The 284,962-nt window shown below is 42.4% G+C and overlaps 17 protein-coding genes across 24 annotated transcripts; 6 read left to right on the forward strand and 11 right to left on the reverse strand.

Annotated features, from left to right (window-relative positions):
• The first annotated feature begins 797 nt into the window (after window positions 1-797).
• mrps25 (mitochondrial ribosomal protein S25) lies at window positions 798-4,250 on the forward strand. Its single transcript, XM_070910755.1, has 4 exons — window positions 798-984; window positions 1,998-2,104; window positions 2,199-2,286; window positions 3,677-4,250. The coding sequence occupies exons 1-4, from the start codon at window positions 851-853 to the stop codon at window positions 3,864-3,866; spliced, it is 519 nt and encodes a 172-aa protein (XP_070766856.1). The 5' UTR covers window positions 798-850; the 3' UTR covers window positions 3,867-4,250.
• Window positions 4,251-6,704: 2,454 nt separating this feature from the next.
• LOC139289284 (rabenosyn-5) lies at window positions 6,705-10,829 on the reverse strand. Its single transcript, XM_070910855.1, has 11 exons — window positions 10,667-10,829; window positions 10,056-10,190; window positions 9,763-9,863; window positions 9,603-9,648; window positions 9,327-9,488; window positions 8,941-9,215; window positions 8,664-8,734; window positions 8,464-8,550; window positions 8,253-8,355; window positions 7,913-8,017; window positions 6,705-7,824 (listed from the first exon to the last, which is right to left on the reverse strand). The coding sequence occupies exons 1-11, from the start codon at window positions 10,827-10,829 to the stop codon at window positions 6,718-6,720; spliced, it is 2,355 nt and encodes a 784-aa protein (XP_070766956.1). The 3' UTR covers window positions 6,705-6,717.
• Window positions 10,830-15,366: 4,537 nt separating this feature from the next.
• trh (thyrotropin-releasing hormone) lies at window positions 15,367-16,562 on the reverse strand. The gene is made up of 2 exons (XM_070910953.1): window positions 16,373-16,562; window positions 15,367-15,989 (listed from the first exon to the last, which is right to left on the reverse strand). The coding sequence occupies exons 1-2, from the start codon at window positions 16,560-16,562 to the stop codon at window positions 15,367-15,369; spliced, it is 813 nt and encodes a 270-aa protein (XP_070767054.1).
• A 39,313-nt stretch (window positions 16,563-55,875) lies between these two features.
• On the forward strand, window positions 55,876-87,346 carry tmcc1a (transmembrane and coiled-coil domain family 1a). 2 transcript variants are annotated; one of them, XM_070909958.1, is made up of 5 exons: window positions 55,876-56,562; window positions 80,235-80,492; window positions 80,721-81,412; window positions 83,280-83,415; window positions 84,907-87,346. In XM_070909958.1, the coding sequence occupies exons 1-5, from the start codon at window positions 55,876-55,878 to the stop codon at window positions 85,219-85,221; spliced, it is 2,088 nt and encodes a 695-aa protein (XP_070766059.1). In that variant the 3' UTR covers window positions 85,222-87,346. The 2 variants fall into 2 exon arrangements, with proteins under 2 accessions (XP_070766059.1, XP_070766060.1); XM_070909959.1 differs by lacking the exon at window positions 55,876-56,562 and adding an exon at window positions 78,928-78,991.
• A 2,109-nt stretch (window positions 87,347-89,455) lies between these two features.
• On the forward strand, window positions 89,456-149,351 carry plxnd1 (plexin D1). Its single transcript, XM_070910164.1, has 36 exons — window positions 89,456-90,706; window positions 92,557-92,733; window positions 95,746-95,877; window positions 96,618-96,718; window positions 101,135-101,264; window positions 104,826-105,003; window positions 105,288-105,396; window positions 110,058-110,157; window positions 111,611-111,709; window positions 113,299-113,388; window positions 113,653-113,761; window positions 115,543-115,700; window positions 119,317-119,462; window positions 122,888-122,993; window positions 124,406-124,545; window positions 124,942-125,121; window positions 125,496-125,580; window positions 126,136-126,405; window positions 129,512-129,661; window positions 132,594-132,708; window positions 133,286-133,393; window positions 134,996-135,108; window positions 136,117-136,221; window positions 137,366-137,496; window positions 138,595-138,793; window positions 138,902-139,048; window positions 139,199-139,355; window positions 139,743-139,846; window positions 141,808-141,871; window positions 143,180-143,214; window positions 143,857-143,961; window positions 144,149-144,312; window positions 144,408-144,555; window positions 147,026-147,166; window positions 147,261-147,335; window positions 148,321-149,351. Exons 1-36 carry the CDS (start codon window positions 89,495-89,497, stop codon window positions 148,435-148,437), a joined length of 5,700 nt encoding a protein of 1,899 aa, XP_070766265.1. The 5' UTR covers window positions 89,456-89,494; the 3' UTR covers window positions 148,438-149,351.
• Window positions 149,352-150,408: 1,057 nt separating this feature from the next.
• Window positions 150,409-154,148, reverse strand: LOC139288899 (rhodopsin-like). The gene is made up of 5 exons (XM_070910357.1): window positions 153,788-154,148; window positions 153,454-153,622; window positions 153,081-153,246; window positions 151,621-151,860; window positions 150,409-150,537 (listed from the first exon to the last, which is right to left on the reverse strand). The coding sequence occupies exons 1-5, from the start codon at window positions 154,146-154,148 to the stop codon at window positions 150,409-150,411; spliced, it is 1,065 nt and encodes a 354-aa protein (XP_070766458.1).
• A 795-nt stretch (window positions 154,149-154,943) lies between these two features.
• ift122 (intraflagellar transport 122 homolog (Chlamydomonas)) lies at window positions 154,944-174,170 on the reverse strand. 7 transcript variants are annotated; one of them, XM_070910350.1, is made up of 29 exons: window positions 174,069-174,170; window positions 173,266-173,332; window positions 173,091-173,175; window positions 172,929-173,007; window positions 172,747-172,823; window positions 172,560-172,626; window positions 172,326-172,472; window positions 171,364-171,439; window positions 170,232-170,423; window positions 169,736-169,874; window positions 168,938-169,140; window positions 167,835-167,972; window positions 167,419-167,583; window positions 166,975-167,172; window positions 166,563-166,703; window positions 166,227-166,280; window positions 165,469-165,630; window positions 164,489-164,655; window positions 163,130-163,301; window positions 161,771-161,873; window positions 159,879-160,019; window positions 159,697-159,785; window positions 158,558-158,658; window positions 157,220-157,385; window positions 156,988-157,105; window positions 156,770-156,898; window positions 156,084-156,160; window positions 155,796-155,960; window positions 154,944-155,598 (listed from the first exon to the last, which is right to left on the reverse strand). In XM_070910350.1, the coding sequence occupies exons 1-29, from the start codon at window positions 174,110-174,112 to the stop codon at window positions 155,512-155,514; spliced, it is 3,549 nt and encodes a 1,182-aa protein (XP_070766451.1). In that variant the 5' UTR covers window positions 174,113-174,170; the 3' UTR covers window positions 154,944-155,511. The 7 variants fall into 7 exon arrangements, with proteins under 7 accessions (XP_070766451.1, XP_070766450.1, XP_070766453.1 ...); XM_070910349.1 differs by having other exon boundaries at window positions 159,697-159,794; XM_070910352.1 differs by lacking the exon at window positions 166,227-166,280.
• Window positions 174,171-174,286: 116 nt separating this feature from the next.
• On the forward strand, window positions 174,287-177,716 carry mbd4 (methyl-CpG binding domain protein 4). The gene is made up of 8 exons (XM_070910892.1): window positions 174,287-174,396; window positions 174,559-174,870; window positions 174,985-175,736; window positions 176,521-176,586; window positions 176,700-176,834; window positions 176,934-177,083; window positions 177,246-177,349; window positions 177,455-177,716. The coding sequence occupies exons 2-8, from the start codon at window positions 174,581-174,583 to the stop codon at window positions 177,527-177,529; spliced, it is 1,572 nt and encodes a 523-aa protein (XP_070766993.1). The 5' UTR covers window positions 174,287-174,396; window positions 174,559-174,580; the 3' UTR covers window positions 177,530-177,716.
• A 429-nt stretch (window positions 177,717-178,145) lies between these two features.
• LOC139288538 (uncharacterized) lies at window positions 178,146-179,975 on the forward strand. The gene is made up of 6 exons (XM_070909848.1): window positions 178,146-178,155; window positions 178,255-178,391; window positions 178,517-178,644; window positions 178,727-178,786; window positions 178,917-179,106; window positions 179,277-179,975. Exons 1-6 carry the CDS (start codon window positions 178,146-178,148, stop codon window positions 179,385-179,387), a joined length of 636 nt encoding a protein of 211 aa, XP_070765949.1. The 3' UTR covers window positions 179,388-179,975.
• Window positions 179,976-181,119: 1,144 nt separating this feature from the next.
• LOC139289258 (protein disulfide isomerase CRELD1) lies at window positions 181,120-183,901 on the reverse strand. The gene is made up of 10 exons (XM_070910823.1): window positions 183,785-183,901; window positions 183,599-183,681; window positions 183,082-183,192; window positions 182,682-182,773; window positions 182,329-182,508; window positions 182,130-182,225; window positions 181,950-182,033; window positions 181,669-181,764; window positions 181,433-181,573; window positions 181,120-181,340 (listed from the first exon to the last, which is right to left on the reverse strand). Exons 1-10 carry the CDS (start codon window positions 183,899-183,901, stop codon window positions 181,120-181,122), a joined length of 1,221 nt encoding a protein of 406 aa, XP_070766924.1.
• A 1,603-nt stretch (window positions 183,902-185,504) lies between these two features.
• LOC139289157 (interleukin-17 receptor C) lies at window positions 185,505-192,711 on the reverse strand. The gene is made up of 16 exons (XM_070910686.1): window positions 192,586-192,711; window positions 191,485-191,512; window positions 191,259-191,393; window positions 190,864-190,983; window positions 190,643-190,758; window positions 190,114-190,228; window positions 189,982-190,023; window positions 189,649-189,782; window positions 189,492-189,554; window positions 189,344-189,401; window positions 189,017-189,249; window positions 188,309-188,356; window positions 188,136-188,187; window positions 187,858-187,953; window positions 187,737-187,775; window positions 185,505-186,960 (listed from the first exon to the last, which is right to left on the reverse strand). Exons 1-16 carry the CDS (start codon window positions 192,709-192,711, stop codon window positions 186,167-186,169), a joined length of 2,199 nt encoding a protein of 732 aa, XP_070766787.1. The 3' UTR covers window positions 185,505-186,166.
• Window positions 192,712-194,154: 1,443 nt separating this feature from the next.
• On the reverse strand, window positions 194,155-201,321 carry LOC139289354 (uncharacterized). The gene is made up of 17 exons (XM_070910939.1): window positions 201,235-201,321; window positions 201,014-201,029; window positions 200,649-200,756; window positions 200,477-200,562; window positions 200,248-200,340; window positions 200,047-200,149; window positions 199,478-199,626; window positions 199,314-199,382; window positions 199,147-199,213; window positions 197,339-197,520; window positions 197,197-197,244; window positions 197,056-197,101; window positions 196,790-196,941; window positions 196,605-196,673; window positions 196,462-196,513; window positions 196,105-196,212; window positions 194,155-195,860 (listed from the first exon to the last, which is right to left on the reverse strand). Exons 1-17 carry the CDS (start codon window positions 201,319-201,321, stop codon window positions 194,869-194,871), a joined length of 2,427 nt encoding a protein of 808 aa, XP_070767040.1. The 3' UTR covers window positions 194,155-194,868.
• Window positions 201,322-204,094: 2,773 nt separating this feature from the next.
• brpf1 (bromodomain and PHD finger containing, 1) lies at window positions 204,095-215,508 on the reverse strand. Its single transcript, XM_070909799.1, has 18 exons — window positions 215,411-215,508; window positions 213,822-214,081; window positions 213,577-213,749; window positions 213,294-213,507; window positions 212,740-212,929; window positions 212,352-212,639; window positions 211,598-212,115; window positions 211,133-211,285; window positions 210,857-210,998; window positions 210,223-210,351; window positions 209,277-209,706; window positions 208,479-208,791; window positions 208,095-208,363; window positions 207,861-208,008; window positions 206,835-206,968; window positions 206,150-206,265; window positions 205,873-206,027; window positions 204,095-205,221 (listed from the first exon to the last, which is right to left on the reverse strand). The coding sequence occupies exons 2-18, from the start codon at window positions 214,034-214,036 to the stop codon at window positions 205,038-205,040; spliced, it is 3,771 nt and encodes a 1,256-aa protein (XP_070765900.1). The 5' UTR covers window positions 214,037-214,081; window positions 215,411-215,508; the 3' UTR covers window positions 204,095-205,037.
• A 2,803-nt stretch (window positions 215,509-218,311) lies between these two features.
• LOC139288494 (serine/threonine-protein kinase WNK2) lies at window positions 218,312-255,237 on the reverse strand. The gene is made up of 31 exons (XM_070909798.1): window positions 254,596-255,237; window positions 242,152-242,324; window positions 241,810-242,030; window positions 241,567-241,724; window positions 239,886-239,974; window positions 239,177-239,396; window positions 236,691-236,967; window positions 236,488-236,603; window positions 235,235-236,149; window positions 234,349-234,589; window positions 233,384-234,180; window positions 233,218-233,256; window positions 232,496-232,690; window positions 231,940-232,326; window positions 231,198-231,512; window positions 230,993-231,036; window positions 229,728-229,887; window positions 229,514-229,630; window positions 228,701-228,871; window positions 228,409-228,460; window positions 228,083-228,181; window positions 226,860-227,662; window positions 226,334-226,391; window positions 226,170-226,243; window positions 225,350-226,005; window positions 224,477-224,703; window positions 224,052-224,276; window positions 222,740-222,838; window positions 219,769-219,813; window positions 218,937-219,238; window positions 218,312-218,809 (listed from the first exon to the last, which is right to left on the reverse strand). The coding sequence occupies exons 1-31, from the start codon at window positions 255,235-255,237 to the stop codon at window positions 218,459-218,461; spliced, it is 8,268 nt and encodes a 2,755-aa protein (XP_070765899.1). The 3' UTR covers window positions 218,312-218,458.
• Window positions 255,238-256,850: 1,613 nt separating this feature from the next.
• On the forward strand, window positions 256,851-264,783 carry LOC139289381 (ninjurin-1-like). The gene is made up of 3 exons (XM_070910967.1): window positions 256,851-256,892; window positions 262,240-262,477; window positions 264,641-264,783. The coding sequence occupies exons 1-3, from the start codon at window positions 256,851-256,853 to the stop codon at window positions 264,781-264,783; spliced, it is 423 nt and encodes a 140-aa protein (XP_070767068.1).
• A 2,740-nt stretch (window positions 264,784-267,523) lies between these two features.
• LOC139288539 (caspase recruitment domain-containing protein 19-like) lies at window positions 267,524-271,606 on the reverse strand. Its single transcript, XM_070909850.1, has 7 exons — window positions 271,587-271,606; window positions 270,870-270,892; window positions 270,370-270,515; window positions 270,041-270,197; window positions 269,382-269,450; window positions 267,857-267,922; window positions 267,524-267,639 (listed from the first exon to the last, which is right to left on the reverse strand). Exons 1-7 carry the CDS (start codon window positions 271,604-271,606, stop codon window positions 267,524-267,526), a joined length of 597 nt encoding a protein of 198 aa, XP_070765951.1.
• Window positions 271,607-272,430: 824 nt separating this feature from the next.
• LOC139289350 (sushi domain-containing protein 3) lies at window positions 272,431-277,876 on the reverse strand. The gene is made up of 5 exons (XM_070910935.1): window positions 277,584-277,876; window positions 275,643-275,837; window positions 274,708-274,855; window positions 273,401-273,568; window positions 272,431-273,305 (listed from the first exon to the last, which is right to left on the reverse strand). Exons 1-5 carry the CDS (start codon window positions 277,657-277,659, stop codon window positions 272,963-272,965), a joined length of 930 nt encoding a protein of 309 aa, XP_070767036.1. The 5' UTR covers window positions 277,660-277,876; the 3' UTR covers window positions 272,431-272,962.
• Window positions 277,877-284,962: the final 7,086 nt, after the last annotated feature.

Genomic DNA, 284,962 nt, shown 5'->3' on the forward strand with positions numbered 1-284,962 from the left:
TCTGAGGTGGCTTCTCTGAAGCCACATGTTATAAAAGGAAATAAACGATTATGAAATATGACATGTCTGAGTCTGTTCATGCTGAAAACGACCAGAATCCCATCTCATACTAAGCTTTGGACACATCACACCAGTTTTTCCAATTAAGTGAAAGATGTCTCTTCATCTTTTAAACACGTTACTACTGCAATGAAGTTGTCTGCAAACAGTGTCCTGATGTAGCTTTTGTAATGTAGAAGTGTTTATAGACCACTAATTCATAAGCTTGGAAATATGTGGGAAACTATTTGTTACGCTGTCAATATAAACATCAAGGATGTCAATATCGTATCCTACTGCTCTCTGAACAACTCAAAACCTCATTTCATTGTAAAGTTTTACATTTTTCTTGGCAAAGACTTCATTCATGAAAACAAGATGAGATGTGGACACTTATTTCAGGAAAAAGAAAAGCTATGAAAAGCATTAAATATTTACCTGAATGTGGGATTTTAACGTTGTGACGTTACATTACTTCTAAACCATCAGAAGTAAGAAGTGGCTTGCTTTTTTTTTACTAGTATATTTATTTTTCCTTGTTTTTTGCAACTATTAATTATTTTATTGTATTTCTCACTTTTTTCTACGTCTTCACCATATTACACTGGTAAATATAGTTGCGGACGATGCATGCGGTATTATACTTGTCTATGTTCTTGTAGCAATAAAAAGGTGAAAACTATCAACGACCTGGTCGCCCGGGTGACTGACTTACAACGTCATCAAAAGGCGCCTCTCCGTGTGATTGTGCGGCTCCGAGCGCAGACTGCATTCAGATGGTATTTTGTAAATTAAAAAAAAGGACTTTAAAATGCCTATGAAAGGAAGGTTTCCGATCCGGAGGACTCTGGAGTATCTCCAGAAGGGCGACATCATCTTTAAAAACAGAGTGAAGATCATGACGGTCAATTACAACACACATGGAGAGCTCAGCGACGGAGCAAGGTCAGAGCTAACAACAGCTAGCCAAAACATTTACAGCTAGCTGAAACACTGCAGACATGTCTCAAAAACATGTTAAATACCACCGCCACGTTTATTCCAGTGACCGAAAAACTGGGGAAAAACAGTTGGCAGTGTGCATGCATAACCTCAGTCTCACTTTATATGTCATAGAATAATTTACATGTATATAGCTATTACTGTGAAAAGTGGCATGGACTTAAATGTCAGTCCTGTGATTATAGGGCTGTAGCTAATCATTTCCAATATCTACAATTGTGCTGATTATTTTCCCGATTGATAGATTGATCGGGATAATTGTTTGGTCTATAAAATGTCGACGTCTTCAAGTAACTTGTTTTGACCAAAAAACAGTCCAAAACCCAGATATTCAGTTTGTTATCATAGTAGGAAGACAAAGACAAGCACAGTTTCAGATTAAAGAAGCTGCAACCAGAATGTTTTTGCCATAAGCGGTTAAATGATTATCAAAATAGATGGCAATTAATTTTCTGATTAATCCACTAATCGTTTCAGCTCTAATTTGGTTTAGTCTTTTATCTATCTAGCCATCTGGCTGTCACTTCTTATTTCAAACACAAAAATAATGAAGTACCAGCACCTGTTTTTTCCCTCAAATAACACTTAATAAGTTCAAACACATCAATCTAAAAACACTTAACAGGTAGCAGTGGTGTACATGCATAATTCTCTTTCTCTGAATCTTTGAAGTATTGAATCAGTGTAAATGTATGTACATAGCTATTACAGAAGATAATTACATGAGACAATGTTCAAAGAGCATGAGTAATGTGGACATAACTTTTACATTTCCATGGTTAGATCAACTAACTCCCAAGTCAATGTGGCCTTTAAGACCGTTGCAATGACAACCAATAATCAGAAAATAGTCAAGGATAGATAAAGGTAAATAAAGCATACATTTAAAGAAAGTCAGACCACCTGTGAAGTGAAGCTGTTCATAAATTGTGTACTTTTCTCTCTCTGTTCTACAGGAAGTTTGTGTTCTTCAATATTCCTCAGATTCAGTACAAAAACCCGTGGATCCAAATAATGATGTTCAAAAATATGACACCATCACCGTTCTTGAAGTTCTACCTGGGTGTGTAACCTCGCACCGCTGTTTGACTTGTATTCTTATTCTTCTTATTATTATTATTATTAGCTTGGGCTGATCTCCTCTGTCTCTTCTGCAGATGACGGGGAGCAAGTTCTGGTGGATGTTGAAGGGAAGGACCACAAACTAATTTCACAACATGTGAAGAAGATTGTGGGCAAATCAGAGTAAGATATTCAGAGTTATTTTGAGTTGAGGGTGGACCAGGTTTCATGACACCTACATTACATACATACAGTTGCAATCAGAAATATTCAAACCCCTCACCTCAAAAGACATTATAGTGATGTGGATGAAAGATAATGACAAAAAATCTCATTAAACAACAAAAAATATTCATTGATACATATTTGAGTTATTTTGACAACAGAAGTTGACTTAACTTTGAAGTTCAACTGAAAAATGTAACTCTTTTAACACATGTGCATGTGCAGTATTATTCAACCCCCAGCTTCAGTACTTTGTGGAGCATCCTTTAGCTTTTATATCTTCTAACAAACGTTTTCGGTAAGTGCTGACAAGCTTCTGCAGCAAGTGCTGCAACTGCCTTCTTTAAATCCCACCAAAGATTTTCAATCGGATTTAAATCTGGTGACTGAGAAGGCCACTCCAGGACGTTCCAGGATCTTTTTCTCAACCAAACTTTGGTTGACTTGGAGGTGTGCACACAGGGGTTTTTCTTAGTTATCCTGACTAAGTTGCTAAGGGCCCTTGATGAAATTTTGGGCTTTCTTCCACAGCCAGGCAGGTTGGCAGCTGTTCCATAAGTTTTAAACTTCCTTATAATGCTCCCAATGGTGTCTCTTGGAATGTTACATTTTTTGGAAATCATCTTATACCCAAGGCCCTTCAGGTGTGATGAAATAATCTCCTCTCTCAGGTTTTGTGGAAGCTCCTTTGTCTTTCCCATGATTGCAACTCACCTTGAATTCATGGATGGGGTTTATATATACATCACAGCTGAAGCAAATGAAGGATCATCAGAGTTCCCAAAGGCTTAATTATGTTTCAACTCCACTTTAGGCCATAAAAACTGTCAGAAAGCTTTAAAAACAACAATATTATATAGGGGTTCAATAATTGTGACATGGCTATCTTAACAAAATATACTGTTACACACAAATACTACATCATGCATTTTCTGTGTTGATTTTATGTATCACTCAATTCATAAAGAAGTCATCCAAAGCAGAATCTTGCTCTTGGAAAAAACTTTGGGGGGTTGAAAATTTCTGATTGCAACTGTATATTTGTTTATATTGTGCTTGTGATTAGGTCTGCGTAACAGGAAATAATTCACATATTGGATACCTTTGACTATGTATGTTGGTATTGAAAATGTAGCTGTGATTGGAGAGCTCATGATGTTTACACACATTTTTAAAGATCATGAGTAATGTGGATATAATTTTTAGATTTCACTTGGCAAGATCAATTAACTAATGAAAACTAAGACTAGCTAAACATAACATATAAGCATCTCCTGTGAAAAAAGCCCATTCCTGCAGTGACCAGACCTATAAATGCATTTATTCCCCCACCTCTTCCTGTTTACAGACAAGTGTTACAAGCCGAGGCTCGAGCCAAGATGCAGGCCTCCAACCCTGCCAACTTTGGGCCAAAGAAGTACTGTCTGAGGGAGTGCATCTGTGAGGTGGAGGGCCAGGTGCCGTGTCCTGGCACCACGCCGCTGCCCAAGGAGATGACGGGCAAGTATCGAGCCCAGATGGCAGCGTCACAGGAGTGAGAAGCCAAGAAGGAGAGCGGACTGTTGTATATTCACTGGACAATACTATGGCATTGTGATGTTAGGTTTGATTTTGTAAGATTTTTAAAAGGACTACCACATTGCATATTTTGATGTAAATTTCTGTAACTAAATGGGTCCCACTGTGAGATCGTCACTGGCTTGACTGAGACCTGTCAGTCCACCATAAGCAGCAGGAACCTACGAACACATGACGTGTGGGGAGTCAAAACTTAGGTCAAGGTTTGGATAACTTGATGTCACACCTGGTGTTTGTACATGATGCGGCCTGGTTGAAGGAGCCACACATCTGGATGTGATTTACATCTGGCACAGTGTCAACACTGCAATGTCAACATTCAAATAAAAATCAATTTGCCTGTGTGGCTGTAGTTGTCGCTATGTAAACATTAGGAAAATCTAAATAAGTAATCATAACCACAATAAGTTTATGTGAGAGTTGGGATTGATTATATGCAGGGTCCAAAAATGTATGACAAGAACGAGAGATGCATTTTACAACACTTTTTTTATTGGTGCCGAGATGGAATTTCCTAAAGTTAACAAATTGATGTCTGTGTGTCCAAAATATTTTAATTGTGCAATTACTGTTTTGAATGCAGAGGTGTTACCCTGATTAGCTCCAATCAACTGCTTACACACATTAAGAAGCTCCTCCAGTTATTCACACTGTCACAAAACATTTACAGTGTCACATGTTTGGCTTAAAATCCTCTGTGGACGTCACAGATGAGCAGTGTGAGATCAACAGACTGCACGAAACACTGTTTTTGTCTATAGAGAGAAACATGGACATTCTGACTGACAGGACAGCACTATGACTAAATCATACAAGGACTTATAGCACTGTGAGTGATAATACTTGCTGGCGTTTATGTAGTGTTGATTTATCTGACAAAAGAAAACATGTCTAAAATGTAGTATTGACCTAAGAATTTAGTTGATCTTGCTATGTGCCTTGGCAAATAGTGTTTAGTATGTTCATGCTGAGTGGATGAACTTTGAATGGATTTCTTAGATGAACCCACTGAACAGATAACATGCTTTACATACAGGTCTTGGCTGATGAAACAGGAGCGACATGTTGAGAGATTTTATCAGTACGTCCAAATGTACACTGTACGAGCTCAATAAAAAGGCCAGCGTCAAACAGCACTTCAAAGAAACACGGACATGAATCATGCAACCCAAGTGCTCAGTTGGATCAGTCGTGCCACTGTAAACAATAAGATCACAACCTTTAGGGGGTTGCACAGTAGGACGTGGAAAACGCTTTGTTCACTTGGCTCACCGTGGCATTTAAGATGCTTTTAAAAAAAAATAAAGATCTAAAATGCAGCCATGCTAAGGACAACATGACAGACAGGATGCACAAAAAAAATATTAATGAAGCGAAACTGCTAAAGTAAGACTTTCATCTAAACCATGCAGACATACAGAGAGTGTGTCGCCGGACAGGGACGGGTTAACATGTTCATTAAATTCAGTTTTTCACTGAAACAGAAATGAGCAGCTGTTAGAACAAATACTTCTTCAATTAAAGATTAAAAGCTTTTCCTTGTGATAATGTCATCGTACATAACAGGAGCAACGAGAATGGCTTCATTCTGTGTAATGTGCCTTTAATTTCCCTCTTATAAATCTGTGACACTAAGTGGTCACAGGCTCTGTGACGACAAGTCAACTGAAGTCAACTGAATTAGTAATTAAACCTGTGATTAAATTTTAATATATAACAATTTATTTAATCATCAGTTTCCTTCAAACACTAGGCTGCTCAAATACGGTCATAAAAGTCTTATTCAGTTTGTTTCTCATTCAAGTATCAGATGGGTTAAGAGTGTTGTTAATGGTCCAGTAAAAACAGTGATGCCTGGTTTGGTTCTTTCAATGATCAGCAGGAATTTCAATTATCACAGATAAACTACAGTTGTGGGTACAACAACAAGATGCCTCTAATATCAATGGAGTTCAAGGGGAACTCCACCGATTTTACACATCAATATCTGTTTATTGGTGCTGGGGGGGTACTACCGCTAATGTGAAAGAAGTTAGTTTGAAGCCTTTTTGTTGCTCCAGACGGAGCTGTGCGAATTCTGAAGTTTGAAAATGACAAAAATTCTGCAGATGTGGAGTTAGAAAGAAGGCTGCGACTAAGTGGCTTGACGCTACATTAGCCGATACTTGCATAACACCCAAATCTCAGTCTGAAGTGTCGGCCGTCAAGTTGCATTTTTGGGTAATGTAGGCGCCAGGTTTTGACAAGGAAGACGATGATATCTCTGGTTCTACTGCATCGATTTTGATCCTTTATAGCGCAATGCTAAATCGATGCAGTATTCTTTTAACTTCCCTAGAAACAATGTATTGTCCACCCTTAGCCATAATCACATTTGGACTTTGTTCATAGCTTCGACCAGAGAGCCAAATCATACACCCTGACTTCCACAAGACCACAGCCACACTGCACTCAAACAACCATCTGACTGTCCCATTAAAAAAGTGACATTCCTCCATTGTTCGTATTTGCACTGAATCAACAAATGGATTTTTACTTGCAGTGCTTAAAAACTGTGCATGCTGGGATAGGCACCAGCCCCCTGCAACCCTGTACAGCATTAGTGGTTTGGAAAGATGTTTGGAAATTAAAGGAGTCAGTCTAGACTAATGAACTCTAGTACATATTTAACTTTGGGACTAACTTAATGTTTTTGTGGTGCAGCAGACCTCACCCAAACTAAAACCAATGGGCTCATTAGTCATGTAAAGTGAGCAAGCCTTGCAGGACTTGGTAAGTAGCAGGTAATCAGGGGGGTTTAAGGGAAAGGTGTCAGTGCTTCTTCTTCTTCTGTTTCTGTAAGGTGTGCTGTAGCTCTCGGAGGTTCTCTGACAGGAGCTCCACCTCGTCGAGACGACCACTGAGCTTGGCGTCAAAAATGTAGGCCCTAATGTTGTCAATCTGCTGCAGCAGCAGTTCCTCCTCTATCATGTCCACGTCGGGCAAAACCTCATCGTCATCATCCCCATCAAAGGGGTTGGTCGACACTCCAGGAGAATTCCCAGAGGCCTCCAGGAAAGGGTTTCCTGTGTTAGTATCCCCCTCCTCAAAGGGGTTGCCAGGTATGGTCTCAGCCTGCTTGTCCTCCTCGATGCTTTCATCTTCATCAAATGGGTTGTATTCTTTCTTCCCATTGGTTACCTCTTTGTGTTCCCTCTTGATGTCCTCAAAGAAGGGATTGTATGGATCCTCCTCAATGGGAGTAGAGTCCTCCTCATCGAAAGGGTTAAGGGAGGTGCTGTTCTGTCCTTCCCCACCAGGGGGGGTTACATGCCCCCCTAAGCTCCTCAGCCGGGGAGGTGACTCCTCCTGGCTTGTGAGAGCAGGGAACGCTCTCACAGAGGATGGACTCCTGTCAGCTTTAGGAGTCAGGTCCTCTGCTGCAGTGTCTTCCTCTCCTTGGAATCCCCCTGCCGGACTGATATCCAGAGACCTCTCCCAGGTGATGGAAGGCTGGGTGGAGCCCACAGTGGGGCCCCAATGCTCCCTCTCCTCCCTTTCCCGAGTTTCCAGACGATGGAACTCCCCCTGCTGCAAGCTCTCCTCCTCAGCCATCTTCTGGGAGAGTGCGATGGCCAGGCTGGTCTGCTGCTGGTCGTATTCATCCTGCAGCTGACGCAAGTTCTCCTCCAACATGGCTACCTCATCTGTCCTCTGGGCCTCCCGTGCCTGACGAAGGAATGACTGTATGTTCTCAATCTGCTGCAGGAGGGGGTCCTCCAGCTCGCTGCGTACATGGGCGGAGTCTGCGGAGGGCAGCCAACCACCAGCTTTGGTCATGCGTGGAGCTCTAGGGGCCTGTGGCGGCTCTCCGTTGGTGCTGGGAGGGGGGCGGGTTTTCTCAGATTCCTGTCTCCTCTTCAGGGTCTCCTGGGCTGCCTGTTGAGCATGGAAAATATATGAAGTCTAAATATTTAGTGTTTATTATGTGTAAAACCTACACAGAAGTATTAGTCATCAATCTCACCAATCTCTCTTGTTGGACTCTCTTCTCTTGTTCTTGTTTCCTCTTGTCTTTCAGCTCTTCATATTTCTCCTTAGTGGGTAAAGACATGAGACCTAACAGCTTCTCCTAAAACAGGGAGGACACAAAGAATGGATGAATTCAGGGACAGAAACACTGAGCCTGCTGTTGATGAAGGTCACATGGTCCTGCAGCATATCATTGTCCATTACAGAACCAGCTCCTGTACAGTGACAACTTATATTATGAGGGGGGAGGGGAAATATTTTGTTGCCCACCTCCCCGCATAATATTCATTTTGTCCAAATGGGGCTTATGTCTTTTTGTCTGAACTTGGTCTCACCTGGACAAATAGTGTGGCTGTATAGCGGACCATCCTCTGCAGCTGGAGGGCCTTTGGATGCGGTGGTGGATCATCTTTTGTTCCTAGTGTTAAAATCTTCTTACTGAGAAGAAAACATACAACTCCATGTGATATTTAAAAAAAAAAAAAGACAATCATGACAGAGGACGTCTGTTCAATTTTGAAAGACTCATTTAGGACTGACATCTACCTCAGGGCATCAATTAGTTCGTAGTATTTCTGTACTTCCAATCTCAGTCCACCAGCAGTGTCAAGATTGTATGTGGTTTCTCCGGCACTGTGAAAGCATACAGCCAGTAAGCAACAGACTCTCAAATCAAAGATCCAAAGATTATTTCTCATAATCAGAAATGCTTATTAAATAACTCCATTTTTTAAAATGGGGCTTACTTGAGAGACTCAGCCATTCTGATGTATTCTGGAGCCCTTTCATCCACCTTCTCCATGCACATCCTCAGCCTCTGACAGGAAGACAAGTTTTGAGAAAGTGAACAACAGGAAACCCCATAAGACAAACACCGAATGACGGGAAGGATGCGACAGTGTAAACTCAAGGCAGCTTGAAAAGAAAACACAGAATCTGCACTACTAGTGAGAACAGAAGAAGAGACAGAAATATGGAGTGATCCTTTTCATTTTTAACTATGAGATTGTTTGATCTGCCAACCTCGTAAAGCTTCACTACATCAGGCACGCGGTCCTTCTCTTCCAACTTCTGCTGTATCTTCAGCAGTGTGTCCATACAGTGGTGACAGCAGCGGATCTTCTCGTCATCCTTTTCCTCCAGCATGGAGGTAACGCTGCTCAGGCTGCTGATGCTGCCTCTCCTTGAACCCATCCCACTGCCACCACCACCGCCACCACCTCCTGCTGGGGGAGACTGGGACTGAACGGGGCTCCCAGGTACACATAAGGCCTCTCGTGTCCCATTAATGAGCTTTTCTGTGAACAGACAAAAGGCGAACATTTCACAACACTGAAACACATATGGCAAAACTTCAACTAGATATATGATGATTTCCTCTAGTTTGCAAGGGTTGTGTGCATACGTACGAGCCAAAGGTAGGGGGACAAATTCCATGCACCTCCTACACATGATGGACCCACAGAGGCGACAGTGGTGCCGCCTGTTCCGGATGTTGAACTTGTTTCCACAGTCGGGACAGAACGGGACATCAGAATCATTCACCCATGACACCACTGACTTCTCAATGGCTATAAAGGAGGATGAACACTTATTAATTTATAATATTAAATAAATGTATTTGTACATACACTGAGAGGAGGCAGACATGTGATGACATGTGATGAAAATACATGTGAACAAACCTCTGATTTTGGCGGCATCTGAGTTGGTCCTGTCAAACGATGTCAGCTGAAACGACAGTTTTCATGTTAAATAATTTAAGCCAATCTTAAGAGAAATTTCAACAACAGCAGGAAAACAATTATGGTGTGAGTGAGTTGTGATTTGCTATTGTAAACACACCTTTTCCAGTCTGATGATGAGCTTGTTGACCTCAATGACATAGTGATCTATCCTGGCTGCCCGGTGTTTTTTAAAGAAGTCCAGGTGACTTCTGGTTGCTCCTGCAAAAGCAAAGAGAAAGGAAACCGGAAGAGCGGTTACTGCTTAAAAGGTCTTCTCCGTCTCTCTTATCAATAATTATTTTATCCAATAAGTTTATGCAAATGATATGACAACGCAAGCCAACAAACAAAAAGGTGGAGAGAGTGGAGATTTATTTCCACCCAGTTCACAGTCCAGTTTTCCAGTCTCACCCAGTTCCTGAGGCTCCCACATGTAGGGGTCCACTCCACCATAGTAGAAGGACTCATAACTGCCTGTATCTGGTCTGTCTTCTCCTTCCCTTTTCAACAGCTTGTCTTTGGCTTTCTTTGCCTTCTGAACCAAACCTGTGCACAAAGACAGTTAGGACACAACTACCTCCATGTGTGGAAAATGCAGAAAGGATCTTATATACACACAAGCTCATTTATGTGTCATTAGCGTTTGCCTAGTCTACAAGAACATACAATAATTTCCAGATACATTATCAATCTATATAATTTGACACAAATCAGAGAGCTAATCTCCTTGCATGCCTCTGTTTTCCAGCCTACATTCTTCCTCTATATGTTTCATCATTTTAATGTTTTATTTACTGTCTCTCCCTCCCTGAGAACCTGCAGCAGAATATGTTGCCACTTCATCCTGGCAACAATTCCCCCTGCTCCAATACTGCAGTGCCCTTGTGTCAAATTCAAATTGTACTTCTTAAACTGCTTTTTAAGAAAATGACACTGTCTTCTTGCTAAACTAAACAGTAGAAAGTTATTATTGTTTCTCTAGACTCTGTTTTGCACTAGAAGCTACAATTAATGAGACTCACTTTTGAGCTGTCCTCTAACATGGCGGTCATCCCCAGAGTGCTCTTCTTCATAGTGGTCTTGGAGTTGGTAGAATGACTGAAGGTCCTTCAGGCACAATGGGCAAAGAAAGCCCTCTTTCACTTCACCTGTGCCCTCAAAGGGGGGTGGATAACTGGAGGCCATGACAGTGGTCGGCTGTGTTTTTCAAGGTGATGCAAGGCGGGAGATTCTTGCTTCAGTCCACATATCACGGGGTGTGAGACCCACCCCATATTAGCTCCATCACAGCAGATAAAAACTTGGGACACTGATGAGCAAGACAAAGCAGACTGAGGCTACATATATTTAACAAAATCCATATATGAAATCACAGATATTTTGGGGGACTGAAATGTGAACCAATTTGCCCATCATATATGCAAATCTAATAATGCATCATTCACAGCAATGACACAATGTGACTTTTATGTGATTAAAACATGGGAGGCAGGAGAACAGACAATAAATTAGAGAAGATTGTGAAGCTGAAATATATTAAATTTAGAATATAATTGGGGTTATTACACCTGTACAGATTTAGCTAATTATCGTGTAACATGGCTCTCATGAGTGAAGTAACAAAGGTTCAACGTTACAGCCACTGCTGCAGAGCTGCATGTCCTCAATTTTACATTCTAGCTAACAAGCTAACGTTACTGCAGACAGTTGCACAAATCTCACACATCAGACATTTTACAATGATTACAGTTATTTATCGTTACATATGTTTTCTTGATCTCATGCACATCAAAAAATAACTACTTTAGATTGTAACGCTACATTATAACCAGATTATGTTAGCTAAGAGTTCATAAACATAGCTAACCCATTCAAATCAGCTTGTATATCAACCCACGCAGTCAGTGAAATACAAACACAACTAGACAATAAATATTTACTTTTATGACTGCAAGCGAGCACTATCTTATTCGATATTTGGATATGAACTATCCAACGGCTAAATTGATATTGTTAATTATTTGGGTGCCGTTGGCCGCCGTTATTCTGAACAGAGAATGTAACGATAGCTACACAATGCTAGCAGCATGTCTCGCTTTCTTTAGCCATCGTTTCTCCAACCTCGTTGTTCAAAACACGGGGATAAATAACTTCCAACTTCTCAAAAACAAGTACTCGCGGACTTAACAACACGGTGGATCACTTATACTCACAAATTAATCCAGCAAAAAGTGAGTGGTTGACAGTTAGGCTTCTCTTTGACAGCTCGACAACACCAGCTGCAGCAGCAGCAGCCCTGCCTGGTCATGTGATTAGCATTCAGTCTGTAAGGGAAGAGAAGAGGGACAAACCACATGAACCACACACGAACTGGGCTTCGCTGTCCATCACGACACTGGACCACAACGTAAGTGTAGCATGTCGTTGTTCTTCTTCGTCTATCACCTTTTACTGCAGTTGGCATCCTTAACGTTGCATTACTGCCGCCTTCTGGATATAATCCTCCTCAAAAGTCGTTTTGATTAGCCCAGTAGATCTCATGAAACCAAACAGCCGTTTCCTGCCTTCCACACTGTCTCTCCACACTAATAGGCCTGCACTTTACCCCATTTGCCCTGTTTTCCGTAATTGTGTGAGCATCACTTGTCTCTCTTCTGTATATTTTCTGCATGTGACCAGAACATGCTCCACTGTCACAATCACCTGTTGGATGTTTTCCCATAATGAAAAGGGTTGTATTAAGTTTGCTATCTCCTATTCCCAATCTGTTTATTGTTACTTGGTCTTTCCTGTTAGTTCCCTTTCTTCTTCCCATACCTACTTTATTTTGGATTGAGTGTAGATGTTGTCCTTTTGTTGCATTATCCGGTACTGTTGCTTTGTTTTCCCCACATTATGCTTTTCTCCTCCAATTTTATCTAATATTAATTTCAGCAATTTAGTTTTTGGTTGCTTCTTTTGCGTATTTGTCTCCTTTTTTGTTTGCATGGATACCTGAATGTGCCACGTGAATGTGATATTTTTCCCTTGACTAACTATTCTTTGAATTGGCGAACACGAGTTCATAAAGCAGATTCTGATGATTACTGGCTGTACTTGTTTTAAAGCCATCATGTCATTGTGTTTCTTCCAGCACTCCTTATTTGTTTGATTCTGCTTTTGTTTTCTGTTTACTGTTAATAAGTCTCTTTGAAACATAAACATGAGCTGTTCATGCTGCACCAGAGTTTGGCATAACTAGTTTATAGTTTATTGGCCTTTGAGCATTATCACAGTTTCATAAAGACAATTTTCAATAAAAAAGAAGAGATTATTTTGCTGTTACAACAAGACGTCAATACTAAATAGACCACCAAAAGAATATACTAATATTTTGCTGTTTGAATGTAATGTGTCTCTTTGATAAAGTACACAATCAGAGAGTGCAGAGAGTCTGGCTACCTCTGGTGTATGTACAATTTTACAAGCCTGTTTCTGTGTACTTAACAGTCAAGGAACTGTGCCAGACAGGAACTGCATACTCCCCATGCCCCGGATGCACGTATAGCCTGTGTAGATGGAAACCCGCTCAGGTTCTCGAACACTGAATTTCTTCAGACAATGCAGAGCAAAAAGTTGTATGTTCTTTTTAACAGCTCAACAATGTTCTGGTCAGAGGAGAGAGTCGGCAAACGCTGGTGTGTGTCTCATGCAAGTGTCTGAGCTCAATTATGTTGGCCAATTCAAGGTTGGTATGCAAAGTGGGAAACTGTCCCCGGGGTCTCAGTTTCACTGTGCACTGCATGCACTATAATATGACCAGAAATGATAAGAGCCTTAAGGTGGATCTTGCATCATTACCTAACCCTGAGGCTCAAGGTGTGTGCAGTGTACTGTGTCATAATCTGCTTTTAAGATCTTCAGTTATTTCAGTTTATAGTTTTATAAACTCTATATAGTTTTAGCCTACAGCTCAGTTTCTGGGGCTCTATGGCAAAAACACAATTAAGATGCAATGTGTGGTGTGCCTTGTACACTTTACTTTACTTTACTACTTCTTGGGCACGTGATGGCAACAAGGTGAAAACACAATGTACAGAGAATAGGAGGTCAATAGGGGCCCAAAGGTCATTTGTGCCCAGGGGCCCTATACCAGGTTAGTCAGCAAAGACGATTGAATGTGTAAGGATGAAAAAATATGTATCTTACAAAAAATTATGTTTAATGTAAACTGATTTATTTTGATATTTGATATTTTTTCTCTGATCTTTATGTGAAATCCTTCATAGTTTTACCTTTTTAGGCCTCTAAACCTCTTCAAATAAAACTATCTAAAAGGAAATATCACTCTTTGGTTAAACTGCTCAAAACTCACATCCACATCTACCTGTGATGACGGGTCACAGGGACACTTTTCTTCATTTTAAGGGCTCTTAAACCAAAAATGTTGGACACCACTCAACCACACTATCCACAGAGTTATTGAAGTGTGTATGTGTGTTGGGGTGTGTCCATATCACCGTCATACTTTTCACAGTACTTTTGATGTACACGTAACAGAGGATTTATCTAAATGACATCTGTTGAATGTCACCTTCTGTCCTTGAGGCGTCTCATGTAGTCTGAAATAGTTCATGCATGAAATATAATTAATCTGAAATTATTCATCCTGTATATTAGATAATTATCATTTTTCCCGCCTATTTCTCAATCCACTGAACCCTGAGCATTACTGCTGGAGTTGAAAGTTGTGTGTGTTTGAGTGGAGCATCTCTACCATTAAGTCTCCATCACTAACTCAAGTGCTTGATTAATTTGCATATTGATCAGGCCTGTGGACAGCTGCTCCCTAGGCTCTGATGGAATGAGCCCAATTAAACTGAGAGGAGGATACCTGACACACTCTGTCTGCTGCTGAATGGCATTAATCATTCTAGATGAGGCTAAAGGCAGACTGCTTTGTTGGACTACACACTAATTGATACCTATAGTTGGGTTGAATAAACAGTTTAATAGACTTTAATAGTGCCCTAAGGCGTGTATTCACGGCAACCGAAGCAAACCATATATTTTTACCAATGCGTTTTATTGTCCAACAAAAACATTGGTGGTTGACTTTAAGGCAAAGGTAGCTTTTAATTTACAACATCAGGTTAAATAAACGTAATCCATGCAATAATACGTAGAAAAATAATCAATGAGACATTTTATTTGCTGTGATATTCATTATATTTTACATAAGTAGAAAAGAATGAAACACAAATCAGTAAATGAAGGGATTTCCTATGCAAAGCTGTAAACGTTATAGCCACTTTGATTGATCATTTTTCAAGCATGTACTGTACTGACAAGCGTGTGGTGCCTCACAGAGGCAACATCCAAAAGCCAGTAGACTAATGCTTTCATTCTTCAGCGCAAGTGGCCGAATTAACGGAATAAATACTAAATAATTATAATGATAACTCATGAATAAAGTTCAACAGAGGGCACGCACTCTTATGAAACCCTTATTTACAGCGATACAGTCAGTTTGGAGAACAATTACGCACAAGCTCTCCAAAGAAACAAACAGCAGATAGATGTTTTGCGATGGTACAGTAACTTACTGTCAAAGAAAAACGGTGGCACAAAAGGTTAAATGATGTAAATTTTTTTCATTTTTAATAATTCATTATGGCCACTTATATTACACATTTATTTGTTTACAATACAGCAGTACGCGCACACCAGATCTTTGTTTAAGCTACTCTCCTTCCACTAAATCCTCCTCGGGTGCAAACCTTTTACCCGGGTGTTGTCTCTTCTCCTCGGCGTGACTCTTGTTAATGTTGTCTAAAAAGTCGAGCAGCAAACTGGTCTTGCTGCAGCTCGTAGGGTCCAATACATCGCACGGACTGTTTGTGCCTAAATCCGGACTGGAGGTATCCCAAAACCGTTTTCCTGGGTGCTGACGCTTTTCCAAGTCAGCGAGGTCTTCGTCTCCATCTGCATCCGCGTCCCAGTCCCCGTCGCCGTCCTCATACTCGGGGTGGCGCTTACCTGGGTGCTGGCGTTTGCTGTGCAGCACCAGGTAGCGCTTGCCCGGGTGCTGTCGTTTTGAAAGTTCGCTCAGGAGCATTACGGGGTTTTCTGAAATGTGTCCCGTCGTGGAACGCTTTCCCGGGTGCTGCCTTTTCTGGAGCTCCATGAACGAGTGCATTTCATCTTCGCGCTTGCCCGGGTGCTGTCTCTTTTGAACATCCAAGTACTGTTCATCCTCGTCATCTTCTCTCCTCCCCGGATGCTGCCGCTTCTCCAAATCCTCGCTGTACCTCTTACCGGGATGCTGTCGTTTCGTCACCCATTCTGTCTGAGAGGAAGATCCCTCTGGAGGAAGGAAAATATTATTTAGATTACTTCATGACTACTTTAAGTATCCCTATACTGCGAATATGTGTTTCCCCAGTTTGTCTATGCCGTGCGTAAATTACGCACACGTGAATGTAGTTGGTGGTCCACATTCCTTGCATCATATTTAATTGGAAAATATTCTTTTAATATTCGATTTTTACCATTTCAAACTCAAATAAAACATTATTTCTTATGATTATTATTTTCTGACTGGAAAACATCCAAAAGTAAGCGTGAAACTCAAAACTGCTTAGAACATGTTACATATTTTTTTACGTATTTTATGGCACTATTTTTACATCAAATGAATCGTTCCTTAGTTACCTGTAAAACTGATCCCAGACATATATTTTACGCACCGTTTCTGCCGTCTTCATCCTGCATCTTTTTGAGAATGGACCGCAGCAGGAGACTTTCTGCTCTCTGTAGTATGATGTCGTCTATGGTCCTTTGGTCCGTCTCATCCTCATCGGGGAAGCCCTGTCCTCCAGACACAGTCAAGTTGCAGACCACGAGAGAAGCCAAGATGAGCAGACATGTCGACTTCATGGTAATTTAGTTGGTCGTCTGTTGAAGAGAGAGATTGTGGTCGATGGGAAATATACTAAAGACTTAACATTAATATGGGGGCAAGGTGAACTCTCTAAACATAAGGCTGCACTGCAGTAAGTATGTTTCTACGTTACTTTTTACTCAATACCGAGCCCCGAAGTCTTATTTTTGTGAAAATAAATGTAAAACAATCGGAGGGGATAATATGTCCAGTGGAAATTGCAACTTGTTTAGAGCAATTTTCTTAAAGCTGATTGATGTCCTTTAATTCTGATCTGTTACAGGTTCTTGTAAAACAAGTCAATCTGCATTGGAAACAAATGGAAACATTTCACCGTTTAAAACTTATTTTACAGAAAGAAAAGATGTAAGCTGAACTGAGAACCTCCTCATATTAAATATGATGAACCGGAGCCACTGACACAAAAGATAAACACATTTACTTTGTATGAAGATTCATTCTGAAGTGCGCCAGACTCACCTGGGAAGTATCCAAATTCTCCTCTTTCCCAGCCTTTGTTGAACGCACCGCCGGCAGTGATGATGGCAGCTGTCAGCCTCTCGCAGCGGTTGTTGACCCGTAAAGGCCAAGTCTAGAGGTATGAGCAGATAACTTTCCGTCTCAGCATTTATACGAGCCGGTCACTGTCGTCACACCGACGCTGGAGTCATTCTTCAGGATCCCTCGTCCCCACTGATGTCACCAAGTCGTGCGCAAATGGATGCAGTGGATGATCGACCAACAGGGGCCACTGCCCAATTTGTTATCTGAAAAACAAACGAGCGCCTGAGTTTGAGATGGACAGCTACTACACGATGACTGGATAAGATACATTCATTCGTAAAAAGTATGAATTTTAGACTGTGGAAGTCATTTATTCATACTAAGTTTTCTAATCCAGTCTCTCTTTAAGTTGAATAATCTTTCATTTGGACAACTATTCTTTCATTTATTCATAATCTTTCATATTGAGTATGAATCTCCTCACAACAGGCTGAAGGTCTGAAGGTCTCCTGTGGGGCGCCAGTAAGGACTGCAGAGACATGCATTCATATTTTTCATAAATACCCTAAAGTCACAGGACTCAGGAGGGAGAGCTGAGTCCATCTGCTTCTTCTGAGCACAAATTATGTATTTTCTGGTCGGGATGCAGCACAGAGGCGGATCTAACTCGTTTCACGTGGAGTGGGAGCAGGGGATTTTGACTTGACATGTTATGAAGCCACCAGAAAAACAAAATGTGGAGACTCCTGAAGCCAGTTTTAATGTTTAATCATGCAATTTGTCAAATCTAGTGATGAAAAGTAACAGCACATTAAGTATCATATAAGTATCACTTAAGTATCATATAAGTACACATTTGACGAACTTGTACTTTACTTGAGTATTTCAATTTTCCTGTACTTTATACTTCTACTCCACTACAGTATCGTACTTTTCACTCCACAACATTTATCTGACAGTTTGAGTTACTGGTTACTTTGCAGAATCAAATCAATCATTTTCCTAAAAAACATATGAAGAACTTCTAAAATATGATGCATTGTAAAAGATTAAACTACCCAGCAGTATATAGAACTACAATTAGAGACGCTTGGCCAATTAGTCAATTATCAGAATCTGCAGCTGTGAGAATTTGCCGGTTTTCCTAAATTACAGATAACTGAATGTAATTTTTAAGTTTGGACAAAACAAGACGTCTGAAGGGGTCACTTTCAGCGTTGAGTAATTGTGACGACATTTCTCACTATTTTCTTACATTTTTACAAACTTAACAATGAATGGATTGATCAAGTTAGTAATCAGCAGATTAATCCACAATGAAAATAATCACGAGTTGCAGCTCTATAAACAATAGTTAAAGCTAACCTCACATCATCAATAGTAAAATGCTGTTGACATGATAATCCAATGATAATAATGTCACAGGGGCAATTTCTCTGCATTGAGTAGTTTTACTTTTGATACCTTAAGTACATTTTCCTGCTAATACTTCTCTACTTTTACATAAGTAACCTTTTGACTACAGAACTTTTACTAATGGAGTATTTTAACAATGTGGTACTTTTACTTAAGGATCTGAGTACTTCTTCCAGCACTGGTCAAATTTGGTTATACTGTGTAATACAGCTACAGTATCTCTGCAGATAAAGAAAGGTGGTGCCATTAAGGAAAAACCAAAGCATGACAGCTACAGTACATTTTAAAGGGTCAATTCAGACAACTAGAACAAGTGTTCTCTGATAAGATTCGCTGAGGTTTAAAAGTGCAGATGTCTGCTGTCTGAGGAAGATCTGTTTCCAACTGTCTTTTCTGTGCAGAAGGAAGTGTATCAGTATCAGCTTGAGACCGCCACAAAAACACACGATCAACATGGAAATGGATGTAAACAGCGTTCGTCTCAGGTGGTGGTTGCTGAGTTCTCTTGATTATAGGTGTTCGCCCGTTTTAGCAGACAGCTGATAGGTTACCTACAAGGAAGTAATTAAATCGTTGACAACAATAACTGTGGATGTGGATGCAACTGTGTGGATTCCTGGTAAGAAAAGTTTAGTTTATGTGCATATATATATAAAAGTGTGGACATTGTACAGGAGATTAGAAGCCAAAAATCTCTCATGAAGATACCTCCCTTATAAAATATCAAGTCATACTTATACTCATAAAAGAAAAGCAGTAATACAAAAAAAATCATCATAATTTACAATTTACAAGTTGGTGTTTACAGGTTGAGATGCATTACAATGAAATTCATGAGGTGTTTGCTAAGTAGAGTCCTCCTCAGATGATTTTTCAATAATGATGATGTAGATGTTGTGATGGAGGTTGTTCCAAAAAAGATGGTCTTCAGTATTTTGGTGAATATTGATTAATGGAAGTCTGACAATACAGAAAAATACGCCAAAACTCACCAAAACTACTCGTCTGAGACTTTCTGTAGATCCTCCACCGCCTGGATGAACTCCTGCATAGTCACACTCAGTCTGTGGTGAATGACGGCGTGAATTGAATTGACCATGTAATTCCATAATGACTTACTTTCAACGTGCTGTCACGTCCAATACTTCAAGCTGGTTCAGACTCCTGCCGAGCCTGCAGTTCAAAACATCGATATCTATGGAAATCATTCGGTTTATGAAATCGGTTTATTGAATAGTGTCATACATCCTATAAATATGATGTGTCTTACTTTCCCTTGAGAGCAGCAATCGCTGTTTGACATTCTTTTTAACATTGGAATGAAAATAAAATAAAAAGGGTGAGGTTGGTGAGAGTATTAACATTTGAGTTAGTGCTAAAACACTTCTGTTGATAAAAGAGACGAGTTCAGTGTCTCTCTCCTCAGTGAAGCTCAGTTACAGTGTGACGGAGGAAGAATAATTCCCTGTGAGCCAAAGACCACTCTCTCTCTGGTTGTGGTTTCTTCCCGCGCTGCTTTGCCTCAGACGAACGCAGAAAGTGACAGTGGCACAATTAAGACATGTCTGATCTGTATGGGAATCCAACTTTTTACATCTGTCGTGTATGTCCCCTCCCTCCTATTAGGCCAAGTGTGTAATGACATGCCCAAAGGAACCAATTAATTGCCCAAGAGAGCGTGTATGTTGGATTTTAAGTGGTTTAAAAGGCCAGCATGCCCTCCAAGTCTTGTGAATGTGCAGAATCTCTTCAGTGAATATTGAGGATGTAGAACAAGTAAAGCCGATGGAATGATTGCTGCAGGTGTAGCAGCATTTATGTAGTCATCACTGTAAGGCTGTGATTAAAATACTGCACACAATTAAAAAAAAAAGCTATAGTCTTTCAGAGCTGGGAAATCATAACAATTAGTATTCTGGTCAGCATTATGTACCTCATGTACAGAGGAAGAGGACAGGTTAAATATACGCCCTGTGCGGTGGGAGAAAATAATAAGGCTCATTAGCTTCTGTCCTCTGTTTACTCTTGCTGGTGTTAATTATATATCTTTTAAAGTCATGGTGAACTTCTTCAGCGTGTAAAGGAAGTTTGTCTACATGTCATCCTGTATGTGCACCCAAATTAAGTGTAGCCGTACAGATCAGGAGGCCGTATCACGAAGCGAGATTAGTGGGTTAGCAGCTATTTTGGGGTCTAACTCAGGTTTTGTTGTGTCGCAAAGCTGGCTTTCTTTCTAACCGGGTTAGATCACCATGGTAACATATGCTGCACAGCAACATCAGAGGATCAGGGTTCAGTTTCACAAAGATAAAACTTTGATAATGGCTTAGATCAAACTAATAGTCAGACTTTAGACTGATATCTAAATTCATCCGTTGCACAAACATGTCAGGTTATTGACTATCTTAAGTTAAGTTCAAACTAAAAAACATGGCTGACCGAGCTCAGCTCTGTTCACTCCAACAGAGTATACTGTGACAGTATAGTGGCTCAGCGCTTCTGCTAACTTGTCAGACTCAGGACAGTTTATTTAGACAAATGAAAACGACTGATGATGTCCTCACAGCTATATATTTCCAACAGGTTACTGTGGCCTCTACAAACTCTTTCCCTTCTTGTCACTCGCTCCACAACATTGTCAGCAAACAGCAAATCATGAGCCATGTTTTGCTGCTTTTTTTGTCGGTTGGTGCCACTGGTCAGCAGGTAGTACTGATTGTTACCATGGAAACATGACTCTTAGTTCTGAGTTAGCCTATGTGCAGGGTGGCTAACTCTTTAGGCTTAAAATAAGTCAGTGAAACTGTAATAAAGATAGATATTTTTATAGATCAGTACCATTGCTTTGCTTTCCATGACAATTATGTTAATCAATAATAATGTTAACTATTTGTATAGCACTTTTCTTAACACAGTTACAAAGTGCTTTAACAAAGGACATGAGAGATAGAAGAATGAATTACAAAAAATGATAAAATATATATATTATATTATTGCTACGGAGATATAAAGTCATACAAGTCAGTTAAAAGAAGGTATGTTTTTAGTCATCATTTAAAAGAAAATACAGCTAAATCAGTGGAGTATTCTTTTTAAAAAAAACGTATAGACTACCCTCTGTTGTAGCTTCTTGTTCTATTCTAGTTGTGTGATTATATTATACACTGTATTTTACCTAGATGAAAATCACTTTTTGCGTGAAGCCAGGTAACACAAAGACACTGAAGCTGAACTTGCTTCATGATTCAGGCCCTGGATCCTGTTGTCTGTCTCGACAGTGTGCAGCTCAGAAACACTTTCCTCAGTAACGTAGTGCTTAATGATCCCTGCAGCCTTCAGTGTAATCCTCGCTCTGTCGGTACTGGGAAGTCAAAGGCAGCTGTGGTGAAGAAATTCACCATACACCACTGTATAATATCACCATGAACATCACACACACAACCATTTTACTAGAGAGATGAAACCGATTCTTCACAGCAAAAATATAAGACAGTATATTGACATTATTGCATCAAATGCTACCTCCTGAGAAACTCTGTCGTATACATCATTCACATTTATTCTCAATAATGGACCGTAGCTTAGTTTGGATTGACACAAATTTCAGTCAGCAGGGTATTTTATCAAGTGTCAGGTTGACCGGGATATCATCAAGCAGGATGTGATCAGAATTTAGTTCATGGTATGTATTTTTTTGTGACTCACTGAAGAAGGACGAAGATGAGCTAAAACCTATAAAACAGACATATCAGGTGTCTGATTGGCTCAGATATGTCAAAACTGTTGAGTGGTTACACATCCAGCAGACACGGAGCAGCATTAGCATTCATTTGGAGTCATCCAATATCCACTGTTTTTTGATTGCGATTTTGTCCTGTTGATGGAGGTGTCGGATCAGAAAACACTTCTATGTGTTGTTCTAAAGGTCAGTTACAAATGACGTGGTTCATTGTTTAATTTTGAGGACTTGTTAGCCAGCTGTGGCTTGAAACAAGGGTGATGAGAGCGGCGAGAGTGAACTAAAACAGTAAAGTTGTGACCTGTAAAACCAAAACGATGAACTGAACGATGCTAAAACGCTGTGATCTGCAGAGTCGTGATAATTATCTTTGGGTTTGTAGACACCTGACCCATTGTTTATGTAAAAATATGATTACAGCAGGTTTAGATTAACAATAATGCAGAGGGAAGCAGGTTGGTTTGGCAACCATGAAGTTTATACTGTTCAAGAACCACAATGCAGTAAGCTGTAAGCCACAGTGGTGAACAATGCCTCTTAGCAGTTCTAAAATCACATTTAGTCTCAGCCTCTCATGAGTTACTGCTCAATAATCCTCTAGTATTTCCTTCAATGCTTGGAGTGAAGGATGTTCTGGTTGCACAAAAACAGATACGTTTCAGAAAAGAGAGTCAATAAAAAAAAAGTCTTCACAAAGTTCAGTGAAACTCACTGAAAGTAGGCTAGCGGATCTGTAGACAGCAGAGATCCAACACAACAACATCAGAGCAAAGCAGTCTGAGAAGACGAGACATCTGACTGTGACAGCGCGGCCGTGTAAGAAGCGTAGACGGACAGGATGAAGGCAGACACCAGAAAACAAAACGACACAAACAAATAAATAAACAAATGGAAAAGTTGAGTGTGTGTGGATGGCGCGATAACCCTGTCCCCCAAAAAGTGACACAGGCCTGACAGAGGTCACTGCAGCAGGGAATGAGTGACAGCTTACAGGGTGGCTGGAAGTGTGTGTGTGTGTGTGTGTGTGTGTGTGTGTGTGTGTGTGTGTGTGTGTGTGTGTGGAAGGGGAGTGTCACAGGTCAGGAAGACAGACTCAGCTTCAGTGGCCAGCTTGCTGTCTTTGTCTTGCATGTTAATATCATGCAGAAATCCAAGGGGAAGCTTCTCAGTGGTGATTCCTTCCAGTTCGTCACGTTCATTCAAATGTACTGCTTCATGGTTGTGCACGATTTGTTTATTTGTAAATGGTTTCTAACTACTTTTTCTCATCAATAGATGCATTTTTGGGGGAATTCAAAAGACAAATGATAAACTGTTGTAATATATTTTAGTTGATAAATTATTCCACAAAAGAATGTGAGCACCTGATTGTTTACCCTTTATGCTCCATCAGAGAGCTGTGCCAGTTGAGTGGTTGGAGTTGTTGGTGAATAATCTTTGACCTGCTGTGCTTCGTGGGTGTCAATATTCAAATCATGAGAAAAGAGGGGATGAGGCACAGGGGGCAATTTGCGTCAGAGAGTGTATGTTCACTGGCGATATATTCAAAGAAAATATCAAAATGGGCTCTTAAAGGGCTCACGCAGTGGGTGATTTTACAGCAGCCCCCTGCAGCTGTTTATGAAATAGCAACACTGTCACAAGACCCTGATCCATCACAGTGACGACAACCCTGATGAAATGGCTACAGAAGGCCACCGACCCTGGCCATCTAGAAATTAAAGATTTGGAAAACCATTTTTTAATTAAGGCTGCATTTGAGTATTTGGACAAAAATGAAGCAAAGCTCTTTGCATGCCTTTGTCGCAAGTACCAAATCCAGAGGGAGCAGCCATGATTGTCATTGGATATCAGGAAATTCCTTTTTTTTTTTTTTAACCCAACCATTTCCTCTCTTGTGATTTTCATTTAGCCGTTTTGTGCCTAGGAATCTAAAATCAGTATTCAAACTCTGAAAGCTGGCTTTGTTTCTGTTCCCATATTGACTAATGCCTTATTTCCTAATTTTTCATCTCACAGAACAGTTAGATGGAGTCACAGTATGCACACACATAGACATACAGTAGGCACAAACACACCCGGGAACACACGCATCAGGAGAGAAAGAGGATTTTGCATTATTTATTTTCAAATTTCATCTCTGTCTTTAGCTGTGTGTCTGTTGCCCAGAGAATCCCATTATCTCTCAATAACCTGTGAGGCGCCTGTGTGTTTCTTCAGCCGGAGACCATGATTAGTGCACTACTACCACATGCTACAGCTCACTTATCATCGCGCTCCTTCTCTCTTTCCCTCTTTGTCTGTCCTCCCCCGTCTTCGCACCGCTCCATCACAGTCAGGTAGTGTCTGGGACCAGCCGTAATCGTGGTAGATTGAGCTGATCTTTCAGTCTCACGCCCGGCTGAAATGGCAGATGTGAGGTTTTAAATATTTCATTCTTCAGGAGCAATGAAAGGGAGAATATAGTTCCATAAAGAGTCCCTAATCAGAGCTCTGCAGAAAAAAATCTCCATCTTATCAAGCCGCTTGTCTGTAATTGAGTCCTAAAACCCCTATTTTCTTGAAACAACTGAATAAAAGACATGCCAGTTTAGATAGTTCAGTTTTAAGATAATTTCAACCTGTCAGCCTGATAATCAGACTGAATTATCATTTCATTTCTCTTAATCATTCATTAGAATCACTATTTGAATTGCTGAACACTGGATTGCCCAAGAGCAAAGGACATTTTTTTGTGTACTTGAAAGGTGATGGTCCAGCAATCTTTCAGCATCATATTATATTATTATGCTGTATATTCTGACTGGTCCTTTGACTTTGGTCTTTAAAGAAGCTATAATAATTATTTTTATATAAACAATGCATCACATGACTACCTCTTTGTGAAAGGGGTCACTGGTAGATGAACCCACTGAGAATTATCCCCCGACTCTGCAGTTCCTCTCAGCTTTTTAGCATCTACTGGCTCATTGTTTTGGTTTTCTGGCCCGCAACTTTACTGTTTGGGTTCATTCTCACTGCTCTCATAGCATCAGACTGCTACCAAACGGCTGACAGACTAAAACTAAAGCTAAACGGCAGGTAAAGAGCCACATATCTCCCTCAGTCAGTAGCGACCAAAGCAGAGCTAAAAGGAGAGTAAATGTTGGACTAATGTTGTTCTGCATCTTGCATCAACATTAATTCGTATCTGCTTGGTGAGGTTACGTCAGTGTTGTGTTTACAGTTTGTTTCTGCTGCCCTCAAGTGGCCAAAGAAATCAGTTATTGCAGGTTTAAAACCAGTACAGACAAAATTTCTGAGACTCTGCAAACTGTCTTGTCTAACTAATATCAATAATAAATACATAATATAAATAATATAACAAATAATTTCTCATGAATATCTGTGATATTCTATCTCTATATTTTGTTTGATAGAGAGAAAAAGAAAGAAGAAGAAGGAGAAGAAATACTGCCATAGTGTTATCAAGGCTTTTATATTCTCATCCATGATCACATTTAAATGTGTTAGTCGGCAGTTTGTTAGTCCAGGTTTCTGTGCCTTCAGTCACTCTCTAGACTTATGCTATAGAATAGATCTTTTAAACATTAAAGCACTAAATTATCCTTCACGGTTCTATACTACCCTATATATTTTACATGCATTCCAGAGAGTTGCTTGAGTTAAGAAATCACTCAATAGTATTTCCAGCCCTATGTGGTCCTCAGTGGCTGTGTGGGAATGCATGAGGATGTAACTGGATAGTGATGTGCTATGAGTGTATCACTACCAGCACATGTAGAAAGCTGTAGCTGCGAGGTGTTTAGCCGTCACATGCAAACCATCCATCTTGCGTAGGTAACCAGGGGGGATTGCGGACACACACAGTCCTTCTCTAGTATCCCACTCTGAACATCCCTCAGCTTAGTTAATCTAATTGGAGGAAATGGTAGGCAGCCGCAGAGCATATTAAAAGTATATTTATCACCAAGGGTAAATGCCACAACATGCAAATACTGTTATCTTCCTCGTCGTCATCTTCCTCTGCACAGGATGGAGCAGTTTTGTCGTATTTATTGCACGCACTCTGAGAAAAATACTGCAACTGCGTTTTCAGGGACGGCTCTTTAGAAACTCAATGAGCCTTTTAAATATTTCTGTTTGGAGAAATGCAAGAAAGTAGAACTGTCTGAGAGCCACAGCTGTTAGTATCACGTCGTCCTCGATCAGCCTGTTTTCAGTCTGCATTTGAATATTCAGGTGAAATGGGCCAATAAAAAGGAGAGCTAAATGAAATCCCCCCCCGATAGAACAAATATAATTCCCTGTAATTTTAACCATCAATAAATTCACAACTTCTACAATTATAACTATTACTTCTACTACACTGCTACTAGTCGTAAAACTACCACGACTTCCATTAGCTTTCTGATGTTCACTTGGGTCCGGTTGCCATGGGAACGGGCTATGCAAGTCACCCCAGACTTCCCTCTCCCCAACCACGTCCTCCAGCTCTTCCTGGGAAATCCCAAGGTGTTCCTAGGCCGGCTGGGATACGTAATCCCTCCAGCATCCAGAGTCCATCCCAGGTTAGATGTGCCCATAATACCTCTGCAGGGAGGCGTCCTAATCAGATACCTGAATCTCAGTTTGCTTTCTCAAATTTACTCCCACTCAGTAACATGAATCATAAAGGACAGCGAGCTTAAAGCTGTAGATTGTACATGAAGCTTTGTTCCCATGCTCAATGATTACAAATACAAAATGCTTATAACAAAATAATAGTGTTCGTAGAAATGCTTTTAACTTCTAAGATCGGTACTACTTTGGGGAGGCATTGCACTGTTTTTGGGTAGGGTGCCTTGGCCTCAGACTTGGTGTTGCTGACTATCATCCAAACCTCTTCACTACTGTGCTGTGCAGCCCCTGGAGGTCATGGTCTGATTAAGCCAGCAGAACTACATTATCTGCAAAAAGTAAAGATGAAATCCGGAAGGTCCCCATACCTCATACCATGCTACTACGACTTACACTATTCCCACTACTTTGACCCATCAGCCTCCTGCTATGACACGTTTCTTTGAAAAACCCTTGACAGAAGCACTTTGTAAAGTTTCAGATGGGACATTACTGTGTGTAGTACTTCAGAGTCTTCTAAAAGGTCCTTAAAGGAAAGAGCTGGTTTGAAGCAGAAAGGCAGTGTAACTCAAATCCAAAAAGTGTGATATATTGATGGTGAGAGGTGTGCATGAGTTCATCGGCAGCACAGTTTTGGGCAAGCTGGAGCATACTGACGAACTTTGCAGGGGGCCAGAGGAGAGAAAATTACAGCTCTTCTTGGTGTTATAAAATGAAATAACAATGTATTGGATACAAGTCTGTACTAGCTCTAACACTTATCAAACAATATCACTTGGTAAATAATAATGGACGGCTTCAGTATTAGCAGAAATAGCAGACAGATCACACCGTTACCTGAGGAGTAACGTTAAAGACAAGAAATGCTGTAAAGCCATACAGAAAAACAGATCTTTAGCAGTAGTAAAAGTAAGTAAACAAAGCAAACAGCTGAGTTATTGACTTTTAGGTGCCTTCAGACAGGGAGTGTGTATTTTGTCGCCACAGAGGCTCTCTGCTACCTCTGGTTCTACTAACAACTCCACACTACAGGCTGCTGGTATCCACCTCTAGTCTAATCACCACTAAACAGAACAGTTTGTAGCTTAAAAGAGAGGAAATGGTTGATACGACAGGTTTTAAGTATAATTAATTATCATAAACACTGATTGTCCTAGACAATGAGTCTCAAATACCAGTAACATCCGCTCCTGTATCATTTCCCTCAGTGTGATGTCTGTGTTTGCCATGGTCACACGGTGTATCAGAACGGCAAGTTGAAAAAGTTGAACCATCATCAACTATGGCAGAAGTGGCAGATAGACGTGCACGTTCACGAGAGCAGCAGCCGCCCCGCTTTCTCCTTGAGAGGCTGCTGTCCTGTCTACATTGAAAACAATGGTGGCGGTGGGAGCAACCGCTCGCTGACTGAAAGCACCTTTAAGGGGCCAGTATACTCTGTCAAATAGCAAAGCCCCCCAACTCACACCTTTCCGACTATGGATTAGGGTGGGGGACTGTGTCAGACCACTTCTGTAACTTTCTGTTACTGGTTGACCAGCTGTGTGGAGGTGAGAAAGGAACCAAGGTTTGAACTTCTCTCAATCTCTCTTTTTTTTTATTTTTCACATGAACAACTGAGTGCAAATCAATGCCTTCCAGAAGAGACTGTCTGAAAATGTGCACCATTATCCCGATATTTAAAAAATATTTATGATGGCCGGCTTTTCTCTCCACCTGCGAGTGTAGCCGTTCAGAACAGCAACATAAACACTTCTGATTTCTGAAGTCCTACTCTGAAAGAAACAGGACCAGAATTAATGTCAAGTTGGCTAAAGTGTAAGCTTTTAGCATATAGACACTTATAGAAGAGAATCTGCATAATCCTACTGTCTTGTTCAGGGTGTCTCATGCTTGGAAAGACCCCCTGGGTAGTCAATCGAATCACAGAGGAACCCTCTTAGATGTGTGGCTGCAGCAGCAGGTGGTGATTCTCCCTATTGACCTATTCCCAAGAGACAGCAGAGGCGAAGGTCCTGTCTGCTCTGTCAGTTGTGGTGAGGCTGCAGCCAGGAAACAATACTCCACATCTTCATTTGCTGTCAGTATCGAGAGAGAAGCATCTGTATCAGCACTAATAACGTTGTTTTCATTACGTTAGGGTCAAATGAAAGCACAACCCATCAGGTCACAACTATTGTTTTCCAGCTTTATCTTTGCTAATGAGGTTGTGTTCAGATGATGCTCGCTGTCATTTCCAACAGCTATTGTCATTCCATCTGAATTTGGACCATATCATTCTGACATGAGACAAGTCTGCGGTCTCCTGGCATAACAACACGGCCGCTGTTTACAGTAAGGAGCAGCACCGACAGGGTCGTCTGTTCCACCAACTCAATTGTCCACAGGCGTGGATGAAGATACACTGTCTCTCTGCGATGTTTGGGGAAGTCGTAAAGGTCAGACTGAAAAGAGTTGATCTAACGAGCAGACAGTCATGTTTTGTTGTGATTGAGCTCCGTAAGATGCCGACTGAGTTGTACTCTTGTATTCATCAGAAGTGCCACGCTGCTTTAACTGAAGCCTTTCTCCTCTGAGTGAAGTATTATATTTCAAATTTAAAGACGTTCAATGTGTTGTTTTCCTGCCCAGCGGCTTCACAGGGAGTCGTGATGTAGGAAAACTGTATTTACTGAAAAATGTATTTACTCTCAGCTTTTTATTGTCATTAGCAAGCCCGTCATTAACTACATTCTTTCTTGAAAGCTGACACTAGACAAATGGAATAACATAATGGTCTCGTGGCAATGGACGTTTAACTCATGTAGCTGTTTGCAAAAAGGGCTCTGTATTCCTGGTTTAACAGTGTTAAAGGATAAGGCTGGCTCTTATTCTATATTATTCTTACTTACTTCTTACTGTCAACAAATCTCATGAAAACACCAAAACCAACAGTGTGTTGGTCCATCTTTCAAGGCCTTCCGTCTTACCTTCCCTGTTTGTAGCTCTCAGCCCAAAGTTCAGAAACGACTGACACATATAGTTGGAATTTGGTACAGGATCCCCTGACTTTTCATCTAGCACCACCATCAGGTCAAAATTTTAATTCAGTTTAATTTATGACCAAATACCTGCAATAATAACATTCCCATCAACATCAGCTGTGCTTTGTGTTTAGTGCTAATTAGCAAAAACTAGTGTTTAGTGCTAATTAGCAAATGCTAACACACTAAACGAAGATGGTGAACATGGTAAAATTATACCTGCTAAACATTAGCATATTAGCAATGTCATTGTGAGCATGTTGGAATTTAGCTCAAAGCATCGCTGTGCCCCAAGTACAGCCTCATATCTCTTGTTTAAATATGAAGCTACAGCCAGTAGCTGGTAAGCTTATCTCACTAATTAACACGTTTTATCTTATTTGGGTTTTTTTTATGGGGGGACTATTTCTTGGCCGATTGCAGTGGCTTCCTGTAGTCTTGTAGTCCTACCCTAAGTTGCCAGGCCACCAGCACAGACTCCTGGTAGTCTCTGTGCTCGGACAAGAAATAGTCCCGCACACAACCCCAGTAAATCCATAACATGTTGCTATTACACTTTGTTTTTTGTACAGAATAAACACCTAGATCAAGTCTTCATGCTAAGCTAAGCTCATCATCTGCTGCAGCCTTATATTATATTATATTATATTATATATTTAACCGACACATATGAGATCTTCTCAACTAACTCTGTGTGTTTTGCAAAATGTTCAAATAATATACATTTTACGTGACATGAGCAACGTGAACTCGCCCGGGTGATTCCAGTGCATAGAAGGTTGCTGTGGCACTATTGAACTGCATTCACTGGAGAATGGGAGAACCAGTGTATGTGGGATTCACTCCCAATAAACTAGTGCCCTTGTTCGTCTTAATGAAGGAACATGTCACCAAGGGCAACAGTATGGTTCATTGATGTGTTTTTGGACATCAGTGGAAGTCTATGGCACAAAGGAATAAGCTTATCAATTCTTGTTAGTTGTTTTATTTATTCTTTAAGAATACGCCACTTCCTGCTCTTTGAGTTTCAACTAAACAGAACAATGGCAAATCAATCATTGGCATATTCAGGACTTTAGATAGCACTTGCTCATAATAAAGACTGATTACTTCAGAGTCTTTGTATAGTTGAATGAGATGGGTAAGTTTTTGTTAGGGACAGGGAGTTAAGAGGGGAAGACTAACAAAGGTGGAACAGATGGGATCTCGTCACATGAGTCAACTGAATCACAAAATCACTTTACTGAGGCCCTTTGTGGCTCCTGAAACACCTGCACTTCAGCTGCATAGAAAGTAAGCTGATTTCAGTAAAGAGGCCACTATAGAAAACATAATGGTGTGGTGATTGTGGTGTAGGTGGCTTCTTTGTTGTCCATATCGTTCATATTGTCTACTACTGCAGCAGCACACAGCTTTCCACAGGCTTGTTCAAATAGCCACACACACACACACACACACACACGCACTGTTTCTTGAAATTGATGTTATGAATGAAATAGGATTTTTTTTTTCCACATTGCAGATTCTAAATAACACAGGAATCAATTTGTTGGCTCAAACTGACGCTCAAAATGAATTATGTCTATGGTGTCTTGTTTACTTGTGGCTGACCTATTCCCCTGTCTATGTGTGATGCAGTTATTCCCATGTGCAAAAAAGTTCAAATGTCACGTTAAACATAAATCCCGATTCTGTCAAAAAAGACCTCCTTTAGTATTCCTACTATGTTTTGCCTCCTTCATCACTTCTCCTCCAGCTTTCAAGGGATCTTCATTTTTGTCATTAAAATCAATTCGTTTGATGTATTGAGGTGGATAAGGCCTTTTTTGGCTGTATAGTTAAAGACACACAGGTCAGAACAGTTAATTCTCTGCAGCTGATGTGGTTTTGCTTTTATAGATAATAACTTTGTGATCAGGTCTAGTGGTCAAAGAACAGAGACTTCCAGTCTTTCAACAAGGCCACGCTCCGCACAAGCCCACTGAGATTGATTCTCGGTCTGCTGTCAAAACTCTGATGGACTTTTGTTAAGAGCCGTTGAGTTGAGATGATAGTTTTCAAAAAGCTGCATGGTTTGTTTCACTGTAATTGTTTTCAGTGAATGAGTGAAGTCACTGAAACAGAAACTGAACTTATTCCACTCTATTCTTGACTCACTTTTAGTCACTCTAAGAGTAACTTTGGATTACGTACATGACAAGTTTGTATTGTAACATAGTTATCTTACCCTGTCATGCCCCTGACATACGATACAAACAGTATCCTCTTGTTTACTGGACTAATAGAGAGGAAAGGTCTAGATATGGTGCTCTCAAGCCCCCTGCACCATCCTCTGCCTTCCTGGCCTCATGCCTGTGCTCCCTGTCAGACGCCGCTGTCACTGTCCTACCGCCCTGCCACCCTTCCAACTGGATGCCTGCCTGCTGCCACGCTGATGGAGCTGAGAAACAGCGAGGCTGACAGTCATGGTGACTCACCAGCCCCAAATGGGTTCTCTAAAGACACCCTTAACCTCTGAAAGACAAGTACATACACGATCAACACCCTGGTTTTGCCTCCAAAAATAGGAACGACAAAAGATTTAGAGACTTATGCTACAGAAAGTTTGTGTTTTATCCATTTTTATTTTCCAAAAATATATCGACCTACTTCATATACACTTCACATAAATAAAACAAACAGACACAAAACACATACATGTTCAAGAACACACTTACTGTATATTCTTAACCAATTGAAAACGCTCCAGGTCAGGTCACAAAGATTCTGGCCTCATCAGGATCGTTCTATCTTACCTCCTAAAGGTTCAGAGTCTTGGATTTTATGTGCTCACAGCTTGTAGTACTTCTCACTGTATGGTTCGGGTTTGTATCCACTTGAAGTCTAATATTTACTCTCATTTTAGCTCTGTTGTTGGTCTCCACCAATTCCTGAGGGAAATATCTGGTTCTTTAGCTGCTATATGCTCCATTATATCCACCAGATAGTTGCTAACTTGGGCAGGTAGTGCACAGTAGAGCTCTTTCACTGAAACAAGCTGCCTGCTGCGTCTGGAAAAGCTGATGAGAGCTCAACCCAAACAATAAAGTTGGGGGCAGGAAAACCAAAACAATTAGCTGAAAGATGCTAAAACACAGCTGAGGAGAACTGGAGAGTCGAGTGATAGTTCCCTCTGGGTTCATCACTACTAGAGTCCACTTTCACATACAAGTACAGTAGCCATGTGATCCACTGTTGATATAAATATATTGATTATAGCTGCTTTGATCCATTTCTGAGTCACACTACGTTTCCTTCAATTTAATCAGTTGTCGACATTTATATAAATTAAAAGTTTGTATTACACTTCTGAGTTGCATTTACACGAGTGACGGCATCAGAGACAATTGCTTGAACAAACACACACAGGCAGGTTCTGATCTCACAGCAGGTGAAGGTGTAACTTTTTTATGAGCTCATGTGTATGTGTGCAGCTGGCCTCAGCACAGATACGGCTCAAGATATTTGCCATGACAAGCACAGGCGGGATAAAAGCAATCTTGATAGTGTACCTCCCTGTTGTCGGTCGTTATTTCAGATAGATTCCCCTAATAGATATTTGAACGTATTGGTGCTAAACACACTTCTTGTCTTGAATTTGAATCCACAATCCTGGAGGTCAAATGAATACTACAGCCATCAGAGCTTTTGAGCCTATTTCTTGCTCTATACGTACAATTATTTAATCTTCTTGATGGTTTTGAGGTTTAGTTAGAGACTGTAAAGATGTGTTTGTGATTTTATAGTTTGTGAGTTATACTACCAGGGAATCCAAAGAATTTTCACCAAATTAAATTATATGATAATGACATATATGATCTATATATGTGTGCATGTGTGTGTTTCTGCTGCTGTATACAGTCCTCACTGTGGATGGAAAGGTGCTTTTAATTAACTCTCTGCCTTTTGGTCTTATGCAGGCGCGCACACACACACACGCACACTGCAGTCATCACCTAGAAATCTGTGGTTATGAGTATCATCTCTGACATAGTGCCGTTCAGTGATTTTGAGTACAACTTCTGCTCCTGCAAGGAAGAAGGGAGGGAAGAAAGTTCCCCTTTATAATACATGAGCAGTAATTGTGGGTCGTCACTGTTTGCATAAGGTAGGCCTACATGTAACTAATAATTAACAGGGTTTCCTGACAGCAATTGCCACCCACATATCGCTTTGCATTAAGTACAGAGGGAAAGAGACCAAGCAAGATTTTGTATTGTTTAGAGGCAACAGTATGACATCTGCAGGAGAGAATTAAAGAGATAAAGATAGCAAGGGGTTGTTGTTCTCTCTCTCTCTCTCTCTCTCTCTCTCTCTCTCTCTCTCTCTCTCTCTCTCTGTGTGTGTGTGTGTGTGTGTGAGATGGCCGCATTGCTGTTGGCTGTAATAGAGAGGAGAGAGCATTAGGCACACTCAACACTGAGACAGCAGGAACTTGCAGAAGAACTCCACAGAGTCCTCTCCATCTGTAATCAGCGAAGCGAGAGGGGAGTCACACCTTCTTTTTTCTCCACACAAACAATCCCTGTGTCTCTCCCGCCTGCCCTCTCACATGTACAGACTGCTATAGAGAAGGCAATTCTTTTTTTTATGTAGCACAGTTCATTACATTATTGCTTTACAGTAAAATAAATAACAAGTAACGTAGAGAAGAATATAAGAAAAAGCCCCAATAACAAGCAGGAATGTGCAATTCTTTATAGTGAGACCACTATAGGCAGAAGACTGGCTCCAGACGCTCCGGAAATCCTGTTACAAGCAAGTTACAAATGGCTGCTCTTTGCTCTCCAGATGCACACGTCTGTCTCCTGTGACATTATTCAAAAATGACTCATGTGAGCAATATCACGCTTCCAACGCGACGCCGCCCAAACTGTGTTCTTCACATTTAACAATAAGCTTTCCCTTTAGGCTTCTCATCCCACCTCTTCTTCCTCATCTAACTCTTCCCCACTTGCTGAGTGAGTCTTATATAACCAGAAATGGCCTTCACTAATATTACCTGCTGTCTGTCCTCCTCGCCTCCCCCTGTCTTTCCATCCGTCCGCCAGTCTCAGCAGGGTTTTCTGTATTAAAGGATTCATCTCTGTGCCGATGGTCTCCCCTAGCCCCCTTAAGGAGCCAATTCATGCATAAATGAATAGAACTGGCAACTGATAACAAGATTGCTCATTTCGTTGCACAGCATTGTGTATGTGTGTGGGAGAGAGAAAGAGAGAGACTTGTACTTACTACAACTACCTACAAAATATGATCTCACAATTTTGTGTCAAAGGAACATCTCAAACCTGCACGTTAATCAACTGATATAACTGCTGATTTGCAAATAAGATGGGATGTGTATATCCTCAATTGAATATTTAATTGTGAGAATTTTCTTTCCATGTCCGTTTTACCCAGTTTTAAATACTGATGCTAAAATGGCTCATGTCTGACTGACCTACCTCATGTCACTATATCTAGGTACCTACAGTTACCCCGGTCTCTATGGACCCACTAGGTGGAAGTTTTTATTAATTTATCTTTTAGTCATCACCACCCATCATCTTCAGAGGACAATTTTTTAGGAATGTATTACTTTTTTAAATAGTATGCAGCTCACAGAAAATGAGAGGAGAGAAAGATGGAGGATTACATGCAACAAAGGAATGTTTTTAGTAATGCCTCATGGAGAAGAGAATAAACACATTTTATTAACAACAAATTACATAAAATGAATGCATAACAAGACGAAGAGACTACAGCCACGCAAGCAGCTCTGTGATGCTGTACTTAGGCACAGCAGTGCTTTTAGCTAAATGCTAATGGCAGCATGCTTACAATGACAATGCTAACATGCTAATGTTTAACAGGTATAACGTTTACCAAGTTCACCATCTTAGTATAGCATGTTAGCAAGCTAACATTTGATAAATAGTGCAAAACACAAAGTACAGCTGAGGCTGAAGGGACTGTCATTAGTTTTGGAGGTGTTTCGTCATAAATGAAAATATTCAGACACATTCTTATTTTGACCTGATGATGGCGCTAGAGAAAATAATAAGAGATCATCAGAGTGATTACAATTCCTCCTGAGGGGAACATGAATCTCAGTACCAAATTTAATGGGAATCCATCTAATAGTTGTTGAGCTATTTCACTCAAAACTGCAAATGCCAACCTGCTGGCAAGTCAGAGGGTCACCAAAGTCAGGAGGATACATCGTCTGAGGATCATGAATGTCTGTAGAACATCATGGCAATCAATTTCTTAGTTGTTGAGACTTTTAGTCTGGACCAAAGTGGTAGACCGACTAACCAACAGGCCGACATTGTCATGCCCCGAGAGCCATGCTGCTAGCATTCTTTAATTCAACATCCATCCATGTCTCAAATATGGGGCTAAGCCAAGAAAGAAAGAGAGGTGAGGCGCTATTGGCAGGATACCAACTCCACACTGCAGTGATGGATGTATACAGATTGATGTTCCTCTACCCCTGGAGTCGTCTCACAAGGTAAAGTAACAGTTCTAACTTTGAGCTTCGATTGTCCTTTCAGCTGATGACAGTACAAGCTTTTTGAATTAAGATTTGGCAAATGTGGTAAATGTGCTGCCCAGGGGCTGTAAAGTTGCATCTCTTCTCTTTTATGTGAATCCTGGGATGACAAGAGCGAACTGATAACCACCTGCATCAGACGGCTTATCCAGGACGGCCACTGTGGTCTTTGTGTAGCCAGATGTCACAGAAATTATATCACTTTGTTCAACTTGCCTCTGGGGATTCTGGGAGTGCTGTTTACCAGCCATCTTTACAACTAAAACCAAGACTGCGAGGTGTGTACGGTAGATCTTCATGTCATTAAACGTAGCAACACACACACACTGCAACAGACGAATCACACACATGTAACATGTGGAGGCGCCTACTTTCACCCCCTTTAATTGACCATGTAATAAGGCCCTGAATGGAGCAGGTGCTTGGTGGCTGTCATTGGGAAGGTCAAGGCTGTCATGTGTGTGTTAACAATCGTTTGTGCTTGTGTCTACAGACACATACACATGTATTTGTTGTGGTGTGCTTCTCCGTGTGGTTGTGTGTGTATTCAACAAATGATCAATGTTGGAGTCTCTGAACTGATTAAGATCTGCTTGTAAAGAAAAAGTCAGTGAGCTCTACCATCCCTGAAGAAATCAGAACAGATTCTTGGAGAAGATATTCGCCTCCTGTGAAGCCTTTTTCATTGGCACAGAATGAACACACACAAGCAATCTACAGCCAGGCACCAGCTGCAATAGTTACATAAAGGCATAATAATCTCTGTTTATATCGAATTGTACATTTTACATGTATAATAGTTTGAAAACTAATTTGCAACATATTGTCGTACATGCACTCAGCTTGAAGTAGTAGCAGTAGCGGTAGTAGTAGTATAAGTACTAGTGGTAGTCATAGTGAATATTAAAATAAAGGTGGTAAGACACTGTTGGTATGTCCTCAACAGACTGCGAATGTGGCTTTTAATTGCTCTCACCATTATGTCCTCAAAGGAAAGACTTAAGCCAAACTTTAATAAGACCATATTCTGTCTTATTCCGTCTGAAACCCAAAGTGGCATGTCCTATTAGCACGATGTAAAGAGAGTGGGAAATCTCAGTGTGTCACATGGCACAGACTGAGGCACATTAGGTAAGTCGGCCTGTCGCCTGGGCAATCACCGAAAACTGTAAAGGGGACACAGAGCAGGTATTATCCTTCTCCCTGCTAATTTCCTCAGTGTTTGACTGATACATTTACATTTCATTTTATCAGTGTATGATTTAAATAAGCAACAACAAAATTACAAACAAGTTCACCCTAGCTTAGCCTTAGTTGGTGAAAATGCTCGCCTACTGTTGTTTTTTGGGAAATTAGAAATATAACAACGGAAAATAACAAAGCTGAAATTGTAGAGGTAAAAAAAGACGACTTCTGGGTGATTTGTTTTTCTAGGAAGCTTATCCACCTTATCCTTTGACATTTTGGGAAATAAGCTTATTTGCTTTCTGATTTCTGATGAGAGGCTCGATACCACTCTCATGTCTGTCCTTTAAATATGAAGCTACAGCTAGGCGTCACCTAGTTTAGCTTAGTATAAAGATTGGAAACGGGGGGAAACAGCTAGCCTGGCTCTGTCCAAAGGTTACAAAAGCTGCCTGTTTTTACCTTTAGACAGAGCCAGGCTAGCTGTCTCCCCCTGCTTCAAGTCTTTGTGCTAAGCTATGCTAAAAGACAGAAACTTTGCATTTCGTCCAGTTGAAACAGGTTTGTGATGCCACTAAGATGACTTCAGCAAAGTTAGATGCCTGAAGGGTGTCTTTGTTCTGTTATTTCTTTGCTTCACATCACACATTAGAAAATTAGAATGAAATCAGGTTATTCCAACAGGCACTTCAAATAGGTGATGAGTCACAGAGGATTTAAAAATAGAGTGTTAAACCCAGCTTTTCTGCAAATTTATGCCAATTTAGATCCAAGAAATCACTATTTAAGTACTTAATCTTTGAACCAGGCTTTCAGATTACACCCACATAGTTAAGTGACGTTTTGTTTATAATCCCAGGCTGATCTGTGGATTGATATCTGATAATGAGGAGCTCATGCTGTTAGGTTTGAGACAAAAAGACCTTAGCTGTTGATACCTACCCTCAACCTTCATTAAAGCTAGAAGGTAAATCACCATCATGAGTATTGCACATGAATCTTTTACTTTTCCATCCCATCTTTCTCTGTCGAATACTCTCTGTCTGTGTCTTTTCCCTGCATCTGAGACAGATACCAAATGGTTGTAATCCATTTATCTGTCTGTCTTTTGTCTCCATTTCTTTAGTTCTCTCCATTGATTAAATAATCCATACAAGTAGAATTTGGCACTTAATCCGATGTAGTGGCCACATCTTGGCAACAATTAGGATTTGACTGGACTTGGAATCGTCCATTTGCATTGACACACAAGTTCATTATATTGGTCTGTTGCCATATGGATCACTCCTGTCCTTCCACAATCTCTCTCATTACATTATCTCTGATCAATAAGGCATGCCACTGCTCATTGTAACCCACACCAGCAATTCTTGCACTCGCTTTGCACTTATGGGTTAAAAGCAAGCAATTAAAACCAGTTGGCCGTTAGCAATGTGATGCTAACCATGTTAACAACAATGAACATGCTTTTGTCATAAAAGAGAAAGCACAAATGAACACATGCTGCCAACCACAGAGCTAACATTTCTTTCAGTGGCTTTTAAAGGGAACTATTGCATCTTGTACAGCAGCTTCAACATTCATACATTAGCCTGTGTTGAACTGTGACTGTTTTGGTCAACCTTTCTTGTTTATCTCATGCTGTCAAAGATTCCTCAGAGACTATATGGGTCTCATTAATGGATCTCCCTCTTGTCTAACTTGAGGTATGATAAAAGTCATACCATGACTCATGCATCAAGTATCATGAAGTATTTGTATCACAGCCCACCACTATTCCCTGATGATGAGGACACCCATAAGAGCCAGTGGCTGTAAATCAGGTTCAAAGAAAAGCAATTAGGCCTCATCTTCACAGCATTTCTCAAAATATCTCACCAGCCTCTTCTCCTCTGTTCCATGACTATCAATGACTTTACATCTACCTTGAGAATATTTGGCTTTATTTAGTGTCATGTCAGAAACCTCAAATTGAAATTGACCCATTAGAAAAGCTCCTGATGCCTCAGATGCCTCTCTAAAACATTCTGCATTCATTCATTTTCTATCTAAATTGTATTTGTTCATATCAAAATTACATTTTAACTTTTCTTTTGAATACTTGCTTGGATTTTCTTCCGAAGCTCAAACACAGGCAGACATTTCCACAAATGCAGACATATTATCTATATCTTCTTTAGTGTTAGCATTAGCCATAACAGCTGTCTGCTCTGCTGGCTAGCCCCTCCCGCTGAATGCTAATTTAGAACTAGAAATGGCAATTACCCCTATTAGCATGCTGATCACTGTGAAGATTCAGAAACACTGAGGAGGAAGCATGAGGTCCTGACCTTATCAAAGACTGAGCGCGGCAGTGAGCATGCTCAGAATATGTAGTGAGTGTGAGTGTGTGTTTATTCTTACAAAAAGTGAAAATTGTGCACGGAAATGCTGTATTCTTTTTTTTTAGAAGTCATTGGTTTCCGGGTGTGTACAGAGTGCCAAATCAAATTCAAATTGCATTTAAAGAATAAGGGTGGTCTGTTTAACTTTTTGTTCAACAAATCCCATTAAAAAAACAAAACCACATGAGTTGTCCAACTAAGAAGTATTTTTAGAAGTTCACTGTCATCAAAAACGGTTTAAAACAAATAAAAAAAAAGCCATACTGTTGCATTTGGGTGACCTACTTTTCTTATCACTAAGAACATAGCCACTGTCCAATTAAGTTTGTTAGAGTGAAAATGCAGTTGCAGAGTTGCAACTATACTGGCCATATTCGTTTTAATGAAGGAATATGCCCCCCCAAGCGACAGTATAGCTTTTTAATGTGTTGTGTGGATATTACACATTGTGTTTAATGTGGATGACACTGGAGTGGCATGGGACCATAAGCAATACAGCCTCATGCCAGCAATGTGGCTACGCAGACAAAACTGGTTAGGATAAATATATTGCTGGTTTTGATCTCTTCAGTGAAACTGTTGTTAAAAACAAGACTGACTAAGAGTCTACAGCCTGAGACACTGTGAGGCCGTTCTTTGGCACAGTGGTGCTTTGAGCTAAATGCTAACATCCGCATACTAACGTGCTCACAGTGACAATGCTAATATGCTGATGATTAGAACGTTTACCAGCCATGTTTAACATCTTAGTTTAGCTTGTTAGCGGCCAAACCTATGCTAATTAGCACTACACGCAAAGTGTAGCTGAGGCTGATGGCAATGTCATTAGTTTTGCAAGTGTTAAACCCTAAACCAAAGTATTGGACAAATTTAAATTCTGACTTAATGATGGTTCTAGATGAAAAGTTAAGGTATGAGCAAATTTATTACAAACCATCCTGATATGAATTTACCAAATGTCATGGCAATCCAGCCAACAGTTGCTGAGATATTTTAATCTGAACCAAAAATGTCAACCTGCTGGTGGCACTAGAGGATCTCCAGAGCCATTTGGATTTATCATCTGGGAGCCATGAATGTTTGTACAACAACAAAACTCAATTTCCTTGAGGCCTAGTTTGACAAAACAAAGCTGGAGGCACGAGAAACTTACGATGAGTCACACCAGCATACACCTCAGGCTTTTAACTAATGATGCACATTAGCAACAGAAGTTTGGACATCAAGAGGGAGAACAGTTTATAACATGAAAAGGAGTGAGTATAATGAGATTTAGAGGTCAAACGGGGGAACACAGACAAAGATGGAGCCATATCTCATTGAGGGCGACCTATGTATGATAGAAGAAGAAGATGCGGTCCCTCAGTCCCCAGGCTTTCCCATGTCGGCCCCCCAGCTGTGCCCTCACCAGGCTGGGGATCGATCCCTGCCTGCCCACCTCCACTCCCATGCTCTTGACTCTTCATTAGGCCCGGCCTGCTAGGGTGGATGCTGTAATTGGCAAGGGCCACTGAGAGCCAGCATCCTCGTCTGCCGCACTCTCAGAGAAAGGGTCGCCAGGCATCAGCCGCTCACACTAATCTTTCCCATTATCCTCTGCTCTACTGTGGGAGCAGGAAAAACAGCCAGCTTGTGGTTTGTGTGTTTTTGAGGGTGTAGTGAATGTTATATTTGTATGTGTGTTGCTGTTTGCGTGCGACTATGTGTAAGCTTTAATTGAGTCCTATGGCTAATGGGAGCAGGTCTGATCAGATCGTGAAAAACAGAACATCATGACACCCATCTACACTACACTTGTTGACGGCTTACTCTTTGAGGACATTGTTGTGAGAAAAACTCGAGCTATTTTTTTCTGTTCTACAGGATGTTTTTCGTGTGAACTTGCTTTGCTGCTTAGTGCTGCACTTCCTGTTGTGTGAACAACTACTCTGACTCAATCATTAAGAGCTTTTATAGCAGAACGGCACATAAATACTGCCGACTCTACCAATGTCCCTTCATTGAACTGTCACTTGTAGAGTAGACTTCATTTCATTTTCCCTCACAGTTCCTCTGGTGATTCATACTTCTCCTAGGTCTAATTTCATTCCATTCCATTCCTCATCATTATGATTGAACATTTTAATTTAGAAATTAAAGCAATTTACAGCATGGCAATAATAATTTGCAGGTCAGTTAGAATCTAATGAGGAATTCAATTTAACTATTTTTACTCGCTCCCTGCAACGGTGGCATGACGACTTGTTCCTTGTTCTTGGGCAACAAACAGGAAAAGGACACTGGAGTCAGGGGTCAGGGCAGGACTCACAGGGGGTACTAGGAGGGATGGAGGGGATATAAACATAAACAACATCTGATTATTGGCTAAAAAACATCATACAGATTCAGTCAAATGCAGAGCTGAGTAATCAATAGGTGGTCAATGGTGCTGTTATACAGTATTGTATAGAAGAACTGACAGGAGTCTTATAATAAAGCCAAATGTATATTCTTCAAATGGAGTGTGTGATTCATCTTGTATACAAAATGAATGAAAGTGAAAAAAAAATCAAAGCTCTACTTTCTCACTGACTTTGAGCCAATCAGCGACTAATAAGCATTGAAGTTCTCATTTAGTTTAAGCATACCAATAACACTGCCAGGTCCAGTTGTTCGGCATCAGGTGCAAAATATTTATGATCTTTTGATACTGTGAAGTGGGTTAAAATGGAATACAGGATGTGCAGAACGATGTTTGGGAATTTGGACTCTCCAATTAAGCTGCCACACAGAATTTATGACCTGGACAGACAGGTTATATCATCCCCTGCAGCCATTCACAAGTCATGACCGTACACTTCAAATACAGAGCATTCAGTGTGGTTTTCATATAAGACAAAATCACAGTTTAAATTTTGTCTTAAACAGCTGAACAGCGTGGAAATAGTTCTGAGACAGACCACTGTCAAAACACACACGCACTATCACCTGTGTGTCTGTGTCAATGTTGCCATCTAGTGGACAAAACTTAAAGCACAAGGACAGCAACATAATGCTATCATACAGCATTGCACTCATTTAATAAATGTATTCCTTCAGAAATTAAAATGGTCATGTCTCTCATTAGAGAAAACATCAGTTGGAGCACATTAATTTGAATGAATCAAACATGTATATTTTGTAGCAACAGCTTTGATTTTAGGTTTTAAGGAGTAATAATCCACGACAGAGAGTTTGCAGCAAACTGGTATTTGTATCATGATTTTTTTTTTAGATTAAAAGATGACTGTGGGACAAAAGGGCATACTTTCTCTAATGACTGCAATTATAAAAAATAAACATCAAACATTAGGAATTATAGACAGTATGGGTCTTTAAATGTTAAAGCACTTGAGTTGACATCATCTCCAAGATGTTCTTCACCTTGTATAGTTTAATTATAGCTTTCCTCATGACTATGCAGCTGACAAATGTGGCAGTGTTGCCACAGCCTTTTGATATTCAAGAAATACTTGCATGTGTTGCAAGCTGTGGACTTTTATCTGCTGTGTGTACAGGTTTCACCTTACTGAACACAAAGTCGGCTTTCTGTTGGTTTCTGTTCGAAACACCTATGAAGCCTGAAATCACAAAGGCACGGATGAAAAGAAAGATTCTCAGTATTGATATTGGAGATACATTTTATGTTGCCATAGCTACAGAGGCTATGAGATGGAGACCTTGCACTTATTATCCAGAAATGAAACGCTTCTTCCAGCACGTCATGCCATCCTCCGAGCAGGTGAGAGAACAGAGAGACTGGAGTCGTGTTAAAATTGGTTTGGTGTGGAATCACTGGTGCTCTGGAATAAGATGTAATGACATTTCATACATCAGGTTTCACGCTTCAGTTTGCTTGCATACAGTGGGTATGGATCCCTGAATAAAGACCCCTATTGACCACTGTATGAGATGCACTGAAGAAGAGATGTGAGAATAGTTAGATAATCAAGGTGATCTTTTGTGCCATTTCTTACAGTATCCTCTCTGTCTTTCAGCGTCACCAGTCCTTTTCAGTCAAGCACTGTAAAGTCAACTGAACACACTTTTTTCCAGAGATGCCCCCTGTCACACTTACCACTGAGGACCACCACTGGGTCAATTAGGAGTGAAGAGGAGTAGTCTTGATCAAGCATCAAATCTGGGTAGGGATTGTTGCAGGAGAGAAGAGCATGATTTATTTATGTCTATCCACTCAGACTTTCCCAGTCAATCTTTATTAAGGCCACTTCACAAGAGCAATACTCTGTCATATGTAATCAGTCTATACATAAGAATTATAGTTACTTTGTAGGAGATTTTAAGAATAATCCATCAAGTTGCATAATCGGCTTTGGTAATTAAAATTGAGCGTCCCATATTAAAATTATAGGAAGAATATAAGGATATTTTGTTGTGGCATGGGATAAACCAACAACCTATTGACAGAAATGTTTGCATAACAGTTTTCTTACTGTGTATTTCGTCCATTTAGTTATGTAATCATCAGTTTTGTTTCTCTACAGTAGAGATGAACAAAAATATCTAGCTGAAGAGAGTGCTTTCACTTGTACCTTTTTAGCTAAACCCTGTAGACTTACTGTCTGTGAGTCAGGGAAGCTCTGTGAATTCAGTCAAACAGCACAATGTGTAAAGATTTGTTTATTTCAGCTAACAAAGTCGTTTTTCATCATTTATGACCACGCATGGCACAGTCTCATGGGAAGCTTTGGTTTTGACAAAGTAACCATCATGCAGAGTCCAAAGGGGCCATTGTTTAGGCATTCAGATTCTCATTTTCAAAAATGGTATGAAGTAGGTCAGCCATGTGATTATGTTTGACCAAAAAAAGGATCACAAATTTTGTTTCTCAGTCAGGTTTTATTCATTGTATTTTTCACATTGTGTGCAGATTTAGCCAAGAGAAATAAAGTTTGTTGCAAATGGTGCTAATCATTTATACGTTTATTTTACATATTTTTCTCAAGCCATAATGGCTGTCTCTCATTTCAGGTGCTCTAATTTTTGAATTGTCAGTTGGCTGACTGTACTATGATATGTCCTAATCTACTGTAAGCTTCCTGTATTTGAAAATAAGATTCATCAACTTTATTTAAAAGGCCTAAAGTATTGCACCACGGGACTGTTGCTATGTAAAGCTATTAGTGAGGTTATGATATGCATAATCCTAAATTAAGGGAAACAGGGTTGCAACTACACATTACTTTCATAATCGATTAATCTGCCAATTACTATCTGGACTAAGTTATTAATCATTTGGTCTATATATGTATATATAAATATGTATAATATAAAAAAAAACATTGTTATTTTTATGCACAGGCTTTAATTAGCTTGCTGGGTAAAGCTAAACTCTCACGTATGTGATAAGTAGTTTCTGAAAGGATTTTTTTTCCATATCTGTACCAGAGGTACAAACACACGAGTAAGCGGTTTTACCACAACACAATCTTTGGGTCCAACACTTTATGTTACGTCGGGCGTCATGACGTCACCATGTGGAGGGAGGGCGGGCCGTGAGGCGGAGGGACGGCACTCCACTGCCTCGGAGGAGGGGTACCTCTCGCTGAACGTCTGTGGCTGCCCTAACAGTTTGCTATCACCCGTGTAAGTGTGAAATATATTTTTACTTTGTTTTTTTCGGTTGTTTCACCGTCAATTCATGCGTGTGTGCGATGTGTGCTGCGTCCCTGTGCCGCGAGGAAAGGCTGTTAGAGTGTCGAGGTAGATATTTCATCGTATTAGCAGCTCTGTACAATGACACTAACGGGACTGTCAACCTGAGTCCGTTAACACACTGCTGCTACTCACTGACAGCACCGACTGGCACTGAACAAACATTTCCACCACTTTTAGCTTTACACTTAATGCTTCACGTAATTTTACAACATACAAGACTGTTATTCCTTTAATTCTACAGGGCGAAAAGTACGTTATGTGTTACTCAATAGGGAATTTTTAGACTTATCTTTCGTAACAGTCGTGTGGTGTCATCATAGTATTCATATGCGGGCATTTTGCTGTAGTACTTCAATAACAAAATAATTAAAATGTTGTAGAATATTGCAGTTATGTACAACAGGTTTGTCTCATTATCTATCTAGTAGGAAATAAACAGTAAAAAACACATATATAATTCGTGGCATCTGGAAATGGGAATTTTGCTCTTATTTTAACCTCTAGTTTTAAGACTTTTCTAGTTTGTCATGGACTCTGGAGCAGAGTAAAAGTTATGAGTAGGTGTTTATTTCCAGTTAATCTATGAAACTTTGTTTTTATTTACTATGATGCTGTAATATTGATGTGTCTCTGTGGCTTCTGATATTAGCCAGGGCCCTGTCAGTTGCTTGCAATGTACACAAGTTGTAATAAACCCTCACAGGGTTTATTTTAGTCTCAACTGGCTAATGCAGTCTGATGGGCCAAAGACATTTCATGGCCTGGTAAGGATGGACATCCGCAGCCTTGTTACATCTGATGCTTAGTATTCTTCACAGAGGAGAATTTTTTTCTGCAACCTGTTATTATCAGTGTCTGGGAGGCAGACAGAGACATACGCACTCTCACACAGGCATACAGCAGGCAGACGCAGAGAGTACAGTGTGCCAAGGAAGCATTTAAAGGATTACAGTTTCCATCTCACTTTTTCTCTTTTTTTTTGTTGAAGACCTGCGGACCTGATGTAGCAGGTTGTCATCTCCTCTGCAATGAAGGAAATCCACTCCAGCGTCATGATTATGGACTGAAGGTTTGTTTTCATCTACTTACTCTACTCTCTTCCTCCATCTCTGACCATTTTAATAACCTGGTGGTTTTGACACTGCATGTATAGTACATACACATGTAGAGGGTTGGAAGGGTCCGCTATGACATGATATATCCCACTATCTGTTCAGCATACTCTGCTAAGTGGCTGAGAGCTTGGCTGCCCCTTCAGGCCACTGCTAACGCAGCCATTCATGTCTCACTCCGACGGTCAGACCACCACGATGACGCTGCCCTCCTCCTCCTCCTCCTCCTCCTCCTCCTGTTCCCGCTGCACTCACATTGTGCCTCCCCTGTTAGGAGCTCAGCTTAGAATTGAGAGTCTTTGTACGAGTGCAGTGTGTTTGTGTATATATCTGTGTGTTTGCGTGCACGATGTGTACAGATAGAATAGAACTCAGTGGTGTCTAAAGATGGTGTTGCCTCCTCTGATTTGAGCTTCATGTAGCACTACAGCATAGGATGTGATGAATGTGCTTATCTTAGATCAGATCACAAGATTAACACAGCTTGCTATTGTTGAAGATGGTAGATATTGTACAGTGTAGTTTTACTTGTGTGTGTTGTCAAGTTTCCTGTAGACTGGCTGCAATCTTTTGATCATTTACATTAATAACAACAAGGTATGTGTGTCTAATTGGCTATATATAATTTAGAATTAGGTTGTAATAGATAACACAGTGAATCAATAAGTGAAATAACTTCATGTCATGCATGAATTATTGTTCTGCCTGACAGTAACATGTTATAAACATATCATAGTTTCATTTGTTTTTACCATCATCATGACATTTTGTATATTATAGTATTTTTTAAATAATAATAATACATCTCCTCTGGACGCTCTGATTTCTCCATACATTTAAAGGTAAGCAGGTTAGGCAAATTGGCCATAAATATACCAGACTTCTCGCCAAATGTATGCCATGCAAAGGCTTCACCCCCCTGCATCCCTGAATAGGATAAGTGGTATAGAAGAAGGATGAATGGATGCTACAGAATAACATTTAAGAAATCATTATGTTAAGAAAATATTCAGAATTCTTTCAAGTTTCTCTTGTTTAGTGCCTAATGCATGATTGCTATGATATGTTATGTACTGTAGAGACAGAGATATACTGCAAAGACCTGGGTTCAGTTCTTGGCAATATTATGGTACCTCAGGCAGTGTTTGCCAGTGGGACGCTGGTGAGATATCCTGTCTTTGTTGCTGCACTAGAGTCCTTCTGGTTGATAAGAGGACCTGGACAGATGTGTGTCACAGGAGGCACATGGCTGTTTACGTATATCCTGGTGTCACCAGTGGCATGCACCACAGAATATATTGCTCATACCAAAACTGTGGGTGAAAGTGGAGTAAAAACTTGATAACTTAGCACTTATTAGCTCAAATCATGTAAACGTCATATTTATCATTATTGAAGATGCTCAATACTCAACTGAGAATTGTTCATTGGGTTCATGATATCGTGGTCAATTTTACTTCATATAAACAACATTGAGGTGAAACAACCACATCATGCCAGTAGATACGTCATCATCCAGTGTTTCGCGCAGTTGTGGTTTTACGTAAAGTTATGGATTGCAGTTTTAAATTTGTTGTCCTTTTCCCCCCCAAACAAATTATGTAAAATGTTCAGAAAGGGATTCAAAGGGCTTCAGATAATCTGTTTTTTGCCCTTTGGAGTCTAAATCTCAGCATCATTCAGGCAGCGATTTGTTCTCTCAACTAAAGGCCAGCCATTGCTAAAGAGGAACTGTGGTATCTCAGAGAGGAAACCCTTTCCTCCTTCTCTCTCACTCTCACTCTCTCACCTTCTTCCTTCTCCAGCAGGGCTTTGCTGTTTAAAAGCCCACAGGGCAGCAAAGGTGGCATGATGCATCTTAATTTAGATGCCACAGAAATCATTCTTCATCTCTGCAATCAGAGGTGTTTGCCAATGCCATCAGGAAACATGTACAAGTGCAATGTTTGGCTGTACCATCCTGCTTATCCTGTGACTGTGGACAGACTGGGTTTATTCTCTCCAGTAAGACTGACTCCCACACTTCCAGAATGAAGGTGAAATTCCTTTATAAAAGCTGTGGTTTCTAGTGGCAACGAGCTGCCTGCTTCCCTCCTGTTTGAAGACAGAGGCAGAAAAGAAGCAGGGGTCACAGCGTCACAAGAGTTTGCACTTTAATACAGGGCTGAGGTCCATGTTTTAGTGTTGAAGGATAGCTTCTGTCTTAAAACAAAAGTCAGGGGCACATATGAACATTTAAAAAGGCCAGATCCAGAGTCCTCATTTTGTGCAAAAATATATTCCAAAGTTTATCTGAAGCTTATGAGGCTTCAACAGTTAGACAGATCAAGTAAGTAAGTTACGTTTTTTTTTGTATAAAATTCCCTCTTTAGAAGATACCCACTTGATTTGTCCACTGTATTAGCTCCAGATGAACTTTTAATACATTTTTGCACGGAAGGAGGACTGTTGATTTTTTTTCAGACAAACATTATATTATAGATATAGATATATAGATACAATATAGATATTGCCTTCTGCACAAAACTGCATAATTGTGATCAGTTTGTTTACGTCTTCTTGTGTTTAGATGGCGGAGTAGATAATAAGTATTGGAGATCAAGAGGAATATCTTCTTTCAACTTCTTCTCCCAGGCAGACTTGATATTGTTGACCCACAGTCTACGTGTTGAGCCGAATGTCATGCTCATAGTAAAGGCTTCAAGACCAGAGCTTGGATGTGCTGATTCCCACTAACCCCCCTAGTGGTGCTGTAGAGGTGTCTGGTTACCTGAGCTCAGAGATGTGACTGAGGAGTTATTTAAATAGGTGACGATGAGGATGATTTATATCTGACTGCGTAAAGTTGTTCTCACCTGTTGGCACCACAAAGAGCCAGATGCCCTATGGCCTGATAACCCTGGAGGTTTCTCTCTTCAGTCTCACAAAGTGTGTGTCGACCCTGACATGCATTCCCTATTCCATTCCTTATGTCTGTGCGCCTTTAACACACTCTCTGGTATGAGATTTCAGCTGGTGTGTAGGTGGTTTCCAGCCTGTTGACACTTGACAGTTGATGATGCCCTGCCAGAGTTGGTGGAATATGAGCTATGTTGGCCAAGTTGGAGGCCTGGCTACTGTTAAACACCGATCAGGTTAGTAAGCGAAGGGCCACTTTGCAGGGCTTGAAATGTATTACATACTCTACTAATTTCTTGTCCACTGGAAACCCCGTTTTGAGAACGTCTGTCTTACTAGTAAACAGCAAGAAAATGATATCCTCAATACCACTACTCTCCACTAGGTCACATTAGGTCTGAGCTGAGTGTTGTTGTAGTCAACATGGACCAGTGTCAGTTCCATGCACATGGTGAATTATTCATTAGGACACTTGCTGTGGTGTTGAGCACAGATGCAGTAAACACTCAACAACGTACAACATAATGTTTAACATGCAGCCTGATGACTCTTAGCCAGTCTTCAGTTATGTTTCACTTCACTGACCTGCTTTGTTCACTGTCCAACCCCTCTGTACAACCTATACCTCACCGATAAGTGTGATATTTACAGCCATATACACCATAAAAGATCAACACAATAGTTCCTCTGTGGAGATGAAATTTAGATAAGCTAAGTCTTTTTGTTACTTTATCTTTGCAGCTTCCCACCTTACACACTGTTAGGTAGTCTAGTCTTTGATGACTCAGACTTTCTTCACACCCTATATTCCCTTTGTGTAAGTGTGTGTTGAGTATATTTGTGCATATGTACATTGTGTATTAGTTTTTTGTGATCAACATTTTTATTGGTTTTCACAGCAATATGAGTGGGTGGTGTTAACGAGGGATGTAGTTACAGATGGTCTCCTGTTTCCTAAGAGATAAAATGAAACCAGAAACATTTAGGTAAGAAAAACTTCCACACCCACACTTGAAGGTTTTGCCTTATAGCGGTCATAGAAATTCAAGATTGAAGATATTTTGGAAAAAGTGTTACACAGATACCAGGTGTGAGTCAGTCTCCAATAACAGTATTCTTGGCAGCTGTACAAGCAGATAACATTTTTCATTCTTCAGCTTTTGAATATAAGTCTGTGGTGTCATTAAGAAAACACAGAGGTGTGATCTTTTTTTGTGCCCGCATGTTGTAGTAGTAAATGATTGTGTGTCTTCTGGTTTGTCTTGTTCCTGGAAAGCTCAGTGCAACTTTTGGCATCAGGTCCTCCCTGTGGGTTTCATCTTGCACAATAGGGCGTTGCGCCTGCCTCTGTCAGGGAACTACCTGCCATTCACCTCCTCATTCAGACACACTCTGTGCTGAGCGTCCAAGCTGAACCCGACACGGCCAGGCGAGACACGCCTTGGACTGATGCCTTTGCCTTCCCTCTGTCTCTCTTCTGTCACTTTCTCTGTCCTTGTCTGATACAAAGAGTTGTGTCTCTTATCAAACTCTATGCAGTATGCTGAAGTCATCTCCTGCACTGTCAGACCTGACACAACTCTGCTATTCTCCCCCGCCACACACACACACACACACACACACACACATAAATACAATAACGATTGTTCCTGTTTCCTGCCTATGCTGTCATTATGCAGCTGCTGAATGAGATATAGTTCAGTTTCCATCGGTCAAAGACAACACACACAAACACACACAGTATATGTATATACACATTTGCACATTTCCACACAATATAATTCCCGCTATCTCTCTCTTTCTCTTTCCTTTTCTGTGTTTGTCTGATAAAAACACACACACACACACACACACACACACACACACACACACACACACACACACATATTCGTGCGTGCACCCACACACAAACATCGCTGCCAGAACTCTCTGGCCTAATTCCCCTCTTATTGATGTGTGTCTGTCAGTGAAAGAGGCACAGCACAAAGAGCAGCGATGGGCCTGTGTGTGGTTCAGAGGGAACAAAGAGTGGTCTATTCCACGCCAGCTCTCAGACTCTTCTGGAAACACTGCACGGGCTTGTTTAAGCTATGGTCATATTTTGAGTTAACTGACTGTATGTTCAGCAATGACCAACAACATGGCTTCTTCAGTGCCAAAGAGCACAGGCCAGATTGACCTCTGCTTGTGTTGGTCATGCCCAGTTTCCAACTTTTATTTATTTTTTTCAACTTTGTTTATGTTCAAGACTTAGACTTTATTCATCCCACAGCGGGTAAATTTACAAGTCAGAACAGTCAAGAAGAAACAGTGATCAGATATTTGGTCTTGAACTACTGTTACTATGGCAAAATTTGCTTGAAAAGGCTATAATACTTTACTGACACAGTGCTGATTTGAGCTGTCACCCTCACCATTGTGACTCTGTGGCTTAATCTCCTTTTAAATAATCACCTTTGATTGTCGTCTTTGTTCAATAATGATAATGGATGTGATTTTAGAACAGTTCAGTGACACTTCTTCATCAATATAATCTTTCAGCCTGAATGAATGTGCTGCAGCTGTTTTCTATCCAGAGAGCTAAAGTGAACATTTACAGAGAGCTGTGATATAATGATTCATTGTTAAACACTAGCGCTTGACAGAGTAGGGAGCAAAGAAATCAGGAAGTGAAAGAAACAAAACGATTGTTGTTATGTATTTATCACATTATCCTCTTTGTTTCATTAAACTGGATCTTGGATCCATCATATTAATTCACACATGCTTGTCACTGTCTGCAAAATTACAAACTGCCAGTGTGAGCTGTTTTCTTTTCCAGTCTGCCAGTGCCAGATCTCTGCTGAGCTTTCACCATCTCTCTAGTTTAGCTGGCCAAAGACAATGACAGCAGGACTGGACGATTGGCAGCTCAGCTGAATGGAATGAGCTACAGAGCTAAGGACAAGGACATGTGTGTGTGTTTGTGTATGTATACAAGAGTATGAGTGAGGGTGCCACGGTTCCAGAGAGGCCATTGTCCATGTGGTTGTTTGTAATTCACCTTTGACATTATTGTCAAATTTCTGAGAAACATGCTGACTCACTGAGGTTGCTGACCCAGACTGTCACAGATGATAACCATTATAATCACTGATATACATATATATATATATCTACACAAATACATTCATTCACTAGCATGTTTCTGAGATTGATGCAAGTGTCCGTAAAGTTGTCTGGAGCATATCCTGTTTCATACAGAAGAACTAACTGGTGCATGCTTAACTGTGCAGTCTTTTGCAGTAGTATTTTGGTGCACTGTCAGGGTAGTATAATGTGGTGAAATAAAGTAGTTTGGGTCATAACAGGACAGTTGTTATTCAAAGATCCATCTGGTGTTTGTTCTTTTGCGTCATCACCTCATCAAGGTGGAACGACAAGCATTGCCTAAATTTAACAAAGATGACCTCTTACACATACACAAGCATACACACCCAGTCTAACAATAAAGCTTTGTCCTCTAAAGGCTCCTGAAAGAGGATTTAGTTTGAATATAAACCGTATGCAATCAAGAAAACTTCCAATCCAGCATTGGGATCAGCCTGAGGATGAAGGAGGGGATTTACAGACACAGAGGGAGGGATGCGCACCGGGGTTGGGATAGGCCTTCAGGTTCAGTATTTGCTTCAGGACAGGATTATCTTAAGTTTACGCCTCCACTCACCAGCTCTGAAACAACAGAAACACAGTGCCCCATCATAATCAATTATACTTCACTGTAACTGCCAGAAAAAGGCCACTTGCCGTCTCAGTGTGAGCGTGCATGCATGCATAGTCAACTATGCATGTGTGCTTGAATATATTACACGTGTTTGCAAGGCTATTCACCTTCTATGGTCATACAGGAAGTTCATAGATACTTCAAGAAAGAAAGAAAGAAAGGAAGACAACTGACACCTAAAATTAGATTCGGTCTATGAAGAAACGGATTCTCAATCTTGTCAAATAAGAGCATTTGCCTTGTATTGCATTGAACCCTGTGGTAATATTATGCATACATATTTTTAAACATTTCCTCATTATTGTCATAAGCAGATTTCCCTCATATCATATTTTGAGAGATATCTTTAGTTGAGTATTTGCAACAGAATTTTGTATTATGATAACTATGTATTTCTGCCAAAATAAAATATTAAAATAGAAGGATTCATTGCCCAGCTGTAATCAGTAAAAATACCAAGTTGAAGCTGTGTTATTATTAGTATGACAGGCACTGCCTAACAGTAGCAACCAGCTAGCAGGTGACTAAAGTGAACCTGTTCAACACCTGCTCCCACTCTCTGGCAGGCAACAGTCGCATTTATCAGATTAGCACCAACATATTAACACACAGCCTATCTGCCTATTGAACAGAAAAGATTAGGCAAGACCAGATTTAAGATCAGCTTATGGAGAAAGTGAAAGCTGCTGTGAATGTGTTTATGTGAATGAATGCACCTTTTCTTGGCAGTGACAGTGTGGCCATTGTGTAAAGCGATATGCTACCTGCAAGTAGCTTCATGCTCGTTCTCCTTCTCTCTCTGCACCTGGAGTTTAAAACTGAACAGCTGATTGTATTCTTAGCGATGTGAATCAAGCCTGTCACAGCTTAAGTTGCGTAGATGACATTCTTGTAGTTATGAGAAGTGTGTGTATGTGAGTGTGTGCACCCATGTGTCCAACTTTGTGTTATTCTAAATTACCTGACAGTGCGGCTGAAGGAGTATGGTTTGAGTATGTAACCGTCCCTCCCCAGGGCTCTGAATGTTCCTGCCATGCTTGTTTTGTTGCCCTCAATGGGAGAAGCTATTGACGCTGCAGGGAGGCTCAGGCTGACTGCCTGTCAGTCTGTGGGTCTATCTCTGAGGTGATCACTCTTCCACCAATAAGGTTCCTTCTTGAGGAAGACAGCTTGCATGTTATCTGGTGTCCACTCTGTTGGTTTTGTCACTGACTTAGATTCAGTCAGGCAGTGTTTGCTGCGGGGGGCGTTCATGCTCTGTGTTCTGTGTTTGTGACACTGGATCTGTTGTTTCTAGTGCGGAAACCCTTGTCTCTTGATACCACCACAAGGAAGGGATGCCTTTGGGGACACTAAATGAGCTCCTGAAGGAGCACATACACAAACGCACACACAAAGTTGTGTCACACAATATCGCACATGTTCTGTTCAATAAGCCTAGCGTGTTCACAGCTCACAGTGTGAATGATTATTGATTGCAAACAGAATGATATGCCTGATTTTTTGAGTATCTTGAGGTCAGTGAGTACATTGAAGATTGAAGTTTCGAGTCTTAAAAATGATTCTATTGTTTTTCTTTATTTGTCTCCCTTCATCTATCCACCTCCCTCTCAGGTTATCCACAAGAGTGAGTCACACTAGGCTGACAGTTGAGGGCTGATGGTAGGTGGGTTTCTCCTCTCCTGATGTGAGTCATTATCTCTTTCCCTTTCTTCTCTGCATCCTCTTAGTTTATTCTACCAGCCTGTTGTGCCTTTCTGACTCCATCCCCCTCCAGGCTGTTGTTTATTTTCTTAGCCTGCATGTACCTGCTTACTTTTGAATTAATTTATGCATCATTTTGTGATCTTTGTATCATGCTGGTACAAAGATCACCTGGACCCAGCTTGTTTTCCTTTTTTACTTGTATTTGCTCATGAAACATCGGCCTATTTGAATGTAGAATGATTCAAAGGCCTGACACAGCCGTCACAGAGGCAGCCCGTCTGATGCAGTATTTATCCTATGTTATTTTTAAATTACAATCTCAAAGTTGCACATTTATTTTGGTACTTCTATGCAGATTCATTGCATGTCACTGGATCTAGGAAACATCCCAGTCTCTCATAATTCATCTCCTTTCTCTCTGTGCTAGACCAGCAGGGCTACTTGTTCCTGAATCAAAGATGCATGCTCCCTCTTTGGATTCATCCCTCTGACCACCACTGAGCCGATCCAACCCTCCATCAGAAAGTCCCATCTCTACTCCCACTGTTCTCTACTGTACTCTACTGTTTTCTAGTCTTCTCTCCTTCAGTCATTGTCCTGGTCTGACCCTCTGCATGTCTGACAGGGAAGAGAGGGAAGTGTTAGCAGAGTATTTAATGGTAATAGGGCAGTTTCACCCGGCTATTCATGAGAGGTCAGCAGGGTCGTATGCAGCAGGGGGATGAAAGTCAAAGGGAGCCAGAGGGGGTGGGCCCCAGCTCAGGTCCTGGAGCTAGAAGAGAGGCAAGGGGGTCACAAGGCCCAGTGTTGAAGAGGGCCTCATCCCAGTCAGAGCACCCCTCCTTCAGTAAGATGAGCCAAAACGCCAGGGAGAGCATGGGGGTTCTTGGCCAGGGACTGAAACAGCTGTTCCAGCAGCAGCGTAAACGCCTCTCCCTCTCTCGCTCCACCATCCCCTCCTCGTCTTCCTCCTCGTCTTCCTCTGTAGTTTCAGCAGGTGGCACCCCCCCCTCTGCCCCTGAGGATGCCTCGGGGCCCTGCTGTCCTGAATCTGACCACCTCTCTGCTCCTGTGGTTCCCTCTGCAGCTGGCCAGGGCTCAGGCGCTGCGGGCACGATGAGGCGTGGGACCAGCCTGCAGAGCCGGCGCAGTAAGGGATCCGGGTCGGGATCTGGGAGCGGAGACCGCGATCCTCTCCTGAGAGGCAGCCCCCAGGCCCCGCACCGCCGCAACACCCACGATCCACAACAGCATACCAGCCGTCCACGCTCCTCTTCCACCACTGACACCACACCTAGCAGCCCCGTCCCTGGATACACTGGGGGCGATGTGGTGCTGTCATCAGGGTACCAGTCCACGGAGGAGACGGACAGGGTAAGTGACAGCAGCCGTGAATCGTATTATTACTACACAGGCTGATCGATGTGTCTCTTTTACCCTTTCACTGGTGTCAGGCCTTGTTTGCCAGTGAACTGTCAATCAAAAGCTGAGGTTCACCTTGCTGCTGATGTAACAGTCCCTGCTGTATTTGTTGTGAACGCAGAGAGAGGGTTTTTACTGCTGTATGTCATTACTGCCGTCTGATTTTACCCAGTGCCGTCTATTGATGGAGTGCAAAGATATTTTTTATGACCAAAACAGCATTAAGCTGAGGCTGAGGCCAGACACAAAACACATGCATGCACACACATATAGATACACACTAATACATAACAGTACAGCCAGTGTTAAAGAAAAGGTTCACAATTCTTCAAGTCTGTCTTAAAACAATAGTCAGGTGCCCATATGAACATTGAAACAGGTTTTGCTTGCTGTAATTGTTCCTCCTATTAGTACCATGACCATTAAGAGATCCTTTCCTAGTTCCAGTCCTCGTTCTGTGCAAAAATACATTATTGTATTAAATATTATTATTAATAATATTATTATTAGATACATTTACAAGTTTATCTGAAGCTAATAAGAGGCCTTACAGTAAATGCTGCAATATACATCAATGTGCTTTCAAAATCCTTCCTTCTGTATTCTGCTTTGATAATCGGCTATTAATGTAGTACTTTTGTAATCTATTTGAAATATATTTGATTGCCATATAACTGGTTTGTGAAAAGCAAATCAGTTGCATATATTTTGTGTGCATGTGTGAGTGTTGTTATTGGTTTGTTAGAACCTCACATCCCTGTAGATTTCAGTTCAGATTTCTAACCACCTTAGGTATCCCAGACTTCAGTTTGTTCTGTCTGCCACCAGAGGTCACTGTCAGATCAGCGAACCTGCTGTGAGCAGCACTGGGTTTGGTTCATGTGGAGGTTGTGTTTGCATTATGAGCTCATGTTTGTTGTAGACTTGACGGATCCTTGGGTTAATGAAATGTGAATTGTGCCAAGGACTCAGTATCAGTGTGTCATGGATATCAATCCAGCGGTGGGCAGTGAGTCTAGACCAGTGGGTGTTGATATCTACGTTAATTGACAGCTTTAATCAGTGAGCTAAATTTAATATGTACTCCAAAATCAAGTATCCTTCAGTCCTGTGTGAATGACCTCACCTGGGATGATGGGGCTGAGAGTCAGACATCTGTGCTCCATTAGTCCTGCTGCTATGATAGACGACCATCAGCCTGTCGGTGGTCTGTTGCTTGCCCTTGGCAGAGATGATAACCTGTCTCGCCCATATCTAGCTAATATCACAGCCTTGTCTCCGCACAGCAATGTCATTCAGGTCATTCAACCGATCGCCGTGGTTACCCCGAAACTTGCAGTAAGCTGCCTAGAACCACGCCTTGCTTGGGTTGTCATAGTAACAGTGTGGTCGACCTTGGAGGTGTGTGACATCCGGCTGTTAGTGGAGATTGAGGGTTGCATAGCTACCTAGTCTAAATTTTAGGGTGTATTAGGAATGAATTGAATCTCTTTGTTTCTTTCTTTCTTTCTTTCTTTCTTTCTTTCTTTCTTTCTTTCTTTCTTTCTCTGTCCTTCCTTCCTTCCTTCCTTTTCTTTTTCTCAACAATTTCCCTCCTGCGCTTTCCTTTGCCTTTTCTTCCTCTTTTTCTCTCTCCTCTTTCCCTCACTGTCCCCCTCCCTCTGTCCCTGGAGAGAGTTAGTACAGACAATCAGCTGGTCCCTCCTCCTCTCCCATCTCCTCCTCCTCCTCTACCACCACCTCCTCCCCACCCCACCCTTCGGCTCACTGACAGGAAGCAGGAGGCAACCTTGCCTCGTCCTAGATGAGTGAGAGCTGAGCGCTGGCTGTGTGTGGTGCGTGTTGTGTGAATGTGTTATCAGTGCTGTGTTTAAAAGAGGATGTGGAGGGGTGTGTATATGTGTGACTGTAAGAGCTATCTGCTTTCCAAATACTGTGTGTGTGTGTGTGTGTGTGTGTGTGTGTGTGTGTGTATACTGAAAATCATTTGTGTGTTGACAGCCATGTGGTGTGAGCGTCTTGTGTGAATGACTGTGTCTGTGACAGAGCTCAGGGGATCACTGTGAATATGAGTAGAGGGCAACACAGCTGAGCTGTCTTTATCTCTGCTTGCTCTCCCTCCCTTTTTTTCATCTCTCTCTTTTCCTCTCTCTCTCTCCTCACTTGTGTTTGCATAGTAGGCGAAAGCAGTGTGGGCTAGAAATGTGTGTGCACATGGATGTTTGGAGAGGAGGGTACCCTGTGTTCCTTCAGTATATGTGTGTGAATGTAGAGTGTACTATGTGAGGCGGTGTGTACTTTGGAGGGATATCAGTGGAGAGGAGTAGAACAGGGGTTCCAGCTGTGGGCACGTCAGTCAGTCAGGATGGTGCAGCGCTTCAGTCTTCGTAGACAGTACTCCAAGGTAAGCTTAAAACACAAAGCTTGTTTTAGTCATTGAAACCATGTATGTGTCCTCCCATCTCTGCTGCTGGCAAAGCCTTGTGTGATGGTTTTGCAAATCTTTGTCCATCTGTCTTTGTCTTCCAGCTATTTGGTATTGTGTGTAGAGTTTGTGTTTATGGCTGCTTGATCATTGCTTTCTTCAGGACAGCAGTCAAAATGAAGAAGAATTGACTCTGTTGTTAGTTGCAGAAACAATGTGTACACTAGTATATCCGAGAGTTGACAACCAGGGAGAAAGCATTGTTTGCACAGTTCTTGCATATCAACTTTTTTTTAGTATTCTGAGATTTTCCTCTGAGTTTCCATTCACTTGTAGGTAGGTCGATCCATACAGTAACTGAGTGGTCTGTCTTTGCACTTTATCTAAACTCTTGTTAAACAGTAACTTGTGCTACAGAGCAGCAGCCTATGAGGTCAATTCGAGCTGTTGCCAAGGGATGTAATTATTGGTAAACATTATGTTTGCTAACTGCTGATTGGGGAGAATTTATGACTCATTTGCAATAACAGGGTAGTTTACGGAGCTCTAGAACTGTCCATGAGGTGGATATATCTGTCCCCTGGTGGTACAGTAATGCTGAAGGGCTGTTTTAAAACTCAGCATTAGGTCTGTTAAGAGCCCACTGTTCTGCAGCTGGTGCTCAGCCTGTGGGATTAATTACAATTAGCTGCTGATTAATTGATTGACTGAATACACTCCTATTCATCTTTAGCTCTGTGTAATGGTGCTGGTGGATGTTCATATGCCTGGAAGCATCAACATGTACGTGCACAAATTAACACATGGGCAGACAGAGGCACAGTCTCACTTTTGGACTGGAAGGCCTGATCTCAGACGAATGGAGACTGATGTAGTCTGGTCTTCCCTCTCTTCTTGGAGGGATGGAGAGATAAAACGAGATAAAAGTAAAAGGAGTAAAAACAGATAGAGGACATGAAGGGCTGAAAGGTGCAAAATGCTTAGTGTCAGGATGGAATACTTGTTTAAGACAGGAGATGGGGAGAAAGAACCAGGGAGAAGGCTCTAGTGGGACATTAGCTACTGTGTTGAGATGGAACAGAAGCCAAGCCTTTAGGCTAGTCCTCTCACAGCATACGATTTTAGTGTGTGAGCTGAAGCTGTGTTTGTTTTTTGAGAACATAACCTCCTCCAGGGCCTGTCTACAAATGTTCTCTAACCTTGTCCCCCCTGGGTAGATGACCCCGTCTCTTTACCTCAGGCCGCATTTCCACATGTCCACCTGTCTTCCTGCTCCTCCTTTGTCTTCTTTTGTCTATCATCATATTTTGGTTTCCATGGCAGAGATAACATCCTGTGTTCTCCTGCAGTAATCCCTAAGAAGTTCAAAACAAAATGCCTCACATTTTAAACAGTTCAGGGGACCATCATCCAGCCAAGCAACTGTGTGTAGCCTAAAACTGCCTTCATATAGTTATGACATTTATAAAATCAACTAATTACGTTGAGTGACAAAAGAAAAACAGAAACAGGTTAGTTTTTGCATCTTGTGTATGGGAAAAAATACTGAATCACGTGGAATAGAGTCCAGGGATTTATATTCTGATGTTAATTTTAGTGTGTGATTTCTGTTATGTACCTGGGTTGAATGAAATACAGGCAAATATATTAGTTATGGGTCTGGTTAGATGTATTAACTAGAACCACGTCAAATTAAATAATGTTATTAAAAAGAACAAAGAAATAGGTTACTTTACATTGGAAACAGTGAACTCGATTATGTTTGTGTTGCCCTTTGGATTGAAGGCATAAAACTATAGATTTGGAATAATTAATTGTAATGTGGGTTAATGAATTGTAATTCAAGTGCATTGTAGAAAAATTTAAAGCGTGTCCATAATGAAATACTGAAAACATAATTTTTTGAAGGGGACAAAACAGAAATGGTATTGCTTAATTCTCTCTTTGAAATAAAAAGAAAGAAAATTCATGCATATATTCATACAAAGGATGTTTTTACAGTTTTCATACTTTTTAAAGCCATGTTTTGTACATTTGTTTTGTGCCGTCAGTTTTCAACTATGTATTTATAATACACTTAATGGCTGCCACTAATAGGATTTGTAACAAACAGAATAAATTTCTCTATTTTTTGACAATGCAGACTCAGTTATGAAGGATTTGTAGCTTTTAACTGAAACATTACACACACTAATGTGTCTTCATCAGAGTCAAAATGTCAAAAAGTTGTGTCAAAACATTAGTCTGTTTGCACAATTAAAGGTTGCAAATCAATCTGTGTGCTCCAGTCTCTGTTTTTCCCTTGGAAGTTTGTTGTCCTCAAACTGAGAAGCACCTGATACAGCTGCGTATTGCTTGGAGATGCGCGGAGAAGCCTGTTTCAGTCAGTTATGAAGGATTTGGTCCTCTTTTGTAATTCCTCCAGTGCTGTCCTATAAGAGAGCAGGAAGGAGAAGTGTCAGTGGGAGGCGCCGAACATCACCTGGTCCCCTGGGGCTTGTTCCGTCCCTGCTAGTTTAACATCCTCATCACTGCGCCCTCATCGTCTCTCACCTCCCTCAGGCTACTGGCTGCGTGTTGATGAAAGCGTTTCTGCCCTTTGCAGCAGGACACCACAGCTCGTCCCAGAACTATTTTAGAGACATTGAGTTAATTGAAAAGTCAAACATGGGGTATAGCTAGGTCACATTCACTTATATAGTTCCAGGGCAGCAGATGCATATGATAACTATCAAGTCCTATCAAACCACTGCAACAGCAGATTGCCCTCTAGTCACAGTAAACACAGTCACAGAAGCACGCAGTCAAACCAGTGTATAATCAAACAACTGAGTTTCGATTGACTTTCAGCAGAGAGAGAGAGAGAGACAGCCATGGGGATGGTGAAGCATGTGCTCTTAGTCCACACTGGAGGTGATGTCATCCCAACCATGCTGTGTTTGCCAACTACCAGCCTGTAGCAAATTGTTTTTCAGACACTTTGTGTGTGTGGTGTGTGTGTGTGTGTGTGTGTGTGTTGCTGTTGTCGGTGCACCATCATGACCCTCTGTGGTTCAGAGTTCTTGACATTAACTATGAGACTTTATTACAGTGTTATAGTCATATGAGGAAGTGGTGCAAAGCCGCTAAAGGGTTTGGCCGATCTGTGACTTGTGGTTTGTACTGACTTTCGGAGAAGGACCAAAAAAATGTTCTTCTCAAATGTGTTAATCTCCCCTCTCTGCTCTGTAATCTTTCCTCCTCTCTTGTCCTTGCCTTCTTATCTACCCTGTCGTCATTTTCCCTCCCTGTCTTTTCTCACTAGTCTCCTATCATTCATCTCAGACAAACAAAATACTCCCTTCTTTCCTTAGTTTTGTACATTTTCAGTCCACAAAATCAGAAGTGGTGTGTTTGTGTGGTAGTCAATGTGTATTCTATAGTGTGGGGATACATGTGTGGGTGTATTTGTGGCAAGGAGACTGCCATTGATCAGAAGAACAAACACCAGTATTGACTGTGAATTAAACACAATGGATCTCCTGTTCTGGCCCTTTATCCTGTACTGTTCTCTGCTCTCTGCTTAATTGCATTACTTGTTACCAGTATTTTGTGTGTGTGTGTGTGTGTGTGTGTGTGTGTGTGTGTGTGTGTGTGTGTGTGTACTTGTTAGTATTCAGATGGGTGTCAAATTAAATAAGGTATTGGGCCACCATGTGATCTTTGAGGGTTTAATTATGACATAAAGTAGATACAGATGCACAAGCACTATTACTAATGTACTATTGCACGCACGTCAGACTACTTAGTCTATACTATCTCTGTAACTAACCTAGACCTCACAAATGGGGCTAACAACTGGGGCTAATGGGAATGCTACTCGATAGGCTACACATGTGGAGAGGCATTGAAGGGCTACCACTCGATACAAACTCACTGATAAAATTCTACATAAACAGCTGGTAAACTTAGACATTACTGTATAAATTGCCAACAGTAATGAAACTGTTGATATCTTTACAATATATAAATAATACCTACTCGTGGTCATTGACGCACACGAACTGAGGGACTCAACTACAAACTTAACTCGTTAGAAAGTGACCATTTAACTGCCCCACTTTTTACCAAACTGACAGCTGTTCTCTACAAACCAGCATTGCTGCAACACATAAAAAGGGTGTTGCCTAGCAACGAGTTTAACCTCTCCATCCATACTTCCTCATGGTCCTTGAACCTTTTGCACAAATATTCCCTCATTTGGTGTTTTTTTAGTGGTGGTGGTGGAAAGGTCTGTCTAAAGGCTCCTACACATTTGAAAAATGGTGCTCACAGTGTTGCATCGGCCAGTTTGCGTCCAAATTTATACGCAGGCTGTCTTTGGTCACCAAAGCACAGAACTGGGGAACTTTCACTTGGGACAGCTCAAATTTGTACAATGTATACGGCCTTAACACATCTGTCCAAACGATTCACACAATCATCAAAACTCCTCAAACCATTCTGTGACTCTTTTTGTTCCACACTCATTTATTTAAGTTTTCTTTAAATTTCTAATGTTTATTGGACATATTTGTGCATTTGTGAGAGAGCACATGCGACTTGTCCAGGATCTGTAATCAGACTGGAGGTTTTTCATCACTGAACAAGGATCTCAACCTGCTACACTGCTTGTTATTCCCACGCTTGCTTCTGCAACTCTCTTTCTTCCTTCTCTCTATCTTTCTCTCCGTCCTTTACCTTCATCTCTTAGAGACTGTCTTTCTTCAGCCCTCACTCTCTCCTCATCTCTCTCCCTCTCATCTGTGTCCAGTGCTCAGACGGTGGAGCCGGTTGCCCATCTCCATGGTAACAGGGGTAATGTTCAAAGAGGGTCGTAGCGGCTTTACCCAGCTGAATGCTCACAGGTTCACCGTCTGATCTCGCAGCCACCTCGTCAGCCTCTCTGGTAGAATAACAACCTCTTAGAGCATGGAAAAAGTGTCTTCTAAAATTAAACTACTATGCAATTTGCCAAATCCACTGACTTGTGCTGGAATGGCACCCTATCGCTTACATCTCAGTGCGAAAGAGACACCACTGTTTTCTGTTCCTCTTCTGGCGCATATTTAAATTAAGTCCTCTGCATTACGTACAAAGAGAGTTGTGGATTGTGTGTCAGTGTCAGTAAAGAAAAGTTTGTGCTTGACAATTAACAGACCTCAACGGGACTCCTGTCTTCCACTTCAAAGAGAATGAGCAAAACAAAGTAAATAGATGCACATAAAAATGTTTTGCTATAACATGTAAAATCCTGAGAGTAGCCTTGAATCAGATGCTCATCTTTTGTGTGCAGGCGTGCATGTGTATGCATCACGTGCATGTGTCTTTGTGTGTGCTTGAACTCTCCACCCAACTCTTTGTGCTCCCTTTGAAGCGTAGCCACAGCCTGTTTAATTAGGCTGTTGAATATTCAAATGTTATTATACATATAGGCCAACGCCCTTATCCGGTGCTGGTTGCTATTAGCATTCACAGCAGTGGGAACATGTTTGGCTACTCCATACACATTCACACACACACACACACACACACACACACACACACACACACACACACACTCATACTAGCACACATCACGGCTTCACAGTTGATGCATAACAAGCAATTTTGTGTGTGAAACCATCTAGGCGGATGCAATGGTGTGAAAGGCTAAGACTAAGAGAGGAGGCTCAAAAGAGGGATGGGGAGGGTATTTGAAAGATAAATGGCGGTGTGTGTGTGTGTGTATGTGTGTGTGAGGGTTGGTATTGATCAGCAGGATGGACGGAGTTATGGGGAAAGGGAGAGGAAGATAAAGCTGTGAGTTTGAAACCATTCTTCCCTGTCAGACAGTTTTATAGGTTTCTAATCTGGGTCTGAATGAGGAAGGAGTCTGCTGCAGCTCTCTGCCTGTTTCTCTTCTGCTATTAATAGACAGATGTCTGAACCGGTGCCGGTCAAGTTCACTTTTCAAGGGCATTTAAATGTATTAATATATCTTGAGAAAAGAAAAAGTTAGAGGTTTCTTTTTAGACAATATTCCACCCCTTGACAAGTAGATTTTCCACATCTTTTCCTCTCTTTTACATGCAGTCATGTTTATCAAAGGACAACACCAGCTGACTGACTTTTCCAGGAAATGACTTCTTTTTAAATTATAATGTTAAAATTATTTTAACGTTATACTTTAATTGGTTATATTATAATACATATTTGGGGCTACACTTGTAGCCTGAATTCATATTTTTTAAGTTTATTGTCTGTGCAAGAGGTCATGTGCATTTACATGTCAGCAGTGAGTCACTATGGGTCATCCTTTGTGTATTTATTTTTGGCCTGCAGCTGGTCCTTCCTCTTTGGGCTGGTGTGTGTGTGTGAAAGGGGACATTAGTGTGGGCATGCTCGTGTATATATGCTGTTTTCTCAGCCGCACACTTGGTCAGTCACTGAGAATGGTCTTGTCAACCTTGACCCACATGTCTGTTCCTCATTATTTATTATTAATTCCTTTGGTCTACAGTGTTTGCTTTGACTGAGGCAACTGTCAGTATTGGGTCTGGAAATTACTACCTTGACTTGTGTTGTCAATCTACAATTACTCATCTACTGTGCACCTTTATGAAAAATGATGTGTTTGTTTTTCTTCTCTTTACTCAGTATGGTCAGTAGATTGTTTTCAAAGGGAAATTGCTCTTTCTGAGAGAGGGAGAGTGGAGAAAACAGGCAGACTGTCTCACAGAGGGCATGTTCTGCATCCCTGCCACTCCCTGCTCAGTCTATATCATTTGTGTGACTGATGAATTATGGATGAGGCCATAGATCGCTGAGCTCAGCTCTGCTCCACTGACCCACTTAGAACACACAATTCAAATCTGATCACAACCTCAAGGGAAATATCGTCATATTTTCTATCCACTAATAACCAGAACCATTCCTCGCATTCTCATGTATGTCAGCCAGTAGGAATCATATTTTCACTGTTTGCATCCCATCAGAAAGGCTCACTTTCCCACTGGAAAACAACCTCTAGACCACTGAAACAACATTGGCAGTTTTTATTCAAACAAATAATGCAGTTGAAAATGTTTTATTCAAAACGACAGCATCACAATGACATAGACACACATCCTATCAACCTTTAACTCACACTTTTTCTAATGTCTTCTCATGATCTCCTGTCTTGAAATATTATATAACCAAAAGGGTTACACCATTTGCTGCCCTCATTTCTTCTGTTCATCTCCTTGACATATCTTACCTTTCTCCCTGTTCTCATTATCAACCCACAATGCACCTGTGTACCTTGATGTGGCTGCCACATCAGGTCTGCATTATGTTACATAAATGGCTGCATGTCTGTCAGTAGGAGGAGTGATAATGAAAAAATGCAATAAAAAAGAAAGGTTATTGACAGGAAACATGTGAGGAAATGGTTGCAGTGAAAGACAGACCAGTGACAGAGCCAATTGTCCATACAGCAGATGACACACACTGTGTAGCATATTTTGTACTCTAGCTCCCCCTCATGGATTGAGGCTGTATTTGGTTGTAATATTCAAGTTAGCTTTAGTTGGTTGTGATATTCATTTGTTGTAATATTCTCTTCTGTTTTACTGTTTTAATGGTATAATAATCCATATTTAATTTCCAGAATCCCAATTCACCATGTTACAATGAAATAACATTGAAAGTAGATCTCTTGACTTTCTGTGTTCAGTACGGCAGACGATATAGTGCATCAGACATAGAGGAGAATGGGGAAAGCACTCAACTTGCACACAAAATTGAGCATCTGGTCTCAACTCTGATCTTGACTAGGGTGAACCCAAAGAGTTAACCTGTGTATTTCCAAAGTCATGAGAATTACAGTGTGATTGTGAGCTCAGTTTTGGAAGTTAGCTTCAGTACGTGAGACAGTCTCCATTACATTGTTAGATAATCTGAGTGGGCAATGAAAGAATGCCCTCTAAGATTTCCATTAGGTAATAGCTGTCAAGCGCTGATGAGCGCTATTAGCCAAATTTATGCCAATCCTCATTATCTGTCCTCCTGTTATGAAATCTATTGCTTCTTAGTGGCCTAATTCACGCAGTGTAGTCTTGCTAAAACTTCACAAACAGTACCCAGGCAAATACGTCTGTGAGGTCAACATGGGGCCACAATACGTGCTATGGGGTTTGGGTGGAGAGGACAAGAAAACTCAGAAAGGGGCTAGACCAATCAATCTTTCAGGGCCATAAAGCTGGGACTGTTTGTTCTAGATTCTTCATCTTCCTGCTTATGAATAGGTTGGCAGTGTGTTTGGGCCTGCATACTGCTCCATGGTACTCTGGGTATTGTACAGCATCCAGCCAGACCAACTCTGCTTTTTGGGCCAGTGCCCTTTCTGTGTCCATGTCGCATAACCAGGATGGGTTTAGTATAAACAGAAGTAGCTCCAGCAAATACCAACCACTAGCAATGGACAAACATTGTTTCTCCCCACTCACCCACTCTGTTTCCCTTCACGTACGCACTCTGCTTTGCACATACACACTTTGTCTCACCCCATGTACCCACACTGTCATATACATCTGCAAATAACTTAAACAAACAAAAGATTATAAATAATATAATATATATTATATATTATATAAATAATTGTTACCATGATGTGTACTGAGCGGGACACAAATTACTTCTAAATTACCCCAAACCGAAATTGGCATTTCTGCACTAGAATTTCTTGTTACTCATAGATTATATATACGTCAATACGGATATGTCTGCAAAAAGCTAATATCTGCCTATGTGTTGGCACATCGATTTATTGGTCTAGCTCTACTGGAGGTAAATTGAGATGCTATTTGAATGTATGTTCCAGTGTCTTCTACACATGGAAAACGCAGAGATGTGCTACAATCACTGTTAGAGGTTCAAACATTAAACTGTACCTCAGCAAACCCTCATACACTCTGTACACATGAGCTGTATTTTTATGAAGACTGACCTGTAATCAGATATACTTACCGTAGATCAGCTGTAGGTTTTTATACTGACTATTTCTTTAGTAGAAAGTAGTTCTAATGAAAACAGTTGACAGCAAGTTATGTGGATTGTCCAGAGTTACCAGAGTTTTTTTCAGACGAGTTGGTGTTGAAGGTGTTCAAAGGTAATTCTTCAATGCTTTGAGCACCAAAAAACAAATTTCAAGTCAGATATCATTGGACAAAATCGATCTGCATGGCTAGATACCACAATTGGTAAGTGAGAAAATATGTTTTGGGTGAACATTTTAAACATACCAACACTCACTAACGGCACAGACGTGCTTACTTCTCTGACGTAACTGATGCTACTGTGCTACTGTGTCCAGACAGGGAATGAGACTGAAAACACTTAATTGTTTGGGTTGTTGTTATTGTCGTTTGTTTGTTTTGTTTTCCTTCCTGCCTGCCTCTTGTAGATGCCAGTATTGGAGTTGGCTACTAAGATGTTTCACGCTCTCTGACCTCGTCAGTCATAATGGCCCCTGTGTATGAAGTGCCCAGTGGTTTATGTAACTGCTAATAGGACCATTGATTATACTGGAGCTTAGACTAGGGAGGACAGGGGGCTTCTTTTTATGGGTAAGGTATTGTTCAGCAAGGCCTGAGCCCCAAGTCATGGTTGTCTCCTCTCTCAGGCTTGAATTACCCCCAGTCCGTGCAGACAATGCTCCCGCTCTTCTGCCTTTACGTAACTTCTCACACCCCCAAACCATGCCACGGCATAACGCATCACAATTTACAATCACATGGAGGGGGCTGGTGTTGGCATAGTAAAATGATGGTTTGATTATTTCTACACTTAGATGTGTAATCTAAAGCTTTAGAATATCATGTAGTCCCAATTGTAACAGCTCTCACCCCTAGTTCAATTCAAGCTTTATGTTTTACTCTCACTCTATATGGCTCTCTGTTTATCACTCAATTCACTTCCAATCCCAGTCCAGTTACATCAGAGCCTGTCTCTTCCCTTTGTCTTTTAGATTCTTCCAGAACTTCTTGGCTGTGTAGCACCCGCCTGGCCTCAGTTCAGCACCAGACTCTGTCCTCCGAATGACAATGAGTATTATGTATTATGAGAATATTGTTGCCTCTGTCCGCTGGCTAAGGGAAACGTCTCCACGCAAATTGTTTTCTATGCTTTCATGCGTGAGCTCATTAGTCAAAGCATTGTCCATTCGAAATGTACCTCTGTTTTCAAACCAGAAAAATTGTGTAAAACATCTGATTTTTTTAATAAATTCTACCGTATATCAAACTACTGATATAAAAGGATGGCAACACTTGCTGTCATAGAAGCAAGCAAGTTATAGTTAGTGATATTTCGATAGCAATGCAATGAATAAAACATTAAGTTGGAATCACATAAGCATTCAAAAGTGCCAAGCATTCTCTCCAATATATAATTACTGCATCTTAATTTCAACTGTCTGTCTCCTCTCAAATACAAAATTTTCAATTTTAATACCAGTATTTAGTATTTTTTGCATGCAATGATGACAGACACATTTGTTTTGATCTGTCAGTTCATTTTCCATAATCATGATGAAGCTGTACAACTTGTCGTATCATGTACTTAAGTCCGTTATTAGTTCATCTCAGTTGTTCTTAGTGCATTTTTAAGTGTAAGAAAATGTTCACATGTTACTTAATAACATAACATAATAATTATTCCAAAAATGTTCAAAGTAAAATGCAGGCTAACAAGGTCTCGCCTTGTGCTAAAGCAAATAAATAGAATAAAACAAATCAAATGTTCTAAACAGTCATTAGCCTTCAAATTTTAATGTGTCTCCATAACATCTTTTGAATGTGATACTGTAGTACTGGTGCTTTAGACAGTGATTTCTACATGAATGTCATAAATGTTCTGGGTTCCCATTCATTGCAATGGGAGCTCCTAAACTATAGATCACGTGATACTATAGTAGCCTTAAGTCCTACTGCTTGGTGTGTCATATAACTAGATAAGCATGCTTGCTCTGGATTGGCCACACACATCACCAGTTCAGCAGGTCATGTCCCCTTAACATATGCGTAAAATGCGTGTGTTTGTGTGTGTGTGAGACAGAAAGAGATCTTGTAATGTGATGTATTCATCAAATTGGGTAATTTTGTCTGCAAGGCAAACCTGTCTCAAACCCATTAAATGGGACGCCACAAAAGGATCTCAACATGCTGGGACACAACTCAGTTCCCAGATGTGTCTCTGTAAAAATATCTATATTCAACTCTATTGTTAAGTGGAGAATAGAACAGAAAACATGCCATCTAATGAATTATATGCACAGTCTTTGAGCAGTCAGTAACAAAATGCATAATTACCCCAAATCTCACCCACAAATTGGACCAATGTATCTGAGAAATCAATATGTGAGTTGAAAATGTAATTTCCAATTTAATTCTAATAACATATTGAAAAGATAAATATTTTTTTCCAATAATTTTGTTACCATCTTACTTCACGTAGCTATCTGCCAATATAAATAACACCTAAGGCAGGCCACAGCTATTCTTTCTGTCCCCTAATTTTGACCAGCTAATGTGGCAATAATAAGGTAAAACTGCACTTGAGAGCGAGCCTCTCCATTTTCTAGTTAGCTTGCAAGCATCAGTCACTTGTCAGGGCATGACTATACCCCCCTCTGTGAATTTGTCAGTGCAGAGCCACTCAGCTATTTGGGGTATGTAATTAAGGCATGCTAGCAGAGAGTGTGTAAAGATGTCCTGAGTCACCCTGAAAGCTTGAGTATTCCTGGACTGACAGGAGCTGCTGGGGGCCACATAGCCTCCATAGGTGACTTGGACCTCAGGCTGGAATGCCACTTACAGAATGAATGTAATGCCTTCATGTCTGAAAGGGGCCTGTTACTCAGAAGATCCAGTGTGGGATTCCCCTAAGTGACTAATGATTGACAGTCAAGTCATCTGTAAGAAAAATACCGTATGACGATTTTAACTTTTATCAGTTCCTTCATAAGTTGCACCAGCTGTTCTTAAGTTCAGACATACTAACTGCGACGTGTAACTAGCTAAATGAGCTAGCTGGCTAGGTTAACTGACAGAACTACCGCTGACATTAGCTTGCAAATATTGATTGCTTGTTTAGTTTGAAGAGTAAGAAAGGTAATGTAGCTGACATATCTGACCGAACACTTGATGGAAATTTGAAATTACAGATTTCACAAAAAATATATATACAAAATTCAATATACGTCCTCCATATTACAAAATATTACGGCAATAACATTAGACTAAGCTAAATGACCAAAACGTTGCTTCGGTTAGCTTAGCATTAATGAAATATTTCTCTTTCACGAATACCACTAACTGAATAACACGTATTTCTCCATGTATGGATATTTAAATAAAACAAATATGTCATACATTTACAAAGGATTGGCTCTTAAGTTTAAGATATAGTTTTGCCCATAAAACTGTTGATTGCTGTTGATTAGATGGTGCTACATATGTTTTCAACCGTTTTATGTGCTCCAGGCTGCTTGCTTAAATTAACTAATTAACTAAATTAAATTCACTACAGTGAAAAATATATATATATATGTGTGAATGGAAAGTGTTACAACTGAAGAGAAGATGTGAAGCTTTTGAATAACCAACTTTCTTTTGCAATGTTGGGACTGGACTTTAAACAACTGATGCGGCCACGTGTCCCTTTGATTCAATACTGGGGTCAAACCTACATGTCACACACTTCCACTCCCATCTGAGCAAGTTGGGCTTGTTCTTATATAAGCAGCCTTTTCCCTAAATCCTACCCTAACTCCCCCCGCTCTCTCATTAAAGCCTGTATTCATGCTCTCCTCTCCCCCTCCCTCCTGTCGGTTTCTGCACAGAAGTCTTTAGTAGCCCTTGTCCTGCCTTACCCCCTACGCTCCCTGCTTTGCTTTTCCTCCCTAATTGGTTTGTACACTTTTGGAAGTGATGGCTCACAAGCACCAAGACATTATCTTGGAGAACCCCAAAGCTCATAAAATACTGTTTGCTGGAGCATTTGAAAATTAATTTGCATGTGTTTTTATGCAGTGAATGTGACCAACGTGGAACTGTTAACCACTGAACTTTGATAGGGACCTAAGGTCGAAATTCAAATTGTTGTTGAAGTGGATAATTTAATTTATACGTGACATTTTACTACCTGTAGGAATTAGATAAAGCTACAGTGACATTTGATAGTGACACTTTTCCTCCAGTTAATGGTGCCTATGAACAGTTTTATGTAAATAATTAATTGTTTGTCTTATTGATTTAGCATTCTAGTAAAAGTGATCACCATGCTGTTGTTGTGAAATTGCAGTAGAATATTACGAAAGCAGAGTGGAAGCACTTCTTTCGTCAGTGGATAAGTAGCACAGTGACGCAGTCATAGGCTATGGTCATGAGTGCACACATATGCACAGTTTTGAATAGCAGCTTTGTAATCATCATATGACTGTGTAATCTCTGTAATCTCCACCTTAAACCAAAACTGTCCACTCCTTTGCATCTGTTTATTACATGTTATACAACATATGTGAAAAAACATGCCACTTTAAGCACAGGTCAGACAGTTCAGTATGTGTTATTGGTCAGCAGAACCACTTGGTCTAACCCTGTTTGTTAGTGCAGACAGGCAGCGGAAGGTGATTCATTACAGCATGATCACTCAGGAAACTGATTGGCTGTGACAATCAAACTGTGATAATTGAAAGGCGGGAGTGCAAGATTTTTTTCCCTTTCTTTCTGCCTGAGCTAGCCACTGTTTTTTGGAGCTGAGCTGGCCCAGAAACTCCAACAGAAGAACCCCGCCCCCCCCCCTCCCCTCACAAAGCTTTCTCAACCCCGTCTCCCTCTCAGTGACAGCTCCTGGTGGGCTCTTTTTTTCCTGTCTGCTCCCTCGCTCCCCTCATATCCGTCCTATGGAGCTCTGCCTCTCTTTTCTCCCTCTGAGGATTTTATCCCAGACGGACTCTTTGAGCGCTCAACTTCACAGTAAACTCTTCCTTCTTTTAACCCTGCCTCCATCCAACCCCCGCGAGTCTTCATCCGATTAACCGTCTCGGCTCTGTCACCCCAAGCCTGCATCAGACGGACCCTTTTCTCCATAGGAGTCCTTGTTCTCCCACTAATGGACGCTGTCTGCGGGAGTCGTGCTTGGCGAAGCGCATATATATGTGTTCCATAGGCTCTCCGCCAGTAGCTGTGCACTGCAGAGCGTGTGTTTGCGCTGAAGCTTGGTCATGGGCTTTGAGGAGCGGCTGCTCTGTGAACCAGCAGCACAACACTCCCTAGACTCTGCAGCTATCAGTAGTCATGGTTCATTGCTGGAGGGACTGAGCACTCTATGGATTCTGGATATTCAATCAAACCAACAGTAATTCCTAAGAGTCTCCACTTCCTTGTTGTCAAGTGGAGTCTTTGTCCAATGGACTTTGAGTCACGTGGACTTTGTTTGGGAGAAGTGTCCTGAGTGATGAGTGGTCTCCCAGGGCAACACTCTTCCCCTCTTTGCCGGTGGTGGTCATCTCCCGAGGGACCCACAAACAGATAGACCAAACAAAATTCCAGTTCAGGCTGTGCGCATGCGTCTCCCTGCCATGGAGGTCATCCTCAACCTGGTAACTGCTGACCCTTCTCCACTTCCTACTCCCACTACCGTGAGTGTCCACCTGAATATGGTGTGTGCATCTGTGTGTTAATGGTCATCATTTTCATCATTTATGTTTTGGGGGTTTGACTCATTTTATTCACTTCCTCAATGATCCAAGCCTATGCCATGAATTCAGTACATGTGCTGATACATTGATATATTTATGTGGCTCCTCACCTGTTAACATGGGCGTGTTACGTGACCTGTGTTGTGTAACTAAATACGACACTGCGTTGAAACCATGAAAGGCGTTTCAGAAACTTAGAAGCCACAAAATCTGGTAGGAGACCAATCACATGGTGTGAAAAGGATTTTGTCTTGAAATCATAGGGATTTAAAGTCTTTGTTGTGATAGTGGGGCCCTAGAAAAGCCTCTGTTTTTGTTTTGGGTTTTTTCTCTTTCTCCCCAGACTCTTAGCTGCTGATGTGTGTTTCTTTTGGATGTGAACACGAAGGGCTTTTCTCACACCCTCTGAATTCCTTAGGAAATTCACTGGCAGGCATTGGCTGTGTTTGTGTGCCTGTCTGTTGTGCATGATTATTAGTGCTAATTCATGTGCATGTGTTGAGTAAACTGCCTCTTGTTAAGCATCACAGTTATGTAATTTTACCTATCTGGTGAATGGGGTGCATTGTTGCTACTTTGGATCCCCTTAAAGGAAACAAAAAACATGTCTTTTGTGTCAATTTCAGCACTGCTTAATTTGGCCTGCCTGGGTGAGAACTGACACCATGGGGAAATGAAATGGGGATGGCAGAAAAAGAAGGTTTAGGGTTAGATATGGCACAGATTTGTCATGTGCACTGCTAGCTAAATAACAATGAATAACTAATGAGTGCAGCTACACACTCCATGGACCCACATGCACTTCACTGCATGCTTACGTCATCTCTGCCCCACCACACACCGCCAGGCGCAAACTGATAAATTTTTATCTGTTAAATAAAAGACACCGGGATCATTAAGTAATGTCATGTTGACGCTATGACAACCACTTTTTGATCCTTGGACTGCAGGGTTAAAGATCAAACCAACTAATCAGGAGTGTGAAGTTCAGTCAGTCAGAGATGATTGGCTTCGATGCCCGATGAGTGAGTAAGTCAGGGAGATACAAGAGGTATAAATGGAGAGACGACAGCCGTAAAATGCAAAATGACTGTTTACAGGTGGACGGATCACAGGAATTATTTAGGCACAGCACCACCATGGATCCAAGGTCCTGTATCTCATGGATACTGGATTCTGTAGATAAGTCGAGTTGGAGAGCCAGCTAACCCTACTAAAACTCTGATGTGCCGTGATATCTCAGCACTGCACCTTTTCTTCAGAGAAGTGCTGTAATAGGAGACGTGTGGAGCAGAACAGATTTCCCAAAAAAGAAACCTGAAGTTACAGTATCATGGTAGTATCACTCTTGCATCTTGGCACGTGAAACCGCTGCTTCACAAGCTGTCAGTAATGCGAGGCATAACGACCAACAAGGTACGGTACTTTTGCACTCACATATACAAATAGCAAAATCTTGACCTTGACCGTAGAGAACGTAACAGTTTTTTATGTAAAAGAAAATAGAAAGAGGGTAAGATAACTTTGGCGTTTCAGAACTAAATGTTTATATCCAAAACAATCACAGCACAGCTCAGTGCTCTGGTTGATGATTGCCTTGTTGACATTAAATACTGTGTTTAAGACCATTATATAAGCTGTTAGTCTAAAACATAACAAATATGATGATTTTGTTTCATTTTTAAACGTGGTTTAAGAATATAGCTTTAAACAATAAGCAGCAGTCAAGGTTGAAAATAGGGCTCAAATACCACTCGTCCTGACCTAGTTAGGGTATAGATATCAATCACTGTGTGACAAGAAGCTTAAGACTGTCTGTTTCCACTCTTTGGACATCAGAACATCATGGCATTAACTGAACTTGAACTCACCTGAGTCATCTGACAAAACAACAAACACAGGAAACAGTGCTTAGAGGAGAAGAAAACAGGGGATGACAAGAATTCAGCTATAGGACAGAGGGAAAAGAGAACTGAGAGATTTCCCCAAAAAATAGGAAAGTATCTTATGACAACATCAGTCCATTTTTTGCTCTATGACCTACATTTTGCAGACAGGAATTTGGGGCATATGTGTGTCCTGTGTGACTGAGAGAGAGAGAGAGAGATTGAGATGGGGCAGTACAAGATGTTCTTGTTGCGTGTATCTAATTATGTGTGATGCATATCGAACAGCATTAGCCCGGTAATGCTTTCTAAATGGCTGTTAGTGTTAGACATATGGCCGTAGGTCTGAGTCTTTAGGTTTGGCTGGGCTGTTCCCAGGCCTCTGGTGGATCTAAGGTAAGTCAGGGTTGCCCTTTCACGGCTCTAACCAGCTTTACGTGGATCAGAGGCTGTTGCACAACCAGGCCCACCAGCAGGCGGACCCAGTTTGGGAGAGAACAGACTCCTTCAAGAGAGTGTGTGTGTGTGTGTATGCAAGGAGCCATAGGGCAGGGGACAGGTCCGTGCAGAGTCTTTTGTCTTTCTTACTGATAAAGCCTAATCAGAGTGGGATCAGGCAGGCCCCCAATTACAAACACACACACACTCAGCTTCCCTCATTTGGCTGCACAAGCTCCAGTGATGCAGTGCCGCTTTTTGCTTCAGTGGCTCAGCACATATACATGTTTGGCTCTGTTAACCCTGGGAAATTAGCGTAATCCTTTGGCTCACCATCTTTAATTACATGCATGATTAGTCACAGAAAAACTCCAACCATTTGGGGATGACACTGATCGTACAGACAATTTATTCGGCGACTGGAACTCTTTATCAACATCGGAAAGCTGAGTATGAAGCATTGCTCTGCTATGTGAGTGTGCATAAAAATGAGATCATAACTGTGCGGTGACCAGTCATAGACAACATATGAGCTGTCTGTAGATCTGTAAAAGAGGATAGACCACCTAAGCCACCTAACTGACCAGCTGTGTGAGATCCCTTCACTTACTTAACCGAAGAACTCTGCTGACAGTGAATTTTTTGATCAATGAAAGGGTGTTGATTTGGTGCCAGTATGTGCAGGTCCCTAGGCCTTCTTATCACAATATCTGAAACCTCTATCTACTCTGTATTGCAGGCTACCCCAGTTCAAAGGGTTCAGCTGACTCGTCCTTTGCCCTCTTTATCTGTGTCTTTAGGCAGAGGGCACTTATTTGATTATTCAGATAACTGAGTCATCTGCAAAACGAGAGCAAACTGGGAAATCTTCACATTTACTTGATGAAATGGGCATTTCATTCATGCTCACCCTCATGAAGCTATTAATACTGTTTTGTTTATAGCTGAGAACAGACCAGGTGCTGCTCTGAAACGTCACCTCTTAGTTCTTTACTGTGCCAGCCCGGCAGGCTATTCTAGTTATCTGATTCATTCATTTGATCGCCTTGGCTGCCCATCAAGAGGATTTAGTAATTATTAGACTTGCTGTAACAGTTGTTCGGTAAATTGACTCATGGATGTGTGCCTTGTTCTATTTAACGCTATTGTGCAGTAATCAACAAAATGCAAAGCCATTTCACTTTAAAGCAAAATTACCTAAATATTGTAAATGACTTGCCAAATCTGTGGTGTTTCCCTGTACTCAGAGAAATCTGCCCTTGGCTGAGTGTCTGTCTCTGTGTGTGTGTGAGTGTGTGTGTGTGTGTGTGTGTGTGAGTGTGTGTGTGTGTGTGTGTGTGTGTGTGTGTGTGGTAAAGGGATGTCAGACTGGTTTTTCTTGCCTTCTAGTACTCCTCTCTATTGGCTGGCACTGACACAGACAGAAAGACTGGGAGTCTGTCATAGTCTCACATTGTGGCCCAGACTCCCGGTCTGCCCTGTGGCCTCTTGTTCAACTCGATTACAGGATTTCACTTCACATATTAACTGTCTTCTTGATTGCAAAAAATGTGTTTCCCTGACCTATAATCATTTAACACATTACTTTCCAATATATGTAAAACAACCCAAGAAGCTTTCTCATCTTTATTGTGCAGGTCTGAGATACTGATCAGTTTGTTTTTATGGGGTTGTGTGGTTTTGTGTTGCTCATTCATCCATGTAGTTCATTCATTTGTTTGCTGTTAAAAGTGACATAGATGAGATCAATTATTAATGATATTCCCTGGTAATAATTCCCTAGTTGCATGTCCTCTACCACGACCCTGTACATACAAAACATAATAACAATCTAACCTGATAACTGTATGTTTAAGTTCTGTTTAGCTTGATATCTTTGTTTGTATCTGTATCATCCTGTAAATGTGACGACTGCACAAGCGGTGGAAGAACTATTCAGATCCTTCACTATCCAATTCACTATCCTATTCATCTATCCAAGTTAAAGTAGCAATACAAAAATACATAAATACTCCATTTCACGTAAAAGTCCTGCATTCATAAAGTCACTTAAGAAAAAGTACAGAACTAACATCAGCGAAATGTACTTTAAGTATCAAAAGTAAAAGTACTAATAATTCAGAAAAATGGCCTCTGTGAGTGTTATAAAAATTATATATTATATCATTGGATTATTATTTATGCATATGTGTAAGTAGCATTTTACTGTTGTAGTTGGTCAAGGTAGAGCTAATTTCAATTATTTTTATGTTGGGTTTAATCTTGAGTGTCTTGAGTAGAAGCAGAAATGTAAATACTCAAGTAAAGTACCTCAAATTTGTACTTAAGCACAGTGCTGGAGTAAATGTAGTTACATTCTGCCACAGATCTGCAGTGTGTGTAACTGTAGTGTCAAATTCCTTGTATGTCAACATACCAATAAAGTTTATTCTAATTCTAATAGTAGCTTAATAGACATAGCCGTTGTAGCGTAGTTATATCTGTTATTAAGTGTTTAGTATTATTCTTTTATGTGTGTGAATTTTGTTTGTCTCTCTGTGAACCTTATACAGTAAAACAAAAAAAAGTCCCTGACGGAGGAGCTATTTCCGCCGTCAATGAGGTTGATTGACGGCAGCTCAGAGGATGATGTCATCCCTCAGCTGTGCGGGAGGGGAGGGGGCGGAGCTTCCTGCACTGCCCAGTTGAGTTTCAGGTGCGCTTCAACTTTCATAACAAGCTCCGCGAGTTGGAGCGACAGGAGGCGAAACTTGGAGGAATCAGCGCGGGGGATTTCACAGGGTGGGATTTAGCTGTTTCATTCTAAGTGTCAGGACAGATGAAAATACACACGCCTTCACTTTGGGGACAATGCACTGGGAACAATTCCTCCGTTTGACAAATGGAAAGGTGAGCCGCTTTTTTTTGCGCACGTTGAGGTTGCTTTTGTGCCAGGATGACTTTTCAAAGAGAGCTAGTTTTGGGTAATTTCTCTGTACTTGAAATCTCTTGGAACACAAATAAAGTTTGATCTAGAGGTTTGGTTTTGTCCCGGATGCGTTGCGGTTTGCGTTGTTGACTGTGGTGTCTGTCATCAATTACTCATGCAGGTGAGGCTCGTTTTTACCTGTTATGGAGTAGTAATAATGGCAAGCCTATTTGGAGGCTGAGTGATGTGTGAGAGGTGGATGCCTAGGTGAATAACTCACCGGTGCGAATCTGCTCTAACTCGCTCCCTGGTCCTCTGCTTTTCGTTTTTCTGGATGGCTTCTGAGCCCCCGTGGTGTACAGTCAGCTTCAGCTGCTTATCTTGTGTGCATGCTCAGTGATGAGAAGAATATTTTGATCACAATCCTCCCCTCAAGCACATATCTCCAGCAGCAGCGCAGTGTTGTGTGTGTTATTCCCCCTGAGGTGTTTGAGGAAATGAATCACATTGGCTTGCCTGTGATTGAAGGTGCTAGTAAGTTCATCATCTTCTCAGGTAGAGTTATCTAGTTGTGTGGGGAAATAAAACAGGAAAAACCCAATTTAGATAGTGTCTTTGATTTTTACACAAATGCTTTGTGGCTTATTGACAAAATCGGGTCAGTATCTGAAAAAGCGACTCAGACAAATATTCTTAATCTGTGAAACTGTTTGTAAACAAAAATGTAATATCCTGTCAGTCTTATCGTCGCTCCTTGAACAAACAAGAATAGAGATTTGTCTGATTTTCATTTTGTTCTTGCCTGTTCCACCAAAGGGAAAAAAATGACTTGCGGATAGCTCTGGATTTCACACCTGGATGTTTTGAGTTTTATATGGATGTGCTGAAAATTGTATTATTATATTTTTTGTTACACTTTCTTTTCTTTGTAAAACGAAATGAAAAATTAATTTCTTGCATCTTCCTCTTCAGAGACACTGACCGCAAGTGGCTTTTTCAACTTACTCAATTTGCCCTCTTTCCAGGCAACTGGCTGCAGAAATGCAGAAGCCTTTGTTTTTAGTGTGTGTCAGCAAAATGACTAAGAACCCTCAATATGCAACTCACACTTTTTCTTCCCTGTTTTTCCTCCCTTTTGTTTTCCACTTTAATCCCTCGTTCCCTCCTCGGACCCTTTACCTACCCCAATCTCCCTCTCTTGTTTTCCCTGTGTCCTCACGTCAGATCGACCGGCTGGAGGTGACCGGGCTGGGCCAAACACCCCTGGCTGTTTCATGCGGGGCAGACGGTTCCTACCCGGGAGGTGAGGATAGCACCCCAGACCCTCAGCGCACTAAGCAGGCAATCGCCCAGCTGCAGCAGAAAATCCTCAAGCTCACAGAGCAGATTAAGATCGAGCAGACAGCCAGGGATGACAACGTCGCAGAGTACCTCAAGCTGGCCAACAATGCTGACAAACAGCAAAGCACACGCATCAAACAGGTAAAATATCAAACTATTGATATGTATATTTTAAATAAAAGATTTATCAAGAGGACTAATTTGCTTTTTTTAACAGGCTAGTGAGTTTATGTGACAATCAGTGCATTAACACTAAACCTGTTTGTTCAGTTTGTTTGTCCCGAGAGAGAGGAAGGGAACTTACTATATGTGTTGAGGTGGAGTGGATTAATGCAGTGTAATGTTTATTCCCTGTTCTGTGGCTGTCAGGTGTTTGAGAAAAAGAACCAGAAGTCAGCGCAGACCATCCAGCAGCTGCAAAGGAAACTGGAGCACTACCACCGGAAGCTGCGGGAAGTGGAACACAACGGTATCCCACGCCAGCCCAAAGATGTTCTGCGGGACATGCAGCAGGGCCTGAAGGATGTTGGAGCCAAAGTCACGGGCTTCAGTGAAGGCGTGGTGGACAGCGTGAAGGGAGGCCTCTCCAGCTTCTCCCAGGCCACCCACTCTGCCGCCGGGGCCGTAGTCTCCAAACCCCGGGAGATTGCCTCGCTAATTCGCAACAAATTTGGCAGCGCTGACAACATCCCCTCACTCAAAGACTCCCTGGACGACCCCTCAGTGGAAGAAGGTGTGACGGGGGCTGGCGGACGTTCACTGGGAAATGCTGGGCACCACCTCCAGCCCAGTCCCAAGTATGGCAGCGAGGATGACTGCTCTAGTGCTACGTCAGGCTCAGCCGGGGCCAACAGCATCACAGGGGCCCCAGGAGGCCCCCCCAGTTCCAAGGGCAACACACTGGAGAGGAGCCAGAGCTCCAGCCTGGACATGCTGCTGCAGGAGGTGCAGGAGCTGAGGGAGGGCCAGTCGAGGCTAGAGGAGAGCCTTGATGGTTTGAAGAGCCACTATCAGAGAGACTACACAGTTGTTATGCAAGCACTGCAGGAGGAGCGCTTCAGGTACAGAGAGAAAACGTATCATACATGCTGGATCATTTCCAATTTAGCACAAGAAATCCCCTGAAAGCCCAAAAGTGTGTAATCAGGAAGAACTACTGTTTTTGGAAACATACTCTTGAACACATACTGATCATTCGTATCGCTGTGCTGCTGTATCATCACAGGCAACACTCGCCCTGCTTGTGCTCTAGAGAGCTCTTTTATCAAAGCTAACACTCAGTAGATAAAACAAGACCTTGACCTGGACCTCCTCTCTATAAACATATAAAGCTTACATAAAGGTGCTGCTCTTACAAAGCATATGTTCCACTGTCAGTGCATTATACAGATTTTGAGTAGCAGTTGTATTCTTATGTGTATCCCCTCATAAACAGCACTATTACAATAACTAATTGTTGCCCCAACAAGTAGCTTTAGCATTTAGACTGCACTGTGTGTTGAAGCGTTAACAGCCTCAGCGCTGCATTCGAGAAAAGATATTTAGATTTGTTGTTTTAAGACAGCAGTTGACATTTAAATTTAGCACAAGTGACAGACACACCTGCGCAGTTCACAAGTGTCCTCTAAGTGCAAACATCTTTGGCGTTACTTCAGCCCTTGTCCCAGCTCTGCATATCTCTTCTCAGACTCGGACATCTCTGTGCAGCTCTTTTGTTTTGGTATGTCTGTGGGCAGTTGGCCTTAAAAAACACACTTGCATTCCTCCAGAATGTTTTGACAAAAGGGCACAAAGATTAAAAGGGCAGGACAATGGCAAGGAGGGGAGATATTGTGAGCAGCTTACATAGTGAAAGCATTTTTCTTCCTAAAATGTCCATATGAGTCTGTGTGAATGACCACTAAGGAGCTCTTCTCAGCCTGCCCGCTGGGAATAATCGCTCATAAACTAGTCATGTTGCTAAACAGCCCCTCAGAGACTGAATGTATCCTTTGCCTAAAATGGGACTTTCTTAACCAGGGCTGAGAATAACGTTATTATTATTCATTATACATTATTCTCATGGTTGATGAATGTAGAACTGAAACAATTCAAACCGATCAACATGAAATGAATCAGCAACAATTTTAATCATCTTTTCAAGTAATGTTTTAAGCAAAAATGCAAGAAATTCACTGGTTTCAGCTTCTCAAATGTGAATACTTGCTGGTCTTTCTTAATGTCTTTGTGTTTTGAAGACCTCAATCATCACCTTGGGCTCTGGAAACACGTCGTTTTCGGACATGTTATAGATCAAACAAGTAGATAATCTGTAGATTAATTGGTAATGAAAATAATGGGTAGTCACAGCCCTAGATGAATGTATTTATTCTTTCTCAAGAAATAGATTAATTGTTTAGTGTATAAAATTTAAAAAAAAAGATATGAGGCCTTGAAGGCCTAGTTTATTTTGACAAAATTCGATTTCTAAAGATACAATTTGTAAAATAAAACAAGCAAAGCTTTTTAAATCACATCCCATCACCCCACATTACATACTACATCTTCTTTATGTTAGCAACCTGAAATATTCAGTAAAATTAATTTAAAAAGGAAACCTACACAGGGGCTGTCTCCTGTCTATTCTTGTCCGATGCTCTCCATTCAATTGTATGTGCCTGCCAAAATAAACAGCGGTATAGGTCCCTCTCCTCCCGCTGGTTACCTCCCATTGGCCAGTCTCGTACTGCTGACTCTCTCTGATTGGCCAGTTGGATCAGCAGATGAGTAAGCATGTCCTAATCTTGTCAGGGCGAGTCATCAGTTCGGTCAGGTGCCATGTGGTCAGATGCCTTCAGGATCTGTTTTTACTAATTCCTGCATGTGTTTCTTTGTCTAAGCTAATTATGCCCCAGACTCTCACGTGCGTGTGTGTGTGTGTGTATTCAGGTGTGAACGTCTGGAGGAACAGCTGAATGACCTGACAGAACTTCACCAGAATGAGATCCTCAACCTCAAACAGGAGCTGGCCAGCATGGAGGAGAAGATCGCCTACCAGTCGTACGAGAGAGCCAGAGACATACAGGTCTGTCTGTCAGGCACAAGCACGCCGGCCATGATAGCTTTAAAAATCAGCTCAGTCGGAATTACATTTTTCATATTCTCTCTAAAATTGTGTCTTTCAAAAATGTCAGTCTGCTGTACAAATTAATTGTCAGGAAGGGATGATAAGACATTTTAAAGGATAAAGCAAAGTGTTCAGTTAAATGGCTGGTTCTGGTTCTCGTCACTTCTGACAGGTTGAGTCATTGAAAGTCAAGCAAAATACCTGAAAAACACACACAATTAACAGCAGCATTACATCTTATACAGATGCAGCAATACACTTAGTATTGTTTTGACTTGATTTTAACCTCATATTTTTTAACTGGCATATATTACGTGAAAAGATAAAAAAAAAAATTGGTTAATAATCAGTATTTTATTACATTACTAAGCCCTGCTCCCTGGCCAGTCAGCCAGTCAACCCCATGCTCCCAACCTCTTTGCATGCTCAGCAACTGCTACTGAACTTAGCCAGATAGCCCCCGTTAGCTAGATCGATAACAATGCCTTGGTAATTCTACTACTGTCAAAATAAGAGTGACAAAATGACATTTCACAGTGATGAATATTTGAGCTTTAATCATGTAAAATATATCACAAATTGCTGGTTCATATGTAGTTGTCTGTAATTATCCTTATCATTATATCTTTGTGTCTTCTTTATTTCATTCTGCCGTTCCACACTAAGAAGTCTTGCAAGGAAAAGTGCTGACGAGGGCTCAGCCTCTCTAACTTACTGATTTATTTAGCAGTAAGCTGATGTGGGCTGCTCAGACTAGACGTCATGGTGTCAGTCTGAAGTGAACTGAAAGTTTGAGGTGGACACACAGCACTCCAACAGTTACGGGCATTATCTCATTGTGCATGTGGACACTGTAAACAGGAAGATGAGACAGACAATCCAGCAAGTCCATCGGCTTTTCATTTTTTTTCAAAACATAAGCATTCCTGTAGATGACTCGCAGTACTCCTGTCCTTTCCTGCATGTGTGTTTTCACATGTGTATGCCTGCATGAAGTGTATTTACAGTTCAAGTTGCCCCTTGACTGCATTTCCTTTCCCAGCAGCAGGGGGCGGTAGAGGTCTATGAAACATGGCCACTCTTTTAGGGACACCTAGAAAATCTAATGCAACAGCTCAGCCATAAATTCTACTTTTAAAAAGATAATAATATTCAGTTTTGATTGACACTGTCAGAGAGGTTTTGATTTAACTGTATGTTTATTATTGAGGTTGTAGTTTTGCAGTGGATTTGAATTGGACTGCATTATACTGACAGGTGTTTCCAATGTTTTGTCCATCCTATTTGCAAACATGAGAGGGGAAGAATATTTAACACATTTCAATATAATGCAGTCCAGTAAAGTGGCCACTGAGTGTATAGTATGTTGTGGTTCTTATGTGTGTTTTTATGTTAATGAAGAAGGTGACTTTGCGGAGTGTTTTTTTTTCTTCTGCGTGTCCTCTGCAGGAGGCGTTAGAGGCGTGTCAGACCAGGATCTCTAAGATGGAGCTCCAGCAGCAACAACAGCAGGTCGTCCAGTTGGAGGGGCTGGAAAATGCCACAGCCCGCACCCTCCTGGGAAAACTTATCAACGTGCTGCTGGCCCTTATGGCTGTCCTTCTGGTCTTTGTCTCAACTGTGGCCAACTGTGTGGTACCCCTGATGAAGACACGCTCGCGTTCGCTCTCCACCCTCCTCTTCATCCTCCTGCTGGCTTTCTTGTGGAGAAACTGGGACGCTCTATCGGGGTACACGCACCGCGCTCTGCAGCCCCCAGGATGACCAGATTGAGGCCAGCACATGTTGCTTTGTTGACACCACGCGATGTAACTGTAGCTGCAGTCATGCAGGAAGTTTGAAGAACGGGATTGCCGTTAGGGTGGCTGCGTGGCCGGGCGCTGAAAAATTCGGCTGAGCACATTCGGACACGGCATGGAATCAAGAAGAAAAGAGGAAGAAGCAGAGTAAAGTTGAGAACACTCATGATTGTGATTTAGGAAGGACGAGACTGTTTACATTTTTTGAAAATGAACTGTTGCGTTGCTACCCCTCACAGAATGCATCATTGTACTGTTTTTATCTTTAGGGTTTAATCAATTATAATGTATTATTTCTAATAATGTTATTTTTATTTCAGACGTTATTTTATTCAGTACCATGTAGCATTTCACTCCTCTAACTCGACATGAAGAGGAGTTTAGTCAGGAAACTGGGGTTTGGCGAATCGCCCGAAAGGCCCAGTCTAATTGTAGAGACTTGCAAATGTGATAATGTGGTTGATTGCCTTTAGGAAGAGAACGTTTACCTAGCTGTGATTGGTAAATCTGAACCATGGCTGAAAACCTTACTGGGAGTTGCTCCTGTCTTGCTGTGATGAAATGTTGTTCAGACGGAACATTTTGAAGGACTGACCGTGACCTTTGAGTGTCATGATGACTAGAGACTGTTTGTGCTTCCTTACAATTTCTAATAGAAAAGATCAAATGCTTTTACTTATTTGTTTTTTAAAGTAAGTAAGACTGTGTTATATAGGGGAGATATTATCAATGAAACCTAAAGACAGAATGGGCCAGCTTTAGAGGGAAAAGCTCACCATGGAAACAGCACACAAACACACAGAGAACATCTGGTTGTTGTTAAGCGTCTGCCATATTTGCAACATGTAAACAATACTGTGTGTTTTCATTAAGAAAAATGACATAGGAACCAGTTTTGCTTTAAAAGCAATGACGAAGGGCCATTGTCCCGGTAAAATCAATTTGACAGGATAATTGCCTCCCCTCCCTCCGCCATATTTGATGTGATCAGGTTTGGAAAGAGCCACTGGTGCTTATCCAGCTCCTTCTCAGTTGGAACAGGAATGCTGCTGCTTCATATCTACAGTGCAAGTCGTCTCCACTGCCATGCCAGTCAAAACGCACACTGCCTGTATGTGATATTGTACTATTCATCAGACTCTCTCCCTGCGTGCTATCTTTGTAGCCGTCCTTCTTTTTCTACAAGTACACTATCTTATGGTGTAATCACCTAGTGCCAAACCTTAAGTCTACCCAGGGGTGCATGAGCACCCAAAGGGTCCAAGCTGAGAAGAAAAAAAAGGGGAGGTTTCTCAGCAGGTCTTGCTTTTATTCAGATATGTCATGAATGTCTTGCCTGGAAGTCAAGGATGTATCTTTTTGGGAGACATAACTTTTTCAAGGGAGAATTCACAATCTGAACATGAACTTGACTCCAGATCTTCAGTCGTGTGTTTCTGCACTTTGCCTCCCTGAGTACAGCTCCTTGGCTCTACGTTTCTTATGATCTCTCTCTCTCTCTCTCTCTCTCTCTCTCTCTCTCTCTCTCTCTCTCTCTCTCTTACTCATCTAAGTCAAGGACACAACAAGATGACCTAGCACATTAAATAGTTCACCCTGCATTTCAAGCTGAGATGCTGATTTCCTAACAGATAGTGAGATCATTTTGAACTGTACAGCTGCACTTTAGCACACGGCTAGATAACGCACAGGTCAGGCTGAGGCTTGAGAAGGCTTTGATAGAGGCTTCAAAGGTTGTCACTCTTTAGACAGTAGACGTCAGTGGGATAAGAAGAGTTGACTCAGGTCAGGATCACTGTCATCCTTGTCTAAAGATAAAACCCACAGAGAGGAATTTAGTTCAAAATATCGTTAAACTTGATTCCTCTCGAGTCAAACGCGCAATTAAAATGGCAGCAAGTAAAATTATTGATCTATTTCAATTTTGCCAAGGCGGGTACAGCAGATAAGTTGAGAGTGAGCTGACCTTTGACCTTAGCTTGACCTTGCAGTGACACCTATGATGTAGGGTTGTGTGCTAAACCACTCCAGTGCCTTCTGATGTCCTTTTCTAAGTGTGGAATAAATAAAGTGCATTCCTGACTTACTCATGAGCCGTCACGATTTCTTAAAAGTGACTTGTTTGAATTCATGTCTGTGTGTGTTGTTATTGTTGGGGTGTATGTCTACATTTGGGAATTTTGTTACTGCGGGATGGTCTGATCACACGCATTTTGTGGTCTGAATCGCCCTTTTTAAGGAGTCACCTCTTGCAGATTCGTCATGTAACCACTAGATGGAGATCTTTTGCCTTGTATGTCCTCAGATGTTCTTATTTTTCTCCCCATGGCTGTGTTTAGTTTGTGTGAATGGTCTGTTATAAGGGATGTGGGGGTCTGAACTCAAGGAGGTGTCACTCCTTATCAGGAAGGAAACAGGTTGGGTGGAAGGCCCCTTTAACCACAGTCTTACTGCCAAAGAGTGGGCCACCAGGGACAATATTTTCATGATAAACACAGGGGAGACCACGTCTCCCCCACTTTATTCTACCACTCTCTCTCTCACTCTCTCTCACACACACACACACACACACACACCTTAATTCTGTTGAATGTCGTGTTTGATTGAGCAGCACCAAACCGCAGCACTCAGTCGCACCTCGCCGGTGATATCTGATGCTGACAGCTCTGACCCACACCGAGCCTTATTCCTGCAGGACCTCATGTACGCCTACCCACTGCCTGCTGAGGCTCGTGCTCACACGCACGCGCACAGTGTTGAGACCGTTGGTATCTCATTGTGCTGTGCAGTTGGGAGTGGAGGAGGAGGAGGGGGGGGTCATTATGTTGCACTTTATCAGAGCGCTTTCCTCCTTTTCTACACTGCCAGATTTGATGCGCGTGGCTGTGCGCCAAGGTAAACACGGGGCGCACTTATCTGCCCCACTGAAAGCTGCAGTGGTGACTGGGGGAGCCGCGAGAGGAGAGAGTGAGTTTGTCCCCAGAGGAGTCCACAGTAAATAGGCACAGGCGATTGCGCACGATTTAGCATCAACTTTAATTATTGCATGTATTCAGAGATAACACTTCTCGGGCTCGCCTGCAAACTGATTTATGCAGTGTCTGACACTTTCCTGGTCGTCTCCCTACTAGGGATCACTCGTTTCTATTCAGAGATGTGAGCATATGCACACTCCATCCAGAGACACAAATGCTAACCATATTCGTGCATTTTTGAGTGGGGGCGCATGTGTTGCGCTTGAATATTTATGAGGTAAAGCGCAAGAAAGCTATGTTGGATAGATGTGAATGTCAAACACCGGAAAGGTGTGCTGATGTGCCCATCTGGTAGCACTTTCACGGTGCTTACCGTGCCGTATGTGCCCAAAACGGAACCCTCCGGATCTGCAGAACTAATCTGAGAGCCGAGGGACTGGGGAGCACAGGAGGTGGGACTGTGACCCGTCATTAACCCCGAGATGAGCGGAACCACGCAGGGGCGGAGATTCATCAAGTGGCCCATCTTGAAAGGACCAGAGGATGGTCGTTACAACTTCATGTGGCAGGACGAGCTCGCATTACAGCTCCAATAAGTTAATATCTAGAATTAAGTTCATATCAGAAGTAGTTCATGTTTGATCTTGTAGTTGGATCAGAACAGATTAGTTTCATATGTAGTTGGACAAAATGAAAAAATGACATTTGGAATTAATTCGCTCTAATAATTTAGTGAGCTACATCTAGTAATTGTACATTGATCAGTCACAGCTGGGTGGCCTGACGGAGGGCTTTGACTGGAGGGGCTTTGAATCAGTTGACGCCCCTGTTTCCAGTAAAGTCCAGATTTTACTTAAATGTGCACTTTATTAATGCAGATTCTTGAATAAACCGGATTAACACATGACTCCAAATAAGTCTGATCACCTTTCTGCGGGAAGGACATTTACCAGAAAATGCGCATCAACATATCAACTTTAACTATTTGTCTCGCTGTTGTTTGAGGATCATAAACATCTCGACGTGGTATTGTGTCTCGGAGTGCCTCGGGAGAGCCTGCTGAGCTGCACGGTGGGCAGAGAGGGACAGAGGAGGCAGCCTGAAAAGGAAGCACGACTCGCTTATCGCGTCATTCTGGGTTTAGGCGTTGAGCAGGAAACAGCCTTTCCTCTCGGATTGTCGCAGTAGGAACAAACACACAATTTTGTCTTTGCTCAATGCACCCCTCGGCACAGAACACGCGGAAGCCGGTCAGAAGGAAAAATGCCTCCTTCGATAGAGATAGCTGTTCTGCTCCTCGGCGTCCTGGCTTTGGAGACGCGCCGGAGTGCCAGCGCGCTGCACATCCAACAGGCATTCGCGTCTCCAAATCAGACCAATAACTTCGTGGTGGACCCGGTGTCCAGGAAGGTCTACCTGGCCACCGTCAACACAGTCTACCAGCTGAACGGGACCTTGAGCATCGAGGTGGAGAAGAGGACCGGGCCGGTGGAGGACAACCTGTTGTGCCATGCGCCACAGCTGCCCCAGGCTCCGTGCGAGCATCCAAAATCCCTCACTGACAACTACAACAAGCTGCTGAAGCTGGACCGAGAGCAAGGGGTCGTGGTGGTGTGTGGGTCCGTCTATCAAGGCTTCTGTGAGCTCCGGAAAATGGGGAATATTTCGGAGATAGCGGTGGAGTTCCCACCCCAGGGCGAGAAGACTATTTTCCCCAGCATGCTCAACATCGCTGCCAATCACCCGAACGCATCCACTGTCGGGCTCATCTTCAAGAGCCACGGGGGAAACACCCGGCTTCTTGTCGGGGCGACGTACACAGGGGCTGGTACCCAGTTTTTCCCAAAGAACCACAGCAAGGAGGACCTGCGCTTTGAAAACACCCCGGAGATCGCCATCCGCTCCTTGAATACCAAGGATTTATCACGACTTTTCACCTATGACATTAACCCATCAGAGGACAATGTGTTCAAGATCAAACAAGACATTAAAACCAAAAACAAGCTGAACTTCGTCCACGCGTTCATCCAGAAGACTTACTCCTACATCGCCTTCAATAATGATGCGAAAATGGGCCACAAGGAGAGCCAGCCCAACAGCATCCTCGCCAGGATTTGTCTGGATACCGAGAACCCCCGAAAACCCTCCGGGCCGGAGAGCAGGAAGCTCACGGAATCCTACATCCAGATGCCTCTACAGTGCGGATTTAACGGGAACATTTACAACCGGCTGCTGTCCGTTTACCCCGCGGAGATCCACACAGGCGCCGGGAAGAGCGCCGAGCCCTACCTGTTTGGAGTGTTTTCCAAGGGGGACAGAAAGTCCGCTCTGTGTGCTTTCAAGTTTGGAGACATCGAGGAGGAGATCCGACAAGGCCGCAGGAACTGCTCCAACTCTCCCAGTAGCGATGTTCAGGTGCTGGACAGCGTTATCCAGGGCTCCGGGGCAGCCTGCATCCAGAAGGGAAACCTGGTGGTAAGGCCTCATGGGAAATTAGTTTAGTTTGATTTCATTTCATGTGGGCGTGTTGCAAAAAAGTGACATTGGTCTAAAAGTCTAATTTAGTAACTGAGGTAGTTCCACTTGAGCCAAGTTTTCTACTTATTCTAGAATAAGTGACAACATTCACATCAAGGGAACAATAGAAAAACTGAAATGCTTTATTATTTTATTATTTCCTTTACGTTTTGATTTCTTAACTTTGCATTATTTTGTAAACATTATTGGATTCAAAGCAGATATATCCCCATTGGAGGAAGCCTCCTGGAGATGATGAAAACTGGAGCTTTAGTTTAATTATTACCCTTTTTATTACCTCTACCTCTGCAGCCCAGAGTTTTCCTTGTGTGCCCATAACAATCTTGGCCAATAAACCTGCTTCTGCTTCTGATTTACAAAATCTGAAGGCCCCACCAGTTGTTCTGACCCTACAAAATAAGACAGACTCATTTATGACTGCTGTATCTCTCTGACAGCTTCCATTTTTTTGCTCACAGTGGTTATCCTCTTTAGCCCCAAGGCTCATGACTTGGAGAGAGGATCTCCCATGTCACGAGTAGAGGTCATGATAGCTGGAAAAATGCTCCAGAGCCGCGCTGGGGGTTATGGGAAGGGTGAGATTCCTCTCACATCCAGCAGCTCCCTGTCTTATCAAATATGGAGCGAGGAAGGGGTCAATAGTTTACTGTGTTTCTTTAGTTAAACCTCAGAAATGTCTCTTTTTTATAGAGCATGTGCCACCAACTACAACTCAACCACAAATTTAGCACAAATCAGTGAATAAATGAATGATAGTGAATAAATAGCGGCTTTGTCACACACATAGTCAGATATCATCTAGTGTTTTTACCTCCTTGCTTTCCACTCGCATACCTAAATGAACATTTGCCCTTAAGGAAACCTAAGCATTGCACACTATATTTGCCCCCTGTGTTTTCCCCTTTGTGTTGATGGTGTGTGATGATAAAGGCAGAGAAAACGTTGCACTGTTTCATAGGAATGCAGTGAAATTCCAGCTTCTCATTGTGGCGGTTTTGACTGACAGAGCTGAGGTCAAAGGAGGCTGTCTCGCGACCACAGTGCTGTCAGGTCAGAAAGTTGCCCTCCTCGCTGGCACTGTCTTGTCGGCTGCGATCCCGGGGCCACTCCTCCCGTGACCAGTTTTCTGAGTACTATCTCCAGTGGCCCACAGGCCTTTGTGAGAAAGACAACTGCTCAGTTCAAAGTGTTTTAGCGTGGACCCCCCCCCCCCTTTGCTGTAATACAACCTCACAGAATAAAGTTAGTCTTTCTTAAGTTGTATATTTGTGTTTGTGCCATGGCCGCTGAAATGTGATCTTTTTTGTAGTCTGAAGGCCAGCAGCAAGGGAAAGCCAGACACAATTTATGATAAGAGAGATGAGGCCGCGGGCAGAAGGGCCCGTGGGAAACGACTCTACAAATATCCACTGTGCTTAATTCTTTTCTTTTCTTTTTTTCTCTCCGCCTGTGCATGCTCTAAAATATTCAGAGAATTCCCAATAGATTTTTGTGCTCATCCATGCATGGCACTAATGTTTTATCATTGCCCGCTCAGGATTTGACAAAAGCAGAGTCTTATGAGTGTTGAAGACCCTTGTAAGCCCTTTTCAAGTATTCACTGAGATGTCTAAAGAGTGATTTAGGAGAATGAGCAGCACCGTTGTGATAGCTACTATCAGCTCTTGTTTTCCACTTCACTTTCATCATACGGCGCTCTTTTTGTGCTCTGTTCTCTCTAATCTGTACGTGGTGCCTCCTTATGAGAGCTGATGAGCATTGATCTCTCGCTCTCTCTCATTTTCTAGTTGCAGCCCGAGCAGCTGGATTGCGGTGCGGCCCACCTACAGCACCCTCTGGCCCTACGGAGACCCCTGAGGGCCATACCTCTGGTTGAATACCCGGGTCTCAGTTCAGTCTCTGTGGACGATGTACACAACCACACTGTGGTTTTTCTGGGAACCAGTAATGGACGACTTCGTAAGGTGAGACACATAAGAATGAATACCAGCACACACACACACACACACACAGAAACTTCCTACTACCTTCCTAACAAACATAAACGCAGGCCCACAGCTGGAGCAGATGGTCACCACTGAAAGGAGTTAATATTTTTAATGTGATTGAGCCCTGAAGCTTGGAAACACTATAACAGTAACAGTTACAAAGTGCTGCTCTGATGTGGCTGCTGAGTCAATGAACTAAAGTTAGGTGTTTGATGCAACACAAAATGAACAGGAATGTCTGCTTTCATCTGGTAGGTTCTCAGCACTGTCACCCCCTCAACCCCCTCGCTGCACTCACCCATCACCCGTCACGGCCCCCTGAGAAGTCCTAATCATGTGCTCCAATGTTCCTCAGACCTGGTTATAGTCTGCGAGATCACCAGAAAGATGTTTAACAAGATTTGGTTGACGGCGTATGACTCAGTCTGCCGTGTGTTGGTCTGCGACCTCAGCTTTAGAACATCTGCAGAAGGTCCAATTAACAGCATTCCTTAATTCTGTTTCAGCCACATTCCTGGTCACCCCTGGCTGAGCTTGCTAAGCAGCAGCCGGGCCCGTTAGCGCCGCGAGCTGCTCCTCAGCATTCTGCGGAAACGACATCAACTCTGAAAGCTTTTTGACCCTATTGTTTTACATTAGGCTGGTACCTTTTACAACATTAAACCCATTCTGCTGGAGGGGTGTTTGGGTTTGGGCCTTGTTTCCATCCCCAGATGAAGGCACTGTTTCAGCCCCAGCTGAGCACGCAGTAATTAGTTTTTGGATGGTTTATACCGGATGCACAACATTGGTTGGGATGGTGTAAGCAACAGTGCATATGAGCGTGTTTGTGTGCGTCTGTTTCCTCGCTTGATTGCAGGTTTTGATGTCTTTAGGTGTTTGACTTTGTCTGTAGGCCAGTGCGAGTGGTTTAGTGATATCATGTGTTTACTCAGATGAATGCAAACCCTGTGATTATGTGCTTTATGTGTGTGTTCTCTCTGCATGCGAGTCAAGCTTGATATATAGGGAGCATAGTATTTTCTGTGACCTTGGGTTACAACTGGCTCTGTGCTTTATAGCTTTATGTGTCTGTTATTGTTTGTGTATGTATCTGTGTGTGTGGCAGCGTCTGTCTGCGTGTGTGTCTGCATGTGTGTGTGCCCTGAGGATAGAGCTGTTACAGAGGTTAATGGTGCTGTTAGTGTGTGTAATGTGATTCTGACTGTGAGTTTGGCTCAGACTAAACACAGGGGAACAGTGGTTGAGATTAAGTTAGGCCTCTTTTACTGTCTTTGAGAGAGCCCTCAGTGAAGTAATTTGTAATTACATGCATTTTTTAATGAAGTCTCTCCCTCCCCATTACAGCTGACTTCCATTTTCTGCCTCTCCCAGTGTCCGCCTTTATCTCGCTCACTCTCGTCCAATTTTACTCCCTTCAGTCAGTCAGTCCACCCCTCCACTTCTCAGTTCATCGCTTCATTGTCTCCTCTCTTACTCCGTCCCAAATATAAAAGGCCCTTTGATTCATTTTGCAAACAAACAGACTTTATCTCTGTCTCCCCCTTGTTCTCTCTCTCCTGCCCCACCTCCATCTGTCTTTATTCTCTCTCCTTTTACACCCAGGTACACGTCCACACAAGCACACACACGCACACACACACACACACACACACACACACACACAGAATGAGCGCACAGCAGCTGAGCACTCCTTGGTTGAATAGGGTCTTTCATCTGCAGGCAGATAGACAAAGAATAGAGTCAGAGCGACCTGCCAGTACAGCAGGTGTTTTGTTGGTTGACCTGGTGGCTCACTGTGCCACGGCTCTCCTCGCGTCTCCTCCTCTGCTGCTCCCATTCTGCTCCCTGTCCAGGTGTGTGGGCTGCTGTTTACTCGCTCCTCACTGTGTCACTCTGCGTGTGTGTTTGTAGTCACTGCGGTGTGGGGTGAAGACGTAGCTGCTCACTATCTCCAAGGCAGGAGAGCGCATGTGTATGTGTGTGTAGATGGGTGGGTGGTGTTATAAAAACGACAGTGATATTTGGAGGTTGGGATAATGCCTCTCATCGCAGGTTAAGCCAATGGTTTACTAAGCTTCTGTCTGCTCTGGTTTAAACATTAACCAGCGCGTCTTAGTGGGTGGTGATGTGCTTTATGTGTGTATGTGTGCACGTGTGAGAGGCTGTTTGTGTGTTCAGTGGATGGAGAAGTGATACAGCCCGTGCTTGTCACCAGATGCCGGTCAGTTCGCCAGTTCCTCAGGATGGCAGGATGTCTCCATTGAAGGGAGACCCGACAAATAGCAGAAATAAGAGCTTTCACTGTCTGCGTGACAGGAAGTCTCACTCAGCACAGTTTGTTTTTCTACGCTGCTCTGTGTGTGTATGTGTGTGTGTGCGTACGTGAGAACATGTCGCCCGTTTTATTATCTTGAGCTGTAGGAAGGCCAGCGTGTAGATAAATCACTGCTTGGCCAAAACAAGATTAGGCACACCGCTTGAACAAAGGACCTCCTAGAATATATTTGAGGGCTGAAAAAATATTTTCAAATGAAAGATTTGTGATTAAAAAATACACTTAATTAAATGTGGCAGTTTATACATACATACATATGTTTCACAAACAGTTTTTTTGCTGCTGTCTCGTGTATCTCAGGCAGGTTCAGAGGAGCTAAAGCTTCCATAGAAACAAATTTATTTATCTTGCTGAAACACCTTTGTGCGAGGTAGCAGTTGCCTCCGAGTTAGAGGAGTTATCATGATGTGGATTGCTGGCGTGAATCCCCTGCCTCGTTCAGGTGGAGGAAGTGAATAAAAAAAAAGCTGCTTCTTCTGAGGTGTTGCTGAGCAAAACACCTGAGCTGCTTGATCAACAGAAAAACTTTGGTTATACTGAGCAACTCTCAATATTAGAGAAGTTCTTTTGTATGAATGTGAAGCAAAAATGTTGGTCTGCACCTGCTCCAACACTGAGATCCAACCTGCGTCCTCTGCTCTGTTTCACAGCTGACCCTCCTGGCGAACATGACCTTGGCCAATCAGTGGACCCTGAGGCTGCCAGCCAGCGAAGCGGTCCACCACATCATGACCTTCGACCCCAACGACAGCAACTTCCTTTACCTCATGACCTCTCACCACGTAAGAAGGCTTCGGTCTCAAGACGCCTGTTGATTCTCCCCTGAGTTATTCATGTCGGCATGAAGTGGAGTCATAATAGCAACAATCAGACCGCATTTCACATCCACTCAATCTCACTCGCCTCAATTTAACTGAACACTCACATATTTGTGGTGAAGATAGTCGCGTGTACAGACCTTTAATAGGTTTCGGTGCTGCATTTCCATGTTTCATAACATAAGTTGTGCTTATGACAGGATGTGGCTGCACCACCAGCACCCCCCCCCCCCCCCCCCCCCACACACACACACACACCCTCCATCCCTTTGGCATTTATAAGTAGTCTATAAACATATAATAAATGGTTTATATATATATATATATATATATATATTATAACACAATATGTTTATAAATGTATTGTCATCAGCAGCTATAACTGCTCCATAAGCGGAGGCTGGTGTATAAACTCTTATGGATGGTACATAAATGTCCTCATATCGGCTTACAACGAGTGTAGTGTGCTATAAACCACTTATTAAATGTTTAAGTAAAGTGTTACCCAGTTATCTGTAAGACTGCAACTTGACTGTTTCTTTTTATTAATCAACCAGGGAATATTTGGTATTTTTGCTTGATAAATGATTATTGTTGTTGAGTAGTTTTCTGCCGATTGTTTCAGCACCAGTTGTCTGTGAAGGGCCTGCATGAATCTTGAACAATCTTGTTGTTTTCATCTGTGTTTGTGCTGTGGTGTTCAGATGCTCAGGGTGAAAGTGGCAGAGTGTGACCAGTGGAGGAGCTGCAGTGACTGTTTGGGAGCAGGCGACGCCCACTGTGGCTGGTGTACTCTGGAGAACCGGTAAGAAACACACACACACAGTTTGTTTTTGTTTCTCTGTCTATTGCTCCTCCATCTCTCCAGTTAACAGAATTGTTCTCTGTCCCTCTCAGCCTCTCTTCTTCTGCTGCCAGTAACACATATAATTCAATCAAATTATCATATGCTTTGGTGTCACGCACATGCCACATGCTTTTTGCCATAATCTGTTGAGAAAATGTGTACATGTCTACTGTCTGTGTTTAAGCAGTGATCCAGCTGCAGCTGTTTATGTGAGTGATTGATTTAAGTTAATGCTCATTTTGAAGCAATAAAAGATCAGATTGATGGCATAATAAAATGATTTGAGCTTGTCCTTTTGATACTTTCAGTGTTTGAATCATAAAAACCACTGAGCCTCGTCTGTTGGTTTTCATCATCCTCAATTTCAAAATGTCGCCTATCGACTGAATGAGTCTTGGCAGCAACGAGAGTGTGTTTTTTGGGATGGAGCAGAATTGATTTGCTTTTCATTAGGCCTCAGTCTGGGGAGTAACATCATTGTTTGGAGCGGTCCCCTGGTTCTCTGGTAGTTTGGGGAGGGAGTGACGGGCCGGACTTGGCTGAAGTGTTACTGTGAGCGAGCGAGAGAGTACACTGTGATTAATGGGGCCCTGTCGGGACCGGCTCTCTGGCTCTGTGCTCACTGGCTTTCAGGGAGAATATGTGTGGTGTCGAACTGTGTTTGTTTGCGTGTGTCTGTCTGTGTGTGCGCGCGTGTGTGTGTGTGTGTGTATGTGTGTGTGTGAGTCGGCCGGTTGCTTGGTGATTAAAGCAGATCAGACGAGATAGTGAATTTTATGATGAGTTGTGCCGCAGCTCTGGAGGCTCTGGCATTGCCAGGGGCCATTCAGAGCTGGAAGAGTGGAACTGATGAGAGTTGTGTGTTTGTGTGTGTGTGTGTGTGTGTGTGTGTGTGTGGTCAGACTGTCTCGCTGTCATCTCCCTGTCTCCTCTACTTATTTATCTATCTGTCGTCTCTTTATCCCAGTCCCTTTCTCGCTTCACTGCATTTTTTTTTACCCTCGTGATTCTCTCTCTGTCTTCGGCTTCCCTTTTTTTCCCTCTCTCTTGCCCTCGTATTTTCCAGTAGCTTTGAGAATTTAGCTGTCCCTCTCTCAACCTCCCTCTCTGTCTCACTAGTCCTCGTCTCCTCCTCCTCCAGTGCCCTTGTCCTCCTCTCTATCCCTCTACAAAGGAGCGTTGATTGTGATGATGGTGGTGGGAGGGAGAGTGCACACTGGTTCTTTTGACAAGGAAATGTCAAAGTGTGTGAGCCTGTGTGTAAGTGTCAGCGTGTGTGTGTGTGTCGCTGTCTGGCTCTCGGAGGCCAGCGAGCTGATGTCATGAGTGTGTGTTTGATGCACTGTTTGGTCAGTCATGCCGGCCGCTGGGCTGGCACTGTGGCCTCAGAGCCCGGGGGATCAGGGGGTTGATGTGTGGGGGTGGATGGTCTCCTCCATCACCTCCCTGTCTGATACGACTACAGACACTGAGTAGAGGAGGGGAAAAAAAGGACCACTAGAGAACTATCTCACAATCTGTGAAGCCACCGCTGTCTCTATGGGCGTCTGTTTGATTTTATGCATGGCTCTGACGTCTCTCAGCACGTCTGCATGTAGAGCGAGCATGAAGACATGTCTGTTCGCCCGTCGGAGTCAGCATTGTTTTCTAAAAAACAGTGAGAGAGCTAGTTTCTCCGCCAGAGATAGAGCTTAGTCCTTGATCACTCTTTTCATGTTGGAGCTGGTTTAATCTGCCACATGTCACAAGAAAGCACTTAAATATCTTTATTTGAATCAAATTATGCGTCATGTGCAGTCTTAGCTATTCACAAATTACCATGCTTATCTGCATGTGCTTGTCTCACAGTGACTTTGTGTGTGTTTCTGTGCCTGCGTGTACAGCTAGAAGCTCATATGTTCTCCTGCTGTTTAACAGTCTCACTGGTTTTCCCACCCTATCTGACGCACAGACACTTGGGAGGTGATGAGTTTTCTCAGGTCATATTTTAGCTGCATATGTTGACTCTGTTTATTTTAAGGAACTGCTTGAAAAGTCAGCATGCAGTAGTGAGGCAGGTGATGAGTGTGTATGTGTGTGTCTACTGTATGTTTATTGCATGTATATTAGTTGTTCCAGCCTTTTAGACAAGATAGAAGCGATTTTAATTTATTTCCCATCGCTGCTCCACTTGATCAAATTGTCGTTTGAATTAGAAGGCAAGTCATGAGAGACTGCATGTCTTTTTTCTTTTGAGATTGTAAGATAGAGTTTCCTGGATTCCTGCTTCAGTTTATAACAAGTGGCATCTATGAGGTATTCAGTACTTAAAGATAAAATCTTGAGTTTACTTGATAATCTAAATTTAGATGGTAAACAAGGAGGGCACTTTTAACCCATTGTAACCCAAGAGGAAGTCTTTTTACTCCGTTATTTCAAAATGGAATGTAAATAAATCTCAAAACACAATTATCATAACGTAATTCATGGTTAGCTGTCACAAATGCTTGTAATTATAATCTCAGCTGGGATATCAAGCCTCAATACTGTTTGAGTGCTGACCAAAATGTGAACAGTCAAGTACCGAAAGTTAGCATTGAATGCTTTGTCAGGTCTTGTTTACACAGTCTTTGGTCACATACCCCCTGATTTAAGTCGTGACTTTGCTCATTTTATTCTATTTTATTTTGGCAAAGTTCTTTTTTAAGAAGTTTGGTATAGAGAAGAGCAAGACTAAAGAGTCTACAGCCATGCTAGCATCTCAGTGAGGCTGTACTCAGTTAAATGCTAACGTCAGCATGCTAACATTACCACAATGACAAAGCTTACATGCTGATGTTTGGTGGTAACTAATGTTTACCATGTTCGCCATCTAAAGCTGGTAGGAATGTCATTAGTTTTGCGGTTGTTTGTTTATAAACCAAAGTGTTGGACAAATTAGAATTTTCATCCGATGATGTGACGTTTGATGAAAAGTCAGGAGGTCACCAAAGTTATTAGGATCAATTCTCTGGGGAGCATGAATACAAACATTTGTACCAACCCATTCAGTAGTTGTTAAATTATCTGTACAGAACCTCGGGTATCATACTGACAGCAGTATCAAAACATTTACAATACCCAGCCATACTCATAATCAATAGCTAAACAAGTGGTACATTTCCAGTGTATTAGACTGTTTATCTCTAATCCATTTTAGTGTTGAGTTTTCTATGTTCGGAGTTTATGAGTTTGTTTGTGTCGAGGGGATTTTTGTGTGGCTTTCAGAGCCACTCAGTTCTATTTTTAGTCCAGCAGCTGACCTCACGGCCCCTCTCAGTCCCCCACTGCCAATGGGACTGAGAATCTGGACATTCACTTTCCGGACACAAATACTCACACTTGCAGCCATGCGGGCACACATACACACACACTTTATTTTAAAACAACTATGGAAGTGTGAGAGGGAAGTGGGATGTGCCAAACTCATTATGTGGCGTGTTAGGACGTTGCTAAATGGGGCCTCTTTGGTTTCTCCTTACTCTGAGGTCACTTTGTCCTGCCAGTCTGCACTGCAGATGAACTGAGCTCTGTGCCAGCGGCCAGTGAAGTTCATTAGTGAAGCAGAAGTCAGAGCATGAGGCCACCTTGCTTGTTGAATGCCCTCTTACAATTCATCTGTTCTGGACCTTCATTATACTCACAGATGGGCACATGCACACTGCATGCTCTATGCATGTCCACACAAACACACACGTTCATGGATGCACTGTTGGTCCACACAGATTAAGAATCTGTAGTATTTTTATTCTACTATCCGGTAACCGGCCCCTGATCTCAGTGCCTGCGGGATGGGTTGCCATAGCAATGTGTGTGACCCAGAGTCAAGTAGTCTCTTGTGTTGAGCCAGACAAACTGACAGCTGAGGTCTGAATGTGACATTAGGAGACCAGAGCACCTCATGAATCTGTGGGAAGCAGACCATGAAACCCAACGGTGAGAATTCGTCAAGTCCTGGAATGACATGGAAACACAAAAGTTGGCCCTCTCCTCACAAAGCTTAACATGTTGACCTTAGAGCTCTGCATTCACACACCAGTCTGGTGGTCCAATGACTGACTAGGTCCTGATTGCCAGCTGTAGCATTGACAAGCAATTACTATTTGTGTCTAATCTAACCCCAAAAATGTTACGCCAACTTTTCAGATGCAGCCAAGTTTTCCATGCAGGCTAAGGAGGAACGGTGTGGGTTTTTTTTGTCATGTCATCATAATGTTTCCATGACATTCCTGTTCAGCACAGGAAATCTCTAAGTGCGCCTGTCTCTTTGTGCTGTAATCTAATCTGCACCTAAATATGATATGATAAATATGACCACTGTACTAAACCTTCTGTCTGTTGTCTGTCTTTGTCCAGATGTACCATCCAGAAGGAGTGTGCTCAGGGGCTGCTGGCTCGCTCCTGGATCGGCATGGGTGAAGGCCTCCAGCAGTGTCCGTCCATGACCCTGACACCCCCGGAGATCAGCATCTCTGCAGACATCAAGGTATCATTAACGCCCTCTATATCATTGTTGTCCATCACACCCATATCACAAGTCAAATAGACATTACTGTTGTTCTTCATCAAGTTATGGTTGTAATGGGGGCAGGGTATTTAAAGCTGGTGTCTCATGACCACCTTTATAACCTGACACCTCTTACTATTATTATACACGCTATTATTATTACTCTGCTGATAAAGTCATGCCACTGTTTGCTGCAGCAGCTCCGCCACCCCAACTTCGTTGCACACTACTATCCGGTGAACATAGTGGAGCATTTAACAGTAAAGATACAGATATTTCCATTGAATGTATCCCTGGATATTTCCCTCAGGAGTTGGTGGAGACCAAGATATTGGACATTCATCAGGTGGCCAGAAACACAACTTGTAATAGATGATTATGTTGCTCTGTAACAGCTGGATGTGTAGCTAAATACGCAACTTTTTGCTAACACGTTCACCGTATGGTATCATATCATGTCTTTATTTTCCTCATCATCATCAAACAGGTAGCAAATGTCCATTTTTGAAGAACACAATACATGCATCCTGTTAGTTATTATTGATTGAATGTCTCTAGTGAAGTCGCTCCTTTATTCTGTATCATAAGAGAAAGCTGAACTTAAGTAAAGTTAAATGTGTTGCACAAAGTTAGAGTATAATATGATTAACGCTCAGCATCACGCGTTGCCAGTTTTTCTTCTGATCCGTGAAATGAAACAGAATGTGTGACTGTGGCCGTTCGTTACTCTTATGATCACCTCTGCATGCGTGTTTCCTTCAGTCCTCAAACTGATCTGAACGCACACTCAATCATTCGTTCTTTCACAGTTAGTTGAACTTTAACCGAGACACCGTGAGCTTCGTTTACATGTATCACTTTGCTCTTAAAACACCAAACCAGCTGTGTGTAAAAGGAGAGCTTACCGGTGGCACAGCGTGAGAGTGCATGCCATACACTCCTGCCTGTCGGTGAGCAGTGACTTTAACCATTTACTGACAATGATTAACTTTGATATTTGTCGATGCTGTTTGGCTCAGCAGGAAAAAGTTACCTCCAAGTCTCCAGCTGCTGCTCTAAAACATACCTGGTTAATGTTTCTGGTTATGCGGCTCAGATTCATGTAGCCTAATTTAAGACAGTCAGATACCTAATATCATGCAACACCATCAGATCTAATTCATATGAAGTTTTCCTATTATAAACTATTCCTATTATGAAGGGGGTGAGGAAAAAACATTATGGTCCTCAAGCCCCTCAGAAGCCTCAGCTGGTGCCTGTGCCCTGGCGCAGACTAAGGCACAGGAAAGTCCCACATGTGTGCAGGGGGCTCAGATTGCCTAGATTTTACATAAAATATTCAAATTTGATGAATGGATTTGTGCAAATTGAAGTTTCCCGAATCTCTTGACATCATGTGGAAAATGCCCCTAGTCAGTACTGTAACGCAAATCCATTTAGAATTTAATTTATCCAAAATATTTGCAGCCAAGAATTAATGTGTCTGCTCTATCAAACATCTTTTCCATCAACAGCAGTACTCAGACTGGACTTGAACGTTCATAGTTCCCATTGCATTCCTGTCGCTTTCATACCACATCAACATAAAACTATTCCATTTGAAAATATTGCAGTGCTCCGACAGCCACAGCCTGTTCACGGTCACAAATTTGGTGGCGTCCAACGAAAATAGCATTTATTTATATATTTTTATGAAATGAATTATAAGATTCAGCCCCCCTCCCAGTCCCAATAATTTTTATACTGTCCCTAAATCAATAGCAAAAGTAAAAGGTTTAGTTTAGCACTAGCATGCCAGATTAGCATGTTAGCTTTAGCACAATTAGTGCATTAGCACTAACATTAGTTTGTGTGTTTATTGAGGGAGGGGTTTTGATTGTTGGTGTTTGGATTCTTTGACAGCTCAAAGAGCCGAGCCTTTTCAGCCATATCTAACGGTATAACCGCTGACTTTAAAGGGTCAGTTCATTGATGTACAGTAGTGTCTCTAGTGTCTATTGACTTCTGTTGCTATATCCCAAATCAGTTCTACATAGTAATTCTGACTGGGTTTTGAGCATGTCTGAGAAAGTGACAAAATATGTGCAAAAAGTCACTATGCATAACAAATGTGCTTAATTCTTGAGGGTGCTGTTGATGGACACTGTTGTGGCACAATCCAATTCACAAAGAAAGGGGAGGAGCTACTCACACCTGCAAAAAATTACAGCAAATTCTTGACAGCTCCAAGAGTGTCTGTTAAATGAAAAAAAGTAATAAGCGCTTAGGAAAAACATTTTGCTTTGTCTTTTTTAGATTTAATTTGCAGTGGCTTTCCAAAGTGCCAGTTTGATTGACGTCTGTTGGTGCAGATTGTGGATTTAATTTTGTTTTTTAAATACAGTAATTTATTGTATGCAACTGCAGAAATAATATACGATGAAGATTTGTATGTAGTACAAACCGTATTACCCTCTCATTTGCTGTGGAAAACCAATTAGATTTTTATCAACCACTAAAAAATATTGTGGAAATTTATAGCAACCAAATGAGTAACATTATAACAAACATAAACTGCATGCTTCCAATTTCATGAGTTTCTGTGCAAATAAAGAAATGCAAATTTTCATACAAACATCAAGACACACTCAATATGAATAGCTTCTTGATTTGGATGATTAGCATGTCCAAACCTGCAATCTTATACACTTCTCCTATATCTTGTGTTGTATGGATTTGCTGACTGCTTCGTACTTGGGCTATGATATGTAAACGTGTTGTTTTCAGTCATTCCTTCTAGTCAGTATATCATGTAACAAAAGCATAATTAGAACATGATAATTAGCTCAGTGAATTTTGACACTTGGAATATATTTGACCTTTAATTACAGCTCATAATTAGATGAGGCAGAGAGACGACAGGTCATTAATTGGTTCATTAATTGGGGATATTTGCTTGTTATGTAGGTCAGTTTGGCTGGGCTGTAATAGATCTACCAGCTGCCTGGTCCACAGGCATCCTTCAGAGGAACAGGAAGCTCAGCTCAAGGTTGTCTCACCAAACAGGAAGCAGCAGGCAGGAAGTCAGGGCCTGAGCCAGGAAATGATCAATCCCACTGAACAATAGAGCAGGTTTTTAAGACATGTTAGCACATGTTGCTGGCCACTTCAGCTCGTATCTGCTGAGCCACACAATATATCCTCGCACAGCCTCTTACTTCTTTCTCACATTGAAATCATTTAGCTGAAATTCAGTCATGTCAGTGAGGTGTTATGTTTCTCATTATACGTCTGTCATACTTCACCACATAGCCATATTTAGATGTGAATGTATCACTGTGCCATCTGTTTCTTCATTGCACATTAGTTTCTCTACTTCTCTGCTTGAACTCCTGAACAAACTTGAAGTAATGCCAGCGCCATTTGCCCTCTACCAAAGACTAACTGTACTTACGCTGGATTTGAATATATGTGTGTGGGTGTGTGGAACTGAATTTGTAATTAATTTCTATCTATGAGCTGTTATTTATATTTATGCTCCTATATCTGTTTCTGTCGTAGGATGTCGGCATTCTGATAAATGGCAGCGTTCCTGATCTGGTCGGCTCCCGGGTGGAGTGTGAATATGGGCCGGGTGTTTCTACAGCTGCCACAGTGCACCTGGACTACGGCCTTGCTCAGATCCAGACCTGTCCCCTGCTCCCTCGAGAAAACTACCAACCAATCCTCCCTGGCACAGGTGAGACTGAGCACAGGCGTCCATTTGGCTGTGTGCCCATGCTGCCCAGTCATAAATCTCCTCACAATACAAGTACAGTTACAGTATGTGATTCATCTTTTTCTTTTTGTTTACAAGATGTTGAGCTGTATTAGAACAAATGCAATTTCCCCTTCCATCTTTCAAAACGTAGCAAAGTCAGTGTAGCATGAGGACGTCTCGCTGTCTAGTTTGTGTTATGACAGTGATACCGATCTTGAACGCTTGACACATGCCGCATTGTTTACGTGGCTTTGTTTCTCCAGATCATCTGACTGTTTCTGTGGCGATAAAAGTGAATGGCACATCTGTGGTATCTGGGAGCTTCATTGTCTATGACTGCGAGAAGACCGGAGCAATACACCCCAAGACGTCGTGAGTCACACATCCATTGTCACCGCTGCTTATCTCAAATTTCATGATTTATTTGGGGTTGGCGATGCTAGGCCAACTTACAGCGTCGTTCTGATCCCTTACGACACAGCAATGCGGAAAGCATCTAAGTTCATTTATTGAAGTGCTGCACTTAAGTTCAATTCTGAGGTTCTCGGGATGGATTTTGAATATAGGACTTGTACTTTTAAGAGTATTTTTTTCATTGTTTTATTGGTACTTTTGCTTAAGTACAGGATCTGAGTTCTTCTTCCACCACTGCTTAAACCTTCATCCATTGGCTACTTGATTTGCAGGCGATCCCTCAAAACAAACTGTCCTAAATGAGACCTAAATACTAATAAACTACAATTATAGCTATCCCTAAACTCAAATGTCATCTTGAGTCTCAGTGGTATTGTAGATGTGCAAATATAGCTGGAAGCTGAAAGAACAGCAAAGCTTCTCTCCTCTGTCTTGAATGCCTTTCCGCTCTGTCCCTAACCTCTTCCTCTCATGTTGTTTCCCCTGCTTTCTATTTAGGCCTCAGTGGGTAAATATTGCCGACACGTCCTCTTGGAGGGCTTATTGTGTATTTGGCTTGCTCAAGGTTTCTCAGTGCGGGATCAAATGTGGGATTAATATGCTGTAAACGTTAAGCCAAAAGAAATTGGATATGTATGTCTGGCTGGTCATGTTGACGTTTGTTTTTGTGAAGGACTGCGACTTGTAGGGCCTGATCACAAAGAGGGTTTTCTCATATCTGGAGGCAATCCAGCTGGCTTCGTCTTTCATGTTGGACCATGTCAGAAGATCCACTTTATCTGAGAGGCAGATCATAGGCTTAGGAGGGCATCAGTGTGTGTGTGTGTTTGATTCACTGAGATTGAAATCGTTTGGGTGTGTCCCTTTTGTTCACTTTTTTGAAAACAGCCTATAGGTGTGAACACAGCAGTTGCAGGTACATGTGTGCGAGACTGCACCCAATATGGGCACGTGGCCTCGGTGCTCGGCGAGGTCCAGGAGTGTGAAATTAGACGGTGGTTTGTTGAAGGTGATAATGAGCAAAGTGCCATTCTCACAGGATGAGCATTGGGCTGCAAACTGCGGAGCTGCTATACTCTATCTGATTTTAATCACTTCAAGCTGTTTTTTTTAATAATCCCTAAAGAGAGTCTTATGAGACACTTCTCCTCAATGAAACTGGAGAGTAGAATCTCTTTGTTTTGTGCTTTATGAAAAAAGCCATCACTTAAAGATGTCAGTGGAGGATATTTTCATTCAACTACGTAGCAGTTAACAGTACACAAAGGGCTGCAACTACTGATTATGTTAATTATCGATTAATCTACCAGTTATTTTCTCGAATAATCAATTAATCGTCTAAAAGTCTTCGATTGCTTGTTTTGTCCAGCCAACAGTCCAAAACTCAAAGAAACCTAAGTTACTATCACATGAGACAAAGAAAAGCAAATTCTCATAATTGAGAAGCTGGTACCGGAAATCGGAGCTTGAGAAATGACATAAATGATTATCAAATATCAAGAAAATATTATGGGAAATGTAGGATCCAGCATTTTTGGAGCTTGACCCATAATAGGGACTAAAATCCAGAATGTGTCGGCCTCTGCTGATTCAAATTTGACCGTTATTTTTCTTAATGTGTCCACTAAATTAAGATGCTAAATCGCTGGAGTGCCCCTTTAACTAGTCCTGCCGTAATAGATCAGGATAAACATATTAGAAATGAGCTGACATAAGAGAGGAAATATCATCCACCGATGTAGTAAAAAGAAAGTAATTGCTACATTTATCATTATCAAAGTAAATGTGGCAAAATAAATATTTTTGGTTGAAGTTTGGAAAAACCCTCACCAACACAGAGGACAGTTCCTGATTTCAGCTTTAAGAGGTCTCTTCATTCTTGATATGACATTTGTGTGTTGAATCAGAGTTTCTTAAAGAGTCTGTGTGTATGTGTGTGTGTGTTTGTGTGTGTGTGTGTGTGTGTGTGTGTGTGTGTGTGTGTGTGTGTGTGTGTGGGAGAATGTTTAGACAGTTCTCCCATGACCCATTCAAAGTGGTCACTAGGCAGAGTGTTAATGACAACCAGACGATAGCATTCCAGTCTCACCAAACAGCCCAGTAGGACAACCACCTAACCTGCCCTCTCACTCTGTTTTTCTCACTCTCTTAATGTCTCTCAGCCACACACACACACACACACACACACACATGCACACTCTTTCTCTGTTTTATTTGCTTTTTATGTCTGTCTCTCTCTCTCTGTGCCTCAAATTTTGGCACTTCTTTCTTTTCCCCTCTTTTCCCTCGGCTGCCTCTGTTCATGTCGCTCCCCCTGAAACGGGTCTTTTCTTCTGGACGTATTTCTCTTTGACAGAGACGTGATTGAGGATGTGTGTTTAACCGCTGTGTCCACTGAGAGGCCCTGAGAGTGCGAGCCTGATTGTGTATTTAGTGTGTGTGTGTATGTGTGTGTGCATGCATGGTCATTATGACTCTGAGTGGGCAGTGTCACAGGGTATTTACTGTCGGCGTTAGGTCAAGCAGAAAGCGAGTGTGCCAATAATCTATATATATATATTTGTGTGTGTGTGTGTGTGTGTGTGTGTGTGTATAGGTGTTTTAGAGGGACAGAAAGGGAGTCAGGGAAAACAGAAAAGCTGCAGTTGATAAGAGCCTTGAGGGGGCCGTCTGCTTCTAATCAGAACACACACACACACACACACACACACACACACACACACACACACACACACACATGCTTCGATTACATTTCTGCATCCCCTTACACTCATCCCACTCCCCCAGTCTAAAGACCCCCTCAGAGCGCTGCTATCACTGGAGGCGCTATCATTCCTAGTGTGAGACATCTGTCTCTACCCGGAGGCAATACAGTGACACACACTCGACTCTCACACACACATATACTGTACGGTGGAGGTGTTCCACTTAAGGTAGTTTATCTAGAAAACACACACACACACGCTAGTACTCCATCCACAGCAAGGATGAATACAGAACAATCCATATCCCCAAACACTACCCTGAATCTTCTCAACTACACGTCTAACCTTAACTCATAGCCTTAAAGGGTTGTCAACCAAATCATGACAATACTAATTTCAAAAGCTCAGCAAACAAAACTAAAACTATCTGTATGTCTCGATACCACCAGGCATTAGTGATCTGGGTGAACCAGCCCTCTAACTTAAACTTAATTCTAAGCTTAAAGCAAGACGATATGAGTAGCTCAAGTACACATTAAGTGAGCAAACTTAGTAATGTTAGCAATATATATCTAAAGTTTGCAAACATTGGCCACCATACGCTACTGGTTATACCAGACCAAGTACGGCTGAAGCAGTGAAACCCAGAAGAGTGTTGAATTGAGCAAAGGTGTGTATTATTGCACATGAATTCAACTCTTCATTTGTAAGAGGAAGAATGTGTTATTTCTCTTTTCAAAAGTTACATAGGCGATATCTTCTATTTTTGTTATTGTCAACAAATCCCACAAAAAGACCAAAGCCAACAATGTGTTAGTCAGTCTCTCAATACTTTCCGTCTTCCCTACCTTTCAGCCCCGAGCCCACTCGTTCCAACTGAATGTACATCTTTAAAAACTGGTTACAAATGTATAGTTTCAATTTCTAAAAAGGTTAAGTAATTTACTAAAACCGCTCAGCACTGTAGTTTTTAGAAAACTTTACTTAAACAGGAGTAAATTGTTGATTATTTTCAGCTGCGGATTTGGTGAAATAGTGAGTATTAAGCAGCAGCAGGACAGTGTATGTGGCTTTGGCTCAAAATAATCTACAGAGTTCATCATAATGAAGGAAGTTAGGAAATAGGTTTTGAACAACAATGGAGGTCTATGGCACAGAGGAATATGATATATCAGGCTTTGGATACACAGACAATACTTGATATTTATAATAACAATGCTTTAGTCTTTTCATGGGATTTGTTAACAAATACAGAATATCACCAGACTTATTCTTTAACTTTAAGACCAGGTTTTAGCCATCAAACAGCCCGTTGAGGAACTAAGGACTGGCCAGAGAGTCCTCACTTTACAAACACAGACATCTGCAGCTCCCAATAAAAGTTTCTACAGGGGGTCTTTAACCTGTATATCTGGCCGTTACTTGGACAAATGAGCAGGGAGTGTATGGCGTTCACAAGCTGCTGATGGACCTACTTGCCAAAATGTCCTCACTTAGGTTGTGTAAAACTCTAAATGGTACTCACAAAGATAGAAATAGAGGAGACAGCACTCACACACACATCATCATTTACCAGTCTGGGTGTTTATAGAGAAGTGCTTTGTTTCATCTCAGCAGATTTGGCCCAGTTTGACCTCCTGGCTGGCTGTGTTGTAACTGTGGAATGAATGTGTCGGCTACTGTGACTAATCATTACTTCCTTTTATTAAAGCTAAACTTTGATGCCTGAAATCAGTTCGGCCTCTCAGTATGTGTTACACTCAAAATGAATGAGTGGGCCACATACTTGACTTTTTAAAAGGCCGGATGGGAAAAGACCAAAGGCAGATACAGGGGGAGAAAACAAGTCAGATTTGGCTAAATGTAATCCTCGTTTCTCAACTCTTTCCATGTATGTGTGTCCATCTATGTCAGATGTGTGAGCTGCCTGAGCACCAGGTGGAAGTGTTACTGGGACCAAGAGAACCACCTATGTGTCTCCAATAAAGATGAGTCAAAGCACAGCCTGCTGGAGGTGAGTAATTCTCCTTTTTAGTTTGTTAATCCATCAACCAAACAGACACCTGGAGGAGGATCTCATAATATAAAGATCCCACTAGTCAGAGCCGCAGACGTAATCCAGACTCCGACTACTCCAAGTGTGCTGTAATGATCTGAGTCCAGACGGGTTAGGCAAGAGCAATCATGTGGTAATTCAGTGTGAGGTTTCAAGTGTCTCAACTACAGTATGTAGAAATGTTGAAACCCGCTATAAAATCTCAGGAGGGTCTGGTTTAACAGACTCCTTACAGGGTTATGTACTGTTTTAAAGCTCCTCTGACCTCCTCTAGAGTTTCTCTTTTTGGCAGGTTAGTTAGATCTCCCAGCATGTAGAAGAGTAGATTCATTGTGTCCCTATTTTTATAAGGAATTATTACTAAATGTGAAGACTTGCTGGTTGCCAGGGACGAGGTAAATCTACACCTACATTTTCAGCAATGGTTTTATATATCTCTTCATTTTAAGTAGGTGACTGTACAAATGGATTATGTAGATGTATGTTTGGCAATGTAAAGCCCCATGAGGGTGTTAACTACTCTGAAAAGCAAACAAACCAGATAGTGTAAAAGGCTTGGCGCGAGCGCATGAAAAAGCTGTGAAACTGGGAAAATTATCCAAAACTAAAGTAGCCTCATTGAAAGCAATTACAGGTCCCCAGACACCACTGTCCTTTGTGCGTGTTCCTGACTACATCAAGATAAAGTCAGCCGTCATATTATTCCTGTCCCCTCTGGAGTTTTATTGCCCAACCACGTCCCATGGCCTGTGTGAGGAGGCATCCTCCCAGCTGACTTTGGCCCTGAAGGCGCGGGGGTCTGACTGTGTCCACTCACAGTACTGGTCCCAGTTAGAGGGGAGAGGATGTGACTCACAGTCCTCTGGTAAACTGCTGGTCTTGTTCTAAAGTGTCTTATGCTCGCCTTTATATCACAAGACCCCCTGAAAAGGGGAACAAGTTGTTTTTGTTAAGCAACTGAAATGATAAAGACATCATTGCATTTTTTTCTAAGCAAACACAGTAAATCCTAGTCAGGCGTGCTGTTTCAGATCCCAAGATACACAAACACAAACATACTAAAGCACAAGAGGCTCTTGCTTTTTAGTCACTTTTAGTAATTCAAATTTTAGGTTCTTTTTAAACGTGAAAAAAACTGGATTAGGTCTTTGTAATGTAGGTCAAAGGAGATGAGGAGGTTGGTTTTTTTCCTCTTCTGCTGAGCCCATCACAGTGTCCGGTGGGTCTGTTTTTCTAATCCCTCATCGTCTCTCTATTTGAAGCTATTGTTGTTTCCCTCAGAGCGAGACTTCACCCTCTCATTTCCTCCTCCTCCAGATAAACAGGACAGGTATTTTGGGTTGCGGATGCATGCAGGGGAGCCATTGTTTTCTTTAACTCCTCTATGTCACTTCCTGCCCCTGCACCACAGAACGCGGCTTCCTGTCCCAGCCTGGTTGCCTCAGAGGTTCCTCCATCACCATCAGGAATGGCCCAGGACTTCACCGTATCCCTCAGCAACATCCAGGAGGTACGGCAGACAACCTCCAGCTATGGAGCAGGATTGGACTTTGTCCAAAATGCGTGTTGTGAAAATGATTGGAATAAAACAGAAGCATATGGCGTGTTTGCTTCAAGCTGAGTTAAACACAGATGGATATTTGTGTGCTGTGATTTGGGTCAATGAATGAGCAAAACAAAACAAAAAAAAAGAGTTTGGGTGATCTCCATGTTGTGAGACGGATATGAAAATGAAGAATGAGCGAGTATCTTTATGCTTATGTTGCTCACTGCTCAGCTGTCTGGGCCCGCCATGCATCTGGTATCTGACTGTGACTAGCTGAGTTGTGCCTTCGTCAGCACACAGTACAATGTGCAGTCGGTCTGAGGCAGCACCCGCGGCAGGAGCTTTATTTCACTCGTGTTCATTTTAAATTCGGCTCGTCCTTCCAGATCAGTTTTTTAAACTCCCATTCTCATCCCTAATCCACACCGAGCGAGTCAGGCGCTGATCCTGCGTCACTGATAAGGACACAACTGGGATCTTCTAAAAATTCCAGTGCTGACTAGTTGCCAGGCGTGGTCACTCGCCTAACCCTGGCTGGCCTTTCGAGCCCTCTCCTGGTGTGTTGCTATGGTGACAGACGTTGAGTCATATACAAACTCACACATACACACTCGCACATACATTTCCTCAGGGAAGCCTGGATGTGATTGGCTATTCATACTACTCTTTATTATGAAAGTTTATACAAACTGATGTTGTTTGAATAATGTCTTCATCAAGTCAATACAGCGGGAAATGTGGTGTCACTCAATGTTCGTGCTCTCCAATAAGCATCACCATCACTCTGGAATTTGTGGTGAATTTTGGTTTGGTTCTCACACTTTTTATTTTGACAAAATTAAAGTAAACTGTTTAGACATAACTGTGATAAACAGTCATACCAAAACATTTAGCAACACGCAGATGCTTGCAAGTTTGACTATCTTAGTATCTATTAGCTCTCAGTCTGAAGAGAAGTCCAGGGAACATTTCAATGAGGGAAAAAGAACCTGCCAGATGGCAAAAGAAATCAAGCTTCTCTGGTGTCAAAAAGCACAGAGAAACAGCAAAGTGTGGAGAGGGCGATCAAAGTAGACCAATTTAAGCCGGCTGGATTCCCAGACAAATGATTTCTTCCTCTTTAAGTGCTTATCCTTTACTGCTCTTACCTACTATCTTCGCTCCTTTATGGTCTTACCTTCACATATCTTGGCTCAGTTAAACTCTGGGCACTCATTTTATGGAGAATGAATTCATATTCATTACTCCGGCTCCCAGATGACTTGCCAAGGTGCGGGAGTCCAGATGTTTATGAATATGAATTTTGAATGGATTGCATCTTTTCCTGGCAGGGACAATTATTGTGGGTTATTTCAGTTCCCTGGTACTCTTTTGGAGCTGTCAATTGTTACCAGACATGTTTGAGTAGAGTATTTCTTTGCAGAAACTTTTCTCTCATTTTGGTTACTAAAGCAGTGATTATCTCGTTCTGAGAACAGCATAAAATCAGAGTTTGCTTGCTTGTTATTGTTGAAATACGGCATGTTGTTTAAAATATGTGCTTTGCATAACAGGGGGAAGAGCTGGAGTGTGACTTTGGGACGGAGCAGCGATACAAGGCCACATGGCTGAACAGCTCGACTGTCAAGTGCAGTGGAGTAACAGTAAGTATAGACAATGACCTACCACAAATAACTAGTGAGTCTGAAGAAAGGTCAGTTAAGCCCCGGCTCAGTTACTGTGCATTTACTGGTTCAGTGTGCTCATTATTGTTAGGTTTAAGCCTTGTTTGTAAGTTGTTTTTATTGCAATTATTTTAGACCCTTGTTTAAAAGTTGACCAAGATCCCATTATTATCTAGAGCAACAGCAAGAGGGAGTAAATGCACATGAAGGCAACACAACCTGTTTTATTGTTCATCCATCTAGCTGTCCACCAATCAGAAGAGTCAAGTTTACCACCTCAACCTGAGGAGGAGAGGATACTTTAGTGGATCGGAGGGGGATATTTTTGTTGACAGCCCTCAGCCCATGAGAGGTAAGACATTGCACTCATGGTTATGTAGCCATGTAAAAAAAAAAATAAAACACAAATGGAAAATACCGTTGCCATCTGCTACGCTTCAGCTGTTCGCCCAATTCTCCTGTATTTGCAGCGTAATTAGATACTCGCTAAAAAAACAAGAAAAAATCTGACACTGTTGCTCCCAGAATACATTTCACCTGTGCACGAATGTTTGCTGATGAGACTGGTGGATTTAATTAAACCTGGAGAAAAATAAAGAACCGCTTATGGGGACAAACACCGTTAGACTGCCTTTCTCTTGTAATAATAGTAGTTGTGTATTACAACACATAATTTGCCAACAACTAGTAATTTACCATAATATCATATTCTGCTACCGTCTAATTACACATAATGATTATAGAACATGTGGAGCTGCAATTTAAGGTGTTATCAATGCCCCTTACAAGCCATGTCCGTGTTCAGTTCAATTCAATTTTATTTATATAGCGCCAAATCATCATCAGTTATCTCAGGGCACCTTTCTAGACAATACTCTTGATGGAGACACACCATGAGCAAGCACTTGGCAACAGCGACAAGGAAAAACTTGCTTTTAACAGGCAGAAACCTCCAGCCGAACCAGGCTCGGGGTGGGCGATCATCTGCCTCGACCAGTTGGGTTGAGAGAGAAAGAGAACATACAGTAGCACAATGCAAGTTCCACATAGAGGTGGATGTAGCGATGTAAAGTAATAGTAATGGTAATGGTGCTATTAATATTAATAAACTCTACATCTCCGGAGGCAGATACCTGCAGAAAGCAACAGAAGCATAGAGGAGATAGACGAGAAAGCACACAACTATGGGAGAGAGAAGATGTTGAGTTAGTAAGATGCATTAATTGGGATAAAAACGAGTAGGGATCGAGAGGAAGAGGAGGAGAGAGGAGCTCTGGATCTAAGCTTATAGCAGCATAAGTAAGGGTTCGGGGCTCATCTGAGGCGACCCTGAGCTTTATCAAAGAGGAAAGTCTTAAGTCTACTCTTAAATGTTGGGAGGGTGTCAGCCTCCCGAACCCAAACTGGGAGCTGGTTCCATAGGAGAGGAGAGCTTGATAGCTGAAGGCTCTGGCTCCCATTCTACGTCTGGAGACTCTAGGAACCACAAGTAACCCTGCATTCTGGGAGCGTTGAATGTATTGTTTCAAATACAATTTGAGCTCCATGACAACAGTGAGATGATGAAAAGTGGCGAGCATTGTTGTTGAACTTGGCATGTTGTCTATAGTGCAGCTACAAGCCAGTCCTTGCCTGTCCCAGTCCCAGATGTTCTGTTCACAGTCCATGTGTCTACCATGTGAACTACAGCCCTGGGCAGCTGCCAGACACTGTCAGCGGACATGACGGTTGCTTCATAACATGCATAGTCATCAAATCTGAAAAAGTCACACACGTGCAGGCACATACACACTGTGATATGCAGACAAACGCATGCTCAGATGCACATGCAGGGATACAAATGGGACTTCTCACTGGGAGGCTCATTGGAACATGAACATAATCATCTGTTTCATGCTGGCTTTGTTCTCTCTCTTATTTTCCTGATTTATTTTTATTGCCATGTATCATCCTGCAAATGCTTATGCTGTTTATTTAAAGCATGCAGCCCATATGGTTCATATAAGCTATAAAAGAAACTGAGGAATCTACAGTACTTTAAGTTAACCAGACAAGGCAAACACAGGTCAGTAATGCTGCATTACACTAATAATTGCCTCTCTGTCTCTCCCCCTGCCTCCCATCTCCCTCTAGTGGAGGTGTACAACTGCAAAGTGAATAGTTCGGACTGTTCCCAGTGCTGGGGCCGGGAGGATCAGGGCCACCTCTGTGGCTGGTGTGAAAACAGCTGTAGGCCGAGGGATGACTGCCAGCCAGTCCTGGATCAATGTTCGGCCCCTGACATCCACAAGGTATGATCACATGTTACTCATGCTACAAATGTTTGCATTCATCCTCCCACACTCCCCGCCTCCTATCTGTAGCCTGCAGGCTCTATTTTCAGGCCATAAAATTAAGAATGATGGTGCAGTGCCTCCATGCCCTGTCTGTCCAGTGTCAGCTGCTGCGGGAGCGTTTGAATAGAGTCTCATTAAAGCAGTTCACTCAGTAATAACACTAACATTCACTTAGCCACAGCCCTCGGGGGACACAGCACAGTCAATCTGCAGTCACTCAGGAGGGCATGGGAACACCTTCTGCTCTGTGTAACTACTGTGTGGATGGTGTGTGAAAGCTATATGTGTAGGGTACTTTGTGTAGAAAACGTCAGGAACTAGTAGAAAGCAAACGAGAACAATGAGGGATTTTAGATTTGTGGCCACAAAAAGAACAAAATCACATTGCAAGAAGGAACTAAGGAGTATTTATCTTACACAGGATCTGACTGCGGTCACCTCAAAATGTCCATCGTTATTATCGGCAGGACCGTTCTTTAAAGTGCTTATGGAGCTCATTTGCATGATCATATTCATTTGTTCGTCCAACTGTAATGTGAGTGTGTTTAGAGACATCCTCCAGGCCTTTTCTGCCTCTACCGAACGTGATATCAGCACAGCCACGGCAGGCGGTCATGGGAAGCACGGCTCACATGAGACCCAGTCGGCCTGAACTTCCTGTAGATAAAACCTGGTCGGCCCAGGAGAATAAGCGAGCAGAACAAAGCAGGCAGACACTCTCACACTCACTCACTCACACACACACACACACACACACTGGCCCACAAGATGTCACACAAATAGGCCATATTGAAGCATTCACGATTATCCCTCATTCTTTGTAGCTGTCAGCGTACTGTGACTAACAGGATGCTCTGTGAGAGTCTAACTTATGTGGACTTCTTACGTGACTGAAGTTAGCTGGGCTGAGATGCCGTATGTGTGGGTAGACCATTGTTGCAATACTCTCTCTCTCTCTCTCTCTCTCTCTCTCTCTCTCTCTCTCTCTCTCACACACACACACACACTCCCACTGGCTCTCTCAGGAGAACGGGTTGCAGAAACGATACTGGGCCTGTAGTTATGTGGGGTGTGTGATGCAATGCTTTGGCAGCCATGTTTTCCCAGAGAATCCACAGGGGCTTGAGCCTGAGTACTCTTATGAGGCTTACGGAGGAAAAGATCTGCTCTCCCTAAACATTCACGCACACACACACACACACGCATACCGCAGCAGCAATTTGTTATAATCCTAGTGGCTGCGTGTACAGCTAAGATAATGAAATGTGTCTTTTTTTTCTCGCTCTGCTTTGTCACAAACAATCTCAATCACAATATACTAGCACCAAAATATCAATAATATGGAGGAGGATTTCATTATTCCCTAAACTTTGCCACACACCAACTAATTGTGAGAAATGCTCTTTATTCAATGCAGTGACGTAAGACAATGGAGACATTTATTATCTCTGCGGGCCCTTTATTCTCATGTTATGTGTGGGCTAGCCCACTGTTTTAAAAAGAAAACATTGATTAGAGGTCCTTCGGCGTCCAAAACAGGAACTGCCAAACATAGTTTATCCACGGTATGAAAAGAAAGAGAGAACAGAGGGCTCTGGGTGAGACATGAATGGTCTGGAGAGAGAGAGGATGGAGAGCTGTTTGGAAGGAGAAAGGGTGGAGAAGCGTACAGTATAGTGAGAGGCCGTTTCCTGTTTTTATCCTCACGTCCTCTGTGATTAGTGTGATGCAGAGGAACTGGAGATAGGAGAGGAAGATGAAAGCCCTGGCCTCAAAGCGATCTATTCAGAACAAAAAAATAACAAAAAGAAAACATATGGATTTTATCAATTAGGTAGTTCATCTGGGGCAGGTTGCATATCTGCACGTGCAATACATTTGGAATATTTTCAATTTGAATACGAGGACATGGAATAATTTAGTCCTCAGATGTGTTTAATAGCTCCAACAATCCTTGTGGAGGTTTTTTTTTTTTTCGCAGAGACACATTCACACCGTGTGATCTCCCTGGAGGCCTGGCAGAGTTTGTGCTGTAAATCAAGACTCACAGACTTGTCAGAGGTGTAAATGAACAGCATGCCAGCTGATGTTGATGTCAATGCTCAATGGCACCACAAAGACTCACTGGGGTGCTATAAGATGCATCGAGATAATAAATAACTCTCTCTGTAGAGAGGGTAGGGGCTTTTTCTGTGTTTGTCTGTCATGCTATGGTATGTGTGCATACATGTTTGTACATTACATGTGTATGAAAGAATGTGAGTATGTGTTTTTGTCAAAGGAAGTATATATATATATATATATATATATATATATATATATATATATGTGGTGTAAGTAAGCACAGGGTGGTCACACTTAATATCCAAAAGCTTAAAATAACTACAAAAACATTTGCATCATTTCCTGTGGTGTAGATCCCACAGAAATACTGTAAGTAATGGGCTGGTTTCCACCAGTTTGTTTTCACACAATATTAAAAGTAATACTCTCTTTCTTTACTTAACCACCTCCTCCCTTTTAGCTGGGAATCATATGGTTTATTTATCTGCAATGTCACTCTCGCCAGCTTCAAATTATCTGAATGCAGAGCCAAACCTTGTCCTCTCACCTAGACCAAACAGAAGTGCTGTTTTCATTCTTAAGCTCAGTTACTGATCGAGCCAGAGCCTGGCTAATAACGCAGAGGGGTCACACTGACCTCAGCTCAGCCATGGGTGTGTCATTCAGAAAAGCACGCACGCTGCTGGGCTAGCCATGCTATAGTGGCAAGATGACGGTAGATTGCTTCTGTCTGGGCATCGGGGATGCTATCTGCGAAGCTGTGTTTCCGTGGTGATTGGAGAGGTGACGGTCCTCCCTTTTCTTTCCGTGGCTCCTGAGTGGAAAGTTAAGAGACCAAAGGCAAGGACTGAAATGATGCGTGAGAGTGTGCCCCTGAACAACAGCAGAAATAGGACTAAGGAATTTGACAGAGCAGACACAGGAAAACAGATGAAAGGGAATAGCACTGTGCATTAATTCCCCTCTTGAGGCTTGGCTCTCTCACCACCACCATCAGCATTCACTCTCCTCTCGACACTCAGTTCCCTAAATTGCCTCCCCACTCATCCACCTTTCTGCTGTGCTCTCCACCTTCCCTCTCCAGCCCTCTCTCTCTCACTCTGTCTGTGTCTTGTGGGATGTGAAGGGGGCTCTTAGGCTGCTCTTTATTTGCATGTACTGTAGAGGATTAGAGGCTGAAGAGTCTCAGACTGGCACAGTTAAGAGTCTGCTTTGTGTGTGTGTATATACCTAAACTGTGTGTCTATTCTGTTAGACCTCAGTCTTCAGCAGAAGAACACTTATACGGGCCACTTGTCCTTATCTCTCTGTGTGCCACACTCCATGTCAGCGTCAGAGACAAGCATCTCCATTCTCTTAATTCTCTGCCATGTTCATTATCACCCATCATTAGTGGAACATTTTTAGGGAGGTAATCTGCTTATGAGCTTTAATTTATTGTGCATATTACAGGGTTTTCACAGGCTTTTCTTTCATCCTGTTCATTACATTATTCTGTCTTTGTCAGATCTTCCCCCTGAGGGGTCCAGTGGAAGGAGGCACCCTGCTGACAGTACAGGGCAGGAACCTGGGCCGGAGGGCTGGAGCAGTAAAGGTCTCTATTGGAGATGTGCCATGTACTCTCCTGCCTAAGCGCTACTTCGTCTCTGTAGAGTAAGTATTATGACATATGGCTGAATTGGGATTGAGTGTTTTCTGAAGCATACTTATTCAATTATGTTTTACATCATCTACATTGTCTAAAGAAATAAAAGAAATAAGGTTATGTCCTACACATCAATATCATTTGTATGTGAAACCCTGCTAAAATATGCAGTTATGCTGCAGCTAGAACTGGTGAGATGACAGCTAACAATTATCTGTTGTCATGGTAACCTGACATGCTTTGAGGCAGGTGAGTGGTCAGGTGGACGGCAGGCATAAATATAGACTCTTAGAACGAGTAATGGAAAGATTTGTACTTTTAAACTTTTAAAGAAAATCCTGACATGTAGATCTCAGCCCTGAGCACAGTGTGAAACCAGACCTGACCACAGTACATACATACATGTATATTATTATTATTATAATTATAGTTATTACATTTAATGGATAGAGGAAGTTGTTAAAAAAAAGTTGGGAACGCTTGAATACCTGTAATACATTTTTGTCATGTTTTTTAAAGGGAAACACCACCGAGGAGCTGCTCGTGTGAGCCAATTATACTTTTCAGTTTGTAACTGACAAGGTTTTATTTAAAGAAAACCCCAGATGAGCCACCTTAAAATAAGTTACTAAACTTCCCCTCACAAATCACGATCATTGATAGTGACAGAATCTGCCTCTTACATGTCCACCAGTCTTGAAAATAGAACACCGACCATCCCTGCATTGTTTAGTTTTCATGCATTCATGAGGCTAATTTTCACAAATATTATTATGCAGCACACTTCTCATTTTAAATGACTCCATCGCCATCCCTCCGTAGCTCAGGGACCGTCACACTGTCACCATGGAGACAGCAGGACCCAGCTTTGACACCTGTATAACAGAGCTCAGTGGAAGTCAGTAACTCTATAGTTGTGTCCAAACTTCCATTCAGTATCTGTAATGTTCCTTGAATGGAACTGTTTATCTGGTCTTGCTCCACTGAAGCCAATCATTGTATTAAGACCAGTTGGATGGTGACCTGCGGGCCTCACCTGTCACTCCAGCTGCCTGACACATTCCCCGAAACCACACATGTCGAAAACAGCGAATCGCGTTTCACTCCTGGGGTGTTCTCATCTCCTGTCGTCGTTCCTCGTTCCTCATTGGCTCCCGAGGCTGGTTGTTATGACAGCAAAGCATATCGCCGTTGCTGGAAGTGGCACTGACAAATCATAACACGTCAGTGCATCTGACAATGTCAGCACATTTGACACACATACACACACACACACGTGCACAAACACACTTACATCTTTATATTTCTATCCTTGTGGGGACCTCTCATTGATTAAATTTGATCCTATCTCATCCCTTTAACTCAAACCCTTTACATTCAACCATAACATTTAATCTTACCTTATTATAAGGTAACACAAAAATATCCTCATTCAGAAGATGTAAATTCAAGCTAGCTCTTGCAGAAATGCCATACATGCATACTCACGAGCATGCACACACACACCTGCACATGTGACCTCATTTACAAGGGCTGTTGAGACAGGTGTCTGCTCGTGTGTTGAGAGGTGAAAGTTCACATCTGTGTGCCAAAAGGAAAATGTGCAGCACTGGAGAGGCTGCGCTCCACTCACTCAGTGTTAACATTTTAATTAATGGCACAGCACAGTCTGGGCACACCTCATTTACTGGAGTACTTCTCTGAATATTTGGCTCAGATCCTCCATGCTGCCCTCCCTATCATTTTAATATGAGCCTTGAGTGGCCTTCGCCCTGTCCGTTTAGCTGCAACGCAGACAGCACTCACATCCAAAACACACACAGGCTTGATTATTGACAATCGTCATCATCCACTCAAGGGAAATGATTCGAGACATCTTCACAACTAGCCAAAATATCACCCTCGGAAACCCATAATATCTCCACAGTGGGGCGGTGCTGGAATGTGGAGCAGAGGTCACTTCAGGCTCTGTCTGCTTTATGTCCTTTGACTGGGATCACACTGCATCAACATCACACACACACACACACACACACCAGGGTATCTGCAGGTCTGCAAAGGTCTTAAAAAGTATAGAATTTAGTTTTTCTCAAAAACGGCCTTATAAAGTATTAAAAAGTCTTACATTTAATTTACAAAATGGTGTTGTATCTGATAGCGGGCTGTTGGGAGACATCACACACCTATAAATTAAAGTGGGATTGTTGCAACAGTGGATTGCACGCACAGGAGGCTGTACAGTCCTTTTTTATGGCGTTTCAGTGTCAATCCATGAATAGTCATGTTTCATTTTATTTGTCCTTTTTTTCCATTTCTTCCATAAATCAGAGCATGTGAAATGATGCATTTCTTCAAACAGGTGCGCATCTGCCCACATGACATGTAACTGACAGAAGTGTAATCTGAGTGTAATGACATTCTTTATCTGGTGCTCCTGTAATTAATGAACAGAAATATAGACTACTATCAACAGATGGCTGATAGTGCGGGTTATTTTAGAAGGCTTAATTGGGCTCATTAAATGCTGCAGTGGTTCAGCGTTGGGTTCGGTTAAAACAAGGAATTTGTTTGAATAGTAGAAAGTCTGACATTCAAAAACTCTGATACAGCTTTCTCCCTGGTTTCAGAGCCTTGACCCCAGCCAAGCCCAAATGTGTCCAGCCCAGCCTCATCTTACCATATGTCCTGCCAGGTCCTCCTACATAAAACACAGCTCCTCCGCTTATGTAAATTCCCCACAGTTCCTCTGTCAATCATCCGATCACTTGCTGAGAATTTCTAACCACTGTAGCGCCAGGCGCCTGACTAAATAAACCGACAGGGTGTCAAGCTGGAGGGGGATCATGTGAGGTGATAAAGGTTGTGTTACCTCCCCCCAGTACATTTATCCCAGTGAGGCCCCAAAACAGTAGATCCCTGTGCCTCGGTACACCACCGTATCATTAATATGAGACGTCCCTGTAGAGCGCGCACTGATGACACAAGGCTTAATCACAGCCAGGGGGCGAGAGAACAAGCCTCAGCAGCCCCTTAATCTCCTCTGTGGTTAGACACATCTGGTCTGGGGAGCTTTGAACTTTACATATCCTAATATCAGATATCTCAAGGCTTTATTGGATTCCATATGTAAATGCAATATGGTTTGATGAATTAGCTCATAACCACCATTCTCCAAGATTAATTATGTGTCTTTGTTTAGTGGTCATGATCAAGATCTCTTTCTTCATCTTTATATTGGTTTCCCCTCACTTGCAATTTGAGTTGAGCAACTCCTTTTGTTTTGTTTTTTCGAAAGAGTTTATTAAATTAAAATTATAAGCTGCTTTTTTTGAGTGTTCTTATCCATGATCATTGTTTCTTTTTATTAACTGATCTCTGATTATGGTGTTTTGACAACCAAACAAGGAGGTCACACTATTTTTGAATTCCCTAGGCTGGTGTGTGTCACTGGGCGATCTGAACATGACAGGACAGATATTGTCCAAGTAGATGTGGATCAGAGCGGGATGGGGACGTCAAAGGAGAGCTTCTCATACTTAGTGAGTATCCTCCAGACATCGACCCTCCTGCTGATCTTTCCTTTCTATTCTCTCTGTCTCTCCCTCCACATTCTTCTTCTTCTACACTCTCTTGTTCCTTGTTCCCCGCTGGGAAAGCCTTCCCAAGTGTGTCAGTTGAGTGTTAACAGATGCGTTTTATGGTTCTGAGGAATGCGAGTGTGTGGGAATCTTCAAACGTTCATCTGAGCTGCAACTAAGCACCATTGTCATTCTGCACTCGCTGCCAGCAAAAACAAATATGGCGATTGTTGGAATGTCCCTTTGCTCTGAATTCATCACTGGTCGAGGCAAGCTAGCCAGCATTGTGTTAATGGACCTCGACCCACACAGTCTCCCATTGGATTCAGAGTATTCATACAGTGGAAATACCCGTGTAAGCCCTTTGTGTCTTTTTGTTTATAGACAAAAGAGTTGTTCATAATTCAGTGCTGGATCGGTCTATCATTTCAGCGGCTTCTAACAGCGGCTCTGCCTGTGAGTCATCCCACAGTGAAATCACCCTGATCTTCAAGCCCTTCTTGATACATGAGGATGAGGAAAATCCAGAGCAACAAACATTATGCCGTACTGCTGTGGGAACTCCTCTCTGGCTTCCTCATTCTACTCTGAGATGCTCAGTGTGAGGGAGGTTTTTACTGCAGGGTATTGAGGGGAAGATGTGGGAGAAAGGGAAAACTGTTTTGGAGACAGGATATGCGCCTCTACTGCATCTCCTTCCTCGAACCTTTAGACGGAAACATCTGCCTCCTTACGCCCACTCTGACACACAAACACACAATAGGTCTCCTCCATCCGTGCACGCTGAGGAGGAAGTGAATCCTGTCAGTGAGGATAAGAGGTTTCCCTGGAGGCGAGGTTCATGACGGGGATAAAAGTTCGGGAAGAGCAGGAATGCTGATGCTAGTAGCTGCAGAGTTGGACAGGGATATTCATCTTCGCCTGAGGAGTGTGTGTGTGTGTGTGTGTGTGTGTGTGTGTGTGTGTGTATGTGTGTTTGTGTGTTTGCATGTGACTGTGTGTACATGCCGTTTTTCATGTGTATGCATGAACATTATTGCTTCTTACCAGCAGTATATCTGTCCTGCAAGCATGGGCCCAAAGGCCTGTTGGCTTCAGCCGCACTTTAACATACTGCAACATGAGCTGTCTTCACAGTTTTCTTCACTAGTTTACTGTCATAGTCAGCAGCTGTCTCAGCCACTCTGTAAAGACAAGATATTTGAATCTCAAAGGATGAGGAAAGATTTTATTTAGTGTCAGTAAAAAGCATCATAGAGCACAGAACACAGTTTTGAGTAAGCCTGTCTTTTTCAGTGACAGAAGCTGTCAGATGACTAGTGATAAATTTGAAGCCTTGTTAGTCATGTGCTGTGTCTCTCGTCTGTATCCAGGTCCCAAAGCTGCTGTCCATGGAGCCAAGGAAGGGCTCTCGTGCTGGAGGAACTAGGGTGTCCATCAGGGGGGAACACCTGGACATTGGCTCTCAGATCAGAGTCATGGTCAACAACACGCTGGAATGTATCATCACAGAGTGAGTACTTATTATTTTGCGTTTGAAGGCGCTTTCCTTGTATCAATCTTTTTTTTTTTTTACATAGCTGACACCAAGTGCTACTTATGCAATGACCTAATGATTAAATATTCAACCTGTGTGACTATGCACGGCCTGCATGAAGCTGCCTTCTTGTTTTTGGGGGAGGTCAGAAAGTTTGAAACCTTAGTTAAGCCCAAGTAGAGTCTCAAGTCCTCATCTTTCATACTTAGCACGCAGAGCTGTCGTAATGTGCTTTGTTTCAAAAGAGTGCTTGTATGAAAATCTGCCAAACTGCAATAAACATAACTTTGATTCTAAGTGGAAAGGTTTTGGGGTTTGAACACTTGTAGACATCACGAGATGTGCGGTTACGATGGTTACCTCATTTTGTAGGAGAACAGATGAAACCATTGAGTGCACCATGCCTGCAGCCTTACAAGCACACACTGACTCAGTGGCAGTGTGTGTGGAGTTTGAAAACCTTCCCTGTCAAAGTGCCGAGCTCAGCGCCACCTACGCCTACGAGAAGAACCCCACCATCAGCTTCATCCACCCCAAAAAGAGCTACCTCAGGTAGGCAGACTGCTACACACACCACGAGCATTAAAAACAAAATGTCTTAAACATCTCAAGCTGGATTACTCTGCGGTTTCCCTCCCAGAGTCACTGACATAAGTCGTTATTGTAATGTCGTCCTGATGTGCAGCATTTTCTTCTATTGTGTTCTAAATAGCACAGCATGTGTGTGACAGCGTAGCGGCATGTCTTTGATGACATGTGAGCAGATTTTCACTGCAGTAGAACTGTTTTGCATTATTATCTGGTCCCCTGTTTCTCTCTTATGCAGTGTCCCAAAGTATTTGCATCCCAGGATGAATTTGCGACATTTTTGTCATGGCTGACGAGATGTGACTCGCTGTCAATGTGTGTGTGTGTGTGTGTCGCAGTGGTGGCAGGACCATCACGGTGACAGGCCAGGGTTTTGATCTGGTGCAGAGCGTCACCATGCAGGTTCAGGGAATTGGACAAACGGTGAGTAATCATCTGAATTGTTTCCTCTTTTTTTGACCTTTTTTTTACATTTTTAATGTCTCATGAAGTCATCACGCTTCTACCAACCTAAAAGACCTACAGGACTAGTTTGACATTTTGGGAAGTTGCTTTCTAGCAGAGAGTTAGATGAGAAGATTGATACCACTCTCTATATCTGTTGCTTAAATGTGAAGCTACAGCCAGCAGATTGTTAGCTTAACTTAGCATAAAGACTGGAAACAGAGGGAAACAGCTAGCCTGGCTTTGTCCAAAGGAAACAATAAATAGTAGAATTATTAATAGTAGTTTGTGAGTTTTATGTTTCTGGTAGGCATATTTTTTACCTTATGGATTTACATCATGGATCTTCTCATTTAACTCTCACCAAGAAAGCAAATAAGCATATTTCCCAAAATGTCAAACTATTCTTTTAAGAAAGATACACACAGACAGTCTAAAGTGAATTATGTTGCAGGTAGATCATGTCATTAACCATCTGATAGGCGGATGGAAAATGCATTTTAAGCTACCTTGTCCTCTCTGGTCCTTCTTCAGCACTGCACAGTGGTCTCCCCCTCCATGATCAACTGCCCATCCCATGCATCCAGCCAGTCCCAGCAGACCTCTGTGCAGTTCTTCCTGAACGGAGTCCTCTACACGGGTGACAGCCCCTCTTCCTTTGACAGCGAGGCAGAGGAAGAGGAGGATGAGCCTCATAAAGCTCACTTCCTGTTGGAGTACGTGGAGGACCCCCAGTTCTTCACGGCCAACAAGGAGAAGCTGATTAAACACCATCCAGGAGAGCCACTGACACTCATCATCAACGTGAGTGACACTGCTGAGGCAGGAAGTTCAGATTAGTGCTTCACCGCTATGTTGTCACGTCAAGCAAATGTTCAGCTCCAGTTGAAAGGGTATAGGATGCTGTTTTATTGATTACATATACTAAATATTGTATAGTTGGTAAAAGCAGTAGTTATGATAGGAGACCTTTAAAATGTATTTTACACAATGTGTTTGATTCAGATTCAACACCATTGTGCAGAAATAGTTTGCAATAGCACGCGTGTTACATCATGAATGAATCAGCAATTCAATCTGAATGTCAAATATGAATCCTTTTGAATTGAGAGTCTCCAGCCACACTGCAGCTTTCTGTAATTTGGCACAGTGGTGCTTTGAGCTGACATCCGCATGAGCAGCAAGCTAAAATGCTCACAATGCTCACAATGACAATGCTGATGTTAAGCAGGTAATGGTTATCATGTTCGCCATCCTAGCTTGGTGTGATAGCATGCTAACATTTTCTAACTTGCACTAAACAGTACAGTACAGTTGGGGCTAATGGGAATGTCTTGATGATGGCACAATTTATCCTGAGGGGGACATGAATGTCAATGCACCAAATATCACAGCAATCCATCCAATAGTTGTTGAGACGTTTCACTAAAAAACAAAAATGTTGACCTCATGGTGGCGCTAGATGATAAGTCAGGGACTCACCAAACAAGAATACATCCTCTGGGGACCATGAACTCCTGTACAATGTCTGTTGAGATATTTCAGCCTGGACCAAAGAGGTGGACTGACCAACCAGCACTGCCATCTGACATCTGACAAAAACACTGACAAGCCTACATTTAATTTCTTGGTGAGAAAAACAGTCAAACTTCTTACCTGCAGCAGAAAACACTTTCTATACACAGACATTTCTATACATAGAACAAGTGATGGTGTTTTCTAAAGGTTGCTTGTTCCTTGGCTTCAAAAGCACCACTGCTGTGAACTGACTGCCCCCACTGTGAACAGCAGACAAGGCAGAACGCTCCTTTATTCATATTCACATAAACTAGAGGCGCATAAAACACATCAAAGGCCCCCGTCCGCTGAAACGTGTTGATTTCTGTTGGGGGTCTGTGGGAGGAGGGGGAGGGTGCAGTGGCAGCTCAGTGGGAGGTCCCATGTTCCTGTGGCCTGGCTGATCTAAGCACCTGTCTGCACGGATTCATCACCCTAAAGGGCCGCCGGCTGTGACACCGTACGACATGCACATGCTAACAGCACAGACAGAGAAGTTTGAACGTGATGCAGCTTCCTCTTGATGTGTTTGTGTGTGTGTGTGTGTGTGTCAGGATGTGGCCCCTGCAGGAATCGCTGCCTCAGCCTGTCTACATGGACGACTTGTCTGTTGTTTCCTGTTTTCTTTGAGAAGGTGGATTCCACTTGTGGTGGTGGACCTGAAGGGGAGAGAGAATGTGTGTGTTTGTTTAATAGGGAGCTTGTTAGTCAGCCAGATCCTATATTAAGGACCTGAGCTGGAATGTGGGTGGGTTTTGTTTGCTTTCATCCTGTTTTGGCCTCTAGAATCCATTGTTTTGGTCCGATGAGTTTAAGTGTGAAAACGTTGTTGAATATGGAGGTTGTACAGTATATTTTACAATATGTTCAAATGTATTTTGTATGATAGTTTAATGCTCATTTTGTCTGTATGTGTGTATGTACAAATGTGTATGTGTATGCATGTGTGTGTGTGATGTGTTAGGAAGCATTTGTTGACAGAGACCCAGGGGGTGGCATCCTGCAGTAGGGACAGGACAGGGCCCTAAGGGTGTAATCAAAGCAAGGAAGCACACTGGGGATAAACACACACACACACACACACACACACACACACACACACACACACACACACTTCCTCGCTAGTCATTCTTTGTAATAAATTGCAGTCTCATACAAATTCGGTCTTATTTTCGTAGTTTTGGCCATCATTAATAATAACATGGCACATACCAAGTTAATTGCAGAGATCTAGGAATGCTGTGACAACACTAAAAGGAAGTCGCCCAGGTTAGCTAAACTCATTTAGAAGAAAAAAACAACCAATTATACAGTTTGAAACATTCATCAGAGTTTACAGACTGACTTCCTGGTTCAGTTTTACCTCCAAATGAAGTGCTTTAGATATGTAGCTCAACTCATCGTCTGTCCGCATGTTTCTGAGCGATGTTGCCACGCTCCCTGATCTCAGCAATCACTTCAGGAAGTACAATGATGGCCAAACCCCAAAAAATGAGAGCCAAGTTGCAACCCGAAATTTTGATGTAAGACCAATATGAGTGAGAAATAATCACTCAGTCAACATACTGTACAATCTTATAGCCTCATGTTCTGTAACTGTAAATGAAATATGGAGATGTGATGACTATTGACATCAAAGGGGAATTCCAGTGATTTAAATTTGCACTGCCAGAAAGTTTGAGGACTTAAGAGAGACAAAAAAAGGCAGAGATACCTCGACGTTTAGCCTCTAGTACGGGACAAGCTCAAAAACACTGGATCCTGTGTTAATCATGATGCAATTCAACAGCATCTTTCATTAAACGCTAGGGCTACAGAAGAACCACAGAAGACGTTGTACAACTATTTTGTTGTTGTTTAGTAGTACTCCTTGTGACTAGTAAACTGAACTTCATGAATAAAATGGGTGGCGTGCCGCAACTACAACTTAGCAATGAGAGGAGGGACTTGGACACGGGACAGAGTTGGATTGATTAAAAAAAGGGACAGGGCAGCTTATTCCAACGGGCTCCTGTAAAGGCCCTGAGAATGTTATTTTGGGCAGAGGCAGGGATGACTGTCAGCGGGTTTGTTTGTAGAAACTTCGCTGGCCATGTGAGAGAGAGGCAGCGGGAATGTTTGCTGCTTTAAGCTGAACTCTAGCCCAAACTAGATGAGTTTTCTGCTGGCTTCCTCTGTGTGACAGCTGCGTGACAGGCCTGCCACAGCTCGGTTTTCGATGTGTGTGTATTCAAGAATGCATTAAAGCTGCTGTGTGTCTTTATGAATGTTATCTGTGCCTGTTCAAACCAGGCCCACTCTGCTCTATTACCACTGACCGGCTGACGTCTGTTTTTGTTCGTTTCTGGAGCAGAAAGGGCCGAGCGATCTGGAGCTGGTGCCGGAGGAATACTCGGTGATGATTGGCTCCTATCCCTGTAACATCAGCTTCCATAACGACCAGCTGTTCCACTGCACCATCAACGGACTTCTGAGCTCCAGCGAGAGCGAGCTGCCTGTCACTGTAAGTATGCAGGCATGTTCAGTAAAACACCACAATGAAATACACATACAACCTCGTGTTGAAAATATGCCTGGATAGACCCTGATAATGTAACGATATTGCCCATCTGTCACACAGTACTCAAGCAAAACATGTAGTCAGAATCCAGACCATCTGTGATGATCATTGAAACAGATTTGATCTGCACAGGTCCATGCACAGGCAGTGATATGCGTGTGTCTCTCCTCATCCATTATGAATGGGTTGTAGGCTCTGAGCATGCCACCATGAATCAGCAGTTAGCTGGGGTGGTGCCACAGTAGAACAGTGCAATGTTTACCGTCCCCTTTATCTCTGTAATCCCTTATCAGTCCGTCTATCATCGCTGACACACAGACACACACATCTGCTCACAGCGAGACCAAAGTCTTCTGGCTCTATGATGATCTCACTCCTCGCTTGTGTTTTTGTTTTGTCTCCGAGTTCTCTCCGTCACAATTAAAGGTCTTAATCAAGACGTGGTCGAGCCCTGCGCAGTCCTGATAGAACCAGACACTCGCTTTTCCTCTACCCACGTTTCCCATCTGTTGTTGTCCATTCTGGTCGGTTTTGATAGGGCTTTATTAAGAGGGGAAAGCATTCATCTATATTTAAACATGAGCCAGACTGTGAATGGTTTGCCGAAATAGCTCAGAAACATATGTTAGTGTCTCTGTCTGTTGAGTTGCACTGTAAGAAGCATTTCCCCATTTTGACAGAAATAGAAGGAAAGCTCTTTTATTTCTCTCTCTCCTTGTGTACCTGTGGCTCGCTCGCTCTCGTACCCACCCGCCACCCGTCTGTCTCTCAGGATGTCTGTGAATAAACACAGGCAATTAGCAAGGACATAAAGGCAGGGCAAGGGTCAAATGAGATGTCATAACACAAATGGGTGGGCTGCCTGCGCGTGAGCAGCGAGGATGATTAGTGAGCACATTCGACAGGGACATAAACAGGCCACATGTGGATTTTCCTTTGTGTGTGCGCATTTGAATAAATGCATACATGTTGGGCTGTTGTATAGCTTGTGGCCATTTGTGTTTCTTTACTTACTTTCTGTGGCAGATCTATTTTTACATGCCTGCGTTTTGCTTGGCTCTGAAGTGGAGCTGAGCAGCAGAAGTGGATGTGGGGAAGCAGTGTTTTTTTTCTTTTCTTTTTTTTGTACCTCGAGCGAAACAGGAACATGGAACAATGGCATTTTCCCCTCCATTACGCCAGGCCCTGGCTGTTGCAGTCTCTGGAAGAGGGCCTTCTCTTGCTCGTCTTGGTAAATAAATGCCTGGACCAGAAAGAGAAAAACGAGGGAATGAGAAAAGAAGGAGGGAGCCCTGTGAGCCAGTTTCCCCCTCAGAGTAAGACCAGTGTAAGAGGGATTTGGTTTGAGGACTGGAGGCTTTTAATCTGAGGCTCTTTTTATGAAGTATGTTCGGATTGGGGAAGGAGAGGGAAAGATGTGTGGAAGGACCACAGAGACCCTGCTGACTAATCAGAAGGCAGAAGTGAAAGTCCCTTTCTTGTCACATCTGGGTTACTCTGAACTGGGTGACTCCTCCAGCTCGTTGCAGCGAGAGGCCATTTTTCAAAATCTACAGTGTGTGATTTATTTTCTGTGTCTGCACCTGTGTCCATGAAAAAATGATGCATATGTGCATATGTGCAAGTGTGCAAGCACTTGTGTTCCCATTAAGAACTGCCTGTGTTTTAGTGCATGCATTTTTACAAAGAAAATACTTAATGCACCAACTGTCTCTGCTCATTACTGCTCTGTCTGTCTCTGTCTCTGCCTTTGTCTTCATCTTCATCTTTTACTTTCTCTCTCAAACCCAAATGTGCTTTATTGGCTCCTCATGATGAAATACAGTATTGCTACTGCAGATGTCCAAGGTTTACAATAGTATAATGCTGAATTTCAATTTCAGTTTTATTTCTATAGTGCCAAATCACAACAAAAGTCATCTCATGACACTTTACAAATAGAGCAGGTCTCGACCGACTCTTTATAATATAACAACAACAATTGTATTAACAAATACAACTAAGGATTATATTTGACTTCAACTTTTGACCCAAGTATCCAGGGAGGTTTTTAACAGCTGCCGAAGTCCATGCCTTTATTTACGACTTCTGTAATTGTCTTTACTGCTACTTTAGGTCAGTCACTCGTCTCCAACTTATCCATCTCTCCAATTCTTGCGTCTTTGCACAGCTTTTTGGGCTGTGGCGATGTCTGAACAGCAGGTCACTAGAAACATGGACTAGTGAGATGAAATCTATATCTTGTGTGATATATTTACACCTTTATTTTTCAAAACAGATTGTTGTGTTAGGTAAAATTAATAAAATGAAATGTTTCCTTATGTGTTGGAACGATGGTCTGTTATTGCATGGAACAAATCTAAATTATTGTCTCATAAAAAAGCTATCAAGTGTTATGTGAAGCAGAATTTAAGTTTATGATCATGTTTTTTTATGTTCAGGTACTACTATTAACTACAGGTAGGGTAGGTTTAATGGTCTCCCTGAGGAAGATAAGCTTTGTTTGTTATGCGATTTAGGTGAGCTTTATTGCTCTTTATATGATGATTTAAGGGATATATTATAATGTCCTTCATGGATGATAAAAGACTTGAGTTGAGATTCAGGAAGGGAGCCTTTTGTAGTTGATTTTATTTATAGTGCTTGGTAGAAGAGACTATTTTGTGTTTAGAATATAAGGTTTTATGTAAAAAGTTGAGTTATTTTTCTGACAAATTTCACCCCTGTAACTATATATTTGGTGTCCACATGGGCTGCACAACAAAAAATGAAATAACAGAACATGCTGAGAACCGTAGAAGATACGTGGTAAAAGAAAACTGGTTTTGTAGGAGCTCTGCCCAGTTTCATGTGTCGTTCCTCTTTCTCTTTCCAGGTCCAAGTGGGGAACTTTCGTCACACCATCGCCAAAGTGCAGCTCGGCGGCAGCGAGCTGGCCATTGTGGTATCCATTGTGGTGTGCTGCGTGCTGCTGCTGCTGTGCACTGTGGGTAGGTTGTGTACACGCGCTTACCAGCAGATGATGGATGTGTGCCTGCTGTAGCAATGGATGCTCCAGATGTGGAACAGATAAAAGGAATTCGGGGGTCATAGTTTCTCGCAATTGCTTCATCCCTCCTCAGTACCCGAAGCACAAAGACCCCACTGTTCCCCTCGCTGTCTGTGTGTGTGTGTGTGTACTCTATTCTGTGATCTTAGTGTGAGTGTGTGTGCAGGGCAGGTGTAGAGGGATTTTCACACAGTTTCCTTGTTTGAATCTGTTCTCTTTGTTCGACTTTGTGTGTGACATAACTGTTGAAATAATATGTGCACATAATTTATTTACACTTTCACAAACTTACATTTCTGAGAACATTTTCATTTACATGTTCTCACAGTCAGTGTGCAAATATTTTTCACAGGCTTCACAAAAGGTGATATATAACCATATTTTCATAAAACTCAAAATCTTTTAGACACATTTTTGATCCTGTTTATCATGTTGTGATTTACCGGAAGCTGTCGGTGTGTGATGACAGTCTTTGGGTTGAAACATGCCGTCTCTAAACTGCATCTCGTCTTTCTCAGCTCTTGTAGTGTACTGCACAAAGAGCCGAAGGGCGGAACGCTACTGGCAGAAAACTCTACTCCAAATGGAGGAGATGGAGTCCCAGATCAGAGAGGAGATCCGTAAAGGTGTGTTTACACAAGAACCCACACATGCACGGCCACACGCACACACACATACACGCTCTCTACTATTGTACAAGCTCTTTTATGGGAGTTGTTTGGACCTAAAATGTGCCGATTGACTTGAAAAAAAGAACGTGTGGGAAGACAGAAATATTGACCACATATATTATGTGTGTCCGTGTGTGTGTGTGTGTTTGTTTGTTTGAGATTTTTTTCTAGTCTGAAGGAGGAGGGAGATACAACAGTTGACAGATTTGTGCCTAGTAAGCGTGACTCATAAAACACAGTGTCTGACAAATGATCAGTCACACGCAAGATGCACTGAGTGGCCACATCGCCTCTGCTGTGTCTACCCTGTAGGAACAAAGCCTATGTGTGTGTGTGTGTGTGTGTGTGTGTGTGTGTGTGTGTGTGTTCAATGTCTGTCTGTGCATGTGTGTGTGTGTGTGTATCTAGGGCATTCGAGTAAAGCCGTGTGAAGGCCACTCCGTGTCTGAGCACCCAGATTTATGGCGCAGAGATAGGGGGATGGATAGAGAAAGAGAAATGGAGGGAGGAAGCGATAGGAGCGGGAGTCACGGCCGCAAGTCCGGGGAGAAGCAGAGGCGTGGGAGGGAGAGGAGGAGAGGTTATTTAGTCAGAGGACGCAGATGGATTTGTGGCCGAGTTCAGGGTGAGTGTGCAAAAAGCGAGGGATACTTCTTCTCTGATGAAAGATGTGATAAAAGCTGGAGTGAAGGAAGGTGGGAAATTGACATATTCCAGGTTACAGGAACGGGAGGGTTTTGGTATTTGTCTGAAAAGAGAGGCAGAGGGGGAGGTTTGGTATTCTGTGTCCAATCAGGAGCTGATGGCGTGAACTGACTGGTGATTTAAAGGACACTTTAGTGAGCAGGAAGATAAATAACCTGGAGGGGTGATGAAATATGTTTTAAATCCCTCAGGTCTAGTATTCCCTTATTTCTACACAAACACGGTCTGAAGAAACTGGCATTGTAACCCAAATACGTCTCTCATCCTGCGACAGGAAGAGGTTTTTCCATAAAGGGATCTCTAGCGTCTCATTAGAGCAGAACATTATCCTCTCCTGGAGCATGCTAACCAATAACGTGGCTACAATATTAGCATGCAGATTCAAGTCAGCGTCTGTTGGTGCTGATACTGTTTCTGCAGCATGTAAACCTCAGCCTGCACACATGTTTTGGATGAGGGCCTCCGACTGGATTTGGCTCCTCTGATTGTTGTTTGGTAAATATTTGCCTGCATGCCTTGCACAATCTGGCAAAGAGAGAGCGGAAGAGAGAGAGGAAAAAAGATCAGAGGGTCAGTGTTTGGTACATTTAGTATTCAACCAGAATGTGACACTAGATCAAGGAAATGAAATCAAACATTTCTGTGTCCGATCTGAAATCTCGTCAGCCGGCCAGATTCTTACAGATCCCACGGCAGCCTGGGAGAATTTGATGGTTATTACATTAGCCTGTGAACAGATTTCTGACTCATTTGGCTCAGCAACAAATGAAGCTTGAGGAGCCAGAAACAGGACTGTGGTTTTAAAACTCCCAGGATCCAAGCCCTTCTGTTTTTTTCTCTTTGCCCTTTCAGGCTTTGCAGAGCTGCAGACGGACATGACAGACCTGACCAAGGAGCTGAATCGCAGCCAGGGCATCCCCTTTCTGGAGTACAAACAGTTTGTCACACGCACGTTCTTCCCCAAGGTGAGAAAGCCTATTTTTCCCCCGCTATCTGATTTCATACTGGCACTCTGACAATACCATTTTTCTCAATGGGGTTTTAATATTTGTTTCCCCCCACATGTCCCATTTCACATTTCCCACTGCTCGTAATATGCAGGTTGACAAATTCACCTTGGAACTTTTAAACACACAGTAGACGTCCAGCGAAGTGTAGCTCAGTTTGCCACCCTGCGGGAGAGTTAATGCGTTCTCTATAGGTAAGCATGTTTTCTGATGTGTGATCCACCCTGAAGGTAGACTGTGGGTCTATCTGCCGGTGGGTGTTTTCCCACCGATACAGACAGACACAACTCAGCAGGGTTTGTCTTCCAACCACATGCTTGGACTTTCAAGGAGACAGAACAATGGCGGGCACTGAGACAAGGAAACTTTCCCCCTGATTTCTCAAAACACACTCCTCACTCAGCTTACACACCCACACTGTTTTGCAAGTTTACATGCTCTTGCGCAACGGCTCCCGCGCTGGTTCGTTGCAGTGGATGCTGGACACTGTTTTCTGTTGTGAGGGAAGTGAGTGGGGAGAGTGTTGAAAGGCTGCATGGAGGGAAACATAAATTCAAGTGTTGCAGTATCGTTTCTCCGTAGCTTTCCGTATAGACAGCAAACACTCACGACCCTTTTTCCAAGAGAGCTTCTGGCCCTCTTAGATTACACACACACACAACAGTGTTAGACACAGACTTTGACACAGACAAGCCAAATGTAGCTGCCTCTTGGCTCTGGGTCAGCTCGCCTCTAAAGCCATTAAGGCTCATGACGTTTCGTGTCACGGTGTCATGTTTCCTTTTCATGGTCAGTCAGGGTCTATTCAGGGCCTCGTTGAGAAATCCTTTGGGTCCAGACTGCAAATTTACCGCCAAAGTCTCGAGGCCAGCTCTTTTTGTTTTCCCTGTCTATCCGTCTTCCCGTGTTTACAACTAGAGCTGACTTTGTAATACAGTTTTCTGTGTGTGTTTATGTGTTTTTCAGATGTATTCAGATTACGAGAAGAGCCTGGTCCAGCCCGCCTACGAGAACGATGGCCTGGGCCCTCGAGCGCTGCCAGAGACTCACCCGCTGCTGCAGGACTGGCAGGTGAAGGGTTAAGCCATTAGGATGTTAGGTTAGGTTGCGCTTTTGTCTGCCAGAGTGCCTTGATTTGGGTCCTTCGTCACTCCCTTGGTTCTCAACTGGGTCACACTGAAGCTTATTAAGGTTTCACAGTGGAGTGTGTTGTTGATGAGGAGTAAAGAAAAGCATATTGGGCGTTTTTGTGTGCTTGTTATAATGTGTGTGGTATATGTCAGTGTACTTTATGTCTTTGTGTGAACTCACACTCTCTTGTGTGTGCGCAGATGAATACTAATGCGTGGCATTCAGTTGTTTCTAGTGAGTGAGAAATTCAGCTTGTCAAAAAAGCGCTGCCCACCAAGTTGATGGCAGGTTGTTGACATGCTTCCCACTGGCTCTTGGACAACCGAACAGTATGCTTTTCATCGAAATCCATCTCTAGTTGTGTGTGTGTGTGTGTGTGTGTGTGTGTGTGTGTATAATGGAGGGGCGGACGGGAGTGAGTGTTAAAAAGAGAGAGTGGGAGAGGGAGCGTGCACTTTCACACACCTCTGTGCAAACGCTTGCTGAAAGTGAAAGCACGTGCATTGTGTGTGTGTGTGTGTGTGTGTGTGTGTGTGTGTGCACGTTCGGAAGAGAGAAAGATACGATTGCAGTTCTAGTTTTGGGTCGGCAGCCGGGGGGAGCCTGTCTAGCCATGATGAAGTGCCTCGGATCCACATCGTCTTCCCAGGAAGTGTTTTCCAGGTCACAGCAAATAAATCTCACAGGCGGGCATTTATCTTAATGGACACCCCTGTTCTCCTTCTGTCAGGCTGCAAACCACACCATATGGCTGCAGTCCAGAGGGAAGACTTCATCACGCTGCTGCTTAGTCGCACCCATAGATAGGCCACACTCATTAAGTCGACTCGGCACATTTAGAGACAATCACACACAGTCAGGGACCGGAGCAGGAGATACAGACACTGTAGAGAGCATCGGGGAGGGAGGTGTCTGAAGAAGCAGAGGGAAGAGCTGTGATAGAAAGATGAAGTGTTCACTAGATGGGTCACTCGAGACGAGAGGTGGTGGTACAGATCCGGGAGGGAGGGCGCAGCAGGTGTGTAATGGAGTTTAGGTTAAATCACGCAGAGAAATAACCGTTTCATCCCCCTTCTGTCATCAGGCCACCAACACAACAAGGCCGAACATAGAGGAGGGCATCACGCTGTTCTCCACTCTTCTCAATAACAAGCACTTCCTGATCACGTTTGTCCACGCCTTGGAACAGCAGAAGGACTTTGCTATACGAGACAGGTAAATGCATCAACTGAGGCCATTAAATCAGTAGAATTTACAGATTTACAAGATTTATTTGCACTATTCTCTGAGTAACCGATGTCAGAAAGATGTTGAAAAGATGTAATTTTTTGAAGCAGCAGCAGAGGTGTTGTATTGGATTGCGAGGTGTTTTTAAAGTTGCTATAATCAATATTATTGATTAATAACGGATCAAAGGTCTACATGTATGTGAAAGGTGTCGCTTGTAGTAACAAACCCACAGAGAAATATCATCTGAGTGTGCAGTTCCCCTCATCTCTACAGGGCGTTATAAAGCGTCTTTCAGCTCATTGTTTTGGTTTTACGGTCCATAACTTTGCTGTTTTGGTTGACCCTCGTTGCTCTCGTCAACCTTGTTTCCAGCCCAGGACCAAGACAGACAAGGTTGGCAAGTAGCTGGTGAACAGTGGACCAAAAACCAGCTAATAAACACAGATATAGAATATTTGAAACACATTTCAATACAACAGAAGCACAAACTATACAGCCTCATCACTTAAACACTAAAGTAGTCGTCTAAAATATAGCATGGTAGTATTTATGGTACAGCTTTTGCATTGCATTAAATTTTATACAGAAGGTGTCTCTATTTTTACCACAGGAGCTTCTTTACTTCTTGTACAAGGTTGTCTGCAGCTGCTGCTTACAGCACAAAAATATCTTCACTGTTTAGAAAAGTTGTTGCTCCAGCTTTGTAAATACTTGGTCATTTATCAGTGTTGCTGTTTTGGTCCTGGTGTCCTAAACCTAGCCAGTCATTGTGGCAAGACCACATCCCTGTCTCAGCTCAGCGTCAGCACTTGCTGACTGATGTGCCCCCTTTCTCCTGGATTAAAGGGGCTTTGTTAGGGAAATCCCCCGCACCTCTGGACTTACTCAACCAGACACTCCCTGCATTAGATCAGATCTTTATTTGGCTCTGCGGTCACAGGTACTGTGGGGAGGACGAAACCTTGTTGTTGTTTCTGTAAAGTAGTTATTTTTAAATCTCCACTGGCCCCACACAGGGCATGTTCACAAGAGCATGTTTTTGCTCATCTGTCTCCTCTGCTAATCTGTTTTCTCACCCTTCAGATGCAGCCTGGCGTCTCTGCTCACCATCGCCCTCCATGGTAAACTCGAGTACTACACCAGTATCATGAAAGATCTGCTGGTGGACCTGATCGATGCTTCGGCTTCCAAGAACCCCAAACTGATGCTGCGCCGCACTGAGTCCGTTGTGGAGAAAATGCTGACCAACTGGATGTCCATCTGCATGTACAGCTACCTCAAGGTGAGGGTGGAAAGGAAGGAGGCTGAAGCAAAGTTATGAGGCAGGATTGATTAAAAAGAAGTACCACAGCTCTGATTTTTGACTCCACCCCACTGCCACTTTCTTCAGGAAACAGTGGGCGAGCCTTTCTTCCTGCTGCTGTGTGCAATCAAGCAGCAGATCAACAAGGGCTCCATAGACGCCATCACAGGGAAGGCCCGCTACACGCTCAATGAGGAGTGGCTGCTCCGTGAGAATATTGAGGCCAAGCCACAGGTCTGATACCACACTCTCTCTCTCTTTCACATCCTCAGTTGCTTTTTTAAAGGTCAATGTCAAATTAAGTGGACTGCCAGAAAGTTTCAAGTCATGGTGAAATTCAAAACAAAAAGTTTGAAATGTGTTGCCCACTGTTTGTCTTTGCAGAACATCAACGTGTCCTTCCAGGGCTGTGGCATGGACTCGCTGTCTGTCAGGGTCATGAATACAGACACAATCGGACAGGTGAAGGAAAAAATCCTAGAGGTCTTTTATAAAAACCTGCCGTTCTCCCAGTGGCCCCGAGCAGAGGATGTAGACCTGGGTAAGAGCATATTCTCTCCGATTATTTTCATCCTTCTCCCCGTCCCAACCCCTACGAGATATAGTAATCTCCTTTGCAAAAGGTCAATTCCTCTCATGAAGCTCAACTAACCTGAGGCTGCAATATAATAAATGACAGAATGCATCGAGGAGAGTGTACAGTCATAATCACAAAGAGTTATTGCTTTCAAAAGCTGGAGCCTGCAGAGCTGATTTGATTAATGGCCCAAGAATATTTCCACAGGTCGTGACACAGAGAGTTAGAGCATGGCTGCTCTCCGTCTTGCATACTCTTCTCCAAATTTAGGATGAAATTGTCTAATATCACTCCCCTCCCTCCTCTTCCTGTCTCCTTTCTCTCTCTCTCCCGCTTTTTTCTCCCCTCCAGAGTGGTTTGACTCCGGCAGCAACAGTAAGCTTCTGCAGGACCTGGATAACTCCTCAGTGATGGAGGATGGCAGGAAGAAGCTCAACACAGTCTTCCATTACCAGGTGTGTATGTGTGTGTATTTGTGTGAGACCACTGTGGTGGGTGTTGTCATGGTGTACCTGTACGTCCCTGATATTGTAACAGCAACAGCGGGGGTGTTGAAGGTGAGAACTCCTTATAAATGGTGTCACTGGCTGTCCACAGGCGGGAGGATACGCACACAGTTAGTTGTAGGTGCTTCTGTACGATGTTTCTCTTTGTGTGCAGGTCATTTACTGCAGCATCGCTGTAGCAGAGCTGCTGCTTTTATACTGTTGTTATGCAGATTCTGTATTTAGACATACAGCGTGTTTGTGTAATTATTACAGTAATTTTAAAATAAATAACTGTTGATAATTGTCGTCAGTACATTGTAATGTTGTAACTGTTACTGAATACAAAATGTTATTTTCAAATAAGTTACATGTTAATTAACAGTAACTATGATAATATACATGATTTATGTACAGATTTAATCACTGATCACAACATTTTAATACTTAACTTAAAGATCGCCTCCTGACATGTTTTAAAAAATAGAAAAATGCATAGAAAAACATGTTTTTCCACAGAAAAAATATTTCCTACGTCGTTAAGAATTCTTAAAATTACATTACTTCTTTTGAAAAACCCAGAATCTATGAATATGCAAATATTGGTCATTTCAAAAGTTTCAAGAGAAAAGGGCGCCTGCACTCCAAATAGATACCCCCCAAAAAGACGATTTATTAAGTACAATTACGAATGAATATGAATATGACAATTACGTCGTAGCTGGTTTTGTCTTTTTGCCCACTCACCTGATCATGTTGGGATGTGCACTACCTTGAACCAACTTGCAAAAGTTTAACCGCTGGACACAACATGTCTCCTACTTCACTGAAAATTACATTCTTAGTTTTTATGACCAGGAGGTTTCAAGTTTCCACATCACATGTATGTAAGTTGCATAGTGAACCATGATTGGCTTCCAATGAGTTGTGATGTCACAAAATCCTGCTTTTACGTACACGACTTAAACTTTAAGGTGATCAAAAAGAAACTGTGTGAAACATGTGAAAACAAACATACGTCGTTGTGCTCAGTGAAGGTCAAACATTCAAGTGAAGTCAAATTAGCGAAACACATGTTTGGGTGGAGGGGGACTTGCTGACATTATATGAGCCGTTGTGTCTGATATTTATGATGCTTAATCATTCATTAACATGTACCTCAATCATATACTACATACTGCATACTATAATGCAGGAAACTAACCAATCACCATTTTCATATTTAATAAATGTACTTTGATATACATTACTTTATTAATAATGATAATAGTAATAGTACGCATACATACACATTCATTATTATAAATACATTTATCAAAGTAATTCAGGAAATTAAATGATATATATGAATTATATTTGCAATAAATATATTGTAAATAATACATTTTTGTTATTTTTTAAGTTCATTATTAAGTTTTATAAAATTTAACCAAGAAACAAGTGAAATGTCATGTCTGGTATCCCATTACGAGTGTCTGTATGTGTATGTGTGTTTGCTCATGTCTATACTCATTTGTGCGTGAGTAAACAGTTGTTCAGTGACCCGCGACCTTTGACCCTTTACCTGTACTTGTTAAGTGCTCTGTTTAGTTTTTGCTGAGCCATGGGGACAGAGCTGTGAAAGCAGCGAGCTGCAGCGTGTACTAACAGTCCGGGTTCATTGGCAAGGCTGTTCAATCCATTTCACCACGGGTTGACTTTAATGAGCCCAGCCAGGCTCCTGCAGACTTGCCACCACTCTAGATGCACGCAAGACTGACACACACACGCACACACATACCAACACATGCACCTCTCAACACCACACTCCCCTCGAGGGCATGCCTAATGATGCTGTTCTGGTGCACCCCAGCTCACCCCTGACCCTGTGCCCTCTCTCGTCTTTCCTCCCTCTCTCCCTCCCTCCTTCTTCTTCTTCTCTCCCCTCACAGATCCCAGAGGGGGCATCGCTGGCTATGAGCATGAAAGACAAGAGAGACAACACCCTGGGGAGAGGTACGTCACCTTCAAGCGCACCCGCTCCCCGTCGCTTTGTCGCACACGCTCACCCGCACTTGGATAAACACACGCACTCACTCGATCACAGGAAACGGCACATGCTTAGTTGATCACGAGAACACGATACGCTCATGTAAACACGCCTGAAACCACACACCCTCTGGTCCCCAAAAGACACAGCGGACATCTAAACACACTTGCACCTAATAAATCACGACACATACTCTCCTGCCTCGCATAGGAGTTGCGCCGCCGCTTCATTCGGAGCCCTTTTTTCCGCGTTATAGATGTATTCCATTAGTAAATGTCAGCTTGTGGGAAAAAAAATGCGACATAGGTTGGCCCATTGTCCAGCCGCCTCAATCCGGAATATAATGACTGCTCTGCCTGTTGACAGATGAGTTCACATACAGCGTTTAATGGGCTTGTCCGTTTGTTGTCTTGGGTCTACCTTACATAATCAGTACCAGACCAGAGCTCAGAGTTCTGCTCAGTCTATGTCCATCAAAGCCTCTCCTCTCATTCATACTGGGCCAAAAATAGGCTTATGTGCACCAAACCTGGCTCTGGCTTCAAAGCGTCAAGGGGGTGTTATGAGCCTGTAGTGCTCCCTGGCTAATATAAAACACTGTCCTGCCTGCCTGTGATCAGTGTAGAGGGTCTGGACTGAGGCCCGCTGGGCAGGAGCATCTCTGGCAGAGCAGACTGTAACGAGAACACACGGTGCTGTTGTGTTTGTGTTTGTGTGTGTATCTGCACAAAAGCCTGTCTTTGTTTTTGCTGGTGTGTGTGTGTGTGTGTGTGTGTGTACAATAATTTACTGTATTTATTTGTGTCTGTTTTGAGTTTGTATTTGGACATGCGTCTACATGTATTCGTACGTGCTCATGCATGTGTATGAGTATGTTTGTGTTTAGGTCTATATATAAACCAGCAAGGTTTAATGCTTTTTTCCCAGCGTTGGCCGAGCATTACCATCTCATTACACCGGCTCCAGAACCAATCACAGACCCTGTGTGTCTGTCTCCCCTAATCTCTCTCTTTTTCTCTCCTTTCACTCGTAATCTTTCTCTTTCATTCTCTCAGACAGCTCCCCTCCCCTACCGGCCCACAGTCCACCTTAATCACTTTCTTCTCTCGCATGTACTCCATCTCCCCTGCTCTCCTGTCAATCTTGTTTTTTTTCTCTCCCTCCTATCTGTCACACTCCTCTGTGCTCCCTCCTCCTGTCTCCTCTCATTCTCTCAGGTCTCCACCTTGCTGATTGCACATTGTTTCATGCTGTATGTTTCTTTTCCTCCTTAGTTAAAGATCTGGATACGGAGAAGTATGTCCACTTGGTGAGTATCTCCCTCATAGGTAATCAAAATGTTTCTATAAGTGCGCTCTGAGTTTATTACCAGAGCTTTTCCTGTGTGTGCCACTGTTAGTCAGCCCGGAGCGGGCCTGACGACAGAGAGAATGGGGGTGAATGGAGGTGAAAAGGAAAGCTGCTGAGAGGACATGACAGCGCTAATGCTGCTTAAGCTCTTTTATAAACGTCAGCCAAGATATGGGCCCTTTGACTTTAGAATAATGAGTTCCTTGGAACACAATTTGCCGGGTGAATAGTTAGTTTCACAGGACAGTTCTGTAGTCCTTTTTTTGACACAAGTAGGTGGATTTTGACTGCTTCTTTTCTTCCCCCTACCCCTATTTAGACCTGTGTGAGCAAGTCAGAGATATGATCCTATACACAGCAACCAGAGAAAACCTTGAGAATTTCCCAACTGCCATCACTTCCTCAATTCTGTATATTATTTAGTGCTTCAAAATACCCTCATGTGGTTTCTGGATCATGTGTCTAATGCAAGAAACAGAAAATCCCCCATTTGACAGCTGAGACATGCAGAGACAGTACAGCATTCATTTAGCTACCTATGAGGGGGTTTATTACTTCAACCTGTGAGCGGTATGTTGACCTTTGGCCTCTGCTTTTCCAGGTCCTACCTCATGATGAGCTAATGGAGACCAAGAGGTCACACAGGCAGAGCCACCGCAAGAAGGTCCTGCCTGAAATCTACCTGACACGCCTGCTGTCCACCAAGGTGAGCACAAGAAACAAGAAGAGGCTGTACAGAGAGACTTGAGTTACAGCTTGATATCTATGTCATCTTTCTATATCTTGTTTTCATGGCCCACATTAGCCTCAGGAGCCGTTTAGAAATTCTCACATCCCATGAAACCATCATCTCTGTGTATGTATGAGCCGCCTTTTTTTATTTTCCTCCACAGGGAACTCTTCAGAAGTTCTTGGATGACCTCTTTCAAGCCATCCTCAGTATCCCTCCGGACCGCCCCCCTCTGGCTGTCAAATACTTCTTTGACTTCCTAGAGGAGCAGGCTGACAAACGGGGTATCACAGACCCAGACACCCTGCACATCTGGAAAACCAACAGGTAGACGACTAAACTCTGTTTATTATTAGTCCCCATTGGCCCCCTCACTGTACATGTGCAAGACTTTGAAGGCTTATCTTTCCCTCTCTGTGCAGTTTACCTCTGCGTTTCTGGGTCAACATCCTGAAGAATCCTCAATTTGTGTTTGACATCGATAAGACGGATCACATGGACGCTTGTCTGTCTGTCATTGCCCAGGCCTTCATAGACGCCTGCTCCATTTCTGACCTGCAGCTCGGCAAGGTGAGATTATCTATCTATCCATCTATCTATCTATTTATGTGACACTGTGCACGGTGATAGTTGTCTGGATGTACAGACAACTATCACTGTATTACTTTGATACTGAAGAAAACTTAAAAATGAGATGAGTCTCAGGCAAGTTTTGGAGATACAAGGATTGTCATTTTTCTATGATTTCTAAGCGGGTTAATGGATGGACATTGGAGATAATGATGAGTAATAATGATAATGAAGTGTAAGCCATACTGAATCAAAACAAATTTGTGTTTCATGTCTGTGTGTTAAGATTTGATGTTAATGACTCAGAGAAGGAGTACACATTTTGACACACCTGTCCCAGTCACCTCACGCAGTCTCTTTGTGCCTCACGTCTCTCCCTCCACACCCCTCTGAGGAGGCTCTGATCTATTGTGCTGTACCTATGTATCATAGCTACCTTATTACTGATTAAATACCTGATTAAATAAAGGTTATATATCTGTATATCTGTCAGTATATCTATCATATCTATGTATCTATCTGTTCACCTGTAGATATATATCTATCTAATGCATATGTGCACATCCAAACACACACCTCTCTAGTCCCCCTGTGAAACCTTATCCCTAAGCCTTCAGACTGTCAGCTCCATCTACCTCTCCTCATGTTATTTCAGCCGAGTCGGCTGATCCAAGGTCATGAGCACCAGGGATCTCTTTTTGTGCTGTGCGCGAGTGCCTGCATGTGTGTGTCTGTGGGTGTTCAGGCATTCATATGTATGTCTGTCTGTCTGCCTGTCTGTCTGTCTGTGTCTGTGTGTGTGTGTGCTTGCATGTCAATGTCCTCACTGCTCACAAATCCGTCTCATCCCTCAGACACCGTGACCCTGAGCACGCTCTGCTTCCTGTCTCTCTCTGACTGGCTTCCTCCCTGGAGGGAGCCGAGGACTCATCAAATAATGCTCCTCTTTCACAGAGAAACAGTCTGATTTATATACTTCAGTTCAATGCCACACAGTGCCGGTGCACTCACGGCAGCAATATTCCCATGTGCAGGTACATACCTATGGATGCAGACATACATAAAACCTCCAGCAATGAGACATTTTCACACAGTGTGTCTGCAGCCTCCTCATTAGCATCTCGCATCTGTCTGTGCACGTATTTTGGAGTCACCAGGTTCAAGGATATGGCCACGTGTTCTTCTGTAGTTCAAGGAGACTGGCATGACACACCTCTACTTTTTCCTCGAGTGTTTACAGTCACCTGTTTGTGCGTGAGTGTGTGTTATGGCCTCGGGACAGGGCAATGAAGGGTACGGGGTCTGGATTAGCAGGAGCATAGCAGGGGCGCGAGAGAGAGGGTAGGAAGCTAAGCAACGCTCGCTGTTTCCACGGAAACCCTCTTATCTGGCGAGATGCAGACATGGAGGGCCACGGGGTCACAGGGGGGTTACCAGGCAGATGGGCGAACAGCAGGAAGTGACCTTGTGGACAGGAAGAGGAGAGGGTTCCCTATCGGAAGGAGCGACCATGGCCACAGCCTCTCCATTCCCCCAGCACCTTTAAAACACACAAACACGCACACACATGCAAACAAACACACATATTAGGTGACACAAATAACTCATGACACATAGAAATATTAAGGTGCGCTGTAAGCACATTCACTGATGCTGAAAGCTGAGGCTGGCTGCCTCTTTTTCCCTGTCCTACTTTCTCTCTGTCCCTTTTTCTCTCTCTCGCACACACACACACACACACACACACACTCACTCGCAAACAGTAGTCACCGCTAAAACCAGAGTATGCTCACAACCTCTTAGCCCGGCTACTTTTCTTCCCGCTTGAATAAGCACTAGTGCGAGAGCCTGAAGTGACTGTGGAGAGAGTGGCAGAGGTATGAAGGAGCATTGTTTAGACTGGAATGTTCCCTCTCTGGCTCTGAGTTTTTGAGTCTCCTGCTGGGTGGAAAGGAAACTGTTCCCTCCCCCCATTGTCTCACTGTAGGCTGGTTTAGACGGGGTCATCAACAAATAACATCCAGTATAACTGAACAGCTCCTTATTAGGACATTAGCCCCTGATTGCAGTCTGCACAATAACATACAAATCTCTTTATTAAAGACTGAGATCTGGTGCTAAATTATTAATCAACCCTCAGAAGGACATTAAAAGTTGAAGTTATGACGTATATGGAGCCTCGCAGTGCTTCAGGCTAGCATGTTGTTTTATAGTCACATGTTCCGTACACCCTCCAATCATGTACTTGAAGACAACAAGGCTGAGCTCTGCATCCTCGCTGCTACATTGCTTTCAGCCTCCTCCTGTTTTCGCATTTAGTTCAGGCTCTCAGGCTCAGGCCGGGGGGGTTAGTGAGCTCAGGGTCTGTGTCAAGCTTGCTCAGATTTGTTCCATTGCATCACATGAGCCAAACAAAAATGCATATTGCTGAAATAAATGTTTAAAACTTTGACTTGGTTTTTTTTTTCAGGACTCCCCTACCAACAAGCTGCTGTATGCCAAGGAGATTCCTGAGTACAAAAAGAGGGTGCAGTGCTACTACCAGCAGATACAGGAAATGGCACCTCTCAGCGAGCAGGAGATGAATGCTCACCTGGCTGAGGAGTCACGAGTGAGTAAAGTGTTCACAAAGTCCCCTTGCAATTACATGCAAGCTTTATTCTGGAATTTAATTTAATGTAACAAGTCTGTTGTCCACCCCTTAGAAATACAGAAATGAGTTCAACACCAACCTGGCCTTGACAGAAATCTACAAATACGCCAAGAGATACAGAAACCAGGTAAGAGAAGAGATTCTTACGTTACCTCTCTGTCTTCCTGATCTCAGATCCGGATTAGATATGTTACTCGTGTTTAAACTGGCCCCTTGTCTGCAGCCACAAAACCTCAGTCAACCCCTCTTGCTGTTTTAAGTTTTCGCGGACGGGTATCAGAGCGTGACGTATCAGCGTGGAAGATCATGTGCATGTTGAGAGATGTAGCACACTGTAAACAGCATTTCTTTCCGAGCGTAAATAATCAGATGTGAACAATCTTTCCAGGAGCAGCGCCACCATTCAGTGTGTCCAATCCTCCCTTCTAGCCCACATGTACCTTTCACTTTAAGCAAACAACATGCTGTTTACCTTGTCTTTATCCGCCACCCCTATCTGCTTAATGACACTGTTAAGTTGCTGCTTCATATCTCGTGTTTCTCTTTGAACTAGCCCTCTTCAAGCCCCTGCTGTCCTCCCCCATGTTTCCTTACTGCCGTGACTATTCTCAGGAGAGGCTTAGTCAGTAGTGACTGTGCCTTAATGGAGCACCCTCATGATAATACCGTTTAGCTGCTTGCCTCTGTCATGCTACTGTACTGACGTGGGCCAGGGGCTTATAGACTCTGATTCACAGAGCTCTGTGAATGGCCCCTGATTGCCTATTCTCTCGCCCCAGCTCAGTTCGCTCTGCCTCGTAGCACACTGCTGCTAAGAGCCCATAAATCCCACTGACACAGTGACAACTATTGGGCATGAATAACAGAGCAGATGTGGGTTTTGTAAATATGTGAAGAGCAAAGGCTTTTGTGGTGTGGAGGCATGAGTGAAGGCTGGAGAAGAGGCAGAAGCACTTCAGCTGTTCCTCTGCTGCTCTCCCTTTCCCGCGTTCAACTTTCTATGTCCAGGCAGGTGGCTGATTTCCTCCCTCTCCTGCATAGATAGATGCGTGAATGCTCAACAGCCACTGAACGCCATCTTTGTTGTGTTTTGTCTTTTCTCCCCTGGTCAGGTGGTGAACGCCCTGGAGTCTAACCCCACCGCACGTCGCACTCAGCTGCACCACAAGTTTGAGCAGGTCATTGCCCTTGTGGAGGACAACATCTATGAGTGCTGCAGTGAAGCCTGAACCTGCCAGTGTCTTGTTCTACTAGCCATCTCTTTCTCCTGCTGACAGCTGCCTTTCTCCTGCCTACATAGCTACTTGGGAATGTCGGGCCACTAAGGAGTTAGCCTTCATAAGTGTCTTTATTATTCCTGCAGACTGTAAGAAGTGTGAAAAGTGGCATAGTAACGAACTTAAACCTGCCTCTCAAGCGTCGTGCTTTTGCGAGATGTTCCTCCTCTGATCTGGGAATGCCAAGCAAACCTTCCCAAATCTTTCCCCCATGACACGGACAGAATTCCAGTCTGGCTCAGCTATGCTTTAGAGGGAAGGAGATGAGGCATTTTCTGGATGTCTTTACAGTTACTGGGACCTACAGTAAGCCCTGGTGGCAATCTTAACGCACTGAACCCTTTTCTTAAGGGAACGAGCCAATGATGCACTGTACTGTATTATAATGTCCATAGCAATATTTATAGATGTGTTATAATGCTTTCAAGTGGCCTGTTCATCAGGATGAGTCGGAAAGGACGGCGATAAACTCCTCCCATCTCTTAAAGCCTGCAACGTTCTCAGGTGTGATTGGTGAAGATGGGTGACGCACTCCCATCGGTGCTTTGAACAATACGTCCCAGTGTGCTTTGCGGGTTGATGATGGGTTGAGGAGGAGTGGAGAGGGGAATATAAATGACAGAAATTTATGAAATCAGATGTTATGTAGTTCACTGGGAAGAGCTGCATCAGTATAGAAGTGTTGATCAGTGTGGTTGTAAAACAAATGAATTTCATGTTGGATTCTGACCAGTTTCAAAGAGGGAAATTTACATTTATGAGAAAAAAAAAATGTGAGCTCAATATAATCTGAGGAGAGACTGTATTTGTGATGCCAAATGACTTGTCAGAGTTTGTGAAATAAATTACAGTATTTAGGATTTGAATGTGTTTAATGATGACAATGCTTATTGTACTAAGTCTCAAAGTGCTTCATTTCTAAAAGCATTACAGCAAAGCAAATTATAACAACATTTGAGAACCATTAATATCTGGCCTGCCACCCAAAAGCTTGCAAACTAGCATCTGGAAGTTCTCAGAAAGCCTCGTAAAAGTTTGCATGAAAAAGCGAGTGAGGGGGAAAGTCGTGCAGACATTTAGCTTTGTTTTTATTGCAGGACACAGAACAACTTCCACAACATCCTAGCCTTTACACAATGAACAAAATAATATCCCATATCTCTTTAATACACATACTGACATCCATTCAAACACATAAACATCCACCACACACACACACGCACACACACACACACACACACACACACACACACACACACACACACACACACACACGCATTCAGTCTTGCAGTAGGCGCCTTCTCCCTGCAGAGGCTCTTTTCAGGTCCATCTGTTTACACTCATGTCTCAGTCGAGGCCAAAAACAAACTAACAAACCTCAGCTTTGTCACCATAAACACAAGAGGAGAGACCAGAGGACAGCCCTGTCTGATGCCTTATTACCTCATCTGAGATATCTAAACAATTTAATGACTAATTTCACCTAAGTATTCATAAAATGGATTGTTCAAAGCGCATTTTGGGGATATATAGCTGCAACAATTACTTGAACAAGAGCTGGTGAGGATGAAACCATGCTGTGTGGTTTGTTGAATTAGATTTTCACCTATTATGTGTTTTTGGGGTAGTGGGGAGCTTGGAATGGGTTCAGTTGGATCATCACACCCCCTTGATGCCGGGTTAAACTCTGTGAGGCCAGCTGAACACTTTCCATGATTAAAATGGATTGAAAATACACATGCTGGCTCTTGAGTGCGTCGGTCCCACCAAAAGGAGTGGTTGTGCCGCTGCAGTGGAGACACATGGAGAGGTAAGTCAAGAGGATTGGCCAATAGAACGTGGTGCTGCTTGGCGGTGGTGGGTCCCTAGGTGTGCAGGGACAGATGGGACATTGAGGGGGGGGGGGGGGGGGAGGGGTACAGGTCAAGCGGGGGCCACCTGGCTGGAGGAAACGGATGAAGTCTGAGTTTTGGAGACAACAGTGGCGGCGCCCTCATCGTCTCCAAATGGGTTTTTTCCACAGCACACCGTGGTGATCATGCAGTTTCTGAACTGGAGGCCAAAAAGCAGAAGAACATCACAGTTAAGATACAACCTCACTCAGTGGTGGAAGGATTCTGATCCGTTACTGAAGTAAAAGCATCAATACATTCATGTAAACATAGTCCAATACAAGTCCTGCATTCAAAATCCTACTTAAGTAAAAGTACATAAGTATTATCAGCTTAATGTAAGAGAAGACAAGCCTTTATTGATCCGCAGAGGGGAAATAAGTATGAATAAGTGTATAAAATAAAAATAAGAATAGAAATTCAAATAGAAGTATCAAAGTATCACAAGTAAAAGTACTCGTTATATAGAAAAATGGCCCCTGTGACTGACATATTATTATATTATTAAACTGTTAATACTGATGCAACAATGCATAAACAACATTTTGCTGCTGTAGCTGGTTGAGGTGGAGATAGTTTTAACAACTTAAGATTCAAGGTTAATTTATTTGTCATTTTACAACACAGGGTTGCACAATGAAATGTAAGTTGTAGCCCCTTCATGCTACACACACATAGAACGTGTATACAAATATTTAAATTTGACTAAAGAAAGTAAGAAAGTCTTTATACAGATTTTGGTAGTTTAGGTCAGTGGTTCCCAACCCAGGGGTTGGCCACTCTCCTAAGGGTCACAAGATAAATCTGAGGGGTCGTGAGATGATTAATGCAGTATGGAAAAAAAAATGCTTCTATTGATTTTTTGGACTTTGGGGCCTTGAACAGTTATTTAAATTAAAAGGGAAATGTCTCTTTGGTGGATCTAACAACTCATAGCCATGAAATGTGACAAGGGGCCCCAACACTGCTTTTTTTGTAATGGGTCACAACCTGTAAAGAAGGCCTTTTATTTTATAAGCACATTATACATTTGTTAGAAATTGTAATCTGAAAAGTAACTACAGCTGTCAGATAAACGTAGTGGAGTAAAAAGTAGGCTATAACATTTGCCTCTAAAATGTGTTTGGGTGGAAGTATAAAGTAGCATAAAATGGAAATACTCTAGTAAAGTAAAAGTACCTCAAAATTGTACTTAAGTGTTTTACTCAAAAAATAACCAAAGCAGGATGTTTGCGTTACACACCTGTCTGTTTAGCAGAATGTAGATGACTGGGTTGTACAGAGCAGCACTCTTGGCGAAGAAGGCCGGAGCAGTCATGAATACTGGTCCGAACTCAGTTCCCTGATTGGCAAAGATGTACCAAGCCACGCTGGCGTAGGGCACCCAGCACACCAGGAAGGAGATCACCATGACGATAACCATACGTGTCACCTCTTTCTCCGCTCTCTGGGTGGTTTCAGACTCCTGCTGCTGGGCCGCAGCCTGAGCACAGACACATGCAGGTTTGTTAACAAATAGAAGGACTAATCTGTGAATCCAAATGTAAACAAAAGGATGAGCCCCTCACCAAAGTTGAAAAACAAGGATTAGACTACAGGACTTCTTTCAATGGACTAACACTAGAAAACAGTTAAATCTACAGTAAATTGAAGGTTTGTTTACATCTGTAATGGTTTCAAACACAGCAGTAAAACTGGTTCAATCTGCAATTTATTTATTTTAATTTATATGGGGGCAGTGGAAACAAGCCATGAACAGAACATTGATATATCATCTCCTTTTAAGTTGATATTGTGAACTTGACAGCAAACTGTTGGTCATTCACACATCCAGCAGTTAACAGAGCCACATTATCATTCATTTTGACTCATGTTTCTAGCCACCTGGTGAATGTAAGTCCAATATTCACTTTCTTTTAGCTGTTTTCAGTCTCCACTAGCCCCAATTTGTGCCTCTCATGTATTAGCAAACACTTGGGTCACAGAGCTAACCATTACCTTTTTATGCTAATGAGAAACACACTCTGGGGCGAGGTCTCCACCAACTCCTGGGGCAAATATCTGGCTCTTTAGCTGCTAAATGCTCCACTATGTTCACCAGCTAGTCGCTAACTTTGTCTGACAGGCGTTTGGTGCCGAGCAGGTAACGTACAGAGGGTTTTTAGGGCTTTTTCTCTGAAAACGACGCTATGAGAGCCAGTGAACCAAAACAGTAAAGTTGTGGGCCGGACAGATAAACAATGAGCTGAAACTCACTATAAACCTCCGTAAAACTGACTGGAGCTGTAACCCTTTCACATTGTAAAATTATTTTCACATTGTCATTTGATACATTTTTTACATAGAAATCTAAATTATAGCCGCTTTAATGAAGAATTTAAGCATATTTGTTTAACTATTCATGACTGCTAATACATTATCAATGTTGTTAAACTATAATTAATGAGGGCATCAGGATGACACAGTGAGCAGGCAGACTGCCCTCCAGCTGGAGGACCTCGGTATAAGCTGCTATGTTGGCAATGATCTGCCCTCCTGAAGTGTCCTTGAGCCACTAAATCCCTCAAATCTCCAGAGAGTCTGCTCTGTGATGCTGCTAACCTCCCTGTGGAGGGGAGAAAGGTAAAAAAGAATTTCTCTGGAGGGATAAACAAGGTATCACATCCTTATTATTAATATTGCATCTGGCAGTGGTTTTCTTACCGCTCGCACAGTGCAGAGCAGGCGACTGTAGCAGAAGAAAATGATGAAGAGGGGGATCGAGAAATGGAGGACAAACATATAGATGACGAATGAGGTGTTGTTGATCTCAGGCTTTGGAGTGTAGTAGTCAATCCCACAGGAACACTGCATTCCCTCTGGGATGTACCTGCATCCACACATATGATAATAATCTAAGAATTTCCATCAGCACCATCACACACAGTGTTTGATAGTAGATATGTGTCTTTGAGTAAGTGTGCTGCAAGTAAATAACTTTAATCTCTCAGATGCTTTAGTGTGCAAATGATCAGTATAGTATTTGTGTGGTTTTAAAGCCTGGCAAGCACAGTCTAGACACTGAAACATTCAGTACCGGGACCATCCCATAAGAGGGGGAGCAGCACAGGTCAGGGCCATGATCCATGTGAACGCCAGCCCAGCGATGGCATGTTTCTCCCCAAAGCGGAAGTTAGTCATCGGCTTACAGACCACAATGTAGCGCTCAATAGCCAAAACCACCAGAGACCACAGAGCAATCTCTCCTGAGACATAAAATAAATCAGCAAGTTTAAATACAGCACACTTTTACTTGATTTCAAGTATTCACCAAATGTTCTCAAAAAATTGACACACAAGGGACATTTAAATGAATAAAAATCTAAATTAAAGCATTAACACACAAGGTAAATGTGTAAACAATCTCTTACCTCCTAAGGTGGCGAAGAATCCTTCAATGTTGCAGCCGGTGACACCTAAGATGAAGTATCCATGCAGGGCTGTGTAGAGGGTGACAGTGAAGCCCCCGATGACCATGAAGAGGTCGGCCACCGCCAGGTTGAGCAGGACGTAGTTCAGAGGGGTCCTCAGCTTTTTGTGTTTGATGGTGACATAGAGGGTGAGGAAGTTGATGGGGAAGGCAGTGATGATGAGGAACAGCATGTACGCAGCCACAAGAGAGTACTTCCAGGGCTCAGCCAGGTAGTACTGAGGGTGCTCAAATGGGCTGCGAACCAACCCAGTCTTGTTAGACATGGGGACATAAAAATTGGGTCCCTCTGTGCCATTCATGACTGCAGTTGATGTTTTTTTTTTCTTCCTCTGAGACTTTCACACTGGATAAAACAATCTGTGCCTCTTCTCAGAATGAAACAGTGGGAGGGAGTCTTGTCGTGCAGCCGCAGTGCAAATGGGGGAGAAAGGACGGCTGAAGGGATGGATCTTGTGGAAGTAAGATGTGCTCTGCAGCCCCCCGAAGTGGTGCGGCACCTTTTAACAGGCCGGTCGGATTAGGGACGTGCATGGTGCAAAGTGTTAGCAGAGATGGAATTAAGACGATCAATCTCCCTCTCAGTGTCCCTCTCTCTCACATTCACACACACACATTACAAGAGAAAACTCCAGAAATAGCTGTGCAGTATGTTAAGCATTTTCAAGGTGAGGGGTTACAGCCATGGCTATCCGAACCCCATCATTACTGTCATGTGCATCAATGCATCATTAGTATGAGATGAGAGTAGAGAGTGGGAGGGAGGGAAGGCAGAGAGAGAGAGAGAGAGAGAGAGAGAGAGAGAGAGAGAGAGAGAGAGAGAGGGAACCAGCCTATTTGTGATTTCAAACCGTTCAGAGTGGACAAACTACAAATGAAATTTCTTGAGCAATCCAACGTATTTGCATCCATGAAAGCCTAATCCCTAACCACTGCATAATGCAGAGCTCGACTCATAGCCTTAAGTGTAATCAGAATCAGTGGGGCATACCGCTCATAGCATGCACTCTCACTCCACCTCTCTTTCACAGACACAAAGTTCAATGTGCAGCAGTAAGAAATAAAAAATACCAAAATATTTTATTGGAAAGGCTTGTTTTTCCTTCGTAACATTAAAAAATACATTCTCATGACTTACAAGAGATGACATGTCCCATACTGTACAGCTTCACTGCACTTGTGAATAATAACATCCTCTACATAAACAAATTGATTTATTCCATGAGGTTAAAATAGTCTTTTTTTAAATAAATGTTATTATAGCATTATTTTTTTACACTGTACACCCATGTTCTCTTTAAAGTGATGATGTAATCAGTGACAGACGAAGGTAATCTGATCCTAATAATCCAATTGGGTTGATTGGCTGATGGTGCACTTTTCTTACACTCTGTAATGACCAACACACAAACACGACAGGTATTACTGCAGTCAGTCATCCTTGGAGGACAAAGGGCTGCTCTTGAGAGGGAGATCGAGGAATGGCATGAAACACATTCACATTAATTTGACAATAAACAGATGTCTGTGTATATTACAGTGACAACTATATTACAATGCAAAAGAATAATGACAAAATGTCAGAAAATCCAAAGGACAAAAAGAAATGCTTGAGGGTACAAAATCTGAAATGTTTAAAATAGCTGCTCCAGTTTTTTAAGTAGATCAGTTTGGTTCATCGATGGGTCTGCGACAGTAAGGACAGCAGTTATGCTGAAGCACTAGGAGCTCATAATCCTCACTGTGAAACATCTGCGAGGAAATACAAAGATAGGAACATTAGAACAGCCCAAATAAACAGATCTGAAAAGAAATATTATGTGACAGACAAAAAAAACCCAACTAAAACAGTGTTGGTGACAGAGACAAGTGAAAGAAAGAAAGACAGATAAACTTTGTCTGTGGTTCACGCCAGGTTATACGTGCCATGTGCCTTATAAATGCTGTACCTTGAAGCAGGTGGGGCACATGGTGATGCTCACGTCAGGCAGCAGGGAGCGGAAGTATTCCCAGTTGAGCGGCCTGGGCCAGCGTTTGATCAGGACGTCCCTCCTGCTCATTGAGCGCAGCACCAAGCGACTCACCTTGACTGGGACGAAGTTCGAGCCCCCCTGCTGTTTGGACACACACATGAACACATCCACATTCTATTATGGACTCCGTCCTTTCACCCTCTCCAGCTGGTTTGCCCAGTTGGTGGAATATTAATCGCCCTCATCTCCTCTGTCCTTTCTCACCTCGAAGCTCATTTTGGCTGTAAACGGGTCTTCCTCTGCATCATCCAAACCGTCATCCATCCTCAAAGCCTGCATATCTGATTGTTGTTAATTAAGAACAAAAAGCTCAAGCAATGCATACATTTCACACATTTCAACATCATATTTTGCTTGTTATGTATGTTTTCTGTAATTATATATTTTCCAAAACAGTTATAAAATTATCCTTCAGAGACTTTTCTAAAAATGAGAATGTTGAAAATGCCAATCAGTCATGCCTGTCAGTCACGTCGTGGCTCCGGAGGAACAGAGCAGACCTCAGTGCCCTTGAGTGTCTGCAGGCTAATGCAGGTTAATCCCTGCACTAGGGCTGTGGCTACGGCTCTCTGAGGGTTAGTGTCATTAAGATGAGACAGGAGAGCCTCGCTAACCCTATTAGCTCAAGAGCTAAGATGACTTAGCTCTGACAGCTTACCCACCAGCACAGAATCAAGGCCAACGCAGACTAAACAGCTTCTTAGAGCTGTCACAAGGCAGAGGGGAGTCACGTGCTTCACTTCGAAGAGATGTGCAGTGTGTTAGGGCAGGGATACGGACTCTCAGTGAGGAGTTAATAATTCATACAAAGCCTGTGATCATCTGTTACTCTGTGTGAGTGTGTGTGGGCGTTTATGTGCGGTTACATAGTTTATGTGATGAAAGGATACCACCATTGTCCATATCGTGCCAGCGTGTGTCCCTCTGATCCGTGTGAGGAACTTCTAGGTCAATCAGAGACACAGCCTCTTCGTCACTGATGCCCTCCTCCAGGTAGAACTGCACCAGAGGCAACACCTCTGTACACAAGGAGACATGCTACATTATAGACACAAATGGGGTCCTCTCTGCGGAAATACTGCACACAACGTGTTTGTGTGTCACTGACCGTACGATGAAGCGGAGTAGATGAAAGGCTGTCTACAGTTGATGCACACGCTCCCCTGGTTGTTCAGCAGGGGGTTGTTGGTGGAGCAGCGGTAGCACATCATGCCCTCAATCAAGTCCTGCAGCAAACAAATGGAATAACTACACATTTAAAGACAGAGGCCAGGGATAACTGCTCTAGTGTTCCGAGAGGGTTTATGAACAATATTTCAGAAGTTAATCTTAAAACACACCTCACTGTCGTGGAAGGGTTTGGAGCGAATGGTGAGGCTGCCCAGCTCTATGGACTCCTGGAAGCGGGAGGGAATGTGCAGCTCCTGGAGCTTCTCGTAGGAATACCTGGCAAGTTTATATGCACCCAGTTTTCGACTCTGCTTGGCCAACGCATACAAGGTGTTACTGATAAATAGGTGAAGGAAAACTAATGTAAGAGGAATAGTTGGCAGTCTAAATATAGTTTCACTGGGATATTCATTTCTAAATGTTTCATTCAAAATCATTTACTTTTTATGTGGAAAAGTTTATACTTGTGTGCATTTATAAATAGGTATGATAATATGTTCCCTCATTTCTCTTAATGAGTAGAACAAAAGCCGTGCTGAGCCAGCAGCATTGGCTAAATGCCTTGAAAGTAATACCTTGGTACGGTTGCTTGTGGGCTTGTGTGTGTGCTTATACAGGCCTGTGTGTCTGATTCTGTGTCTGACTTAAGGAAATTGTTACTCATTTGTATTTATGTGGAGACAGATTGTTAAGAGAGCAGCTCTGAGAGTGGCAATGACAGGTCAATGAGCTGCAGCTGCAACAGCTCTACGCTGGCACTCCTCCATCACCTAAAACTTAACACTACTCCACTCCTTTCCTCTCCACTCAGCTACTCTCCAGCACCTCCTACACACCCAGTTCTGTTCCAGGGCTGGGACTGTTGATAAATGCGTGGCCTCCTATTGTGTAACTTGTTTAGCGCAGCTCTTCTGTGATATTGTGTTTAATTGTTCAAACCAAGTCCAAAGCAGCCCGGCTCAGTCTATAAATCTAAGTTCAAAGTTTTTGGAACACCTCAGTTTGGCCACAGAGGACCCCAGCTGCTCAGCCTGATTTCCTCTTCAAAGGCTGGGCTTTCCTTCCTCATACTCCTGCCTCCACTGTGTGTGACCACATGGATTTGTCTTGTGTGGGTGTGGGTGGCTTTGTGCGTGTTTTTTCAAATTAAAGCACATTGTTTAGTGTGTTTATGTATCTACATGTACGCACAAAATTTAGCAATCAAAGCATTTGTTTAGATAACGGAGAATGTGCCTCTCGCTGGCATCGTCTCCTCCTCCCCATCATCACCCCTTTTCTGTCTCTCAGCAGCAGCATGGTTTCCGTAGTGGCGCCAACTCTTCCGTTTTCTCTCTACTTCTATCTCTTTTCCACCTCTTTATCATCACTGTCTCTGCCAGTGTTGATTTCAGATTGGCATGTTTGTTCTTGAGAGCTTTCCAAAGAGGAAGGGCCCCACAATACTTTATTCTAAAAATATTTGCTTGATATCTTGTTACTTTCTACTTTCTCAAATGGAAGGATACACTTTAGAAATGCCTGGTGGTATATCCTTGGTGAGGTTGTTCAGGAGGAACCTGCAGATGTTGAAGAGCGTCTCTGGCATGTGGGAACTGAAGGGCTCATCCTGAAGATGAAAACAGATATGAGAGATGGAAGGTGAAGGAGAAAAAGTGTGCAGGTTTCATCCTTCTCATCCCACCTCACAATGCACTGAAAGGGAAAAAAATTATTTGCTACAGCAAATCACTAACAGCACTTTATCCCAAACGCTGATAGTTCAAATCTATAGTGCCTGCCCATGAGAGTAAAAGTGAGATATAGAGGTTCCCTGCTCTGCTCTGCATCACAGGGATGCCTCACTATTGCAGGGGTGTGACCACAGCCGAGCAGAAAGCTGAAACAACAAACTGAGGACACTGACACAGTCCAGGTCTCCCATATAGTGCTCATAACCAGGAATTGCTTGTTTGTAAGTAGGTTAGGGCTGGGGGCTTGGAGAAGACCACTGATTAGGTAGCCATCATGATCAATCAAGCAGCTGGTTACCATAGTGATAGGGGTCAGAGAGGTTGCAGGAAGTGAACCCTTTTGACTGTTGCATAAGGGGCACTACCACTACTAGCAGTTGCGTGTAGTATGTCCATCGGAAATGTTCCGTCAGTCAACTTTCAAGTAGAACATTTGCAAAAGAAGTCTAATAATGGTGGTTCCCGAGTAGTTAAAGCTGATTAATTCCCCTTCAGTGGTCTCTGCCTGAACTCCTCAACTCTCTTTTGTTCGCTTTACCTAACAACCTCTGTGCATATCGTAATTTCTCCTTTACCCTGAGTCTCTTTTTCTTGGATTGACATAATCTTGCAGAGCCAGACCTCCCTCTTGTCAAACTCACAGCAGTCTGAAGAAATTTGAGTACAAAGGTTGATTATAAAGTGGGCAGAAACGCAGAGGGGCTGTCAGTATACTTCAAGTAAAACAAAACCTATATTAGGAACATGAATGTGTTTGTACCCAAACAGAAATCTAACCACATAATAGGTACTGTTTCCAGGGCTTTCAATTTGACAGCCAATCATACGGCTGCCTCGTGATTTCTAAGGCCTCCTCCCACTGTTGTCTGGTCTGGCTATGAAAGATTAGGGTTGACAAAGTAGCATGTTCTCACCGTGTAGCGCTGAATGGAGCGATAGACATGGTAGAGCTCAGCAAGATGCTGAAAACGCTCAAACTTTTTCAGCATTTCATCCCTCTGGTCTTCACTCTCTGATTCAGACAAACACAGACAAAGCGAAAGATTTAGTAGGAACCAATAAAAAACTAATTCAGCGCAGAGAAGATGGGTCTCACCTCTGGCGATGTCCAGACACTGCATAGACAGCATCCAGTAATAGTACCCTGCATCGTTGAACCTGTTCTCCACCACTGCATTGTGGGTAAGCTGCTCCAGGACTTTCACAGCTTCGTTCTGCCGCCCTGCCTTGTGAAATGCTAAAGAAAGAAAGCGGCGATGGATGGATTATTATGTGCCCTTGAAAAACTGTTTAGTCTTGAGGCAATGCTGGATTTAAAGTGTCAATCCAAGTCTTTATTTATCTATTTTTGGGTGACATTTTTGGTGCTAAATTGTCATTGTTGTGGTGTTTTTGCACTATACTTTACTATTATTATTCATATTATTATTACTATTATAACCACTAGGCAAGTATTATGACAACTTTTTCTCTCTCTTTTAATGAAGTTTGAGTAGGAAGTGGTCTATGTCCAGAAAGAGCTATCCGACACTTAACAACAATATAGCTTTCATGAATTGACTTTGGGATGAATCTCTATTATATTATACCAGTAACAGAGAGTACACATGCTAAATGCCAAGATCAATTTATACTTAATGGACACAAGACAAAGCTTTCCTAATTCTTTACATGTAATAACTAAAATAAGTCTTTTCCAAACAGGGAGGTTGCTCCTGAATAACAAAAACAACAAAGCACTTTGACTTTAAAGCACTAATAAACATGAGCTCTATTCTTCATGTTCCTATCAGAGGGTAATTAGAAGCAGCTTTAGGGAGTCGACCCCATCAGTGACCCAGGCCCTGCAACCACAGCGGGGGTCAGGACATATTAGTGGGAAAAATGTATCAGTCTACTTAAATGGATAAAAAACACATTCAGCTGCTGTTGGTTAATGTTAAGAAGGAGCACATTACCCCTTTCAGAAAACACAAAACACAAGCTTACAAAGATGCAGAGTACAGCAGTGCTCTCTTCTTCTCTGCTGTAATGGTAAATGAAGATAACAATGCCATCTTTGGGGACAATTGTTATCTCAGAACCCAACTTGTTTTTCTATGTGTATACAGTAGAAGAAATCAGGTCAATCCCGTTTATAGCATGATACTGATGCAACTTTGTTACTGTCTGCTTTTCATTTACAGAGGTGTATTACATTTATCAATCAATTAAATCTTCAAACTAAAGACATGGGAAATGTGAAAAATGAGAAAACAGTCAAATGGCCTTTTGGTGATGGTGAAAATGCTGCAGACCCACCAGAAACACTTGGTTGACCCCTGGAGGTCCTTCAAAATATATACCCAAGCAATTCAGTCTAGTGTTCGCCATTTCTAAAGCTGTCATTGATAAGTATTAGTGCAGTGGACAGGGGACAGCTAGAATCTTGGACTCAATTGCAATCACTAGAAACACAATACTGAATAACCGGCTGACTAAAATACACACAATCAGCAAAATGCATGACCATAAGCGAGCTCCAATACAATCAGGCCTGTTCAGTCATGTATCCCATGTCGAGACAGGCAGAGGAAGATTATGTAGAAGAGGAAATATGCCTGCTGAGATCATAATTATAAATCTATGAGCTGATTATAACTATGGTTACAGTTGGTAATCATCATCAGAGCCGCTTGTAGGACTGGTGATTAGAGGCATGCATGCATGTCATTCAGTTAACAGGCAGCCCGACTCTGTTCTGCTCTGCTCCAGCAAAGAGGATCATGTTTTACAGTGGATTCGGAGAATCTTAAGGAAGTAGTGAAAAATGTCTGCGTCCAGAGCTGGCCAGGCTTTATCACTTCCATATGTAAACATTGGCTGTTGCTGTAGACCTTAATGTTCACTGAAATAACATACATTTCAAAAAGAATGTGGTTACATCGGAGCAACTTGTCCATGCATACTCAAGGTGAAAGTGAAGCCCTGGTGGTGATGCAAACTCACCTTTTTGCGCCTCTTCAAAGCGGTCGTTCTCAGCCAGCCACTGGGCATAAGGTACATAGACGTCATTTTTGAACTGGGGGTGCTTCTCCACCAGTGAGAAGGCCTGAGAAATGGACAGGTGAGAGCAAAGAAGAGAGCGTCAGCCTGCCCTGGGTACTTATGGCTGAACTGCGGTTGATTAGGGACATAAGAGTTGTCACACGTTATTCAGAGAAACACACATTATTTCCTGTCAAAACATCGCCCCAGCATTATCAATTAGCTGAGAACAAAGAAAAGTGTATGAGCTAACTTGATTTCACACTCAATTAGAACTACAACTGCAGCCCTAACACTGTTTGAATGACAGAATATAAAGAGCTGTTGTAGTGCCCTGTGGACACACATTTGCCTGTCACAGTGACTGATTAATTTAAATGTCCTGTGGCAAAACCTGAGCCAAGAAACACACACCAGTAATACCATACAGTAAAAGAGAGACAGTGAGTGTGTGTGTGTGCGTGTTCCAGGCCTGTGAGCCCAAAGTCATTTAAAGAAATACTTTGTTTTAGAAAGTGCAGTGAATAGCATCCATATGGCCCACACTGTAACTCTAGTCTGTGCTCTGTCCTGTCTCGGTGTCCACCTCTCCCGGTGAAGCGCATAAAGCCAAACCGTTTTCTCAACCTCTGCCTCCCTCCCTCTGCTCTTCCTTTTTTCCTCTCTTAGGATCAAATAAATATCCAGGAAGACTTCCTCAGACAACCATGGGATCATGATTTGATGTTCTGTTTTTGGCTCTTTTGTTTCAGCATGCAAATCGCCAATGTGCAACTCTGTAACGCATTTAACTCGATTACAGACTGCAGATGGATTAAAGAAATGCAATATTTTCTTATTGTCTGAGCAGCACGATCCACCCTGATGGAGGAATTTGATTGGAAGCAGAGCAGAGCTTTAAGTCGATACTCTATCACTGCAGACTGTCGACTGTTTTGTGCTTCTCACTCTCTAATCATCATGTGGGCATGGATTCAGAGAAATCCAAAGCCGGATGATTAGCTCTGGAGTGTGTGCGTGGTTTACGTTTGTCAGTGTATAAGAAAATTAGGCAGATGTATTGTCTTATTGGTTGCATTCAGCTGTGGTTACTTTAACAAATACAATACACTTTTCTGGCAATCTCTGCAAAAATTTAACAAGCCACACACATCAAGTGGTTTATAATATGGGTTTCTGAGTACCACAGCAGTTTATTTAGCACAGCCCTATGTGGCTCACAGGCTCACATTATATTTATGTGATTGTCTCAGGACACTCTATATATAAGCCATGATGAGCGGAGCAGGTGTGTCTCCTGTGTGCACAAGTGTGTCAGACCTCTTCCCAGTGCCGGGTTTCCACATGCAGCTGCACTAGAGCGTGCAAGTCTCCCATCTTGGAATAAGTCTCTGAGGCATAGCCATGGTGCTTCAGCCTCTTGAAGTAGAGCGCACACTTTGCCAGCGGTTCGCGTTCAGCCTTGTCCAACTTACGAGCGATGTCGATCAGCCTGGACGAGAGGAGAGAGGAGTGAGCACACACAGAGAGGGCGGACGCAGATAAACTCTTACACGGTGGTCCATTGTATCAAACTACGTGCATGACCCCAAAAAGAATATGAACCAGTCAGGGTCACTAGCTGAATCAGATTCAGGTTAAAGAGTGCCGTTCAGCTGCAGTGTTTGTCGTGCTGACCCACTGGTAGCACCACAGGAGGCTTACAGCATGCAGACAGGTCAGATGCAGTCAGTGGGGAGTTCTGATATGACCACCAGACACTGGCTTATCAGTTTGCCTGGTTTTCAACAACACGCACTCAAATCCCATATTCCCACAACACATGTATGAGTGAAAGCTAATGGAAAAGAAATACTTCCCCATGTACTTTCTTAGCTACCATAGCTTTCAGCATGCCAAATTTAATACTGATCCTCTGAGTGAGAGACACGTGTTCTGGATATTTACTTCCTTGCTGCTAAGAATGCAACACAGATTACAAGTTAAATATCTCCTCCAGATATGTTTTAAGACAAGTTGTGTCTGATATGGTTTTTCCATATTTCCCAAATTCTTTGAATGACATCTACTATTTCTCCTCCCACACAATGAATATGCAAATATTTTTCATTTCAAAACTTTAACTACTGGACGCAAATTGTGTCCTACATCTCTGAAAAGTCCATTCTCAGCGTATATGCACTGGAGGCTTCAAGTCTTTCACATCACACTTATAAGTTGCATACTGGACCATGATTGGCTTCCAAACTCATGAACTCACAAAATCCTGCTCATACGTACACGTCAGAAACTCAGATTTAAGGTGAGCACAAAGAAACTTTCCCCCTTCAACAGATGAATGTGAAAAGAACCTTCTAGTGTCAAACACTGCGCATACATCTCTCTGTACAGTGAGGGTCAAACATCTAATTGAAGTAACAATAAGCAACACACATTTTTGATTGGGGGGGGGACTTCAAATCTGGAGTATATCTGTATCAGAGCGGTTCAATTATGAGCTACAAAATGTGTCTATTTACTATATTCAAAGAAGAATTTTGGATGACAAAGATACACATACATTTGGGAAGATCATGCACACAAATCTAAAAAGTGGTTTAGAAAAGGTTAAACAGGAATAAGAGTGTATTTTATGGTGGAAGACTGACTCGAATATTTCATACAGTGACTGACACCTACATGTCTGCCCAGCCGTGTTCGCCTATAATGTCTATGGCTTTGAGATGTTCTCCTGCTGACAGGTACATCTCTGCTGCTGCCCGGGGCTCCTTGCTGCTCTTAGCCCAGTCTGCCTGCTTGGTCATCAGGATCCGAGAGCTCTTAGGGTCTGTCGCTCCAACAAAGTCCTGCAAGGCCGACACACACACAGGAAGTCTTTTTACACTTTTACAAACTTTTCATTTCACAACTACATCCTAATACTAATCTGGAAGGAGAGCAAGAGAAGTCCAGTTCAGACAGCCAGAACCATGCAGGTCAAGGCCAAGACAGGAGGAAGAGAGCCACACAAACAGCAGGCGGCTAGAAAGTCTTTCCCTCCAGTGTCCATCCTACCTAAAACAAACAGCCTGTAGGACCAGATGGCCACACAGCCACATAAATATACAGCAGCCACATTAAACACACATAAAAATCTCATACACGCGCACACAAATATACATCAACGAGTCATGGCTGTGTCATCTGCTCCAGCAATGTAATGCTGATGATCAAAGTGTCCCCCCACATGTAAACATAATAAAGCATGAATTTGTCTCAACTCCAACTGACCTCCTCATCAAAGTATTCATGTAAAAGCAGACGCTCGCCTTATTCCTCTCCATTTGTGCTCCATTTCCAACTGTAACTATGTGTGTAAGTTACTGTTGTGTTGTACAGGGATACGTGTATAAAAGCATGGCGTGCGTGTGTATGCTGATCAGATGATATATGTGGAGATTCCAGTGATATATGAGGAGATGAAAGACAGACGGTAAAGAGGGGGGCGTTTGAACACAGTGCAGGGCCCCAACTTGGCATAACTGCACACATGATGAAGAAAAACATATGTTCTACACCCCTAAAACATGCAGTGCTTTCCAAGTCGTTCTGTCCATATTGATACAAAGGTATGGTGTACATGCATATGTGTGTTTTTGTTTATCGATGATTTCAATCACCTTGGCGTACTCAAACATGCGCAGGTCAGTGTACATGCTCAGGGCTCTGGATTCGTGGCCAGTACGTTTGTAAAGCTTGGCTGCCTCGTGGAATTTCCCTTGGTAGGCATAGACGTCTGCCAGGAACAGCTCATTGTCGCTCTCACCCCGCTTCTTCCTCTCCTGCAAATCAGTCAACACAAACACTGCATGTGTGCAGAGATGAACACTAACAGACATGTACACACACTCACACATAACAGTTAAACAAGTCAAACAACACAGAAGGCACTAGACTCTTATACCATCAGTCATAACGAAATTCGAGAACAGATACTATTTTTATAGAACACAATGAACATTTTTGGAAAAAAAGCACACTTTCAAAGTAGGACATTTCCCCTTTTCAAAAGGGAGAACAGCAAACTTTCTCTTAGCACTAGCCAAGTTGAAAAATACTTTCCTCTGCTCTGCATGCATGTTGTCAAGGAATGTGTGTGTGGTTTGCTGTGTGCATATATTTGCTTGCATGTGTGTGGATTGGACGCTAGAAGGTCATTCAGGATACACGTTCCTCCCTTAATCGAGGGTTTTTAAGTGTAGCCAAGGGCAATGCCTAGCAATTAAACATATGATGACCATAATAATTGTGATTAGCCCAGTCTCCCCTAAGCCTCATCTAACTTTGATGATGTCAGCTCTGGTCGGAGCAGAAATCTACAAACAACTTTACACAATATCAAGGGATTTTTTTCCCCTTTCTGAAGAGTAGGTATTACCTCGATGCTGTTGATGAGTTCCAGGTAGCGCAGGTCTCTGATTCTGATGAAGGCCTGAAAATGGGACAAGACAAGAAATCATTCAGAACCTGACATTTTGTGTTTTCTTTTTCAGTACCAGATTCTTAAATCTGCCTCAAAGATTTAATTTGCTTGTGTTTATATTTGTCTGCCTGTATAATGTACATGCTGTAAATTGGTGGTGAGTGTTTGCAGATGACACACATTTGGAGTGCTATTTGTTCGTTTTTATTATTCTGTGAAGGTAAAAGTACTAAAATAAGTAGGTCGATGACACTGATCTTGATCAGAACGATGTGTGTGTGTTGGACAAGCCTTCTTGGCGGTGTCAAAGTCAAGTCCCTCCAGGGCCTCTGTGGCTAGATCCCTCCAGTCACTGTCTGTCACGCCTAGACAGGCGATCTGGTAGGCCTCTTTAAACATCTTCCTTTCCAGGTACTGGTACATGGGCGCTGACTGGGCAGAGCGACAACACCACCATCAAAAAGCATTACAAACTTTACATTGTGAAAGCAGAAGCAAAATTATCAATAAATAAGAAGAGGACCACCAACAAAATTATATCTTCACCACATGCTTGTCTCCATAACTGATAGAAAAGCAGTCCATATAGTATTTTTTGTCTTTGTAGTACAAACCATGATATTTAAGATACACCAACCATTGGCAATGGTGTGCAATCATTGCCAATCACCAGACTAGGACCAGCTGATAACATACTACACACCTGAGGCACCTCCACAGCAGACATGGAATAGACGTGGAGACAGAAGATCTTGGAGCCATTGTAGCCGACCATAAAGCCTTGCATCTTCTGCTGGTGCACAGGAAAGTTGCTAGCCTTGATGTTGAGGTAGCCGTTGCCAGAGAAGCACAGCATGTCCTCACACTGGGTGTTCCAGGCCACGCTGTTAGCATTAGGCTCCTACAGGGAAAGCAAAAGAGAGGGGGAAGGTAAAGGAGGGTAGCAGGAAAATAAGGTCTAGAGGTGACTGTGGAACACAGAGCAGGCAGGAGTACATGAGTAAGATATGTACCTGTACCTAATGCAAATAAGTATACATACATGCATGTTTCTATTCTATTCCATCCCACTGCACCTGTGAAATGTATTTTAAAATCTACCAAGTTATGTTCCTCCACCATACCCTTAACCCTCTCCGCTGCTGACCTGAAAAAGCAGTTCTTTACTGTTGATGTCGTAGACCAGGAGAGTGTTGTGCTCATCCACCACAGCCAGTTTACTGCGAGAGGCACTCATGTCCAAGCAGCGCACTGACGTTGACAGCTTCAGCAGCGTGATGGGAAACGGGTTGTCAACAAATATCTTCAGGATCTGCATCACAAAAACAATGGCCAGCAGAGCGAAATCAGAACACAGCACCATTGCTAATGCTAGTTAAATCCAGTGGCAATAAATGTGAACTATAAGGAATGCATGTTGAGACTTGCAGTGCCATACTCATGCAAATAAACTGCAGTCTTCTTGAAGTCTCCTTCAAGAAGAAAGCAGTTTCTTTTATGTTCAAATTGCTAGACTAGGACAAGGTTACTTAATGTGGGAATGTATTTTCTCAAAATACTCACAGCTCCATTCTTTAACCCTACTAACAGACCCTCTCTGCCTGGCGGACCACCAATCACTTTGATGTAGCGAATTAGGGACTCCATCACCCATTCTTTTTCCCTGACACTGGTGAAGGACATGCACTGGAGCCTCTTCTCCTGCACGAGAGCACAGTGGGAAAGGTGAGACCACAATTACATATAACACATGAGACACCGACTGGTTCAGTATTACCAAATTATCCTGTTTTTATTTTTTCCACACTCTTTTGTTTTCACCATTTACGTTACTTAAACACACTCGTACATGTCTAACATATCTTAGCGCATTCTTCATTTAAACACTGCAAAGTGTGGTATATGTCAGAAAGCAATGTTGTAAAGATAAACAATGATTTGATTTGACACAGACATACACAGCCCATACGAGCACAGCCCATTTATATGGTCTGAAAGCTGTCTGAGGCATGAAACACGAGCATGCCTGTTAGAGAGAGATCTGAAGCACCTCTGTCACACACAGACTGATTTAAAGGGAAATAACCTCCGTCTTATGGCTGCTCCTCCTCCCTACCAGGCTCTGTCAAACACATAGAGACAAGAAGCAGAGAGGAACCCCGAGGGTCACCCACTGGTTTAGCAGACTGAGGTCCTTCCCCTTTGTTCAACTGTCTTGCTTTATTCAGTTTGAAGAGGGTTGAGAAGGGGAGAGAGACAGAGCCTGCAGAGCACATGCACAGCTGGAGCCTTTTGCAAACTACGCAGAAACATCTGGCAAACCAGCAATATCATGATATTATCATTTTTCTCTGGGCTGTTTGGGCTAGTGATGAATGGCTAAACACTGATTCACTCTGCTTCCATCATGTTAATAGCGCTCAAATGTCCTCTTGCGCAGTCTGTCAAGTGTGCATTAGTGTAATTTACAAAGAATATGAGTGTCACTGCAGGTCAGCAGAATTTAGTCTGAGAAGCAGAACTGAAGGAAAACTGTTTGTCTCATTATGTGAAAGAAAGACCAAAACACAAACAGGCTCTGGTAGAAGCAAGCACGAGTGTTTTGGATGCTTTGCTTTTGTAAGCATTACACTGCACAATGACTATGGAACTCTATCTCTTCTGACCTGACACAGGATGATATGCTGGGAGCAGACCACCAGCAGGTTGCATTCAAATTTCCTGCAAATTTTCTCCTTGATGCGGTAGTGCATGTCTGAGGAGTCATCTGAATAGAGCTCATAAATGAGGATCTTCTCTGGCAGCTGGATAGCAAGGCGGTTTCTGTAGATGGCGATCTTCTTCACCAGCTCACGACACTTGATCCTCACTAGGGAAAAAAAGGACACGAAGGGAGAGAGTGGACTTGTTAGAAGGGTGAGGAAAGTTTAATTATCTTAGCCAATGCGTCCTGTTGAGTCTTCTCAGGGCTGATTGTTACAACCACCCAGCTATACTGTCATGCTGCTCTTCCCTGTATGTGTAAAAAAAATAGATACTGGGCTGAAATGGGCTGAAACCTCTCCTTCATAAATACAAATTGCAGACTGCCAACCCTTACAAAATAGTAATTGGATGACTGTTGATAAGACAGATATGGTTGATATGACAATAGAAAAAGTATAATGGCTTAAACCTCTCCTTTATAAAAACAGATTGAAGACTGCCTACCCTTACAAAATAGTAATTGGATGACTGTTGATAAGACAGATATGGTTGACAATAGAACAATTATAATATATTCCTATTAAAGTTATTGGTAATGTTTAAAGTATAGTTCAGAAAATACTGCCTCTATACCCATTATCATGGCACCAACTGTGATGCTTCAAGACACAAGTTCATTCATTCAGTCATCATTTGGAGTGGCATTACAATAGGTCCTTTATGAAACTCAGTATCCTGTTGCTAAAGCAAAAGTGCACCTTTTTGTTCAGTGATGAGGTGCTGAACAATGACATCTGTCATGCTGTCTCTATAAGCATAGCGATCCTTGTAGAGGCCGTGAACTGTACTGAAGATAAGTTGGTAGCAGGCGATGGTCCCATCCTGGCAGCCCAACACCTAGATAAGAGATAACAATGTAGCAGTACATCCTATTAACACCTCTAAGAAAAGACTGTGAGAGTGGGAAAATGTTCCTGTTGTTAAAGCATATACACAGTAGAACTGAGAGAATCTGCCAGCAACCAATTCTCTCTTGTATGCCTCATCACTTTCAGTTAAATATGGTGAAAGGAAAAGCTGCTGAGGTGTTACTGTAAAATAAAATAACTAAAAGAAAATGAATCAAATGCAGACTGGCACTCTGAGCTTTATCTGTATTTTGCATTATATTTTCCTACTTCTTTTCTCACACAATATTATTTAAGGGTAGGGATAACTTCTCTAGACATACGGCTTCATAAGCTGTGGACCCACCACAAAGTTGGAGTCAGGCTTAACCCGGCATGTCCACACCCAGGTATTCTGCTCTCCAATGGTGCCCAGCCGCACACCATCTTTAGTGTAGAGGGAGGCCTGTTTATCAGAGCCGCCCATGACTATATACTCCCCCTTGGAGAAGTAGCTAACGCAACAAGGGTCATAGGTGAGAGTCCTGTCTTTTCCAATCTGAGAGAGAGAAAAAGAGAAGTGGACATTAAACAAAGAATAAAACAAGTATTTCTCATATTTATTGCCCATGGGCCAACACTTCCCACTGTCTGGGCTTTTACACATCAAAGTTCACAGCACATTCAACCATCCCTCTGAGTGTTTGATGAAAAGATAGACAAAAAGACATTTCTCTGGTTTAAATAGCCTCTATTGTATTAGAGTTCAAAGTCAATTTGCACAACAGCGTATTAGTTCCCCAGCTCTGTGCATCTGTTTCTCCTCACTCTGGAAAAAAGCTGCCTGACAATCCATAGTTGTTTTCTTTCATTGCAAACTATTCCTGGTGTTATAATCAAAACAGGGTGTTCACTTAAATAGATAAATAGGCCGATGACTATATATGAGCCTAAGGCCTAACGGCAGAGTAATGAACAGTGCATATTTGTCTGCATAATTACGGTATTGGCCACAGGGAATTCAAGAGGAAGGAGGGACAGTGAGGGGGCCATTAAAGCAGAGTAGGATCACTTCCAGTGTACTGTTATGGTTTCAATAGACCCTGACAGTCTGATTACAACAGGAAACATAGGACTTAAACTCAGTTAAGTGTTTGCGATACCATATATTTTGGACAGATAGACACACTCAAGTACTCTTGTTTCTTATTGCTATTGCACGTGATAGCACATTCAGTGAGCTGATAGTGTTTCAAAGTGCTATTAGTCTTCTGGTATATTCCATAGAGGGTACTGCCTATATTCAGTCACCTAAATGCCCTTTTAAACAGTTTGAAGTGGCAGAGGAGAATGGTTTGTTTTACTAGAACATATTACATGAGTAAGACTCAGTATATAAGTATATGTACATTGCAAAATCACTATGTTGATTGTACACAGGCTAACTATATGGTAATTTGGGATTCAGAATTTTCATTACATAGACCCGTGATATTCACCTGCTTTCCACTGAGCTGATAGAAGGACAGCTTCTGACCCCAGTCTGCCACAGCCAGAATGTCATTGTGCTCATCCCTGTGAAAATACAACAAAAATTACTTTGGGCGTACTCAAAAAAAAGTACTCCTGTCAACATACTGTACTGAGGGGGCTTTGGTTGGTTGATGACAGTGTTAATCAAAGCAGAGAGGCCACCCTTCAACCTTCAACTAGGAGACGTATGGTCAAGCCCTTTCCCCCAATAACGGAAAGCTTTTAGCTTTACTATGTTTCAGTCCAGTTTTAATTGCATGCCGGGACAGAGGATTGTTGTTTATCTTTATTATTGTCACATATAGTGAGCCTATGTATCTTTCCATCTAAGCCCTTGTACTGAGAAGAATTCACCCTGTGAAGCGTGTGTGAGCAAGACACTGAATCCCAAGAGAAATTCAAGAGAAACTATTCCCTGGCTGACCTCATGCTCTGACCTCCCTGTGATAACCAATCATATTCCATAAAGTAGTAATAATAATATATCTGGTGCTTCTTATCATTGCCTCTCATCACTGGCCTCTTTGCCCTTCCTCCTACAAATCTTCATCTTCATGTCTGCCCTTTCCTCTCAAATAACCTGTTCAGTAGTCCTGTGCAGTGGCTATAGCTGAGCTCCTGGCTTTGGCTGTAGGGGGCATCACAGAGCAGAGACAGCAGCTCCAAGGCATCATAATCCTCTCCCTCACAGAAACAGTTCCACCACTCACTGGTTGACCACTGCCACCTGCTGGCCCCACACAAACTATTCACTTGAAATGCAATGCACTCTCATTCACACTTCATCACTTAAAATCGTGGTGACATGTATGGAGGGTGCATAAGTGTGTGCGGCAGTGTGATGCATTTAATTTAATACATTGGTGAAAATAAGATACCAGCTTATTTTTTCTATAATATTATGCTGCAATAATTAAGAATGACCAACTTAGAGGGGTTCCAGGCTATGGACCAGATAGGAGATGAGGAGCCTCCTGGACGCTCTATCTTGACCTTCTCCTCTCCGTTCTTGTTCCGAATGCTCACCACTCCATTCATCATGCCAAGGGCAAGGTACTGGCCATCGTTTGTCCACCTTCAATCAAATGAAACCTTCAACATAAATGTGTCACATTAAAGTGTACCAATGTTGCAGACAGTTATAACTACAGATTTTACTCACCCACAACATGTTATTTTGCTGCTAACTTTATGTTTGTTCACAGATTTTTGCTCTGGGGACCACAGACCTAAAAATATAGATGTTACAAAGATGTACAATCTCTCTTTCAAAAATATTTATAGGTTTATAATATATCATGTACAAGATTTTAAAGTTCAATATAGACTCAAACCCATGGTGCACTCACCAAAGTCCCCAGAAGAGCAGGAGGCAAGTTGGTGGGTGACAGGGTTGTAGGCAACGCATTGAATAGAGTCATTGTGACTACAGATAAACACATGAAAACAAAAACAAAACCAAAAGAGGTGAAGGAATACACACAGCAGGGGATGCCTTAATCCTGAAGTGATGAGCAAAAGTGACACTTACGTATATTTTAAAATACCCTCCAGTTTAGACGTCCAGATGATGATGCTTTTGTCTGCAGACCCCGAGGCAAACCTTTTACCTGCAGAATGCAGTAGTTAGTAAGATAACAATGACGACTGATACAGGAAAATGTAGTATACAAATGGAAAGCCAGTTGCGTACCATCTTTAGCATAGGCCACACAGTACACAATGTCTTTGTGTCCTTTTAAAGGCTGGATAATAGCTCCATCTGCTGTGTCATAAACCTGCAGCAAAAATACAATACATTAAATGTAATAATAATGTATGCTTTCTTTAGATACGTGCCTTGGCTGAAGAAAACAGCAAAGCCTTACCAGGACACGAAGCCCTGCAGCAATGATGAGTTGGCTGCCATCTGGTTTGAAGGCAAGGTCATAAACACTGCAAAAGAGAATAATGGTGAAATGATGATGATCCGTTCATTGTGTAAGTTGTTTGTTACGGAAAGCTGTCAAACATTCAGCTTCTCAAATGTGAGGATTTGCTGCTTTTATAACTGTAAATTGAATATCTTTGAAGTAACAATCATTGATTATTGAGAGGGTTTTCTTTTCAAATGAGGAAAAAGCGTTAATCCCTTACGCCCTGTTGTAGCCCTACCAATACTTAAGTAATTTGTAAAAAGAAACATGAGTATACACAGAAGTGATTGAAACAAATAAAGTTATGATTGTTAACTTCAAAACTTTATCTTGGGTTGGCAGAGGTATAGCGTTAGATATATAACTTAACGCTTGTAGCTTCATAAAAGAAAATGTTTTTCATAGCAAGCAATGACGTGCAGCGACAACCAACACCTGGCCGTTAACTACGGCTAGCTAGCTTAACATCAACGTTAGCTCCGCCCTAACATTATATCGTGCGACAAAAGAAAGGTGACATGCTTCACTATTGATAGGACAAATATTTCACATCACATCTTAGACACAAGAAATATACAGCAGCTTCAGTATCTCTATCATTTATGAACGATAATGGAATCGATGTGGGGCTAAGGCTAGCTCACGTAGCTGGCTAACACTAGTTTACATAGCAACCGCCGTTGCTAACCACCTAGCGTTACATCCCAGTATCTGACTTAGGTTGACAACGTAAACATGAACATCTAGACCCTCACCATTGTTCACGAATTGTTTCTTTCCATGCTAGTACGGCTCTCATTTCCAGCTTTTAGAAGCAAATAGGACTAATGGGTTTTAATCAACAGGTTGTTGTTGCTGGTTCGGTCCGTTTTTCATACTAAGCTCTGTTTTCATGATTTGTCCTTACTGCGCAGACTCGGATCTGCTCTCTACTTCCTGCTTGCAGAGCAAGCCGCTGTGTGTATCCGCCAAAACTAGACTTCCACTCCCGTGTGTCCATCAGAAAGTAACCGGGAAGACATCAGTCTCCTCATTTGTCCTACACGGCTGTAAGGAAGGATTTCGAGTTTGACCAGTATTCCTGTATGTAAACCTTTGAATAAGTCTGTTATATTAACAGCTGTGTGCTTTTCTGCTTGTCATGTCAACATCTGCTGTTCAGTAACATCCAATACATGTTATGTGGTGATACTTTATGGGATACTATACAACGGAGAAATGTCATGTACATGTTGTAAATTGTAGGTAAAGATGATACAGACCAGGAATGGCTGCTGATGTGGGAGTAAAAAGTCAGCCGATGGACAATGACTTCAACACAGACTCCACCACTTCAGATTCCACAACTGTCTCAACCAGGCACAGAAACAATAACACCCTTCTCAAAATGCACCCTACAAGCTGTGATATCCAGCTGGAGACCAGTGGAGGCATAAATGGTAGCAAGAACGTGGATGGTTCGTGCCACACTTCCACAATGCCTCCTGGCTGGATCAGAGAGGTGAGGCAGAGGAAAGCAGGAAAGACAGCAGGCAAACTGGACATCTATATTACAAGGTGACTCAGTGTTTTCTTGTAATCCTCTCTGTATGTAATCATACCACGCATCAAGACTAAGTGCATTGCAGATTCAGTTAGATCAGTGTCTAATGGATCTTTCTGTCGTTTAAGTCCCCAAGGGCTGAAGTTCCGGTCGAGAGCATCCCTGCACGCTTTCCTCCTAAAAGATGGAGAAGGGAACTTAGATATAAACCTTTTTGATTTCACTGTGTCCAAAGGCGATGATGTCACCACTCCCTCCCAAGTGAAACAGAGGAGAAGAAAGAAAAAACATGCAGATGGACAGCAGGAGGAAACAACAGGAATACTGGATCCACCTCCAAATAAATCTAAAAGAGGCTCTTCCTCCATCACATGTACTAAAGAAGGTAAAGTAAAGAGTGCAGAAGATACTAACCATATTAATACTGACATTGTACTAGAGGAGATCACACATGTTCTAGAAGTGTGTAGTGACAAAACGGATGAGACGGTGAAGTGTTGCATACAAGCCGCCCCTTCAACCACGGTGGATGACATCACCCTGCAGAAGAGCCCTCACAGAGTGGGTCTGCTGAGAGAGAAGCTACTCCGACTGGCTCCCTCCAGTAACCAACAAAACACTTTCATTGTTCACAAGGATGAACAGGCAGCAGATTCGCAGCCTTCCGTCCCGACTCTGATTGTTGAAACTGCCACCGAGAGCGTCAGCGAGGGTGAGGATGAACGAGGCGGAGATGAGATACAGATTCACAGCCAAGGTGACAACAAGCCTAATTCTGAACTGGTGGCTGATGCTGACAGTCACCGGCATGTGGAAGAGGAGGTGTTGTTACCTGACATCACTGGTGGGAGCTGCACACCAGTGAGAGATTCCCAGAATAGTAAGTATGATCTACACTGTCAGACAACTTGTAAAAGCAGCTGTTGAAGTTAGTTTTTTCTGGATCCACTTTTTTTTTTAAACTTTTATTTTATTTAGATTTCATCATGTTTTATACAATACAATACAATTTCACTGTTCAGTTTGTCTTCATCCAGTTTCCAGCTGCCTTCACATTTTCCAGTAATACATACATAAAAAGTAAAAGAAACCAAATACATTAAGTAACAAAGAACCTAAAAGGAAGAAAGGGGGATGGATATATGTCCGATAAAGAGGGAGGGGCGAAGAAATGTCAATTATTACAGACTCCACAAGCCCATAGTGCATATGTGATGTGTTCAATTCATGGAGTTCCCATAGTTTTTATTAGTTTTTATACTCCCATATATTGTATGAGGCAGGATGAGGTTTCAAGTAATACACTTTATGGTGGCCATTAATATACAAATAGTTACTGAACTTCGGACGTGACCAATATACATAAATTAAGTATCTGGAAGTATCCTGTAGTTACTTTCCATTTGAACTCCCACCAAGTATTTCAAATAGTCACCAACTGTGCCTCCATTCATTTCTCCTTTATTTGTAAGGTGTTGTTTGGGTTCATGCACAGAGATATTTGGAGATTACTGGAGACATACACTGGATATTACGTTTCTATCCACATTTCCAATTCTGTAAGGAACTGCTTTGTCAGAGGGGGAAATATTTTCTCATTACTTATGTGTCATAAGAAAAGTGTTCTTTTTGTTTATATACACAAATGCTTCCTGTCTGCCTAGAGTCCAAGAGCATGGAGGACAAACGGAAAACAAGCCCTTATTTCAGCAGGAAACCCCTCAGGGATGGTAAAATGGTTCATTTAATACAAGAAGCAGAGACAGCCTGTGTATAGAAAGTATACCTCAACATTTATGAAATAAAGTTGTGTGTGGCTTAAGGAGACACTGTCTGTACACAGGCCTTAGCCCGCCCAGGAGGAAGGCCTTCAAGAAGTGGACACCCCCTCGCTCTCCCTACAACCTTGTACAGGAAACCCTTTTCCACGACCCCTGGAAGCTCCTGGTGGCCACCATTTTTTTGAATAAGACCAGTGGTAAGATCCAACATACACGTACACATATTGCATTGCAACAGTATTGTACCACTACTCAAGTCAAGTATTTCCCTTCTTTTTTTTTGTACAATACTTCAGGCAAGATGGCTATACCAGTTCTGTGGCAGTTCTTTGAGCGTTACCCGTCTGCAGAGGTGACCCGGGAGGCCGACTGGAAGCCCATGTCTGAACTTATGAAGCCGCTCGGCCTGTATGAGCTTAGAGCCAAGACACTCATCCGCTTCTCAGGTGAATGTGCTTGTCCACTGTACGTGATGGATTACAGTATCCTCTTCAGTAATTACAGTATTATTGCAGTTTTGCCACCGTAGATTTATATGGTTTTAGTCAGAATATATAAAGCAATATCAGTGGTCAGAAAAACCTCACAATCCATTTCCTCCTGCGTAGATGAATATCGAACTAAACAGTGGCGTTACCCCATCGAGCTGCATGGTATTGGGAAGTATGGCAACGACTCCTATCGGATCTTCTGTGTGGGAGAATGGAGACAGGTGAGTGTAATCCCAACTATAATTTTAATTTTGGTGGATTACATCAGTTTTGTAATGATAATTAATCATAATTGAATAATTTTATTGGTATTTTTTATATCAAAGGTGACACCTGAAGATCACATGTTAAACAAATACCACGCCTGGCTGTGGGAGAACCATGAAACGCTCGGAATCTGAAACACAAAGTATGAGGAACAGCAAAGAAGATGTTGGGCCACAGACAAGAAAATCAGTTATATCATTTCATTCATCAAACACTGCAGTTATCTTACAATATTAGTGTTTTGATGAACTTGCAAAGTTAAACCTGGATTTCAGTGTTGGCCTTTCTTTAAAAAGTTTGACTCAATGTGTAATAAAATGTTTTAAGTGGTTTAAAAGTTCAAATGCTTCATTATTCAGCCAGTCTGACTGGTTTTCCTGTAACCTCTGACTGTGTCTGGTTAGTCTATTGCCACAGGATAATGATCTTTCTTTTTGAGTGCACATATGCATGACCGTACCCTCCACTCAGCAGCTTTCTTTTGATGGGGGGGTAACGTGATTCCCAAGGCAACTGTTGCCACCGCAAAACACTCAGTGAATGCACAGGCATGTCTCGGTTTAATCTTTAACTAGTACCAGTACAGCAATTAGCTATATTTACATTTGGAGTTGTGTTATGATTTACTGCTAATAGAATTGCAACTTTAAGAAGATAAATAAAAAAAGTGCAGGATTTGACACTTGGGAAAGTTTCATTCCACAAAGATTGGACTTCTCTGGTGGGAACAGAAGAACTGGAACAAAAAAAATGAAACTGCGTAAGAAAACATTTTTGTTTTCTACATTTGTTGTATATTTTCGTGTTAGCAAACAATGTTAAAAATGTGCTGTGATTCTGTTTATCTTTATTATCACAGCAGCCATCTCCATACCTTCCACGCCAGTGTGCATTCCTTACAACACGCCTCCTGTCCGGGAGAGTCGCTGCCTGGTGGTCACCCCCATGACATTTCCCATCATCTCAGACTCTGCGCGGCTGTGGACAAGCAATCAGGTGAGCAGAGATTTACTGACACTTTATTCATTGTCTGACTGTTCTCCTGTGCATAGGAAGATGGGGTTTGCTTTTGAGGTAAAAAAGAAAAAGGAAAAAAATATTTGCTCAAATCTGCTCCCCAGACTATTCCGAGACTGAACCCTTTACATCCACCTCTGGTCCATAAACGCACCGTCAGTCTGGAGACGCCAGCTGTTCACCACCACAACCACCAGAGAACACTTATCTTGCAGAGGAGAGAGCATTACAGGTAGGATCACCTGACCAATAATAATTGATTTTTTTATTTGACAATTACCGATGCCATTGCCATTATTGCTTTGTTGTGTCAGGTATCATCAAGTGTGGCGAAAACCCTTTTATGGAACCAGCAGTGAGAGAGAAGAGTACAGGTAATATAATGAACACTTTCACTTCACCTCCTGTTATGACAAGTATTTTTCTTTTATCCTCTAAATCTCTCCTAAATGGGGGTTGCATTACACACTGCATACATACTTGTTACCATCCCCTTTCCTGTAGGAAGGAGTTGCGAGAGGAGTTAAAGAGGCAGATGGAGGAGAAATGTGTAGCACTGAAGCTGCAGCTGGCCAGCAAAGTGAAGGATGCCGATTATATAAAAGAAGTGGACCACCTTGCCCTGTCCAATGAAAGAGAGCGAAGGATCCAGCACGGCAAAGCAATGACAGCTTACAGAGACGAGAACAAGAGGGTAAGGTCCCACACATACATTATGTATCCACTGCTAATGCTTTTGTGTTTATGCCCCTTATGGTTGTGCCCTGAAAATGCTTCAACATGCTGGCTGCTCTCAGATTACAACAATATAGGGAGTGTTTGATGTTTTTCTCTTGTCTCTGCTGCGTGTGTGTGTGTATGCAGTTAATGGAGCAGAGCTGGAGGGACAGAGCACTAACACGCTCTCTGGAGGCCCTGAAGGAAAGAGAGCTGCTGTGCCTCAACCCCATTAACTGGAGTGGAACACTGAAATAGGTTGAACCTCAACATCCAGGGGCAAACCTTCAGACTCGCTGTAGCACTATGGCCATGCATGAATGTGATGCAACATATATGTATTAGTACATGTAATTAGTGCTGTGATAGCCGATTTAAGAGTACTCCTATGACACTGTCAGACTTTTGATGGACAGTTTTTTTTAAGTCTCAAAATCAATGAAGCAGAATTAGAGATGTTTTTTTTTGGTTCTGTACATTCTTCTTCTGGTGCCTACATTACCCACAATGCAACATGACCACCAACAGTTATTTGGAGATTCGGAGGTGTTGTGCTCGTAGCGGCTAATGTAGCCAAGAGCCACTAGCCTCAAACAGAGATGAGGGGCGGGCTACAGTGGTCTGGTAAGCTTAACTTATTTCTAACTCTTAACTCCCAGATTTTTTTTCCATTTCAAACATTGTAGTCTTCAGCCCCTAACAACATTTTTTTAAATCCAGCCACAAGACTTTATACAATATTTTCACATATGCAGTAGTACTCACATATACCTGCAGACTGTCCAATCATTTATGATGCAACACGCAATTGCAGAAAATAAATAAAAAGTCACTCCTCCTGTTTTATTTCATTTTGTCAACCTTCCTCTTTTAATTCTAAAGCAAACATTTTTAATGAATAATGACTCTGTGGACAACTTTCCACTCTAGGAAAACCAAAGATAAATAAGATGGACGGGTATGAAGTGACACTTCAGTGGCTTTCTTACATGATGCTACTATATCTGCTGCTAGAATTACAATTGAACAGATTTTTAAAAAACTGCATTGAAAATGCACAAACATACACAGAGGAAATGTCAAGAGCAAAATATGATAAAACATTTTCCCAATAAATATTGCTTTCAAAATAAATTAAAGGCAACAGAAAATGGCTTTAATCATCCAGATTAGAGCTGGTGTTGACCTAAGCACATTCCCTCACACACTCATTACGTGGTCGATAGCACGTGTTGGTGACCCAGCAGCTGTTAAAAGTCTTCCATGCCAAAGTAAGACAATAAATTAATATATACGGTGTAGTACCTTTGATTTCAAATCCTATTTTCATGCATTATTACTAAAAAGAATCATTCAGTAAGTAAGGAGGTAAAAAGCAATTCTGTGAACATAAATAACCAGTGGTTCATAATGGCAATATCCCAGAGTTTCAATGGGGTGATTGAGGAAAATTCATAAAATTCCCTCATCCGACCCCGTGCTCATCCAGACACGGCCAGAACGTGCATATCATTCAGTCTATGGGAAAACCTTTGCTTCGTAGCATTGAGATAATGAAAAACATGATGGATATGATGGCTGTAGGTTTTGATTGTGTGGAAGAAAACGACATCATTTCTTGCAATATCGAGGCCAAATGAGACATCCAAATGCATAATAGATTTTAACAATCAGTAGTGGTCTTCATGTCACCCTTGTTCCCAACAAAGTTGAGGTAGGTGAAGTTCAGTTCCCTTATATCAGTGCAGTGTTGCTTTGTTGTTCCTCTTCAAGCTTTATGGCGTCATAGCCTTCAAGTTCTCACTTTTTCCTGCATTATCCTATTCATAAACATAACATGAACCCAAGCCCTTTCAAGTAACTCCCCAATCCAAAATAAGTCCCTGAAAGGCTAGCATTGTAGGGACATTCTCCTGCCCCCAGTTGAGTCTCATTCACCCTAACTGGCTGGTATTCCAAGGTCCTTTCTCAAATCGTGGCCCCAGACAGTCTAGCGTCCCTTCAGAAATCCATCCAGCATGTAGTCTCCCTTTTCTGTAAGCCAGTATCCAGCCATAGCAGCCACACCTCCGATGAAAATGGCAGTGAAAACCATGTCACCCTTAGCAGCGAGCGTAGCTAGGGCACAGATTACAACGCCGAAGAACATCTGCTGCAGTACAAGGACCTCATCATCTGTCATGTCGTCAAACAGCCCCTTCTCTGGGCCAGCTGAGGCAGTAGAGGAAAAGAAACTTAGCCAACAGTTCTGAGAAGCTGTCAACAATACATATGTTTGTATATTTACTGCTACAACTACTTACCAGGAGGCTTATTCTCAACACAGATGCTATCTCTTCTAATGAATCCATCAGCACAGTCACAGTGGAAGGAGCCCTCCTCATTGATACAGGCCTCATTGAGTCCGGGGCAGGCAATCGCACGTTCGTTACATTCATCTACATCTGTGCGAGGAAGCAAAGAAAAAACGTTTAAGGAAATCAGGAAAAGGCACAGAGGTGTGGCATAGAAATTCAGTAAATAAGTGGTATATTCTTACCGAGACACTTCGCTCCTCTCAATTTGTAGCCACGTGAACATTTCTTACAGCGGGCAGGACCACTTCCCATGCAGCCCACACATGCCTGGTCACAGCCTGGATACATCAAAAGCACAGTGGTCAACATTACGTACTAAACTGGATATTTAATAGAGAAAACAATTAATTGCTGATGCCTCATCACACTTAAAAATTATTTCAGTCTTGAGGGAAACATACTATCATGCTTTAATTATGTACAATACAGTACGCTGACACCAGTAACTACACAAAGAGCATACCTCGGCATTCATATGATCCCTCTGTGTTGTGACAGTAGGTGTTGGAGGGACAACGAGCCAGCTCTGTACCGCACTCGTCAATGTCTAAGAGACATACAAGGGCAGTCAAACAACACACATCCAGAAAACTGGCACAGAGTCAGTGAAATATTACCACATGACCTCTAAAGCCAAACTCACCCACGCACTTGTTGTCATGAAGGATCCAGCCGAGTTTGCAGTCAAGGCATTTGTAGTCCTGCGGCCCTGAGCATTTCTTACATGAGTGGTAGCAAGCTACAAAAAGATGAAAAATGAGGAGACAGTGGGAGGGTCAATTTTAGACAAACAGAATTACATACATGTAGAGTGCTGAAACAGTTGTCTGAATCTGGGGCACCTGCACAGGCTCCTGTGCTGTCGTTAGAGCTTTTCTCCCTGTAGTAGCCATCGGCACAGCTCTGGCACAGACGGCCCGAGTATCCGGGATCACAGACACACTCTCCATCTCCCAGACGAGTCCCCTCCCCCTCGCAGCGACCCAGACCTCCACACACACCACCAGGGCCGGATGGACACTCTGTATTGGAAAATATGCTATTAGTGGTACTCTGGAACTCTTAAAAACTAAGGCTCTGAATTAGCATGGTCATTCTTAACATGGGACAACCAAGGATAAATTAGGCCTGGCATGATATGGTTTTCTGTACTGGTATCAGGAGACTTCTGTTGAATGCTTTACGTTTTTCACACCTTTGCAGTCAGGTCCAAAGCGTCCAGGTAGACAGCAGAGTCTCAGCTCCTCTATGCACAGCCACTCAAACAGGTCCGGTGCCTCCTGCTGCCTACAGGACACACACATTACATCATGGCAGTCATGGAGTTAAAACAGGGGTATGGTAATACATCTAAACAAAACATAACTACACACACCGCTGTGGCCAATACTGTCCCAATTTAAAAAATGAATAAATAAAATTAAAACTAATTTAATTACAGGACATCCAAATAAAACCCTACTTAAGAGATTAAAACAATGACACTCACTACATAAATACTGAATGAGGATATTCCTAATTTTAATTTTCCCATGAAATCTAGAATTAGCTGTCTGTGATTCACCAACAAATTCTACTACATAATGCACATTTACCTGTGGAACCACCATGTCTCCACCTGGTCCTCTATCTGCTCCAGCAGCTGGTTACATTCAAAATCTGTTTTCTCACAAGCAGCTTCTACTATCTCGAGGAGCCGAGTCTCACTGAAACAAGAGGCCAGCGATTAGAGATGCACGGCAAAAGTAGAATACCAGAACAGATGCTGCCCCACCCCCTACCCCCCAAAGACTAGTGGAGCCTTACTCTGGGCCCCCTGAGAGGATTGACTCCCCTCAGTGGGCTGTAACATTTAAAATAGACAAGTCTTACACATATTACAACATATAATACAAATGTCCAGGGAAGACAAAGGACTTCCGAAACTGAATGACATTATTCAGGATGGTTCCAAGAAACATCATACATAATACATTTTCTACAATAATTTGCGTTATCTGTTTGTCTTTCCTTTTTGGCATTTGTGATACCAAATATTGACAGACTGGACACTCTAGTAAATAAGAAACACAGCAAAGTGTAGGTGAGACTCCAATTAAAAATTTGTCTTACCTGCGTGCATACTTAGCCAGCTTTTCTTCTTCCCAGGCAGTGTTACCTCCTCCAAAGTTCTTGTTGGCTGTTTTCTCCAAGCCCTAAAAAAAAAAAAAAGGAAAATTCCAGGACTCAGGAATACTGAAAAACTTGGCCCAAGAAGACAAGCATGAACTGATGGCACATTTAACTTAACTGCAGTACCTTAATGAAACTCTCTGAGAGTTTTCGGCAGGTCTGGCATGGCGCAGTCTGAACTCTCACCACAGACAGCTCTGAGAGAAGCACCAGAGCAGGCAAGAACGGCCAGGCCCACCACATGATCCTTCAGCAAACACGCACAATGTTTAGGTTTAAATACTTCTCAGTGATCACCACAGCAAATATCACCAAGTACACTTTCAGAAAAGTTATTTCTATCATGTTTCCCTAGAGACCCTGACATAACATACTGTATGCAGAGGGGGTGGACATAACAACAAGAACATCTGTATAATATAAAGCAATCCAAAACCATGCTACATATATTAGTATTACTTTTGTGAAACGTAATATCCATTATGTACTGGGAGAGTGTCAGCAGTGATAATTTCACTCTGTTATATTATTAAGCTGTAGTTTTTGTAGCTGAACTGTAGTTGTCTAGTTCACCCCCTGTGACGACAAAGGTATTAATATTATTTTCATACAGATTTAAGATATTTTCATAATTTCGGTGAAATTTAAACAGAGTAACGTGACCCTACTACACAATGCAATCCACAAGTACCTCAGTGACGGGTCTACAAATGTTGATATAGTCATTCAGTCTTGTTAGAAAAGCTTTACAAACACACAGCTTAGCCTGGATGCTGTTAGCTTAGCTAGCTCAGCATCAGCACCACAAAAAAACTAGCCAACTAGCAGCTCGCTAAGGTCAACAGTTAGCTGCTAGCCTCAGCTAACGTTGTCTATCCTAGTCTGCTAATCTGTCCGGTGTACCTTTTAAAGCCTAACGTTATTGAACTCAGCGATAGCGCCGTCCTGGTGGTGTTTATTAAATACCTGCTAAATAATCTTTATTGCGGTTATTCTCAGATTAGCTAGCCGAACTGTTTTTATCGGTTATTCTGGTCCTACCTTATTGCAAAGCCACCACGTCCGCAGCACCACTGATGATTGTCTGATTCCCTGCTGGACCGCACAATGCAGGCAAGACTTTCACATTTTGGAGAGCCACTTTTAAAGCTTCAAGTGTGCCATTTCAGTTAGTAAGCCCCAACAATGGCCTGCCAGCTGAATGACTAGCAGCAAGCTAAAGCTGGTAGTGCTCGTGCAGTACAGGCTCGTGTAGCGCGAGGCGGCTGCGCTGGGATGAATCAATGAACAGCTTCCAGTTGCTTCTCTGTTTTCCATGCAGCTGAGCCACACAGGATATGGCACCGCCCAAACCCGCTGGGATTTCATTCATCAACCAATCACCCAACATCCAGTTCTACGCAGACGGCCCCGCATTATGTTTATCAACCCATTCAAATAATATCGCAGCTCTTGCTTGTCCATAATTGCAGTTTTGATGCATTTAGAATATATTTTAACGACCTCTTATGATTCAGAATATGTTCAAATTGATTTTTACTTGTCAAAAATGTGAATTTACTGAAATACCCCATAGCAGGATGTAGCTTGTGGGTTCCCTTGGAAGGATGCTCCCACAACTCAGCCATTTTTTGCTTAACATTTTATTTTTACCTCCTGCTGCTGCACTGTGCCGCCATTCATAGATTTTAGGATCTCAGGAATTCATTTTTATCCATAACCCTTTCCTGCATGTTGGACATGTTTAAAAGATGTCACTCTGCAAACACACATCAGCCATGTTTTTAATGAATGAGAATGGACACTGTAGTCAGAAGAGCATCTGACTACATGGTTCAGACAGATTTTTTTTTATTCAATCCCACTTTAAAGGGTAAGACAAAACAGTATAAAATTGGCTCACCGTGCCTAGACAAAGCAAAGGAAATATACTCATGTGCAAACTCAGAGAAAGAAAATAGCTTATTTTTGTTTAATATTTTTCTTCAGAATGTCAAATACTAGTAAATATGTCAAACACACACAATGGCTTGGTTTAAGACTGAAAAACGGCTTAAACAAACAATGTAGTGTCAGGACAAAAGCAAAGGAGCAATTTGCTTCATTGAGATTCTTGTTTTGCATTTTAGTGTAATTTTGGTAGCTTACTAAGGCATGCTGTTTTTGAAATTTAGTCACCAATTTGTGATCAAACTGTGTATCAGCTGATACATTTTTCCTCAATTTCACTTTTATAAGTAGTGTGAGGTTTTACTGTTGTGTGCTTTTATTAGCAGCCAGAGCTCAAGCTATAACAACCCAGCTTTTCTTTGAAAAAGGAATTACTGTTTCTGCTGCCAGAAACATAAAACACTTCACCCCCTTGTCAGCAGCCACTAGACCTCAGATGTTTAGAACAGCAAATGGAAAAGCTGCAAACTGATACTGATTTATGTGAACATCTCCCAGAGCATCACTTCAACTCATTACTGGCAGCTCATCCCAAAACTGAAGCCTCCTCTCCTGCTGTCAGACCCATTCCACTTCACTGACCTTTGGGCTTGTGTCAGGGCTGGAGGGAGGCGTAACAAGGCATGGCTGCAAAGGCACTGTTTCCCCAGAGTCTTCAACTCCTACCCCAACACAACTCTGGGACACTCCTGCAAGGCGCAATACAGAAGTCCCCGCTGTGAACCCCGACAGTCCTCGTGCCAGAGCTCGGGATGCCATCCTGAGCCCCCCTGCTCTCTTCCGTCTTGCTGATGCAGTAGCCATTTGCCGAGCCCCAGCCAGTTCGGTCAGAAAACCCAGGCTCTGGGAGGGGAGGCTGTAGACGTGAAGGCCGCGGAAAAGTTCTGGCAGCGGCCGAAACCCACCTGGAGGCTCAGGTGGAAGTGATTCAAACTGCACCAACATGAACCGCTCACCAGCGCGGCCCTGTAAATAGTCTGCTAGAATACAGCTCAATGAAGCAGTAAAAACATCAACACAGGGAGAAGAGGCAGTGTAGCTTCTTCCTGCCACATCTTCCCCCATGTCTCTGTTCCTCTCCCAACTCCGAGCTCCCCATTCTTCAGCACTTATCCAGGCGGCCTGAGTTAGGACTAGCACCACTTTGCCCCCCTGCCTTTGCAGTCTGTTCAGTCTTGAGTGCAGCCAAGGCACAGGGCCCAGTACGCTGAGCTCGGCCTGGCTCCACAGGTCTAGAGACACGCTGAAGCCCAGGGCTTGGAGGGACGTGCCCAGGTGGCTCATCAGCTCTGGCAAAGCCAGGTTGTCATCAGGTGGGTACAGCAACACCACATGACCACCACCCACAGCACCTGAAATAGAGGAAGATTAAAACCGTTAATAAAGTTTAAAGGAACAGCTCGACATTTTGAGAGTGAGATGAGAAGATCGATCAATCGGTTAAATTCAAAGCTACAGCCAGGGGATGGTTAGCTTAGCTTAGCACAACTAGAAACAGTGGGAAACAGCTAGCCTGGCTCTATCCAATGGTTACAAAATACGCCTACCAGCACCTCTAAGGCTTGTTAACACATTGCATATTGTTGTAAAAAACAAAGTGTAAAAATGAAAATTTGCCATTTTACAGGGGGGTTATGTGCCAGACTATTTCTTGGCTGGGGGCTGTAACGTCAGTCTTTGCTGGTTGCCTGGCAACTGTTCAGAGGCGGATTTTGTTACCGTTGAACAGGGCCAGGCTAGCTGTTTCCCCGTTTCCAGTCTTTGTGCTAAGCTAAGCTAACCGGCTACTTATAATTAACAGACAGATATGAGGGCTGTATCGACCTTCTCATCTTCATGTCACTCTCCACCCGAGGTGTATTTCCCAAATTGTAGAATTGTTCCTTTAGGAATATTTAAAATGAGCCACAATAGCAGCTAACAGTAGCTATTAGAAAAGATACAGAATATTCATGATAATTTAGGAACAAAGGGTAATACATGCAAGTGAAAATTTAAACACAACATATTCACACATTTCTACAAATGTATGAATAAAAAGTATGAAGATGTGATGTTTACAGTATACAAGGGGATATGGAAAATAGTGGTTGCCCAATATGAACTGGATGGTCAGGCTTTCTTTTACCTTTCACATCATCTTCTTTCAACCATCTCCAAACGTAGCCTAAAAAAAAAACAGAATTACACACTGAGGTATTTTGCAAAGGTGCTATTGATATTCAATAACCTATAAATAGAAAACTGACCTTTTAGGACCCCTTGTATAAAATAGGCTCCCAGTATGGCCAAACACAACAGTAATAATCCTACGAGGAGTGGCAGGCTCCACCTCCACCGAGATGCTTTAAAAAGAGTACAGCGGTCTTAAAAAAAAGCATTAAAAAAAAGTGCTAATGTGTTCAGTGAATTAACAATTACTTATCTGCTACATTCTGATAACGACATAATCTAGCTATTATTAACTGATGAGAGTTAAACATTAAACCTACTTGAACTTAAACTGGGTCAATAATTAATTACTTACTTGCAAATGGACACAGGGGCTCTGAGTAAGACTGCATCCCATGTATCTTTATCTAAAAAAGTGAATGAAAAATTTAAGGTTAGCACAGTATGTAATAGAGGAAGAAGTGAAACATGTTTACAATTATATGAATGAGGTTATATTTAAGATATCAGGACAAAGACAAAGATCACCTGAACACAAAGCAGAGGGTGTGCCGACACATTGAACTCTCCTGTTTTCTGAAAAGTTAATAATAGGAAATAAATGAATAAATAAATAAATAAATAAAGTGAAGATTCCTCATATGATTTAGAAAGCAATCAGCAATATTGTAAAACATATGCAACTTGTAGTTAATGTTAAACCACTGCAGTCCCTTAGGGTGAGGGTTAGGTCCACAGTTGCAGATAGGATGCGCAGTGGTGGATTAAGTATTTGGATCCTTTACTTGAGCAAAAGTAGTAGTGCCACAATGTAAAAATACTCAAATGTAAGTTAGTCATACATTCAAAATGATAATTAAGTAAAAGTACTTAAGTATTGTCATCAAAATGTACTTAAAGTATCAGAATTACTCTTTAGGCAGAAAAATGACTATCTGAAGCATAAGTGTTATATTATTATATATTATATTATTGGATTATTGTTACTGATGCATTAATGTGTAAGCAGCATTTTAATGTTGTATCTGGTCGAGATGGAGTGAACTGATTTATATTCTGTTGAGTAGTTTAATCAAGAGCTGTCAGCTAAATGTAGTGGAGTCATTTTTAAATACTTAAGTACCTCAAAATGCTACATAAGCAAGTACAGAACTGGAGTAAATCTGCTTAGTTACTTTCCAACTCTGAGTATGCGACAGCTTACAAACAAAGAAAACTTTTCCTTGATGTTTTTACCCAATGTCCGTATGGCGTCGCACTCCAGCCAGCGCGTACGTGGTTGTGCAGTGTCTGTCTGGAGCCCCGCACCTCGTAACACCGGCCTCCTGCCAGGTCTTTCCGGCACAGCCACACCTCTGCCTCCAGTCTGCAGGGAGCAGTCACATTCCAGCTCAGCCCCGCGCCACCCTCCCTCATCCGAGTCTCCACCACAGACACAGAAACGTTGTGCTGCATTCTCTCCAGTGCATCTGGAGAAAAAAACAAAAACATTGCTACGCTGTGAAATCATTTACCATGCAAATGTATCTTGCTTTCAGGTTGACCTATGTGAACTGCCTTTACCTTGTTGGTGTTTGAAAGGGCAGGATTCTCTTCGAAGCGCCTTTCCCTTCCACCACACCTGAAAACAAAGAGGTTCTTAAATTGTTTCCATTTCTAAAACATTTTGCTGGGTTTTTTTTTTGTCAGTTACAATTAAAATGTCAGCTACCTGGAAGCACAGGCATGGTGCAACAAAGTTTGAAGGAATGACCATTTCTCTCCTTCCTTTGGGCTGCAAAGGTAAAAAAAAGTAAGAGATATACACAGAAAATATTGATTTTCAACTAAGAGAGGAGATTGATGTGAACAGTTCAGCATTGACTGACCCATGCAAGAACCTCTCCTGGCATTTCATTCCAAACCATCTGGCACATGAGTTCATCTTGTCTGGCATCCGTGTTTTCTAGCTGGAGGAGGACCACATTTCTCTTAGGATCAGTCACAGCTTGCAGTCTTGGTGCTGAGACAGGGGACACATCAATCATCTTAAGTTATAATTAAGCCGTACGACAAGTATGTAAAACTATTTTGCTGGCACTGCCTCACACAGTACACCATACAAGCTAGTCTGGAAAAACAACAGGTGGAAGCAGAGCACACCAAACTTTACACATACATTTGGCAACAAATTCTCCTTTCAATTTTAAAACATCTCTTACCATCACATTCCTTTACGGTCCCCTCTAGGTCCATGGAGCAAACTGAAAGAGACAGGGAGGAGTGGATGTTCAGTGACATTAGTAGTCTGCAACTCAGCATCTCTTTGCTCACATTTCAGCACTCATGCTCACCTTCTTCTAAAGATGGGATGGTGATATTTTGAATGTTGTGTGCACCGTTTGAATGTGCGAGGACATGGACCACAACAGGAATGCCAAACATCACTTCTTTCTCTGTCAACAGCAGCTGTATTTGCAGGAAATACATACATAATTTTAAAACGTTGAGTATTTAAATCACTCAGTAACTATAAACATACTAAAAGATAAAAGACATTTTGGAAATGTCCTTTACTTGAGCAAAAGTACCAATACAAAAGTGTAAAAATACTCCATTACAAGTAAAAGCATTCAAAATCCTACTTAAAAGTTCTATACAAGCACAGAAGTATTATCATCAAAATATACTTTAAGTATGAAAAGTGCAGTAAAAATGACTACTATTATATTGCTGTAGGCAGTATTGAAAAGAGGCAAAGTGATCCAACCAGACACTGCTTTTTTTTGTAATGGGTCACAAGCTGAACTAATTAATACACAACAACAAAAGAAACAACAACTACATTAGGTCATTCCTTCACACCTGGCCAATATTAGCTACCTTATGTGTGGGCGGCGGTTGAGAAGCCTGGTTTAAACCAGAGTAGCTTGGTTTAAACCTGAGTGTCTTGCAAACTTCACTGGAGCCTGGGGAGCTGAGACACACGTTCATCAAAGCTGCTACAGAGAGTAGAGAAGAAGAAGAGTTAAGAAGAAGTTATATATATATATGTATATGTGTGTGTGTGTGACTTTGTATGGGTTGAGCTTATGGTTCTATACCTCTTGGCTCAGGAAGCACAGACTGACCACTTCCCTCGGCCATTTCATTTGTGCCAAAAAACTCATCTTCATCATTACGTTCACCAGACTCCTCAGAAAACTCCTTTGCATTATCCACCTCTGCAACGACAAGTGCAATGTGCAATGCAATGGTGGTCAGTAAATACTAGAACGGAGAACACAATGTTTTAAAACCACACGAGCTGACTGGCAGACAAGTCCAACAACTATGATAAGAATACAGGAAACAGCTACTCAAGAAATGATTTGGCAACAATAGCTGTGCCAACAAAGACATCTACTGTCATAAGGACAATGCATGATGCGGTTGGGAAAACTGATGGTTAGAACCACCAGCTGACAATATCAAAACACTTTTTTGATGGCAAAGCTACCTTGTATTGTGATGATGACTTGCAGGCAAGGTTCACAGTCTTGTGTGGCTGAACAGCACAGAATCACTTTCAGCTGCAACTGCGTGACATTGACTGCATCGTCTGGATCGGGCAGGGCAGCAATGTATGGAGAGGCTGTGGAAAGAAGAGTGTTTCCACTTTAGACAAACTGCACGCTTATTCTAGTGGGAGGATATTACCAGGACATGAGATGCACCTAAGCTACCTGAGCTCACGTTGCAGTCCGTCAGACCCTGAAGACAGAGAAGGCGTGGATGAGAATTGAACATTCAACAATCCCACTCATCCGTAACGAAACACACGTCTTGAGTAGCAGCAGGTGTCAACAGGGGAGAAGGAGGCATTCAGATCCTTTACATGGGTAAAAGCAGCACGACCACAAGTAAAAGTCCTAATTATTGAAAGCAAAATGGCTCATTGTGCAGGGTAAGGAGTAATTATTTAAAAATCATTGTGTTTCAGTTAAAAAAGGAGGCGCTTAGAAATAACTAAATCATCAAATATAAAAAATTTGTGTAACATAAGATGAGTGTGTGTATAATAAGATGTAATTTCAGCCTGCAGAAGATCTTTTGTTGTATTGCTTGTTGGGAGTAATTGCCTTTTGTAATATTTTGTCTGTCCCACTTTTACCACTGAGAGTAGTCTAGATTACCTCTCGGCATAAGCATTACAGCTGAGTGAACGCCTCAGCGTCCCCAAAACACAAACCACACACACACACACACACACACACACACACACTTCTGTGGTCCTTTGTAATGTTTAATCTTGTCTGTTATACTGATGTTTTCTCGGAAACACAATTCAGAGAAAATTCCAGCTACAGAAACCCTCCTTGGAAACGGAGCAGTGGAGTAAGGTGTCATGCTCAGGCACAATAGTAAATAAATAATGGACATTAAACTGATCCATCTCTCTCCGTCTGTCTTGACTCTCCTAATCCCAAAATCCTGAAGCCTGCACACTAAATTTTGTATCGATTGGCTAGTCCAAACAACATTTATTTAAGTAAAACTAGATCAACTATAAACAATCTATAAGTGCAGTTTTATTTGGCTGTTATTTTGTATCATAAAGGGCACCTTTTATAATATAAGAGAAGGTTTTTTACAAATGATCCAATAAAAACAAACAACAATAAGGCCTATATATTATAATAAGGGTTCTAAATGCACTAAATGCTAATACACAAAACAGAAATATTATAGCCATATAGGTAGTAGTCACCCTGTTACAGCCTGGTTCCATAGTATCCAGTGTTAAGATATAAAGACACCAGAGGCTTATCATGGTGACTTGTTACCTCGCTACAGATGAGTTCAGGTTCGTCTTGGTCGATCATCTCCAGCGCTCTCGCGGACACGAACAGCCAGAAGCGCAGCAGTGACAGCAGAGAAGCACGTGGCACCCGCGAGAGCGTGAGAGCCATTTCTTGGAGAGCGCCTCCGCGCCTGGCACAGGGTGCCTCTCTGCGGCGCACGTTTCCTGCTCCACGGCTAGACCCTCCTCATCCGAGACACGAACAGTGAAAGCCCGTCACCCCCTTACATCCACGTGCAGCACGGCGTGACGGTGATACTTCCTCGGAGAGACCGTTGACCATAGCTTGTCCCACTCCTGCCGCACTGTTGTGACTCTCCTGGGCTTTTGTTCCACACGTCCTTCCCGGTGATTGACAGCTCGGGTGTTGGGCGTGTCTCAGCGGTAGAGAGGAGAAAACTTGTCATGATCCACTTTGTAATAACAAAATGCCAAAAGACAGGCGTGCTTGGCAGCATGCCTGACAGTTCACATGACAAGATGGCCCTTTATCTGTTGTGAAGCCCATCAGATAAAGCCAAATATTTTCTAGGTTATCTCACAGACAATGATGGCAACACTGAAAAAGGGCAGTGCCTCATGTCAGTTCTCTGGACCAGCAGTGCCAACATTTTGTGGCCATTTCTTTTGAAGCATCCAGCTGAAACTCTTACTTAATGATTGAGTGGTCTCAGTGTTTTGCTCAACAGCATGTGGCTGTCAATCAACATATTATTGGCTGTTGCAGGAATTGAACCTGCCACTTTTTGGTCAGAGGGTTTGCCCCACAAATTCCAAACCACCTTTGCACCCAGTTGACTTTTGAATGTTTTCAGTTAGAGTGCTGAAGTGTAATCATTAACCTCTGACTAAGTGAGTAGGTCAGTTAAATCCACTGTTGAAGATTAGAAATTCTATTCTGCTGCACATTATGAAGCCCTAACGCCTGTGTGAACTGTGTGATTGTGGTCCTTAGTTAGTGTGTGCAATCAGAAAAATGCTGAGTCATTGTGGATCTTAAAGTATGTTGTGAACACAAGGAACCCAAGGAACACACTGCACTAATTTTCATATATACTTAAAATTCAATTGATGATCTGTTGGCAGAAAAAACAAGTCCTTTTTTCCATTTTATGACTATTCTTGTATTAACTTCCCCAGTTTTGCTTTTTGTTTACACCTTGATTTACATCAAAAACATTTATATCAGTCTAATAAAGTCTAATATCCACATCAGCCTAAGTTATTCTCCTGAAACTATATTCAGTTTTTACGTGCTGAACTTCATGTTTTGGCAGCAAAGGGTGGTTCCATTGTTTCATCTGCTGCAGGTGATTATTTACTTCCTCATTAATCCGGTCAAGAAGATCTGTCACTCAGCTCCAAAATATTGGATTGTTGTCAAATTGGGGCCGTTCCGCATAGCTCAAATAAACAGGTGTGAGCATGATGCTTATAAAATAGAGACTCTGATTGCTGGAAAAACAGATTTCATTTCAAGTCATTATACAAGAATCTTTTTTAATTAAAAGCATTTTTTATTATTTTCTATACAAACTTTTATAATGCCAACAGTGCTAATACCTTGAGAGAAATTGTTCATTAAAGCAGGAACAAGTAATTATGGTGTCAGTTTAGTTAGTAGAGAGGGAAAAAAGCAAAACATCGCCTGAATTACACTTTGTTTTAAGGAGGTAGTAAGCAAATAGTGTACACAAATGTAATAATAGGGCTGCAGACCGTATGTCCATATTATATTTAATATGTATAACGTTTGACCTCATGACCACATGAATTAACTGCCAGATAGTCAAGCACACCTCAGTACAGATCATTTCCTCTTTTCACTCAAGAAATCCTGGGAAAGCGTTGGCACAACGTCTCTGTTTAGAAAATCCTATGCAAATCTGCCATGGAGCTTTTCACCTGGGCACACAAAACTTTCAAACATTAAATACACTCGTGAAGAAAGTGGGGTGTAATTTGCAACCAGTTTTTCATAGCGGTTAGCATATTTACAGAGATAAGACAGGTGTTCGCTATGGCCTCAGTCACGAAAGCAACATAAAGAGTCTCTGTTAGAGGCCAAGTGCAGGCCTATTTCTCTTCTTAATATGCAAAACAAGTGGTGGCAGTTTTGACATGATGGCACCAAATAATGAATAGCTCTAATGCAGGGATTGGCTCCGACGTGCTCACAATGGAACACCAGCTCCCGTGTCTCATGTACGTATCGTGTTTCCAACAGAACAAAAGTCTGTCCCCATCAGACACGTGAAACCTGAGATTAAAGCCTCTCTGCTCTCCATGGCGACCCGTGGAGAGGCTTGTGCTCTTGTATAGCTCCTGGCTTTGCCATGTTGGCAGACAGTGGCAACTTGAGCCTGCTTTGCGTCTTATCTGACATAATTTGCAGTGACGGTGTGACACTCGGCCCTTGCAGTTTCTTTCCTTGCATCTGAGGCAGCAGTGTTTGTAGTCTTTGGGCTAGCTGCCGTGCCAGCCATATTGACAGCACTTTGGACAGGAGTCTGGGCCAGCAGTGCCACCTGAATTTATCGGTTTCTGTCTGTCTTCTCATCCCTCCCAGCTCCTGTATTAAGCCCCTGAAATCCTGCGGTAAGCAGTACCGAGGGACACCTCTGAAAGCCTTTGGGATGTCCCTGCTGTGACAAAGGCCCTGGAAGTAGACAAGGGCCACTCCTTGACCTTTGCAACCCTGCAGCACCCCCTCTATGCAGGCCAGAGCAGCTGTAAACACTGGTGCTATCACTGCAGAGGGCTCCTCCTGGGGGTACAAATCATTATCTTCACACAATTTAACACAATCTTTTTTTCCTGCAGCATTCACTTTTTTGCATTTTCCCAGTCTTCTTCCATTTAGTTTCAATCCCTCTTCCACCTCTACTCGTATTTTCTCATGTCTCATGTCTGCTTTGCTGCAATCTTCCTTTTTTCTCACATTCTTATCCACGTTTGCCCTCTCCTCCTTCCACTTCTCATAGGTCTTTCTGGCTTCAGGACTCCAAATAATCAGCACTTTTCCTTGTGCCTTACGCACGGATTCCCACTGCCCGTACAGCCAGGGAAGTGGACCCAGATCTGCCACTCCAGTCCTGGCCCCGGCCTGTGTTTGAGAGCTTTGGGCCCACAAAGCCATGTGCACTGTGGCACTTAACTCCCCCTGCAGAACTGAAGCCAATGCACACACAGCAGAGAGATGGCCTGACTGCTCTGACGAGCACACCAGCAACACTGGCTTCTGGATACAGAGCCAACCTACAGATATGGGAAAAGACGGAGAGAAAAAGATCATTTATTGTTTGTTGTTCCTTTAAAACTGTAAATGTAAAACAGCTGCCACCAGACTAACACCAGTCAAACAAATGAATTGAGGCAATACAACGGTGGAATTAAAATGACTTGTAATCTGAAGACATGCAACCACTCGAAGGTACGATGACTATTCAAATGAAATGAACCAGTGCCTTGAACAAGTATTTGAGGAGGAAACTGGACTAACCTGCAGCTCCACTCTTGGTGCAACGGTGGATGAAAATTCCCAGTAATGCAACAACAACCACAAATATCAAAGCTGCCACAGCGTATATGCCACATCTGTTGTGCGTGTCTGTAGAAACAGAGAAAAGGCAGTGTGTATATTTACTTTGTAGAAGTTGTGTGTGCATACAGCTTAAATACTGTAAATGTGTATATTTTTTATTTTCTATTTCTTATTTTTATATTTGTACATACTTTTAGTTCTAAATTATGCTACTTTACTCTTGAATGGGAGCACCGGTACTGTACAATTTCCCCCCGGGGATCAATAAAGTATTTCTGATTCTGATTCTGATAACAATACACACAATACACTCACAGTCAGGGCACAGAATTCGTCTACCATGAAGTGCAGGCTCGGACTGCCACACCTGCAGAAAAGCAGATTGAAAGAGTTTAGACGAGAAAAGGTAATGCACCAGGTCCAGAAACACCTTACTCAGTCTTGCGCAGCTACTTCACCTGCACACACGGCTTCTCAGCAACAAAGTGAAGAGGCACATTTATCTTCGCCTCAGTAGTAGTTCCATCCTGTAAAATGGATAAGAAGAGTCACATATTTACTCACATTAACATTAAAAAATGTTTTCTCTCTCTTAGCTCTTTCTTTCTCACAAACACATATGTATGTAGGTAACACATATTACCATTGTTACTGAGTGGACCGGCCCCATGGGTGTACATCCCCTCTCATTAAAGACACAGAGTTGAGCGGAGAACTTCGCTGGAACAGAAGAGGAGAGATACAAAAACACGCTCTGCCTGCCCGGTCCGATATACACCTCCCATGATGACACATCTGAGAAGGAGAAGGAGCGAGGGAGTCAAGAGAGGGAAACAGACAGATACATTGAGACTCATCACAGCTATAAAAAAAAAAAATTAACAATTTTTTTCTCCCTGTTTGACTCACCAGCCGGGAAGGGGCAGGAGATATGATGGCTGCCTTGTAGAGAAAACTGCAAAAATGAAACACAAATATGAGAATCTGCAAAAAAAAAAAGAAAAGGCAGGCAACTGGGCATATATATAAGAACGTGTTGTTAATTCTCACCTGCACACACATCTGAGGATGTTTGTCCACTGCGGATGTGCTATATATCTGTTGAGGAGACACAGTGGGTGTTTCAGAAAGCTTTGCTCATTTAAAATTAGGAATCTATCACCAATACCAGCAGCAGTCCTGCCATACTTACCAGGTTTGCTCCACCTTCCTTCTCCTTCAGTGTGGAGTTCAGTACAGATGTGCAGAGGTGTTCGTGTTGCCTCCAGCAGAGGGAGGCAGAGATCTTCAGGTCACCGGCAGGACACTTCGAGCTCCATGAGAAACTTGACTCATACAGTGTGACTTTAGAGGAGAGCCAAATATCTCTGACATCTGTTGAGGTAATGTGGATGCAGATGTTTACAGCACTATCAGCGTGCCAGACTGTGGTTTATACAGGAATGCTGTTGTGGTAAACCAACCAGATTTTAATTTACAGACATAAATAAGTAGTATGCTGTATCATTGTAGACAGTGACAAACTAATAACATTTCAAAAGGTAAGTTCACCCAATTTACAAACTTTTTTTCTCACCCCTTCTGGTGTGAAGCCGTGCAGATAGTTTTGGTTTTAAGTGCTAAAGTTCTGGGTTAGACAAGAAGATCAATGCCACTCCCGTATCAGCTCATTAAATATGAAGCTACAGCCAGGTTACCGTTAGCTTAGCTTAGCATAAAACAGGGTAAACAGCCTGGACTCCGTGCTGGACTATTTCTTGGCTGGGAGCAGTGAGTTCATGTCGTCACCGTGAGGTTACCAGGCAACCAGCAAAGACTCCAGAAAGTCACTGTTCCAGGGTGAAACAAACAAGATATGATGCGATAATTAGTGAGCTTTAGAGATGCTGGCAGGCAGATTTTGGTAGCTGTTTCGCCCTGTTTCCAGTCCTTGTGCTAAGCTGATTTAATTAATTGCAAGCTGTAGCCTTTTATTTACCGCACAGATATGATATTGGTATCAATTCAATCTTCTTATCTAACTCTCGGCAAGAAAGCAAATAAGGGTATTTCCCAAAATATTAAACTGTCCCTTTCAATTTGTGCAGCTTACAGCAATAAAAAATTACATTTGAAAACCAACAGCAACTTGCAGAAACAATGCCCTCTACTTCTTTGGTAGCAGTTCCAGTGAAAGGGGAAGGACATTGTTTCTGAAAAGTCAAATCATCATTGAGTTCATAAAACCATGACACACATTAAACCAAAACTATCTGCATGATTAGATACCACTAGGTAATTATGTCTTTTTGTAATTTCGGCCAATGGACACTTTAAAAGTAGCAATTTTAAAACAACTGATTTTCTCAGAATATAATTTTATAAAAACAATTGATGGTGGTGTATTGTTGAAACATCTGTGCTCTAAACAAAATGTTTCATAACAGGTGGAGTCTGTGACGATAATTATAATTAATAACACCTTTGCTTGGCTATATACCTCCTTAAGAGTTTGTGTACTAGTTTACAGTACACAACCTTTGAGATTGTGCACTTTTACAAAACATGTTTTACAAAAATGTACAGTACGCCCTGTGATCAGCGGTGCAGCTTTGAGGCATCAGAACAAGCTACATGAAAGATTTTTAGGCTCAGAACGGCTAAATGGGTCACATTTAAAAAGGTCACTGCCATAAAGGCTACCTTTCCTCAAATGTGAGGATAACATACCACACTGCAGAATCCTACATCAGATTAGCCATATTTATAAATACCTTTAAATTGGTGTGGTTGTGTGCCGTGTTAGAAATAGACACAGAAAGAAATGACATATACAGGAAATGAACTGTAACAAGATCTCAAACAGATCCTCTGGTTAGCTTTCTGTTTTCTGGTCTTGTGAAAGAAAGCAACACACCTACTCAGATGAGTATCTCAGTTGTCAATTAAAATAACAAAAAGTCCCTACAAGATGTTTTTATTTTCAATCTGACTCTGACATTAATCATCCGTCACACTCACCTGCCAGACGTTCATTTTGAAAAAGGCACTTTTCATTTCGCCGGGCATCTATATGGGTGTAATATACCTGTCAACGCAGACACAACATGTACAGGCATGAAAAACAGACTGATTCATAAAAATAATAATACAGCCTGCATCAACAAGGCATTTGGAGCAGAAAGTACCTGCACGCACACACAAGGCAGCAGGTAAGGGATGTTAAAAAGAGCTGATGGAGACCGAGACGGATCAATCTGAAAAGAAGACGCAAAACATTACATTGCTTCCTTTCTGTGTGTACAAACAAAACTGCATATATGCAGATTAAAAAGATGCCACTGGTACTTACAGTAATTTGTGGGGAAAGTGCCCCGCCTTTGCAGACCGCTGTATTTTCTTTGTAACACCATCTGGCGTGGACTTTGTCTCCAGGCTCCACAGTGACAGTGATGGATTTAGACAACTGATTCACAGACAGATCGAAGTCCGGTATGGGATCTAAGTCACACACACACACAAAAAGAAAGAGCTACAGGCTATGATCATCACCGCTTGACAGGTCAAAACGTACAGATGGGTGACACACTGGAGGAAAAAACTTTGAGAAACAAAAACTTCCAACTTCATTTTAACAACAAATCAAAACAAAGTTTTTCTGAGAGGTCATTATTTTCCTATGATGATACAGATGAGGGTTTTTTTTCAGGGTAACAGTGCCCCCGTTCACATGGCATGAGGGGTGACTGACTGTCCTTTAAGAGGATTTATCACACCAGAATCTTACATTACCTCTGTGCTATACATGCTGCTCTGATGAAGAAAGAATCAGGGAGAATGTGTGAAAAAAAGCAAAAGAAGATCAATTGTAGCGGAAAGGAAAAATGAAACCAAATAGGTAAAACATCCTAAATACACTACCTGGTACTGTGTAACTGGCACTGCAGCTCGTTGACGTTGTGCTGTAGGACACAGAAACAACACTATCGGCTTCAGCCTTGACACAATCATGTACCAGCTTCCACTGAAAAAAAAATTTAAACAAAAACACACACCATCAGCATCAGTATTATCTTCATTAAACCACCTTCAGTGTGTTAACAGAAAAAAAAATCATCTTACCACAGCAAAACTGGTATTGCTATGTGGTGACAGCTGTGCGGCACCCCTGCCACACCTGACTGTGGTGTCACCCAGTTTTCTTTCATTGTCACACTAAGAAAGAGAGAACAGAGAGAGACATATGATATTGTTGCATTCCACCTTCTTGAACTACAATGAACTGTAGGCTCATAATGGCATTTTGCATATGTACAGAGTTTGGGGCAGGTGCAAAGAGAAGAAGTCCAACCTTTTTTTTGTTTAGCCTTTTTTTCAGGGTTGGCCTAATTATCTCTCTAATTGAGGAGAGAATTTCAATCTTGGCCCCACAGAAGTCTGGAAGAAAGCAGTGCGACATGCGTTTCAGCATTTTGTCAGACAACAACAGCTTTAGAGAAGATGCTATGGTTTGACTCCTGTACCGTCAGCCTTCATCCAAACATGGACGGTGACACATTCAGAGTAACTCCCCCCAGACTCCCGGTACAGGGCTGAGGTCAGTGTGACAGGACAGCGTCCCTCAACATAGTCTGTCCACACAGAGAGGAGCATTAGTACAGCACATGAAACCATGCATTCAGTGTGACAGGGTTCGTACAGCTTTTCAAGAGTAAAATTCAAACACTTTCAAGGTACCCAAACTAAGAATTATGTTGAGAATCAAACTCCTTAAGGAGCGTATTAGAATTCAAGCATATTCCTAACTTTGAAAACAAAACGGTTAAAAGCATTTTCCAAACTTTCAAGACTTTGTATGAACCCTGATGTGACAAGAAAAAAAACTCACCATTCTGATTTCCCATCTAAAGTATGGAAAAAAGAAAGTGAACATAAATTTAGGAAATATCAAACATACAAAAAACAGTATATGGATTTGCCCATTTGCCCACCATGTATTTATATGTTTTGGATGTAATATATCTCATCTTATGTAAATATTTATAGTGTACTACTGCACAACCCGTCTACTGTATGGTCCAATGTGTAGCAACACCGTCTCAAACTCACCTGACATGTTGTGGTACATTCCAGCAGCAGGGGAGACACCACAACGGCAATAAATGCCACCGCGGTGACAATTCGCCTTCTAAACATCTAAAACACATTGAAGTTGGGAGATATTTGCGTAATTAGAAGCCAGGATTTTGTGCCTTCACGAAGCCATGGTTTCTTCGGCGGTCCGTGCAGCTGGTTTCTGTTTGTAAGAGCCGAAACGTGTTCAACAAATCCTCCTCAGCAGGAACACGTGCGGGGTTATCAGCTCCTCCGAGCAGCCTGTACTTGTTTTCCTAAGAGATCGGGTCCCGCCAATTGACTACATCATGTGGGCGTTTGTTAAAGAAAACAACATTTTGTAAGAATACTCGTGGCGACCTCAGCTCCGCCTCTCATCACAGTCTGACAGCTGGAGGAAATAACTCTTAAGTTCAAGTCCCCATTTTTTACCTTTCTGAGGTCACTTTTGTGTTGACGCCCATGCCAGCAGAAGATAATACTCCCACAGGAACGTGCAGTGCTGGTAAGCCTAGTGGGCTGTAATATCAATATACTGAAAATAAGATTTTTAGTACCTCCTCCTCGCCCACCACTGTCTGTGGCAGACACTTTCTGTTGCCAGGAAGTGATGATGAAGGGCCCTACGGGGTTTTTTTCCCCCTTTCTTTCAGTCACACACAAAGCCCAGGTACACCCCCCTCGTCCTGCAGCTCCAACTGTTAGTAATAATATTAAAACTTCACCCACACACTTCCTACCTTCAGTAATATAAATACTGTGGCTATAAAAATGAATCACACCTCTTACGAGTACATTTCATGTGGCTTTTTTTAATGCTGATCTGCACAGAGATATATTCTTCAATGATGAAAGTGAAAACAGAATATAGTATGAAATACTCATTTTATAGAGTTTATAGAACATAGTGTTTGACCATTTCTGGGCGCATAATGTTTGCAGCATGTTCATTGAGGGTTTAAAGTCTGACCACAGGGAGCCTGAACTTGTGACATGAGGAGGCATCATGCAGTAACCACTGTATTGATAATGTCTCCATTCTCCTTGGCCAAGCTTCAGTCAATGCCTTCCAGCTCTCTCCAGATTTCCATAACACTGAGAAAACTCCTTATTGTTTTAATCATATCAGGAAGGTCCACCTTTTGTTGAGTCAGTATTGTGACAAAAACCTACACCATGTAGACACTCTTCAGCAACTCTGAGAAAAGGTGACTGACAAAAACACGTCAGTGGATGGATACATTTCCAAGTCAGTGAACATCCCTTTGAGTCCGGTTAAATCCATTATTAAGAAATGGAGTACGACACAGCTGTAAATATGATGAACTTTGATTCAATGTTGTAAAAGAATAAAACATGAAAGCGTCCAATGGAAGTGAACACTTTCACACTTAATTATTACTATTACTTTATTGTAGTGAACCTAAGTACACTTTTGAGGTTCTTGTGTATTTTAAGTCTGTCCCAACTTTATACACCATTCCATGTGTGAGGAACCTTTATCTGAAAGACTTTAAACATGAGTACATAAAATATTTGGTTTAGATTAACTAGCTGCTCAGATATTATCTACATTATCTGGTTTATTTCATCTATTGAATAAAAAATGTATTATAACTACACATATAGCCCATGCATTATTGTGTGTGTGTGTGTGTGTGTGTACAGAGATGGGGTACAGTAGATGTCGTAATTACAGTTAAAACGGAAATCTAAAGCAGGGTTTTGGTAAAAAAAAACAGGGTTCCATGTCACCAGGTCACCTCCTGTGCTGATGCTTATCGGTTGTTTCCTCTCATATTCAGAGCATTGCTCAGGGCAGGAAACAAGGCGTCGCCAATCAGAGGGGTGATGTTTTGGTTACAAATCTGCAGACATAGAGCTTGTGGTGAGTGGGTGTTGCAGTCGGGTGGGGGATCTTTTATCGTGCACGGAAAAACTCTGGTTTGGGGCGAGGAAATTCAAATTGGTTGTTCAGAGATATTTGTCATCACAAGCCAATGAACTCACGTAGCAACTGATAATGTAAACAGTCAATTCATGGGAAATTTATTTAAAAATGGCAGCAAAATGTCCTGTATTAAAACTTGAATTTTGTTATCTCCTGTATCCTTTAAGGCCCTTGACACTGTATAAGTACACTTTTTTTTTTATTGGTATGATTTTTGTTTTTATTTGGGCAGGATATTACATTACCTTTGACTATATACTAGTCTAGAGCAACCAAACCACTGCTTTAACATCTGGGCATTTAAAACATGCACGATAGCGCACAAGGTTTATCTGGCACCTTCTGCAAAAAAAAAAAATGTAATGAGACATGATACCTGTGTTTTTTCGGAAAGGTTGTCCGACCAGTAGAACCAGTGTACAGTAAGTCTGTTCTTTATACACCATTAAATCCTGCACAAGACAAGACACCTGCAGAACCAGTGTGAAAGACTTCTGATTGTAACTCTACATTAAGGTGTCAGATGTTGGGACACATAGTGTTTGTCCTTATTATAAAAGAGGAAGTTAACTTGAGTGCTTCTGCAAATATGGACCCTAAAAGAATAAAATACACAAACCTTCCAAAGAAACATAAAACCCAACCAGGCGAATCTTGTACCTGAATTGAAGTGCTGTGCTATCAGTCTATGTGAATCAATATCCATACAGCGTAACAAGTCTTGAGAAGCACTGATGAGTCACGACTTCTTTGGAGAGAGGGAAATGGGTGGGTACAAATTTTCTAGTGAACACACAAGGATATTCCAAACAATGGTCTCCAGCAATCGTGAAGGAAACCAGGGTGAACAAACAGTCAACTCTCAGAAGCAGACGCACAGTGACCACAACATGACCCACAGAGTTTAAAAAACTCAAATCTTTTTTATTAAACTTCTATCTTTATGCAATCTGTATATATAAAAGTTCTAAAGCCATCAGCCTGAGACTAAGACAGACAGTGAGGCGTGTGTTTCAGTTTAGTCCTCATTATTCATAGACCGGCGGCCTGTGTGACACAGACGTGCGTTAACAAAACCGTAAAAACAGGAGACATGATCAACACAGAGTGCCAGACGAAAAGGGACCACACAACAATGTCTTGTGTAGCCGGAGTGAGTAGAAGTAGTCCATGATAAAAAATGAGCTTGTGGAACTTGTTAAGAAGGAGTAAGCAGAATAAATAACATTAAGGTTGGTTTGCCCAGTTTGCAACAGTCTCTCTTTGTGCTCCGCTGACAAACCACTGGACACTAGCACCAGGCCTGTTTTTGTGGAGAGGTGGGCGATGGATGTGAAGACGTGCTGGGGCGACGGCATCCGCGGCCATAGCCACAGTGTGCACGGTTAATGTACACTACATGCATTTCCCTGTTCAAATGTAAAATTACACGTGTGAATGTGTGTGTAAGAATGACGGGGAGAGGCAGAGCTGTGTATGCATCATAGTGTAACACTAAGTTCATCTTTTGAGTCTGTAAACCATCATCTCATTTGTTATTAAACATATGGACCACATACAAGGAATATTTTGATTGGTGATTCCGGACATAGCATATTTTTCCATTATTATTATTAATACCATTTTTTTTCAATTCTCTTAAATACAATATTTTACACGTCAGATTAAATACGGCTTAGTGTGCATGAGTGATGTGAGTCTTGGGGCCAATGTAGTGGATGCTTTATCCCACTCTGTGCTACTGGCAATGTTTCTTGTGTTCTGTGATGGAGGGCTGGGCTCTCGATAGAGAAACGTATACTCCACGACACCTTCAAGGACCAACACATGAGGTGTGTGTGTGTGTTCAGTCACTGTCACTGGTCTCGCTGCTGGGGTCTCCCTGCACCTTGCTGCGGTGCTGCATGGCACGATGGTAGGCCACCTGCACTGACTTGCGGATGTTGGATTTCCTGCCCTCCAGCATCTTCTCCTTGTCAAGCTCCTGGTCCACCCCGAGCGGCACCAGCTTAGAGCGCGGCAGCCACTGCCTGGATACACACAAACACACACATACATGAGTGTTAAATCATTTCCAATCTACAGTAAAACATGCATCAAAAGCAAAAACAAATGCACAGTGAGACTGTCCCAACATACATGCATCGGTCTAACTCCAGACAGAATTACTAGCTTGTTAAAGTGTCCTCTGTGGGCATAACAGACAGAGTCATTTCATGTGGAAGATGAATTGGATAAATAAGTTCCTGGTTCTTTGACTCTCACTTCAGAGGGTATGTCCTGAAAGCGGATCTGAATTCCCTTTTAAGGGATTATCAAGGAGGTTTCTCACAGATGTTTTTTCTTTGAACTTCGAAAAGCAAACATTGAACAGAGGTGACTGCGCACCACACGTTGACCTAAAATACAATGTTTTTCCCCTCCTATTCTCAAAAACCACGTTTGCCCTAAATTCGTCTTGCACTTCAGTCCTTCAGTTTCCTTTGAACAACTGCCACAGAGTTACTTGTGTGCACATTTCCAGTAACATCAGCAGATTTTTTGCATGCGTCTTGTGTTTTACTGTACTGTTTACAGAATGTCAGTGAGAACAAACAAAGAAGAAGAGACTTAAAGAACGATTAGTGATGATAGAATTAGGGAATACAAAAAGACAAGACGAGAGGACTCAGAGCACTGACCAGGTTCGCTTGTTGTCAAAGAAGAGGACCAGGAAGAGGTGCTCCCTGGCCTCCTGGGTCATTTGCTCCCCTAGTTTCAGCACATCCAAAGGGGGGACAGGGATCGGGACACCCCGGTGGAACACCCCCTCCCTGGGCATCTTCGGGTCAATTATCTGCAGGAAAACAGTAGCGAGAGGAGGGTTAGACACACTGTGTTTAACCTGCAGAATGTCCTAAAGTGAACAGCTCTCTTGACTTTGGTCTATGTTATTTGCAGAGTCCACTTGTGGCTCACCAGAGCAGGATATGAAGGATAGCCTCTGCACTTGGCCCACACCAGGTCCAGGGCTTCCAGAGAAGAATAGTCATCAGAGGTCATCCAGCACCCTGACCTGGCCCGGCCACGCACCACTGACGGTAAGAAACATAGGAACAGGAAGACAGTAATCATTGTGCAACCTCACGTCTAGCTAAACAATGGCTGCACAATCACCCTGCTCTACGTGGGTATTACAAGATACGTCCCCTTTCACTGTAATGTGTAGCTTTTGTTTTGTTTAGTTTTCCCTCCATATCACAGATAGCAACTACAGCAACTATGCCCTGTCGATTTGAATTGTTTCTGTTATTCTCAGCTTTTTCATTCATTCGCTCAGAGTTTTTAGTTTTTACAGAAAACTATTGCAACATCAACCAGATACAACCTGTAAGAAATATCAGTTATTTAGATAATTTTGATTAGTGCACAACTCCGGTGCAATCGCAACCTCATTAGTCATTTTCCCGTTGGTAATCAAGGCACTGAGTCAAATCATATCAGAACAACTAAATAATCATATTGGATTGGTTACCACATTAAGATTCAAATCATTCTGAGAAGAGGCTAGCTGTCGACATAAATAGAAACTAATGGTGTATGCACTGACAAGTGGGTGCGTACGTGTGTGTGTGGGTTTGAGTGTGTGAAAAAACGTGCTTACAATGTGAAACGCTCCGTGATCCTCCCACTGAGTAGGAATCATTTTCAGTGCCCGACGTCTCCTCACTGCTGTCCTCCTGGAAGGCAGAGCGGGAGAACGACGTCTTCCCTCTGCCCTGCTTAGACGGGGTCGTACTGAGAGAGAAGAGAGGCAGGGCTATAAAGAAGCATATACCTTTATCAAGCGTTTACAATCTGACAGGGCAAAGATGTAATCAACTATTGATGTTAACACCTTAAAACACAGCTAACTACGCGCTATTGGTTGCTGAACTAACTGTTCTGGTAAACATTTCTTGTAGTTTCATAGTTTAGTGCTACTAAAAATAGTTATTTCATGTTAATTAATCACTTCATAGAAGCCATAATATCCTTGAGATGACTACCCGGTTGGCTGACACTACTACAACATCATATCTGTAAGCACTTTAAAGGAATAGTTTGATAATTTGGGAAATACACTAATTTGCTTTCTTGCTGACAGTGAGATGAGAGGATCAGCACCACTCTCATGTCAACTGTTCATTAACTATTGAACTATCTTAGCTTAGCATAAAACAGCAAGCCTGGATCACTTCCAACGTTCATAAAAATGCCTACCAGCACCTCAAAAGCTCAGTAATTAACATGCTGCATCTGAGACAGGGAATTACATGCTGGAACTGTTTCTTAGTGATCAGCAGCTGGATGGAGTGACTTCCTGGAGTCTCCGCTGGCTGCCTGGCAACCTCAAAAGTGATGACAAGACTCCAGGAAGTCATTGGAAAAAAAATAGGCGTATTTCGCAAAACACTTACAGACACACTGCCCTGACACAATATCACATCATGAAGTTGGTATGACTAATGTGTTACTTGCTGACTTTGAAGTTGGTATGACTAATGCGTTACTTGCTGTCTGTAAAGCCAAAACAATGAGTTAATCAAGGCTACAAACTTCAGTAGAATTGCAGGAACGGATGCTAAGTGTATGGGTTAGAGGAGCTTCTGTATCTAATGAACAACTGGTATGTTTGTGCACTAATCACCTGGTCCTGTCAGAAGCTGCGCTGCTGCTACTGCTGGTTGTGGACTCGGAGTCTGAGCTGGAACGAGGGAGACGAGGCTCGTTTCTGTACACACGGAAGCTCTCTGTTACTGGCTGGTTTCCTCCATCAAAACCGTTACTTGGCAAACCTGTGGAAAAGAGAGAGAAAGAGTAACGTGAGTGCGTGCCACTCAAAATGGTAGGTTACTGTTTATCGTGAAACTGTCTACTGTACCTGGGAGCAGGTCGTCATTGTCACTGTCGCTGTCAGAGCTGGAGCTGCTGCGGGGGCTGCGGGGCCTCTTCCTGTGCCTGGTTGACAGCAGGGGCAGCTGAGGGGGACCGATGGGGCTTTGGCTTACCCCCGCCCCACCATAGCCAGTGTCCCTGTTCTTGGGGGGGCGTCCTGGCCTTTTTGGGGGTCCAGCCATTTTTTGGTTCTTCTTGGAGAAGAGGACAGATGTCCGACGGCCCACCTCTGGAGCCAGGGCAGAAGAGGACACACTCAGATCTGGAGGGAGAGAGAGGTTTATAGGTTAAAATGCAAGCAAATGTTTATTATGTCACTTTCCTTTTATAGCTATTATCATTTTCATGTTTCATGCACATCTTCCGAGACGCACCTTTTCCACCAATCTCCTGGCTGCTGCTTTCTCCGCCCTCATCGTGGTGTCCCGCAGAGGATGTGTGATGAGGGAGGGAAGAACCCCGGTCTCCTCCTCCCACAGACTCCCGGCCCCCCATACCGGAGCCTCCCTCCCTCTGGTGCGCGAGCTTCCTCTTGATGACACTGATCTCCTTTCTCAGAGCTTTGGCTCGACGAGACTGACCAATGCTGTGCTTTCCCGAGCTGACCTCATCGAGACGCACCTGCAGGTAATGCAGCTGCTCTTCCAGCGGCAGCCGTCGCCTGTTCTCTGGCAGGAGCAGGTCTGAGAGAGGCCGGGAGAGCAAGAAAGAGAATGGAAATAATTATGAGGGAAGTCAAACATGACTGGAAACTACAAAGGGAGGGTCGTGGGCGGTTTCCTGGTGGACAGCATGTTTGGTAGAATTACTGTGCTACCAAACTCAACCCTAACCAGTTCAAAAATAGTTCTTAATGGTAGATTAAATACAATATGTGCGAGGGCCCAACAAGTCACTTCATCTAGTAACAAACATGAACACAGCTTGGTTTTAAACTAAAGAAGTAGTAAAGAAAGAAACAGTTTTTACAAGCAAAGAGGATTTGTGATGTAGCATGTTATATATATGCCACCTACTGGTCAAAAGGCTTTACTGCGCCAAAGAGCTTTTTTTTTTGTTTTCTCTACAACATATTTCTATTCAGCATCTTACTCCACATACTCCATACTGGTGTCCAATGGTGTAGTCCACAAAAAGCTCGCAACCAAAGTGTGAGAGGTTCGCTTACCATCTTCATTAGAGGACAATAGTCTGTCTCTTTCTCTATCCCTGTCTCGCTCCCGTTCTCGCTCCCGTTCTCGTTCTCGCTCCCTCTCCCTCTCTCGCTCCCTCTCTCTGTCTCTGTCTCTGTCTCTGTCTTGGTCACGCTGGCTGTCTGGGCTCGGCTCTCGAGGGAGGTGTATGCCAGCCTCATAGTCGAAGCCTATCCGTTCAGCATGCCGCCTGGCGGTTCTTATGACGGCCCCGCCCATCTCTCTGAGCCGCAGGGCAGCGCGGTAGAAGACTGTGTCCTTAGCGTTGTACTTGAGGCAGTTGTTGACAATGAGGCCAAAGTCTGCCTCAAAAGCCTCAAAAGTGAGGTAGCGGTGGGACTCCAGCAGGTTCCACATGGTCTGGAAGTCCATTGGAGTGTCAATATGGTCCAGGTAGTCTGGCACCTGGATAGGGTAGAGATCAGGTTGAGGCATGACCAGCATGGTCCAAGAAGCTTTTGTATTTGTACAGTGAATTTTCAGTGCAGTGTAAAGAAGTCACAGCGAATACATAATTGAAAAAGTTGTTGTATGCCAGTCAGGATAACGCCTGACCGATACAGAATGTTTGAGGCTGCTAACAATATTACATGATATTTTTTTGGATTGTTTTCTACACTAACACGTAACAATTTTTGGCAAGGAGTTGTCAAAGAGTTGTATCAAAGATATTGAGCCGGAATATTATAGATAAATAGATTTTTTTAAATGTCACAATAATGGCATTATAAATGTAGTTATAAATAAAATGCAAATATATAAAGAAGGAAGGGGCAATATGTAATTTAACATGCATTATATACTAATTTAAATAAACAGAGGAGACAAATATAAATATACTCCAATGTGATCAGATTTCAAACATTGATATGATGTTTGCATGAATATGCAAACATCCAGAGTGTGAATGTGTGCATTTACCTCTGCCAGCGGTACAGGCTCAGTGAAAAAGTTGTTAGTGTCTCTTTCCTGTAATTGTTCCAAGGTACTCCTCAACAGCACCAGGAAGGGAGTCAGCTGCATCTCCAGCGCCATCTGCTGCACTTTTATCTGAACACACACACACACACACATATTTTACACCTGCCGACTGAATAAATACACATAAGCGAAATCTGTGTGTTAAGAATTGTGTGTACACAAATTCAATTCAGATGTATGCATGTACCCACATACTCATATGTGACTGCACTAAGCTGCCAGTAGAAAGTGTTGTTTATTTGGGTGGTCCACCTAAATAGTGTTGAATGTGTCAGAGCTTCCCAGCAGCACCTAACCCTCCCACGCTCCAAAGACCTGACCACAACAAATACATTTTTGACCTATTCTTGACCTCTCAGAAAAACTGCAAGGAGGTAGAACATATATTACTGAAACAGCTAAAATGACTTTTAGATTGTGTAAAGGAGAAGGACATTGTCTGCATGGAAGCAAGTCTAATCCAAAGAGAAGACTCTGTGTACTAACAACTGTCTTATACACCTCACTGGGAAAAACATAGTGTTACGGTTTTGATATCTGTTAATGGCAGAAATAAAGCTGGATTGTGTCTCACCGTCTCCCTCTTGAGTTTTTCCCTCTTGCGGATGAGCTCCACCAGAAGCCTGGCTCTCTCCAGGTCGTGTCTCAGTCTCTGCCACGCCTTCAGCTGCTCCTTCAAAGCACTTTGTTTCTCCTCACTGTCCCTCTGCAGCAAAAATGTACACAAACGCACAAACATGTTAGACAACTGAATGAGGCAAGTACAGAATAACAGTAAGTTGCTGCATTTTCTTTAACAACTACACAAATTACCAAAGGGAGTTGTGATGGAGGTTGTGGTGGGAGAGGCTCAATATGTCGCTGTGACTGCAGGTGGGTTTGGAGCCGACGTAGCAGAGGCACGCCGTTACGACTTTGCCTCTTCAGGGTCCAGTAGCTGTGGAGTCGTTGCATGAACTGGCTCTTCCTAGGTACCGTCAAGTTACTGGTGATTTTGCTCAGCCTGGGAAATAAACAAATATTTCTTGATCTCTTGTACTCTTAAATGTATGTCATAAATGTAAAACTTTCTTTATTGTTATAGGGAAAGTCTCTTCTGTTCCAGGAGGTAAGGGTGATTTATATAATAGCACTCATAGAGCTAGCAGAGATTGGTGTGAAAAAACACAGGGATCTAAGTCATTCAAATAAGTGACAATTTTAGTTCTGGTCAACCTGCTGTTCCTCATACAGTTTTGTATAAAAAGGGAAACATGTGTGTCTTGGCGCTGTGAAGCGGACACTACAGGTAAAACATGTAGTGAATACAACGTACCTGTGGGGAGGTATGCAGGGAACAGACACCACTGGCGCAGCAGCTCTCCTCTCAGCTAAGATCTTCCTCGCTCTTTTCATCTTCAGCCTGGACTTGGCCTTCGCCCTCTTGGCTCGCTCAGAGCTCCAGCCTTTAGAGTCATCATCATGGCCGATGCTGGGCTCATCATCCTCCTCCAGCTCTCCTTCACTGTGAGACGAACCCATGCTGGCCCCGCCTACTCCTCCCAAAGGTCGGGCTGATCCCGGGGGCGTGTGGATGTCACAGTACGCTGTCTTGCGGACGCTGAAAGAGGTGCCATTGGCCCCAGTCTCTCTGACAGGCTCCATTTTCATATAGAGGCCCGCCTGCTGGGCGCAGGTGACGTGGAAGGCTGTGTAACAGTTGGCTTTGTGGCACTGGATGCAGGCGCCTGAACCACGCTGCTTACAGATGTAGCAGGTGAGCTTCCAGCGCGCAGGAGGAATGTGTTCAATACTATCGATCGGCTCCAGAAAGACTGTGTTCGCAAAGCAGACCTGAGGAAAGGCAGCAAAATTCACATTATTGCAATACTCTAATCAAAGGGTTAGGGTAGTAGCGAGATAACAAACCAACTGCGCCCTGATAAACTGTCCATTAACACTGACAATATTCATCTGGGTTTGTATCATATAAATTGTGTTTTGCATTCTATAATCTACGCACTTAAAATGCAACGTAACGAGCTGAGCAACCATCCATATATATTGCAATATATGGCGTATGGATTTACCTCTGGGATCCAGAGGGCGCAGACTACGTGAGCCCAGCGGGCGTCGTCCGTCTGCTTGAAAGCGCCTCCCTTGTTTGGACAGAGAGCGCAGTCCACAGCTCTACTTGGCGATTGCAGGCAGCGACGACACAACCACTGGCCTTCTGGGATGTAGGGCACACCGTAACACTCTTGGTGCACTGCCAGGTTACACATGTCGCAGAACAGGATCACATTGCTATTCTGACACTCTCCATCGTTACAGATGCAGCAGACAGCATCTTCATCGATTAGGGTACTGGGGTCTGCCTGGGAGAAAGGAGGATCAGGAGAGATCGGAGTTTGATGCATTCCATATATGTTTCAGTTTTCAAATATTATTTTTCCCTCAGTTTCCAAGTTCAGGTACCTTGTTGTGGCTCTCAAAGTAGGACTCCTTCTCTAAGCGGTCCATGAGATACTCAAAGACCTCCTGAGGGATGGGCGTCACACCGTCACGCCGCCGCTTGTCGTTCATGATGTCAAGCCAGATGTAGTCCTCCTCATCAATGTCATACTCTACCTCCTCATCCAGCTCCTCCACAGACTTATCAATGTACCTGACCACCGGAATTGAAAAGAAGAAGAAAATATGTTTGCATTATTACATTGTAATATCAGTACATGGGTAGAAAAGAAGTGTAAGTGTAAAGAGGAAATGAAAAATACGAGGAATCTGAGATCAAATTAATTTCCTGACACATGCACGACAATGAGCTGTACACCTGCAAACAAAGTCGACTGTGTGAATGTGAGCTTCAAATATCTATGACTCACCATATATATTTTCTGTCTAAAAAAAGATGCATCCTCCACACATGCACCCCATTCCAAATTCCCATGTACTTAACAATAATCCTGCTTCTAATTTTCATACCTGCTATGTAATGATCAATGAACCGGATAATAATTCTCAATGCAGACCTGTAGTAAGATAATGGCCGAGGAGGGGCCTCAGGTCTCTCTTGGTCCAATTCTCTGAACACCGCCTCAGGGAGCTTGACTGCTGGCCCGGACTGAGCGCTGTGATGATGAGACGAGCCATCCTTCTTCTTTTCTTTACTCTTATGCTTCCCGGACTTTGGGGTGGATTTGCCCCCATTAGAAGATGGGATATCTGGGCGGTCCTTGCCGCTGCCTCCCAGTTCGCTGCCTCCACCTCCACCATCACTACCGTTACACACCCCTCCACCACTACCGCCAGTACCAGATGGTGGAGCATCCTCCGCATCACTATCTTCCTCTGACACCACATCAATGTTCTCAAAGATGCTAATGCGGTGGATCCGTCCTTGGATCTCCAGCTCCACCATACGCTGTGCCTGGGCATATGTCATTGTCTCTCTGCCCGGGGAGTTAGAGCGATCTGACCGGTTGGGGCTACCAGGTGTGTTCCCTCCGTGCCCCAGTCCTCCACCTCCGTTACCTCCACCATCGTCCGTATCCCCTGACCCAGCCAATGAGGCGCGAGGAGGCCGTCCCTTTCTCTTCTTCTGGGGTACAGTCTGTGCAGGAGTTGGGTTGTCATGGTCATAGTGGTAAAGGTGATACTCGATACCACTGTAGCTCTTGTAGACCTTACGGCAAGTCTCGACAGGGCACTCATAAGGGGGCTTGGTGGCCCGCAGGTTGTGACAGAACGTCTTTACATCAAAGTCCAGCCCCATTGTGCCAACAGCCACTGCTGGGACAGATGCTGTTCAAGTTTACATCTGAAAGAGTGAAACAAAAAGGAGGATCATGAGAGGATCAATTCCAGAGATTTAATACTGTTGCTATGTTATGTGTTAAAAATACAATACATGAGTTAACATTGATACTAAGTATTGTCACTGAACTGTAGCAGTTAGAGACACCAGTCTAGACAAGTCATGCCTGCACATTGTGCACCTGTTATGGTGCAGTCACGTGACAATCTCCCCTACTCCCAGTAGCAAACAAATTATGTCCGGTCACCAAATAGCAGGTGCAATTGAGGTCAATATTTTGGCATCTGGTCCTTGCTATGTTCAGTTATGTTAGGTTAACGTGCAGTGAAACAAGCGGCACAACAGTAAGTCTAGTCGACAGTAGATTCAAGCTTCTTTGCAGCTCGTTAAATCTGGCTATGACAACAGTGCACAGGACGAAATTTAATTTGAAAACCAAACCAAAGCTAACCATAAAATAAGGCACTCTAATCCAGCTAACGTTAGCCGTAGCATTTTGCTGATGGTTCCTCCTCAAACAATGAAACATTGCAGCCTGACGCTGTTAGCCAGCAAGCTAGCAGCAGCTAGCAGACAACAACACCAATTCACTGTCAAACAGAATTGCTACAGAGAATAAATATACTACTCACGAGTTAACGTTACAAACTAGCTATTGCTAGCTTCCGTTAATTTTCCATTTTAATCGACGCACAGTGTTTCATTCAGTTCAGTAACAATAACTAGCTACTACGTTAGTTTAATTCGCGTGCTAAATTGTAGCTGTATTCACAGGGCAGACGTTAGCTACACAAAGAGGTGTTACTTTAACGTTACAGAGTATTTTAGTATGATTAATAACACATGATAAACAAATGAGTGTTTAAAGTTAAACCCACTGTAGCCTGGCTGTAACTTAAATGACCATTCAGCCCTCTTCAGTGTTTCCCTCCACAATGACCTCACCCTGTGAATCCCAGATACTGAGCAGCAAAACAACATTATAACGTCTAATTTCATGAGGTTTACCACACTACTATAGCATGTGGGAGCAGGTCCATTACTTAATCAAATAGCCAAGGTCGATCAACCAATTAGTTCTCCTTCTCTGTGGCGAAATTGCCCTGAAATGTTGTGCGATACGAGGAAAAATAGCCAGGCATGCTTATTCTGCATTAGGGCTTTACTACTTCGTGTCGTCAGGGCACAGAGGGTTAAGATGGAATACTTGAATTGACACAAAGTCACACCTAGAATTTAGCTTTCAGTTGTCAAAATGTGACCCACTTTTCCTCAATACGAGCCTTCAATCGTACAACGCTACGGAACTGGACTAACGTTATAAACACTTACTACTCCACGTTCCTCAAGACTGCGTGCTTCGGAAACCTCACACCAGATCGGAAGGGTTGCAGATCGATTTTAATTCATTAGATACTCCCCAAAATGAGATCACAGCAAGCGTAGGTACAGTGAAATGTTTTTATGAAACAATATAATATCCCGATCATTTCATTGTGTTGGGAATAATTCAGGAACTCGGTTGAACAAAAGGGGCAACCGTTGCTGTAACGTTACGCCGCAGTCGCGGCTTGACACATTCGCCACACAAAGCAGGATCTATTTCTCGGCTTTTGCTATTAAAATAGAGGCTGTATGCACATTTTAACCACGATTTTATAATAACGTGAATGGTATTCCGTTCGAAACGTCAATTGTATCATTTATTTTTCATCTCCACTTGACTGATAATTTCCCACAGGTTATTTTGTGTTGAATGTTGCGAATCTGTGGCTTTGCTTCAAAGATGTCGGCAGCACTGAGTGAAAATATTAAGCCTGGCCTGAGCGCACGTCACACTTTCAAATAAGTCTACAAACACTTGAACCTCCTTTATATCAAAAAAATACATACAACACCCCCGATTTAAAATGTATTGATGCAATTTATCCTAATTGTTTATTATAAGTACTCAGAACTGTACTTTTAATATAATATTGCGAGAAATAAAAACACTGAAACATGCCATCAAGCACAAAATAATATTTATTTCTCTCTCAACATACAGTCTGTGATTAGAGTGCAGCAGGGTAGGGTGGGGTAATGCAGTGGGACATACAGCAGGCAGAAGCAATCCCACACTGTTTAAATACAAGCCTTTGACAATCGGAGCATATTCACCAGGGGGCAATGTTGTCCAGAGAGAAGTGAGATGAGCAGAGCAGGAAGTGTCAGGGCTGCTCCTCCTCTGTGCATTTCAGCTCTCCGTTTGATCACTGCATCTAAATGAATACGCCAGCAATAGTTACTCCCTCCTCTGCTCCCCATGAGTTAGCAGCGAGGGAGGTGGAACAACAAAACATACCACATACAAGTGACAGAGAACAGAAATCTCTTACAACTGGAAGTATTTCACCAAAGCAGAGGACTCTGCATAATATCCTATAAAAGTCCAATTCAAACCGAATTGATGGAATAATATACATCAAAGCAACCCCCCCTCCTCCTCCTCCTCCTCCTCCTCCTCCTCCACCACCCCTAAACCGTCAAAACAAACAAAAAATACAAATATAGACTACAAGAAAACTGTACAATTCACAGCTTGGCAGGACTGGGGTGCTGAAACGTTTCAAATGTGTTGTGGCGATGTGAAATTTCTAACCATAGTAGCTGTATTGTTTATCTTTGCGTTGTAGAACATGAAAAGTTGGCCATGCTTGTCAGTGATAAAAAAGTAGAGGCGGTGAAACCCACTATATACAGTGTAGGAAACTCTTAAACATCGGTTAGAGAATTACAGGGAGACTATATGTTGTGCAAATCTCCCGCATCAAGTATCATTTGAATCTTTCTATATATTACTGAAAAGAAAATGAAATACAAATAAAAAAAGTCTGTCATCAAACGCAACCTGGGAAATAAACACAACATCAAAATTTCAACAAGGCAATAACACTGCTTTGTGAGCGTCTTATAAATTAATTTAAATTTGAGGAGTTGTCTTTATTGTAAGTACCATCTTATGTGAATATGCGTAACTGTACAGTGGAATCACCTCAGACGATAGCAGCATCAAAAAAAAAAAAAATCAAGCTTTAAACATCAAATAATTAAAAAATGTCAGACTTGACTGGTGATTGCACACAACATTTTACATATACAGTGTATGCTGAGTAATAGGACAGCCAAGTTGAAAGAACATTTAGCAGTAGTGACTTCAGAGTTTGGTGGGTTGTAATGTTTATACTTTGCCTAATAACTTACGTCTGTTGCTTGGTGATTTGTAACTTTGTTCAACTTTTCAGCTTGCTCCTGTTGCACACATCAGAAATAAGGCTTGTGGCAAGGCCACGATCAAAGCTTTGTGGAGGGGTTAAATTGCACTTTTAAGCCTCAAGCCTTCACATATTAATTGCTACATTCTGATCAGAACACTACCAGAGGCATATACTGTATATATGGCTCTGGACACAGCCTTTCCTCTGCACACAAGGCTACAACACTGCCAACTCTTGTGCTGTCCAACAGTTGTTCTATCAAAAAAAAAAAAAGAGGCTGTGTCCAACTGAACCATTTGACCTGAACGAGTGGATTTTGGCTGCTGGCGTAATATTTTTTTTTCCTTCTCTCATCAGTCGTACATTAACCATTAGTTTCTGCAAGGCAACGGTACATCTCACCACTATGGCATTCCATCTGTCACAGGGGTGGAAAGTAAACAAGGGTTAAAACATGATTTTATTATTTAAATAAGAGCATATAATGTGTTAATAGTGCAGTACTACAAGGGCATTCATATGTAAACCAAAAACAAAAAGTGTTTGCAATGCATTAAAAAAAAGAGAGACTGCACTTAAGCTACTATCAAATAACATAACTTAGATGCAGACATGCTTTTGTTTCACAGAAGAAAACAAATATATATAAATCAATGTTCAAGGCACTACATTCCTTCAAATATCTTCATCATAAATACTGTCCTGTTAATGTATCTCAAACCACTGGTATTTGGATTCCAATGTAGTGTTTAACATGTACGTAACACAGAGAAAGGCGAAATCAATGTGAGAACTGCAGTAATAAAGAATAAAGTGAAATATGTTTTCGTGACCGCAGACAAAATGTCTTGTATGGCTGAGTTTAGTCAAGACCGAAGCCAAAAAGCATTAGGTATTCAGACATACATACTTAACATGTACTGTATAGCATACACACATACGCACACACACTCATACGCACGCACACACTCGACTACAGATATAGGTGTTGTATAAAGAATATCAACACTTGCGTCATATTATTTACAAGATCAGATTATGTACATGTGTGGCTCTGGCGGACCAGAACAGAGTGGAGATGGACTATCCAGCCCGTACACACAAACACATTTTAGTTAGCAGATTAAGTAGTCCTAGTGGTTTTTGGACAGGGGCTTGTCTCGGGGTCGTGCAAGACCAGAGGGTAGGCTTTGATCCCAGGGTTTGCCATTGTGGCATAGGGCATCATTCTTGCAGCACCAAGCAGGCCTACAGGACCCACTGACCCTACAGGACTAGGCATGCCAGGCCACTGCTGGGGGTAAAGAGGACCAGGAACCATCCCACCATAGGAGCCTGCTGGCAAAAGGTACCCAGGAGGGAGCATTGCTGAGGAGTTGGGAGCTAGGGTTGTGGGCATACCAGGGCCTAAAGCAGCAGTCAGGGGGCAGGAAAGAGGCAGCTTGAACTTGCTGGGACCAACATGGCATTTCATCTGAAACAGAAGGGAGTTGTTGTACAAAGTAGTGCATAGACCGCCTCATAAGTACATCAAATGTCATAGATCAAAGTACCACTCAAAAACTGATCTATCCTTGAGTGCACATCTCCGTTTCGAATACCTCATGTGTAGCTGCTCCCATGGGTGGCGCTCGGCCTTCCAGATCCTGCTGGCGTCTCTGCTGTTTGATCTGGTTCAGGGAGGGGCGCGGTTGATTCGCTGCTGCAACAGTCTCCTTCGTCCAGTCGTCTACCAGCTTGTGAAGATCATCGGTGAATGTGCCTCTCTTGTTGTTGCTGTTGTTCGTCTGTACCTGAGCAAGCCGCGTGATTGGCTGAGGAGATGGTGAGGGTGTGGCTGCGTTGAGTGACGGCTGTGGATGACTGCAGGCTGACTGAGCTGTGGTGGTGCTGAGAGGAGACCCTGAAAAGACACAAAAGGTCTTAAAAATCTGACATGTTCAGAAATTTGACAGTCAAATCACTTGGCTGCTGTATGGCGTTATTTAAGGCACTTCTGACACAATGTAATCTATAATATCACCTTCATGAAAGCCAACGTTTAATGCTTTAAGACTACTGGTCAATGGTTTTGTTGAGGCCAGAGTAAATGTGTTTACAACTTGTTTACTGTGACACATATTTTGCCAACATAGCAGTCAAAGGATTACAACATAAATGACTTTCATGAGTAATTATAGACAAATGAAATGTTTGATATGCAAGCAATGACATAATTCTGCAATAAAGACATTGACACTGCCATGCAAAACAACAACCGTAAATGAGTGCAACAATCTGTAGAGTACCCACATTTTCAACAACAACAACTGCCACATTTTCAAAGTGCCAAAACAACAAAAAGAGAACATAAAGTGCACATACAAACATAAGGACTAAAATAGTGAGGACAGTAAGAAAGACAGAGAATAAGAAAGTAAATGAGATAGTTACTACTACTGCGCTCTTTGCCTAGACATAGTCGTTTCAGAGTGGACCCTATAAGAAGGTAAAACAGCACAAGACAGAAACAGTTAGGCCAGGACACACTGCACACCACAAGTATGTGGACAAGCTGCTTCAAAAGCACATTCAGCTATCAAAACAATTGGGGAGAGAGAAAGAGGAAAAGGAGGACAAGGGGTTTAAAAATCAGTGAGGTGGATTGGAATAAAGAGCCTAGGTGTTCTCTTTAAAATGGGCACTCATTTGAAAAGTTGACTCTTACTGTAGAAGGTGTATCTGACAAGCTAAAGAGAGAGAGAGCACACCTAGTCTTGGTTTGTGAGGTTGCATGTTAAGTAGTTCCTGCATTTCTAGCAACCTTGTCAGGATGAAGATCACCATATTTTATGCTGCCTTGTAAATTAACTTTCTGAAAACAAATGAAATGTTTTCTTCCTTTTTTTTTTTTAAAACAAATGTGTTGGACAGAAATCTGGCAAAATGCAGTCACTATCATCTTAATTGCCATTACAAATAAAGAGTCTAATAAGTCTGATTTATTTGTAACATTTAGTATGAATTATTGGTCCATTAGTTAGGAAAGGAGAGACCATAACAAGAAATTAGTGCTTTCTAAGAAAGGAAGACTGGAGCCTGGATTAAAAAGAGATCCCTTTGTCGATGTGAGAAAGCCTGTGAAACAAAATGTGAAACCAAAATAACAAAAAAACTTAAAGAGCACACACATACTAGCTGGAACTCATCAGAGTCAGCACTTGTCAGACACATGCAGGTAACTCAGGAGAGGTGGAAGGAAGAAAAAAAAAAAAAAGTAGTAATATTGATGATACAGCCCTTCATATGGCGGAGCAAGTCTCCATCAGTGCCCTGCCTGGCGCCTGCACCATGCACGTCTTCTCCGTCCAAACATGAGGGACAGAGAGGGCTCTCGTCTACCACAGCAAAGGGCCCTGCCTATCAGGGAAGGGCTGGTTGGGGGGGGGGTTCTCTGTGTTAGTGTTCAGACGATTACTGACTCGGGCAAAGGGCCTTGACTTGGGAGATGTTCTACAAATCAAAATTAACAGTGGATGGAAACACGCAACAAATAAATAGGGTATAAAAGCTTTGGCATTCTCTCACACGTACACACACACATTCACACGAACAGGCAGACTGTCTTGTTTTAGATCTGACCTCAGGCCCATGTTTGCAGAGAACTAGCCCCAATGTGCTTGTGGGGTCTGTTTTTTTAAAGCCAGAAGCACTGCACAAAGCATTTGTATGATGAGGGGGAGGGGGCGTTATACCCACAAATGAATGGTTATGAATGTAACTGTGGTTCTGTGGATTGTGGATGATTGCCAGAGGAAAGACTGTGTACAGATAAATACCTATGACATCATGACATGAAGTTACTTGGATATTGGAGGCCACACACAGATTTATAAAGAGGCATGCACACCCTGGAAATGTTTCCTTTGTAATCTTCATGCCAAGAAACTGAATGGTGGCCAGACTCTTTGTGGCCACCAGAGACAGTGCAACCCACCTGGAGGATTAATAGCAAAATCTTTATGAAGTAGTATTACTCACAGAACACTGTGGGGGTGCCAGAAAGATGGCCGCTGCTACAGGAATATATGAGGCCATATTTACACCGTATAAGTGCATAAGTGTACGACAAAGCACATGCTGTTGGTGCACAACCACCAATGCACCAACCAGCTACCCAGCAATGCAGACCAGGAGGTGGAAACACTCTTGGAGTTGCACTTGATATCAGGAGGTACATGAATGGTACACGAATTACTCCAAATCTGTATTCATGAACGATATTTGCAACAATCAATTTAGAAAGTCTCTGCTTTGATAAGGCATGGCCTCTTATTTTAGCATAACATACAAAACAACAATCAGACTGCTGAAACCCATCTCAATCTAAATAGCTTAAGTCATCCTGCAACTGTTCTGCAAAGATAAGGGATCCAAAAAGGTTGATTGAAGCACCAAAGTCAGAGACATTTCTAATTCTATACATAATGGCTCTACAGATAAATTATATCAGAGGAGCAGGATGAATTTATCATGCCGACAACATCTTTTTATTGCAGAAACATATGATAAAAAATATGCTGTAAAACTAAAAGATTTGTATAAGGAGTGTCTTCGGTCACAAGGCACAGATTTACTCCAGTCCCATCAGGAGTTGTACTCCTCACAACTCTGGGTTTTGCCTTTGCCAAGCATCTGTTGTCCAAGAGTCATAACTGTTTCAAATCCCTTGGTCCCAAGGTTTTAAATAAAAGCTGATACAGAACTTCAAGTACCTAGAGGACACAGATTTTATTCACGGAAGTCATGAGCTCTTTCAAAAAGGTGACAATCAATCAAATCAAAGTTTATTTGTCTGACTCATTGCTTGTCATCTCCTGGAAACCGCTCATGAATGAATGAATGATCAAGAATGGGAACCAATGGTATCTACCTTTAAGTGCCACAAACACTAATTACAATGTCTAACAGCAGCAACAGGTGAAGGGACTTCCAGCAAAATAATAATAAGCTAAAACACAAGACCCAAAGAAATATGCTTCATTAGTTGCTTGAAGATGGAAAGGAAACACATCCTGACTGCACAAGCCTTTGATTCTGGTGGCGTGTGCCTATGTTAGCTAGATTTAGTTGACTTTGTAGATATGAATTTTGAATACCAACATTGTGTGTACATGTGATGGATATTCTCTGCCGGTCAGAAAAAAAAAATCATACAGAACACAAGCTTTGAGGTCGTTGAGGGAGGGTAGGAATAGAAAATGGTGATGAATGTCAGGTGAGGAGGCCTGTGAGGAGGGTGAAATAGAAGATCCACTATATTACATTTAAATAAATAAAAAATAGGTTGATAGAAGAGAGAGGCAGGTTAAATAAAGAGAAGATGGAAATGAGTGAGGGGAAATAGAAAAGAACAAATACAAACAGATGGACAGAGACACAGGTCCACTGAGGAATCTAGTGCGTGGTTTGCTACTAGATTTATAGGTGACTCTCTCTGACGTTTGGTGGTAAACCGTCCAGCCTGTAAAAATGAATATAAGAGGGAAGAAGAGAAGAAACAAGAGAAACACTTTGTAAAAGTGCACAGAGACTGGGATGAGAAACCCCCACCATCAAAAGCACCAGCAAAGGATAGTAAGGAGTGCACAATATGCAGGATCCCACTATATCATTAGGTGATTAATGGGGAATTTCAGCCAATAATTACAACTAAAAATAGTCTTATTAGGGGAGCCAGGAAAAAACAACAACTATCGGGTAAAGGTATTGTGGTTGTGTGCTTGTGTTTGACCCTGACATTATTTGTTTGTCTATTAATTAATTATTTATTATTGTATTAGATTTTAAGTGTTTATAGCTTGGAGTAATTTGCAACACACATCCCTAGAATAAGTTTTATGTAATGGTATAAAATCAGGAAATGTTACATGTTAATTATACAGTGCATCAAAGTGATCAAATAATAATACATAAATAAATAAGTCAAACAAAAACATTTTAGATAAAAAAAACAGTCATCGGCTGCTTAAAGCACAAAACTATTGTCTTGCAGAAGAATTGAAGATGTACAATGACATTTTACAAGGAGGGATACTAAAGTGACTCTAGTCACTAAAAAATATTTTCCTTCTCATTGCAACTCCAAAATAATGTTAGCAAACTATGTTTTATTTTCTGATAGTTGTCAGCTGGTGTTATTGGCAGGAGACACAGCTTTTGGTTTTATAGAGTTCTTTGCTGTTCTCTTGGCTGTGTTCCCAACGCTACATAAACAAAGTGTGACTTGACTTTAATTTTAACTTATTTTAAAACTGAAATTATTGGAAAAAGTGCCAACCTCAGCTTTCAGACAATTATTGTTTACCGGCCCAGAAATTCCACATCGGTGCATCCATAATACTTGCAACACACATGATACATACATGCCAGGACCCAATGTACACATTGATGTGTGACAGATGCTAGCCATCTGATAAGTACATTTACAAATGTCTATGTGTAACATATGGCTTTAATGTTATGAATGAAGTTTTTGTTAAGTGAAGTTAACAGTTGGTGGTCATGTTTGTCTGTAATCCTTCAGGCTTAGACTCTTGATCCTTCTACTTGCAAAATGTTGTCCATGGACAGTACGGACAACATTAACACTGTTAAGCATTTACCTTAGCCCTAGTGGCTGTTTGTCTGTCCCATCCACACACACATCAGCATGCACATGAACCTATAATGTGTACCTTGGCCAGGGCCTGCTTGATTGGCCATTCCATCACTGTGTAGTCCAGCGTAAATGTTGTCTGAGGAGAAAGAGCCCTTCAAGGAACAGGGTTGCTGGGTGTGGACCTGCTGTTGGGCGGCGCTGGGCTGATTGCTGGAGCTGGAGCTGCCACTGGAGTGGGCAGAGCCATCTGACAGAATTGAACTTTTAGCTGGGGAGCCAGATGAACTCGCAGCACTCTCACCTTGGAAATAAGAAAAGACAGAAAAAAAACAAAGAAAGAAAAGTGTGAGTCAGAGTGAATCACTCTGTGAATCACACACTCCTACTGTTTTCTGTACCTGACGCCATTCCTGAGTTTTCCACTTTAGACTGAAAATGCTCTCCCATACACACAAATCATCACATAAACTACTTATCACCCCACCATCCCTACCCACGCACCTTTCCTCTCTGCGGAGGTGTTAAGATTGTTTTTGAGCTGCTGCACCATCGGATTGAGCAGTTTTCCAGCCTTCAGCTTGTGTTTGCTGGCCCTGCGCCTGCGGCCACTTGGGGGTGCAGCGTGAAGTAGGCCGACATTGGAGGGCAACGTTTTGCCCAGCTCCTTGTACAGACGCTCAATCTCACTCCTCTGGAACGCCTGCAGCTCAGAGATCTCCTTCATGTGTCTAGTGAGAAGGTACAGGGAGAGAACAGACAGAAATTAACTTAAAATATTTCTGACAGGCTGCTAGTCTTTTTCATCATCATTTCTAATGTGTGTGCTGGATTATAGAGTTATTCAAAAACCTCTCAATGTCTTACAGAAAAGTTAATGTTTGGAAGTTCATATTATGACTGCAACCTCATTTATTTTTACAGTATGAGTCAGTTATCTTACCAGATCAGTGTTTTTCAATGAAGTGATAATGCACACGTATTTTTAATAACTTGGTAATATGGTGATATCTACTTAATAATCAATAATATTGGGAGATGATACTTTTTACCAAATAGTGCAAAACTAAATGCTTTGTTGCAGCTATATTTCTGGTCACTGCTGTTGCCGATTCATTTTTGAAAACAGAATTAATGTGTGGCATCTTCAATAAGTTAAAACAGTTTTGGCATTAGAGCAGTCAGACCAGGAGAACTCAAAGGTAAGCCCCAAGTACTAAAAAAGGCAGTAAAAACCAAGTACCAAGTACAAGTAAGTAAGTGATGTGCACAGCTTAGATTCAAAAGTGAATAATGTTCCATGAAAACAATGTTGACAGACTATGCAACACATCTGTGCAGCTGTGGGTGAGTGCATATGTGTTTATGTTACTTTACTTTTCTCTCAGTTTCTGTAGTTCTTTCCTCATATCTGCATCCTCAAACTCGGAGTCATTGTCACTGCTGATGTAGGATGAGTGGGCATGTCCTGCAGCAGGCGAGGGAGCGTGACCGTTCATTGCCACAGGCTGTCTGCTCGGTGAATCAGAGCTCTGCTCACTTTTGCTCCGACCAGAGCGCCGCAGGAAGGCCACTGCCCTCTTCATGAGGTCGCCTCCACTGTGCTCAGACAGGGCATGAGCTGGGGGAGCTGGAGGAAGGGCTATGCTGCTGCTGTCCTCATCTGCTGAGTCAGAGTAGAGGTGAGTGGAGTGGTGGTAGTGGTGATGGGTCGGAGTGTCGATGGTCTGGGCCCGGGGGATATGGCGTGGGGTGACATCAGGGCTGGAAGAGGGGGTGGCCTGGTAGAAGTTCGGTGGGGCAGAGTAACGGTTACTACTGTGGGGTTTGGATGTTCCTGCTTTGTCAGGATCAACTGCAGCTGTCACAGAGGACCTGTTCACAGCCACACCGCCCTTCTCTTTCCGGCATGGGCCCTGGGTCTGGCTGTGAGACCCTCCAGAACCACTAGAGGGAGCCGGGGAACTGCAGGTGCTGCCACTCGTCTTGCTTTTCTCTAAACGAAAAATGACATCTGGTGGAGTGGGAATGATCTGAAAGGAAGAGAAGTCCGTGTTCATAACAAAATTAGGGTCCATAAACATCATCAACCCGGGACAAACAATGGCATAAGTCAAGGCCTGTAATATAATTCAATTTGGTCAAATGACATTTCTATTGAGTAGATTGGCTCAGAGTTTTGTAAGTGGGTTCTTACTTGAAAACGGCTTTTGGAGCTACATGAACTGGAGCTGGTGGTCACATCTCTTCTGTTCAAAACCCTGTTAGTGGCTAAAGGGCCAGGAAGAAGACAACAAATTATTCTCAAACTATCATACAGTAACAATGTGATATGGACATTACATAAACAATGATACCTACCTGCCACTGCAGAGTCACTTAGTGCACCCACACCATCTGTGCGCTCAGGAATCTGTGGCTAACAGAGAGAAAGAGATGGGTGTGGGTGTGTGTGTGTGTGTGGGAGGTTGCAATCATTTGAATAGTGGCAAGTGATAAAATACTAGATATGCTAAATCAGCGTGGTATGGGCTAGTCATTATCCTCTCCTGACCTCAGTTTTGTCTGTATGAGTCAGACCCTGATTTGCTTTTGGTAGCTTGCATACACACACACACACACACACACACACACACACACACACACACACAAGCTGCCAAAGGAGATCATGATGAATTATCATGCTGTCAGCAGTAACTTTGTTACCCTCCCCTCGTTCTAAACACAGTATTAGTCTTTCTCTTTACATCCAATAGTCAAATCAATAGCAGTGCAGAGAAACGATTCAATGATGCTGCCATTAACTTAGCTCCTAACCAGTGCTGAATGCTGAACACACACACACACACACACACACACACACACACACACACACACAGTATTTTACCAGTGGCTCCCCTTTCTTCTTAGTAAGTGCTCCTTCAGTGCTCTGGCTGTCTGAGACTGGAGGTGAGCTGACTCCCTCTGTACTGGAGGCCTGGGGGTCAGACGCAGTGCTGGACGGCTGTGAGGGAGCATGCTCCTGGTACAACAGGTTTCTCAGTTTCTCATCCAAAGTCTTGATGGTGCGGTCAACAAACTCCACCCTGCGGGGTCCCTCACCATCTGACTCTCCCGGCCCCCCACTCGCTGGCTGCTGGTGGCTTGAAGACTGAGAGTTCTGGGGGGTCTGATGTGCTGGACTCTGGGGCTGGGAGGTGACTGTCCCAGGCTGCATGGGCGTGGCATAAGGTTGCTGCAGGACCACCGATTGATGGGAGGCCAGCTGAGGGGGTAGTTCTCCAGTAGGACTGACCTTCTGATTAGGCTGGTTAGTTTGAGAGGAGGCCAAACCACCAGCTGTTCCTTTATCAATACCATTCACATCCAGAGAGACAGGTGGCACAATAGCACAACATGGCATGTCTGTTACCATAGAGACAGCAGAGACGCAAGGCTCTTCCACAGGAAGGGAGTTGTGATGACTGACACCAGCAGCAGCAGCAAGGGAATGTTTAGTTACACAGGGCTGGGGCTGCTGGATCCGGGTTTTGTCAATGTTTTGGTCTTGTGGTTGCACTGAGGTCTGAGCTGCAGGGGGCAGGGAGGAGGAGGAGGATGGACTTTGGGAGGATAAAGATGCGGCTGGGGTAGTCACTGCAGTTGTGTTGATGTTGGGCCTGACTGATGATGAGGCAGAGTTTTCAGATTCTGTAGAAATGAAAAGGTTAATTAGGCGGACAGATTTGGAGTTAAACAGCCAACACCATGAAGAAGAGGAGCTGGGTCCTGTGGGTCCCAGAGTGTTACATCACTGCTCGTCTTCCCACATCAGGCTCTGTCAGCTGGAGTATAAATCCTGTCCTTCATTTCTGCCTAGAACTACTGCAGAAGCACTCTTATATAACTGACCCCAACGGATGAACCACACAGATGCACACTCTAATGCATGCGCAGCGTCTTCACTATAAACAGCAGCAAGTAAGACACAAACGATTTACTTTGTTCTATAGACAATACACTCCCGACAGAGAAAGCAAATCCTCATATTAAAGAACTTCGTTTAGTAAGTAGTGAACCTGAAGCCGAAGTGAAGGAATCATGAATGATATTTCTGAGTGTGCAGCATACCCTGGGCTGTGGAGGTGTGAGATGCAGTCTTCTCTTTGTCTAACATGGGCGTCTCAGCCACAGGGCAGATGATAAACCAGCGCTTGCCGGTATGGAGGACTGTCAAGGACAGAGAGAAAGAAAAACTCATAAATCCACATCTACCATGAAATCAATTCAGTGGAAGAGCTAAAAAGGGTACTGACTGACCGCTTTAGAAGCAAAATAACAAATTAAACTTAACAATACAAATATGCAGGGAAGCAGCTGAGTTTAACTAGAACTGAAAGGCGTGATTAGATTTTCTTCGAGAGAATATAAAAGTTCCAGGTGGCTCAAAGTCTTACCATTTTGCTGGTACACCAGCTGTGGGGTGCTGGGTGTGGAAGCCTTCAATCCCTAAAGAAAAGGAAGGATTACTACACAGATTTGATGCATCAATTTTTCACCAACCAGCTAAAGAGCTGAACCTCAGAAATTCAGTTAAATCAAAATGTCACATCAGCAAGAGTGGTATTTTTGGCAGCTCTTGTTGGCAACGTTGCATGCAAAGTCATCTTGAGAGTGCTGTCAGGATGATGTATCCCAGGCACAGATTGCGCCATCTTAACTATTAACTATCAATAGTTCCTTTCTCACCTCTGTTCCCAGTGTGCCAGCTCCTTCACTCTGTTTGGGACTGCCTCCCTGGTCAGAGTTCCTCTCACCCTCAGTGTCCTCACTCAGCATGTCCTCAGCCTTGTCCACGATGTCCTTCAGCTGCTCGATGAACACCTCTTTTTCTAACGGCAGAATAAAATCATTCTCCACCTGAGGGGCACGATGGAAAAAAAAAAAGCGACACAAAAGTTTTTGGCTTTACAAGCAATGCTCAAAATAAAACAGTGCCTGGAACAACAGACGTATAAGCATGTTTAAGAGGGGAAACATTGTAAAGGGTAAACCAAATGACTGAAATAACCGATACATTCTCTTAATGTAGTTTGCTGCCAAGATAAAGCAAATTTTGCTATTCAATTGAAGGCCTAAGAAAATCCAAGGACTACTTTAGCAACATTTGTTCAGTTTATTACGCATTTATATTTCTAAGCATTGCACATCATAAAAGGAAATTAAATAAATATTTTTTTTCTTTAGTAAGCTTCACAAGTAGGTATTTGCCTTGGGCCACATATTTTATACACAACAAGTTGGTGGAGCAGTTATGCCATAAATAGTCATCCATCTATCTATAAATATGAGCCCAATATGAATTGGTTGGGATTGGAGGCGAGAGAAGGAGCAAGAGAGAGACAGACAAAGATTTTTTGCTGCATTGCAGCTGAGAACAGCAACACAGAGTTTTTCAGAGTTCTGAGCCACAAGAAAGCATCTCAGCCAATTCATAGCTTTCAGCACGCTACAAAAACCTTGGCATCAACTGAAGTAGCAGCGACTTCATTTCCTACATACCATGTACGTCGCAATCTCTTCCGGTGCATCGCCATCCAGGTCAAATTTGAAAGTGACCATTTTATGGTTATGAGTTTCCAACTGACATTCTACCATCTTATCGCCAGTGTTACACACCTGCAACAAGAGCGGACACAATAACTACTATTGCATTATTTTTGAACATCGACTTAAAGAAATATGTTCCTTGTTGGAATATATTTTGGTTACCCACATTGAGCATACTGAGCTTTGGCCTGTTAATCTTCTCTTGCCGAGAACGAGTGCGTGTGGACCTGCGGTGGTGTTTGCGGACTTTCCCTTCGCCTTTGCCTCCATGTGTCCCCTCATAACCATCACTCATCTCCTTCCCTGACGTGGCATCAGAGTTGACACTGGTTTTGGTGAGGAAAAAAAAAAAGCAAGTACATCAGTGCAGGTATTGCTTTATTCATGAATACCTGAATACCTGAATACCACACAGCTCTACATTTAAGTGGGATATTCAAGATTAAAATGTGCCTGCAGTTGTGTAAAAAATGCACAGACATGTTCAAAACTGTTATGCCCAAATAAAGATGGTGGATTGACAAAGGAAGAAATATTAAACAAGGCATGTGATAAATAAAAAGGAATTATCAAAGTGAAATTTGAGACACAACAATCTCAAGCGTGACAGAATCTTCTGGGTGCAATAGACAGAAATCTTTTACCGGAAATGGAAAGAAGCTAACGGTCTTTACCTCCCCTCTTCGATACGGAGCTTAGTGAAAAGGTTAGTGAAAAATGTATCGCTGCTCAGGAATGCCTGCAGGATTTGGCAAAACTCTGATCTATCAGCCATGGGTGACGCTAAACTCCACATGACCTTAAAGGGGATATAGATTTGTGGGGGATTAGCTATCTGCTATCCTTTATAAAGGAACAACTAAACTCTGAAATTAAAAAGGAGTTTTGGCTGCTGCTGGTCACAATGACACAAAAGATCAACAGATGCCATCAGAGTGTTCATCAGAGTGCACTCTGGTTTTGCGGACATGTTTGTGTCTAGCAGGAGAGCTGTCCTTTGGTCAACACACTGCCAGAGAAAGTTAGCATAGACGGCAGTCAACTAGGTCCAAAACAAAACAACACAACTGACAGAGTCATTTTTAGGGTTTTAAGTTTAGCTTTTGTCTTTTTTACTTTTTGTTTGAGCAATGCAGCCAACCAATGCAAGGTTCAGCTAGGCATCATTTCAACATGGCACTCTGGCTACTGTAACAGTGTAAACAATAGCACCTCTGCTTCTTTAAGTCTGAGGTAAGAGAGGACAGAAAACTGTTTAAGACCAAATGCATTGTGTCAACATTCATGCCACTGCTTATCAGGCAGAATGTTACTCTAGGGATTAATGTCCATTTGATGGCACCTGAAATGACTCATCCTACATGCATTGCTTCGAATTACAATCACTGACTTGTCACCTGCAAAGATGGCTGAGGGGAAATAAGCTAGTACCTGTCATAGCTCTGTCCTCCAGTGGGTTTCTCTGCGGTTAGATCCTACAGACAGAATAAATACAGAAACAACCAGAGAGAATGAATGAAAGAGAGTAACGTGTGTCAGACAGTGACTTGAGAGGAAGTACAGTGAAACTACATGCAAGTGCACTGGGATCTTTGCACTGGATTAAAATGTGTCAGAGTGAGTCATGTGTACATACCTCCGTGTTGGTCTCTGTTGGACCCTGACCTGCAGCTCCTGTGAGAGTACCGAGCTGTTTCTGCTGAGTCAGACTGGAACTGGCAGACCCAGATGATGCTCTTTGAGAGTCAGAGGGCTGCAGCACAGGAATCTGGCTCTGAACCTGACTCTGGGACTGGGCCTGCGGGGGCAGCTGGCATGGGTTCCTGTTGTCCAGCTGGGCAGCAGTGGTGGCTGTGCCCAGGCCTGACCCATTCTGCACAGGTGAGGAGAAGATTGCAGGCTGGGTGAGCTGAGCAGAGGGGACAAGCTCAGGATGGTTGACCTGGGCGTGCTGGGGAACCTGCTATAAAAGACAAATAAGATAACACATTATTGTTGTTATTATTATTGTTATTATTACATAATTGTGTTATCTTGGAAGAATCCTTCGTTGACATTTTGAGATATTTAAACATTTGTCTGCTGATGCTGTTTCTTGATAAGAATACGTCCAAAGATATTCTAAAGAATGAAGTAAAGTATGTATATAAACAACTAACCTTTTTTAAAAATCTGAATTATTTAATTAATCTGACTTTAACATATAAACGTTCATTATCCTCCAGGCACAGAACAGCAGCACAGTGACTCTAAAAACAACGCTTTTTGTGATGCAAACAAAGATGCAAAAACAATCTGACAGAGATTATCATAATCAACGGCTCCAGTTCACACCTTCTTGGTAAACATCTGCACTCCATTGCAGCCATCATAATTACCTGTATCAGAGGCTGAGTGCTGCCATTTGTGGGAGGGTGTGTGTTCTGGGACGGGGCAGTGGTTAGTGCTGATATAAATGCAGGTTGTGAATGAGAAGCGTCAGATCTAACACTCTGCTGTAGAGCAGCGGTGGGCTGATGCTGTGGGGATGTTGGTCCCATCTTGCCCAGAACGAGTGAGGGGGAAGGTATGAGGGACACAGGGATGGGTGAAACTAATGCGTTTTCAATGTGCAGAGGAGAAAGGGGGGAGACAGAGGGGGTCACAGGTCCAGGAGAAAGGAAGATGGGATTAAGAGAAGAGGTTGAAGGGTGAGGGACAGTGCAGGAGTGAGGGTAGGAGGATTCACAGTCAGTCACAGCTGTCATCACCTGGACTGTGGGATACTGTGAAGGGAACGGAAGGGAAAAAGAAAAAAAAAGGAAGAAACAGAGGAAAATCAAATAATCTAGAGGACAAAGTTCCAGCATAGGAGGATGATGCATCAAGATAACGTGCTTCAAGTCGTTATTGTTATTGGTCTGTATAATCCAAGCTAGACTCCTTGAATAATACCTGTGATGGATGTGTTGGTGGTAGAGAGTTTGACATCTGAGGAGGTTGGAGTTGTTGGTGGACAGTAGCCTGAGCCATTGGCTGTTGAGGAGGAAGTGCCTGGATTGGCACACCAGAAGATGACTGGCTGAGATTCTGCCCATGGCCCTGTCCATCTTGTCCAAGCTGTGAAATGCTCTGACCAGCAGGAATATTCTACAGGAGAACAAGAAGAGGAGGGAGAAAAAGAGGGAGGAAGTTCAATAATGGCAGGGATTCCAGTTTCATCTCTAGGTTTGGAAATCTGCATTTCCTGCCATTGACCCAGATCAGAATAGCTCACATTTTCCATCCTGTCCCTAAGCCTGGAATCAGTCTGAATCTGCTGCACATACTGGAGCACTGTGCACCTCAGACAGAGCAAGTCTGGGAGGGCTGGCGGATGCAGTGGCTACAACCCACTGTTATTCTTTTCATTACTGTTTTCATTATCTCCCTGTTGGCTGTTGTCCGAGGAAACTCCTGTTTATTGGGCTGTTGTTTTTTGTCATTCACCTACTGTCCACCACCAACACAGCTGCTTCCCATTCAGCTGCACCAAATCAAAACCAGGTACAATAATATGAGTGGCTCCAAAACTAATAACAGCATTGGCATGAATAACATGTTTAAGGGCATTATTTTCTGTCCCTCCCACATTGAGTTCCACAGTGACAAAGTATGTTGAGACAAAGACGTTCTACCTGATTCAGGAAAGCAGCGATGCAAAGATAGGGTTGAAACTGATGAAAAATGAAAATAGGGCGAGGTCAGAGGAGGGAAAACAAACACAAAATTCAAAACTGGGGCACTATGTTTGCCACCTAGCTACAATGTACTGTATGGTGATCATAAACACTGTACACTCACTTGTTGGGTGAGATGTGCAGCCTGGCTATGCTGGGAAGAGGCTTGAAGGCTTTGAGGAGTCACTACCTGGACCTGGTTAGCTCCTCCGTAGCTCTGTGGAGCAGCAGTAGACTGTGCAGGCAGGTACTGGTTCGGAGCTGGCGCGGTCTGTTGCTGCAGCGCATTGAGGGCAGAATGTGCATAGCTCTGAGAGGCAGCATCAGGTAGACCTGCAGCAGGGTAACTCTGGTGTGGGGCTGCAACTTTCACAACCGGGGCTGCTGCAGGATGAGGTTGAGAAGCTGGAGTCTGAACCTGTTGGATGGTAGACTGGGATACATCCTGGCTCTGTTGTGGAACAGCTGTCTGCATGGTTTTCTGACTGTGCTTCTGTAGAGTTGGGGTGTACACTTGTTGCTGACCAGGAGACTGAAAACTTTGAGAATGGTGGGTAGGCTGTTGTGCCATTTGTTGATGTATGGCATGCTGAGTTTCTTGGCTATGCTGGAGTTGAGGCTGAATGTAAGCCTGCCCAGCATGTTGTACTAGGTGTATATTGGACTGAGTATTTTGCGGTTGGTGCTCTTGCTGAACGGGTATCTGTTGGCTGTAAAGTGCTGGTATTGAGGAGCTCTGACCAGGCTGCTGACTTGACAGTTTGACTGCACCTTGGACCTGTTGCAGTGCGCTGGGAGCTTGTGCAGGATGACACTGGGCAGTGGCTGCCATGGTTGGGGCTACAGATGCAAGAGGGTAGCTTTGTGCTGACATGCTGGTTGCTGCTGCTGCAATCTGTTGGTGAACTGGAGCAGGATATCCTGATGCAGAGTGAGCCTGTTTTTGAGTTGGGGCCGCACAGTTCTGACAAGTTTGTTGGATTTTCAAAGGAAAAGTCAAAGAGCTCGCTCCTGTGGCCTGCTGCTGTTGGTGGCCAGGTGCTTGGTAGCTCTGTGCAACATGTTGTGGCACAGCTGATGCTGAAATACTTGCTGCAGCTTGGGTCTGTTGCACACTTGGAGGTGTGTAGCTAGCAGCACTGACTGTATGCTGGATGTTGACTGAACATAGACTGGCTGAAGCTGGTGTTGCAGCACTGTGTTGACCTGCATATGGAGCAGCAGGGTAGCTGTGTCCAGGCTGGAGGTACTGTAGTGGTGTGTTGACTGCTGTGCTGGAAGACGGCAGGCCCTGGACAGATGGTTGATTCTGGTGACCTGCTGAACTGGCCTAAGGACATAAAGGAGAGAAATTCAAATTACACCCTCTTGGGAGTGAATTTTACTGGTCAAGGATAAAATCCCACAAAAGCTAATAAGTGTGCCAATTACGTTAAGTCATACCAGATGCAAGAATAATGAGAGGATGAGGGATACAAATAAATTACTGAAACATCTGTTTCAACAATGAGCAAGCGGTGACAGGTGTGCGCTAAAATAAGGACACAAGGGAGAAATGATAAAAGAGACCAAGAGGAGGGAGATCAGATCGCCGCCCCTTCTCCTACAATGAGAGGCCATCTATCCAAGGCAAGCTAAGGAGTAAGAAAGCTGTAGCATTGGGCCAGTAAAGCAGAAAGGGAAATTGTTAAAATCTAGGTCAGTTCAAGACGGGATTGATTAAGGTTAATCAGCAGAGAAACTTGGTCAGTTAAAGATTGCAGCATTGTCCTCTAACAGGAGCAAGTTCATGATTTTTAAGAGGACGGTCAGCTCTGTAGGCCGATGCAGGTAGCAAGACTCAGACAGTAGACAGGAGATCAGACCAGCTCCATGCAGAATAATGCTGTAACTCCTACAGGCTGGGAGAAATCAGTTAAGCAGGTGTTGGCCCCACACGGGAAACTAAAGCGACTTTTCTGCTATTGTGACCTACCACTGCCACAGCTCTGGTAACTTGCTGCTCTCCGGCACAGAATCTTTCCTCGCAGTCCTGAAGGGGTTCTTGGTCCCCAACCAAACTACCACCCCGAAGATTACTCTTCAGGCTGCCAACTCCATCACTGCAGGCAGGCCTGTGGGCAGCTGAGGAGTGCAGCTGGGAGGCTTGGGTGGGTGTGGTGTGACAAGGGGCTGCTTTGCGGCCGATTATATTGAACAGGGACTTCTGAAGCACTGAGAAATCGGAACAATCACTTGAACCTTTCAGCCGTCCATAACCAGGGATGGTCACTGCTCCACCAGAGGATGGGTGGTGTGTAAAGTCACATGGACAGTAGTTTGTTGGCATGACGACAGAAGGATAGCGGAGGCTCCCTTCTCGTGACCTTAGAAGAAGTAAAGAGAGGCAGGCCTGGCACACGTGGCTTCTATGCATTGCACAGTGGTGGTTATGATGAGAGGTTAGACTCAGACTACTAAGGTCAGAGTGTCTGCGTGCACTTGGCACAGGCAGTGTTAAGTTCTCACTGGTGGCCTCTGATGACGGCCTGATGATGGTGTCACTAAAGCGGCGGTACTCAGAAGATAAAGAGACAGGGGTGACCTGCACCACTGGCAGAGCACTCTGGGAGGGGAACCCATCCTTAGCCTCTGAGTGAAGCTCAGAGGGACTGAGTTCTGACTGGTTCTCTGGTACTGTGGGGGTGGGACTGATTGATCTCTGAGACTGAATGAGGGCATGGAGTTGAGCAATGTGGTTTGCCCTGTGAGTGTCAATAACAGGGGCACTTCCTCTCCGGGCTGCAGCTCCCAATCGAGTCCTGAGCTCTGGGCTCAGTGTTGCCCCCCATACTTCACCCTTTTCACAGGAGTGAGGTCGATCTGTCAGAGAAGGGCTACTGCTCTGGCTCTGATCGAGGAGCAACCCAAAAGCAAAATACATGTTACTCAAAATGAAGAGATCATAACCAAAAAAAAAAAGAACTATAGGATGAACAAGCTTGCAATGACACATGAATGTATGAGATATCCATATGCATGACTGTGTTTATGAAGACTGACCTGCACATGTCCAAAAGTGTGTAATGGTGTTGACTGTGCAGATGAACATTGATTTTAAGTGTGTGGATACAGCGCCTGTGTTCAGGTCTGAGGCCACGTGAGCAATGGCTGCTTTCAAAGATGTGTGTATTTTAATAAATCTCAATGTACATGGTCCACCTGGGTGTGTATGCTACTGATACAGACCTGCTGTGTTGCCATAGTAATAGGCTCCAGCAGGGACTGGTAGAGGACACTCTGCTGGCTGCTGTGGGAGTCTGAGTACACAGTGGAGCCCATGCCACTGTCAAGTGTGCCGTCTGCTGCAGAGACACACAAATCAAGCACTCATATAACAGTCAAAGATTGAGCTCATTTGTTTCTGAGTGGGGGAGAACAGAATCTCTTACACGTCACTGAGGTGGCACTGGCTGGTAGGTTTCGCAGCCTGTTGTGCTGGTCTGCCTCTGGCTCTTCTGGTTCCAGCAAAGGCTGTCCTACATGTGCAGCCCCAGCAGAGATGCCCTGAGATGGTGTCATCTGGACCCTGTGACCCCCTTCACCTTGATCCACTGCAACTGCAGCAGACACAGTTCTCTCTCTTCTCCATTTGATCAGTGCCACACGGTCCCTGATCGACTTTCCCACAGTCTTAGCATCACTCTCGTGGAAGAAGCCAGACTCCACCTGACAAAGAAAAAGGGAAGAGCATGACAGGATATTTTTAGAGTGGAGCATGTGAGAGAAGAGAGAGCGCATTAAAAAGGGGAGTGTGTGAGGGAGAGATGGAGCAAGAAAAGGAAGGAATAGAAAATCTATTTTAAGGGGATAAGAGCAATGGGGAACTAGTCTCTTTGTCAAAAGCTTGGTTCATTGTTCACAACAGAACTGATGGACTGTTACTTCTGCAAATAACAAAAATTTAAGACAACACATAGAACACGTGTTGTTCAAGATATAAAATGTAATTTATAGACACATAGTAGAGTAGTTAGGCATTAGCACAAAAGCCAGAATGAAAGACCGAAAAAAGGGAGATCAAGGCCCATCAATCGAGACATATCACATCTCTCATATTGTAGTCTGTAGAGAAATGACTCATTACAGGGGATGAGGAGTGACTTGACATGGGCGTATGCCAGCCATACAATCTCATTGTCCTGTTGGTCCACATGTCTGCTCTCATCCCCATGGCGATTGTTACATAGAGGCCTTACATTTTTTTCCCCCAGCTTAACAGCATGGCCAAGGCCAAAACAGCACAGACAAATAAAGGGAGACAGAGCAGGTGGGAAAGAGATCAGTGGGAGAAAGAGAGATCAACAACAAAAAGGAAGACATTGGTTGAAACAACAGAGACAGAAAAAGCACCTTAATAAAGTGATTAATATGCAGACCTCTCAGTTAACACACCTTCCAGTCAAAACTGCTGTCTGTCACTCCTTTATTTTCACATAATGTACAAGAACACAAACTAAACTTCTTTGTGCAATAAATAGATAACACATTACAGATGTTCCTCCTGAGGCAATAGAAAGGCCTAGCATAAATCTGTTTCAAACCAAGTTTTGAAAAGGACAACGCTGAAAAAAATGATCCTCCTTGTCTCACTGAAGATTAACTGTTAAAGAACAAAGCCAGACAGCAGTTGTGTTTACATTGTTTACAATTGTCAAGCGAATTTTAAGCAAACTTTTGAAATGTTGCAAAAAATAAATGCGAATTAGGCACGCTTCCAACAACTGGTTTGGAGCAAATAAACTAGGCTCGTTGCAAAGCAAAGTTTCGTCAGAAGTTGGCGGTATTAGGCTACGGTTTACACATGGCTGTAATCTGCCAGTAAACAAGAGTAGAGGAAGTAGATATTGTGAACTGGACAAAACAAGTCACCTTGGCCATCTAACCCATCTACTGGAGAAAAATGGAGAGGTCCTCAGGAATTTGTTTCTAATGGGCAAGTTTTAATTGTTCTTTCATGTCAGCTAGTATTGGCCATGTTTCATACGGTCGGAGACTAAGACAAATTAATGGGGTTCAGTGGAAACAGCTGATCAGTTCTTTGAGCTCAATGTTCGCTACATCAGAACATATTCGTCAAAGGCGTTTCCATATCCCATTTAGATGATCAACTCTTTTTCGACAAAGGCAAAAACCACCTCAAGCAAGCGTAAAAACTTGTTTGCCCAATTGAGGAAGTTTTTCCATTTACATATAGCTTTTCTAATGCAATACTTCAAAATGTTCATACTTAAACACATAAAAATAAGTTCATGGAAACACGACTAATGACTATGTTTACATTCTCCAGCTGAAGTCAAACTGTGTTAACTCAGTCTCTTTTAATCCCATGCTCCAATAAATAATTTCATGGTGCTACAGAATGTTAGATGAGTGATATAAAGGCTTGAGGTCTGTATTATCATGGCTCCCACACTGAGAGAAATCTTCATTTAACAACATAAAGTATCCACAGGCCCTGCAATGAAAACCTGGCCCAGTAAAAGAAAACCATGTAAACAAAAATAAAAAAATAAAACAGCAATCACTGTATTCCTGGAAGAGCAAAGTAAGTTATCACCAGCAATCTGCATTTGAGTGCATTCCTTGATGATGAGATAGGAGTACTGCCAGCAGCTAAAACACACCAGGACATGCAAAGCATGGCAAACTGCATAACTAGCATGAGTTAAATCGAATTTATTACTGAAACTGAAATTATGCAGAGGATTTAGAAAAGGTCGAACCACGTCTAGATGACAGTCAATATAAAGTAGACACCACAACATAAAACAAAGAAGTACACAGATTTCATCCAGATGTATCTCCAAATATTTTCAGATTTTTAAATATTTATATGAATAAGTTCTTCCGATTATATCCTCAATTATTCACTCACCATCTCTTGTGCCACATTCTCAGGGATTTCCTTTTCCAAGTCAAATGTGAACTCGATGGCTCCACTCTCCTTGTACTTCCCTTTTAACTTCTTGTGGTCCTCCACCCACAGTTTCAGGGCTATTGAGGCCTTTTTCCCATCATCCTCTTCAGCTAGCTCCACCCTAACACCTGTGTCCTCAGCAAAGAAAGCATGGTTCAACAGGTCCTTGATGGTGTACCTGGGAGAGGGAACACCAAAGCTCAAGACACAAACGTGCGCTACACACACTGATGCCACTTATCTGTAATGTATAGTGTTTACAGATAGCGTTGACATTGTTTTGGTTAGCTGCGTTACAAGACTTCTGATGTGTTGATAGTGAAAGGACATCTTGGCCTAGCCTAACATAATAATTATATCATACATAGACATGGATTACCTATGCGGCCGAGACAAAGTCACTCACTGAACCTAATCATGCTTCAATTAAAAAAAAGCCACTGGAAGCTAATTAAGGGTTATTTCCCCCATCTGTACACAAACTCATTATGTAACAGGAATGAAATACACCCTGCAGATCTGGTGGGAGACTGCAGTGCTGCTAAGAGCCCAACTGTCAGCGCCACAGCAATGAAGCGGGGGTGGTGAGACAGGCCATGAAAGACGAGAGGGCACCTTGTGGGCCCTTTTGGCTGGACACTGGACAATGATGGGGACAGTCACTCACCGCTCCTCTTTCTTTTGGCAGATACACTCCCCAATAATCTCCTTGATTTCAGGATCCATGACCTTGTTGTAGCTGGCAGGCTTCACTCCCTGAGGAAAGGGAAATATAAACAAAATACTGAGGACACGCAATGAAAGGATACTGTGTTGATGAAAAAGGAAAAACAAAGGGAGTGTGGGGATGTTTTGTGACACTCCACCCCAAACCTTATCTTTTAAGTATCACACACTCCCACCCTGTAGGCTTCTCGACCTTGACAGAGCACGGCAGCTGTGGTCAGCTTGAATCCATGTCAGTTGCAATGGATTCCAAAAAGCATCCATAGAAACCTCTTAATTCCTATTGACTGTTCAGAACACCCTGAGCATATGGATGGACAGTGAGATTTTTTCAGCTGTGATTTTGATAAAAGTATTACTTTTAAAATGGTGGAATTTTTGGTGATCCTACGTTTTCTTAGCTCAGCACTCTGACCTTCCTTACTAATCTATTTTGTTGCAAGCACAGCTTGCCCGGTTATTCTCTCCATGGCGCAGCATTATCTGTGTTGTTGAAATAACTTAGAGATCATTCATTCTTAAAAGAGACTTATTGGATCTAAGATATCAAGTATATGCATCCTCTGGATTAACATTCCTACCAATTATACAGCTGCATGCTGTATGTGCTCAGGGAGTAGTATAAAGCTATCAGGGTTTCTCTTTGATCAATCTCCTATTAATATCCTGCAGTGGTCCCTGCAGGGCACTCGAATATGCATATGGTAACAATGCAGAGAACAGTATCTAGAGGTAGCTGCACTGATGCTGCCCGACCATTAATATGGGAATAGAGGGCTTCTCTTCTCCAACAGCAGGTGAAAGAGTCATCTCTCAGATACCAACCCTGCCAAGTCTCAAGAGTGGAAAATCAATACTCTTCATTAAATCAGGAAGTCTATCATGACTTTAGACACCCCCTAATCTAAAAACAGTTTTCAGTGAGCTTTGCTAGCAGAGACACACTCATTGAAATGGAATGGAATACAGCCTTTAGGCTTCATCTAAAAAACAAAGGAGATTTGGACTGCCTCTGTGACTCCATATGGCTCATTAGATTCTTCACCCAAGAAATTCAAGGCTGAGGATCCATCTAGCTGAAAACAACAGGGCAGATCTTGTACCAAAAAGCTGCATTTCTGCAATTAAAAACTCCCCAGACTTATTGTGTTTTGAAGCAGCGAAAACACCCCTGACATTACTATGCTCTTTCTTACAGGTTCACTAAGCATGACCCTGAAGTATTACAAAATGCATACAGGGTCTATTTAGAAGGCCGTGGCATAAACAAACTTTAACAAGTTTAGAAACAAAATGATAGAGATGCACTGTATGGCTGGGAGAATGAGGAAAATATCTGTAATGGCTTTGTTATTGATATATTAACACTTCTGGTACTTTTTAAAATGATTAATAAATTGGCTAAATGTTGTATGTGTGACAGCTGATGAACAATTAGTGGAGGCCCTGTTTTGTACAATAAAAGCATAATTCATTACAGTATACTGTCACAGCTGCTATTACAAGGTTATTATGGTTCTCTTATCGTCACCATTTTGGGCTTATGAACTTTGCAGTAAATCGAATATTTTCCCTAAATCTCATTTCTGAAACAAACTGTATCAAAATGTATCTGGACTTACACTAGTGACTTTGCGGTATATCTGAGCAGCATTCTGACACTCGGAGTAGGGGTATTCTGAGGTGGCCATCTCTAGCATACACATGCCAAAGGCGTAGACATCTACAGCCTCATCATAGTGTTCCTCATACATCTCTGGAGCCATGAACTCCGGGGTGCCTGAAGAGAGAAGAGTTCCCAATGAATGTGTCATTTACTTCTTTACTGTATGAGCCATTCCAAATTACATTTCAAAGTCTCCCACCTATGACGCTCTTAGCAAAGGAAGCTGCCTTGAGTGTTGCCAGTCCTAAATCACCTATCTTGACCGAGCCTGTAGGTCCAGTGATAAAGATGTTATCACATTTGAGGTCCCTATGGATGATGGGAGGGGTCCTTGTGTGGAGAAAGTGAAGGCCTTTCAGGATCTGTCTGCACCAGCTCCTCAGCACTTTGGGCTTCATTACCTTGAAGCGCTTTAGGTAGCTGTCGGAAAAAGAGGGAAACGCATTACCTGACAATCACACGAGTTTCAAAATATATTTCAGTAAATAGATAGGCTGAAATTTCTTGAACATACTATGGGAATTGTAAAAGCAGTACTCACGTTTTTAGTGTTCCTGATGTCATGAGCTCTGTTACTAAAACAATGCACTTCTTCCCTTTAAGGGGCGACTCCCAAAAGTCATAGAAACGTACAATGTTGGGGTGTTGAAGACCCTTCAACATCTCCGCCTCCTCCTTAAAGCGCTGACGTTCCACTTTTGACAGCTTACGATCCTAGAGGAAAGACAACAGATGCAGCGGAAAGAAATAATGAATATAAAGCCTTAAAGATAAGATACTTATTATTTTCTTCACAGGAACTACCAGATGGAAGAGGCCGTCACCCTGGAGGCACTTCCTGCACATTTTAAATTCATGCATCCAGTATGTTTTAGCAAGTGGGAAAGACAGAGTGAGTGAGAGGGAGGTTAGTGTCAGTCTTTGAGCCATATACACATCTCTAATTGGACCATATGTATATCAAAGCTAATGACAGTCAGCAGTTTGTGTGTGGGGGAAGAATCCAGATGAGTGGCTTTTTCAAGCAGTAACAAGATGGAGCCTAAATATCATGCCTGTGTATTATATTTAAAGTATACCAGTCAGACGTGACTGCTCACTGGTTAGCTTTAACTTATCCAGAAACACAGAAGCTGCGTAAAGAGACATTACAGGGTGACAAACCACAGCGACTCTGGGGGGAGAATAAACTTGCACATTAAACATGGTCACACCCACTTCACACTGCAGCTAAAGGTTACACGTCATCGATCTCTTCCATCTTTCTCCATCTCCTTCACTTCCTTGCTCACTCTCTCATCCACTACCTTTTGCTCCTTTCCCCCCTCCCCCATATCTGCAATCCGCCTCCCTCTCTGCACCCCTAACACCAACCACTCCCTCTTCCATAACCAAACATCCCCCACACACTCAGATGCACATCTTCGATAACTGCTCCCTCTCAATCCCTTCCCTCATTCTCTACAAGGCTGACCCTACTCTGAGAGCACCTTGCTCTAGGTAGTGCCAAAGGTTTCTTTACTGCGATGTCCCTTTTTTTTTTTTTTTTTAAACCACCACAGCAACGACTTACGTAACAAACACACACTCAGCACTGAGCATGGAGTAGAAGCACGACCCCACCCCTCACAGACGCGGATGACACCGGTGGTGGAATGCAATGAACACAACCTAGCGAGATCAAATCCATTTCATTATTCAACCACTGTGAACTCCCTGTGAGATGACACAAACAGAGCAAATATAAAAAAATCAGCCTGAATAACCTAAAAATTAACAATGAAGCAAGATGTGCTGTGATGCAATGTGTGGAGAAGTGGAGTGATATGATGATAATGCATGGTGTGTATGTGTGTGTGTGTGTGTGTGTCAATGTGGGATATCAGGTTTTGTGTGCAAGTGTGTGGGGGGTGGGGATTTTCACTGCACTCTTCTAAAGTCCTATGAATAATTCAGTTCTGCAGAGAACCCTTTCTACTGAGGCGAGCTGAGCAATGGAAGGCTGGGCCAAGTTGGGCTGGGTTATCCCCATGTGCTCTTTGCTGCACAAGAGCAGCACATGGACCAAAGTTTACCTGAACCACAGGTCTAAAAGGAGAGACAGTGAGGAGTGAGACAGACAGCTTAAAGCACATTTTAACCCTTGAGCTGCAGCTTTCCTCCCTTCTTCTTTATCTTTATCTTCTTTATCTCATCCTCACCATCTCTGCTCTCATCTTTCAGGACTCTGCCTAAATAACCCCCTTACCCCCACCACAGAGTGTTCCCCAAGTCCCAATCACACCTCCATTTGCTCTCCCACTTCTGTTTTCCCTCTCAGCAGACATTGGGGCTTCTGCATAATTCAGAAGCCACATGTAGGCTCAGAGGTGTTGTGCACAGCATGGTGAGATACACAGACGGATACATATGCACACTGAGACACTGGAAGAATGTCACTCCCAAGGCACGCACACACACACACACACACACACACACACACACACACGACAATGGATATCACAGAAGCATCAATATATGAGACTCGTTAACTGCTTTATAGTTACGGTGAGGGATATGAGCTTTTAAGAAGTTGTGACTTATTATTACATTACATTCGAAATCCAAGCAGTGCTGCAAAGAAATCAAGTGTTTGTGTGGATTTATGTTTTCAGAATCTTATCAAGCCTGCACTGTACACTTGGATAAAGAAAAAGGCTCAGCTGGCCACAGCAAGGTGTGGAGCCGCCCAGGCGAGGTTAAACACACACATAGAAAACCATACAGGGCAGCACAGCAGAAAAATAGATTGTGACATTAGCAGGGGGCGATCTATAAAGCTGTGCTCCACTCTGCTGCCACCCACTACATCTGTGTGCTGAACTCCATTAGTTCCACAGCTCTGGTAGCTCATACAGTAACACAGACATATCAGAATGAGATACCAAAACATGGGGGGCCCTCTGGGCGCTATAGGGACCAGGTAATAGATTAAAATATATTAGTCCTGGGAACTTTGCAGCCTAATATACCATGAAATTGCAAAACTATGTGTTCAAATCAAGTTCCTGGTCTAATGTCACATGTTGTCTTTAATGCATACTGTCCATTTAAGAAGAAAGCGCCCTTTTTGTGGCGAAATCAGCTCAGCTGCTTTACCTGAGGATCTAAGGGTGGATACAACAAAGCTGTAAGCCTTACAGTTCCCAGTTAAAGGAGCTAATTGGATTTATATAAAAGGTTCTAGCTGTTTCCCTGCCAGATACTGAAATAATCAGCCATGTATAATATAACTCTATGGGCAGGGCATGGTACAAACACTGCCTTGGTTTGGAGTTTGAATTCCACTGAGGCCATCTATGCTACAAAATGTATGGTATGCACGGATAGATGGTATCACTCCAGGTGCCTTACAATGCCAGCAAAGTGGATATTTTGTTAATGAGTACAATTCCTAGCTACCCAAATTTACCTGGATACTTGTAGTACATTTTGAGTTTCTAAGCGCAACATATTGGATAAAGAAACTGCCATGCCATTAGTGAACCTTTGATACATAAATATCATAGATTAGATTATTTAAGAGTGTGATTTGGCCCTTTTAAAGAAAAAACAAGCTTGGAAGCTAGCCTGTGTAATGTAGTCTGCATTGCTGATCAATCTTGATGACTGGCCAATCAAACTCATGCAGAGAGCAGAGAAAACACACATAACTCAACATAAATCTGTCAAACAAGGAGCATCCTCCATGAAATAGCCCTGGGATATCCAGCTCCCCAACAAACACAAGTACTAAACAGTAGAGAGCTCTGCAAGCATGACAAAGGATTTACCATTAAATTGGAATTTCTGCCATGAACAGAAGCATAAAAGTCAATTCCCAAACAACATCACAAACACAAATGGTGTGTAAAAACACACAGTGAATGAATAATTATGTGTATACAGGTGAGTCAAACCATTGTTTCACTGACAACACAATGACGCAGCCAATTTTTCCTGAAGGAGCCAATTTTTGCTTGATATAAAAATTGTGCCACAGGAATTGAGGAGTCTATAGCAGGATGAGTGTCTGCTATTGATTATCTACTAATAGAATCAGACTGCTGCCGGGCTAAAGAGTGTTGAGGCAGGCCCCCTCTCCGGTGCATCAATCTAAGAGACATCTGACAGACTCACACAAGTGCGTGACAGACACTGATGGTGCTCTCAAGCAGAGAAAACTTTATGGACACAAATTCTGAAGCCGAAAACTCATGGGTACTGTATTATTAACACTAACTCCCATCTGTCATCATACAAAACATCCACACACACACACAGAGTATCACCAACAAGTTGTTTTAGAAATGCAAAAACAGGTGAGTCATGACATTTATCAAGATGGATTCTTCCCATCTAATAACTGAAATGACAGACCCTAAATTAAGGGTGTGAATAATCCTACAAAAGCCTAGAAAGAGCAGGTAAACAGACAATAACCACTTTCTATTAAATAAGTTTACTGTAAAATGTCAGTGGTAAACAACAGTCAAATGACTATCAATGACTTTGAATCTGCGTTTATAAGTGATTAAAAACAGTCTGCATTTCTTGACACTCACACAAAAATTGTATGGGACTGGGTTAATGCTTTATAGTTCACACACACACACACACACACACACACACACACACACACACACACACACACACACACACACACACACACACACACACACACACACACACACACACACACACACACATTAAAAAAGGGAAAAGGCCAATAGCTAAGCACGGAGGCAAAGATAACAGGCTTTATTCCCTAGTAAGAAATCTTGGGAACATGTTTTTGGACATTGGCCCGGACGGGTCTATAAAATGACCAAGCGGTTGACCCAAGTCACCATGTAGTCTATCTTTTCCAGTGCTCCTCATTCTAACTTCACCCCTAATGAGACCTGAATAGTTCACAAGTTCTTACCCAATATTAAAATCTCTCAGTGAACCAGTGAGATCCACAACCAGAGGAGTAAACTTATCAGGAGAGCAACAGGTTTCAGCATTAGTCCTCATTACGGCAGCCAAATTACATGCTCAAAAAAAAAAAAATCAACGTCAGCTTGGTCTCTCCACAGCTTTGTGTTCCTAATTACAATTTCCTCTTTCCCCCATTAACCTGGCCTCATCTTGACCCTTGGTTAACAAGGAGCAGATTAGCATCATTTGGGCTTAGTAACAATAGTGTGACAGGGATTTATACTTGTCAACAACGTCTACTGTAAAACCTAGACACCTAAACCCAGTGTGCTCGATATGTGTCACAACGTTTGGTCAAGGAGACTAAAAAGGGGAAAAAAAAGAAAAAAGAAAAGGGTACAGATTTTTCCCACTCACACATACAGCTGGGTACACTGAAACCACAGAGCAACCAGGCCTTAGTATAGCTTTTCAACACAACTATGAAAAGCTTAGGTTCAGTCACAATGATAATGTGATGCTGTACTGACGCATGCAGGACGATTCTCTTTACTAGAGGTCAGAATGAGACAGAACACCACCCCTAAAGCTGTGTCTTATCCACAGCTTATTCAGACATTTCAACAATGACAATGTTTGGAAGCATGGAACATTAAGCCTAGTTGCCAGGTTGATGTAGGTATGCTAAATTACTCGGCCACCCCGCCAGCCTCTGCACCCATCCTCAATAACAGATGACTATTACAGTGCTTCCGCTGCACAAACAAAAACTGGTGCAGGACGAGCCATGAGCCAGCAGACTGCCCAGAGCTGAATTGTGTCCCATCAGTCAAGAATGCAGGAAAATCTGGCCAGCAGCTGTGCCGGCCACTCTGTTATCTCTATTTCAGTGTTACCCTGACATGCAGCCACTCTACACCCAAGCTGTGCTAACTGGCACACTGGCACTCAGGGTGTAATATTTTAAATGAAGAAGAGCTGCTGAAAGGCTAAGGCAAAACTGTGCATGCATAACCCAGCCGTGTCAAGGAGGACCCTGAAAGACAGGAATACTGTTAAAGACGACAAGCCACTGAGCTACTGTGATAATAAGACACCAATACTGTTAAAATCAGCCCATGACCAAATGACTACTCTGTTGTTTGGCAATGAAGGCAGTGTGCTAAGAAAAATGAGGGGGAAGAGCTAGGGAGAAGCTATGAGGAGATGTATGACACGACCACACCCCTACACCCTTAGTTAACGGGGAAAAAACAGGACAATAAAGCATTATATCACATATGCACTTTTGACTAAAATGAACTGTAAGTGGACATTAGTGAAAGGCACTTATGTTTGTTGCATGGGTGTATAGGTGTATGAGTGTGTCTGGCTGACTGTGACCGGGAGTGAGCCAATGTGGATTAAGGCATACAAACCTCCTTTAAACCTCTTTTCTGTCACAGACTAAATGCGTAGGCTGACTAACAAACATTTCTTTGACACACAGACAAGGAAACAAAAAATTCTGATTACACACTTGCCTCCTCACAAGACTAATGCTGCTTATGCAATGGCCATGGCAAATGACTAATGCTGGGTTTTTGAGCCCAACGCTGATATCAATATTTGAGTATCTAAGTATCTAAGTATCTGGCAATATTATTATTTTTCTTACATAAACAGATAGGCCCACTCTGCATTAGGAGAAAGATATGTAATGAAAAATAGGATATCTTACAGATGAACTTAATTATTAAAGCTGACTGTAACAGAAAATATAAGATAACAGCACATTTCTGAATTTTACAAGCCTTTTTGTTTGCAGTTATTTGTAGAAAATGTATTACTTATATAAATAATGGTCAAATAAAATACATACAAATATAAATAGCATAAAAATATGTGTACTACAATATTCTTTTTGGATTTTTGCTAAGGTACATACATATGTAGATACTGGATACATTTGTGATAAGCCAATTAGGGATACAAGGAATGAAAATCTCAATAATTATTTCCTTGATTAACCATTTAATCTGTAATAAGTCAGAAAATAGGGGAAAATGGCCAACATTCTGGGGAAGCCTTGGTGCTGAAACTATTAGTTGTGTAAACAGACGGTCAGCTGACTATTAACACTGATGTATAATAATCACTGACATTTATTCCTTATTGCGATTCTACAGTCAAGCAGCAAAGATCAAAATAAGCCATGTTTTCTTGTCTTTTTTATTTCTAATTAACAAGGCTTCACAGTGGACAGGAGGCAGCGTAACCCAGTGTGTCCAGCAGAACCTGAGGCAGGACAGCTGGTGGTGACATCTTCAACACACACTCCAGCACAGACACCAAACATCCATGCTTAATGGTAACACACAGATACTCAGACCCATTGTAAAAACCATACAGTAGCTAATACAGCTAGCTACAAATAGCTGTGGTGCTATGATACCCAGGGTGGCAATTTCATCCAGCTGCTCTGAACTTGAGACAAATATTCATAAATGTGCTCAATGCCCATGTAAATGACTAAAGCCTAATGATGCCAGTGTGGACTGGTGCAAGCCAGAAAGTGTGGACAGGAGTGCATATGTGCCCCTTTCCCTACATCACTGATGATGAGGGTTGCAGCTGAGACAAGGCAGAGAAGAGTGGTGTGCTGGGTGGAGATGTCCTGAGCCAAATGGGGCGGCCTGGCCAATCCCCCCCCTGACTATTTTATCAGCCGCTGCAGTGTGGGGGCACAGAGCCAGAGAGACAGCCTTGATTCAGCATAATACCCTGACCCAGACTAAACACTACACAGGCAAAACACAAGCAAGGGGTTTTCCTACATGGAGAATTTCTTAATCATCCAAGTCATCAATAATAAAACCAATTTCAAGAACGCAGTGTAAAAAGCATCACTGCCAACTGTAGCAGCAGGATATGCTATCTTAACAGTGTTGGCCAATAAAATCATAATTGATAATTACTAAAAAGCCTTAAATTTGTCAGGTTTGACAGTAGACAGAACATAGGACAATTGCTGCAGGAGGGAGGAACCAATGATAAAGGGCAAATTCAAAGTGCTGGTGTTACAGACCAACTGGTTTTCCTGTTGAGTAGCGACACGTTTTAAAACAGAAAGATAACATCTAGAAAAGCTCTCCTCATGGACACGGAAGTCTGCTTTTTTTTTCTTTTTTTCTTAAAGATAAAAAAGATGAAGTCAAGATAAAAAGTTCAAGACTTATTTAGGCTGTGCATATACAAACTGTATAGCCACCTGTCATATTTAAACGAAACAGAAAGATCAATAGATCATTGTTTTTCTAATATTTTGCCCATGGTGAACATATCATCATTAACACCTTTTGGTATAAGTAAAAATTACAGCCTCTACTCTCTGACGCAGATACAGCACGATAATCTTCAGAAAGTCTGGATTTGAGTAAATGCTGTTACTCAGTATTCCCGAATTTCAGGTATTTAAGTGTACATTTCATGCGATGTAGCAAAATCATGTGCTTCTTATATAGGGCCTTGTGCATGTCCTCTTTCAATGTACTTTCCATATTTTCCATTTCCACAATGAGAACCCCTAGATGGATGCACGACATGTATTAAATGTTCATATATTTCAGCCACACAAACCTCACATTTTAAACAGTGGTATTACTAAAGCTAAACACAAAAAAAACTCAGAAGTAAACTCCATTAATATGTCCAACAGTCCTTGAACATAAGAGGCTTTACATATAAAATGAGCTGTCATAATAAATGTTAATAACAGTTTACGGTCAGACTTAAGACACAAGTGCTACTGTGTGGCCATTTGTTTTTCAATCATTATTACGTAAATAGCTTAGTGATGCAAAGGTCAACTAGAGTGTGTATTAAAAGTAAGCATGAGGCCTTAACAGGATACAATGTGCTCCAGATTTGTTCATACAAATAACCATCTTAAATTCCAAAAGGGATTACTAGTCCTAATGAGCTGTTGTGACACTTTCTATTGTTGGGGGAGGGACAAGGGAGGTCAAAGGCCATTTAGTTCAATCTTCATTAGTTCAAGGTTACACTGCAGGAGTGTATGTATGCTAAAGGTGTGTCTCTGGAGGCTGAATCCTGGTATGATCAGTGAAGACAACACTATAACAAATCAGATGTGCAGGCACAGCAAGCATCTTTCAAAGCCATGGTGTCAGACTAAACAAACATGCCAGGTCGTACTTTTTCTGTCAGCTGCGTTTTAACAGTCAAGAGATGCTCTGGTTTTACAACTCTGAGCTACATTGTTTTGATAGCTTTTTCTTAGTATATGCAGCCACCCAAGAGAAGTAGAGGAAGAAAAAGTCCCACTTGTGCTAATATGATATACACACTTTTGGGGAATTCTGATATTGTTTGTGTTCTTCAGCTTGTCATTCAAATCTCATCTCGTACCTCTCAAAAATGACAGACAAGCTAGCTTTTTTAATAATGTTAGTCTATGACTGTCACCTATGTATTAGACCTAGATTCCGTTAACTAGCCTCTTTCCAACAAGCCTGTTGGAGCTATACCACAGGCCACATTGTTGTGGCTTTAACAGGCTTGTCCTCCTTCCCTCAGGGTCTTCTGTTGGATGAGTGGCACAGTGGCTCAGGCATGCCTGGAGATGAGGCCACTGACAAGGCACTGTTAGCTGCAGCCACTGGGTCTGGCTGCCCTTGCTTCCCTGTGAATTTTAATGCCAAATGGGCTACTACCAGTGACCCACTTGGGCATCTCCAACTTTGTTTTCCTTTTGGCATCTGAGCAATCAAGAAGAAGTCATTGTTAATCAAAATAGACAGCCATAAACCATGCTCAGAAACATATTACCATCCTATATCATGGCTCAGTCTAATCTACTATTACAGCTAAATCCAGTGTTTGGAACCAAGACATTGACCTTGTGAGTCATGGTGTCATTTGCTGGGTTTGTTTGGTTCAATGCCCAAATCTCCAGCACACACTCAGAGATAGGCAGCTTCATATCACTGCCATGGTATCACTGCCAGCTCTGCATTCACAAGCTGAGAACCATCTTAAATCTACAGAACAACAAGCTCACTGCCAAATACCACAGAGAAGTCTGCACAAAGTGAGAAGTAAACTCTGTCTGAAAGTGTGCGCACAGCATTCAACACTGAGATAAAAATCTATACACAGAGCCACAATTGGCAGAAAAGGGAAGTTTCCAAAGTTTAAAAAATAAATTCCAGTGAGCAATGATAGACCGAGACAAGGCAAACAGAAACACAAGAAGTGTTTCTTCTCGACAATGAAAAACTCTTCATACTCTCATCTTTCTCTCAGATTGACAACCTTGCCTGAGCCAGGGCCATCTGTGTTATGCCAGCAGCCTGGCACAGGAACAGCAATGTGGGGGAGATGGGCATGGGAGGAAAGGGGCAGGGAGGGTAGGAAGAGGGAGAGAGAGAGGGAGAGGGAGAGGGAGAGAGAGAGAGAGAGAATAAACACAGGACCAGATTAAAATTTCTAGACAAGAAAGCCATGTGACCACTGGAAGGAGGGAAAACAGTGGAAAATCACAGAGTCATATCTCTTTCTCTCTGTCTTCCACAGAAAGCTCCATTGTCTGCCCCCATTTTCCAACACAGTTCTCTGAGCGAGGAAAATCTGGCATTGTCTACATGAAACACTGAAGAGTAAACATGCATAACACGGGCAAAAATCTTCACCCCATCTTCTTCTTACTTTGGGTGCAATCTTTAGACCAGTTGATACCTGCACTATGCTGTTGAATATTGCCGAGAAGATCTGGTATGATTGTGGGCAGCGTGGGTTTTTGGCTGAGACCACCAGCTACTCCTCACATGACACACAACAACATTAAGCATGCTGATAAACCCCACAGGACCTACAAACTTTCTCTTTAAAAAGGAAGTCAATAAAACCTCTAATTCTCTGCACCAAGATGAAGAGTCCTCTGGCCGAGCTTAGTACACCTACTCAGATCTAAGATGTGTTCAGTGTACACCATCACACAAAGAAGCAACTCTAAACCTTGTCCACATGACTACATTAAATGGCACTTTCATTGTGCCTTTATGTCCTATAGTAGTTTAAACATACATGGAAATATCCAAAATGACTAGAGGGGATATTAGTTGATTCACTGAATGTGGCCAATTAATCTTTTGTCTTTGCTAATAAATGAAGTGTTCCAAGTAATTTTTTAAGCAAAAACGCCAAAACTTGTTCTAGCTTCTCAAATGTGAATATTTGCTGGTTTTCTTGATCTTTTATAATAATAGTAAACTGAATACCTTTTCGGTTTTGGACTGTTGGTTGGACAAAACAAGACATCTTAAGAAGGGCTTAATTTTAATTTTCATTATTGATTCATCTGCAAATTATTTTCTCAATTTATTGTTTGGTCTATAAAACACCAGAGAAGTGTGAAAAATACCCATTACAATTTCTTAGAGCTCTTGTTTTGTCTGACCAAGAGTTCAAAATTGGAAAAGTAACAAATTTTAGAGCCTGGAACCATTAAACAGCATCGTATTTTGTTTATCAAACTGTTATAACTCAAAGCTACAATATATGAGAGAGCAACTAGATCAGAACATGATTGTGAGAGAGGACCATTTGTATTATGATTAACATCCATTATTGATTGTCCACTAGAGGGGGTTTTAATGTGCCACTGGGGGAGAATGAAATACAGTAAATTGCTTCCGGTTCCACATCCTATCATCTGCTGAGCCCAATTGAAGCTCAGTGTCAAGTTGAGGGAACTGGGAGATTGCTCACCGCTACTATCAGTCTGCATGACGTCATCATCCAAATGAAGTCATCGTGACGCTCAGCGCTACGTTATCTTTACTCATTCCTAGCCAATGGCATGTTATCTTTTAAGTCCTTTTCAGTGATGAGATGTGTCACTGTCTTGTGATGCTACAGTCACATAAAACAGGTTTTCGTTCTTTCAATGCATCGAACAGTCTGCATTCTTTAGTCTCTCAGGTTACTGACGCAGCATGTTTTCAGTACCCCAGGCATTACTATTCATTGAGGCCACAGGACCGCCACACGGTTCCCAGCAGGCTACAGCTGACTTCAGCTGCTTCCTGTCTGCCTACCTCCTGTTGCACAGAGGGAGGGAGGTAGGCAGTAGCACACCTCATAACATGCAGACACACTGCTGGGACAGAGCACGTACAAGCATTTCCTGCACTGTCCGATCTAATGAGTGTGCTCAGTGTCATTATATTATCAGCTGGGCGAATGACTAAAAGACTAGAAATGAAGGACAGTTGAGCGTAAACTGTTGAAAATGAATCCTTAACAATTTTAATCTGAATGGTGAAAGAATAAAACATCACAGTACAGGTTTTCTTCCTTTGAGGGGGCCAGTCATGCTTACTGTAGTCCCCCTTAAGCCTCCTGGGAGAGAGAGGGAGAGAGAGATAATCCCTGCTGCAGTCTCCAAAGGACGGAAATAATTAGTTAATACCTTTGCACAGTCTAAGCTGGTGATTTTCCTGTGTGTGTAATGCAAGACAAGGTAGACTCTCCTTGTGCATTTGCAAAAACTGCTGATCACTACACTCCAGTGGTGGTATGCGTCACCACGTCAGCGGCTAATGCTTGTCGATCACTTTTCCTGTGTAAACCATTTAAAATTTAGTGGTAACCCATCTACAATTTAGTGGATTCCGTCGTGAGACTATGGCAGATTGACAGTTCCCCGAAGACATTACACTATCATGATGTGTGAACCTTCACCGACAGAGAGGGGAGCACAGAGAGAGGGCTTCCTGTGAGAGTCAGGCATTCGTCCACTGATATAAATCACTAATTGAAAAGAAAAAAGAAAAACGTATGTATTTGTTGTAGAGAACAAAAAAGTGAAGACAGCTATTACTAAATTACATATATTTGTTTGAAAGTGTCTCCCACGCCCATCTGCAAGTATAATAATTGTGGTGGTACATGTGGCTGCTGCATATGTTTTGTCTATTCTTAAACTGACACTATGCTTGGGTGTCACAGAGAGACAGACTGGACAGTTTTAGTACTTTACCTGCAGCTCACACCAGGCAACTTCCACCCAGGTCTCAGTATCCAGGCCCTTGTAGACCGTCTTGAAGGACCCTCTCCCCAGCTCTATGTCAAACTTGAGGAATCTTCCTCCTGGAGATGTGGAGACTGCTTTCATCTCTGCCTCCTCCTCGTTCTCCTCACTGGCTGCCTTGATGGCGGTTTTACCAGCATCATTGCATGTGAGATTTAAAGCATCTCCACCTTTCTCCTTCTCCTCATCGGCACTTGCGCTCTCTGTTGCACTGTCTTTTTGCCCACCTTGACTTTCAGTGCTGGAACCTTCCTGTATCCCGCAACTAGTCCCCTGCGTCCTGTCCACTATTGTTCGCAGGTTTATGTTAAGGATCTTACTCCTGTTATCGCATTCAGGTGCTTCAAAGGCCTGTTCATCTGCGTCCGAGAACCACAGACTTCTCCTGATGAATCTCTGATGCACATTCCTTTGATAACTGGAGGAAGGGTATGCACTGGGGTCACTCCCACCTCTCACTACTGAGTCCACAAGATTGACATTTCCATCACCCATGGCCTCATACATATTTAGGGCACACTGAGAGTTGGGTACAGATGGATATTTAAGTTCTTGGTGGGCCTCGGAGTTTGAATTGGCCTCCGGCTCCATGGTGATTTAAAATTTCAGTCACTTGGGTTTCCAGGTCATTCGTGCCATGGCTAGACTTCCCAACATACAGATTTAGAGATGAATACCTGCAGCGCCCACTCGGTGACGCAGTTCGCCAGCAGAGGCCCCTAACAACACTGGGATGGATGGCATAGACGAGATTTCATCCGATATCAAGAGCTGCAAAAGAAATGTTGCCAGTTAGTGAAACAAAATCCAACATTTCCTGGTGTGCAGGGCAATGCTGACGCTATATATTGGTTTTAAAGGTTTCAGTCATTACTGAGTTTAAGTTAGTTGGTGTCAATAAAAGCAGGTGGATGTAAAGACAAGCCCACGAGTCAAACCCATATTGTTAGCAGAAGCCATCACCGACCAGGTGAACGAAAAACTAGCAAGCTGGCTTTGACGACACAAGTTAACGTTAAGTTTGGCAATTGAGAACTAACAGCTAGCTAGCGTTTGACGGTGATAACTTACCGTCACCGTTCGGATAACAATAGGTTAGCTAGTCTTCAAACATTTTATCATAGTTACATTTGAACCAAGGTGGGACACGACTTACCCTAGTTCAAAAAGCGAGGAAAAACACGACCAAACAACCTCGGCTACAGTCACGCTAGCGATACTCGACACTGGCAGACCTGCCAGGTCCAGTATTAGAAAAAACCTCGCTAACGTTAGCCGATTGTCCACGGCAAAAAGGTGGACTTTAAAACGCCCTATCTGTACATGATCCCCATTTTCACACACAAGAGCCACCCAAACGACCGCAAACAGTTCAACTCTGCCTTTGCTAACCTAACACAAACCCCATATTAACGAGAGGGAGAGAAAAGATGAATATGTTGTATTTATCTCCTTTCAAGTCCTCGCATCCCTCTTCGGTTGCAGCCAACGATGCCGCGTCTCTCCGCGGCTTCTTCGTGGCTGCTGTATGCGGAGCGTGTAGTTAAAGACCAGCGGGGCCGCTTTAACACACGGGGATTTTTAGTTTGCCTGTCGTCCCCTCGGCAATTAATTCACGCGGACAACTGTTTTCGCTTGTCATCGCCTCTCCCCATTAGGTTAATACAGCGGCGAGGCACACAAATGTGTTTCCCATTCAGCTCGCTTGGTTCCACGCCCCTAGTAACGACTGGAGGGACCGTCCAATAACACAGCACGCTGGGACACCACAGAGCCTGCTCATGCTGCTGTACTGTTCAACAGCAAGAGTGACACATACCTCACATGAAAAGACCAACAAAGAAAGTCTAGAATCAATGCAAGTAAATAACAAAAGCAGTTAACTGATTATTCCTTGCAAGAGCCTGTTATCGTCTATACAATTATTTCACGCCCTTAATTCATACAATCACGTGCCTCTCTGCATCTCACACACAGCTCAACAGCTTGCTGTACAACAACAATTTTCTAAAAAATAAAAAAAAAGAGAGATTTATATTTCTTTTGATGTACAATACAATACCTGCATGTGCATCTGCTACTCTGTCAAACAGGCTATATGCTTGCAGGTCCCGTCTTCTCTTCCCCCACAACAGGACACTTTGCAGCTCAGTTTCTCAGAGCTGCAGCCTGCAGCTGAGGTGCAGCAAAATACGTATGGGAAAATGATGAGCATCAGCAGCAGCAACAGGGGGAATGGGACTGAGGTAAGATATTTGAAACCATTTCTAAAAGAGAACCAGGTAAATCCTGTGTTGTGCCATACTAGGCTGTATATGTGATCAATTTTTGAAGTAGAATATGTTTGTATAAGTTGTACAAAAAATGAGAGAAGCCTGGATGCAATATTTCTCTGCCCACCAAGGGGTTCTTCATTCTTGCTTTCTTGCAAACAACTGAATCCATATCCAAATCCAAACATAGGAAAATCCAACAAGTGCCAAACAAGTGCTTAGGGATGGACGAATTGAAGACCTGGAAAATGCAATGGAATTCAATGCAGCAGTCATGCAATAAATACAGAAGTTGTTAAGCTTACATTGTTAAATTTTGGTTTGGACTTCTGAAGCCTGTTGTGTCGTTCCATTTTTATGTAAGGTGATCACGTTAAAGTATCATTGCCACTTTTGGCCTCTTGTCATATTACATGTCATCTATATGAGGGGGAAAAATATATTTATACACACTTTGCAGAAGAGAAATTATGCTGAATGGGATAGATTGCATGTCCACACAGAAACAAGTCAATAAAAGAGAACATTTAAACAGAGATCTTCACGTCTGTCTCAGGCATGCTGGGTCAGATGACTTGTCTGGTTCAGTTGAGGAGGGAGGCATTGTTGGCACCTGAGTGACCTTATAAATAATGAATGCGCTCCTTTGTTTCCACATCACTGGCCAAAATGCGCACACACAGTTTCACTTTTACATAATGTCATCCTACTTCATGCCACGACGAGATTGTTGCAGGAGTGTTTGTTGTGTTTTATGTGGCGATTGAAGTTGCCATTTGACAAGCAATTACAATATATGTTAGTTCAGAGCTGCATCCAGTTTTACAGGGCGAGGAAATGAGCTTCACTATGTCATCGCCATAGTCACTGTCTTAATAGCGCCATTTAATTTCAGATAGATGTGTAAGGGTGTGAGTGTTTGAGGAAGAGGGAGAGAGACCCTGGCAGTCAGAGATACTTCCTTGTGACTGTCAGAGCTCAGCCGACAGATGCAGAATGTAATACCCTCACGCTCAATAAAATGAGCAATTGGTCTCATTTACAATGTGTCTCCCTACAGTGGTAGTCAATAAGAATGGAATCACTCCATGGTTGTTTTGTGGGGTGAAGATCTTATATGTAGACTTTCAGTTACACTGAAATCTAAGACCAATCAGATCCTGTGTCAGATTTCAGTACAGCACAAACAAATTCCTGAATATGGTCCTTTTATCTTTTTTTGATACTCAGTAGGTTTTACATTTCTCTAGAATGAGAAAGTGTTTCATTCTTAAGGGATGGACCCCACTCTGAAACGTCCATGTTTGCTTTGCACTGTGTAAGGCTGTAAAACTAAAAGCCCTACAGAGAATCATGGAAATTAGATTTACAGTTGGGTCGATCCTCGTCTGGAGGAGGGCCAGAGCTTGAGGTGAGTGAGAGAGGGAGGCTGCTGATAGGACATGATGGATGGAAGGCAAAGAAGTGCTGATGTATAAGAAAAAAAAAAACAAAAGGAAGGGAAACACACACCCATGCAGTTACAGATGCAAGTTAATTTTCATTTTCAATCATGTTGCTGAGCAGCGAGTTCAATTAGCTAAATAATAAATGCAGGGTCTTACCGTGTCTTAAGTGGTGTCTTGCATTGTAGCTGCAAAGAGCTTTCAACATGTCAGATACAGAACTTAGTGGTACAAAGCTATAGTCATGAAGTACTCTCACAGTAACTGACATGTAGGTATTTAGCTGAGCTGTAATGAGTTGGTGGGACGATGTGGGAAAAGTTTAGGATTAGGTGTGCAAGTTGAATGAGTTCATTCTTTTGCCTGGAAGTAAGCCAAAACTTTAGTTGGCCTTTGAATACACAATAAAAAACAGTTTTTATGGTTCAATTTAGGTTCAATCTCAGGAATTGAGAGAAATTGCAGCCTTTCCAATTTCAAAGCAGGAAGCCTGTTGCACTGCAACTAGCTCTGAGGTTAGACATAAAGATATTTATTTATGATGGCACACAACTTTATTCACTCATGAGCTAAAGGGTAAATGGCTGGCTGTGAATGTAAAGAAGCAGTTGTCTATTTGTTTTTATAACTGCACGAATTGGTTTAAATCTCGCTTTGCCTGATCTCTCCCTAAGTGACCTCCAGGCCCCTCTAGTTTTTCAGCCCAATTACTCCTCTCTCCATTCCACTGTTGGTAAAATATAACAGTGTGTTCAAATGTTTTCAATGTTTCCCCTGAGACTGGGGAAGAGTTAATGACCTACTATGATATTTTCCTCGTCAATTTACCTTTAAAATCCTGTTTAGAGGATCCTGTTTTATTACTCAATCTACATAACTGTTAAGTGACTTTGATTGTCTCTGTTTAATCTGTTTCATGTGTTCTTTATACTGTACTTCCACATTTTATGTAAATATTAAAACATATTATATTCAAACATCATTTTAAAGAGATACTTCTCAGTATAGCACGTTGGTCAACTTTAATAATTTTAAGAGAACTTGACCATCTGATTTCCTTTGAACCACTTTCTCTTATACCCACATACTGTAATATTACTGACACCTGATCTGATTATGCAGAAAGCAGGATATGTTAAATATTATTGTACGAAGCTATCTGCTATTCCACAGTGACGCATAACTGAGCGTTAATACAAATTCAAACAACTTCTTCCCCTCCCCTCCACGTCCTCCTCCCTTTCTCCCTCTCTGCATCCCCTGAGCCTATTTCAGACAAGGAATGCAGTGTGAATAATTCATTATAAAAATAAGCATGGAAACCTAGGACCAGTACAGAGCGATTGACTTAATGAGAACCTTTCGTTTTAGATTGCGCAAAAATAACAATACATCTGTAATGGCTGGGTGACTGACAAGCGCTCTGTTTCTCAAATGGGAAAACAAAAGTTAGTGCAAATATGCAAATGGTGTTTTTCTTCTGCATTTTTCAATTTGAAGTTTTATCCAAACGAGATGTATCCTGTAATATGTGCGTTTTCACCTCCCCTCATGAAAGCACAGTGTGACATACCATGGCCTATATTCACTATCTTTTTGTTCCACATCGTCTCCTCTGCTGTGATTAGTTGTTATCCTATGTTCTCAGCCATATGATATGAGTAGACACAGCAGGATTAATCCTCACAAAAAGCTTGGACTGACTGAGTAGGTGGCCTTTAGTCTTGGCCTAGTATATATACACAATAGTAAACCGTAGTATAAATTAGAATTCTTTATATTTGCTGGTGAATTTTCTTCATGCTGTGTTTCTAGACATACTGACTGCACGTTTCCAACCTGTGATCTCACAACAAGCATTATCTCACTGGAGAGATACTCACTGGTGGTCTGTTGACTCTGGGATAAAGGGATGTCTTTGAAAAGCCCGATCCTGAGAGCAGAATGGCTGACCCTGACACGTCATGACAGTGTGCCATTTGTGATAAATCAGTCACAAGGGCACACATTATACACCACACCACATTGATTTTCCCGTGGAATGTAGGGAAACATGTTTTGCAGTTTAATTTCTTGTTATGAGTCTTTCCTCAAGGCATTACGGCTCAGAGTGAAAAAGATTTGTAGAAAGCCCATGGAGACGTTTTGCTGGATGTTGTCAGGATGTCTCTGCAGTGTTCACATGAAGCTATGCCAAATTATAAAATCTAAAATGATATGAGGTACGCTGCCAGATGAAGAACTTGGCCAGTGACATGTGTAAGCCATGTCTTAAAAAGCGATGTATAATTAAGAGAATAAAACATGGCTTGTCCAGAAGTTATCACAGGGTAAGAAACACTTTCTGCAACCAGAGTACTAGTTCCCCTCCAACCCACACGACCACACCTTCAGTGCAGTTTGTACTTCCCCCTCATACATCAACTTAACTGTGCCAACTGATTGTTGTGAGTCCCCTAAAGACATTGTAATTCAGCTGTAGCCTACCCTGTAGCAAATTAGAGGGTGCAGCTCCTCTTTTCTCTCTTTTTGTCTCTATCCCTGGAGCAGAGGGAAGACAGTTCGTACCAGCTCTGTGGTTTGGTTAATCCCTGACAAACTGTGCTCTCTGCAGCTGCAGGGGTGTGTTGTGAGAAAAAGGGAAGGCTTCAGTGTCGAGGAAGAGGCTGAGAGCAGCACTGCTGATTATTTCATGTTCACAGAGAGCATGTGTGCGTGCAGGTTTTGGCCTAGACACGACTGAATCAGTGATGGTGCTCAGGTGTTGCTGAACAGTAGGTCCTAGTGGATGTTCATTCAGCGCTCCAAAGGAAGATGGGTTTTTTTTTTTTCTCATTTTAAAAGAGAGTGATTTCTTTTTCATCAACAAGCAGACTGTTTATCCAGCACCTGCTGACCCCAGTACATGTTTTTCTCTTCACGGTGCAGAGTCCACTGGGATGGAGTGGACACACACACAAAATCTAGCTACGCTTTTCTTACATAACCATCACCCACACAAGAATCAATGTAGAATTCAACGTAAAACTACGATTTTGGTTGTCACCTGTTGATTATTCATAGAAGGGATACAGCCTAAATTACATCCTCCTCATTCCTACAGTAAGTTCCTGCTATGTAGAATATGTAATATAATGAATGAAATACTGTGTCTTTGGTTGCATTTTGTTATTTGCTTGGAATACAGTACATAAAATGTTGATAAAATGTCTCACAAAGCAGGATTAATGAACTGCTGTCGTAAAAAAGAGCTGTTCTGGCTCTTATTGAGTGCAGATATCCAACTAACTCTGTTATCCTGCTTCGAAAGACAGGGATATATGAGCAGGATATGACCTAAGGGTCACAGTATCACCCACTATTAGTATATTTACAACCACAAGACAGAAAGCCAGACACACTGCTTTGGTTTAAAAGTCAACAAACCGTGGAATAGAGGTCTGACAGCAGCACATACGGTATGAAATGCTTGGAGATGTGCAGAAAATATGCAGACTAGTGTGATTATTTGAAACCATAGTGGGTGGAGAGCCTTGAACACTGCGCATGCTGACTTGTTCATGTTAACGCGTTTTAATGGGCCTGTTACCAGTGTGTCCGTATCTCTTTGCTGTACTAATGCCTCTGTTTTCAAAGGTCACTCTTCTGCAATAGCTGTGTGTTGCTCTAATTAGGTCAGAATGATAACCAGATCCACACCATCAATGCTCAGGAAGCACAAAATTACTGCTGGTGTCATCAACACGCTGCCTTGTTGCTCTGCTGGGAGAACAAAACGCAGCAGCACAGAGCATGCCGTTCTGTTTATTTCCAAGCATTCTTCTTTCAGGCGTTATCTCAGCGCCATAAACATTATTTCTGTCTTCTCTCTCCAGGCCTCCCATCCAGATGCTTGGCCCAGCAGCCCGGCCCCTCTGAACATGAACCACTATGCTAATAAGAAGAGCGCAGCTGAGAGCATGCTGGATGTGGCTCTACTGATGGCCAACGCTTCCCAGCTAAAGGCTGTGCTGGAGCAGGGGCCAAACTTCTCCTTTTACACCCTCATCATCACCCTAATCAGCATCTCTCTGTGTCTGCAGGTCGCAGTCGGGGTCCTGCTTATCTTCATAGGTGAGAAAATAAACAGAGCCCGTACCCTTTTGGTGTCTTTGCCGTCTGGCAAGCTTCACAACCTTCACTTGCCCTTTGTGTCTCATCCCTTCCACCCTGTCCCTCAGCAAGACTCACCAGTGTCAAGTCCGCTGACTCCTGACAAACAGCCCATTGCTAGCTTAACTCTAGCTGTAACCATGGCAACCAGGCCTGACTCCAGGTCAGAGTTCACTGGGTTTTAGTGCTGCTGTGTGTAAATGTGTCAATATGTGTCAGTCTGCATGTCTGACATGTCTTGGAGTAAATAGAAAGTAAGTAAAAATAAACTAAATATATAAAAGTGCTGTCTATTCACACATCCAGAGATTTTCGAGTCTGCCTGGGGTTAGAGAAACAGGTCCATTAAGATGGGAAGATGAGTGCAGGTTAGACTGCAGTTCATTTTCCTCGAACGGACTGAACAGCAGGCAGTGAACTTTAGCCGCTGACTCATCTCAGCCCAGCAGGACCAGTAAATAAAAGAATATTTGTCAATATCCTGTCCATACCTCAAATATAACTACTGGTATATGCTAACCTATCTCACTCTCAATAGTAATCTATAATCTTAATAATCTAAAAATAATCTATTTTGATTATGTTTCAGGCCATATTCATAAAAGTTTTTTCCTTCTTACTTGAACCTCTTTCTATATATATTTTCATAATGGAGATAGCCTATTAATTATTTACCAGTTTGTAAATTTGCTCTATGTTTAGAAAAATGAATCATCATTATTATGATCAATCATATAAAATAAGATTTTGAGAGTCATCACACATTCATGAAGGCCTGCCCTCTTTGACCCCCTCTATCTACCAAATTCTATGACTCCACCAACCCCCCTAACAGCCCCCCTCGTCTCCACCAGAATATCACACACATCTCATTCTCATCGCTCTTTTCATTCCTCTTCCTTCATTTTCTTTGACTGTTCTGAACCCCACTGCCCTCTCTGCTCCCCCTCCCCTTCTTCCCCTATCCTCCCTCTCCCGTGGATCAAGCTCTGTCTAATGGAGCCAGTGGTGCGTGATGTCAGTGGCCTACATACCCCCCCCCCCCTCCAGCCCCAGTCCACCCCACCTCAGGCAGATCAGATACACACACACACAGTCAGGCGGGGTCCTTACACCATTTAACCTTTCCCACAACCACACACACACATGCACGTACACATGACATGTGCCTGTAGACTCACAGCTACTGTACACCCCCCATACACACATATTTCCCTGATCACACCTTAAGTTTAACATTATGCCAGCCCCTGAGATGATGGAGATGACAACTTTTATTAGTTGTTATGTCATTATCACAACATGGATTTGTTTCTTTTGTTTGGATTGAGGTGTTAACAAAGTGCAAATGACATGAAGCAGCGTTATACAGGAAATGCAAGCTTCCCTTGATCAGTTCCCGCTTCCCTGTATTGTTCATTTTGTGTGCTTTGAATCAAGAGCTTGTTGACTTTGCCTGTCATTCACAATGATGACAGTTTGTTGATTTTATACCATGTCTTTTGGGGTTTGGGGTCAATTAGACACCCTGTTAGACCTCTTATTAACAAACTGTAATAAAACTCCAATAACAAAAACCAAATAGACTTATTTGGGAGGATACTGCTGAGGAAATAATATAATGCTATATCATGAATATGTAGAGCAGATGAATTTATTGTATTTAACCGGGTTTTACAGCTGGAGTCTCTGACACCTCAAACTGAAGTTAAGCATCCTTTTCTGTAACGGAAATCTGAAACATGTCATTTCGAAATCAGTTAGAAGCAACTCTCATAGAATTAGGAAAGTCATAAAGTATCAAGGTGATAAAACAATGTCACGTATATTTCTTGAGCTCAAAACAGGCAAAACATCTTCGTCCTACTCATCTGTGTTCAGCGAAAAACTGAATGATATTATTCCTTTATCCTCGCGTGTCCTTGTCAAAATTTGATATTCTGCATTTTTGTGAGATCACTCAGCTCCCTGCACCCACAATTAAGTATATATGGATTCATAGTTGGCAGTAAATCTGTGTATAATGAGTTGGCTTGAGACCCAGAATTAAGTAGATCGCTGGACTTTGATTAAATGTGCGTTTGTGTTTTGTATTTAAATTGTATTTCCTGGTTTTGTCCACAGTTCGATGGAACTTGAATGATGAGCAAAAGCATTGGAGGCTGAACATTATGGAAAACGTTGCCACAGGCCTGGTTTTTGTGATAGTGGTAGTCAATGTCTTCATCACAGCTTTTGGAGTCCACAGGCCGAACCGCGGCAACTGACCAAGAACACACACAGGTATTCTTTCTATTTTTGCTAATCACATACATTCTTTATGTTCAGCCTCTTTCTCTGCTCCCCTCTCTCTTTACAAACAGGTATTTTCTCTCCTGCCTTACTGTGCAGTTCGCTCCTATTGACATCCATGTGGTCAGCATGTTTTTGGTCCTCTCCTACCTGACCTACAAACACACTGACCCCTCCAGGCTCTCAGAGAAATTTCCACCGGAAAACACCTTAAAAAAACAAAATCCAACCACTGTTCTTTGACCACAAAATCATTGTCCTGCACTGCAGCAGGCAAGGAGAGAAAACAGCGAACAAGAGAGAAACAGCAGTAGTGACAAAGGGGTCTAGTACGTAAACAACACAACATTTGTTCCCAGTGGACAAACAGGAAAGTGGAGACATCAGGCACATGTGACCTCACACTGTCTGTCTCCTTTGCTGCCCGAGAGTGACCCCAAGCACTGGACAGACACAAACAGCCAGCCGCAGTTACACACACCTGCTGACTCCTGAACAGGCTTCAATTTTTAATTGCATCGATGACGTTCGAGAAGGATGTCATGGGTCTTTTCTAGACAGCTCGTACCTGGAGGTTTTGATGGGTCTGCTGAGCAAATGTATGCAGAGCAGGGTGTGCCTCATCTGACTCAAAGCTCTGGCCCACCAACCTTACCAACACATCTGTCCCCGACCACAGGCGTCATGCCTAACATTCAATTATACCAATGTTTGGTTGTGCCATGACTCCCTGTGCTATGAGCTAAAAGCTGGAGTGCGTCTGTGGTTCTCCGGACCAGCAGCTGGTGAGTCAGAGTCAACACAGCACAGACCCTAGCAGAACTGCTTGTTAAAATGGAGCCCTTAATTAGACTGTGTTTCAGCAATGTCACTGAAACCCCAATTAGAGCCAAAGCAAATGCTCAATTTATACACTTGAGTGGTTTAACACAAGAATATAAAAGCAGTTTGAGCCCGTTTCCCATCTGCTGAATACCTGAAGAAGATTCGTGTTCATATCTATAATTCCTCCAACGTGATTGTGACAAAGCACCTTTCAGATGACAAACCAACGTCACAATCTGATCTTCTTCCTCCTCCACAACTATCATTGGTAACCGTGGAAACAGCGAGACGAGAGCCAGATTGATGACACACAGCTCCACACAGGGCAGATCTGTAGACTGATATATATACATAATGTATGTCTACAGCTCCTACACTTCTGGCTCCATCTCAGTCCTGAAGTTTTGCGGGCGCTGCGGGGATCCAATATCAGAGGATGTTGATGATCACAGAGGACTTTTAGCTCGTGTGAAGCAATACTATTAATAGCTCTCTCGTGGGAATGTGGAAGCCAGTATTCAAACTGGACAATCACTCTGGTGACACTTCCAACCCCCTTTAACACCCCCCCATCCCTCCTCTCTCTCTCTGACTCCCCTCTCTCATCTGTTGCTCCCTCTTTGCAGAGAAGACAGAGGCGGAAAAAGTGCCGCAAATCTCCTGAGATCAGACACCTGAGCTCTCCTCCAGAGCTGCACTGTATACACCATCTTTGATGTGGCCATTTTCCTACTGATTCATTATTATAATAACTACTTGAAAGTGAGTATGAAATGCATCCACCCTGCACACAGGTCTGTCTTGAGCAAGTCAATGGCATTTAATGTAGCATTTAATTAACTTTATTCATTCAGTCAATTTGATTGTCATTATTAATTAATGCGGGCTGTCTGTTGCCCTCGATTGTCATTGTTATAGCAGACCAGAACATTTTCCATCCTCCTTAGTTCCCACTTTGGTGAACTGAATGAGGGAGCAGCGCCCTCTAGTGTGTTAATCAATGCTGTTCAATCAGGGAGATAAATGTTTTATCATCATCTCCATTTCATGTTCACAGCAGACTAAACAGTGCCAGACACAAACCCGGAAAAGCTAATTAACATGCTGCTCATTACTGTAAATGTTCCTTTTTTGACTACAATACCGTACAGTATACAGTTAATGCTAATTGTTTATATACATTTCTGTGTATATCTTTGTCAATTCTTCATCATACTAGATTAAAAGTAAGGTACAACTCCATGTGATGTCAAAATGTTGTGCGCTTTATTTCAGCAAAAGTTGGATATTGTTGTAGTGAGTCAAATTCAAGCTACTTGGTCCCTGCACACCAACGCAGGTGTTTTCCCTTATGTTGTCTAAATAGACCTCCTCTCAGGACAGCTGCGCTTGATTGACATCTCCCTCCCCCTCCTGTTGGTTTTGTTGTACCTGATAGGGCGGGACAACTTAACCCTTTATCAGTATAGAGTTGGGAGACAGCATAGCTCCACCCAGCTTCAACCTGAGCAGAGGTCTAATCAGCCAGAGTGATTGAAAACACATGAGTGGGTGTACAGTTACACAGCAAATATTGTGCTTCATTTTAGCTGAAAATGTGATTGGAGTTATTAGTTCTGCACAGGCAATAATTCAGAAATACATACAAGCATTATGGCAGAACATTATTTGTTTTTCACAGAAAGAGATGTTAGCTGTGGGAATGTGTGACAGAATGAGCCACTAGTTGAGCAAAGTCAACTAGTGCTTACTAAATAAGTGCAATTTTAGAAAAAAAAAAGTTGATAGCTCTCAAAGTGTATATGAGTTTGGCACAGCAAAGTGGCAAATTGCATGGCTTGTTCTTCTCACAGGGCTCGTTCTTTGAAGCATTTCAGCACCGTAACAGCATCATTGTTTCTGTTTTCCAACCTCAGCACAGGAAATTAAAACATTTTTAGCGCCTTTACTAAGTCTTGCTGCAGAGCAGTGGAGAAACGGACCGGTGCATCTCAACGTCTCGGCCTCTGTGGGCAGAAAGAGCGGCAACAAAGAGTTTTAAGAGATATGGAGAGAGTGGTTTAGAAATTACTCAAACAGAGTGGAAAGTAAGTTCTAACCATGAAATGAAACAGTTAGAGGGGCTTTGGATGCTTTTTTTACACTGATAAACCTTGATATAATTTAATAATTTCAAATGCCCGTGGACAAATAAGTCTGAACACTTCATTCTGTAGGACTCACCTCTGTAATAGTAGAGCATTGCAATACCAACTACAAAACTGAAACAGCTCAGGAAGAACATTGGTCCTGCAGAAGGGAGAGAAGAGATCATTAGACAATAACACGTAAATATCTGATCAGCAGGTGGTCACTCATGTGTATGTGGGTTAGTGTCTTCCTAATAATTTATATGAACTAAATGACAAAGACAAACTGAAATGTACTTTAGCATATAGCGAGGCAAGAGTCAAGAGTCCATCGCTGCTTTGTGAAAAGACTGCTTTGTCTTTTTGTCTAAACAAGCCATTATTTTATTGTATGACTTATGACTGGGGGTCAGTGTTTCACTACATCACCCATTTACATGACCCATTTCCCTGCTGACACACCTTTGACCCAGGGGAATGCGCCTCGTGACTGTTCAAAGGAATGCAGGACAGAGGAAGCTGTTTTGGACGGGGGTTAACACGTGAGCTTAACTGACCCACAAAGGTTTGCCCTGGATGCAACGGTATGATGAATGGTGAAGCAGCGCAGAGCAGTGGGGCCCACATTCTGATGCTAGGGGTTAAAAGGTTCAGCAGACAACCACATTTGCTGAAGAACAAAGCTTAGTTGGGTTTAAGGGGCTTATCTGAGGATCAGTGAGGGGTACAGAGGCACCCTGACACACACACACATACAAACTGTAAGACCACCATACTTTTAAAAACACGCTGCTAAATTAAACTTCTACAACTGCAGATTAAAGGCCTGTTTTAGCCCATTATCTACAAATTAATTGTACATTACAGTACTGCCCACCATTCCCAATCGTTTTGAGAATGACCTCATACTTTCCAGGCATCCACCACTTTCAGTTCATGCCAGGTTAGGATTAAAAGTCACTCTGCAGAGACTAGACACCTTCTTTAAACAGGTAATCCAGCATTTGACTCTCTTTGTATCTCTTTGATTACTCTTGAAAAAGAACATAAAAAACAACAAAATAAATAAATAGAATACGGTAACAGAACAGATTAGATCACCAAGGGCAATGTATACATAAGGGTGAGTTTTTTCACAAAGAAAAATAAATATACATGTTTTTACCACCCCATACGAACACAAAACTCAAACCTTTAGGAAAACAATCGTGGATATTAAGAAAAGATTCATGTGAGTTTCTTGGATTACATGGTTGGTTTTGGCATATAATCATCAAATCTCAGAAGTCAAAGTGTTCTTGACAAAAACTAAAGCTGATTTACTGTGATGGATTATCTATCTCAATTAAAATCTCTGCAAGGTGATTTCCATATTGTTCTAAAATAAAAACTGCCTGGAAAACAGGTAATCAATTCAAAAACATGCGGTGTGCTTTGAATAGTTCGCAGTAATGTGAGGTATACATGGATTGTACATACATAAACTTGCAAAACCACGAGTGTCGTCCTTTATGTTACACAAACACAGATAGGAGATATACATATAAAAAAATATAAATCAAAGCACATATGATGCTCTACTGTACTTGGCAGTAGTGTGAGATGTTGATTATATTTACCTCTGTCATTAAACACATATCGCTCTGGGTAGATTGCCACCTTGTAAGTCCATTTTGGATCTGCCACCTCTAGAAGGGAAAGTAAAAACTGTTAGTGTGTTAACCCCACACTTTAAATAACAGCCTGTGTAATGTCAGATCCACTACCTGAACTGCAGTCCAGGCAGCACATCAGCTTGTCTCTGTGTCTTAAATAGGATGAGCCCACATAAGGCCAGACAAAGCAATTACACAGCAGGGGATCCACCATTATGAGACCCCGGTGAGATTTGCCATCTAATCAGCTCACTTAATACATATTGGATAAACTGGGCAACATAACTTTGACAACATGAAAGAAAAAGTAGGGGGTGCACTTATGAATAGATCTTCTACTACAGATAACACTAAGAAGTGTAAGAAGGTTAAAACCACCTGATAATGTGTCAGTGTACTTAACTTTGATAACATTATGCAAAGAATTTTAGAAAAAGACAGTTCACTTGTACATGACACACATACACATAGATTAACACACCTTTCGGCATTTTCGGGATATGGATGTCACTCCCATTGTATTTACCAGGACCTACTTTTTATCGTTAAAGGTAGTCTGCAGTTCCTCTGCCACTGAAACGTCTGAGAAGCCCTGCTCAGTGTTTTTTTTTTTTTTTTTTTACCTCTTTTTGTGACTCTGGAGGGCAGGCTGGAGTAGACGTCCTCAGCGTGGATGTGAAGTCCTCTGTAGAATTCATGACACGCCTCCTCGCCCCTCCCATACAGGTGCTTCAACAGCTCTGCTAACCGCACCTTGGTGGGCACGCTCAGGTTCCTGAACTGCTGGGAGACACATGCTGAATTGAATCACTGCACATACCTGTATACCTGCACGCTGTGCTTCTGTTCCAAGTCCAAATACAGTTTAGCAGAAGTGTAAGGACATGATGACTGTCAAAACAGGATGTTTTTTTTTTTTGTTGGAACGGTGTCATATATTATCTGTAGTGACCCTGTGGGCTTCCTTGTCACTGAGTATCTGGGGGTGGATCCTGTTCAGCTGCAGCACCAGTCTGTCAACCAGTTCAGTGTCCATCCTCTGATCCGAGCACAGGAAATGGGCATCCCTCCGGAGCTGCTCGTGGTAATCATCAATGTCTAGCCAAGGACGAAAGACACGAGCAAGAGACGTGTTAAATAAAATGCACTCTACACACACTCCTTAATTCCTAATTAATAAACTCACGTTCTTAAAGGCATCAGTGTGCCACAGTGTGGAGGTCAGGTCAGATTCAGGTCGTGACACTGTACCATTAGAGCATGCTATAGAGGTCTAATTGAAGGCCTGCAGATTTTATGTCTAGTCGTAAGTAGTTTCTTAGTAAGCTGGTCTTGGCATCAGTCCTGTTCTGAAAATAAATGGCTAAGAGGTTTATTCTCCTGTTCAGAAAGATGGACACACTTGCTGCAAAATTGTCCATTTGGAGACACTTTATTGGAATAGCTTAATGCTAATACTCATATGAGTAACATGTCTACTTAGATAATGGATAGACGTCAGGACGCAAAGCCTTCGAGGCCTGCAGTAAATAACAGTTTGGTGAAGCCCATGTTCTTAAAAGCAGCTGATTCAACTCAGTGGTCATTTTTGAGGCTGTAAAAGATACAGATTTTGTTATGCTGCCTATTAGCGCCACAGAAACCCAAATTCCCCTGCCAACTTCCTGTTGATGTTTTTCCAGTTCACGTCTGATGCTTTAAAACTGAATCATCAACAGTGAGGTAGAAAAGCAGTGAGTTTACTGAGCAATGAGGATATGTGAGGACATTAATGGGGGTTAAGAGATAAAGGAAGTGTTTAGAGGCAATTCTCATGTCAAGTGTCCTTCATTAAGTCTTGGTGAGGGTTCAACTGGGACCACTGTTGAGCTTTCCTGTGCAGTTATGTGTTTGACATCTGTTATCATGATTTTTGACTCTTAAGCACCAGCTAATAAGACTATTAAGTAGTTGTGGTGAAGTAGTAGTTTGTCCTGTCTTACATAACTCATTTAACCTCTTATCGGTGTAGTTCTTCCACTGTGGGCAAGATCACTCCACTTACCCTGACATAAATAAATAATTTCAGCAGGATTTAATAAAATGACCTCATCCCAGTGACAGATTTATTCCAGTTCTTCATGAAATCTGAAGTGGGACTCTTACCCAGACCAGATTTGGATGAGTGACAGAAGAAGGAGCTTCTTCATGCCTATATTTAATAAAGACATGTAAATAGACCTGTCTATCAAACTGCTCGTCATTATTTAAAAGCTGAACATTTGGACAGAGTATCCAAACTATTTCAAGAGGTGTTAAGTAACGCCTACTGCTATAGCAACGACTAAACTTACAACTGCAAATTGTAAGTAACAAGTGGCGCACCCACACGGCGCAGTGGGCGGTCAGCGGTCCTCTGTGTCCTGGAAGTCAGCGCACAGGGATAACAGTTGTGCGTGATCCAAAAAACAAGACAAAACGTCCAACCCTTCATTCACAAACCTGTCATACTGACAAACAAGCGCCGCGTGGGACTTGCTCTTCCCGACCGACAGCCTCCCGGTAAAAACTTCCTGTTGTCCCCGGTGTGACGGTCTCTGCTGTCCCGTTACATCAGCACGCTGCGCCGCCCGGGGCCACATGACTGACCTCAGGGCGACACGATGGTGATCAGTCCGCAGACTGAGCTGACAGGCAGATTACCAGCTAAGCTTTCTATTGCAAGCACTGAACCACAGAGGTGTCATTTATCACTTTATTTCATTCCCTTCTTCCATTTGATTGCACTGGGTCAATTAGACCTGGTAATAATAATAATAATAATAATAATAATAATAATGATAATAATTTATTGCCTTTTTCCTGGTTAGTAATACATTCTTTACCATGTCACTTGAATTTCTTTTGTGTAAGCTACATTATTAAACATAAAATCACTACTGCTGCCTTCATGTTGGCTTGTAAACATCTGCACTGGTCCCTCAGAGGGAAATGTACATTGTTGCACTCCTCCATTACAATACAGTCTCACTCGTTATCAGTAGAAGTCTTTAATTTATTTACATTCTTTAAAAATGATATTTACATACTCGCCAGCTGCTCTCCTCGTCCAACAAACTGGACTCTCCTGCCCTGCGATGAGTTTCTCAGACAACTTCCTCAGCTGCCTACAATGTGTTGTGAACTATGTCAATAAACACCTTAATTGTTTACTTTAACAACAACATAACAATTGCATTGGCTTCTGAAAAGCTCAACTAAGGGCGTGGAAGTACCTTGACCTTCTAATTACAAGGGAGTGTCATCCAACAAGGCTGAAAGTGCAATGACTCCCCTTTTCAGACAGAGGGCAGTGTGCCATTACAGTTTACAAAAGGCACATCAGTCTGTCGGATCAGTATGCCTACAGAGCCTTCATACTGTGTAGAGCTAATCATTTCAGCAAGACCAGGAATGTTCAGTTATTACTTCCCATAGTCCTCATCGATGTGGTTGACACTGTTGTACATATTTGGTCAGTAAACAAGTTCTTGACTGATGGAATTCACCTCCTGTGTGATGTGTCCTCACACTGATATAATCCGTATGGAAAATTCTTTGGCAGCGTTTATATTCCTGGTGTTGGACTCGTCTGCGGTTGATGGGTTCGCTCCTGACAAACTGCTGTGCTGACCCCCGCACTGCCACACCAAACCAGGCCCTACTGCTGAGATCTGGACCAGCTCTGGGCTTGTAGTTTGACAGGAGGACTGAGGAGGTCCGAAGTATTGAGGAGGTGGACCGGAGATCTTTGTGGATTCTGGGTTTCGGGGCAAGAGAGGCTGGTCATAGTCACGGCCGGGGAGGGCAGAAAGCGGAGGAGTGGGGCCATATGTGCAGGCAGGAGCGTAGGCGTACTGCTGATGACATCTGTGGAGGAAAAGACAGGAAGTTGTTTCTTTAGTGTTTCTGCTGGTCTGCATGTCTTCAAGGATATACTGATATACAGTCAGCCCACATCTCACCTGCAGCCTCGCATGTTGTCACACATGGCTGGGTTACCGGTGTCCCACAGTGAAAGCAGCTTCTCCTGGGCATTGTTGTTGTTATTGTTCCTGCCTTTATGGCTGTAGCGAGACCTGTTGTCCTCCTGACGTTGGCCCTGCTCCTCCCACTGCCACACATCCGACTCCCTGTTAAAAAACATCAATTTAAACCTGAATGTCAGTATTTCAGTTTGTAAATGCTTCATCAATGCAACTCTCTTGTTGTTTTTCTCCGTCCTCTGCTTCCAGTGACAGAAAGTCACTTAATACATTTACTCAAGTACTGTACTTAAGTGCAGTTCTGAGGTACTTAAACTTGACTTGAATATTTCCATTTCATGTTCTATTTGACAGCTATAGTCATTTATAGTCATATAACTTTACAGATAAAGATTTTACATTTTCAGATGGTTCCATAGACAGTAAATAGTTGTTTTAAATACAAAGAGGTATATTAGTTTCTTCTTCTTTCCTACCCCTTTATTCATCTCATGAGCCCACAGATTTATCTTGTGACCCTTTGTAAGTAAGTAAAGTATTATTTATATAGTATCTTTTTTTTTAACACAGGTCACAAAGAAAACATTAGTTACAAACATTAGAAAAGAAAAACGAAAACACTCACACAAAGCGCATGTAAGAAAACAAAAAAACACCCACCACCCAGAGCACACCTTGAAGTTAAAAGCCAAGCTAAAGAAATGGGTTATAAACAGCTGTTTGAAACAGTCAACAGACTCAGCTGATCTAATGTGAGGGGGGGGGGGGGGGGGGGGGATTGTTCTATTAGTGCTATGACAGCAGTCGCCGCTATTTCCGTTTGGCACGTGGTATAGCCAACAGGTTTTGGTTGGATGACACTTGGTAGTGTAAAGGTTTAGTAGCTCGGAAATGTAGGCAGGAGCTAAGCCATGTAGTGCCTTTTAAGTGATTAAAAGAATCTTGAAATCAATCTTGAACTTCACTGGTAGCTAGAGCAGCAGAGTGAAAAGGCCTGACCCCCATGTTGGGAACCTCTGGACTAAACTACATAACTTTATAAAGTAGTTCAAAGTAGCTCCACCTCGACCTCAACTGATACTTACGCATGATGTGCCAGTATTAACAAACTAATAATGTCATGCAACACAACGCGTAACACTGAATGTCAACAGAACTCTTATTTGTCTACAAGAAAACTCCACAGGGCACCTTGAAGTAGGATTTTAAATGACGGACTTTTACATTGTGGTATTGGTACTTTCAAGTAAATGATCTTCTTCCACCACTGTTTGCTTCTCACTCACCTCTCCTGCTTTTTCCTTTTGTCCTCTTTGATGCAGTCGACCAAACAGCAGGTGATGAAGGCCATGGACATGAATAAGATTATGGCTGAGCTCACTATGGAGGCCAGCACAGCCACACGGAAACCATAATCCTCATAGGAAGACAGAGCTGTGAGAGTGTGAGAGAAGAAGACTGTTGACTGATTTGCCGACTTAATTTCCATGTAATTCACTCAACATATCAGACAACTCCATTCATCATGCTGCAAAAGTTATGTAGAACAATTCCTTATCAGTACCACACAAAACGCTGCCACTACTACTATATCACAAGTCTTTTTTAATCATTAAACCAGAGGAAATTTTCCATCATTTTCCATCAAAGTTCAGACGCCAGCTCATCATGGAAAGGACAATAAAACATAGATTTCATTATTAATTTCTTCCAGTTTCACATCAGACGGCTTCTTCTTTCCCATGATGATTGATCCTGAAACATAATTAACATCGTGCTCTCATTTCTTCCACTCACTCACTCACTCACTAAAAAAAAAAAGAATGACTAACTGAGCACCTGCTTGAAATTATTCCTCTCTACCTGCATTAGCATTAATATTCTCCTTAAATGAGCTTCATCCCCAAGCAACTCATTATGTTCTCTCGAATGGGTCCTCACATAATCTAGAGCATTAAATATTCCAAGCCAAATAATACATTAAGTGTCTTTGTGTAACATTGCCCGCAGCCACAATGCCTATCACATAATGTTTTATATATATTCCATCTCTTGAGCTGACAGACAGTTAAGGGGAAGTTTTGCAGCCGCTGCATTTCTCCCAGTAAAAGCATTTCATCTGCACACAAACCCATGTAGGTTATAAAATGTATGAACAATTAGATTCGTACCTGGGTGCCATTCTTTCTATATTAACTGTCATTTTAAGGTTTCTACTTACGTTTACAGTAGGTCTCCCCCACCCAGTGGGTGCTGTTGGGGCCCATGACACACATCAGCTCACTTCCCATCAGTTTGTGTTTGGCTGGACACTGCAGGGAGATGACTGTGCCCACGTTGGTGCCGTTACCCTGGATGATCCTCTGGGTGCCCAGGGCTGGCAGCGGCATGGGCGTGCACTGAGCCTGTGACTGACCTAAAAGAAAGAGTCAGACTGAGTGCATCAAAAACAGCATTTGTGATGGAATTACGTCGCAGATGTGATTAGAACCAACAGTTCACTCAAAGTTTGAATACATGTTTAATTCATGTATCTTCAAAAGACGATGTGTTTTCACAGGGATGATCAGACAACTCGGAATTCAAATGTGGCGCAACTGCATTTCAGGGTGAACAACAAAGAAGAATGGAGCACTGGAGATGAGATTCGGTGTGGAGTGGGACAGTCATCCCACGGCTATCAGCGTTGAAGCCCTGTAGGGCTGCACAATGCTGCATGACGGTAACAGCCTTGTGCATCGAATACTAACAGTATCGAAGCAGGAAATGTGATAAAAACAAAGGCCCACGAGGCTGGTGGAAACACACAGGCCTTCTGGAGCCATGCTAAACAATGGGTTATCATACAGCACAGCACAGCGCTCAGCATATTACAGGAGGGGAAGTCTCTCACTGTGACAGCTCAGTATACGCCAGCACTCTGGCACGATGAACACACGGGTATCACTTCATCACGACACAAGCTGTTGGAATGCAAATAAACAAAGTGACATCAATTCAGTGCTTTCCAACAGAACTGGGAAGGATGCTGTGATCAGGGACAGGACAAGTCAAAACCAGCTTGTTTACTTTGGGAAACCTGCTTTCTGGTTTTCACAAAAAACAACAGACTTGAGCCATAGGAGAGATTTGTAACTATTAAATGAGGGGAAATAACCAAGGATGTGAGAGGGGCTGTGCACTTCTGGTAAAAAACATGCACTTTTATTACTTCAAGGGGCTTCGAGTCATACCATAGTTTCATTGACAGACAGACAGAAAGAAAGAAAGAAAGAAAGAAAGAAAGAAAGAAAGAAAGAAAGATGAGGTTAAATGAAGCATATGCACATTTTCTTTTTAAAGAACTACACAACCTTCTGATGACAGTTTACAATGGCAGTGGGACAGACTCAACTGGGATAAATACTCCCCTGAAGGCCATTAGCATTAGCCCACCACATTCAAGTTTATGTAACACAAGGACGCACTTCATTGCCGATAAGTAGATAGCATCACTTTTATGTAACGTGTGAGTGTGTGGGCGTGTGAGCATGTGTGAGACGCCCAGCTGTGCATCAGAAGTTGCACACCGGCGTTGCCTCCCCCTTTTTCACTTCCTCTTTGTTTTTGTTTTTCTTGTAATGGTTAATTATGAGATCTAGAAGAAAGGAGTGCATGAAGTTCATTCAATTTCCCTCAACAACACCAGATGTCACTTGATGTATTTCTGTATTCTGTGTTTCTCAGAAATGACCACACGCCCATCAATAAAAGATCATCTGCAATGCATCACGTTATAAACCTTGACTATTAATCCTACAGAGGAAATTGTTAGGAAACTGCTATCACAGCAATTCACAGCGAGTCCCTAAAGGGATATTGCACAAAAGGAGTCAAAAGTCCAGCATTAAGCACACACACACACACACACACACACACACACACACACACACACACATTAAATCTATTTTTTAGGGGTCAATGTTTGAATAAGACGCACAACTTGTACCTTCTCACAAAATATGTTTATGTAAAATGCAAAAAATTCGGACCTTTATGATGAGAATAAGTGCCAAAAACAAACGAGGGAGGTTTGTTTTCCCACACGCACATCCTTCACGTTCAGCTCGAGTCGAGTATGAATTAGACACCATTTGGTTTGCTTTTATTTCACCTGTCTTACCTGATCTATTCCGGTCACGGCTGTCATCTTTGTTTGTCCTGGACACATCTGCTATGGAAGCTGTTGCCGCTGACATGGTGCTGGCAGACAGACAGCCCCGCAGCCCGCTCTTTGGTTGTGCGTAAAGACTGCGCAACGGCGCTCCTCTGCTCCCGGTACAGGGTAAACAAGCCGGGATTCCGTCGCTGGAGTCGTGCGTGAGCTTCTCCGTGCGATCGTGTTCGCCTCTCTACCTCCCAGTGAACAGCTTGTCATCCGCTGAGTCCTCCCTCAGCGCTTCCTCACCGCATCATTCACTTCTTCTAATGCCCCGGTTTGGACAGCGCGCTGAGGCTCCTGTCGCGCAAGCGGATGAGCCCTCGAGAGGAGAGATATGAACGCGATCTGCCGAGACCTTGTCGACCAACGCAAAAAATGACTTTGTGGATTACACCAGGTCAGGTCAAGTTGGATGTCGGAGCTGCGCTTTGTGAGCAACTACAGCGGCAGTGAGCCGCTCTTTGCTGGCAGTGTGTCGCACCGCTGTTCTGTTTGAGCCTATCAGGATGTGGTGCTTCAGTGTTGGAAATGTGCAAAACACACACAAACAGTGACGTAAAGCTCGTCTTTAAGGCGCGCGAGGCCACTAAGAGGGTTCTGTTTGCCACTGCACAGCTTACACATTTCTACAGTTAATGTTTGCACGCACGCACGCACACACACACACACACACACACACACACACACACACACATCAGGTTTAAGTGGTTGAGAGAGCTTCAAATCAAATAGAGCTGGTTCATAAAGACATGTGTCGCTTTTGTTAGCCTCTATAGCATCCCTGAGGAGTTTACATTCATGAACTGAGGCTCAACACAGGCTTTAAGTGAAATTAACTGTGCATGAAAAACATTTGACTGCACAATGTCCTCTGTTTGGTAACCACAATGCTTCTGACTACACCTGTGTGTGGTAACATCTCAAACAGATTCACTTTCAGTTCCCGCTCTCCCGCTGTGTGTCACAGGTCGGTTGGGCTTGTGGGCTTTAACTGTGCAAACAATGCAAAATGAGTAACCATGGATGTTTGCTTACGTGGAAATGTGATGATGATAATATGCAGCTTTAAGTGAAACAAAAGCAATCTGAAAATGTCTTGAGGGAAAAAATACCTGTTCTCTAACACGGGGGAAAATCTATCTTTACTTGCACACATACAAACATCAAAGATACAGACTCAAATGAAGGTTCCTGTTTTCACTTTGCATTCCCATCTGAAAGCAGCTCTTTCCTCTTGTTGAAACTGCACATCGGTCTAACGTCATTGAGAATTCTGGGCATGCATGAGACTGTTTCTGCTGTGGGTGATAAGTGTCTCCACAGGCGCAGCCCTGTTCACCTGAGCAGACCCCCACACGCCACCTCAGACACACTGGGATCCTCTGTTCAGACAGCAGTTTGCATCATTCATGAATATATTAGCATAGCTGATTAAAAATGTTCATACTTGAGAGTTAATGCTCAAGACTTGTGTTCATAGCGGTCCTAAGAGATGCTGTTTATTGTGCCCTCTGTGTTATGGAGTATCACTGTACTTTAGGATACCCTCATCTAGAGCAAACGTGTCAAGTTAGGAAGCAGAGCTGTGTGTTAAGGTTGTTTTATGGTTGTGAACATGAAACAAGCCTCCTAAAATGTCTACATTGGTGCAACTCTTGAAAAGAGGCTGGAAATCAGCTCCCAGTGTCACTGCTAAAGTTGAATTTTAATGAAGATATAGTTGGAAGCAAGCCAAATCTCAAAATTTGTGCCTCTCATTTTCATTAACTGCTCTACTCTTTGGATTCTATGAATTCAGTGTTCAAGAATATTTTACATTATTTTTAGTGGTAGACAAGGAGGAGGAGGAGGAGGAGGAGGATGAGGAGGAAGATAGAGAAAGAGACAGAGTGGATGAGGACATTTTGAGAAATTAGTCTGCTTAAAGTGTTCAAGTTTTCTCTTCTGATTCGGAGACGGTTGCTACAGCAACAGTTAATGTGGTCTTCTGGCATAGTCTCAGCGGGTACAGTTTGGACTCTCAGTGCCTTCCACTTTATTCTCTGCCCAGGCTTGTGTGCTCTGTGCACTCCAATAGACATCCAGGAGGCTCGCTAATGAAACCCGGGACAGTCAATAATGCCTCTTTTTACCATAGCGAGTATCTTGCTTAGCAAGAGGCACGTAAATGAAGTGAAAGAAACAGTGAGAGGCAAAAAAGGATGGGAGAAAAGAAGACATAAGTCACTTGATCAAAAGGAAATTATTGTCCGGCTGTTGTTATTTTTTTATTCTGATCTGACAAGAGAGACAGAGAAAGATGAGGCAGGTGAGCCTGGTGTCCGCACTGCCCCTGACACAGTGTGACATCGTGGCTCTGCTGTGTGTGTGTGTGGGGGGGCACTCCATCACAGAGGTAATTAAGCAGAGCAGGAGGGGCCCCGTCAACACTGCGGCTCGAACCAGGCCACATATGGCTGGGGGTCTGGGTGGAGGACACTGAAGGTGCCCCCTCCGAAGCGTCCTTGGTGAGTTCCTGAAGTGATAAAAACAAACATCCAGCGAGATGTTAATGTTAACTGCTCGACTACCCAGCACCAGCCATGAGGCAATTATTTTATTCAAAGGCTTCCTCTATGTAGGGGATGAAGAGCTTTGTTGAGTGATATGCAAATAAGGCCCACTGTGGGCCACTCTTACAAGTATGAGTCATCATAAACCTGCGAAACAACTGATACATGAAGTTTTTTAAGAATAAAGTGCTTAAGAATGGAATTCTTCCCAGAAACCATTTAATGTTAATGTCAGAGTTTCATTAAGGATGGACTGTCTGTACTCCTGAGAAATGCACATGGTTGACAACCCTTGTGAAGTGAAGGAGAGACCATCTCTCTCTCTCTCTCTCTCTCTCTCTCTCACACACACCTCACACACACACACACACACACACACACACGCACACACACGCCTGGTGATCTGTCCATAACATCATTAATGCTCCTTTCTCTGTCTTGCGTCTGTAATCTCCGAACAAATCACTTGTTCAGGCTGGATTGTGGCCACCAGCGACTGGGCCGCTCCATAAATCGGCACCTCTGTACACTCGCTGGGAGGGAGCGAAAAATAGAAGAGAGAGAGGGGGCGGGGGAAACGGGTGGCAGGTAAGAAGAATGAGACTTTAGGAGGAAATTGAGTTGATCAAGCATTTCTTTGCCACAGTGCTTCCTCAGACGTGTACAGCTTGCAAGGCATGGGTAACAGATACACAGCACTTCACTGACACCACAGAGGATGAGGGACAGTATTGCTGGGAGGAGAAACTGAGTCAGTCAGGAATACTTTTTTTGGCAAGGATTTGTTTAGTAAGGCAGATTGAATTGCACCTTTACTTTAATATCCTTAAGCTTATATGAAACAGAATTTCACATCCTGCTGGTGATTGGTTTTTATCACACAAGTGCATTATAGCTGAAGCATTAAATGTGAGAGGCACTAAAAGAAATAACCCTTTGAGAATTTAAAACAGAGTGGTTAAACTGAATTTGGCTTTTGGTGCTGACTCAGCGAAAACAGGACATGCTAACGGCTCTGTGAGCCTGTACTAAAGCTGTAGGTTGTATTAGCTTAATGCTAATCTCAACAGATGTTATTCTCGACAGTGTTAGCATGCTAATGCTTAGGAGGCAATGTTTACCATGTTCCCCATTTTAGTTTGGCATGTTAGCATGCTACTTGTAGCTAATTGCTAATTAGCACAAAACAAAGTGCGGCAGAGGCTTAGACTTAGACTTAGACTTTTAATTAATCCCACAGTGGGGAAATTTACACGTCACAGCAGCAAAGACAGAAAGGTGCAGAAACACACAGCAGACAGCACTGTGTCAATAAGAATCAGAAGTATTTTTTAAAAAAAAGAAACAACAATATACAAATAATAAATACAGATATTAAAGATATGGGGGACAAAATAAATATATACACGGAAAGAGTATGTACAAATTGTGCAGATTTATGTGCAGTGTGCAGATTTATGATGGGAATATCAGTTTTGCAGATATTTAGTCATAAAGCAATATTGGACAAATTCAAATTTTGACCTGAGGAGGCCGCTAGATGAAGTTGAGGCCAAAGAAATCACCAAAGTTATTGAAATTCATCCTGACAGGTACATGAATGTTTGTGCCAAATTTCATGGCAATCCATCAAACAGTTATCTGGACATTTCACTCAAAATCTCATGATGGGGCAAGAGAAAGAGAGGATGAAAAAAAAAGGATGTATAAGTAAAGAGGGAGAACGTGAAGGAAAGCACGAAACATAGCGAGGGAATTGCATCAGTTTCATTGAGTCACAGCCACCCTGCAAGTTCTTTAAGTGCTTGGACATCCATGTGTGCAGAGCAGTGTTAATATGACTGGTGCAACTGGGGACGATTCCCACTGAGGTATTGACAGAGAGCTGACAGCAGGGTGGCCCATCGGTGCTGAAGACAACAAATGAGAGAGTCTGGAGGGTGGCAGGAATAAATGTGCTGAAAGAAAACAGGAGCGAGAAGGAAAGTAATAAGGTAGCTCGGCCTGAACAAGGTGGGAAAACTAAGGGAAGACAGAGATAGACAAAAAAATAGACATCCAGTGCACTGTGCTGGGTTGTTAATTTCCGGCAAATATGGAAAGCTGTATCACTTTTCTAGAGTTTTGCAAAGGAGCAACACACCAGAAAAAGAAAAGACAAGCCACTGAGTTTGATAACAGAGAAAATAGAAATCTGCTCTTCATATCAGGGCTGCCACGGTCTGGTGGCTCCACTGTGAAGTTTCATCCACTTCTTATCTCGGGTCTGTCTCTCTGTACGTTCATCCTCATCCATTCACAGGCCAAAATATACAAGCTGCACCTTCTTATTGAGGACATCTGAAGAACTAAGCCTCAGCAAACCTTATTATTGCAGTACATGATGTCCACACAGATTTCTAAACTGAACATTGTCTCTGGGTCCAGTAGAGCTTTTACTAAAACCACTTCATACTGAGTAATTGCTCAAGTAGAGACTGGATGCAGATCTATAATAAACATTGTTGTGTATCTGAGATAAACAGTGTCTTTCTAGGTTGTGTTTGTGTATGTGCACATTGGGATTTGTTTAGCTGCATCCCACTAGACTTTTTATTTACACGCTACTGCCAAATGACTCATTCTCAAATGATTTCTGTTATTCTTGTTTCTTTCAGTGAGCTTTGGATGCAGCCATGTTGCGGCATGTCATTTCACGATGTTCCGTACAAGCTGATGAGATGTAAGATGTTCTGTATAATAAGCTATTCAGGTCTGGTGTCTTACAACATCATTTGTTCAATGGTGCAGAGTAGACAGTGTTCAGTTATGGGTGGTGTTTTTCGTCATTAGACGTGCTCCTTTAGGCTGCAGCATAATTTAATTTAGTGCTGGTGCGTGCGAGTTCACACATATTTACATATCCGCCAGAATAAAAACAGGTGTGAAGCTCTGGTGAATAAATTAGTTATTAGGTTTACTTAAGAGTGAATTGAGAAATAATAATAATGTTCCATGAAATAATGCGGTTTGGTCTTGTGGGAGGGTGTAACCAGACAGATATAGAGAGAGGCAAAGTCAGGGGTGCTCTAGCTAATGGGACCATAGATAATACAGCTCTTCTGAGGCCATTCTGGTCATTTGCTTGAATAGACCTCAAATTATCATCATCTAATCCAGCTCAACGATTTCTAATTAGTACATAATGATAGGATGACCAACCCTCTCCAGTGGCTGTGAATGTGAATGACATGTCTTTTTTGTCCCACCTCCGCTCTGTGAATGAGACAGAGACGTGAATCATGCTGTCTGTGGTGATGTATTGTTACTATTACAGCAATTCATCACTATCATCGAGTGAATCTCTTTCATGTACCTTCAGTTTCTGTGATTGAATGTAGGACATTTCCACAGGGCGTCTGTCGTGTGATGTGTTCAGATCCAACCAAGAACAACGGTTATGAAATTCTATTTTGTCTAGGACCTCACTCCCACAAAGTAATTTGTTTGTTGAGTTTTGTGAAAAACTTCAATTTGCATCACCCACACACAGGAAATATAGGGGGGGGGGGGGGGGGCTAACCCTAATCTCATGTTCAGCACGCAAAAATGGCAGGAAGCTGTCGCACCCACTTCCTTTACAGGAATGGAGAACTGCTGACTTGCTTCACTACAGAATGCAAAGGACAGGTTTCATCATTTGCATTCGCATTCAATAAGTTTAATCAAAAATGGTTTATGTCCTGAGCAGTTGTCATTTTAGGACATCTCACATTCAGTTTGTCAGGCTCAGCTCAGCCAGACTTGCCTTATCTTTCATTAGTCTGAGCTTTAAAACTTCTAACAATATTTGTATAGTAAAAAAGAGGTCGCCCAGAGTGATGAACCTACAGAGAATTATCACCTGACTCTATTGCTTTATAGCGAGTTTCAGCTTATTGTTTATTTGCCCGACCCATGACTTTACTGTTTTGGTTCATTCTCACCGCTCTGAAAGTATTGTTTTCAGCTGCAGCAGTGAAAAAGCTCTAAAAACCCATTGTCCATTAGAAGTCCGTGACCATCGTGGAGCATTTAGCAGCTAAAGAGCCAGATATTTCCCCCAGGAGTTGGTTGAGACCAACTGAATGATAACGTTGCTCCGTAACTGCTGGATGTGTAAATAAGCAACTGTTTGCTAATAAATTCCCCATTTCAACTTAAAAGGAGAAGACATATCAATGTTGTGTTCACAACTTGTTTTGGCTGCCCCCAAAAATCAGTTACTGCTGGTTTACCTTCTCAGCCTCAACTCTCCTTAGGCCTGTGGTTCCCAACCTTTTTGGCTTGTGACTCTTTAAAGTGAAACTAAGTCTTCTAGTGTGTTTGTGTGGCTGAAATATGTATGTAATCATCTTGCAGACCCTACGATTTTGACCCCTGACCCTTTGGATGGGAACCACTGCCCTGGGCTAAAGCTGTGCTATGAGCTGAATGCTAAAACGCTAATGTTAGCATGCCAAGCATTAATCTCAGCTGAGGCTAGTGGGTATTCAGTCATAGTTTTAGACGTGTTTGGAAGTGTTCAGTGAAATGTTGACCTGCTGTTGGCACTACATCAAAAGTCAAAAGTTATCATGAATCATCCTCAAAGTACCACATATCGTGTCATTCCATCAATGGTTATCATGATATGTTACTCTGGAACAAAGTGTTGGACCGACAGGCTGATCAACCGAATGCATCCGAAGGCGCTGCTTTGTGGCTAAAAATAAAAATGCAAATGTTTCTGGGCCTCACAGATGCATACACACACACAAACACACACAC

This window comes from Enoplosus armatus, chromosome 8, assembly GCF_043641665.1.
Source record: "Enoplosus armatus isolate fEnoArm2 chromosome 8, fEnoArm2.hap1, whole genome shotgun sequence".
In the NCBI taxonomy this organism is placed as follows: Eukaryota; Metazoa; Chordata; class Actinopteri; order Centrarchiformes; family Enoplosidae; genus Enoplosus; species Enoplosus armatus.

Excerpts from the sequence above, each read along its gene's own strand:
- LOC139289354 (XM_070910939.1), bottom strand. The coding sequence starts at position 201,321 with ATGTTTAGAAGGCGAATTGTCACCGCGGTGGCATTTATTGCCGTTGTG. Across the intron at positions 200,150-200,247 it reads GCAATACCAGTTTTGCTGTG|TGGAAGCTGGTACATGATTG; the intron begins GTAAGATGATTT and ends TTTTTTTTTCAG. Across the intron at positions 196,942-197,055 it reads CTCCTGCCCCTTCCCGGCTG|ATGTGTCATCATGGGAGGTG; the intron begins GTGAGTCAAACA and ends TCTCCTTCTCAG.
- LOC139289350 (XM_070910935.1), bottom strand. The coding sequence starts at position 277,659 with ATGTCAGCGGCAACAGCTTCCATAGCAGATGTGTCCAGGACAAACAAA. Across the intron at positions 274,856-275,642 it reads GGGGGAGACCTACTGTAAAC|CTCTGTCTTCCTATGAGGAT; the intron begins GTAAGTAGAAAC and ends ACACTCTCACAG. Across the intron at positions 273,306-273,400 it reads GACAACATGCGAGGCTGCAG|ATGTCATCAGCAGTACGCCT; the intron begins GTGAGATGTGGG and ends TTTCCTCCACAG.
- plxnd1 (XM_070910164.1), top strand. The coding sequence starts at position 89,495 with ATGCCTCCTTCGATAGAGATAGCTGTTCTGCTCCTCGGCGTCCTGGCT. Across the intron at positions 125,122-125,495 it reads CCCAAAAAGAGCTACCTCAG|TGGTGGCAGGACCATCACGG; the intron begins GTAGGCAGACTG and ends TGTGTGTCGCAG. Across the intron at positions 139,356-139,742 it reads AGCAGAGGATGTAGACCTGG|AGTGGTTTGACTCCGGCAGC; the intron begins GTAAGAGCATAT and ends TCTCCCCTCCAG.
- mrps25 (XM_070910755.1), top strand. The coding sequence starts at position 851 with ATGCCTATGAAAGGAAGGTTTCCGATCCGGAGGACTCTGGAGTATCTC. Across the intron at positions 2,105-2,198 it reads GTTCTTGAAGTTCTACCTGG|ATGACGGGGAGCAAGTTCTG; the intron begins GTGTGTAACCTC and ends TCTCTTCTGCAG. Across the intron at positions 2,287-3,676 it reads AAGATTGTGGGCAAATCAGA|ACAAGTGTTACAAGCCGAGG; the intron begins GTAAGATATTCA and ends TCCTGTTTACAG.
- LOC139288899 (XM_070910357.1), bottom strand. The coding sequence starts at position 154,148 with ATGAATGGCACAGAGGGACCCAATTTTTATGTCCCCATGTCTAACAAG. Across the intron at positions 153,623-153,787 it reads ATTCTTCGCCACCTTAGGAG|GAGAGATTGCTCTGTGGTCT; the intron begins GTAAGAGATTGT and ends TTTATGTCTCAG. Across the intron at positions 151,861-153,080 it reads TGCTCTGCACTGTGCGAGCG|GCTGCGGCCCAGCAGCAGGA; the intron begins GTAAGAAAACCA and ends GTCTGTGCTCAG.
- LOC139289284 (XM_070910855.1), bottom strand. The coding sequence starts at position 10,829 with ATGGCCTCCAGTTATCCACCCCCCTTTGAGGGCACAGGTGAAGTGAAA. Across the intron at positions 9,489-9,602 it reads AGATGCCGCCAAAATCAGAG|CCATTGAGAAGTCAGTGGTG; the intron begins GTTTGTTCACAT and ends CCTCCTTTATAG. Across the intron at positions 8,735-8,940 it reads ATGTAGTGAAGCTTTACGAG|AGGCTGAGGATGTGCATGGA; the intron begins GTTGGCAGATCA and ends TCTTCCTGTCAG.
- LOC139289258 (XM_070910823.1), bottom strand. The coding sequence starts at position 183,901 with ATGTGGTGGGCCTGGCCGTTCTTGCCTGCTCTGGTGCTTCTCTCAGAG. Across the intron at positions 182,774-183,081 it reads GAGACATGGTGGTTCCACAG|GCAGCAGGAGGCACCGGACC; the intron begins GTAAATGTGCAT and ends TGTGTCCTGTAG. Across the intron at positions 182,034-182,129 it reads TCATGACAACAAGTGCGTGG|ACATTGACGAGTGCGGTACA; the intron begins GTGAGTTTGGCT and ends TATGTCTCTTAG.
- LOC139288539 (XM_070909850.1), bottom strand. The coding sequence starts at position 271,606 with ATGAAGAAGCTCCTTCTTCT. Across the intron at positions 270,893-271,586 it reads ATGAAGAAGCTCCTTCTTCT|ACATGTTACTCATATGAGTA; the intron begins GTCACTCATCCA and ends TTATCTAAGTAG. Across the intron at positions 267,640-267,856 it reads AATGCTCTACTATTACAGAG|AGGCCGAGACGTTGAGATGC; the intron begins GTGAGTCCTACA and ends TTCTGCCCACAG.
- trh (XM_070910953.1), bottom strand. The coding sequence starts at position 16,562 with ATGAAGTCGACATGTCTGCTCATCTTGGCTTCTCTCGTGGTCTGCAAC. Across the intron at positions 15,990-16,372 it reads GGATGAAGACGGCAGAAACG|AGGGATCTTCCTCTCAGACA; the intron begins GTGCGTAAAATA and ends TCCTTCCTCCAG.
- LOC139289157 (XM_070910686.1), bottom strand. The coding sequence starts at position 192,711 with ATGGCTCTCACGCTCTCGCGGGTGCCACGTGCTTCTCTGCTGTCACTG. Across the intron at positions 189,402-189,491 it reads CACCATGCCTGTGCTTCCAG|GTGTGGTGGAAGGGAAAGGC; the intron begins GTAGCTGACATT and ends CTTTGTTTTCAG. Across the intron at positions 187,954-188,135 it reads GCCCCTGTGTCCATTTGCAA|CATCTCGGTGGAGGTGGAGC; the intron begins GTAAGTAATTAA and ends CTCTTTTTAAAG.
- brpf1 (XM_070909799.1), bottom strand. The coding sequence starts at position 214,036 with ATGGGGCTGGACTTTGATGTAAAGACGTTCTGTCACAACCTGCGGGCC. Across the intron at positions 212,930-213,293 it reads CGGCCATTATCTTACTACAG|GTACATTGATAAGTCTGTGG; the intron begins GTCTGCATTGAG and ends TCCGGTGGTCAG. Across the intron at positions 206,028-206,149 it reads ATCCTTCATATCCTGCTCTG|ATAATTGACCCGAAGATGCC; the intron begins GTGAGCCACAAG and ends GTTTTCCTGCAG.
- ift122 (XM_070910349.1), bottom strand. The coding sequence starts at position 174,112 with ATGAGAGCCGTACTAGCATGGAAAGAAACAATTCGTGAACAATG. Across the intron at positions 169,141-169,735 it reads CCTCATCACTGAACAAAAAG|TGAGGATCAAGTGTCGTGAG; the intron begins GTGCACTTTTGC and ends TTTTTTCCCTAG. Across the intron at positions 157,106-157,219 it reads AACCCTTCCACGACAGTGAG|GACTTGATTGAGGGCATGAT; the intron begins GTGTGTTTTAAG and ends TGTTTGCTGCAG.
- LOC139289381 (XM_070910967.1), top strand. The coding sequence starts at position 256,851 with ATGATGAGCATCAGCAGCAGCAACAGGGGGAATGGGACTGAG. Across the intron at positions 256,893-262,239 it reads ACAGGGGGAATGGGACTGAG|GCCTCCCATCCAGATGCTTG; the intron begins GTAAGATATTTG and ends TTCTCTCTCCAG. Across the intron at positions 262,478-264,640 it reads GGTCCTGCTTATCTTCATAG|TTCGATGGAACTTGAATGAT; the intron begins GTGAGAAAATAA and ends TTTTGTCCACAG.
- LOC139288538 (XM_070909848.1), top strand. Across the intron at positions 178,392-178,516 it reads GGCTGTGGACAAGCAATCAG|ACTATTCCGAGACTGAACCC; the intron begins GTGAGCAGAGAT and ends TCTGCTCCCCAG. Across the intron at positions 179,107-179,276 it reads ACAGAGACGAGAACAAGAGG|TTAATGGAGCAGAGCTGGAG; the intron begins GTAAGGTCCCAC and ends GTGTGTATGCAG.
- tmcc1a (XM_070909958.1), top strand. The coding sequence starts at position 55,876 with ATGAGAGGTCAGCAGGGTCGTATGCAGCAGGGGGATGAAAGTCAAAGG. Across the intron at positions 56,563-80,234 it reads CCACGGAGGAGACGGACAGG|ATCGACCGGCTGGAGGTGAC; the intron begins GTAAGTGACAGC and ends TCCTCACGTCAG. Across the intron at positions 80,493-80,720 it reads AAAGCACACGCATCAAACAG|GTGTTTGAGAAAAAGAACCA; the intron begins GTAAAATATCAA and ends TGTGGCTGTCAG.
- mbd4 (XM_070910892.1), top strand. The coding sequence starts at position 174,581 with ATGGCTGCTGATGTGGGAGTAAAAAGTCAGCCGATGGACAATGACTTC. Across the intron at positions 176,587-176,699 it reads CAGGAAACCCCTCAGGGATG|GCCTTAGCCCGCCCAGGAGG; the intron begins GTAAAATGGTTC and ends GTCTGTACACAG. Across the intron at positions 177,084-177,245 it reads GACACTCATCCGCTTCTCAG|ATGAATATCGAACTAAACAG; the intron begins GTGAATGTGCTT and ends CCTCCTGCGTAG.
- LOC139288494 (XM_070909798.1), bottom strand. The coding sequence starts at position 255,237 with ATGGAGCCGGAGGCCAATTCAAACTCCGAGGCCCACCAAGAACTTAAA. Across the intron at positions 228,461-228,700 it reads CTGGCACACTGGGAACAGAG|GGATTGAAGGCTTCCACACC; the intron begins GTGAGAAAGGAA and ends CCTTTTCTTTAG. Across the intron at positions 218,810-218,936 it reads TGGGAGCAGCTACACATGAG|ATGAAATGCCATGTTGGTCC; the intron begins GTATTCGAAACG and ends CTTCTGTTTCAG.